The sequence below is a fragment of the Adiantum capillus-veneris genome, chromosome 13, assembly GCF_014529385.1.
Source record: "Adiantum capillus-veneris isolate H3 chromosome 13, ASM1452938v2, whole genome shotgun sequence".
NCBI lineage: Eukaryota > Viridiplantae > Streptophyta > Polypodiopsida > Polypodiales > Pteridaceae > Adiantum > Adiantum capillus-veneris.
In genome coordinates, this window is record NC_140943.1 from 93,029,813 (window position 1) to 93,318,170 (window position 288,358).

A 288,358-nucleotide genomic window follows, 5' to 3' on the forward strand; every position below is an offset into this window, starting at 1 on the left:
TGATGATATCATCATCTACTCCAAGTCTTTGGAGAAACATAAGCAACATCTCTAAGTGATTTTTCAAGCATTGAGAGGGAGAACAAGCTTTTTCTCAACCAAAAGAAAAGTGAATTTTTCCTTCAAGAGATTCAATACCTAGGTCGTATCATCTCTCAAGATGGTATCTGTATGGATCCATCGAAGTAAGAAAGCATGGCCTAATCCAAGGAATTTACATGAGCTAAGAAGCTTTATTGGTATGTGTGCATACTATAGGCGCTTCATAGCAAAATTTTCTCAAATAGCAGGACCATTACATGACTTAGCTAAGAAAAACGTTAAGTATTTATGGACCGCTAAGGAGCAAAATGCTTTTCACAAGCTCAAAGAGAAGCTTACCTCCCAACTAGTCCTCATGCTTCCGGATCTCTCAAAGCCATTTGAGGTCCAATGTGATGCTTGTGGTGATTATCTTGGAGCAGTCTTGCTTCAAGAAGGGCATGCCATAGCATATGAGAGCCGAAGGCTCAATACAAATGAACATGTCTTAGGAATTTATGAGAAAGAGCTATTAGATGTTCTACATGTCCTAGACACATGGAAGCATTATTTATTGGGGACTCCATTTATTCTACAAAACGACCACCAAAGTCTCAAGTACTTCATGATGCAAATCAAGCTTTTCGACAAACAAATGAGGTGGAAAAATTTTCTTTCGCAATTTAATTTCCATATTGCTCACATTGCTGGTAAGCACAATCAAGTGGCCGATGCACTTTCACGACGATCAAAAGTTAATGCGATGTTTATAGCTACTCACAATGATCTATCTTCTATGATAGACGAGTATGTTGGGGCATAAAGCCCAATGTGGTTGCCCAGGTAAGTGGGTGGGCCTCCAGGTATGTACACATATTCTTTTGTAAAAACCTAATAAGAACTCACTATGCTCTACACATTACAACAGAGCGAGTTCACCATATCGTCGTGCTCTTCTTCTCGCACTCTCTCTCGCGTCGCACTTCTGCTCGTACTCCTTCAACTGGTATCAGAGCTCAGATCGAGGCTCGGGGCAGCACTGCAGGAAACTAGAGTCATCAGCTCATATTGGAGTGAAATTCGACAGGCAAAGACACGGCCCCAAATCCTGTGGATGAGCTTGAAGGACTCGGTGTTCTCAGAATTTCATTCTGAGCTCATCTCGACCACCGTTCGGCTTCGACAAAGTTCTGCGCAGGCCATTTTTGACTACGTGGTCTCAACGGGTGCAGATCAGACTCTGCAAATTTGGGGTTTTCAGCCTACGACTGCAGGTGCTGAGGATATCGACACTCCCAGAGTGTTGATTTGTGGCTGTCTACACATCGAAGGACGGCTCAAAGTTCTTGGAGGCGTGTCACATACGACATGGGCGCATCTACAAACAGACTATAGGCGACATCCACTAGTTCATCAGGTAGCTTGTGTTTGCTGCTTGATATTCCAGATTTCATCCTGACATTGCAGGTACTTCCACATGGATGTATTGTCAGAGATGATGTATGTCTGTTGAGGGTTTGGTGGCTGTGAGTCACGCAGCAAACAACAGCCACAGCGGTTACAGCATACAGTGGGAAATTTGTGGATGTATGACTTTGTGGGAAGTTTATGTACTGTCAGATTTACTGCAGCCTTTGTTGAGGGTCGAGTGAGGTTTTATTGCGCTGGGGGATTCTCGAATGCTGAGATCCTTTCGGTGATGCAGGTCTTGGAGCGATCCCTCGAGCACCCTTAGATAGGCAACTAGGATGTATTGACTGTGAATTAGACAGTTGGGATTGCATCTTTGCTTTACTGCCGTTGAGGCATTGTCGTAGTCTATGCTTACAGGACAGTGACAGGACAGTGCAGGACAGTGAGAGACAGTACAGGTGCAGGACAGGTTTACCCACAGCTTACATTGTTAGAGAGATAGTGGTTTTTTGAGCTGTTTTTGGTCTGTTTTTTGAGTACACCAGAGCCATTTTACAAAGGAGACTCTGCCAAAATTTCTGCAGAATATGAATCTTTCTTGGTTCATTTGACAGGTTGATATTGGTTCAGAGGTCAGTTTACAGGGAAAACTCTGCCGAATTTTTCCCAGGAAAGTAAACTACTGTGAAGCGTAGCTATGGCTGGATCACAGGACACTGCTCTTTACAATATCAAGAAGCTGGATGGAACCAATTTCCCATTGTGGAAGAAGCAGATTTGGCACGTGTTGGTACAAAAGAAGCAGATAAAACCTATAAAGCTCAAGGGGATAAAACCAGAAGATATGGACGAAGATGAATGGAGCGAAATGGATGAATTGGCACTTTCTACCATTATGCTGACTTTGGCAGAAAGCGTTTACTTCAATGTAGCAGACGAGATGTCGGCTTATCAAGCATGGTTAAAGCTGAGTGGTCTTTATGAGAAGCAGAGTGCAACTTCACAGGTATACTGGCTTAAGAAGCTTGTCGACTTGAAGATGAAAGAAGGGACACCTATGTCCAATCATCTGAATGAATTCAACACAATCTATAGTCAGTTGTCAGCTCAAGGTGTCAAGTTTGATGAACCTGTTAGAGCTATGTTCCTGTTGATCACATTGCCGGAAAGTTGGGACACTTTTCGCACAGCTTTGAGTAATTCTGCACCTCCAAGATGGTTTGAACATAGCAGGTGTAGAAGGAAGTCTGCTTACTGAAGAAACCAATAGAAAGACAATGGACAAAGGCAAAGGAACAGCCTTAGTTGTCAGCGGAAGGACCAAAGAAAAGTACAAAGGTGGAAAGAGGAATCAGTCTCGTAGCAAGTCCCACAGTGCTAAAGGCAAGAGTGACATAGAATGCTACCATTGTGGCAAGAAGGGTCACATGAAAAGAGACTGCAGAGAATGGAAAGCAAAAAAAGGCAAAGAGAAAGCTGAAGACCATGGTGAGAAGAACAAGTCCTCAGTGAAGATTCAAGAAATAAATGTGACAAACATTGTTGCAGAGGATGACAGTCTAGTGTCAAGAGACATCTACTTTTTGAAGAATACAATGGACTCAGCTCTTCTTACAGCATTTGATGGAAATGCACTGAGTGACTGGATTATAGACTCAGGGGCATCACTTCATGTGTCTCCAAACAAGGAGTGGTTTACCTCTTATGTGACCACTAAAGATCATGTTCGGCTAGGCAATGGGCAGACATGTGAGATCTTAGGTGTTGGAGATGTTCAATTGAAGTTTCAGAATGGCTCTTCTTTCACGCTGAAGAATGTGAGACATGTTCCCGGAATGGAAATCTTGTCTCGTTCTGGTTATTTGCCTGGCTTTTCATTTACTGATTTTGAATTCTGTGAACATTGTCTGTATGGTAAGCAAACACAACAACCACATAAGCATAGAAGCAGTAGAAGAGATACACAGTTGGCACTTGTTCATAGTGAGTTTTGTGGACATATGCCTAACCTATCTCTAGGGGGAGCTTCTTACTTTATGACATTTATAGATGATTACTTGAGGAAAGTATGGGTTTACTTTCTCAAGCACAAGGATGAAGCGTTTAGTGTTTTCAAAACGTTTGTGACACTTGTGGAGAATCAGAGTGGCAAGAAGCTTAAATGCTTACGCACTGACAATGGTGGAGAGTATGTTTCAAAGGCCTTTCAGGACTTTTGTGAGTCAAAAGGTATAAAACGTGAACTTACTGCTCCTTACAATCCTCCTCAAAATGGTGTTGCTGAGAGGATGAATAGGACCATACAAGAGAAGGTCAGAAGTATGTTGTCTAATGCACAGCTGCCAAATGGGTTTTGGGCTGAAGCTGTATCAACAGCTGTTCATCTTATAAATAGATCTCCTAGCAAGGTTTTGCAGAAGGATTTAGTGGTAGAGATGGTATGGTCAGGCAAGGTGCCCTCATACAAGCATCTCAGAGTCTTTGGCTGTGAGGCATATACTCACGTTGCAAAGGAATTTAGGAACAAACTTGAGCCAAAGAGTAGAAAGTGCATCTTTCTAGGCTATGGTAATTCTGGTGAGATGGGGTACAGACTTTAGGATCCCGAATCCAGAAAGGTTATCCACAGCAATGATGTTCACTTTAATGAAGCCATATATCATTCTGAACCAGAGAGGGTTGAGGAGATTAGAAGAGTTGTCTTCCAAGAAGATGGACCTGCACGTGCAAGACAAAATGTCAGGGCTCAAGAGGAGCAAGGACAGGATAGAGTGGAACCACAGGTTGTGGCCGAGCCTGAGCCACCTATTGTGCGTAGATCTGGACGTGTCACGCGACCTCCTGATAGGTTTGTTCCATCTATGAACTATGTCATGTTGACTGATTGCAATGAGCCTTCATGTTACAAGGAAGCAGTGCAAATGAAGGACTCCGGGAATTGGCAATTGGCCATGCAGTTAGAGATGACAACTCTGCATAAAAATAGGACATGGAAGCTAGTTAAATTACCACATGGCAAAAAGGCTCTACCTTGTAAATGGGTTTACAGGTATAAGATCACCGCTCATGATAGTCAGCCAAAGTACAAAGCAAGGCTTGTTGCCAAGGGCTTTAAGCAAGAACAAGGCATTGACTTTGATGAAGTCTTCTCTCCGGTGGTGAAGATGACTACATTGAGATGCTTTCTTGCATTGGTTGCCATATTAGATTTGGTGTTGCACCAAATGGATGTCAAGACAGCGTTCTTGCATGGTGATTTAGATGTGGAAATTTACATGCAGCAGCCAGAAGGGTTTGTTGAGGAAGGCAAGGAAGATTGGGTATGCTAGTTGTTAAAGAGTCTTTATGGCTTAAAATAATCACCGAGGGCATGGTACCATAAATTCCACAAGTTTATGCTTTCTCAAGGCTACAAACGTAGTGAGTTTGATCACTGTCTATATACAAAGAAGGCAAAGGATGGTAGTTGGCTGATCCTTATTTTGTATGTGGATGACATGTTGATTGCTGGCAAGCACTTGGAAGAATTTCAGCCTTGAAGTCAAAGATGGCAAAATCGTTTGACATGAAAGACATGGGTGAGGCAAGTCATATACTTGGTATGCGCATTGAAAGAGACAAATCAAAGAAGTTGATTTGGTTGTCTCAAACAGAGTATATTGACAAGGTTTTGCAACGTTTCAATATGGAGAAGGGAAAGGCATTGAGTGTTCCATTGCCACTATATGTGAAACTTAGCAAACGAGATTGTCCTGTGTCTGAGGAAGAACGGGCTGAAATGGATAAGATTCCATATGCGTCTGCAGTGGGTAGTTTGATGTATGCAATGATTGCTACTCGCCCAGACATTGCATTTGCAGTGGGAGTAGTAAGTCGATACATGTCAAACCCAGGCAAGAAACATTGGGAGGCAGTGAAAGGAATATTGAGATACCTGAAAGCTACAAAGAATATGCTTATATTCTATGGGAGTCAGGAGCTAAGTGAAAAGGGTTTTACAGACTCAGATTATGCAGGTGACTTAGACAACCGTAGGTCTACATCAGGGTATGTCTTTACATTGGCTGGTGGAGCAGTATCATGGCGTTCTAGATTACAAGATTGTGTTACTCAGTCTACTACAGAGGCTGAATATGTTGCAGCATCAGAGGCATGCAAAGAATCAATTTGGCTTAATCGACTAGTAACAAATTTGGGAATCAAAGAAGAGATGCTTGTTTTATATTGTGATAGTCAAAGTGCTATACAATTGGCTCGCAATCCAGTTTATCACTCAAAGACAAAGCATGTGGATGTGAAGTATCATTTCATCAGGGAAATGCTCGAGGATAAGCAACTTCAGCTTGTCAAAGTTCACACCACAGAAAATCCTGCTGATCTTCTTACAAAAGGACTTCCCTCAGAGAGCTTTGCGCATTTTCGCAAGCAGTTAGGTGTAGGATAGTACATCACTTCTCTACATCTCTTGTATATTAGCTTGTATAGTAGCTTCTCTCACACTTAAAGTACCACATTGGACTTTAAGTGGGAGGTTGTTGGGGCATAAAGCCTTATGTGGTTGCCCAGGTAAGTGGGCGGGCCGCCAGGTATGTGCACATATTCTTTTGTAAAAACCTAATAAGAACTCACTATGCTCTACACATTACAACAGAGAGAGTTCACCATATCGTCGTGCTCTTCTTCTCGCACTCTCTCTCGCGTCGCACTTCTGCTCGTACTCCTTCAGAGTATGCTACTGACCCTGATTATAGAGACATAATGTCAGCCCTTGCTTTGAGGAAGAAAGAGGAACCATTCTCCTTGCAGGATGGTTATCTTCTCCACGTCAATAGGCTATGTGTTACCCACTCCCTTCGTGAGAAAGTCATGTATGAATCCCATGCTCCTCCCTATGCGGGGAATAGAGGTATCCAACCTACTCTCCAAGGAGTAGAAACGTACTTCTATTAGCCTACCATGAACGTGGACATACAAGAGTATGTTTCAAAATGTGTAGTATGCCAAAAGACCAAGTATGATAGAGGGAAGCAACCTGGATTACTCCAGCCATTGGCTATCCCAAATTCACCATGGGAGAGTATATCCATGGATTTTATATTTGGATTACCCAAGTCTATCCATGGGAATACGGGAAATAGACAATAGTCAACAGGTTTAGCAAGCAAGCACATTTTATTCCTGTCAAAAAGACTATTAAGGCACACGAAATGGCAACTCTTTTCATATCACAGATTTCCAAACACCATGGATTACCAACATCCATCATGTCAGATAGAGATCCTAGAATGACCAATAATTTTTGGAAAGGTCTGTTTGAAAATCTAGGAACAAGATTGAATTTCTCTTCGGCCTATCACCTACAAAATGATGGCCAAATTGAGATAGTCAATCTTATGATACTTGATCTGCTAAAGACTTATGTTACCGAAGTAGGTCAATGCTCACAATGAAAAAAGTACTTACCTCTTGTACAGTATGCCTACAATAATAATGTACATACTTGTATGGGAAAAGTACCTTTTGAAATCATTGAGGGAAGACCTAAAAGTACCTTGCTACTCAAAGTACATGGGAAGATCTTCGTTGAGTATAGCCGTGACCTACAAGAGTCTTTTCAAAAGATTAAGGAGTATCCATCTCTCAACAAAGGCAAAAAACTGCTGCCTGCTGACAAGCACAGAAGGGCCTTAACCTTCAAAGAAAATGACTGGGTCTTACTCAAGTTTCCCAAGTCTCGATTGAAGCAAACGACGGGGAGAAATCCTACGGGCCATCAAAAGTATTATGCTAAGCTAGCAAAAAGATACTATGGTCCTTTCCAAATCTTGAAGCCCATCAATGAAATGGCATATCAACTCAAGTTGCCCACCCATTGGTTCATACACAATGCTTTTCATGTGAGCCTACTTAAGCCCTACAAAGGAGAGCCACCAAGTGAACCAATTATTGAAGACCCTCCCGTAGTTGAAGACCAAGAAGAGGTGCTACAACCCGAAGCTATCCTTTGGCATGAAGACAAGGTACTACGACATGGTAAGATTACCCAAGGGCATCTTATTATTATGAAGATGCTAGATGCAAGAAATACAACTTAAGGATAGTATGAACCTTGCCAATGCTTACAATGCTACATTAGAGTAAGAAAATGTACAAATTTCTTTTAAAGTACCAATGTTTTTGTCTTATAACACTAGCTCTCTTTTTATTGTGCCCAATTTTAAATAGTGTGCATGCTTAGAATCATGTTTGTGATGACGACGTCTCTCAAACGCCAAGTAGAATTTGTCACTCTACTTAGGAGAATGAATGGACTAAAGAGAAGACATGCTTGCGGCAGCTATGCCTCCCAAGCACCAAATGGATTAGTCATCCATCTTGGAAAGATGTCGTAGGGTAAAAAGGGATCCTCTACCCACTAAGCAAGATTGACTAATGACTAGGCTTTATCTCTTCTACCTCATAGTCGAGGACGACTATGATTTCAAGAGAGAGTAATGTCATAAAATATAATATCTAACCAACCCAAATGCTTTTCTCATATTAAAATGATCATTTAATGTGGGAGAATAAACGGGAAGAAGGGTTAGAATATAGACATGTGCTTTCAGATCTATCTCAACACGGGGCCAATGGTAAAGGGGTCCAAATGAGAGATGGTCTTTCAAAGAGCAAGACTAGCTAATGGAGCTTAAAGACGTTAGGGTTAGCTTCTTTAAAGACCTCCAAAGATTAGTGTTAACTTAGGTAAGCTAGGGCTGAGCTTGAGGTGGAAACCCGACCCAAGCTTGAGGTGCTTGTTGTGCTTGCTGACTAAGGTGCATGAGGTGCTTGTCGTGCTTGATGACTAAGATGCTTTAGGTGCTTGTCGTGCTTTCTGACTAGGGAGCTTGAGGTGCTTGTGGGAACACTACCCAGGCTTGAGGGGCTTTGTCATGCTTGTTGACTAAGGTGCTTGGGGGTAAGGTGTGCAAAAGTCAACATCTATTCCTACAAGGAGGGGGCTAGGCCTACAAGAGGGGGGTAGAGAGAGAACACACACACATCCTCACGCAAGGAAAGATTGGTACAAAGAAGGCAAAAGGGACACTTGTCAAGCTCCTCCTCACGTTCATGTCATGGTGTTCCTAAAGCCTATTGGTTGGCCTCCCAAGATGTCCAATGATAAATTAGTTATAATCTAATTAATTGTTTTAGCATTTATCAAGTCCTCCTTCTCAAAGGCGAAAGGAGCACTTGTCCCAAGGCTACCCTTGTTGCTTGATATGCCCCGGCTTGTGATTGGCTAGGCCTCCAGGGGTCCAATGAGCTTCAAGCATGAGCTACAAGGGGGGGGGTTGACCAAAGCATGCTAGGGGGTTTCTTTAGGGGTATACTCTCCCATACACACTCACACACACTCTCATTGTGTATTATGCAAAGTGCAAGAGCTCCCTCTCCTTCTCCAAGCAAGTAGAGAGGTTGAGAGCCTACACCAATACTCTTGGCTATGGAATGCAAATCCAACCAAGAGCCATGCTTCAATGCTTAAGCTTGCCATCTTCTCCATCTTCATTACTATGCTATTATGTATGCTAACAAGAAGATTGATGATAAGTAAGGAACTATATCTTTCTCCTATGAAATATTTTTTCTTCCTCTTCCCTACCTTCATTCCCTGCTAGCTCTCTCCACCTTCGAAGGTGTTTGAGGTCTTGGGATAGTTAATGCTTTCCACAAAGTTTATGTTATGCTCATGATGCATGAAGATTTCCATATTCATTGAATCACCTAAATCACAAGGAACACAAAGATTGTATTGTAACAAGTCTCTCTTGATGGGAGAAACTATAAAACAAATGCCTATTGGAGGGAGGACCGCGGCTCCACATAAATCATGTCCTTAAGTATTCTCTAAACTCTCTCTCTTGCAAAAGTATTATTCATGCCAAGTTAACTAAATGCTATGTTTATGTTGCTACCATCAATTAAGTTCACCCTCTATGCTCACAAACTAATTTCATAAAAGCACTTCTCTAATTTCCGCTACTCTCCAAGTTAATAGGCCATTTCCATTACGTTGGTATCAAAGCACATTGAGGTGGATTACCACTATGTCAAGGAGAGGCTCTCAGTAGGAGAGATCAGCTTGGCTTATGTGCCAACACATGACAATCTTGTAGATCTTTTCATAAAGGCATTGTCTTGTGAGAAGTTTGAAGCTTTTCGCAACGCTTTGGGCTTACTCCACTTTGTGGACTGATCATGTCCTTAGGGCATGGTACTTCCCTATAGTCTATGTGTTAGCTCTTGTTCATCGCATCACTCCCAGGGGGGATTTGTTACCAAATACATGTGGTAGTGATGTATGTGAACACACTTAGGATTGTCAGGGCATTTTTTCCCCTCATTAGGAGGTCCCCCCCCCCCCCCCCCCCCCTCTCTCGTGCATTGTATATACGCCCATCACTGTAGGGATATCTATCTTTTCATTGCACGCTAAGTAATACACTCTTTGTTGTGTGCATGGAGCTTCATTCATCTTCTTTAAGCTGTGTGTGTTTTCCTGCAATCCTAATTCCAACATTTTCACCATTCTTGTACTGTCATGCGATGAAGATTGTGGTATTTTTTGGATACAAATGTATGGACTCTATCCGGACTCTATATCTACTACATATATTTACCTATAGGTAAAATCCACTCCCATCATTATTTCATCACGCATTACCCATGCTACCATCTTCAATGCTTCATTACATTGCTTTTGACTTGACAATCCAAGCATTCGAGGCGCCACATATAAACCTGCTACATGAGCCTGTACACGACTGCTAGCCAATTGATCAACTTCTTGATTGTGCTCTCTTTTGGAATGCTTGAATTGCACCGCCTCAAAAAACTTCAACAGCTTCTTTATAGACAAAAAGAAACTTTTAAGAGAATCTGTCTACCTACCACTATCGCAAAAGCTGCTTTGTGACCAAGAGTGCATCACCCTTCACCACAAGCCTGGAAATAACACACTGCTTTAAGCCCAGATGGAGAGTCAAGTACTTTGCCTCATTGTCTTTGTGAACATCCTCTAGATCATAGGCCTTGGATAAAATCACTTTACCTTGTGGATCCCGTATCACCACACCTCCATTTTCTTTTTATATTACCCTTCGGTAAGCGTCGTCAAACTCATGGTAAAAACTTAGCCCCTGAACTTTAGCACCCAATATCATCCACCATTAAACTTACTCAAATATGGCCCAAACACCCTGTTCATCCAATCTTGGAAAGTCGCATAGGAATTCACCAATCCACCAAAGGACATCCTACATTAAGCAAAGCATCCCCATGCCATTTGAAATGAAAGTAGTCTTCAATTGGTCTTTCAAAGCAATGTCAATCTAAAATTATCCCGAGAAGACATCCATGATTGAATACCTCTCATGCCGTGCAGCTTGGTTTAAAATTTCATCCTGAAATGGCAAGGGATAATGGTTCCACTTCGTCGTAGCATTATAATACATGTTTCAAGCAGCTTGTTGATTTCTTGCCACAAAGCCTCCTTTTGAATCTCCTTAGCCTTTGCAACTTTTGTGCTGCATCTCTCCTTGAGCAGAATCCAATGCTCCACCCCTTTGGCTCCCCGTTGGTCTCTATACTCCGTGGTAAATGTGTTGGGATATGATGCAAATAGCTCCACATAGCCCTTCCTCTCCTACTTGGTCAAATCTTCACCCAACATACCCTCTAATTCTACTACATCCACATCACAAACCAAAGATTGCATATCTTTACTAGGATTGGGGGAGTCTGTGGTGACTCCAAACAAATCCGTATCAACCTTCAATAGGTCTTCATCACTCTCTTCCTCCTTTGTAATGGTAGAGCCTTCATCATAGGTTGACTCTGACTCGTACTCATAGCTGGTGCTTGAATCTTCTTTACCACCTCCGACCAGAGGATGAAAAAAACCACATGCCTACCATTCTCTTTGTCTAGCAGAGTGAAACCCCCTCTTTCGCAACCCTACATAACCCCAATTGCAAGCAGCCATGGACTCCCCAAAATAACAAGGTAAGCATTCTCACCTGTTTTGATCACAAAAAAGTTTCAATAAGACATTCAATTACCATCACCTTTACCTTCACATCATGAGCCACCCCCAAACACCTCGCCTTGGGATGGTTGGACATCCTCATTCACACATTGGACTTGACCACACCTTTGATACCAATGTCCTTCATATGGACTTCATTAGCACACGAACTTGCACCCCGCCATCAATGTATGCCTACACCTGCATCTTCTTTTCAATCAAGACATCAACAATAGGAAGCACATCCACTGGATTCCCTACCCTTAGCACCAAACTTTGTACTGCATGCACATCACCTTGAATCCATGGAAGCCTTGTACTAACACTGGTAAACCATTGTCTCCTCAACTTGGGATTAAGAACCAACAATTTTCCAAATGTAATGTTAGCTTTTTGGTTTTGGGCATCACTCGCCAGATCATACTTCAGATGACCACATCCAAGTTGAAATTCTCCTACTTAATCTTGCTCCACTTGCTAGTTTGTGGCTACTCCCTCCCTCCCTTCATACACTTTCTCTTTGCCTTTTTGAGCTTTGGTCTTCGATTATTAACTCGAGAGACTTCATCATTACCTGGTGGAGCAAGTGGAACCTCTCAGGTATAGTATGCTCACTTTGACCATTAAACTGACCCTGCCCTCTGCCTCAGCCAACTAACAGGTACATACCTCTTCTATCCCGAGGCGGATGCAGGCAATTTGGAGATAGTTGCCTTCCTCCCCACAAATGTAACATCGGCTAGGCAATGGACTAGGTCTGTCTTTGCTAATCCTTTTCTGAGATAGATCTTGAACAATACGTACCTAGTGTTGAGGAGCAGTTTCCACGCCTCAATTTGTTTGATTCTCCACCTAGAGTTCATCCCTCAGAGCTTGGAGCGATCTAGGAGACATTGCTTCATATCCCAGTGCACCTTGCTCTATCTTCTTCTTGATTTCCCTGCTCTTTGCTTATGCAATTTTGGTTGCACCTTTCTAATTATCCGAACTCTCAAAATCCACTTTTTCTAGAACTTTCGGATGCAAACATGCCATGAATTTGTTCAATTTTAAATACTCTCCATTGGCCAATTCCATAGCAGTTGCCAACTTTGCCCAATATTCTTCAAAACAATCGAGGAAAACACCAAACCCTTCACTTACATCTTGCTTTAGGGCAGAGCTTGCCATGCCTTCCTTGGTTCACCTTCTAATGCATCAAACCATACCTTTTCTTTGCCACACATCAACCATTGAATCATCTGCATCTTACTGTCTTCATTTGGCATACGCAATGATAGCATATACAGCTCCAAATCGGCCATTCATTCCTTCGCATTATCTTTTTCGTTGAAGATCAATCGGTAGCTTCATACTACCATCACTTCTTGTTCAAAAATCCGCCTCTTCCAACCAATTGGTGAGAAAGCAAATGCTCCGTAGTGGGGGCACCAAAAGCTGACAAGGGGAGATGAGAATACACACACAAAATTCCTCTCTATAGCCCAAGGCACTCACAACACCCCAATCCACTCAAAATCACACTGAAAATGACACACTTCTCGAGAAATACACCTTCTAATACACACACACATCCTAAAATCTCCAATTCCACACACCATCCCACGTGAGACCTCTCTCTCTCTCTCTCTCTCTCTCTCTCTCCACCCAAAAATGGTCCATGGGCACACCCACACGCCGTCACCAACTCACACAGATAAGGAGAAGAAGAGAAGGTGTTGGGGATGAGAGATAACAAAAATACTAAGGGGCTTAGTGCTTCATTCAAACCTCAAGAATACATCACTCTCTTCTCTACTCGGGCTTTCTCTGCATACACATGCAAAAAGCCCCCAACCCATCAAAAGGGGGGCCCTTATAAAGTGTTCTTTACATTTATTGTAATTCTATGCTCATTCAATTCAACCATTTTTTCCAAGCCATTAGAAGATTTTGCGCACCACGTTGAGGGTCTTTGCATACCCTGGGTATCACGAAGTAGGCCTATCATGGGCCTTAACCAAGATAGCCTGTTTTAAGCTAGGATCCTTTAGTACACATTATCTCTATAATAGGAACAAGGTTCATCATATGAGAAGTATTGTACTCAAGGTATATTCTTTAATTCTCTAGTTTGAACGAGGGTAAGTTGCCTTTGACACTCTGGATTGTGATGCATCTTTCTTAATCCTTTCGATATTTGGTTTGTTGGCTATATATATGAGGCTCAAAAAGGGTTTACAACTAAAAGAATCGGCAACCATGTTTTCCTTTCTAGGGCAATAGATAATGTCAAAGTCATACTCTTGCAATACCTCTACCCAATGCCTTTGTTGCATATTCAAGGTTGCTTGCGTGAAGATCCACTTTAAGCCCTTATGATCGGTTATAAGTCAAAAGCTCCTTCCCAATAAGTAATGTCTCCATAGTTTCAGAGTGTGAATGAATGCCACTAGTTCGAGGTCATGGGTTAGGTAGTTATTTTCATGAATTTTAAGCTTATGTGAGGTGAAAGCTATTGGTCTGGATTCTTGAAATAATACTCCTCCAATTGCTATACCACTAGCATCAATGACGACATCAAAGGTTTGGTTGAAATCTGGTAGCTTTAGGCATGTTGTAGTAGTGATATATTGCTTAATTTTGTCAAACATTTCTTGTGTTGTGATTCCCAATTAATCTTCACCCCTTTCTTTAAACGTTCGATCAAGGGAGAATTGATCATCACATAATCCTTTATAAAGATTCTATACCAGCCTGTGAATCCCAAGAATCCTCTAAGACTGCTTATGTTAGATGGCTAGGGCCATTCAACAATGTCTTGAACTTTAGCAGAGTCCATTGAGATGCCTTCTAACAAAAAAATAAATCCCAAATATTCAATCCTTTGAGAGAAGAATGAACACTTGCTCATCTTTACATAAAGCTTGTGTTGTCAAAGAATATCTAGCACCTTCCTCAAGTGGGCTTTGTGTTCTTTCTCATTCCTTGAGTAGATTAGAATATCATAGAAGAGGAAAATGACAAAATCGTCTAGGTCGGGTTTGAAGATATCCTGCATCAATCTCTTGAATGTAGCCGGTGCATTAGTCAAACCAACTAACATCACTATAAACTCAAAATGGCCATAAGGCTAATGTTGTGTAGGGTTAAGGGGACAAGGACATTCAAGAAGCTAGTTTTGAATAGGCTTTTCTAGCCTTTTTTTTAAGGCACATGTAGGATGCAGAACTAAGAGGTCCCTTTCTCTCTCTAGCTTTTGAAAGTGAAGTGAATAAAGGAGTGTGGCCACATCATAAAAAATGTGCATAACTAAGGGCCAAAAATCAACTTTTTTCAAAAAAATCATTTTCAAACTTAAAGTCCACTTTTTTCAAAAATCCCCCCCCCCCTCTCCCCCAAAAAAAAATTTCTTTGTTCCCTCCTTCTCCCTCCCTGCCACTTTCTCTCCTCCTCTTCCCCTCTCCCTCCCTCTCTCTTTTCATCCTTTGCTTCCTCACGCAGTAGTTTCCATGGTGCTCACGAACATCACAAATCATGTTCCTCCACCACCATGTACTCCGTACACCACAGACGTACATATTCGCTTGCCCACAAAGTTTGCATTGAAGGACGCACATGTGGGTGAGCAGAGATCATCACTGAAACCTCGAGCCGCTGGTGAGACTAATATCAACATTTGGTTGGATGGCCATTTGTACCCGTACGATCCTATAAGCCACTTCCATCCATCATTTAATAGCCTTTAGGCATTTTTTTAGTATCCTAAGAGGGGAGAAATAGGCTTGTTAGGCTACTGCAAGCAATTTTCTATGGGTGCAACACCAATGTCAAGCTCTTCAGGTCAAGACATTGGCATTATAAGAAAGAATGGTCTCTTCTAAGAGGGAGGTTATAGCTCTCCAACAACAAATGCAAGAAAAGGATGCCCCACATATACGAGGCTTGGAAACACCATCAAACATTTGAAAGAAACACCCCTTAGTGCAAGAGAATGCAAGCACATGTTTTCATCCATTGAAACACGTGCACATATGGGTGGAGCATGCAAACGACGAGTGAGAGGCACAATGTGATTTGTTCTTCACTTGCAAGAAGAGACATTTCTACTTCACACTATTCGCAAACATTTATCTTGTTGGTTTCCAAAAACTTTATTTAGGAGGCATGCGGTGGAACAAGCTAAGATGATCAAGGCAACCTTCTCACTAGTTGTCTCAACACCCATGATGTGATTTCTATCTTACATTCCCCTAGAAAGAAGCACTTTAGTGATGCAGTCACCAAGGAGCTTATGCACACATTGACAAATGTGGTTAGTAAAGATGATTTGCAACAAGCTTGTGATGAGGCTAGGATCTACACTAAAGCCTACAAGGCTATTTTTCAACTCCTAAAGGATGCTTTGCGGGAGTGTGGCATTGTGGAGAACCTGTTGCACAAGGTCAACCTTGCAAAGAAGGCCACAAACGAAGATGTGTTTTCTTGCATTGGGGCATACCTACACATTGAGGAAACAATGCCAGCTTCATTCTATGCTTCATGCACACCAAAGGCAAGGGGAAAAGCTAGACAAAACTCCATAAGACCTTTGGAGAAGGGCTTCCCTTACAAAATGTGGAACAATATTTATGTGGACCTCATACGGCTTCAACAAGCTATGCTTAAATTTTACGAGTTACCTCAAGAAGGTGACACAATACACTTGAAGTCTAAGGTCTTGCCTCTACTTGTTTTGCAGTGCTTGGCACAAAGGTCGCCTTTGTGCTGAAACTCGATGAGTGTCAAATAGTGAAAGGTCAAAGGTTAGAGAGGCTAAGTATCACTCTAATGAATGAAGCTTGTTGCAAACCAAGCGAAGGGATTCAATCGAGCCATCTCCCACCTTGTCTTTCAATGTGCAATCAGAGAAAGATGTTTGGTAGCTAGGTGCTATTGAGGTGCGCAAAGTGACCAATGGAGTACTTTCATGGATTTTTAAGAGAACTTCATGGATCACAGAAGTAATACACTCCCAACTTGCAGGTGAGAAGCTGGAGGATGAAGGTTTTGGTAGCTTTGATGTGGAGTGGCACATGGGCAATGACTTAAAGACCATAAAGTGTTTGCTTGGCTTCAAACAAGGCTCTTCTTCACTCTATCCTTGTTTGTTTTGCACTCGGGGGTACAAACCTAATAAACAAAAAGCACAAAAGAACTTTGCAAAAAGGGGTTCAATGCTTCCATGGCAAGAGGATGGAGATGAAGCATTGGAAAATTTTGATGTCGAAGATACACGAAGAGAATGGGAAGCATCTGTTTTGAGATGCCCCATGCTCAATCTCCCAAATCGTCCACTAAAGGACAAGGCTTGGAATCTCATCTTTCCAATTTCTCTATCTAATGTACATTTTATACATTACATGCATTTATGTGCATTTTCAATAGGCTATTGAAGCTACACATTGACTATGCTTTCACAATGAATCCATTGCAAATGTCCCAGGAGGTGATCATTAGGGTGGAGGCACTTCTCAATTCCATTGGATATCATGGTGGAAATGTGTCAATTGCTGCTGCAAAGAACATAGGGGAGGCCCATGAGATCACCCAACAAGTGTCAATGAGTGGCAGACACTTCTTGAAGAAAGCAACACAAGAAAACCCATGCCGAGATGACACTCAAAACAGCTCCAACCACAAGGCAACTAACATTTGGGAACTCTGGAATGCGTAGGAGATGTTTTCTTGTCATTGTCCAATGGTGTATCCTATATGCTAAGGCATGTGTGCTATGTTCCTCAGCTGAGACATAACTTGATCTCAGTGAGACTGTTAGCAGCTTATGGATGGTAGACACTGCTTAGAGAGCAGTCTTTCCATATGTATTGCGGATCATTAGTGACAGGGGAGCCCCAATGGCTTGGTATATCATATGCATGTATCTGAGGTACGAGACGACACAGTCTTAGTTTTGTTGTTGTCATGCATTGAGCGAGAAACAAGCCGTGTCTCCTTCGTAGGTGAGTTGCACAATGCTCACAAGATAGAGCATTTAGTTGTGCAAGACATGCCAGTAGATTCTATAGAGACAAAGGTAGAGCGGCAATGCTCTAGTGAGACACAATAAGTGTTGTCAGAGTTTGTGCAGGCAGAGGTAGAGCGGGTCTACTCCCTAGAGACACAGCCAAAGATGACAAACATGGAGTTCTTTGATATGCTCATGCTAGAGGATAATGAGTTGATGCCAAGATACGCAATTCGGTATATGGGTGAGAGGGACATAGCTATCCTAGTGTCGGTGATGACACACACATACATGATAAGTATGTCTTGATGATGCAGTGCATGCATATAGCGCACGGAAGGCTAGGATAACCTTCTGTCAGCGTTGGGACGTCTCATGTACAGCTTACTAGTGCCGAGGCCTAACGTAGCAGCTACACTGGGAGAATTTGCAGCACGATTGTCTGTCTTACGGTGACTAATACTAGCATGATGAATTCTGGAGCTTTGTAGACCATACAAAGTTGTCTCCGAGATTTACATGCAGACTCTAGCATGGTCAGGGACTACATTTGGTAGGCCAGGGGCCTATATACAGTGTGCTTGGGTGGACAATTGCATGCTATGAGTTCCCATCGACCTCTCTTTGTGGAGTCCTTTTCTTTCGTTTATCAGAGAGCCACAAAATAATCAACCCCTACTTTCCTTTAAGTAGGCCTTTAGAACTTTGTTAAGATATAAAACATAGAATTAACATAACTTGTGCATAGAATGTCTGATTTCAAAACAAATTATTTTGGACAACTCCCTATTTATTGATACACTTAAAATGCTTCAAAACTTAGACTAAGGACCTTGAGTGGAAGAAAAAATTATTGATAAGAATTGAGGTGCATTATATCACGATTGTTTGGATTAAAGAAGCATGTTGTCCCACAAGCGACGACCCTTCATAAAAACAACCATAACTTAAGCTTCACTTATCAGAATCATGCAACCTATGACTCAAAAGAAATCTCTCTTTAATCTCTACCCATTTACAATATTAGTTTCATGTTTTAATAATGTCCATTGGTCTTAGGAACATCATCTTTGCTTGCCAATTATTCTCACCAATCCTGGAGAAGAGGATGGAGAAGTTATTTGTCATGAATGAACAGTGCATGGAACTCCGCAAGTAAAACTCTTCCAAAGAGAACCATGCACATGGTTTTAAGAGCTTGTAATGCTTTTGTGATGCTTCCATGGAATGAAGAAGATATGTTTAAGGAAGAAGAAGATGGTGGACATCAAAGAGATGACTCACAGAAGAAGAGATGTTGAAGGAGAAAGAAGATGATGCGCTTCAAAGAGATGACTCTATGCGTATATGCTTTTGATCAAAGAAGACTGAAATTGTTGGCTTGATTGGAGAAGTCACTTATGATGTCACATAATGAAAAGACCACCTTATCGGCAAAATGATGTACAATGATTGTGTTTAGCTTCATTGTATGCTTCCACAATACAAAAAGCCCTATGGGAAGGGGGTGGGGGGGTCAAACTTACAACAAACTCAAGGGAAATTTCTCTCTCTCCAAGGTGGAAATTCTTGCTATACATGAGAGAGATTTCTTCCCTTTCTTTGTAGAATGGATGTTGCTCTAACGAGACTTCCCTTCACCTAGACTCGCTTTCGTCAATTAGCACTTGCTCTCTCTTCTCGAGTAGAGGAATTAGATAATCAAGAGACTTTTTTCTTTTGCACTTCAAGGACAAAGAGTGCCTATGTGGAGGGAGAGAGAGAGAGAGAGAGAGAGAGAGAGAGAGAGAGAGAGAGCTTACATTGTAGAGATATGTACATTTTCAACATCCTCTTCTATCTACCATCTTGTAATTGCCCTAGCTATTGTAGTAGTAAATTAGTAATGTTTGTGTAGAAGCAACAACCAATCGAATGATATTTGGAAGCAATGAGGGTTGATTGTAAGGAAATGGATGCTTCTACAAGTTAGTTATGTCTGTGAGGGAGGGCTACAAGAAAAGATACAAGATAGCACAACCATTGGTATTTCACCCCTTTTTTCCGTCTCTTTGATAAAGCCCCTTGTTCATATGAGTGATTGGCATAAGCCTAACCAATCCCATCTTCTCATTTATGAGGTTATCACATCTTTTCAGACAATCTCAACATTGAAAACACTTGTTTCAACATTCTTATTAGATCATCTCGTGATTGCATTATCACCCTCTCTTTTGGCTCTTTGATAAAGCCCCTTGTTCATATGAGTGAGTGGCATAAGCCTAACCAATCCCATCTTCTCATTTAAGAGATTATCAAATCTTTTTAGACAATCTCAACGTTAAAAACACTCGTTTCAACATTCTTATTAGATAATCTCGTAACTGCATAATTAATTGCCAAAATCTTTGAAAGTCTTGACATCGTTTTGAAGGATGTATGCATTTTCTATCGTGCTAGCTATGTTGCTCAATTCATTGCACTTCTTAAGTCTCTCTCTACTAACAGATTAAGTCATATTATCTACAATGAACTTGTGTTTGAACCACAAAAATCTTCCATCTAAATAAAGTCCATTAATTTTCACTTCTGCACTTTGGATATCAATTATTACCTTCAGCAGGATGATGTGAAATGGAAGGTTTGGAGCCTTTTTGAGGTGTACACCTTCCACCACTAACCTAATGTGGAGCAATTACCAATCTAGGAAGAAACTCAAAAGGAAATTAAGCACTCAATTGTCAATTAATCACATGAAGCAAATGGGCTCCTCTCAAACCCTTCTCACCTTCATATAGTAAATTCAAAGATGAATCCCTTGGTCAGGTAAGCTCATAGATGATGCTACTAGAATGATGGCATGTAGTATTTGCTGTTCATCAATGGGCTTAAAATTGGATTGGTCTATTCTCTAATAGTTGGATCGATGATAACCAATACCGTGGACAATATCTTTCTCGTCTTGGAAAGATTGTTGCTTCGATTGCCACCTTCAAAATGCTAGAGCTCATGTTGCCAAGCTATCAATGGAAGGGGAAATTAATTAGGGCAAGATATGTACTAAACATTTGAGTTTGATAGAGCAAAGGGGCGAAATCCCTATTATTTCAGTCGGGACACGATAACACAATCACTTGAGATTCAGAAGATATGGCGTCTGATTGCTTCATATTAAACAACCCAATGTGGTGGGCTAGAACAAATTTTTCGCCATGCCGCAATGACACAGAGTATATTCTGATAAGAGCAACAATTGTGTGTAACCAATCTACAAAAGCAAAGCATAACATCAAGGCAAACGCTAAAATCCAATATAGACCAAATCTTAGCTCAACAAAACACAAGTAGACTAATAGCTTTTTTATGTAAGAGGCTTGATTGGACAAGAATGGTAGTGGGAAGGGAACAGAAAGATTTGAAGTGGGCATGACTCCCTTGAGATTTGAATTGACCTGCAAGAAATTGATTAATAGGTAGAGGGCGAGAGAGAGAGAGAGAGGACATGTCCATGAATGCGGACCAGGTGATAATAATAAGAACAGTGCGCAAGGGCCGATGGTGAGAGGACGGACCCTTGAATGCAATCAAGGCAAAGGGTTGCAGATAAAATGGCAAGCTCACTTGCAACACATTCTCTTCTCTCAAAGAATGAAATTCCCAATGTGTAAATAATTTTACAAAAGCCTCGCTCTCTCTCTCTCTCTCTCTCTCTCTCTCTCTCTCTCTCTCTCTCTACCTTATGGCGGGAAAGTAGTTCGCGCCTTCTAAATTTTGTCACAATTGTGACGCGCCGACGTGGCCGGCTTGCGGCGGCGATGGCCTGCTGACGTGGCCCACTGGCGGCTTCCTGCCGTGGCCTGGCGCGGCTGGTGTAACGGGAGGCGGTCCAAACGGAGGCTTTGGAACCGGCGATCTGCCCCTGGGAGCTGGCATTGTTACAGGGGCGACCTGTCGAGGCGGTGGCTTTCTTGGCTTGGAACCTGCTGGGGGCTTGGCTGTTGCTGGTCGCTTGCTGACTGGAGTTGGCTTGGCTCTTGCAGGTGGCTTGCTGACGTGGCCTACTGGGGAAGGCTTACCCTGGCCTGCAGGGGATGGCTTGGTGACAGGCGCTGGACGTCCTGTAACAGGGGCAGCGGGCTTGGGGGCAGCAGATCCAGGTTTGGTGCCGGGCACAGGAGCAGTGACAGGACCAGGCTTGGTGGCAGGACCAGGCCCAGGCTTGGTGGCAGGACCAGGACCAGGTTTGGTAGCAGGCCCAGGCTTGGTACCAGGAGCAGGACCACGTTTGGTGCCAGGAGCAGGACCTGGTTTGGTAGCAGGCACAGGCGCCCTCGCAGCAGCCCGCGAATTCGACACATTACACTTCAGGCGAATCTCCCCATGGGTAGTGTCTGCTGTGATGACATCAACGTTGCCCATCTTGATGATGGACTTAACAAATGCTGGAAAGAAAGTTGAGGCAGATGTGAAGCTATTGACAAACCCCAGAGTGGTGGGGTCAGCTGTAATTGCTTGATCGATCTGGAGAATGCCATTGCCTGCAAGGATTTGCGTGTAATACGCCGTGTCGAAGAGCGCTGGCGTGGATTGGTCCAAATCAATGGGAGGGTCTGCATTGGACTCTGTGAAGAAAGGATTTGGGCAGATGGTCGACAATCTGGTGACAAGCTGGGGATTCATTGTCGGATCGGCCATTCCTGTGCCGCGGAAGTTGAACAATCTGTCATTAAAAAATCCACACAATGCTACCCCGACTGTATGCGCACCTATCATATAACATAGCTCGAGGGGTCAGTCATAAAAGTACTTTCAGCTAAGTATTCTCAAAGTGTGCATTGCCAACTAAACAACACTATGTGAAGAGCAAAATACAGTAGTGCTAGTTTCCTACAGAGTAAGCTCACCTAAAAGGGCAACCATGTCTTCAAGATCCAAGCCTTTTTGTCTGAAGCTCTCTTGCGACTGCTCTACAGGAAAGGCAGGGCTCGGTAGACTGAGTGCCTCCTCTTTGATCGAAACTTTCCCGTCGAGCCTACCTGTGGGTACCGCATACTTTGGTCCTCCTGCCTGCATAGTGATTGAAAACCTCAGCACATCTTTCACATAGGCATACATAACAAAGGTTTAAAACTTCAACTCAAAGAGCACTTGTCATGTCCATGAACAGTTGACATGAGCTGAAGCCAAAAAGTAGTAGAGCTCACAAGCCCATCAAGCTACATACACAAAAAGGGTATAACTTACAAGGGCCACCGAGTCCCGCACAGCCAATACAAGAATGTCTGCGCACGAAACAACACCAGGGCAGGCAGCCTCAACAGCATCCTTTGCTTCATCAATGAGATCAAAACCTCGAATGGTGAGATTCGGCAATGCCTCCTTCTCTGCTTCATGGCCAGGCTTGGAGTTCAAGAGAATAGAAGCATCAGTCCCCTGCACAAGCAAACAAAATCCAGTAAGCTGCTAGGCAGTCCCCTGTTTAACAAGATTCGGAGGTTAAAACAACAGGCCTATTTGACCTCAGTATCAACAGCCCTTTTGGTGGAACCCATCCCCATGTGCATACTAGTACAAACAGCACTTGGTTGAATGACTAGACTATGGAGGACATCAGCAGACAGCCCTCTGCTTTCCCAAAAGCATGGAGCCCCTCATCTAGAAACCAAAGATGCCAAAGTACAACTGAGAGTGAGCCCCCTTTGCTTGAGTCATGAAGCCTTGGATGAACAAGGGATCCGTCGACACACCCTGTTGTCCTTCAGGGTCCTGTTGTGGGATTCGACCGCAAGAAGACATGCTGAAAAACCTTGAATGTAAAAGGAAAGTCTACTTGCATCTGGCCAGCCATTGGCACTCAAAAGCTCAAGGACCTGGCCAAGTACAATTCCTTTTGAGTCCACTCAACAATAGGCACGCAGGGGGCAGCAGAACTCAACCAGCTGAAACTACCTCGATGCCGCCGTGTGTACCGTATTCAATGATATGAGCATCAGACACTTGGGTACTCCATGCTTAAGAACACATCTTGAGCAGGGGAGCTTTAGACAAAGCAAATCACCATAAAAAAGAGTAGATGGCTCAGACAAGAAACAAATAAGAACCTAAATGCAGGTTCAAGAAGCCTTAGCGCAAAAGGAAGACAATTATCTCTCCAGAAAATGTAATGAAAGTAATCATGAAGCCTTTGATTTATAACAGAAACATTAAACAAGAGGAAAAGGAAGAGGATGCATACTCTGACAAAGGAGTCATGGAAGAGCATTCGCAGAAGAGCAGGTGTGATACTCGGGTCGAGCAAGAACCGCTTCTGAACTTGCGTGCGCACGATGTCCTCGGCGCGGGGGCATGTCCTGCTGTAGAATCCAACTTGCAATTCAGCTGCCGTGCCCCGCCCAGGCAGCGGCGGGGGAGCCACCAGGGCACAATTGCACAATGTACATGCATAGAGCAAAAGGAGCTGCAGCACAATGCCATAGAAGAGGGCCATTGCTGCTGCAAAACAAGGCAAGCAGCCCCCTGCTTAGTACTGCTCCAAGGCTGACATTCCTTTATTCCCAACAGAGCAGAGCATGGTTGGCACGGGGGCTTGACAAGATTGCAACCTAGGAGCTTGACAGAGAGAGCGAGCGAGTGTGTGTGTTTTTGTGGCCCTGTAGAGTGAGCCCCTTTGCGTGCGTGGGCGAGTGTGCGTGTGTATGTGTCTTGAGAGAGAGAGAGAGAGAGAGGGGGAGAAGTGTACGAGAGTTGTAGATGATGAGAAACCGCGAAAGTGAGTATCTGTGTTTGTGAAAGCAAAGAGTGCGTGAGGGCGTATGTGTGTGAAAGGGAGGGGGGGAGAGAGAGAGAGAGAGGGAGAGAAGGCGTGAGAGCGCGTGCGCCGTGGAGGAGTGGATGAACATTGAACGGGAGAAGCTTGTTTTACTAGGCCTACTGTTCACAGCTGTGGAGATTGAGATCTCTCTCTTTCGTGAAAACGTGTGTGTGTGTATATGCGTGCATGCTTGTAGAGAGAGAAGAAGAGAAGTTTTAAACTCGTGGGAACAATCCCCAGAAACCTGTGAGAGAGCGTGAGGGAGGGGAGCTAGTGAGAGAATATGGGATTTTTGCATCACATGGTTTTATAAGTTGGTTTGTTGGTGGTCTTCTTGTCACTTCTGCGGCTTTGGAGCAACTACCACATTGCAGTGAATTAATGCTGCTCGTCTCTTTTGCTGCTTCTCATCAGGATTCAGCAGCTGCTTCAGCCTTCAGCTCCCTTCCCACCGGACGTGCGCGCCACAAGCCCCCATTTTATTCCTTTCTTTTTCACAAAAAATGCTTTTTATTGGGACATCTTATGTACCCAGAAAATTTACATCATTTACTTAAAATTCTTTTCTTTTTCTGCCACATAATTTTTCGATCTGATTTTGCACAAAGAAATGGGAAATCGTGGTCTTTTAACAGATGCTCTCCTTCTGACACAACGATCATATATGCATGGTGCATTTTTTAACCATATAGTTTTCCAGAAAACACGTTGATCCCTAGATTCTCTCTCTCTCTCTCTCTCTCTTATCAATTTCAAACAGTCACAAAGGCACTTTTGCTACTAGAAAAGTATTGGGAAAATTACCAAAATACCCCTCTAATTTGAGGAAATTCCCAAAATACCCTTGTGTCTATTTTGGTTGGATTGTTCAAGATTTTCTAATCTTCATTCGTATTTGATAATTGAGATTCGTTTTTGAGTGATCAGCATGTAATTTGTCACCAATTACCATCTCAAAAAAGGCAATTATGTCTAAAAATAATGGAACAATTCATCTCCAAAGCCTACGTAATTAACTCAGATTGTAGTTTTAGCATCTTGTGCGATAGACAATCACTATTCTTGTGAAGATGTACAAAAAAATTTATTTTTCGAGAAATTTACTCTCACAAACAGGGGTATTTGGGGAATTTTGGAAAATTTGAAGGGCATTTTGGGAATTTATGACAAAATATCGGGGGTATTTTGGGAATTTCCTCAAATTAGAGGGGTATTTTGGTAATTTTCCCAAAAGTATTTCACTAGGCTAGCGCAAGGAGATAAAGATGTCTCCGATGGGGCCCAGATCTCCCTCCTCTCCTTAGGCTCCTCTCCTAAGGAAGCCCACATGATGTGCGTTCGTTCAATTTTCTGCTCATTTTTTGCATGGACCCGCCATTGTTTTGTTCCGCACATTGAACGATTAACGTTGGGGACGAGCGAAAACTTGTGGCTCTCCAAGAGTCGTTCATCTAGACTGCACGCAAGCTCTTCTCCTCTCAGCAATTGGAAAGCAACGCAGCAAAGAGAAGCACAACAAGCAAGGAAGCAGATATGTCTCTCTCGCCACACACACACAAACACACAAGCGTGTGCACACACACATGCTCGCAAGCGTGCACGTACACACACACACAAGCATACACATACACAAGTGCGTGCACACACACACACACAATACACATTCAATCAGAAATTTCATATATGAATTAGTCAGCAAAACTTTGTCAACGATTCTATGCATGAAGTGCTTAAGGAAGAATGTCGTGACTATGCTAGGATGTCAACACCACCCGTGGCTTTTATTGCAGGTAAGCAGAGAGCGAGGCAAGGGCAAAAGTCTGCCTCCTCTCCACCTAGTTGGGCAATCCAACAGACAACATTGCAAGCTGGCTTCCACAACAATCTTGAGGAGTATGTTCCTCTTTCACAAAGAGAACATCTCGCTTGATAAATTTTCTTTCATAAGGATGATGGATGAAGCAATGGCCACTCCTCTGACATTAGGCGTCAAGTTGAAGCTCTCGCAAGTTGAGGATGACCATCCATCTCGCTCTATGCTTCAAGACTCCCCCCTCACGCATGATAGTTTACAAGAGGACGTGTCTCTCGAGGACACGACTACACCAGTTGGAAACACTTCTACACCAATGGTACCATTTTCCGCTCATTTTTTGCATGGGCCCGCCATCGTTTTTTTCCGCACATTGAACGATTAACATTGGGAACGAGTGAAAACTTGTGGCTCTCCAGGAGTCGTTCATCTAGAATGCACGCCAGCTCTTCTCCTCTCAGCAATTGGAAAGCAACACAGCAAAGAGAAGCACAACAAGCAAGGAAGCAGATATGTCTCTCCCGCCCCACACACACACACACAAACACACAAGCGTGTGCACACACACATGCTCGCAAGCGAGCACACACACACACAGGAGCATACACATACACAAGCGCGTGCACACACACACACAGTACACATTCAATCAAAAATTTCATATACGAATTAGTCAACAAAACTTTGCAAACGATTCTATGCATGAAGTGCTTAAGGAAGAATGTCGTGACTGTGCTAGGATGTCAACACCACCCGTGGATTTTATTGCGGGTAAGCAGAGAGCGAGGCAAGGGCAAAAGTCTGCCTCCTCTCCACCTAGTTGGGCAATCCACCAGACAACATTGCAAAGTGGCTTCCGCGACAATCTTGAGGAGTATGTTCCTCTTTCATAAAGAGAACATCTCGCTTGATAAGTTTTCTTTCATAAGGATGATGGATGAAGCAATGGCCACTCCTCTGAAATTAGGCGTCAAGTTGAAGCTCTTGCAAGTTGAGGATGACCATCCATCTCGCTCTATGCTTCAGCACTCCCCCCTCATGCATGATAGTTTATAAGAGGACGTGTCTCTCGAGGACACGACTGCACTAGTTGGAAACACTTCTACACCAATGGGACCCTTACCTTTAAACTTAATAGGCATGTCAAGCAAAGATGACCACGCCCGCTCTTGGGACATTCACAAAGACAGTGGGGACTCAATTATAGGGGCTCTTTGAAGCGGCATAAGAGAATAAGTTGTCCGCATTTTGCAAGATTGAGATGGCTCGCATGGAGCATGATCTCAAGATGCAACAAAACTATCTAAATATACAGTATGAGATTGTGAAGCTCATAGCTAGGAGATAGGACTAATAAGTTGATAATTTGTAAAAAGAAATTGTTATTGTTTTCAGTTTGTTCATTCATTGGTGTCTAACTCTACACATGTTGTGTTCTTTTCACGTTTTTTTGCATTTCTTCTTGCTAGGTCAATTAACGTGGTTGCTCCATTGATAGTTCCAATAAGCACTTTAACTCTTCTTGATGTCTTATCGCCTATGTCAATCGAACTTGTGAGTGTTAATGGATCACGATGTCTATATGCTTATCCAAAAAATGTAGGATGAAGGATTGGGAAATGATATGATGATGGTCACGCTCTCTACATTGTTCAATGCATAGGGCCACATAGTGCTTTCACCTCGCACTTATCTCGTAATTTATTCACACCATCTTTATTTCAAGATAGTAGTCATTCCATAATCTCGATGACGGTTGCTTATGTATGTTGTGGAATGTTTGTTGCTTTAGAGCCCATTGTACGGCGTTATGCATGCAGATATTGGTGGACCTTCCTCCACCAAATGACCTTCTATGAGCATGTGCATAAAGTCCTTTGTCAGAGGCTCGGCTGGAGTTCCAACGTCGCTTCTATTTTGCTTACAGGATGTCATATGAGTCCTTTCATGCATTGTTAGGTGTGGTTACACCACTTCTACCTTTAGAGTGCACTGTGAAATATGTTAGACAACCCATAGAGCCTTAAAAAGCTCTTTCTTGCATTTTATGGTGGTTATCTCAATGCCGCTCCTCGCAAGCCGTGGCAGAGCTATATGGTGTAGGGGAGAGCGTAGTAAGAAAATATGTGAGAATTATTTGTCGCATTTGAGTAGTGAAGCCTTTTATCAAAGGTATGGTATCTCTATCCCTTGTGGAGATCGGCTCACCAAGATCATGCAGGACTTCGAAAGCATTATAGGGCTTCCACAAATTGCTAGTATTATTGAAGGGAGCCACATCCGTCTACAATGCAAGCCTGCCAAGGATCATTATCCTTCCCAGTATGTTAGTTGACATGGTTTTTCAAGAATCCTTTTGCAAGTTGTGGTGGATTCAAATAAGTTTTATGGAGTGTAGTCTACAAGGGAGCAAGTGGAGTGCATGATTCTACGCATTTTAAGGACAATAGTCTATACGGCGAATTGAAGTGTGGCGATGCACTTGATGGTCCTCGCATATCGTTGCAAGGTGAAGAAATTCTGTCATATCTTCTAGGATATTCCGCATACAAAGCAAAGACATTCCTAGTGAAACCTTTTCACTTAAAGGCGGGTCAATTCATCAGAGAAAAGAGATAGTTTGACAGAATACTCTCAAAAGGTAGTGTCTTGAACGAACGGGTGGACGCATGTGTGCACAACATCCACGTGCCTACTCTGAGGCCTTCCTCGCATGCACACACGCGCGCGCACACACACACACACACACAAATAACAATTTCTCTCTCTCTCTCTCTCTCTCTCTCTCTCTCTCTCTCTCTCTGGGGGAAAAGTAGCTCTATAGTCAGTACAAGTAGACGAGACATCTAGGGATGTTCATGTTAGTGTGTGTCACTCAGAGGAAGTACAATGCTATAAGAGAGGCAACTATGCACAAACTATTTGTATATCACAGGCAAATGTATGAAGAATGTAAACTAACCCACCAAGGGATGCATAGTGCCATGTAGTGTGACCTTGATTGAGGCTAAATAAAATATTGAAGTGCATGGGAAGGAAAACTCTGTGGCACGCTCTTATTGACGTAGAAGAGAAAATTGATGTATCCCATTGACTTTGCAAAGTGTGAAGAAGCTCCGACCATATTTCGAGCAATGTGTCGGACATCCAGAAAGGACTATCACTCAAAATATGTGTGCATATAGCCTTAGACGTAATCCACAAAGGAATACGACATAGTATGACGAAGACAACACGTTGGGGATGGGAGGTCAAATCATGCACCATAGAATGCAGCATGTCCAACATGCCTTGTATGTATGCCAAGTATGTGAGCAAGGAAACTAGTTTTTTGTTGCAGCAAGCAAGACCCAAAAAATGATGTAGCCAATTCATAGCTCCCCTAGTCACAAAGCCATGCTACAAACCAGCTTCACATCAAAGCATGAAAACCTGCCATGCAAAACTAGCAAACAAATAAAATCATTTTACACATCCTTCTCCAAGTTGGGACCATTCAAAAAAGCAAGCTTAATCACAGATAGAAACTGCAATGGAGCAGCAAGCAATGGATATATAGGTTCAAGTGCATATGGAGTTTCCTAGTTCCGATTAAACACACCTTCCTAATGTGGTTAATATTGCATCAAGGCATGTGGACTTCTACTAGAGCTTTAAAAGCAAAGGATTGGGATGATCTTGTGCTAGGTGCAAGAAGGAAGAAGACATTCCTCATATTTTTCTTGGATGTATTTCTGTCAAATCAAAAGCTCTTCATACTGGAGAAATGTATATCCTCTTTTCATCCTCAAGCTCTAACTTCAAGGTACTCCTTTTGGGTGAATGCAACCATCTTGACATTCCATTATGAAATACTTGGAGGGCTATCTTCCTCTGGCACTACTGGCTACAAAGAAATGGTGCCATTTTTGCAAGAAAGGATGATAAACAAGGTTATCAGATGTTTTTTGAGCTGAAAAAATCTCTTACCTTCTGTCTCGATCAAATGAAGGATACTTCGGATGCTCCCCTGTATATGCTGCAAAGGGAAAACAGAAACCAGTTAAGGAGGCCCATCGTGTTTCAATTCTTCTCTAGAGAGAGTTTATCTATGTCCTAGTCTGAAGTCTTCCTCTCACACACACACACACACCCAAATAAATTTTCTCTCTCTCTCTCTCTCTCTCTCTCTCTCTCTCTCTCTCTCTCTCTCTCTCTCTCGGAGGGAAAAGTAGCTCTATATTGAGTACAAGTAGATGAGACATCTAAGGATGCTCATGTCAGCATGTCACTCACATGACGTTGTCGAGAAATTTGCGGTCTTGCGAGGAAAGCACCGGGCTTATGGCTGTGAGAGTTTGTGAGAGAACTCAACAAAAACTATATGAAGGAGTTAAACCATAGATGCCATGAAGACTAGGGTTTGGAAAGAAGTGCAATCAAAGAAGACTCACTCTTTCTCTCTTGCATTCACACACACAAAGAAAGAACGCAAAAGAGAATGTCAAAACAATACGAAGATGAAAACATCAAGGCTATGGTCATATCGTATCATGGGTAATATGAAAGGGTTAATGGATGAGTTAATGGCATTCAATCTTGGCTGACCAAATAGGCTACGAATTGTTCTTTGGAATTGTAGTTTTGTGCTTACCATAATATATATATTTTGTCTAGTGATTGGGATTAATTGTGTGTACAAATCCTCTTGGTTCATAGCAAGATAACTACGCTTACACAAAGGAAAAATTATAGTCTATGAGAGGTAGTATGATGGGATCCGGTGATAGAAGTATTTCATTGAGCCTTTCAGGGCCGAAGAGAAACACTATACGTTGTTGAAAGTGTATTTTACGGCTAATCCATACGTTAATTCTAATAGATCGTACAGAGTGAAAGCGATAGAAATGATCATCATGTGGGTTATTCATCTAGGATAGTATGTGAGAAATGTAGATATGAGAGAAGTGAAGAGATGAGAAGTTTCCCTCCCAAGCCCTATTCTTGCCCGTAGGCAATAAGGATACTGCGGGGAGAGATGTACCTGTAGCAAGAGAACCTAGAGAGGATGAATTACTAAGAATGAGAGAGATAGGTTTGGTTAAGGAGATGAGATTAGATACATACATACATATATATATATATATATATATATATATATATATATATGTTGGATTAGAGATGAAAATGAAAACAACAAGAAATCAAAAAAACATCAATGTAGAACACATCTTACTTGAAACCCTTCGGCACCATTATTGATGGGAGAGAGAAGAAGAGTGGATAATTCCACTTTGATTGATACACCAAGTGCAAGACCTTCTTTGATTAGAGTTGATCTTCCAAGGTTAGCTTGTTGCAAGAATGGCTAGTCTCCCTCTAGGAGAAAGTGTAGGCTTGGGCTTATGTTAATGGCTAAGTACAATTAGGCATTACTACTCACTCCCTCAAGAATTCCTCTCATCAATGGCTTGAATGCTTGAGTTCCTTTCAAGGAAGAAGAGGTCCCCTTTTATAGGTGAAGGGAACCCCCAAGGGTTTACACAAGAAGAGAGGAGCCAGTGTGAACAGGAATTGGAAAAGTTGGAAATGAGCTGCCCCTGCATGATGTGGGCAGACTGGGGTCCAATATTTTGATCATATCTCCTCAACTGTGGCTCCAAATAAAAAAGTAAAAATATGGGCAAAAACTTCAGCTCATTAGCTACGATTTTTATTTTAAAATCGTTTTCCAATTCGGATTGGAACCTTGTGTAAAAAATTCATCAAAATAGGGTCCATTTATGGCAGCAAAAGTCTTCATGTGGTCTCCTTAGCCTAGACTTTCATTTAATTCCAAAGGACACCTCATGCCATATGAAAGCATGACATTGCTCCTTGACAAATTTTTGTAATCATGCTTGCAATAATGCATTAAAATAAGTGTATCTTTGAAATCATGCCACCTAGTGTCCCACTAGGATTTGATTCTCTCCTAGTAGCTATTTAAAAAGAAATATAAGAAAAGTATAAAAAATACATAGAATATAATTATATATATTGGAGTTTACCCTAGATATAGGATCTAGCTAGGGTGTGAGATGATAATGAAATAGTAGAAATAAAGAATCAATGCTTTTTGCCCCAAGTTAAAGAGGCGGAGCTATTGATGCTTTTCCCATAGTATTTTCTGATGGTAAAGTAAGGATATGTTACCCTTGAGAAAAATAATAGGATGAGATAGAAGGTTTATTATTATATTTAAATATGCATATGTACACTATAGGAAATATAATTATGTATCTAAAAAAATACAAGATAGATCTTGTAGCATGCGTTCCCACTATGTACGTGTCACAACACGACAACGTATTGTACATCATGGTGGAATGTACCACAAATGTGGCCTCCCATTAAAGATTTTTACCAGTTCTGGACTTCTTGCAAGGTGAAACAATCAGGTTGTTGGCAATCGCTAAGTCAAATACATTTGGGACTTCGTAGGCATTAGTTATGGGCTAGGATAAAACATTGGCTAAAACAAGATCTGGCTATTGTTTAACACGAATAAGGCAGAGAAAAACTCGTGATTTTTTCCTACCTAGCACAACTAAACAATTTTTCAGTTATGTGTCAATTTTTTAGTTATGTCACTCCATCTTTTGGATGCCATTATTGCTGCTATTAGCGATTTTTCATGTGAATGAAGCTGTGACTATTGTCCAGGACTGTAGGTCAAGCTTGAGAATATGTATGATGCAAGACATGATGCAGTAGCCATGTATAAGCTGTGTACTGAAGTGTGACCCCATTCCAATGTCATTTGGATGACCTTTAGCAATTTTGATGCTTTCTACGTCACTCTGTATGTAAAGTTTTTGGTGAGATTCCTTCACAAAATTTGGTAGCTCTAATGCCCTTAATTTGCAAGTCAAGTTTAATCCTCATCTAATCGAGTTATGTTCATATTGAATCTTGACCAAACAACCTCAGATTAGACTTTTTGAAGTTCCCGTCACTTCATAGACTCTTCATACTTGGATCTTGTTTTTCTTGCTTTTTTAAAAAATTATTATTATAAAAAATAAAAAACACAATAGAAAATAGAGAAAAACAACAAAATAAGTGAAAATTTCTAAAATATGTACATAAGTACTCACACCTAAGGGCTCATATTTGACATTTGTCCCTTACTCTTCTTCTCAGGGCATACGATCAAATTTTTTGTCAAAAGAGAACTCAAACGCAAATAATAACACCAAAATGATAAAACAATGTGTTTTCTCATCTGATCAATAGGGTCCGCATTCAAAATGCCTCCCACCCTCCTAGTTGGAGTTATCTTGAACAACAATGAGCCATCAGAGTTGTGTTGTGCATGGGCATTAAAGTAGTGCCTCATGCAAGGCCTTGTAATGTGACCCTATGTATGCATACTCAGTCAATGCATGGAAAAATTAATGTTGTGCGAGAGGTGGGTCTTAAGCAAAGTGCTTAAGGGCATTTGACTACGAGGTTTGTAACAAGTGTTGGAAGTCGACAACACTCTGTTGAAACAATGAAGGTTGAAATTGCTTCTTGGCTTGAATTAGTGTGGGACGTTTAAGACGCCACACCATTATAGTGGGTTCTGATTATAGTGCGGTGTCTTTGAAGCATTTTTGGGGATTGCAGTTGCCATGAGATGAATATGACTTTGTTGTTTTGGGATCCATAGTCTCTGTGTCAATTTTTGAGCAATAACTAGTTTCTTAGGTACCCATACCTGTTTGTATTTGACTACTTGTGTTTTCTTGACCTTTGGAGTATGGATGACTGGTGGTAAATCACGCTTGGTTGCTCGTCTTTCCTTTGTAGATTTGGGCAAATATCGTAGTCGACTTCGTGCTTGCTGAGATAAACTTTTCAATTGGGATTTTGACACCCAAATGGATCTTCCATCAATTCTTGGGTTATCCTTTGGTATCCATATTTGTTGCCTTGAGGGTATTTGTTGTTGTGTTCGTGTGACCTTGGCCTGTCTCTTCTTTGGTACCCAAATTTGTTTCGGATGATTGACTTGAGTGATCTGTTCTGATGTGCTTTCATGATCATCTTGTTCTTGAATCCTGCTTATCATGCATAATGGAATCAAGACCAAAACATCTTTGTCACAAATTTGGATGGTACTGTAGGATAGGCTAATAAGGCCTTTCATTCATGTGGCCTCTATTTTAGTAACATTCCTCAATGGCATGGTTAGTACACTTATGCTCAATGGCACACCATTTCTATCAAAGATATTGTTGTAGCAACAAGGGACATTGAGTCGGATGATCTTTCCACATGACAAGCAACATCTCAACGATGGTATTCTCTGGTTTTGAACTCTCAAGGTATGATCCATTCTCTTCATAAGTTCATCAACAAGATGATCCATATTCACTTGTTATTGCATTGGTGTTGTTCTCATCGTATTTGCAGCACTAGCTATAGCTCATGGGTCATTCGAGGTATTATCAACACCGTGTGATACCTCACCATAAATCACGCAGTTGTCTACTAAATAGATAGCTTCTCTCGTGACCTCATCTAATGTCACACACTTTTTAAGTGCAAATCCTTCTTGAGGTGCTCGTTCTTGATCCCCTTAATTAACAACAATACTCGGTGATCCTCCTGGGGTTTCTCTCGTGGCGGACATCTCTCAATGTATTGATTGATTCACAATGCAGCCTCTCGTACTCTCTTGTTGTCTTTGTGCTTGAAAGAATGGATTTGTGACATTGTATTGTGCTCAATCCCTTGCATAGAAAACTCCTTTTCAATAGTGCTTCTATGTTTCCATAGTTTTCCTTTTTCAAAGGTTGGAACCATGTAAGGGTAGTGCCATCCAAAGTCAATCCAAAACCTTCAATCTGGATGTGGAAATTTGTGATGTGTTCCTTCCTCAACACTTTTTTGAATGATGCGGAATGTGTGTGGGGATTCCTTGATCCGTCATACTTTGATGCCATGCATTTTACGGCTTGAGATGGACGCATAGGTCTTGGTTCAACGACACATCTCTTCACTCTTGGAGCCCCTAGGAAAGTATCCTCATACACTGTAGGTTGTGGAACTCTAGGTACAACTCTCGATACTTCTCTTGTAGTCACATTTGGCACTACTCGTACTCGCTCGGTATGGTGTGGCATAGAAGACCCTATAACGACCGTAAATCCACCTCTATCTACAATTCTCTCTGGATAAGTATCCTCCACTCAAGTTTTTCTTGTGGTAGAGTCTACTCTTCTAATGCTCGATTCCTCTCTCAGACTTGTCGGTGTTTCAACAACTCCAACTTTGGGTTTTAAGGTTCTTGGCTCTAGGATTACACTAGGAGAATTGGGCATGGTCAATTGGTCAATCGGTCAATCACGGGAATCCCATGATAAGTGATCTCCCAAAAATCCTTTCTTGATACTACTTCAAATTTGTATCCAAACCTGTGTAAGATTAAGAAAATCTTTGTAGCTATTGAAGCAAAGAAATATAGGATCTTCTCTTTCGTAATAGCCTCCTATCCAATGGACTTACCTCTATACATGTGGATATCTTCTCCTATGGATGTCCAATAGAGAGCTATGGATGTATCATGTGTCAAGGCACGTTTTGTTTTTAAGGAATGGACTTGCATGAGATGTTTTAAAGATGGCAATGGCCATAATTCACACAGTGCATCTCTTTGGTTTTCAAATACCACTTTTCCTAGGTTGTCTTCTAGGTTTGGATCCTCAACCACTTTATAAGTGACACTAGTGTGATCCACATATCTATCATTTTGATACTTCACATATGGCTCTTCAATGAATTCCCTTGAACGATCATCAATTCAATAAACAAATTGATTATATGGATATGCATAGATCTTTTTCCCAAATTGGTACACTAAGGTCATGTTGTGGTCCACTGCCTTCAGTGGCACTCTGCTAGAACTAGCTATCTCAGGTCCTTTCTCGTGTAGATCAAAAGCCTTTTTGTAGAAACTAGAAGACTCTGAAGTCGTATCAGACATGCAATCCCCAATGATAGATTCTAGGACTTCCATAGGCTCTGCTATCAGTTCCTGATTGATCCTCTCATCTCATCTAATGAGATGCTACTCTTAGCCACTCTCTCTGACCTGACCTTCAAATTATAAAAGTTACCAGACCTTACAAGCATGAAACAAACAACAAATTAAGTGTTTGCACAAACCCAACCTATTTCCTGTTTTAACGCTCTCTCCAAAAATTTTAAAAACGCTTTTAAACTTGTCCAAAGTTGTTGAGCTCCTTTGGATTTTGTGTTCTTGTTTAGAAACTGTGTCAAATTTGTGTATATGTTCAAACAATAAAAAAAGTTAAGCCAACCCGCAAAGTCAACTCTTCTTTCGAGTTGCAGTTGTCAGCTCTTTAATGGTATGTTTCCAGGAAATGTTGTGTTGGAAACCCCAACTCTACTTTGTTCCTAAGGTCTTCTCTCAATTATCCAAGTGGTAAAGACTGAAAAAATTCAAAACTATGTACAAAACTTCGATTGTTTTCTCCTAGAACTACCAAAAGCTAGTTTCAGACACCACTGAACGAAAAAGTAATTTTGAGGCCTTAAATGAGTTATTTCATACCCTTGAACTGAATGGTTGACATACCTTCATGTCAAGTATTACTCCAAGATCTATAGAGCCGCTTGCAAGGAACGTTTTGATAAAAAAAAGTTTTTCAATCGGAGTTTGCATGTGAAAGTTAAGACCGTTTTAGTGAAAATTAGTTTTCACTTGCAACACAAAACTGCTTGTAACTTGAGCTCTGTTGCGTATTTTTGGCCCAAACTTTAGTCATTGCAATGTATAGGACATGCACAACAAGGTTACCAAGTCTTGTCAAATTCTGACCCTTGTAGCTAGGTGCTAGGAGAAAATCGCAATTTTCCCCTCACGATATTGTTTTGGCAACTTCTTTTCAGTTTTGCCGAGTGCACTGGGTTCCCCACTCTCAATATACCATGTTTATCGAGTTTTGATCTTTTTTGGTGAAGGAAAACACATAAAACTGCATTTTTAGCATGTCTTGGCAGATTGTTTTACCTGGATCTTACACTCCCAAAGTCCAAATGACACCAGATTTGAATGTGCACTTAACACATCATGTATTACTAGCACCCAAATTTAAGCACAGGTTAACAACATTCAAGAGTACTTGGGTCCCTCAAGATGCTTTCTTGATAACTTTTTCACTTTGGCTAGGTTTCTCACCTTATGAATAGTCTACCCACCAAGTTGGTCCAATTTGGAGTTTCAAAACGTCCCCCACCCTGTTTTGGCAATTTCAGAGTCCCTTTATGACTTTTTTGAGCCCAATCGATGATCTAGGTGTCCAAATTTGATTTTGAAAAGACCAGCGAGTTTCTCACACCAAGGCCTATGAGCATGCCAAACCTCAGTTGTGCCTCACTATTTTCAACAACCTTCAAGAAAAAGCGCAATTTTTTTCCAAAAGTCAACACAGATTTGCCAAAATGGAAATTTTCTAATTTGTTAGGTTCCCACTCTCTGTAGATCTTACCTACCAAGTTTGGTTCAATCTTGACCTTTCTGAGTGTTCTAGGCCAATTTTAGCATTTTCTGGCACTTCTAACTTGGATTTGGTCTAGCCTAGTGTGCAAATTCCCAATTTTATTTTTTCCTTGATGAGTGTGATCCTTGCATCAAGCTCTACCACTTGTCCAAAGCATGGCAAAAAATTCTTTTTGTAGCAGGTAGCTGGGAGAAAATCAGGATTTTCTCCTTTGCTACTGCTTTTGGCAACTTTTTTCAACTTTTTCCAATTCCCAAGTGTTTTACCTTATTTCAAAAGTACACTCACCAAATTTCACAATGTTTGGTCATCTAATTTGAGTTTAATCCCAATTTTAGCAATTTCTCAGTCTAAAAGATGAGATTTAACCTCACACTCACACTATGAGTCCAAATTCAGCTAGGAATCTAATGCAACTGACAGAATCTCAAAACAAAGTGCGGATAGTGAGATTATGTCACCTAGAAGGTCATGGAAGGCAACACTTGGATCTCGCAAAATGCTTGCACATACGTGAAGAGCTCCTCGAGGCTATCACATTGATGCTCTTGGCTTGTCAATACGATAAGCGTGCGGTGTGGTGCAAGGAGATGAAATCTTGGCAGCAAGAGGGTGCTGATGACGTACAGAGAAGCTTATATGTTATTGATGATAATAGAACTATCGTTCAAAACCTTGAAAAGTTGCCTTTTAAAACCTAACTAAGGGTCTTATATGTACATTGGCTAAAACGGCTTAAAAAATAAGTGACCTAATCGGGAGACTTATCTAGCTTATGATACATCTTGGAAGCTCATAGCCCTAGATCCCACATAAATGAAAAAGTGAGCAAAAATCTAATTGTTTTTTGATAGGAAAATTACAATCACTTTCTATTTACAAGGGTTAAAAAGATTTGTTGAGGATCTCCTTCTCTTGAGCATGCATCTATTGTTGGAATCTTCCAACAGGGGGTCAAATCATGCACCATAGAATGCAAAGTGTCCAGCGTGCCTTGTATGTATCCCAAGTCTGTGAGCAAGAAAACTAGATCTTTTGCTGCAACAAGCTAGACCCAACCCTAGGTATAAAATTCAATAAATTTAATGTGTAAAGGAGGCTTATCTTTGAAGAAGAAGGAGCTTTATTGCATGTATGCTTAAGCGGCCAGGTTGCTCCCATTTGTAATAACTAATGATTGGGTAATCCTTTTTCAATTCCAAAAAGTGCATTGTGTTCCTCTTTCTTGGTCTTTCAATTAAGGGTAAGCATTGTCAAATTTGTTGACGTTCATGACTACACTTTTGCGAGCTACTTCTTTAGATTTGAGTGCCTAATCAACTTTTCTTGACATTTTGACCATAGGATAGCGTTCCTAGACCATAAGGTGACCTTTCAAGATATTTCTATTGCAGTTTTCACGACCTTGATCATGATGGATTGTGATTTTGATACATTGTTGAATTGCAACCAAACTTGGTAGGATAGTTCCCCTAAGCCTCTTAGACCTCCTCCTAAAGTTTTGTAGCATTTTGAGTCCGTTCGAGTGTTGAATGGAATGATGACCTAGAGTGGTGAGAATGAACATAGGTAGATTTCGTCATGACTGTGGTGATTTGCTTGTTGACTTGATGTGTTTGCTTGTTAGGTTCACTTCTTGAGGACTAACAACCTCAAAGAGTCTTTGTGCCCCGTCTTGAGTCACTTCCCTCAGTATTGATATCTTATGTTAGTACAGACAACCATGCTGCAGACGTCCGTTCATCATGGTGACCCGCTAACACAACCCTACCCAATCCCTTTACAACAACATCTTCCACTAAAGGGGGTATAAGAAATCAAGAAATTGACACTAAACCCATGTAGATTGATGCAACAAGGTTTAAACCACTTTCATGACAAGAGAAGTGACAAAGGAGAATAAATGGGCTATGCATGTATTGTGAGGGTCCTAGACATATTGCTCAAATATATCCAAGAAAAAGGAAACCTAAGATATAGAGCATTACAACTCTATCAAGTTCGGGAAACATGGACATCCAACCTCAGTAGAGATCATGCGGTTGGACCATGTGCACACAAGAATCAACAAGGTCTCTTCCTACCCGTTGATGCAACATCAAGTTTCACCATACCAATAAGGATTCGGGTAACAGAAGACCAGATGGAGATGAAATCTCTATTGGATAATGGCACCATTATATGCTTCATTATTGAAGAATTTGCTAAAAGGAAATGTTTAATGCTTGTGGAAAAACTAGCTCCAACATTAATGGAGGTAATTGATGGTTGCTTGATTGCTTCGAGAGACATCAGGTATGAAACCCAACCATTGGAGTGACAGTATATTAGCAGGTCTCTAAGATAGCTTTTAATGTCACATGTTGTCCATGAAATCCAATCATTATTGGCCTATTGTGGCTCAAGTTACACAATCTAGATGCTAATTGGAGGTCTTGAAGGGTTGAGAAAATACAGCCACAACATGACAAAGCCAAGCATATCAAACCACTCCATGTTGGAGCTAGGATCTTAATGCATGCAGCCAAAAGAAACCCATCATTCTTGATTTATGCAATAATAGTTGACTCCTCCACAGAAAGCAACATGGAAGTGTTGCCACCTCAATATCATGCTTAAAAGGATGTATCTGAAAAGAAGAATTCCGACATGTTTCCTAGACATTGACCTTATGATTGTGGCATTGAGCTACATGAAGGGACTCAATCGGGCAAAAAACCAAGTGTATTTTATAGCAGAACATCGAGTACGACAAATCACATTTTCTTCCATGCAAGCTACCAGGTATCTCTTAGAGTATGGTGACAAAAGTACCAAAAAAAATCAACCGATAACTTCAATGCAATGGATGCACAACAAAATACTGCAACTATCATGCCAAAAACAACACCTACAGAATCTACTAACAGCCATAATTGTGCATATGTAGTTGATTTGCTCCCTTTAGTACAAGTCCACAAGACATAGCTACCTTTTTCATTCAGTGCAGGCTCCAGAACATCACGTGACAAATCACTCATCTCAATTATTCTAAACAAATTTGGATACCAAAAAGGCATCAAGCCAAAGTATGCAACACCAAACACCCTTATAGTGACAAATGTGGATACAAAAGGATATCCCAAGAATTGATGCAAGCTTCATTTGGGTGCCAAAGTCCAACTGCAAAGTTTATCTCAAGAAGGTCAAAGCCAACCACATTCTTCACCCATAGCTACAAAAGAAAGATGAGCAACTAAGCTTGATCCACCACCGGTCATCCATACTCTTAAGGCCCAAAAAACACAAACAATCAGATATAGACAAGTATGGGTACCTAAGTAACTTGTTATAGTGCTTAGAAATCGACACACAATTGTGGATTGTGAACAAAAAAGTCCAATTCATCTCTTGGACCCGACAATCCCAAAAAGTGCTTCAAAGACATTACCACTATGGCAAAAGTTAGAACCCACTATAATGGTGTGGTGTCCTAAACTTCCAACACAAATCCTAGCCAAAGCGTTGTTTCAGAACTTGACAATCCAAAAGTTCATTGTAGAATTACAATGTTTGTTACATAATACATGCTCCTTAACACACAAATAGGTCAACCTCATCGCCGAATGCCCTTAAGCAATTTGCTTGAGACCCACCTCTCTCAAAACATTAATTTTTCCATGCATTGACTAAGTATGCATACATAGGGCCACATTACAAGGCCTTGCATCACGCATTGCTTTGACGCACACGCACAACACCACCTTGACGATTCACTACCGGCGAACTCCAATTAGGAAGAGGGGAGGCATTCTAAATGTGCACCTATTGATCATATTAGAATAGGGGCGTTGTTTTATTGATTTTTGCATTTGATTTTTTGTTTGCCAAAAAAATTAGAATTTATGTCCTTAGAAGATAGTAAGGGACAAACATCATATATGAGCCCTTAGGTGTGAGTACTTATGTAGATAATAGTGATGTTTACCAAGAATACTATAGAAGAGTGGAGTAATTCAACAAAAAATAGACAAATAAGGGTTTTTCTTGAAGAATTAGGCTCTTTTTATTTTCTAGATAACTTTTAGGATTTTTCACTTATTCTTGCTATTTTTCTCAATTTTTATTAATTTGTTTTTTTAAAAACCTACATAAGAAAATCACATTTTTTTCTAGCTTTCACATATGGACACCAAACTTTAACAGCACCTTGCAAGCATCATCGCTACCAACTTTTGTGAAGAAGTCTCAATAAAAATGTTGTATGCATGGCCTGACAAGTAGAGAGGCTTGTAGACAATGAAAGCGTCAAAATGGTCATAGATAGGTCAAATGACATCAAAATGGACTCGAGCTTCATACACGGATTCCATACAACCACTACTTCACATTCTTGATCATGTATTCTACCAAGCAATAGTTGTGGTTCATATCACCAGTCAGAGACTCATTCGGGTGTCAATTTGTTAATGGCAAAGTATTAATATCTAGCTATTGAGGTGTGATACCTCAAGAGTGTCCCAAGGGAGTATATTTCCATGTTGAATTGATCACATGCTTGGCCTAACAAGGAGAGAATCTTGCAGACAAAGAAAGCGTCAAAATAGTCATAGATAGGTCAAATGACATCAAAGTCAAACTTCATACACGGCTTCCATACAACGACTACTATGTGTTCTTGATCATGTATTGTGCTAAGCAATAGCTTGTGCTTCATTTCACTAGTCAAAGACTCTTTTGGGCATCAAATTGTTAACGGAAAAGTATTGATATCTAGGTATTCAGGTGTGACAACTCAAGAGTGTCCCAAGGGAGTATATGTCCATGTTGAATTGATCACATGCTTGAAAATTAGTATATTTGTGTAAGGTAGGAAAATTTCATGATTTTTTCTCTGCCCTGTTCATTTTGAACCACATTGATTTTTTGATGCTACCTTAGTTTCTCCCTAGCTTGGATACCCCTATCTATGAAGTATCACATGCATTGCACATGCCTATCACTATTTACTCGAGATTTTCAAATGTAATAAGGTGGAAAATGGTCTAATCTTGCCTAGGGTGACACATCATTGATTTAGATTGATACACATCATCAAGATACCAAGGGAAACATGCCCACATAGCAACAAATTCATACGAGTCCAAATATTTATGTTGAGGAAAAAAGCGCATTTTTTTCCTTGCATACTTGAAATCAGTCCCAGGCAGGTTTTTGACCTTATAATAGCAAGGTTGACATGAGTCCTAGACCACTCTTATACAACCAAAGCTCAAAAAACTCATATCCATTGTGAATATCAAACGTGGGTGAAGCCAATTTTGGAAAACCTTGTTTCATCAAAGTGAGTTGTCCAAATGTCACCATATTTAAACCATAGCCTATTATCATAGTGTTTATCAGGCTCATGACGTCAAAATCTAGAAAAAGTCAATATTCATGGTAGTTAGAAAAAAAATTGCTTTTTTTTTTTCAAGTCTTGCATAAATGGAAAATTTTCAATTTTTGTGAATTATGCATGAGTCATATGATCCTTCTAAGCGAGTCAAAGAACTAGTATGTCAAATGGGTACGTAAAGGCATAAAAATTGCCAAAGTAGCTCTGAAAGTTCACTGAAGATGCTAAATGGAAAATTTTCAAGTTTTGTAAATTATGCATGAGTCATATGATCCTTCTAAGCGAGTCAAAGAACTAGTATGTCAAATGGGTACATAAAGGCATGAAAAGTGCCAAAGTAGCTCTGAAAGTTCACTGAAGATGCTACCATTATGTGATGGTTTACTGAGAGCTACGAAGACTAATGTCAAGTGACAACTTCCAGGAGAACAAAGAGCTATGAGGACATAGAGCAAATTTCGAGGCAAGAAGCATAACAAGATATGTAAGGTATATAACCATAGAGTCGAAGAACAAAATCAGAAACGTTCCAATGACAAGTCTTGAGAATGAGCAAAGGAACAAGTTCAAAGAGCATATGGAGCTATTGGCACAAAGAAAGCTCGATAGGACAATCCTAACTTTCAAACCTTGACATGTCGAGGACGTCATAAAGTAGGATGGAGGGAGCGTTGATAGATTCCAACAACAAATGCCTGCTCCATAAAAGGAGATGATCAAGAAGTTTTTTGAGCCCTTGTAACAGAAAGCGATTGTAATTTTACCGCCAAGAAACCATTAGATCTTTTTTCACTTTTTATTTATGTGGAATTTGGGGCTGTGGGTTTCCAAGTTGTATCATAAGTTAGACATTTGTTAGGAGGGGTCATTTATTTTGAAGCAGTTTCAACCCTGCACAGACCCTTATAAAAGACATTTTTGTAAAGTTATGAACATACTCAATTTTAAAACAAGTAGATAAGGTTTCTCTCCACATCGTGTCTTTATCTCTTTGCAACACACTGCATGATCATCGTAACGAAACTTCGAGAGCACCATTATGATAGCCTCTTACAGCTCTACGCGTGCAAGCGTATCGCGAGATCCGAGTATCAACTCCCACGATCTTCCAAGTGATATATCTTTTATTCTGAGTGTCGTTTTGCATATTCGACTATTGAGTCAGAGTCCTGATGCTTAGGAGCATATGTTAGGCACGTTAAACTCCAGATTTGGTGACCTAAGATTTGTGCCTGTAGAAAAGTCGAGATAAAATTGCATTTTTTTAAGAGTGAAAATTTAGGATTTGATGGTCCAGAAGTGTTTTTGACCTTACAAGGATAGTGCCTCCTAAGTTTGGTGTTGTTTGGAGTTGATTTGCTAGTGGCTTTGCATGTTGATGCGTGAATGGATCATTGAGAGAAGGACCATGTTTTCCATAGTTAGAGCACACATAGATTATTATAACGGAGCTATGTTTAAACAAGAGATTGACAACCTCTTGGTGTGCCTCCATGCCCTAGTCAAGTCACTTGCTTCCTAGGATTGACATTATGGTCTCGGGGCCGTCTCTTCCCGAAATGTGATAGGTGACGACAGAATCCCCCAAAGACAGATGCCTGCTTTCCAATCCTAGATTTTTGTGTGTGTGTGCACACGCGTGCACACACACACTTTTTTCCCAAAGTTCACTTTTCTTTTAATTTGAAGCTCCCCTCATGAGCCTAGAAAACCTTTAGTGCTGCTTTTGTGAGCTACCGATTACATTTAGCAATGCTCTACTTTACTTTTAAATCAATATTGCCTATCATTAGCCTTAGATGATTGCCACACAGTTTCAACCTTAGCTTCAAGCAACCAAAAGTAGCCCAATTTCAATTTTCTACACATTGCTGGATTATCGAAGCTTTTTCAAAGCTAAGGTTCAACAATAAAAATTCTCCCTTTTTACTCCAGCAATGCCGTGGAATTTCTTTCTCCAAAAAAATTAGTCAATGTACTTGATTCTCAATTGTTTTCCAATCCGAGTTTCTCAAACTCACACACTCACCCTTGTTGCACCCACCTTGTTGAGAAGACTCCTATAAGATTCTCAATTTTTGGGTCTCTTTCAAAAATAAGAAAAGTAGATTTCCAATGTACATTACTTTATTTTCGATATAGATGCTTGTTGTGCAATGATGTGGTGTTTTAAAGTGGAAAACAAGGTCATTTTCATGTTCTATTTGATCATACAAACACTTGGTTTTGTTTTGAAATTTTTTTGCTTTTCCTTGCTTTTTGTGTTTTTTTGTAAAAAGCAAGGCCGGATCCTTAGTCTATTAGGTCCAAGGAAGTTGAAAATCAAATGTAAAAATTGGCTTTTTGAGTGCCTTTTGTGCTTTTCAGTGCTTCTTGGTGAAAAGCAGATTCGTTTCTTAGTTCAAGTAGGCCAGATGAAGCCATGGTTCAATTTTAGAAAAGAAGACTTAGCTTTTCACTTTTTTTTTTGCTTTTCATGCTTTTTTGTGCACCCAAAAAGTATGCTTTTTAATATTGTCTAAACCCAAGAATGTTATATTTAGTCATCGTATAAGTGCAAAACGCACATACTATGGAAAAACGAGATTAAACGAGATTTTTATGGGGATTATTTTTAAAAAGTGGCACCATAAATATGTTGGGTAGTACGATGAGTGTCATGATCATGTGAGGGCATCACAATGCGATTTAGTTGACTTACGATCACATTAGTTGTCTAGATTCCATTTTACAGAGCAGGATGGATGGTATGGCCAAGAGTTGGCTTCTAAAAGGAGGCTCGCTTTTAGCAAAGGGGGAGTTTGTCATAAAAGCTTAAGGCTATTCTTGGCAAAAAATAGGGTACCCAATTCTTATTGGGATACACTTCGGATGACACAATTAGCATATAAGGAACAATGGTACTCAGTTTCAGAAGCCGACTGATGCAAAGAACTTAGTTAGTGAATATCTACGTACATATTATACAAAGGTGGTGCAATCTCTCCATCACCATCTCCATAACAAGCTCTCTCTTGGTCACAAGAAGAAGAAGAAGAATCATACATAAGTATGTATGGGTGTCAGGCCAAGAGCCAAAGGCTACAAGCCATTCTGAACATAGCTTGGGGGTGCCTATAAAGGACAAAGTTTGGGGGGAGAGTGGGCATTCAAACTTCGTGTGGTCTGTCAGTGTTATTGGATCCATGGATCTACTTTTAACAAAAGTCGTGCATGAAGCGGGGGTAATTTGGGAGCTCTCGAGGAAGACAATCTCATGCAGAGCCACTTAGCAAGGGGGGAAAGCAAAAAATTGACCTTTGCAAAACCGAATGTAGATGGGCTTGTTTGGATTACGTTGACAAGCTGCAAGTTTTTTGTTTCTTTCTTGCACCCTCTCGTGGTTAGCGACGCTAGCTACAACCTTCTCTCCCTCAGCCCATGCTCTCGCCATCGTCCACCTAGAATCATTGAGTTCTCATTGGGGATACCCAAGGTCACCCAATTAGGGTCGAAATTCAAAAAATAATTATACAAGGGTTGGTACTCACGGTACCCAGCCCCCTAGCTTCTCTCCACAAGGTAGTTTCAACAAGCTACCAACTCATGGTAGCTGAGGCAAGCAAAGGCAAAACACAGCTCTCAAAAGTTTGTCAATTCTTAAAAAATTCAAAAATCCAAGAGTTTCAAAAGCACATATTTCTTCAATAGTATTCAGTGAACATTTCTAACTATCCAAAACGGCAATTACAAAGAGAGTTGCATTGTACTAGTTGGATGCTGCTAGCAACACATTGTTGCTATCTATGAGTCGATAGTTCTCAACGTCAGAATTTGACACGATATTTTTGATGCATGGTTAAAATATGGCAAAGCTTATGTTTGGACAAAGTTTTCACAAGTTTAACGTCGACATCAACAATTCTTTATGACTTGGCAGAGTTGAATTAGCAAGGGTAATTAATTCAAGTATGATGGATCATAGTCAATTTCGCTCTATTCTCAATCAATGATTTTCTCTAAGGAACATCTTTCTCTTGCTAGCACAACCTGAAATCGCGATGTATTTGGACATTGACATGCAACGTACATTTAATTTTGAAAATCCTGCACAAGTTCCACCTAATGTTGCCCCGTGGTTGAACACTCTCACGAAGGGTACCCGCACAACAATGGGGTTGGATGATACTTACAAATTTCTTGATATCCAAGAGTTAAGAGCATTCCAAACATGCATGACTATTTTAGAGTGTAATTTTGCAAAATTGAATGAGAATTTCACCAAAATGTCTGATATGCTTGTGCAATTTATGCAACAATCGGCCAAGGGCCAAGTTAATGAGCAAACTCGGGTTTTTGCATGCCCCGTGCCATACGGGAGCACACCTAGTCTGTAGGAACAAGGCTCCAATTTGGAGGGGTTGCACCTTCTCTCTCAAAACACGTGGATGACTTGTTAAACGAATACCAAGCCACCAATTTTTAGGGAAAGGAAAGGAAACTAAACAAAGATACTGTGAATATATTCTTAAGCAAATGGGATGGACTCACGATCTTCAACGCACTTCAGATGATGTCAAGGCATTGCAAACGAGTTTGACACTAGAAGGCAAGGCCTACAAATGATGGATGTCTCTCAAGGAGAAGGAAATCATACCTCATAATTGGGCAACCTTCGAGACTGTGTTACAAAAAAAAAATCTACCCACAAATGTTGGATATCTCTCAAGGAGAAGGGCACCATACCACAGACTTGGACAACCTTTGAGACTTTGTTCAAAAAAGAATTTCTTCCCACAAATGAAGTGGACAGAAATCGGTTTGTATGGGACAAGTGCTTTATGTGTCAACATAATACGATGTTGGAGTATATATTTACACTATCCTGATGTGGTTCTCAAGCTGGAGGGTTTGGATACCTTTCAATAAGCACATGGGTTTATCCTTGGGTTGACACGAGAGCTTAAGAAGCATGTCAAAACCCAGGACCCCAAGATTCTCGAGGAAGCCATAGTGCAAGTGTATATACACAAAGATCTCGATGAGAAAGCATTGCATAACACTCACATGTCTGACATTGCACATGCAAATGTACACACATAGAATGGGCACAATAAAAGAAAGTTTATAGTAGCTGCATCTAAGGAGTCCAAGAAGTCCAAGGGGTCCAGGGGCCCTTTGTCTAGTGAAGAGTTTGAGAAAGCTGAAAAGGAAAAAGTATGCTTTACACGGTTAGGGAGTGGACAAGGGAAAAATGATTGTCCCAAGGGGATATCTGCTGCCCAAGGTAAGGAGAAAGTAGTGCACATGGTGCCACTACTATCTCTTGAGTCCTCCTCTCGTTTCTCCAATGTGGAGTAACACACACCGAAGTAGTGCACGAGTGTTGTATCAGGGCCTCAATGTGGCACGGCTAACCTTTGGTCCACATGAGTTGGTGCATATGCATGTGTCTATCTAAGGTCACAAGGTACAAATTTTGGTGGACAAAGGTGCTTCACACAATTTCATTAACTATAAGCTAGTGAAACGACTCAAGCTTCCCCAACGAGTTCCCAACGTTACACAATAACAACCTTTGGTCCACATGAGTTGGTGCATATGCATGGGTCTATCCAAGGTCAGAAGGTGAAAATCTCGGTGGACGATGGTGCTTCACACAATTTCATCAACTATAAGTTTGATGTTCAAATCCAATGGCGTCACGTGCTGCTGCTGGGGGAGAAGGTTGTTCCTTCCTTGCCACTCATTTTTATAACCGAGTTTATGAAGCTCTCTTCTCAAGGTGAAATAGAAGAACTCTTTTTGTGTTACTCACCATGTCATTTTTTGTCAAATGTTGATAATGTTTTGAATGACAATCTCTCAATGTTGGATGCTTCTCTCTCTTCTCTTTCAACTATGGCTACTTCTCTCTCTCCAAAACAAGAAAATGTTGCTAATAAGTTAAAATATTTGTTAATGGAATACAAAGATGTATTTCCAGATGATTTACCACCAAGGTTATTGTTGACATGTGTTGTGCAACATGGCATAGAGGTGGTTGTAGGCAGTAAGCCCGTAAGTAAACCACCCTACAGAGTGAGTCATTCTAAGGCTACTGAGGGGAATGTCAACTTGCTAACTATATACAAACCAACTCTTCACCATGGGCCTCTCCCATCTTATTAGTGAAGAAAAAAGACGGTAGTATGCGCATGTGCATAGATTACCATGGGTTGAATGCGATTACTGTTAAGAATAAGTATCCATTGCCAATAATGGATGAGTTATTTGATAAGCTCACCCATGCTTGTATCGTTACAAAGATAGACTTGCGGTCAAGTTATCATCAAGTATACATTAGGCTTGCTGATATACCCAAAACTACATTTCAAACAAGGTTTGAACACTGTGAGTTTTTGGTTATGCCCATTGGGTTGACCAATGCTCCCACAACTTTCATGACGCTTATGGATAGTGTCTTTAAACCGTATTTGGGTAAGTTTATTATTGTTTTTCTTGATGAAATCCTAGTGTAAAGTGCCTCTGAGAAAGTGCACTTAAAAAATTTCAAACAGGTGTTTGAATTGTTATGAGAAAATAAGTTATATGCCTGTTACCATATACATGTGGTAGTGATGTGTGTGAACACACTAGGACCACAGGGGCATTTTTTCCCTCTTTAGGAGGTTTTTTCCCTCGAGCATTGTATATACGCCCATCACTCTAGGGCTATCTATCTTTCTATTGCATACTAAGAAACACACTCTCTATTGTGTGTCTTGAGCTTCCTTCGACTTCTTCAAGCTGTGTGCATTTCTCTGCAACCCTAATTCCAACAATTGGTATCAGAGCAGGTTACGTCCTCCCTGGCTTAGGCGCCAGCTGCTCCAGCACATGCCTACTCACTTTCTTCGATTACAGTGAGGTTTGGCGAGCGTTCGTAGGTCGACAAATATTTTAGGTTGGCTCATAGAGCTCGGTTTGCTCAGATTTTTGATGGCTCATTTCGGCCTCCGTTTCCACCACAGGCAGGTATGCACAGGCAATTTCGTCATTTTGTGCAGAATTTCTGTCAGTGCCATTTTTTGCATAACAGGTGCCTTACAGTCTTCTATGGTTTGTGCTATATAGCACGTGTTGTTCCCGCTCCGTTTCTCCTATTTTCAGACAGTTTTCACATCAGGTATAACATTTACCATGGCTGTCAACAACACAGATGTGTTCAAGATGTTTGCTGCTGAGGACAGGTTGGATGGGGACATGTACCCTATGTGGGCTTACATGATGCAACATGTTCTTGTGTCGAAGGGCGTCCGGAATATTGTGCAGGGCATTGATGTACGTCCTGGTTCTGAGGATGCATGCGATGTTGAGGATGTTGCAGGTCTTGCTGCTGCAAGGATTGATGCTATTAGAGTTGTTTTGCCTACGACAGAACAAGCTCATTGGGATGTAAAGGATGCACAGGCTCATGCATTGATTGCGTTGTTTGTGAAGCGCACCATTGTTCCTAACATTCGTTCAACAAAATCTATAAAACAGGCTTGGGATATTCTAGCAGGTCTTTATGTAAGTCGCAATGACGTTAAAATTGCTTTGCTGCGTAAAGAGCTGGAGTCGAAGATTATGCATGAGGAAGATGATATGAACACTTTCCTTGCTCGTGTCAAGGATATCAATGAGCAACTTATTTCTGCAGGTGAAGTCATTTCAGACAGTTCCCTTGTGCAGACTGTCCTTGATGCCTTACCAGATTCTTACCAGATTTTTGCTAGTACTTGGAGACTTATGACCCAAGGAAATCCAGAAGTTGTCAAGTTTGATGCATTATGCACATTCTTGTTGCAAGAGTCACGTTCTAGAAAAAACAGGACTAGACAGCGTGCAGTTGAACAGGCTTTTATTGCTTCTCGAAGAAAGGCTGGTAACAGCAATGCAGCCACTTCTTTGGTTCTGCTGCGAGTGGCAAAACTTCTACTCCTAATGCTTCTGCTCGCAGCACTTCGTCTGGCAATTCTGGTGATGAGGGCAAAAAGAAGATGCATTGCCATTATTGTAAAGCTAATGATCACTTGATCAAGCAGTGTCCTAAGTTGAAGGCCAAAGAGGCTAAGAAGAAAGAGGGTGGTTCCACTGCAAATGTTGGTTCCACTACAAATGCAGCCATTGTTGAGTCTTCTATGAAAGGAGACTGTGATGCTGATGTCGATGCAGAATGGGCTTTTAGCGCAGAGTGCACTTACAATCCTGCTGTCCATGATGAATGCTTGTCAGTTGCTATAGATTCACATGTGTGGTATTTCGACAGTGGTGCTACAAAGCACATTACCTCACATCGTGAATTGTTTACCTCTCTCGAGTCTGTCCCTCATGGAAATTCAGTCACTTGTGCCAACAATGCCTCTTATCTAGTTCAGGGAGTTGGAAATATTGTGCTTACTGCTGCAAATGGCAGTTCCTTCACACTTGTTGATGCACCTTATGTACCTGGGATCAAGAAGAATCTCTTGTCTGTATCCGCACTTGCTAGACTTGGACTTGTAGTCAAATTTGTGGATGACACTTGTACAATTGATGATCTTAGTTTTGGTGATGAAATTGTTGCATCTGGCCTTTTGTGCCGTGGGCTGTATAAGCTTACTTTGTATGACAAGTGTGGACAAAATTTTGCAAATGCTGTTGTAGATTCAAAAGCTATTTCAGATGCAAAACTTTGGCATGCACGTTTTGGTCATCTGAATTTTGCCAGTTTGCTGCGTTTGCAGAAATCTGATATGGTTGCTTCTTTGCCGCCTCTTGAAGCATCTGTCAAACATGTTTGTGAAGGCTGTATTTTGGGTAAGATGCAGCGTTCTAAGTTTCCAAAGGATGGTTCAGTTCGGGCCACATGCAGTTGCAGCTTGTGCATAGTGATGTTTGTGGGCCCATGCAAACTCCGTCCTTGGGCAATTACCTTTACTTTGTGACTTTCATTGATGATTACTCCAGGCATGCATGGGTATTTCCGCTTAAAGCAAAGTCCAAAGTTTTTATGTGCTTCAAACAATTTCTGGCTATGGCTAAAAATGTCTCGAAATGTACTATGGGCACCCTCCGTTCCGATCGAGGGGGGGAGTATATGTCTCATGAATTTAATGCATTTCTAGCTAGTCGTGGGATAAAACACCAATGTACAGTGCCTTATACAGCTCAGCAAAATGGAGTTGCTAAGAGGAAAAACAGGTCACTGACGGAAATGCACGATGTATGGTCAAAAGTCAAGGTTTGCCGCATTCTTTTTGGCTTGAGGCCATCATGTGTGCCACTTATGTACATAACAGGTGTCCTACGAAAGCTTTGCAGTCTAGTACTCCATATGAAGCATGGCATGATAGAAAGCCTTCTATTGAGCACATGCGTGTTTTGGCTTTTTGGCATATGCTTTGGTGCCACAAACACAGTGCAGAAAATTGGATGATAAGGCTGTGAAATGTATTTTTGTTGGTTATAGTGCTGAAAGCAAAGGTTATAGGTTGTATCATCCGCAAACAAAATGTATTCCGGTTTCACGGGATGTAGTGTTTGTGGAAGATTCTGTTCAGCCCTTGTTGTCATGTACTAGAGACAATAATGTAAGCTCATAGGACATTTATGACACTTTGTTGCCTCTTTTCTATGGTGGAACTTCGAATGTAATTTCCAATGAGGTAAATGTACAGCCTATGGGGGTTTCTGAAAATGTTATAGATCAGCCTATTACTGATGCAGATGTACATGATGTACTCAATGAGGAAAGGGTTGAAAATGAGTAGGCTAGAGGTATGCCAAAATGGCTGGTGCACACTTTGCGTGACAATAAATTGGATGCACCTTTGTCTAGTCATACTCGTTTCGGCTCTCGCTATGCATTTTATGCATCAAATTGTTATGCTTTGGCTATGTCTAGCTTACATGATGTTGAGGAGCGTCTGTCTTTTGATGAAGCACAAAATTCAGAAAATTGGATGGCTGCCATGCAATCAGAATATGATGCACTTATAGAAAATTACACATGGACTTTATGTGATTTGCCTCCTTGGAAAAAGGCCATTGGTACGAAGTGGGTTTACAAGTTGAAACGCAAGCCGGATGGTGAGATCGATTGCCATAAGGCTCGACTTGTTGCAAAGGGTTATGCACAACAAAAAGGCATAGATTATGAAGAGACTTTTGCTCCCACTTGTCGTATGACTACTGTGCGTTTTCTATGTGCATTGGCAGCTCATTTTGGTTGAGATGTACATCAATCATACATTGTTACTGCTTGCTTGAATGGTGACATATTTGAGGAAGTTTATGTAACGCAACCTCGCGGTTTTGTCCTAAAAGGACAAGAGGACAAAGTGTGCAGATGTAAGAAGGCTTTGTATGGGTTAAAGCAATCTCCTCGTGCTTGATATGAGAAAGCTGACACTCATTTGGTTAAACGAGGCTTTCGTAACAGTCCAACAGAAAGCACATTGTATGTAAAGCGTGAGGGTGATGTACTTCTCATTGTGGTTCTTTACGTCGATGATTTGCTGATCACTAGACCAAATGAGAGACATATTGCTGAATTTAAGGCTGATTTGAATGCTACTTTCAAGATGAAAGATTTGGGGCTATTGCATCATTACTTGGGTATACAGTTTAAGCAGTGTGATGGTGGTATTGCGTTGTGTTAGAAAAGTTACATAGAGACATTGCTATGTAAGTTTGGACTTGAGGATTCCAAACCTATTTCCACTCCCATGGAAACAGGTTTGAAGTTGAGTCTACATGATGTTGGCGATCCTGCTGATGTCACTCTTTACCAAACTGTTGTTGGCTGCCTCATTTATGTATGCAACACGAGGTCGGATATTCAATTTGCAGTCTCACAGGTCAACAGATTTATGCAAAGCGCAGGGTCTAAGCATTGGCAGGCTGTCAAGAGGATTTTCCGCTACCTTAGTGGCACTTTACATCTTGGCTTGTTTTATCCCAAGGGGGGATCATTGCCGCTAGACTTACATGATTTTTCGGACTCAGATTGGGCTGGTTGTTTTGACACGAGTGTCCACAAGTGGTTTTTGTTTCATGCTTGGCAGTTCATGTATATCATGGTTGAGCAAGAACCTACTGTGGCCACTTCAAGTTGTGAGGCTGACTACAGGGCAGTCTTCACAGCTACGGTTGAGTGTGTATGGCTCAGACGCCTTATGAACTGATTTGGGTGTTGGACAGGACACTGCCAACACTATCTACACTGACAGTCAGAGTGCATTGGCAGTTGCAAGGAACCTAGTTTTTCATGCTTGCACAAAGCACATTGAGGTGCATTACCACTATGTCAGAGAGAGGCTCTCAGCAGGAGAGATCAGCTTGGCTTATGTGCCAACACAGGACAACCTTGCAGATCTTTTCACAAAGACATTGTCTCGTGAGAGGCTTGAAGCTTTTCGCAAAGCTTTGGGCTTACTTCCCTTTGTGGACTGATCATGTCCTCAGGGCATGGCACTTCCCTTTACTCATGTGCCAGCTCTCGTTCACCGCATCATTCCAAGGGGGATTTGTTACCATATACATGTGGTAGTGATGTGTGTGAACACACTAGTACCATCGGGCCATTTTTTCCCTATTTAGGAGGTTTTTTCCCCCAAGCATTGTATATACGCCCATCACTCTAGGGCTATCTATCTTTCCATTGCATACTAAGAAACACACTCTCTATTGTGTGCCTTGAGCTTCCTTCGTCTTCTCCAAGCTGTGTGCGTTTCTCTTGAACCCTAATTCCAACAATGCCAAAGAATCAAAGTATGATTTTCTCCAGGCGGGAATTTGCTACTTAGGGCATGTTATTTTAGCTAATGGGCTACATATGGATAAATCGAAAGTGGATGCCATTAGGATGTAGCCTTCTCCCATAAATTTGAACACTTACATATTTTTCTGGGATTTATAGGTTTTTGTCTAAGGTTCGTTAAAAATTATGCTCATATTGTTGTTTTGATGATGGACCAATTGAATGCCAAGGGAAAAACCTTTCAGTGGGAGAACAAATTTTTAATGCTCTCAAGGAAACATTAGCTAGACCTCCTATTTTGCATTTGTGGATCCTTTGAAACCGTTCAGTTTGGAAACGGATGCTAGTAATCGTACTATTGGAGCAGTCCTTCTGCAAGAGGGAAGGCCAATTGCATTTGAAAGCAAGAAGCTTGATTCAGCACGTCAAAAGTATTTTGCTTGTGAAGAACTCTATGCACTAGCGTCTGCTTTGAAAACATGGAAATGTTATTTGTATGAAGCTCACTTTGATATTGTGTTTGACCATGAAACTATCAAAACGTTTACACAACAAACGAATTTAAAGGGTCGAAAAGGCTAGGTGGGTTGAGATTCTTCAGGAGTATGATACACCTCTCAGGTATCATAAAGTACGATACAATGTGGTAGCTGATGCTCTTGATCATATGCCTGAGAGATCAACTATCTTCTTTTCATTGAACTTCAAAGTGAGTTTTTGGAATCTGTTAAGGGAAAATATGAGTATGACGATGCATACTCCAAAGTGTGGAGCCATGTGAAAATGAGGGATCCTTCTCACTCCAATGTTGATAGTGTGTCTTTAAGCTCCACACCCAATTCTTCTCTTTTGAGTGATAAGTTGCAGAGACTGGCTCGTCAAAATGTTTGACAAGCATAAATCAGTATAAATGATATGCTAATGAGAGACGTCGGCAAGCTACCTTCACAAAAGGGGAAGATGTAGTTTTGCGTAAGCTAGATTATTCAGATATTCTGAAGACTAAGCAAGACCTAAATTATCTCCAAGGTGTTGTGGGCCTTTTAAGATACTCAAGCGAGTTGATGACATGGCCTACAAACTCTCGTTACTTGCGCACTCTCGCATTCATCCTGTATTCCATGTAAGTCGTTTATGTAAACACTTACATAAGGACGACAATGTTATTGACACGTAGATTTTGATTGATTTCATTGAACCTCCAAATCAGTCGCAAGAACCTATGAGCCTAAGCGTATTCTCAACTATCTTGATCTATGTATGCATCATCATGTACGTCGACAAGCATTAGTCTAGTGGAAAGACATACTTGAGGAAGGTGCCACTTGAAAAAACATTAGTGTTCTTAAGAAGAACTTTCCCACTTTTGTTTTCAAGGACAAAAATGCTTCTCCAAGGGGAGAGTAATGTGGCAGAGGCCACAAACCGGTCTGAACATAGCTCGGGGGTGCCTATAAAGGGCAAAGGCTGGGTGGAGAGTGGACATTCAGATTCCCTGTGGTCTCTCAATGGGCTAGTTGGAAGTGTGCAAGGTTGATTCATGCTTGTTTTATCATGTTTAGCACGTGAATGTATGAATACGATGTGTTTAGTCAAAAAGCACACATTGCTTTCAAGAATGTCCATAAACTTTGGAGTTGATATACGGTTATCCAACCCGAATTGTATGGGTAGTTTTGCATAAAGCAACTTTCTTTTCACATCACGATTGCTAGCATGAGTCCCATATGGATGAAGTGATGTGGTAAAGTGATATTCTATATTATAGAGGGTTGAGATTGATGCATTGGTATGAGGTTAAACACTCTCTCTTGTATGTCGTGTGCACATCCACAAAAATAGTAAAAAGTTGTTTTCTACCTACATGTGAAGTTATGGCATATGATTGATCAAAGTGATGGGGTTGTTTTGCATCATGATTAGGGTTATGTGATGATGCTATATGATGCACGAAACGTCAAAGGACAGATATGGATATCTCATGTGCATGAGTGTATTGATTTTCTCTTTTTAGTTCTAAACTAGCTCTGTGTACAAGGGAAAGTGATGTGCGATCCTGGGGCATCATTTGCATATGGTTAAATACTCTTAAATTTTTGATTTGACATTATGTTTAGTTGTTGGTTAGATTATTTTCCTATGCATAAAAACTCAAATTTTAAGGGCCATGTGTGTTGACTTTGTTGTCTACAACAAGTACAATTAAAACTCCAAGTGTGCGAGTTGGGTTCAATCATGAAAATGGTTTACGGTCAAGATTAATAATTATGATATTTGATTGTGGTAGCCGGCGTGGCTTGTGCATTACCTTTCGAGTTATGGTTGTGCTATTCAAATGCTACTGAAATTTTGGCATCCATGATAAATGCTAAAGTGGTTTGGAGGATGGTTGTGCATCACCCAAAGTAGGGTGGAGTGCTCACCCATGTGATGAGAAATTGGATTATGGTTTATGGTTTTGGATTTTGATTATGAAGTGATTTTGATCGATTAAGTTAGGTGTGTAAGGGTAAAGACCCTATACAAGATCCTATGATATGGTTGGACTCATGTGCAATGTTTCTCATGATAGTGTTTCTTAACCCTTTTCAATTACGCCCACTAGGAATGACTCAAAAAAGTCACTAGCGTTTATGTTAGGTTTACACAATCCTTTGAAATTAAACTCCAAAGCCTTTGACTTACAAATTTCATAGATGTTCTTGATGCGAGTAAACCCATTAAATGAAAAATATTGAATGGTAGTAAAAGCAAGTTAGAGCCTCCTATCCCAAATCATGAATTAAAAGGACCTTGACTAGAGGATGAGTTTAGACCTTCAAAAGACCTTGACTAGAGGATGAATCTAGACCCTCAAATTATCAGACTCAAGAAGCCACATTATATAGGAAGGAAATACAAGATCACCTTTGCTTCAATTGTTTTAAACTTGACTATATGTCTCAAGATTGTCTATTTAACGATCCACAAAATTATGAATTTGTAAGACAACATGAGGCTAGAAATATTGACAATGATCCAAATAGGAAGTTCAAAAATTTATAGCCTAGGCCTAATGTGGCATAGCAGAACTCGTATAAAGACCAGAGACCACCACAAAACCAAGGTAATTTCATACCTGGGAATCCAATCTCTACAAAAAATGAATGACCAATAACAATAGGCCACCTCACACACGAGGAAATCATCAACCTCAAGGTAGAGCTCAAGCCAACATAAATCACAATGATTGAGATGGAGGAAATCTATCGAATGCTTATGTTCATGTAGCAAATGAAGAACATTTGGACTCGCTACTGTCCCATCACTATTCTGTACACACGTAGCACCCAATATTACTCCAAAACCAAATCAGAACTGAATATCTTCTTGAATAGCCAATTTAACATACATTTATCGAGGGTGAGAATTAGTTATACTATTTATGTCAAGGTAAGGACACCTCAAATCTTTCAAGTCTGGGATGATGTAAAATCCCTGATTTTCAAGTCTCTTTTAAAAAGAAGAAAAATAGATTTCCAATGTATATTATTTTATTTTCAGTTTAGAACGCTTGTTCTACAATGCCAGGATGTTCTAAAGTGGAAAGAAAGGTTGTTTTCATGTTCTGTTAGGTCAGAAAGACGCTTAATTCATTTTTGGAAAATTTTGATTTTGCTTGTTTTGTGTGCTTTTTTTTTAATGAAAAACAGGGCCGAATCCTTAATCTACTAAGTCCAAGGAAGCTAAGATTCATTATTTTTAGTCACCATATAAGTACCATAACAGACATATCGATGGAGGAACATGATTAAACGGGATTTTTATGGAGAGTATTTTTATAAAAAGAGGCATTGTAAATACGTTAAGACAATATGGTGAGTGTTGTGATCATGTTGGGGCATCATGTATAACATTAGTTGTCTAGATACCATTTTATGAAGCAGGTTACAACAAAAAAATTGGATGGTATGGCCAAGAGTTGACTTCTAAAAGCAAGGACTTGCTTTTAGCTAAGGGGTGATCTTTTCCCAAAAGCTTGGAGCTATTCTTGGTAGAAAGCAGGGCACCCAGTTTTGGCTTGTGACACATTTCGGCTCACAAAATTAACACATAAGGAGCAATAGTGTTCACTTTCAAGAGCTGACAGATGCATATAACTCAATGAAACTCTATGTACGTATTATATGGATCTAGTGCAAGCTCTCCAGCACCAATTCCATAATAAACTCTTTCTGGTTCGTGGGAAGAAGAAGAAGAAGAACCATCTCTCTCTACTCTCTTACTATATCCTCTTCTCTTTTCACGACGAATGTGCTATATATCAACTTCGTGGTGGAGTCCTCTATGTAGCTCTCTTAAGTGCATTTTTATAGTAATTCAAGAAGCTTTTTGATCGTTAGTACTCACTTCTTGTGTTACGATAATAATCTAAACTCCATGGCCATAATCTCTTTCTCTCTCTACTTTTGTTTTGTTACGTGTAGGAACACTATGCTCTTGGTTGATGCTTTTCTGTGTACACATGCACGTTTGGACTCGTTGAAAGTGTATGAGGTTGATTCATGCTTGTTTTATCATTTTTAACACGCTCATATATGCATACGGTGTGTTTATAATCACGTAGATAACTAAAAAGCCCATGTTGCTTTCACCTCATCTAAGCAGTAGGGACACTGTTTTAGCCATATCTCCCAAACCATTATGAATCAGGTTGAACTCTTTGAATCAAAGATTAACCGCATCATTTAAAGCATACTATGTGAACATTTTTCTTGAGTGAAGAGTTATGGTCAAAATACAGATTGATGTCCACTGTACTTAGTTAATATTTTGAACCTTAGGCTCCTTGGAGAGACACTAGATGCGTTTATCACGAATGGGGAAACCCACTTAAACAAGTCAAGACCTCGATTGTATATGTTGATAAATGTGTTTTGTCACCGTTATCACTTCACGAGTGTGAGTTATCAATCGATTTTTGAATACAATTACCTATACGTATAGGGGTACTAGTACCAAGGAGGGGTACCATATAGAGTCATGGGTTTTATGTGAGGTTCATATATGTTTTATGGTTTGTTTTGGTGAGTTTCTTCCACTCATTTGTTATCTATAAACTCATGATTTGATGTATGGTTATCCAACCTGAATTGTATGGATACTTTTCGCATCACAATTGTTAGCATGAGTCTCATATGGGTGGTGATATGGTAGGGTGATAGTCTATGTTATAGGACTGAGCTTGATGCATTGGTATGAAATCAAACATTGTTTCTTGTATGCTATGTGTTTTTGCATCTTGATTATGTGACGATTTTATACAATTCATGAAACCTCAAAGGATAAATACGGATGTCTCATGTGCATGAGTGTAATGCTTTCCACCTTTCTAAGTCCAAACTAGCTCTATGCAAGGGGGGGTAATGTGCGATCGTGGGGCATCATTTGCATATGGTTAAATACTCTTAAATTTAAAGTGATTTGAGATTATGTTTAGTCGTTGGTCGGCCTCTTTTTATATGCATAATTGACCTCTAAGGGCCACGTGTATTGGCTTAGTTGTCTGTAGCAAGTATAATTAAAACTCCATGTGTGGGAGTTGGGTTTAGTCATGAATATGATTTATGGTCAAGGGTTGAAGATCCCTCATGGTTATGGTTATAATTTTTGATTGTGGTAGGCAATGTGGCTCGTGGATTATTTTTCTGGTTATGGTTGTGCTATCAAAATACAGTCGAAAGTTTTGTAGCCATGTTATGTGCTAAAGTGGTTTGCAGGATGGTTGTGTATCACTGAAAGTAGGGTGGAGTGCTTACCCATGTGATGAGAAATTGGATTATGGTTTAAGGTTTTGAATTTGGATTATGAAGTGGTTTTGATCGATTATGTCATGCATGTAAGGATTGAGACCCTATACAATTGATTGCCTTGGAAAAGATTGTTTGTGCATATGCAAAATGCTATGATATGGTTGGACTTATATGAATGCTGGCAACCTCGATACAAGATTAGGCTTCCTACATCCCTTAGACTTAGATAAAAGGGTCAATGACGTGGAGCTTTGCTAGATCAAAGTTGTGGAGCCTACTTTTTTTTTTTTGTTAAGCTCACCTACACATTTTTAGTGCATAAGAGGTTGAATGACCTACATGGATAACACATAGGGGATCTTGCTTTGGCTTGGCTTAAACACGCACTGTGGCACCGAAGAGGCGTGGTGCCTAGGTATGATTGGTGTTGATATCCTACCACATATTGATATTTGGAATTTCAAAGCTCCCATTTATGAAAGGAGACGAAGTGGCCTTGGATTATGTCTGACTCATGTAAGTTAGAGGTGTTTTGGTTCTCTCTCAGCAAAGTTAAATTCTCTATGTCCGTAGTAGGGGTGGACGTGGATGGATAGATTGGTTGAGCCCACACAAGGTTCGATGCTTCTACTTAGTCATTTATGGTTTTAAAGTTATGGTATACCCATTTTTTTCATAGCTAAAGTCCAAACTAAGTAATATGTAGGTGAGAATTTGTTAAAAGTGGTTTGGCGCTGTTTCCAAGCTTCAAAAGGCTTCAGAAAAGATTAGTTGGAAAATATATTGGCCATCCAAGAAGAAGCACACCTATGAAACATTGCCTCTAAGGTTTTTGTCTTTCTCTCTACAATGTAGAAAATAGGCAATGTATGTGACCCACTACTCAATACCCCTCACTATCCTCTCAATGTGGCCTACATATGCAAAGGACAATGCTAAGCTAATGCCTCTCCCATAAGAAATAGGACTAAAAGAAGTTTAATATCATTAACTTGTTATGTGGCACTAATCAAAACAAGCGTTATTCAACGGTGCTCCAAAGAGTTCAGTGTGCCTTATATTAGCAAGACACCCCCCCTCCCCCCCCCCCCACAAAAAAAGAAGAAGAAAAACAAGTGAAAGGGTCACGATAGCTTTCAAAAACAATAACAAAGTGATAAAATTTATAGCTTGAATTAAACTGGTATCAGTGTTTGGGAAAGGATTGCCTCACCTTAGTCTTAAGCCGATTAAAAATCGAAACTAGCTAGCTGCAAACCATGGTAAATGAAAGAAAAATCGATGAAATATGTGAAAAAGTCTTTCAAAAATTTTTCAAATCTCAAAATTTCTGCTAGTATTTCTTGTTTTCTTTTTTGTGAGGAAGAAACTTGATCAGCAGCCGCGTAATAAAAGAGACTTTTTCGAACGTTAACACTGGCTGGAATCAAGGTATAAAATGCAAGAAATGTAAAGCCATGTGAAATTGTGAAATGAAAGATAAAATAAAAAAAACTAATTAATATATGTATGTGTGTGTATAGAATTTAGTAGAATTATGCAAGATGAAGCTTCACTTTAGCATTCTAAAACAATAGAATCCAAAAAAAACATATATGTGTGTGTGGAAAATTTATTAGAATTATGTAAGGTGAAGATTCACTTTAGCACTGATAAACAAGAGAATGCAAAAAAAGTAAAAACATGTTGGATGTGAAATGAAAGGTAAGTCTCCATAGTGCATTGCAAACAATGAAAGTTTGCTAACCCAACACAACACTAAGGTTTCTTTTTAGAAAGCCAAAAAACCCCCCCGATTGTCATATGCGACTGTAAAAGTTAAACTCAATATGTCGGCTTCGAAGGAAGATTGCCGGCGCACACGGACACACGGTCAACATCAAAGAGAGCTCCTAGGGATTCAAAGACTCAAGACCAGTGAGTAGAAAATTTCTGCGTTTTGTTCTCTCATGGTGTGCTCGCTAAAAAAAGGGTTCTGGTTGTGGTTGTGATTGTGATGGTGTTTGTATGTCATGAACTTGTATTTGATTTGTATAATGGAGAAACGTATCAGAGAATCATTAGGAGCTACCTGATCTTTGCAATTCTCTTGCAACTATATGTCACACACATATATGTATGTAGGTATGCAAGTACTAATTATGCATTCACATGGTCGCATATACAATCCTTGGGGCATGCCACGCACTCATCCCATTGTTCCAATGGCCGAAATTTGCATTTGTGTGCCAAATACATATTTTCGAGTAAAGGAAGTTTGGGCTCCAACACAAGTCATGAAGGAGGTTTGCAAAGAGGAGCATGCATATGGCTTTTGGTTTGATGAGTATGTACTACGAAGAGAAGTCTTTTGCTTGGATACTTCGACTAGAAAGGTAGCTTAACAATATTAAGTATAGTTAGTTCAAATTTCTTGAGGGGTTGATTTGCAAGATACGGGATATTTGGGATGACCTCATCGCAAGCGGTGGAGATGTCTCTACGAAGTGCATGTGGGACTTGTGCTCTTCAAGCTTATATAGTCGTTTGATCCATACTTTCAGTCACATTTCCTACCTGGAAGCAGATTGGCCCTCAGCTCAAGGAGATTGAGGACCACTCTTAGTATTTGGGCTAGAGGGGTTGTTGGATCAGTTGGAGTGCCACTATTGCAAGTAGAATGGGCACAAGGAAGCTGAATGTCGTAAGAAGGAGAAGGATGAGAAAGGCAAGGGGTTTCTACTATGGTTACGAAGGTCCGTGAGGGTGTGTCCTTGCTCGTCGCATCGGAGATGGCTCTCACTTCATCCCACTGAGGAGGTGGATTGTGGACAGTAGTGCTACAACACACGTGACTCCCATTAGGGAGTAGTTTAGCTCTCTCAAGCCTACTCATGGATAGTCTATCTCTTTGAGTGATTCCCATGAGATTCTCGTATCTGGTGCAGGTCAGATACCCATCTTCTGCTTTTCATATGATCCAAAAGACGGTATTGTGAAGGCCCTTTATGTTCTAGACATAGCCTTCAACCTACTTCTTGTGGCTAGCCTTGATTTCTAAGGAGCACTGCCACAAACTGCTGACGTGTCAAGCCATTGAAGAACTGAGTCAACTGGCAGATCCCGGCCAAGGGGCCTAAACCCTAGAAGCAGGAGCTCTCACCAACTTACAAATCCTTGTTGAGTGGGACCAACAATTTTAGAAGTTTGTCCAACTTATGGGACCCCGTCCGATGAGGCCCAAGTCACTAGAAAATAAATTGTGTTCACATTGATGACGTGGCAGAGTTGTACGGATCACCTGCAATTTGCGTTGGATTGCTGACATGGCGTATATGAAATTTTTCATTTTACTCTGTTGGTGTTGACGTGGCAGCTGTATGGATTTCCTACTTTTGCGTTGGCTGATTTGCACTGTACTTTTGGGCCAGACGCTTTTAGAACTTGAAGCTTTTCATGTAACTGCTTTTGAGAGGCCAAGGACCTTTAAATATGTGCCATGGGCTTGGTCTCCGATACATCTCCGAGTGGCGCCGACAGGCTGACGTGGCAGATCTCCGCAAAACGCACTGACATGCTGACGTGGCAGGCTGTATGGACAACAGTACGGACGTTCCGCTTTTTGCGTTGACAGGCTGTTCGGAATTTCCGAAAATGACGCTGAATGCTTTTTGCTGGCTGATTTAGTGCTGGTAGCTTTTGGAGAAGTTTGTTTTTATTTTTAAAAGATTTTGGGGGCTCTGTTTTTTGGCATCCCTTGTAAGAATAAATAAGTCCTTTGGGGCTCACTACTGAGGGCGTCTGGACGCAGAGTCTGAGAGTGAGTACCCGTGGACTCTCTTGTACTTTGCACAGAGATTAATTTAAAAACAAATACCGAAAGGGGTGCCAGTCTCTGTGGCCAATACCTCTTGGCACGGAACCACGTTGGGCTGTATCATCTTTTGGGAACTGTTTTGATGTAAATCTCTGCTGTGTCGCGGTAGAATCTTGACTTGGGGTGTCCAAGTTTGTACAGTGGTATCAGAGCGCGACCAATTTCTCTTCTACTAGGAAATCCAATCCTTTTCTCACGACACTTATGGATTCCGAAAAGAATCAATCGACTTCTTCTGCATCTACTGATGCGAGGAAAGATCACGAAGAAGATTCAAACGAATTAACAGAGGAAGAGTACGGGCCACCTCGGCCTATTCAGTACGAACTTCAAGAGATGGAACGTCGACAGCAGGTGGACGAGTGCACAAAGCAGATATTTAAATTTGCCAAAGATCCTCAGTTTGCAAAATTTTTGTCTCACCAATCCACCACTGAAGTGCACACTCAGTGGTGGCAGAAAGCCACCGAATCACCCATCAAACCAGCAATCAATAAACCTCCTTCTCCGAGTATGTTTACAGAACAAGAACTTCAAGAGGTGGTTCAAACTCATATCAGTCGGCTTTTGGACACAAACAATCAATCCAAAAAGCAAGTGAAAAAGCGCAAGAAGGGGACTGACTACCCTTGTTATTTGGGCCGTCAATCTTCTTTTGCATCTGCAAGAAAGCAGAAGAAGCATGTACGCTTTGAAGGACTACCTAGTTCTTCTTCTTCTTCTTCTTCTGACAGTTCTTTCAGCTCTTCTGACTCGAGTGAAGAGGATAGAAAAGGAAAAAAGCGAAGCAAAAAGCAAAGCTTCGAAAAGGGCAAGAAAAAGGCAAAGAAACCCATATTCCACCGCCCAGTTTCTGACAGCTCTAGAGAGGAGTCATCCTTGACAATTCGGACTCAAATGACCATATGTTTTATGCAAAGAAGAAGCACTTCTACAGAGCCAACCAATATGATTTCCTCGAAGATAAAAGCAAGAAAGCAAAAGAATTTAAAGAAGGTGGATAGTCGATAAAATTTGTCCTTTTCTGGATTCCGAGATGATCCGAGGGCTTTGGCCTTCGTCCAGTAGTTTGACATAGCCTTCTCTGGAGGGCACTACTCAGAGCACTCCAAGATTAGGAGGGCTGCATCTTTTCTCAAAGGAAATGCTCGAACATGGTGGTCCACTCTTCTTCCGAGGAAAGAAGCTCGAGTCAAATGATTGAAATTCAAAAGGCTCTTTATTTCGTTTTAGCTGACCCGGGAGTACGAACAAGATGTACGAACTGCTTGGAACCATCTTCGAATGACCAAGGGAGATTCCCTGGACGCTTATTGCGAGAGGTTTTGGGACTCTTTTCTACCAACCTCTTCATTTAAGAAGGTCTCTTTTAAGGAACAGATTGAGCGGTTTTGGTGCATACTCCCTACAGAGATCCGAGACTACTTCTTGGAACAAAAGTCAAATTCTATCCAAGAATTAATAGGTCATGCGAAACATAGAAATTTGACTTACCCCACTGACGAGATCTTGACTCAGAGAACCAGACTGACCTCTAACAATGAAAGTAGAAAGAGAAAGAGTTTCCAAGAAAAGAAGGATAAGGATATACGACCCCGGCTCACTCTTCGAGAGAGGGCCAATTACATTAGAGAGGGGAAGTGTTTTGGTTGCGGGGAACATGGGCACATCTCTGCAAAGTGCCCCAAAAAGGCACATCAAGAACAGACTGAAGACAGACCAGAGAGTTCGAGAGGAACGTGGCAGAAAAGGCAAGATGAAAGCAGGACTGGTACCAAATTGCATGGGTACTGACCCAACCCTGATTGATGAAAGTACAGAACTTTGCCGAGCTTGGGGCAAAGTGAAAGATCAAGAAGCCTTGATTTTCTTTGATGGAGGAGCCAAGGCCAATTTCATTTCACCTGAATTGGCGGCGCGGCTCGAGATTACATCCGATAGGATGGGACCACCAGTAGAGATAGTTCTAGCGGCACCCGGACGGGACATAGCCATTACACCTGTCATTGGAAACTTCGGTTGCATTGTCAGGGGTATTTAGGGCATGAGGACTTCTACATCATGCCTTTGGAAGGCTGCGACGTCCTCCTAGGAGTCCCTTGGTACCATAAGAACAACGCCGTGGTTGATTATCGGGCAAAGAAAGCAACCTTGACGAATGAAAAGGATTATACTTGATGTAAAATTTGAAGGGCGAGTCCGTCCCTATTGTATCGGCTTTGGCCATTTCCAAATTAATGAAATCCAGTCTCTTTGTTTACTCGATCTACTTGAAAGAGTTATATGATGAACACAGAACGAATATGTCTGAACTTGATAAAGAACGCCAAGATTTTCTTCACATTCATGCTGATTGATTCTCTGAGGGCTTGCCATGCGAGTTGCTTGTCACGAGGACGTGGCAATTGCTAACTCGAGTTATTGGTTTCTTTTTGATGATTTTTGTTTAATTTTTGGGACCGTGAAGTTGCAAATGGTCGGACTTTGTATGGCCAGTGTGAAACTATTCAGTGTGAAACAATAGTTTCACTCGCAGATGGGAAGTTGGTCGGCATTGGAATTTGAGTAGTAAAAGGGTGTCTAAGTCATCTAGGTCCCCTCGCCGCACTTAATAAGTTGGTGGATACTAGGAAATTAACTCCATATAGGCACAGTGACAAGGTGGGGTCACCCAGAGAAAATCACCCAAGAACTGGACTACATTGCATTTTTGGACATGGTCCCAGTGGTGAAAGATGGTCAGGTCAGATGACGAGTGAGAATCCAATGGAAGCATTAGGGAACTGCTATTTTGAGCCATGAAATTTGTTTGCGTCATTAGCTTCAAAATGACAAGGGGAACATTTTATTACTTTGTTGCAAAGTCAACTCATGCACCAATTGAGAGATTTTTAAGCGGGAAGCCCAATGCGGGGAAATTGCATGCATGAGTGCCAAGTGGCACTTTTTGGCCAATTTACCAGTCTGGGAGAACAAAACTCGTACTTGACTTTTTGGAGTAGTTTTGGAGGCTGATAACTCTGATTTTCAGCCATTTCTCTGCATTTTTTAGCTTCCCATGACTTTATCTAGGACTAAGGAGCTCATTTTCAGCATTGGAAGGCATGAGATGCGTGTTTACAGGGCTGCTTTGCTGCGTTTTCAGCAATACCCAGGTTTTGGCAGCCACGGAACTCTTCCCCTTTTGCATCTATTTGTTCACATATGCATTACAGGTCAAGCGCAGAAGAGGGGGCGCTCGATTTATGCTTGGGGGATGCTTCATTGAGAACCTGTCTCACAGGTTAAGAGCTATTGTGTGCAAGCTTTCCCTCTCATGTATAGTGTAGTGCAAGAAGTGATGTCCTGCACACTCTACACTGCTCTCTCTCTCTTCCCTACGTGCAATAACGTGATGCCCCACAAGAGGGCTCTTCATTTGACCTATGTACAATTGTGTGGTCTTATGCTTCTGTGCCGAGGCAAGAGTCTCTTTGAGCAAGAACAGGAGTAGCTAACTGCTACTCCAAAAGGAGGCACTGGTGAGGGTGATAACCTCACCTTACAGGTGTATTTTCAGCGCTGGTTATACTCTGTTTTTGGACTGTTTTGCAGTCGTATGGATACGAGCAGCATTGGGAACAGTGCCCCACTGTTAGAGGACAGTTTCGGGACTGTTTAGGACTGAAAATAGGGTAAAAACCAGTAAATACAGCAAGCTGTAATTGCTGTTTTTGGGCCGAAAACAGACGGTTTAAGTCCTCGGAAGTGAGTTCTGGCAGGGGGATTTGTTCAGGGCAAGTTTTGGAGCCGTTTTGTTGTCGAAATTTTACCAGAACAGGTGTAATCTAGTTGGATACAAGTGAAGATCCCCAGGACTCTAGTTTTGTAACTTTACCCTCTAAAGGAATAAAGAAATACCAAAGGGGCCACCAGTTTTTGGGGCCTACAGGTTGTCGGCTCTGCTCGGAGCATTCTAGCTTCCGAACTTGTGCGCTTTGAAGTGTTAATTCCCGTTATAGGTTCCTTCTGCAAGGTTTCTCTTTGTGTTAAAGCTTAAAGTAAAGTTTTGGGTGAAAGCCAAAGTCCACCGCCCTATGGTCAGTTTCATTGCCCCCATCTCGTCCTGAGGATCACACCATTGATCTGATTCGTGGAAGCACACCACCGAACCGACCACCTTACCGTGTTAGCGGAGCCCAGAATGAAGAGATCATGAACCAAGTGAAAGACCCTCTGGAAAAGGGTCTTATCCAGCCGAGTACTTCACCCTACTACTCTCCGATGTTGTTGATATTAAAGAAAGACGGATCTTGGAGAATGTGCATTGATTATAGAGCTCTCAATAAAATCACTACCAAAAACAGATTTCCGATTCCTAGGATCGATGTATTCTCGACCGACTTCAGGGATCCTCTTGTTTCAGCAGGATTGATTTGAAAAGTAGATACCATCAGATCCGAATCGCTGCGGGAGATGTCTACAAGACAGCCTTTCGGACAAGCTTCAATTTATATGAATGTTTGGTGATGCCTTTTTGTCTTACTAATGCTCCAACGACTTTCAATCAAATGATGGATAGGATTTTTCGAGAGTATAGATCATTTGTCGGCACTTTTCTTTGATGACATTATAGTCTTCTCCAAGGATGAAGCAGAACATAGACACCATCTTCTACAGGTCTTTCAGGCATTGCAAGATCACAAGCTAGTTATCAATGCCAAAAAGAGTGAATTTTTCTTGCCGGATATGCACTTTTTGGGACACATCGTCTCAGCAGTAGGAGTACAAATGAACTCGGCCAAGATTGAGACTATTCGTGATTGGCCAGATTTGAAGAATGTTCATGAAGTTAGAAGCTTCTTGGGCTTGCCTTCTTACTACCGGCGATTCGTTCGAAAGTTTGCAAAGGTAGCTTCCCCGTTGCACATTCTGACACAGAAAGGATTCCCTTTCTTGTGGGGATCGACAGATGTGACTACCTTTCAGACATTGAAAGAGAAATCGACTACTGGACTAGTATTGACTTTGTCGGATTTGCAAAAGTCATTTGAAGTATATTGTGATGCTTGTGGTCTTAGTCTGGGAGCGGTCTTAATGCAAGTAGGCCATGTCAGTGCCTACGAAAGCCGATTGTTTTTAAGGCTATAATGACAACACAGATTTATGAGAAAGAGCTTTTGGCAGTGATCCATGCTCTTACTCAGTGGCGACATTACCTACTTGGAGCTGATTTTACGGCTTCACTAATCATTAGAGTTTACGCTACTTCTTGTCACAGAAGCAACTTTCGGAAAAGCAGATGCGGTGGGCTTGTCACAGTTTCACTTCCAGATTGTCCATGTTCAAGGACAGAAAACTTGGTGGCAGATGCTTTGTCTCGGAAGCCCCTAGTCTTGGCTATTTCCGCGATTCATCATAGAAGCTTCGAGGACATGGTTGATCAGTACGCCACAGATTCGGATTTTCCCGATGTATTCACTCGAATACAGAATGGGGAGGTAGTAGCGGGATATTCCATTCGGGATGGATACTTGATGAAGAAAACGATGTTGTGCGTCACACAGTCGTTGAGGGAAAAGGCTCTGACTTAGTGCCATTGTCCACCTTTTACGGGTCACGGGGGCATTGACACCACCTTGAAAGGTGTGGAGCGTTACTTCTTTTGGCCGAGACTCAAGTAAGATGTAGACGACTTTGTTCGCAGAGGTTTAGTATGCTAGAAGGTCAAGTTTGACAGGCATAAGGCACAGGGATTGTTACAGCCTTTACCCATTCCCACCCGCCTCTGGGAAAGTATTGCAATGGATTTCATTTTTGATCCTCCGAGGACAGAGTGGGCATGATGGCATTTGGATTGTCATCGATAGATTTAGCAAGCAAGCTCACTTCATTCCAGTAAAGAAAACAATCAAGCCGGATCATTTAGCGGAACTGTTCATTGCACAGATTTTCAGACTACATGGCATGCTTGAGACAATAGTCTCCAACAAAGATCCCCGATTCGCGAGTTTGTTTTGGAAGGCTATTTGGGAGAACATTGACACACGGTTGCAGTTCTCGTCATCATTCCACCGGCAGACAGATGGGCAATCTGAGATTGCAAATTCAGTTGTTCTGTATTTATTGAAGTCTTACATCTCTGATCAGAAGACTCAATGGGAAAAATATTTGCCTTTGGTGGAATTTGCCTACAACAACACGGTTCACTCTTCGACAGGGAAGGCACCATTTGAGATCATTTAAGGTGCTCCGAAGGTTCCACCCTTTCTTAGCACGAAAGCTAAGATTTTTGAAGCCGACCAATACACGAGGAACTTGGACACTGCATTTGCCAAGGTCCGGGAGGCTTTGGCGAAATCTCAGGAACGACACAAAAAGGTAGCAGATTGACATCGACGAGATTTGAAATTAAAGGAAAATGATTGGGTGCTTTTACGTTTTGAGAAGGCACACCTAAGAAAGAAAAAGAGAATCCTCAGATTTTGGAACTTTACCTTGAAGCATTCGATTTAGCATAGTCTACTCCGATAGAACCTGGACTTCAGCGAGGGTTAATCTAGTGCAGCGGGTTTGCACAAGAGGCGAGTCACTCCGCTCCTTTGTCAACGGATTACCCTGATTTTGAATAGTCACTGATGTCCCCTTTGGGTTTCAAATGATTGATTTGTACTTGACTTGTTTGAGTGTAGGAATTGAAAGACGAAATGACTGCAACATTTCGATCTCATAAATCTCTATAGACATGATTGCAACAAGGATTAGTTAATCGGGCATCTGTGAGGTTCGGAATGGATCTAGATGCGATTATTAAATACGTGCCGATGGTCATGGTGTGAGATTTGGAATGCATTTGTATGTGATTTGTCAAGTGATGTCCTGTGATGTCCGGTGATGTGACTGTTGTTTTGTACAAGTGCTAGATGTGTTGTGTCTAGTGCGTCGGTACTAACAATCAATGTCTACTAAGACAGTTTATGGCCTCTGTCTATTTTGCACGCGTAATCGCCCTATGCGATTACAACTCTTTCAAGAGGGGGGTATGTCACAAACTGCTGACGTGGCAGGCCCCCGGACACATACACTCTGCTGACGTGGCAAATTCCCATAAAATGCACCGATAGGCTGATGTGGTAGATATCCGCAAAACGCGCTGACGTGGCAGGCCGTACAAACAACAGTACGGACGTTCCGCTTTTTGCGTTGATAGGCTGTATGGAATTTCTGAAAATTACGTTGAGTGCTTTTTGCTGGCTGATTTAGTGCTCGCAGCTTTTGGAGAAGTTTGCTTTTATATTTAAAAGATTTTGGGGGCTCTGTTTTTGGGCATCCCTTGTAAGAATAAATAAGTCCTTTGGGGCTTACTACTCAGGGCATCGACGCAGAGTTTGAGAGTGAGTACCCGCAGACTCTCTTGTACTTTACACACAGATTAATATAAAAAGAAATACCGAAAGGGGCGCCAGTCTGTGGGGCCAATACCTCTTGGCACAGAACCACGCCGGGCCATGTCGTCTTTTGTGAACTGTTTTGAAGTGAATCTGTCACCAGGAGGTGTATTTTTCCTGTTGCCTTCCGTAAATAAGTATTAGATATATTTATTTTATTTTTACTTGTTTGTCCCAAAACCCTTGAAAAGGTGCAAGTGGACATTGCATGGCCAGTGTGAAACGGCTGCAGCCAAATGGGTTTCTCACATCGGGGATCTAGGTCGGTCAGACAGGGACTGCCCGGGCCAGTTTAGCACTGAATTCTGATGAGTATGGAAGCTCGTGTGCGCCAAACTGGAATTTGGGCCACTCGTCAAGTCACTGCAACTTTATAAGTTGAAAGGGGCCAGTAAACTAACCCACAGTGTAGATGTTGGTCAAATGGTAGTCTTCAATGATGGTCAGGAGACCGATAGGGACGCCATGGAAGCATCTCCTAAAATTTAGGGAACTGCTATTTTTGACCAGAAAATGTGTTCGCGTCATTAGCTCTGGAATGACAAGGGGAACATTTTATTGCTCTGCTGCCAAGTCAACTGACGCACCAATTGAGATATTTTTAGCAGAGAAAGCCCAAACTCGGAAACTGGGCGACGTGTCTGCCTGTGAGCGATTCTGCCACTCTGGGAGGCAAAAACGAGCTGCATATCAACAATGGGGGCGCCATTTTCATTAAGGTGGATTGTAGCAGTTACAGAAGCTATGGAATGCTTACCTTGCCCTCTATGCACAGTATGGTGATGGGAGTGATGCCCCGCATGCTACATACTGCTCTCTTTCTCCCCTATGTACAGTATGTTATGCCCCACTAGTGGGCTTCTCATTTGACCTATGTACAATCTGGGGGTTTATGCGCGTTTGCCAAGGCAAGAGCCTTCTGAACAGGAACCGGATTAGCTAATTGCTAATCCCCCACAGGTACGCACAGTTCCATCACGAAAGATTGCGAGTTTGGAGAGTTTTCTCGCGTGAAAACTCGTCCAATTCATAGGGGAACTGTCCCATTGCGTGCGGGAGCCCTTGGGACACGCGTAGGCGTGTTCGCTCCGCTAAAAACGATCCGAAACAGGGAATTACAGCCTGCTGTGTTTTTCTGCAGGTTTAGGGTTTCGCACCTAAACTGCAAGGGAACATCGGGGGAGCCTCATGAGAGCCTTGGGATGCGTGTACAGAGAATTACAGCCCGCTGAATTTCTGTGACAGCTCACCAGAAAGCTTCCAGATATCGAGGGAATCCGTCCTAGACAGGTGTTTTGACCTACAGGGGTTTTTGCGCCGTTATGCTGTCGAAATCCGGTCGAAAACCTGCGTTTTCAGCCCTCGCCAGGTTTGGACAGCTTTGTGAAAGCTTGTGCTAAGTGGTCGGATCGTCTACCTTAATTTGAATAAAGAAATACCGAAAGGGGCGCCAGTCTTTGGGGCCTACAGGGTGTCGGTCTCGTGTGCGCAGTGACATTCTAGTCGCTGGACGCAACTGTGTTCTCTTCCCTTCTCAGTGCTCTGTGTAAAGTTAACAGGTAATTGAAATAGTACCGCCCTCTACGTTGTATAGGCCGGTTATAGAATCTTTGCTGTGTCGCGGTAGAATCTTGACTGGGGGTGTCCAAGTTTGTTACACATACACAAAACATGTTGGCATGCCGAGAATCGGGTGCGGCTTGAGGATGACTCGCATCAAATCCATCATCGAAGTACGATCGAAGGCTTGCTTAGCTCCAAATCCAAAAACTTCAAAATGAGCCATCTCAAGTGGTTCCTAGACTTCATATCCGGAGTTGTCAAGCAAAGGTATATGAGCATGCCGACTTCAGATGGATTGTGACATTAACAAGGCTAAAGCTAGACACATTGGACCACCGCCAGAGTCCTTGCCATGTAGCTTCGAAACATGCCTGTTGACAGCTGTCCAATTTGCATCAGGCTGCCTTGTTATACACCCTTCACCAGCCAATAGATCCTCATTGCACTTTTGATGTAGCGAGTCGCGACGATGCAAAGACCACCACTCACAAGGACCAACACAAGCCCTCACAACAAGGGTGCGATGCACCTGTGGTATGGTGAAGAACTACTCCTGCAAAATCAGCGTATAGAGTGCTTTTGCCACTCAGAGTGTTGCTAAATTAACTATTTTCTTATTTTTTGAGTATTTTCTATTTAATGAAATTAGGATTTTTAAATGTGTGCACTTGAACTGGTAAGTTAGGAACTGTAGATCTACAAGAACTGATCAAGAGTCATGAAGAACGGATATCTTTGATTTGTCATATGATGGGTGACATCAAGCATCACGAAGGAGTTGTTCTGTTAGTTCGGTGGGAGAGACCGGATAACGGATATTCCTGATGCGTCACAAGATGGGTGACGGGAGCATCGGATAGGGAATATTCCATTGGTCTGAGGAGGAAATCCGACATGTATGCGTATGGATGCAAGCACATGACTAAAGATGGGTTCTGAGAAGCTTTGAATAAAAGCAGGATGTCTTTGAGTGCTTTCCAGGAAAGCAAATGCTTTCTCGTGAGGAAATCTATGTTTGCATTGCATCTGTGCATGAGGTTGCATCCAGGGACGCCTGGGGAGTACTCTGCAAGCATTAGTTTTTAGGTCACAAGTTTTTTCTGAGTTTTTGAACAGGTTCACACTTATTTTAATAAGTGACTGGTTGCCCACTTATTTAAATAAAGCAACAATAGATGACCCCCCCCCCCCCCGGGCGGATAAAAACAGCACAACAATGAGCTCTCTCTCTCTGCCGCCATAGGAGTCGGTAGCACTCCTATCTCAGTTTCTAGTTTGTAGTTTTCTTTGTTTGTACCCAGACTTAGTACTAGACTCACCATTGTAATCAGTTTGGTCTCATTGTCATTTTGGACTTTTGTAGACGTTAATATATCATTTCATTTCATTTCTCTCTCTCTCTCTCTCTCTCTCTCTCTCTCTCTCTCTCTCTCTCTCTCTGCCGCCAACCATCTTTGCCTCTCCTCTCACTATTTTCAGCACCCTCCACTTGCTATTGTTGGTAGAAAAAGCAGCTGCCCCCCCTGCTATTCCTTCCACGTCCCCGGGCCTATAAAAGCAACAGGGTGTCCCCACTCTCAGGAGTGTGTGCCAGCGTTAGGGCAAGGAGACTGCTGCGACGGAACTTCTCTTTTAGCTATCAAAAGCTGATGTGCTAGGGTTAGTACTAAAAAATGCTACAAGGCTTTGTAGCCAGCGTTTAAAAAACCTTTTAGGCAGCTTGAGAGGCAGCGTTTAAAAAATGCAAGGAGAGCTTATGGTCTACAGGTTTCAACCATAGCAATAATAAGTGGTAGAAATCGAAGACCCGCAATCACAATAATGGGATTTTTCGATTCGAGTAAAATGACTGATCATGAGCCCGTGTCTCTCCCTTCTTCTTCCACGTGATCTCCTCTTCTCCTTCACCAGTGTCATGGCACAAGATTCACGAGCCGATGTCTTCTACAACGCCAGAGACCTCCTAGATAGGTCTAGTTCAGAATGTCAGCGTCCGTTACGGTTCTTTCGGTGCTATCCCTCGGCAGATATCTTGGTGATGTAAGTTCCCTCTTCCCTCTCATCTTCGTAATTGACTGCTACCCTTCTCATGTGGTACCTAAGCTCCATGGTTGTGGATGGTACTAGTGGTGTGCTTTGGGGTAAAGATCCAACATGTACCCTTAGTCTTTGATAGAGAGGCACTTCCAACAAAAGCTCTCTAGGGCTGTACTCCAAAAACCCCAATACGAACAGAAGGCCACCAGCTGCATTAGTGATAATTAAATTGGTTGCCATGTCAATGTCTCCAATGATGTGCAGTAACAAACAACCCCCCCCCCCCCCCCCCCCCCCCCCCCCCCCCTTGCGCGCGCTCGTCTCTCCCTCTCTATCGACCTCAATTTTTGTTTCTTGTGCTTTCCTTTTTGTTTGTCTGTGTTGATGCTGCACTACTTGCAATTTCTCTGTGTGCTTGCTGCATAGTCACAAGGGACGCGTCCCGAGGAGTAGGACGGGGCTCAAATGGATTTTTAGTGTAAAAAAGAGGGCGGGACGGGAAGCCCAAAAATGGGCGTCCCCTGTGACTATGGCTTGCTGTGCTGATTGGCTGCTTGAGCTGCTTGCAATGCTTGGTTGTGGGTGGGGTGGATGTGTGATTCACTAGGAGTCCGATTAATGGTGGATGGTGGTCTCTATCCTCTCTGCCTTGTCCTGCTGTGCTGAAGATGGTGATAGCGGGTTTTCGAAAATCAGAAAAAAAAAGGAAAAACCGTTTTCTTTTCCCCTCTGTCCGAAGCACGTGCGACATGGCCGATAGCCTCGGCAATGCCTTGGTCGATCTAAGTCCCACGAATGGCACAATTCTAAGTGAAGGCCGCAACTCGGACCGTAGACCGCCCTCATGGCCTCCAATACCTTGAAAAAGAGACTCCAACTCTTTGCGTCTACCCCTATGGGAATGACCCTGTGCAAAGCCTCATATACCCCCCCTTCTTGCCCTCGCTAATCCATGGTGTGACCCGTTTTTAAGAAAAATAATAAAATAATAATATATAAGGGGTGGTAGCCTCAGCTGGCCCGCCACCGCCCTCGTACCCCTACTCGTTCTCTTCCCCCGCCCCCTGTCACCATCCCCTCATCTCAGCCCCATGCTCTCTCGTGCTCTCTCTAGCCAGCTCGGCGCCGTCACCTCCCCATGCTTGGCGATCGTCGCCTTGCGTCACCCCCCCCATGGTGTCACCTGGCCTTCATGGCCCCCGTCACCCCTTGCATCGCTCTCTTGGCCCTGGTTGCATCACCCTCAGGCCATGCCTTGTCATCGCGCACGCTGCCATACACACACACCTCACACACACCCACCTCTCTTACCCGCCCTCCCTCACTCTCTCTCTCGCGCCCTCTCTGGCCGTATGAATCGGAAATGGTTGGCCTCTCTCTCTCCCATACACACACCTCACTCACACACCCCACCTTTCTTACCCTCCCTCTCTCACTCTCTCGCGTCCTCAGAATCTGCCCGCCATTGTTACTTACCCATACACCCACACACCTCCCACACACCCCGCACTCTGCTCGTTCACTCTCTCTCAATCTCGCTCACCCTCATAGCCCGCCCAAACAGTAAAAAACGACCAAACTCCCTCTCTCACCAATATACACACACACATACACTCACAAACACATACATGTGCACACACATACATACACTACACGCATAAGCACGTGTACGGAGATAACATCTGATAGAGGACCAGGTTTCAGAGGCGACTTGGTGGGAGAATTGATGAAAAAGCTAGGCATCACACGCCGACACTCCACTTCGTACTATCCACAGTGCAATGATCTAGTGGAAAAGCTAAACGACATGATCTGTAAAATCATCACAAAGCAAGTGAATAACCACACAAGTGATTGGGAAGCATCTCATGGCCGCTCTTTGGGCCTACCGCACGACATTCCGAACATCACTAGGTTTCACCCCTTTCCATCTAGTATATGGAAAGGAGGCCACTCTACCCATTGGGGTGCAGATAGCCAGCTTGCGAGTCATGGCTTACAGCGCCCAATTGCCCATCTCGTCAACCACAACTTGGATCTAGAAAGGCTTCAGCTAGATAGGGAAGATACGATTAACTACTATGCGAAGCAAGCAGAACGACGTTGACTCACATTCAATCAAGGGCTTAAGGAAAAGGGTCCGAAGAAAGACATGTTAGTATTGAGATACGACAACAGATTCGACACTAGGAAAGAGAAGAAGTTTCAGCCCAGATGGGAAGGCCCATTCATCGTCAAAAAGCGATACGCCAATGGTAGCTACAAATTGATGGAAGTAGATGGTCGAATTCACAAGACCAGAGTCAATGGATGGAGGCTCAAAAGGTACTTCTTAAGGTTTGATATGGAGTTCATGGTAGATATTCCAGAGGAGGGAGACCCCTCCAACTCCACTGCTAGAGAATCAGAAGCGGAGCTAGAAGCTTGAATGCCTCTAGCCAGAAAGGGCGGGCTAATGATAGCCGATTTTCGAAAATCAGAAAAAAAGAAGAAAAAACCGTTTCTTTTTCCCCTCTGTCCGAAGCACGTGCGACATGGCCGATAGCCCCGGCAATGCCTTGGTCGATCTAAGTGCCACGAATTGGCACAATTCTAAACGAAGGCCGCAACTCGGAGCGTAGACCGCCCTCATGGCCTCCAGCACCTTGAAAAAGAGACTCCAACTCTTTGCGTCTATCCTTATGGGAACGACCCTGTGCAAAGTCTCATATACCCCCTCTTCTTGCCCTCACTAATCCATGGTGTGACCCGTTTTGAAGAAAAAAATAAAAAAAATAATATATATAGGGTGGCGGCCTCAGTTGGCCTGCCACCGCCCTCGTACCCCTACTCGTCCTCTTCCCCCGCCCCCTGTCACCATCCCCTCATCTCGACCCCATGCTCTCTCGCGCCCTCTCTGGCCAGCTTGCCGCCGTCACCTCCCCATGCTTGGCCATCGTCGCCTTGCGTCCCCCCCCCCCCCCCCCAATGGCGTCACCTGGCCTTCATGACCCCGTCACCCCTTGCATCACTCTCTTGGCCCCGGTTGCATCACCCTCAGGCCACGCCTTGTCATTGCGCACGTTGCCATACACACACCTCACAAACACACCCCGCCTCTCTTACCCGCCCTCCCTCACTCTCTCTCTCTCTCTCTCTCTCTCACCCTCTCTGGCCGTATGAACCGGAAATGGTTGGCCTCTCTCTCTCCCATACACACACACCTCACACACACACCCCACCTCTCTTACCCTCCCTCTCTCACTGTCTCTCACGCCCTCAGAATCTACCCGCCATTGTTACTTACCCACACACCTACACACCTCACACACACACCCCGCACTCTGTTCGTTCACTCTCTCTCTCACTCTCGCTCACCCTCATAGCCCGCCCAAATAGTAAAAAACGACCAAACTCCCTCTCTCACCAATACACACACACACACACACACACACACACTCACAAACACATACATGTGCACACACATACATACACTACACGCATAAGCACACGTACATAATCACATATGCACCAACAACGCACACACATGTCATACGCACGCACATGACGTAAAAAAAAAATAGAGGATTGACATTGACGCATTGACGTCGACGCATCGAGAGACGAAGAAGGACGACACCACAAACACGCGATGGCGACAACAAATCAAAGAATGACGCCGAAGGCATGCTCGAGCCGGCACCGAAATTGACGAGTGCGTTACACCAACGCACCAGTGAAGCCTGCGATTCCCCGGCATCTCATCCACGACGCACTTCCTCAGTAACAGTCGTAGGGTAATTCATTTTCTGTTTTCCAAGCCAAACTTTGTAAAAACCATTTGTATATTCCACCTCTCTCTAGGTGATGGTCACAAAGGCCCACCTAGGAGAATAGCTTTTTTCTTATTTCTCCCACAACAAAGCACCGGTCAACCGTCCGGGACCCAACTGCTTGCTTTGTCTCTCCAGCTTAAGACCTTAAACCTAATTAGTTTATACTAAACTAAGCAGTCTGCACCTATAAAAGAGCACTGAGAGGTCACTATCTGGGGACGGACAACACTTGAAAGAGAAGTCATGCACACACACTGCCTCCAAGGGTCACTATGCACAGGAGTAGGATCTCCGCGCACAGTAAATTTTTCCTAGAGAACGCACTATAGTCCCCCCCCCTCTCTCTCTCTCTCTCTCTCACCGCGGTTTCCACCTCGCTGAAATGAAGGGTTTTGTAAATACCATCTTGAATCAAGCTTGCCCTCACATTCCAAAGGGTTTTCATCTCCTCCGTCTACACCAGCACAGGGTTGTACCCGCATTCATACCAGAGGCACCCTCATTGACAGGGCGACTGAGCTCGGGAGATCGAGACGACCATGACCGAGACACAGGAGCACACTCCATCGACGGAGACTCCAGCAGAGGATCATAGGCATTCTAGCACGACACCCAGATTGTCATTGAGCGCCTATTCTACATTTTCACATTTCACATTTCACATTTCACACTTCATTTTGAGTTTTCATTTTTTACATTGAGTACTTTTTGTACTTGTACTTCAGACATTGTATTAGATTCACCACTTTGTATCTGATGGTCTCATAGGTCATTTTGGCCTTTTGAAGATGTTAATATATCATTTCATTTCATTTCATTTCTCTCTCTCTCTCTCTCTCTCTCTCTCTCTCTCTCTCTCTCTCTCTCTCCCCCCCCCTCCCTGCGGTGTGCTGTGTTAGTGTTATTTGAATCGCTGCTGTTTGTGTCCTAGCCGCTCAAAGCTAGGTGGTGCCCCTTGTTCACTCCCCATGTCACCAGCCAGTGGCAATTCCATTTTTGTTTATTTTCTCTTTCTTTGGGGAATTTCGTTTGTTTACCTTTTGGAAACATCCCTCTGGAAATCTAACTGCCCTGCATTGCATAGCCAGTGTGGAACTGTTCAGAGAGAGTACAGGCCTGAGGGCTAAAGAGCACTAAGCTTGGACAAGGACTATGGTTAGCCAAAGTGGGGTCATTGGCCAGCCAAAGCGGAATCCTTTGCTTCATAGGCTACATTTCAGTTCTGGGTGTGGCTGCTTCATAGGCTACATTTCAGTTCTGGGTGTGGCTGTAGTGTACAAAAAGGGTCAGATGACCTAGAAGAATGTAATGGCAGAAACTCCTAAATTTTAGGGATTGTTATTTTTGGACGACAAAATGTCTTCGCGTCATTACGTGCAGTTTGACATGGGGATCATTTTGTTACTCTGTGGCCAAGTCAACAGAGGCTGTAGGTGAGATATTTTTAGACCGGAGGGTCTAAAGCGGGAAAATGCACAAATGAGTGACACTTGGCACTCTGAGGCAAGTTTACTACTTAAAGAGAAGGCAAAAACGTGATTTTCAGTGGTGAGCTCGTTTTTGAGTGCTGTCACAGGTGGGAGAGCTTTAATGGAGTGCTGGCTTACCCTCTATGTACAGTGAGGTGCAGGATGTCATGACCTGCACACCTCTCATTGCTCTCTCTTTCCCCTATTCTTTATGGTTATGCCCCTCTAGTGGGCTCATCAGATTGACCATGTACAGTCTTGTGGTTTGATGCTCTATTGCTGAGGCAAGAGCCCCCTGAACAGGAACAGGAGTAGCTAACTGCTACTCCAAAGCAGGGAAACGAGAGGGTGATAACCTCTCAAGTAAACACTCAAAAATCAGCACTGTTTTATTGCTGATTTTGGGCTGTTTTGTGCTCAGAATCATGCCAGAATCAAGGGGCACGTAGTCCAAGGCATTGGGAACAGTGCAGGGACAGTTGACAGCTGAAATTAGGTCAAAAACAGGTCCTAACCAGAAAATACAGCGGTCTGAAATTTACTGTTTTGTAGCCGTATGGATGCCAGATGCATTGGAAACAATGCCCAATTGTGAGAGAACACTTTTGGGAAGTGTTGGGACTCAAACAAGTGAAAAACCAGAAATTCTAGCGAGCTGTAATTGCTCTTTTTGAGTTGGAATCAAAGGGTTTATGCCAGTGGAAGTGAGTTCCAGCAGGGGAATTGGTTTCACGTAAGTTTGGAGCTGTTGTGCTGCCAAAATTTAGCCAAAACAGGTGTTGTATTGCTGGATACAGATTAGGATTCCCGGAACTCTGATTTTTGCAGGTTTGGGATTGTTTCGATGCCCTAAATCCTTCCAGATTCAAGGGGCAACTAGCTCAAGGTGCAGGGGCTACAGGGAGCTGAAAACAGAGAAAAACCAGTCAATAACCAGAAATTACAGAGGCTGGTTATGCTCTGTTTTGGTCAATTAAAGGTGGAATCGGGACAAGGACAATAGTCTCCTTAGGATTCCCTACTTGCAGGCTGTTTTGGGCAGGGTTCTGCGTCGTTATGTTGCCCAAATTCCTCCAAACAGGATAGAAACTGCGGGATACAGGTTAAGAACTGCGGGATACAGGTTGAGTGCTATAAGCACTCTTCGTACTTCCTCTTAACTGTAAAAGAATAAAGAAATACCGAAAGGGGCGCCTATTTAGGGCCCAATCTAGTGTCTGACTCGCATACAGATGCATTCTAGCATCTGTATCCCATTCCCCTCTCTTGTGTCATTATAGCACAGGTAGAATAGACGACTAATAATGGGTGAAAGCTAAATCAAGGTTTGAAGAAAAGTCTACCGCCCTTTTTGAAGTTAACAGGCCGGTTACACCCCATGATGAGTTCTGCGTGCACGGACCTGGCGTAGAGGCCGCTGGGGTCCATTTTGCGCTTGCGCTTGTCAATGGCTTAGCAAAATGGTTTCTTATACCTTCTCTTGCGAGGTCGAAGATGCTTAAGCAAGATTTCTCTCTCGGGCGTTCCTCAACATCTATGGAACAAGCTGCGGTTGATGGTGTGGATGGAGGATTCGACTCTATGCTATCCCGGTGTTTTGGCCACCGGTTATTCAGGAATCCAGTAGATTGTTGTCTTCTTCAGAGTGCTGTATCGCTTGATTGGGGCATACTGTCACACGGGGACGTGGCAACTGTTAACTATGTCACGAGGACGTGGCAACTGCTAACTTTAGTTGTTGGTTTCTTTCCAAGGGGTTTTGTTTTATTTTTTGAGACCCTCTTCTTGAAGTAGCAAACGGTCGGACATTGCATGGCCAATGTGAACGGTAGTTCACCCGCAGATGGGTAGTGGTCGGCATTGGAATTCGTATGGTAAGAGGATGTCTAGGCTCAGAGCAAGATCATATAGGTCCCCCCGTCGCACTTAGCAAGTTGGTGGATACTAGGAAGTGAACTCAATTAAGGCGTAAAGTCAAGGTGGGACTACCAACAAAAAGTATCCGACAGTTGGGCCACATTGCACTTTTGGATGCGGTCCCAATGAGGATAGATGGTCAGAAGACCAGTGGGAGCCCAACGGAAGCATCTCCTAAAATTTAGGGAACTGCTATTTTGGGCCGAGAAATGTGTTCGCGTCATTACCTCCGGTATGACTAGGGGAACATTTTACAACTTTGCCGCGAAGTCAACTGGGCAACCGGTCAGGATATTTCTAAGCGGCGAACCCGAAAGGGGCAAATGCTTGGAAATGCGCCAAGTGTCGATTTTTCATGAACTTTCCCCTTGCAAAAAAATGGGCACTGATTTTTAAGCTGGGAGAGGCCTCATTTCAGCTTTTGTCACAGGTTAAGAGCTATGGAGTGCTTCATTTCCCTCTCATGTACAGTGTGGTGCTAGGAGTGATGCCCTGCACACTACAGACTGCTCTCTCTCTCCCCTACGTGCAGTTATGTGATGCCCCACAAGAGGGCTCCTCATTTGACTGATGTACAACTGTGTGGGTTCATGCTTTTGTGCTGAGGCAAGAGCCTCCTTGAGCAGGAATAGGGGTAGCTAGCTGCTACTCCAAAGCAGGCACTGGTGAGGGTTATAACCTCACCATACAGGTGCAAAATCAGCGCTGTGTATGCACTGTAATTTTACTGTTTTTCAACCATACGAACGCCAGAACCTTTGGGAATTGTACCCCACTGGCCAAGGACAGTTAGGGGACTGTTTCGGGCTGAAAACAGGGCAAAAACCAGCAATAAATACAGCATGCTGAATTTACTGTTTTTGGGCAGGAATCAGAGGGTATACGCTAGTAGAAGCGAGTTCCAGTAGGGGAATTGGTTTCGTGCAAGTTTAGGGGCTATTACGTTGCCGAAATTTGGCCAAAACAGGCGGTATCCAGTGGGATACAGTCAAAGGATTCCTAGGACTCTTCTTTGTACTTTACCCTCCTAAAGAATAAAGAAATACCGAAAGGGGCGCCAATTTTGGGGCCTACAGGTTGTCGGCGTCTGCTTGGAGCGTTCTAGCTCCCGAGCCGTGTATGGACTTGGGTGTTAATCCTGGTTATAGGTCACCTTTGCAAAGTGCTTTGTGTGTGTGTCTAAAGTAAAGAATTTCGGGTGAAAGCCAACGTCTACCGCCCTACGGGCCGGTTTGATGGTTCCATTGCCGGGACACAATCACTTTTTCCTTAAAGAGTGAGCCTGGATTGTATTGGGTAGAGACACAGTGTAGGAACGCGGGGATTACACTATGGCCGACAAGGGGAAGGGAATTATGGAAGAGGGTTCCTCTTCAAAGGAGAGGCAGGAGTTTCTTATGGTTTATGAGATTGGCGAGAGCTCACGGCCACGTCAGTCTGTACCTCCTGTCAACGTGAATGTCCCTCTAGTAGTACAGGGCTTTATGACTGGGCAACTTGAGGATGATGCGTTCAAGACTCAGTTAGTTGCCGCGGTGAATGTCTTTTCGCAGCTGGTGCAGAATCCGAGTTTTATGGAATTCTTGCAAGCGCCACCAGTGCAACAGCAAAATAGGCAATCTACGCCGCGTACGGAGCTTGTTGATGCTCAAGCCCAGGTACTTCATGTGGCGCAGGAGGAAAGGGAACACTCGCATGTTGCGGAGTCGGGGGCTCCAAAGCAGGTTCCTCCCGTGCTTGAACAGGTGGCTAGAACGCCTATTCCATTGGTTATGTCAGTTCAGCCCGCCACCTTTCAGAGCCAGCATGCTGTCTTGAATGGATAGGCAGCTGGATACCAGGCTATGCACTCAGTTTTTCCACCACCCACGGTACATCCTGGGTATTTCGGGGGTGGATCAGTGTTCCAAAGTATGGCTGGTTATGCGCCTGGAAGTCAGCCGTACATGCCAGGAACAGTGTTCGGGGGTATGCAAGGCATCATGCCAAACCCCATGTATGGTAGTATCGGCATGCAACAAGGTTTCCACTGCAACCAGGGCCAGTTTGGGGTGCCACAGGGTCATTTTGGCATGGCTGGTTTTTCTGGACAGCAGCCAGATATCGCACCTCTGACGCAAAATGTGAATGGCCACGACGTGCCGATCATGCCTACTACAGTGCCCATGTTGCAGACCATCCCTTATGACAACTTGGGGGCACTAGAGAAGCCGAAGGCTTACAAAGAAGGTGGTGCAACGGTAAAGTTCAGTACCTTCAGTGGTTTCGAGGATAAGACAAAGGCACTCACTTTCCTCCAGCAGTTTGATACAGCTTATGCGGGAGGGAATTTTACAAAGGCCTCGAAGGTCAGGAAAGTTGCCACTTTCTTAAAGGACAATGCGCTTACATGGTGGACGACATTGTTAATGCAAGGATAGGCACCCGCCACTTGGGTTTACTTCAAGCAAATGTTTGCATCTGCTTGGCTGTCAAATGAATTTGAAGCTGATGTCATGACAGATTGGCACCAGCTTACTTCAGCTTCGTGCAAGAGCTTGCTGGAGTATAATTGGAGGTTTTATAAAGCGTTACTCTCGGTGACCTTCTACAGATTTGTGCCATTGACAGAGCAGATAGAGAAGTACTATTGTGGGCTGCCTAAAGGGCTTCGCGATTACTGTACAAAGAACAAAGTGGCTACCCTCATTCAGCTTATGGAAGTTGCGAACACTGGTCTTGCCTTGTTGAGAGGAGAGGACAGTGGATTTCCGAGCAGTGACAAAGGAGGGCAGTAAAAGAAAAATTCAGCGAAGAAGCCCTTTGTGAAAACTTCTCCTGATGCGTCATAGGGGTCAGAAAAGGCCACCAAAGACAAGGATTCAGCTTGGACTTCTGGAGCGCAGGCAAAGAAACAGAAAAGGAAGCCTTTTGTGCGCAAGTCACCCGAGGAAAAGAAGGTCCTAATGGCTGAGAACAAATGGGTGGTCACTTTTCTATCAATTGTCCACAAAGGAAAAGGCTAGCTGACTCAGAGGATAAAGAAGACCAGAAAGGCAAGAAGCCAAAACCCACGGCAGGTTTAGTGCCAGACATGGTGGGTGACAGGCCCAGCACAGATGCCAGTGAGTTATGGAGGGCATGGGGTAAAGTTAGGGATCAGACGGCACTCATCTTCTTTGATCCAGGTGCCAAAGCCAACTTTATCTCACCAGAGTTAGCTATGAAGCTGGGCATCATAGCTGAAGAGATGGGGTACACAGCAGAGGCAGGGTTGGCATGTCCTGGCCACTCAGAGTGTGTTACTCCCATCATTGGAAAACTGCGTTTGCATATTCAGTCGTATGTGGACATTGAAGAGTTTTACATCATGCCGCTGGAAGGTTGTGACGCCTTGTTGGGGATCCCGTGGATGTTCCGAGTGCATGGAGTTTTGGATGCCTACAACAAAAAGATCACTGTACAACATAGGGGCAAAACTCATATCTTGGATGTAAAGCTTAAAGGAGAGTCAGTCCCTATTGTATCTCCCTATTGTATCTGCTTCTGCTATCACTTCTGTAATAAAGAATCAGCTTTCTGTGTACTTGATTTTTGCACGTGATGTCTCAGATAGTGATCAGTCAAATTTATCTGTGTTAGACAAAGAAAGGTCAGCATTTTTGCAAAAGTTTAGTGACTGTTTTTCTGATTCATTACCGTCGCAATTGCCGCCAGAGAGACCTGAGGACCATCGGATAGATTTGGTGCCAGGGTGTAGCCCATCAAATAGACCTCCCTATAGGGTTAGTGCGGCGCAGCAAAAAGAGATTATGGGCTAGGTTGAGGAGTTATTAGAGAAGGGGCTGATTCAACCTAGTTCTTCACCCTTTTGCTCCCCAGTGCTCCTAGTGTAGAAGAAGGATGGCTCATGGCGCATGTGTATTGATTACCGTGCGTTGAATAAGAATACCATCAAGAATAGGTTCCCTATTCCTAGAATTGATGATATTCTCGATCGTTTAGAGGGTGCTGCAATTTTCAGCAGGATAGACCTTAAAAGTGGGTACCATCAGATTCGTATAAGGCCAGAGGATGTGCACAAGACTGCGTTTAGAACAACATTTGGTCTTTATGAGTTTCTAGTGATGCCGTTTGGGCTAACAAATGCTCCTGCCACGTTCAACAGGATGATGGACGGGATTTTCCGCTCACATCTACAGTTTGTTGGAACGTTCTTCGATGACATGATAGTGTATTCGAAGAATGAAGAGGAGCATAGGCGTCACTTGACCATTGTGTTCGAAGAGCTGCGCAGTCACAGGTTACTTGTCAATCCTAAGAAAAGTGAATTCTTCCTCGAAGAGATCCAGTTTCTGGGCCACATAGTCTCATAGGATGGTGTTAGAATGGATCCCGCAAAAGTCGAAGCTATCAAGACATGGCCAGACTTGAAGACTATGCACTATGTCAGAAGCTTCTTGGGATTGTGTTCCTACTATAGAAGGTTTATCATAAATTTTGCAGAGATAGCATCGCCTCTTCATGCATTGCAAAAGAAAGAGGTCACTTTCACCCAAAAAGAGATTTCAGCTTTTAGTCTCTTAAAGGAAAAGTTGACTTCAGATCCAGTTATTGTTTTGCCAGATCTCAGGAAGTCATTTGTGGTCCAGTGTGACGCGTGTGGCAGTAGCATCGGAGCAGTGCTAATGCAAGATGGACGGGTAGTAGCTTATGAAAGCCGAATTTTGCAAGGGCCAGAGAGGACTATGCAAGTCTATGAGAAAGAGCTCTTAGCCGTGATTCATGCGCTTTCTAGTTGGAAGCACTACCTCTTAGGTGCTGATTTTGTTGTCCAAACAGATCATCAGACCTTGCGATACTTCTTTGACACAGTCAAAGTTATCCGAAAAGCATATGCGATGGGCAAACATTCTTTCCATGTTCCACTCCCAGATTATGCATGTGGAAGGCAAGAAGAATGTTGTGGTTGATGCGTTATCAAGAAAGCCACAAATTTCAGCTGTGTCAATTCCTTATCATCATGAGTTAGATGACATGAAGGAACAGTATACTGTTGATGAAGATTTTGCAAGGATCTTTAAACAGTTACAAGAGGGGCAACATCACGAGCACTACCTCCTCAGAGATGGTTTTATGATGATGCATGGCAGACTTTGTGTCACTAGGCCAATGCGACATAAGGTCATGGAAGAGAGTCATGTCCCACCGTATGCAGGGCATCATGGCATTGATGCAACAGTTAAAGCGGTAGAGACATTCTTCTATTGGCCTACCTTGAGGAGAGATGTGGATGCCTTTGTGCGAGCATGCATAGTTTGCCAAAAGGTCAAGTTTGACAGGCAAAAGGCACCAGGGTTGTTACAACCACTGCCGATTCTGGATAAGCCATGGGAAAGCATTGCTATGGACTTTATCTTTGATCTTCCAAGGACACCAACAGGGAGTGACGGTATATGGACCATTATCTGCAGGTTCAACAAGCAGGCCCATTTTATCCCTGTCAGGAAGAAGATAAAATCTAATCAGATGGCACGCTTGTTCATGTACAATGTGTTTAAGCACCATGGTATGCCACAATCGATTATCAGTGATCGTGATCCTCGCATGACCAGTTTGTTCTGTAGAGGATTGTTTGAGAACATGGGCACTACGCTCAAATTCTCGTCTTCGTTTCATCCACAAACTGATGGACCGTCAGAAGAGGCTAATTCTACTGTCTTAGATCTGCTGAAAAGCTATGTGTCAGATAGTAAGGGCAAATGGGAACAGTATTTGCCTATGCTTGAGTATGCGTACAATAATACGGTGCATTCGTCTACTGGCAAAGCACCTTTTGAGATTGTTGAAGGCGGCAAAAAGGTTCCTTCCATTTTGCATACAAAGGACAAGATCTTTGAGGCAGATCGATATGTTGAGAACATGGATGAGATGTATAAGAAGATTAAAGTTGCCTTGGAGAAGACTCAGGCAAAGTAGAAAAAGGCTGCTGATCGTCACCGTCGTGAATTGCTGTTATCACTTGGTGATTGGGTTCTGTTAAGGTTCGAAAAGGCAAGGTTAAAGAAGATGAAGGGCAAGGAACGGCTATTTCCTAAGCTCAGTTTCCTAAGCTCAGCATGCGTTACTATGGGCCTTTTCAAGTGCTTGACAAGATCAGCGATGTGGCTTACAGGCTGAAATTGCCTGATGCGTGGAAGATACATAATGCGTTTCACGTGAGTCTTCTAAGACCCTTCGTGGGTGATGTGCCAGAAGATATGCTAGATGAGGATCAGCCAGAAGTTGAGGAACTTGATGAGATTTTGGTACCTGAGCAAGTTTTGGCACATAAGGACAAAAAAGTTAAAGGACAAGTTGCAAGTCTCTATTTGGTGAAGTTCAAGAACTATCCGCCTATGGATGCAAAGTGGATGGAAGAGCATGAACTGTCAGAGTCACCAAATGTATTGCAGCTTTACGTTGAAGCCTTTGGGATACAGCCTACTTATGCCCCAACCCAACGTGTGCAAAGGAGGGGTAATGATAGAGCTAGTACATCAAATGTACATATGAATTCAATGTAATAGATGGAAATGACAAAAGTATGAAGGCCTCATTAAGTCATTTGTATCTATATGTTTCTTGCGGATACATGCGATGATAAAAGAGTGTTAATAGCACAAGATCATCAGTGGTGTATTTATGGTATGCAATCGAGGACGTTTGCGATTTCAAGAGGGGGGTATGTCACGGGGACGTGGCAACTGTAACTATGTCACAAGGACGTGGCAACTGCTAACTTTAGTTGTTGGTTTCTTTCCAAGGGGTTTTGTTTTATTTTTTGAGACCCTCTTCTTGAAGTACCAAACGGTCGGACATTGCATGGCCAATGTGAACGGTAGTTCACCGGTAGTGGTCAGCATTGGAATTCGTATGGTAAGAGGATGTCTAGGCTCAGAGCAAGATCATATAGGTCCCCCCCGTCGCACTTAGCAAGTTGGTGGATACTAGGAAGTGAACTCAATTAAGGCGTAAAGTCAAGGTGGGACTACCAACAAAAAGTATCCGACAGTTGGGCCACATTGCACTTTTGGATGCGGTCCCAATGAGGATAGATGGTCAGAAGACCAGTGGGAGCCCAACGGAAGCATCTCCTAAAATTTAGGGAACTGCTATTTTGGGCCGAGAAATGTGTTCGCGTCATTACCTCCGGTATGACTAGGGGAACATTTTACAACTTTGCCGCGAAGTCAACTGGGCAACCGGTCAGGATATTTCTAAGCGGCGAACCCGAAAGGGGCAAATGCTTGGAAATGCGCCAAGTGTCGATTTTTCATGAACTTTCCCCTTGCAAAAAAATGGGCACTGATTTTTAAGCTGGGAGAGGCCTCATTTCAGCTTTTGTCACAGGTTAAGAGCTATGGAGTGCTTCATTTCCCTCTCATGTACAGTGTGGTGCTAGGAGTGATGCCCTGCACACTACAGACTGCTCTCTCTCTCCCCTACGTGCAGTTATGTGATGCCCCACAAGAGGGCTCCTCATTTGACTGATGTACAGCTGTGTGGGTTCATGCTTTTGTGCTGAGGCAAGAGCCTCCTTGAGCAGGAACAGGGGTAGCTAGCTGCTACTCCAAAGCAGGCATTGGTGAGGGTTATAACCTCACCATACAGGTGCAAAATCAGCGCTGTGTATGCACTGTAATTTTACTGTTTTTCAGCCATACGGACGCCAGAACCTTTGGGAATCGTGCCCCATTGGCCGAGGATAGTTAGGGGACTGTTTGGGGCTGAAAACAGGGCAAAAACCAGTAAATACAGCATGCTGAATTTACTGTTTTTGGGCAAGAATCAGAGGGTATACGCTAGTAGAAGCGAGTTCCAGCAGGGGAATTGGTTTCGCGCAAGTTTAGGGGTTGTTATGTTGCCGAAATTTGGCCAAAACAGGCGGTATCTAGTGGGATACAGTCAAAGGATTCCTAGGACTCTTCTTTGTACTTTACCCTCCTAAAGAATAAAGAAATACCGAAAGGGGCGCCAATTTTGGGGCCTACAGGTTGTCTGCGTCTGCTCGGAGCGTTCTAGCTCCCGAGCCGTGTGCGGACTTGTGTGTTAATCCTCGTTACAGGTTACCTTTGCAAAGTGCTCTGTGTGTGTGTCTAAAGTAAAGAATTTCGGGTGAAAGCCAACGTCTACCGCCCTACGGGCCGGTTTCACATACTTATGTGGTCCCCTGTGGATTTTTGACTCCTTGTGTTCTATCTCAGCCCCATTTACATGCATCATTTTCTTCTCCCGGTCCTTAGGTTTTCCCCCTCAGCTTTGTTTCCCTTGAAGACCTCTAGGGGTTTTTTCACAGATGGTCGTATCTTGCCTTTTGGCTTCGGTTGAGTTTTGTAAGGGAAATTTTTGCCTTCACAAAACATAAAGGGTACAAGCCCAATCTTTTGTTTCTAAAGCAAATGGAACCGTTGCAAATAGACCACACATAGCAGACAAGAATGTGAGAGTTTGGGAAAGCAAGCTTGAAATTATCTTTGTGGAGCTGGGCAAGATGGACAGAAACTTATAAGTCATGGATGTTTTTATACTTTTAATCTGGCCCAATATTTCTCCAGTTGGCACTTACCAACCTAAACGAAAGTTTAATGAGCCCCAGCTCACAAACAGTTTGTTTTACTTTAAGTGTGTCTTTGCATACCCTTACTATATGTCTAGACTCTTATTATATATTCATTCAAAAATTTGCAGTTGCAAGACTTGCTGATCAATAGATCTGCTACCTCATGAAGAAATTTTGAATGGATCTCAACTCAAAAAATGACCGTTCTTGAGGAGAAAGTGTTGTCCTATGCGGGGGATGCAAAACACCCTGCATGTGCAGCTGAGGAAAAGCAAATTGTTCGGGATATTTTTGAGGCAACTGTGGCAGATACAAAAGAGGGAGATAATTACTTCCTATTGGATTTAAGGTACGCTATTATGGTTTGGATCTAAACAAAGGTCTTTACATGTAAATGTCTTCATCTTGCCGCAGCCCTTTATTAGAATTTTTTATGTTTTGAATGATGCCTTCAAATTGGGACCAAAACCAACTTTACTTTTTCAACCCACAACATTCTGTGCCTTTCTTCTTTTTCCCAGGTGGTGGCAACAATGGGCTGCTTATGTACAGCTAGAAGACCATATTGATGACACCCCATTGTCTGAGCTATCCTCAACAACCACATCAAAACGTCCATCTTTTATAGACAATTCTGGTCTGGTTATAGCCTTAAAGGAAGAGGAGGAACCAAAGTTACGAGAAGCTTTGCTGGAAAATCAGGATTTTGTTTTGCTGCCTGAGCAAGTTTGGTTGGCCTTCCAAAGATGGTAATGAGCAATCTTCATGAATCAGTTTTAAAGCACGAGATTAATTGAGATTTCAGCTGAAGGAAAATTCAAGCCGGTGAAACGTTTATCACTTGAATGTCTCTGTTTGTCATGTTTGTCAATTGCTGTATGAGTGCATTATGCCTTATTTTAAATGGACGGCTGGATGAATTGCTGTGGGAATGCATTATACTCGATTTTGGATGGAGGGCTGGATGTGCAGGGATGACTCAGGGTCATTGTGGCCTTTGCCGTTCATGGTTCAGTGTTTTACTTCACACGCGATTTTGTTGACGTCAACGCTTTACTAGCCAGCTATCCTCTATATTACACACTGCAGCCATTTGCAGTTTCCCCCACTACATACTCCCTCAGGAGGCACTACACGATTTTGGACTATGCCTCATAACAGTTGTTATGGTGATTAGGACTATTAATTGTGCAGACGCCTTTAGTCTGGGCATCTTGTTGCACACCAATGGTCTATGTTATACCTCTTGGGCATCGGACTTTCTTGAATACTTGCTCATAGAAACCATAGATACCCCATGTCATGTCAGATGACATCGAGTGATTGTAGGTGCTTTTCCAGAAAAGTTTATGCCATCACTGAAGAGGGCCCATGAGAGGAGGCAGAGACACGAGCATTACTCTAAGATTATGCACTATTCCATTCTGGAAGCGGTCTTCTTTATGGGGAACTTCAATGCACATACACAGCTGGCAGTGTGAGATAGATGACTATGGGGACATGGAGATTCTACATGTAGTGGTGGCTGAGGAAGCAAGGGTGCCTCGCTCATCAGAGGCAGGGGACCACATAGAGGCCACTTCGGGGACCATTTACTAGAGTTGGGGGACATGCCACGGTCTCAATAGCTTGACATGCTTTGCACATGGTGTAATAGACTCGGACACTCCAAGCCGAAGATCTGCTGCAACATACGCGTGAGAAAACTGAAAGAAATGAAAAAAACTGAAAGAGAGACGTTCAAAGAGACTGGCCCCAAAGACTAGCGCCCCTTCTTGGTGTTTCTTTATTATTATTGCTTCACAAAGTACAATGTCCAAGGGTCCTCTTCTCAGTAGTGCTCCCAAGCTAACCTGCGGGAGAGAGCCCTTAGCAACTTATTTATAAGTGTACGTGAAAAGCGTCAAGTCTAAAAGCATCCTGCCCCAAAAGCTAGCACCAAAAGCTTCTAGCGTAAATCACGGAAATCCGTACCGCCTGCCACATCAGCAACGCAAATTGCGCAATTGTAAAGTGTGAGCTTTGTCCTAGTGTCCTAGAGTATGAGTCGGTGGAATCATCCCACATGCAGTGGTGCAAGGTTGTAGAGCCACTTAAAGCTCATTTCATGAATAAATAAACACAAGTCTATTTTGCATTACATCTCCCTTGTTTATGGTGAGCTTGTGATGGCTTAGCAAATACTCAAGATCGTGTTTATGAGTCCAAGTTAATTGATCTTGGAGCCTAATTCGCTTGAGTGATAATCTAGCCAACACACACTCACTTGTGTGAACGATGTTTCTCTTTCATCCACCCTAGCGAGCACGATCGCATTCCCATCAAGTGGTATCAGAGTTTTAGGGTATGCTAGCTAGGTTTGTCGTTATGCATTAGTGTGTTAGTGATTAGCATCTCCATTAGAGTGATTAAGTATTTCTTAATCCATTGGCATTTTCCGTAACGATTTGCATCTCTCACTAATTAATTCCTAATCTAGTTATGTGAGGGCATGTCCTTGGCACACCCAAGAGGCCACTACCCTCCATGGCTAGGTAGGCTTGATTAGGGAGAGGATTAGCAACTATTATTGCATTTCTAGTCTTTTTTGGTGTCGATTTTCTACTTGCTTACACCTTCAATTAATTTCATCGAATTAATTCTATCCTTGCATTGGCTACATCATCTCGAAGTACTCATTTTAAGCTCTCCAAGGAGCCCTCAAACTCTGCAAACCGAGCATGGGAGCCCCCTCATCTCCATCCCCAAAATATCACTAAAATTAGGTGTGTGTAGCCATTTTTGTGTGTGTAGAGCTCGGCCAAGCCAAGCTTTTATTGTTTGTTTTGGACTACCCTCACAAGTTCTTCACGTGGGTGTGGTGGCTAGCCTATATATAGCACATGTTGACCTTTGTGGGATCGAGGGCTCAAAACGGATCATATTTTGATGAGGGAAACCGGATGGACCTGAAATCTGCATTTCAAAAGGCTTTATAGCATCGATGGGTCCGCAGGGGGCAAGTCCCATGTTGTAACGCGCACCTCGCGTTTGGGCGCCAAACCGCGCCTCCAATCTTTCCCATTTTTTTTTCGGGTCTGTAAGGCCTCTGTCCTACGCCCGTTGACGAGTTTCTTGACCGCCCCTTGCCTAAGCGTGCTTCCGTACATCGAAGAACAAAAAGAAAGCATCAGTGCTATTCTCTGCTAAGCAGAGGTTCGTGTAGCAAGTAATCAGGAACTCAAGGAGCTCCAAGTGGAAAGATAAAGCAAGGATCAAAGCTTCAAGCATTCAAAGCACTTTGTGAAGAGGAGCTTCACAAAAAAAAAAAGGAATTCTCCCCATCTCTCTCTCTCTCTCATTAAGCTTTAAAGCTTTGCAACCAAGCACAATAGTCCTTTCAGTTAATATCATAATCTACATTTACGGGGATGATTTTTTTATAGTCGTGCTTGTGTAAAGAGGTAAACACTGGCTGGGAGAGTCTCCTAAGCTAAGACCCTCTGTTAGCACAATGGAAGAGAAAGGGCTTTGGAAATTTAACGGGGAGGGTTTTCATACTTGGCAAACCAAGTTGAAAGGCTACTTAATGAAAAAGCAATTGTGGGGAATAATCAAGCCAACGCTCACTGATCCGACATCTACTATTGGTGCACAAGTTCTAACACGAGCTATGAGTGCACAAAATCAAGCCAAGGACGAGCAGGCATTAGGAATCATAATCACTGCACTACATGACAATTATGCACACTTTATTGATGATTGTGATGCCTCATCAACTGCATGGGAAGCACTAGAAAAAAACTTTGAAGCTAGGAAAAAGAAGAGCAAAGTGAGCTTAAAGAAAGATCTATACAAATTGCAAATGGAACATTACGAAGATATTGCAAGCTTGGTCAATTGCCTCAAAATCATGACCACACAACTAGCTTATGTAAACAGTGCAATACCAGAGGAGGACAAAATCGCGGTTCTGCTAGCAGCCTTACCACCTAGCTTTGACTAGATAATGACCATTATAGTCCAAACCTCAAGGGGAGGATTGTAAAGTGTGAGCTTTGTCCTAGTTTCCTAGAGTATGAGTCAAGGAGAGGAAAGGTGGAATTATTCCACACTAGTATTGTCGGCAGCCTTCGGCCGCCTCTCCCTCTTTTTGCGTGGAGTGGCTTTCTCTCTCGCTGAGTGCACAGGGCTGCAGTGCACACCACCAGAAGCTGGCCGTTGAAAGAGCTTCCGCCACGTGTCCGGGGGAGGGGGCCAGAATCCCTTCCTCCATTATAATAGTATAGATATAGATGCAGTGGTGCAAGGCTGTAGAGCTACTTAAAGCTCATTTCATAAATGAATAAACACAAGTCTATTTTGCATTACATCTCCCTTGTTTATGGTGAGCTTGTGATGGCTTAGCAAATTCTCAAGATCGTGTTTATAAGTCCAAGTTAATTGATCTTGGAACCCAATTCGCTTGAGTGATAATCTAGCCAACACACAGTCACTTGTGTGCACGATGTTTCTCTTTCATCCACCCTAGCTAGCACGATCACATTCCCATTAGCAATTTCTAGGGATGAGAGAGTCGGCTTGCTTTATTTTTAATTCCTTGTGTCCCTAGGCCCCATCGGACAGGGTCCCATAAGTTGGTAGGAACTGAACTTTAAAAATACTAAAATAGGCCACTTTGCAAGACTTGAAAGTTGGCGAGTGTAAGATGAGGGCTGTAAATGCACCAAAACAGGCTGAAAATCAGCAGGTAAGTGATCGGGAAATCGCGGGCAATAGTCACAACTGTCTAGCTTCCAAGCGGGAAGACCAAGGGGCAAGGAGCGGGGCTCCGGCTGTCCAAGATCGGCAAGAAGAAAATGCTGAAGTGAGCCGCTGAAGCAAAAACTCCTTCCAGGGCTCCTCCCCTGGAAGCAATCCTTTGACAACAAACTTCCCAAGAAGGGCTCTGCTCTGTGCTGGGTCTATGATCCCCAACCCCCCGTGAGAACAACGTAGAGTGATGACCTGCCAGGCCACTTTCGCCCGGGCTATCTGAGTGTCGCGCCCTGACCAAAGGAAGTTCCTGATCAGCCTCTCTACCTGTCTGATGCAAGAACTCGAAAAGATCCAAGAAGAAGTGATGTACCACATAGTAGCCAACAACACCTGGTTGGCCACTACAACTCTGCCTGCCGAAGAAAGTGATGCGGAGCTCCAATGTAACAACTTCCTCCTGATGGGACAAGAGAACAGCTTCCTCCTGATGGGACAAGAGGAGGGGAGCAATCTGCTGCTCGGGAGACGAGTCCAAGCCAACCTGACAGCCCAAGTATCGAACTGCAGTCCCTGGGGCATCCATCTGAAACTCTCACCTGGCATCCAATCAGGCGTAGGAGCACTACCAACCGAGAAAGCTACAATCTTTCTCCAGTTGACCAGTGCGCCTGATGCACAACAAAAGGTCTCAAGAGCCTGCTGACACCTGTGAAGGTTGGCCTCTTGGCCATCCAAGTACAAGGCTGAGTCGTGTGCAAACTCAACATCCAATAGCTCATCTCCCCGAATAGGGAGTGCTAAGCCACGTAGACCAACCTGCTGTGAAACCAAAAACCTGCTCATCGCCTCAACATAGAACAGAAAGAGGAAGGGGGCAAGAAGGCAGCCTTGTTTGACCGAACGTGTGAGCATGAAACGATCACGTCTACCTCCTGACAAAAGTACCCGACTGTGTGTCCATCTGTACAAAGCTGACACACCTATGATCCAAGCATCAGAGAAGCCCATCCTGCGTAGAGTGCCCTCCAAAAAGTCCCAGTCAACTCTATCGTAGGCCTTCTCAAAATCAAGAAGAAAGTATCACCAGATCCTCACCACAGAGCCGCGCAAGGGCAGAAGCCTCCCAAAAAGTAAAGATGTTCTCAAGGATACTACGCTCCTTGACAAAACCTGTCTGTGTCCCATGTATAATGCTCTCTAGAAGTAGCTGAATCCTCAAAGTCAGAGCCTTGGCAAGAATTTTGTATGATGAGTTGAGGATGGTGATGAGCCGCCACTCTCGAATCTCATCCAAGGAGCCACCCTCCTTGGGAATGAGGTAAATCAGGCCCTCACTCATGCTGTCAGGCATCTCTCTTGTGTGCAGGATGTACTGAAAAGCGCTGCAGAGATCTGAGCCAAGCAAGTCCCAGTACTCCAAGAAAAAGCTGGGAGTCAAACCATCCTCACCTGGATAGCTACCACGGGGAAGTGCTCTTAGGGCCGCGTGTAGCTCCTTCAGCTAAAGAGGCAGCCCAAGCCTCTGGCGCATCTCCCCAGTCACAAGACAAGGCATCTGTGCCCACACCTGCTCTCTGCATACATCCTGACGCTCTGACTGAGGCCTTGCAGACAGTAGATTACGGTAAAAGTTAGTAGCAACTGCACGCATATCCTCTGGCTCTGAAGCAGCTGACCCGTCGGGCCTCCTCAACTGGCTGACCTTGGCATGCGAATGCCGGGGTCCCACTGCCTCAAAGAAAGTGCCTGTCACTCTGTCACCCACCTGGGTCCACTGAGATGTCTGTCTATGAAAAGCAAACTCATGGCGCCTCTCCTCTGTGTTGGCGAGCTCCTGGCGAGCCTGCTGCAACTGCTCCTCCAACCAAGGACTGTCTGGATGCTGCTCCTGCATCCTCTGCAAATAAGCAACGCCCCGTCGGAGACGCTGCTCCTCCTTTCTCGCTGTAGCCAGGCGAGCCGAAGACTCTTGGAGAAATAGCCGACTAAGCTGAGCAAGTCCAGAGGACAGAGTCACTTTGTCAGTAGGAGTCCTGCAAGTCTAAGCCCTCTGTTCAAAGAGTCACCACTCGCTCTTTGAGCGCAAAGTCCAGCAAGACCCTCTCTGGGATGCGTAGCATGGTACTTCCCCTCCTCTGTCTATCTGTCACTGTGAGAAATGGTCACTAGTGTAAAAGTGATCTATCCGAGATACATTCACTCCTCCCACTCTACGGTCCGAACGAGAGAAGTCTAGGCTGTCAGGTGGCCTCACAAAGCTAGAATGCTGCCACACATATGAAACCCGCAGAGTCATACATAACCTCTCCCAAGCTGCCAACTCAACTCCATGTACAATAGTGTGGCTACCTCCAATCCTATCAGAGAGATCCTCCAACATGTTGAAGTCACCTGCAATGCACCATTGCTTTGCCTGTTGCTAAATTGGCTTTATCCTACAGAAAAATAATCTAAATGAATTATTGGATTTATAAGTGAGGGTTTTCTCGCTTGGAACACCAAGGAAAAATAATTCTAAATGAATTATTGGAATTTTAAGTGAGAGGGCTTTTCTCACTGGAGACATCAGAGTACAGAGTATTCCTAGTGCGTCATTCAAAGTAATGACGGGAGCACTCAGAACGGGAATATCTGTAAGGCCACCAGGAATGGGTACTTCTGATGCGTCACATCGGATGGGTGACAGGGAGCATCGGAAAGAAGTATCCGACCATCCGGGAACGGACATCTCTGATGCGTCATAGGATGGGTGACATAGAGCATCGTGAAGGAGATTTTACCGTAAGTTCGGTAGGAAAGGACTAGGTGATGGGTATTCCTGATGCGTCACAAGGTGGGTGACGGGTGCATCGGAAAGGGAATATCCATAGTCGGGAGGAAATTCCGAACTGTGTTAGAATTGTGCACAAGGAAAAGCAAGCACTTGAATGAAGATGGGTTCAGAGGAAACTTTGAGGAAAAACAGATGCTTTCTGAGAAAGCGGGATTGCTTTTCGGGAAAGCAGATGCTTTCCCGCGAGGAAGTTTATGTTTGCATTGCAATTGTGCGTGTGATTGCATCCAGGGACGCCTGGGAAGTGCTGTGAAAGCATTGTTTTTAACTTATAAGGTTTTATTGAGTTTTTGGGCAGGTTCAGACTATTTTTTAAAATACGTCGGCCGCCCATTTAATAAGTGGGCAGCCAACAGATCAGCCAACATTTTCTCTCTCTCTTTTTTTGGCAGAATGGAAAAAAAAATGAAAAAAAAATTTTGAAAAAAAAAAAAACAAAAAAAAAAACGGCCGTGATCTCTACGCGAGCAACTATTCGTGCCCGTGGCTAGGAGCTATAAAAGCATCACATGCCCTCACTCAGAGGGGAGGACCAATCTTTGCAAGGAGGAGATGCTGCTGCAGATTTCAGCCGTAAAGAAAACGTTGCCGGTGATGCCCATGGCTGCCCCAAGTGTACCAGATGTCGCCAAGACCCAGTGCGCGAGTTCCCTCGCGAAGAAGTGCCTACGAAGCGTGTTTCCATCGCGACAAGTTGCTGTTTTTCTCTGTTTTCAGCCCAGAAACGTCGTAGACGGGGCTGATTTACGAGAAGGAACCCGAGAACACACCTCTTTTGTGTGTAGGATTGGAAGAGAGGATTTTCTATGGAGAGATCTCTTCCGAGGAATTGCTTTTCGAGAATCGAGTTGCATTTCGAGCGTCGAGACTTTGAAGGTAACGATTTTCATGTTCTGATCTTTGAGTATTTGATTGCAAGTGTACTTCCTCTTCGTGAGGGAGTAGGAGCAGAGGAAGGCATGAGCCTTTGCAGGAGAAAAGCGCTCTGAGGAACTAGAGCCAGATCAGCCCAAGGGTTTCGTACCCGAGTTTGGGAAGTAGATCCACGGATCGGAGAGAGGTAGTCTCTCAAGTTGTGATCCAGAAGTTGGGATTCCCAAGTAAGGACTTCGTGTCCGGGAAAGCAGAGTTGTTTGGCGGGAAGAGGACTCTGGAAAGAGAGTTGGAAAAGAGTTGCAGGGATGCCATGCCCTGAGTTTGGAAGGTGAGATCCAGAGGCGAGAACCTTGATTCTCGAGGAATTGGAATAAGGAACGGAAGTTCCTTGGAATAGGGTTTTGCCCTAGGAATCGGAAGCTGAGGCTTCCGGGAACCATCAAGTCTTATTCTAGAACGAACGTGGTAATACGTTCGGTTCAAGTGCTTGTATAGACTTCTCCTCAGTAATGAAGATACTATTACGGGGGGGGGGACCAGCCCATCTTCTGGTCCCCAGTACTGTGTCGATCTTCTCACTCTCTATCTCTCTCTATTTATTTCTCTCTATATCCTCTGGCTTCAGTAATAAGTGATAAATCCTATTTATCCGAATGTATTTTATATTGTTATGCGCTCCCGTTTGTGACACTGCCTGCGGCAGAGACTCAACAATCTGAGACCAAAACTCTGCACATGCATTCGCCACATTGGGTGTGTAGATGTTCAGGAAGCCCATGAGGCAACCCTGAACCTGCATAGTGATCCACTGAGCCCTGACCGGCACAAGAATCCCTTTGCCCACAATGGCCTACTGCAAAGATTCAACAATAGTGATACATACCCCACCCTCAATGCCTCCAGGTCCAAAAGTAGCTGACCAAAACGTCTCATATCTCCACGCAAAATCTAACCACATCGTCTCATATCGTCCACGCAAAATCTGACCACATCGTCGAATGCGGCTCTCACAAAGATGATGCTCTTGTAGCATAAGAATGTCAATCTTACCACCCACAAGGCATCTCTGAAGCTCTTGACGCAGCCGACCCCTCTGACGCTGAAGTTGGGGCCCTCCTAATCCCTGCACATTCCATGAGATGACCCTCATGGAGTTGGTGGGAGAAAACAGATGCTACCGCATCAGCCAACCTCGCTATCTTTGAGGCCGGTTTGAGGCCCGTTTGGTCTAGATAAGCGTGAAAGAAGCGACTGTCCCGCCCAAGCCCAAGCTGAGCGTGCAGCCCGAAGGGCTACATCCTCTGTCCAAGAATCCTCATGCACAAATACATAACAAGGAGGGCACTGAGTGTCAGCACACAAGTGCACCACAGTGTGCCTGCAACCCGCTGCATCCAGAGGCGTCATGCTGAACTTGGCCAGAGGCCAAAGTGTCTGCACCACATCTGTCACCCCTAAGTCCCCTATGTGGTGTGAGAACTTAGTAGCCTGAGTCTGGAGCCAGTCAAGGACTGTGTGCTGGGTCCACTCTCTGAGATCCCTACCACACAGCGGAAAGGAGAAACCCACTGCGCCTCAATGCCTCTAGCTACAAGAAAGAGGACGTGGACTCGAAAGCTAGCCTCCTCCAGGTCAGGAGAAGAGTCAACCAGAAACCGAGTGAAGCTGTAGTCGAAGAAGTCCCAACGTCTGCGTATGTCGAAGCTAGTCAAACCTCGAGGGATTGGTGCAAAGGGAGAGGTCTGCACCAAGAAAGGCGGCCTCAGGTGGTGCTGTCCCTCTCGAGCCACACGGCTCGTAGCGAAAGCACTACCAAGAGAACGCCTCGCGGCAGAAGCGTGTCCAAAACCTTGCGTCTGAGGTGGAGTGGAGGAGGGGTCGGGAGATGAGGCCGTGGGCCCCATCGGGGAGAGAGGAGGGGCGGGAGGCGAGGGTGGAGGTGGGGGAGGCTGAGCGGCAGCGTCCGAGGAAGGAGGAGGCGGTGGTGGAGGAGCTGAAGTGGGCGGGGCCTCCTCAGGCGGGTCCTGTCGAAGGGGGTCAAAACGGTTCCCAGTCGGAACCCGGTGCTGTTGAACTGCAGAAGGTCGGCCACCAGGGGGAGCAGTGGGGCGAGCCCGCCCCTCCGTCAGCTGTCTAATCACTGGTCTCTGTCGAGGTACCAACCTGTGCGTCTTGTGTATTTGGCTGCTTGGCTTGCTCAGCCTTGGGAGGCTGCGCATGCGTTGTGGGTGGAGGTGTCCTTCGAGGACATGCCTTTGCCAAATGGCCCATCTGCCTGCAAATGAAACACCGGTTTGGGAGACCCGACTACTGCACACTCTGTCTGATCCATCCCCCACTCACCCGAGGCAGCAGTACCACCTTGGGGAGGGAGTGTGTCCTGAACAAGAACCCGCATAGTAGGTAAACTTGTGGCCTTGGTCACAACTGAAGCTGCAATGCGCAGAGACTTTAGAACTGTCCCGAACATGGAACCAATCCTGAGGAGAAGAGGGAGGTACTCTCTCCTGAGTCCTGGGAAACAGACAGTATCGGCAAGTCTGTCTCCTCCTCGAGCATATTTGTAGTAGGGTCAAAACCATGATGCCATTGTCGGAAGTAAGCTCGAGCTGCTCGGATGCCGAGCGGGCTTATCGAAATCACCTTGGCCGTCATATCTGTAGACGCGAACTCTACTTGGTAGTACCCTCTCCCGAGGATCTGGACATCGGTGATCTTGCCCACATCGGAGAGATGACGGGCTTGTAGTAAATCCAGAACCTCGCCCCGACTGGGCCGAGTGCCAATGATCTTACAGATAACCGAAGTGCTTGCAAGTGCTCCACTTCGGCCATCAAGCTCGCTTGCTCTTCTGGTGAAAGAGCAAGTCGAAGGGTCGGCTCCGCAGTGTCGGGCGAGGGGGACTTTAGTGGAGTCCCTCTGAGATGGAGCAGAAGCCGCCATTCTGTGTCTGCTGCTGCATTGGTGAACGAACGGAAGTCGATGGCGTCGAGGCGAACGAAGCGTGTCGGAGCCGCTGTGAACCAACTCCAACAGAGACACGAGGTGGGTAAGGAGGAATGCGAGCAGGCTGCGGGCAAATTTTTCCCACTGAACTGCACAAAAGGGGCGTGGAGGGGAGGGGGGGAGTTCATTGTATAGCAAACCAGCAGGGGTGGGCGGGTAATCGCTGCTCAGCAAAAAACTAGCAAGGGGCGGGCAGGGGGCAGCGGGCGATTGGGCGAATGTGCAGCGGGGGCAGCGAGCGACTGTGCATGTGTGCAGCGTAGCCAAGTTCCAACTGTGCAAGGGGGCAGCGCGAGGGTGACTGTGCAGGCGCAGCGGGGGGGGGGGGGCAGCAGCAGCAGCGAGCCTTTTTATTTTCCTTCGCACTTGATCCTCGAACTCCCACTTTTGATTGCACAACCAGCAAATCTTGCTCCCCAGCGGAAGCACCGAAGGATGTTGGAGCAAAAGACACCGTGCGCGCGGACAACCCCAAACCAACAAATCTCGCTCCCTAGCGGGAGCACCGAAGGATGTTGGAGCAAAAGACACCGTGCGCGCGGACAATCCCAAACCAGCAAATCTCGCTCCCCAGCGGGAGCACCGAAGGATGTTGGAGCAAAAGACACCGTACGCGCGAACAACCCCAACCCCCCCCCCCCCCCCCCCCCCCCCCCCTCGCACCTTAACCCAACACAAGGAATCTCCTTACTTTTCTCACCTCACACACAACCACTCAAGAGCTCAATGAAAATCCTTCCCCCAAACTCGATTCAAGCTCCAAACGTCTCGAACTACAAGCTCTTGCCTACCTCTAGACACTACGCAATGAGTCACGTTGATCAACACTTGGAGTCACACTCGAGACCACCAAAAGACATGAGAAAAACTATCAAAAACTCAAAAACTCCAGCCACAAAAGGCCTCTCTCAAATCATTGCAGAAGCTTCACCAAACTCCACTCTGCTGGACTCTTTGGCGTAGCCTCAACCCTAATGGCACCGATATAGGGTCACACAGTCTTTACCTGTTTCCATGCATCTTCATGAGGGATCACCTTCCTAAACCGCTTCAAAAAGCATCTTTGAAACTTGTCCCAATTCACCTTGTCATCCTGTGACAAGCTCTCAAACCAGTCTCTTGCATTCAAATTGATACTTGCAAGCTTTTGCGCCTCACTTGAAACCGCACGACATAAACATGTCAAGTCGTACTCATAAGATGCAAGCCAATCCTTTGCATTCTCACAACCTGTAAAAATAGATGGTTGGAATGGCACCACCATCTTGAAATTCCCTTTAACAACCAAAATGTCAATACATCACCGCTCGAACTCCCACTTTTGATTGCACAATCGGCAAATCTCGCTCCCTAGCAGGAGCACCGAAGGATGTTGGAGCAAAAGACACCGTGCGCGTATACACACTCCCCCTCGCACCTTAACCCAACACAAGGAATCTCCTTATTTTTCTCACCTCACACAACCACTCAAGAGCTTAATCAAAATCCTTCCCCCAAACTCGATTCAAGCTCCAAACGTCTCGAACTACAAGCCCTTGCCTACCCCCAGACACTACACAATGAGTTACGTTGATCAACGCTTAGAATCACACTCGAGACCACCAAAAGACATGAGAAAAACTATCAAAAACTCAAAAACTCCAGCCACAAAAGGCCTCTCTCAAATTATTGCAGAAGCTCTTCACCAAACTCCACTCTGTTGGACTCTTTGGCGTAGCCTCAATCCTAATGGCACCGATACAGGGTCACACAGTCTTTTTTTTTTTTTGTTTTGTTTTGGAAAAAGTGAGGGCTGTATATTACTGAGTACAATATAATCCCCAGCGGATGCCAAAATAGCCTATCACGTGGGGTGTACAAGATGAATGTAAGGATGAGAGCCACTATAGTGACAACTCGACTAGAAAAATCTCATGGTGGTCGACGTGATGAGTGGAGGAGAAACCACCGAGGAGGGGCATAATGCCACATAATCTGGCCACCTGTAAGTGTGAAGAAGAGTGGGGATCGGGCCCAACGCCGAAGGAAGGCAAATCGGCGAGCCTCGGCTGCTCGAGATGTACCTGAGGAAGAATCCCACTGCCAAATCAGGGTGTGAATGATGTCCAGCCAAATGGCAGTGAGGGTATCCTGAAGGAGCTGTGTGATCCGATACAGGGTCACACAGTCTTGCAGAAAGCCTCACCGTCTTCCCTCAATTCCTCGCACACACACATCCATGGAAACCTCAGAACTCTCATAGACTCTCCCAAGTGCAAAATTGAAGAGAAGATACTCTCATTCACTTCTCCACACACTAGAAAATAGGACGCGAACAAGACGGGACGGCATAGGACCACTTGTCGTAACCCTGCTTCCTCCTTCACATAGAGAGGTGAAAGTGCTCAAATTCCCCTTCACACATTCTCTCTCAGTTTGGATACTCACGACACCGAGAGTGATGTGGCAAAAATCCCCCTTTTCACACCAGTTTTGACCATTTTTTGATCTTATAAGGGCCAGTTTTGACCGTCGACGGGCATTTTTCGCGGGAAAAATACCAAATGGACTCCAAAATCCACCAAATTTTGTAGGCTTGATCCTTAATACCCAAAATTCATGGCCACATAACAAAATTCTATTTTTGACCACCTCTAACGCAGTTCCCCCATCACTGTATATCAAGCGCGACAAATCGATAGTTACCACATGCGTCAAACTTTTGGAGGGGGTTAAGAGTACCCACACTTTCCACTTGTATTATTTACATTTTAGAAAGCTCAAAACATTCCCTATTGCCAAAAGAAGCTACTTGGAACTTGATGCTGCTCAACCCAGCATTTGCCAGCTATATACGGACCCAGGGGGCGTCAATAGCAGACAGATGACCCAGGAGGAGCAGAATCCAGTAGTACCTGCAGTACTCGCATGATCAGCAGCAGCCTTGGCGTTTTTCTCAGCATGAACCAGCGTTTCCAGTCCTAAACCATCAACGTTTTCAGATCAGGCCTTAGCCTCGCCGTACCGCACCCATCTGGTAGCAGACCCTCACCGTGACGACCATCACCATCAGCCGGCAATCAGATCAGCTAGCGATCCAGATTCAGCCCTCAAACAGTCCAGCGTTTTCAGTCTCAGCCTCAACCGCATCGGCAGTAGCGGATCAGCCCCGTTGCCTCGCCGCCGCAGCTGATCCATAGGAGAAGACATAGCGTTCTCAGATTTCAGCAGCTCAGCCCTTAGCCTCAACCTCGTCGTCGACATCGTCATCGTTGTCGTCGACATTGTTGTCGTCAAGTACCATAGCATCTAGAAGCATTGTACGAGACTTTGTGCAATCTAAAGCAAATACCTCTCTAGCAATAGAGAGGGGGGCCCTTGGAGGGGGGTTTGGGACCCCATCTGGTGTCTTCTCTTCTCCCTCTCTCTCTATCACTCCCATGCACTTTGCACCCAGTTTTCTCTTTGTTTTGTTCATTGCACATTCTCTTACTAAGCAAGGAAGGCTCTCCCTTGCTCTAAGTAAAAGGAACCTTGAGCACTAACTCATCACTCATCCTGAGCTTACACCATCATTCACTTCCACTGCACATTACATTGGTATCAGAACTCTTTGGCAGTGTTCGATATCATTACTCAAGGAAAGAATCACAAAGAACCACATGAAATTTTTTTGCTTGTTTGTAATCGCACGTAATCCAAGACCACTTGGGCGTGTCGATCCTTAATTTGTGTTTTTGAAGAGTGGCACGTAACCCAAGAAAGAAGGGCTTGTCCGGCCTCCCCTCGTTCCTCTTTTTCACTCATTGAGAGCGGACCTTGCACTTAGCGGTAGGCCAATCGACCTGACGTGGGAAAAAGCAACCTTGGTTGAGCGCAAGGCCGCCAAGGGGTGCACCCGCAGGAAGGAGTTGAGCTTTGGTAAGAGTAAAGCCTTCTTAAACGCAGATTGCAAGCCAAGAACCCCGAGTACTCAAGAACTCAAGAACCCATGAACCCAAGAACCTCAAGTACCCAAGAACTCAGTGCATGGTCATCACCCGAAGCGGAATGGATACTTTGCGTGAAGGTGATGAGAGTGGAGTGGAGCTCGCGGAAATCACGGAAAGATGACGTGACAGGGTGAATTGCGGGCAGCCCTTCCTTTGGGCGCTTGGTTTTTGGACCAGTAGTGTTTAGAACATGTTGCTTTTCATGTAAATCGCTTTTGGATGGGCAAGGGCCTTTAAATATGTGTTGTGGACTCACTCTCTAGCACTCTACCTGCAGGAGGAGAGCAGAGCCATAGGAGTCGTAACCTCTTGGAGCAATATAAAGAAACACCGAAAGGGGCGCCACAATTTGGGGTTAGTGCACTCTAGGGGTGGAACTACGCCACTCCATGTCTCGTGTAAAGTCTCTCTTTCAGTTCAATTGTTTTGAAGTGCTTAAAAGTCTGTTGAGTCTGTTGTTTTCCGTTGGCACATGGTGCCGTCATGTTACACTTTTGGTCAGATAGGTCATATTTGACCTTCGAGGATGATAATGAAATCTCTCTCTCTCTCTCTCTCTCTCTCTCTCTCTCTCTTCCCCGGTGCTCCCATGTCACCACACCTTCCGCTACACTCTGACATGGTATCACAACCATGGCTTAACTACGCTCGTGTTAGGTGCAGCGGAATGAATGTTTGCGCTTTGCTCAAGATGAGTGCTCCGAACTGTGCTCAAGGTTCCTTTTGTTCTTATGGAAGGGAGAGCCTTCCGTTCTTCATGAGAGAATGCTATGATCACAAACAAAGTGAATGGACACTGTGTGTGCAAGTATATGAGACTGAGAGATAGAGAGAGAAGAGAGATACGACACTAGAGACGACGTAAAAACCCCTCCTTCGAAGGCCCCACTCTCGTCGGCGAGAGTGGTCTACTTATGATTGCACAATCTGGTACAATGGGAATGCATGGGACTGATGCAAGTCTAGGCTATGTCGACGATGACGACGGTGATGACGAAGTCGACCTAAGGGCTGAAATCTGCAATCTTTCTACTGCTGTCCAAAAACGCTATGGGCTGAAATCTGCGGCTAGTCCAAAAACACTGATTTTGGGGGCTGTTTCTGTAGGTCTTTGTCGCTGAAATTCTGCAGGTTTAGGGCTGAAAACTGAGGTACTTAAGGGCTGAAAATTGACGGTTTTCCGGGCTGAATCTGCTACTCTTTTAGGGGCTGATTTGCAAGTACTTCATGCTGAAAAACGCTGCAGACTGAGGTGGTATCTGCTGAAACCGCTAGGTCATGGATTCCCAAAAATGCTAGGCGTGCTGATGTCAAAAACGCTAGTCTCTGGAACTTCTTCTGGCGATGAATGCTGATGCAAAACGCTAGTGGCTGGAACTTGCTGGCACTGGCTACCTGATGCAAAACGCCAAGTGCTGGGAGGAATGGCGATGACCCTCTTGATGGAAACGCCAAGGTGCTGAGTCCTTTGCTTGGAGGGGAGACCACCAAGTTCTTGTTGAGAAGTTGCCTGCTGAGCTTGGCTCCTGTTGCCTCTTCTACCAAATAGTGCTAGCTCTAGTTTGCTTATATAGAAACTTAGCAAAATTGCCCTACCTACTTTCCAACAAAAGTCAGTTAAAAATAATAAGTGAAAAATGTCAAAAATAGGTAAAATAGGCTAAATGCATTGGAAAATTCTCCTGAAGGATTCTGATGGATTATGATGGGAATGCTTATGATCATGCTGTGTGCAGCCAGAGGATATGCATCTACACTAAGTGACTGGGCATGCACGGTCTACGAATAGACTCACAAAAGTGCCAGATCACTTCTAATCTAGACTGACTGGACTGACTAAACCCTTGTCGTGCTGTAGCTTGTCCACGGACACATAGGGTTGGATGTGTCACGTGACATCCCCTCCTTTTCAAAGTGAGGTACTGGTACCGAACTGTATGGCGTCGAAGGAGATCGCCAATAGCATCCGGAATCCTAGAAGGGACTCTTTGCCGGCCCACTCTGATGTGTGGGTCGTGCGCTACTTGAACTTCATAAAGGTCTGCAACGCTTGGTTCTTTGGGCCGTGCTGAAAGCGAGACAAAGTCTTCTGTGGCTCCTTTGATACTTCAACTTCGTCTAGAGTCATGCTTCTTTCTTCTTCAAGAATCTCCATGGCTGAAAATTCCTGAAACCATTTCCAACACAAAACCATGAACATACCCATTCCATGTAAAGTGAGTGGAAAAAATCTTGTCTTTCTCAAAGACTGTGCATGCAATGTAGATGAACAAAGAGACAGAGTGACAAACCGTTCACCCCATATACGCAAACAATGAGATCGAATCTTTCTCTTATGATCTATAGCAATCAATTGTGGCAATCCACAATGGAAATGCCTATGCTTGGTGCTCATACTTTCATGTGCTCGTTCTACGAATGTGTCATGCCAAGGAAGAGACATGGAATGTGACTTCCTTGAATGCATACTTTTCAGCTTTTCATGAAAAATCCGCATACATTCGTGCTCATCCATGAGTGAAACGTGCTCAACGTACAATATGTCATGCCTAGGAAAAGGGATCACATAAAGACGCTGACTAAAATACAGGAAACGATCACGAATGAAACACTCGAACAATGCGTGCGTATCAATCATGCGAACACATAATACTTCCTGTGAGGGTTCTTTGGACCGAGGCTTGAGAGCCAAGATCGGTTCTTCCTGAAGGGGTTCTTTGGACCTAGGCTCGAGAGCCAAGATTGATCCTTCGTGATTGATCGAATTTGCAACGAGATTAGCTTCGCTAGAAAAAGCATCAACTAACTCCTCATCCTTGTGAACTATCACGTCATCTTCATGCAAATCGTCATGCTTGTGAGAAATCACATCTTGATCATGCAAATCATCATGCTTGTCATTGTCATCCAAATCATCATGCAAATCATCATGCTTCTCATAATCATGCAAATCCTGTGTGTCATGCTTTGGAGAAGAAGAGACTGAGAGAGTCTCCTTTTCCTGATCCTGTTGCATCTGTGCGTGCATTTGAGAAAAGAGTCGCAACATCTCTTTCATTCTTGCTTTGGTCTCGCGATCAAATCTTGCTTGACTTTCTTTTTCTTCCAAGTCGTACTGACGCTCTATGGCTGCCTTTTCTTCTTTGTAGTCACGATCTATGGCTGCCATTTCTTCTTCGTAGGCCTTTCTTTCTGCTTCTCTTTCTTTGCGTTCTAACTTTCTTTCCAGAAACAATTGGTCCAACTCCTCCAGAGTAGTTAGCGCAATCCTTGACGTAGATGGGGAAGGGGGAGAGTCGGAAAAACCTCTTGGTGGGGAAAATTCTTCTTCGCCTCTCTCATGCTCATCACCTCCAAGCGAAGTATCCATTCCGCTTCGAGTGATGACTATCCATTGAAGTCGTGGGTTCTTGTGGGTCTTGGGTTCTTAAGTTCACGAGGAACTTGGGTTCTTGGGGGGTCTTGGGTTCTTAAGTTCACGAGGAACTTGGGTTCTTAAGTTCACGAGGAACTTGGGTTCTTAAGTTCACGAGGAACTTGGGTTCTTGGGGGTCTTGGTTCTTGAGGGTCTTGAAGTTCTTGAGGTTTTCTTTCGCTTGCAAACCGTGTTTGAGAAGGATCTTCTCTTCACCCGAGTTCTACTCCTTTCCGCGGACGCACCCCTTGGCGGCCTTGCACTCAAACCAAGGTTGCTTTTTCCCACCTCACGTCGATTGGCCGGCCGCTAAGTGCACGGTCCGCTCTCAATGAGTGAAAAGAGACACAAGGGGAGGCTGGACAAGCCCTTCTTTCTTGGGATCCCTGTGACTCTTCAAAAACACGATTAGAAATCGACACGCCCAAGCGAACCTTGGTTCACGTGACCGCAACAAGCAAAAAAATTCTTGTGATTCTTGTGGTTCTTTCCTTGAGTGATACAGAACACTGCCAAAGCTCTGATACCAATGTTAGGTGCAGCGGAATGAATGTTTGCGCTTTGCTGAAGATGAGTGCTCCGAACTGGGCTCAAGGTTCCTTTTGTTCTTATGGAAGGGAGAGCCTTTCGTTCTTAATGAGAGAATGCTATGATCACAAACAAAGTGAATGGACACTGCGTGCAAGTGTATGAGACTGAGAGATAGAGAGAGAAGAGAGATACGACTCCAGAGACGTAAAACCCTCCTCCGAAGGCCCCACTCTCGTCGGCGAGAGTGGTCTACTTATGATTACACAATCTGGTACAATGGGAATGCATGGGGCTGATGCAAGTCTAGGCTATGTCGACGATGACGACGGTGATGACGAAGTTGACCTAAGGGCTGAAATCTGCAATCTTTCTACTGCTGTCCAAAAATGCTATGGGCTGAAATCTGCGGCTAGTCCAAAAATGCTGATTTTGGGGGCTGTTTCTGTAGGTCTTTGTCGCTGAAATTCTGCAGGTTTAGGGCTGAAAACTGAGGTTCTTAAGGGCTGAAAACTGATGGTCTTTCCGGGTTGAATCTACTACTCTTTTAGGGGCTGATCTGCAAGTACTTCATTGCTGAAAAATGCTGCAAGCTGAGGTCGTATCTGTTGAAACCGCTAGGTCATGGATTTTCAAAAATGCTAGGCATGCTGCTGTCAAAAATGGTAGCTGTGTCTGGAACTTCTTCTGGCGATGAATGCTGATGCAAAACGCTAGTGGTTGGAACTTGCTGGCACTGGCTACTTGATGCAAAACGCCGAGTGCTGGGAGGTATGGCGATGACCCTCTTGATGGAAATGCCAAGGTGCTGAGTCCTTTGCTTGGAGGGGAGACCACCAAGTTCTTGTTGAGAAGTTGCCTGCTGAGCTTGGCTCCTGTTGCCTCTTCTACCAAATAGTGCTAGCTCTAGTTTGCTTATATAGAAACTTAGCAAAATTGCCTTACCTACTTTCCAACAAAAGTCAGTTAAAAATAATAAGTGAAAAATGTCAAAAATAGGTAAAATAGGCTAAATGCACTGGAAAATTCTCCTGAAGGATTCTGATGGATTATGATGGGAATGCTTATGATCATGCTGTGTGCAGCCAGAGGATATGCATCTACACTAAGTGACTGGGCATGCATGGTCTACGAATAGACTCACAAAAGTGCCAGATCACTTCTAATCTAGACTGACTCGACTTACAGAACCCTTGTCGTGCTGTAGCTTGTCCTCGGACACATAGGGTTGGATGTGTCACGTGACAGCTGGCATTATGATCGGGAGTGCGTTAAAGGGTTTCTTTGGGCTGCAGATTATCAGCCAACAGGGAGGCAACTTGTGGCTGCATTTTCTAGCATCGTTCTCAGCTAGAGGTGGTAACATGAACTTGTCATCTAGTTCCAGTTTTCTACACATTCCTTGGATGATATTCATGGATTCTTGTTCAGAAGAAAGGATCATGTTGTTACCTATGCTTAATTGCAGCAGCTGGATTGATGATATTGGATGGGAAGTAAAGCGACTAGCTCATGACATGTGCTTTATAGAGAGAGGGGGTTTGTACCTCTTGCATAGACAGTGTGTCTGGCTATAGGAAGCATGTTTTCTACTCTCATAGGATTGTTAATGCTTTTGGATATGGTGAAATGGAAAGATCACAGGTTCTTTGTTGTGCATGTGGTATGGAAGGTCATGTGTGGAAGAAGCATTACCAGGACCGGCTTGATGCGGACGGTCTTAAGTCCGTAATTCCTTCCACCTTTTATTTCTATCTACAGGTACTTTTCCTAGATGGTAGTGGAGTTCTAGGGGGAATTTCAAGCTTGCACTCAGAGACTTGGATGTGGATAGGCCTCTTGTATTCTCTTTGGCGTAGGCTCACGGAGTCACTCCAGCTTCCTTGGTAGAGCCTAGAGGTCCTATTCAGTTCTTTGCAGATGCTGCGGCGGACGAGGCAAGGTTTACATATCTATGCAATCCTTGGTCACGAGACATTTATATTATGTTGGCATTTTGCATTGTGAGCCTGTCTATGGAGTATGTTTGCTCAATCTGGTCCTGATGGGGTGTGATTGGCCTCCCACACACTTGTCTTTCAATAATCTATAGCTATTGATGGTACATGCCCACACGACGTATGTGCGGTGGATCTCTAGCATGTACAGCTAACACAAGCTTCTGGAGCATGACGGACATTGATGGTGATTGTGTAGAGGAGGTGCTAGAGGGTTGGGCATATTTTGTGAACCCCTATAATGGGGAGGAGGGGATAGATGGCATATTTTGCAGAGCAATTATCTCTTGTAGAGATTGCTCCATAGGGCTTGTCCACGTCCCCCCCTCCCCCCCAACCGGCCCCTCCCGCTCATGCTTGTGTCACCATACCTTGGCTACACTCTAATAATATTGATGGCCAAGAATCCACACGTCAATGATCTTGCACACCTCTCTTAGTAGCCAAAATCCTGAACTTGCTCTTTGCCTGGGTGTGCACCAACAGTCCTGCAAATGATTGAGGCCGCCTGGAGACATCTGACCTTTGTTGCTAGGTTCGCTTTCTCCTCTGGAAATAAAGAAAGCCGAATGATGGGCTCAACCAGGGTGGGCAAAAGGGCCGCATCAGAGTCCCATTAAGGCGGTGAGGCTGAGTCCATCTGAAACTGCTGCTGCTGCTCAGTAAGTGTATCTGCGTTTATCAAGTTGCAAACTCTGTCCACAATTACCTTGTACAATAGATAAGGAAAATTCATTGAAATTGTTGTTTTTCATGTAGTTCAAGAAAAATAGTCTTATTTAGTAATAGTGATTACAAACAATAGTTTTGCTATTCAATGCGTTTGCTTGTGTCTTGCAGTCAAAATCTATTGACAAACTTATTTCCAGGTATGGAGGGGGCCCCTCGCTGATGCGGAAAGTCATTTGCACCAAGTCAATGCCCAATGATCACCTTGCGATTGAGATTTACCCTTTGCGTGTTCTACTTCATGTCTTGCCAGGTGGAGCCCAACTTGATGTGAGAATGAGTATACAGGTGCGGGATTCTTAGGATATAATGTCTTATGTAATATACTGATAATGGACTCGTGAAGATTCTTGCTGGTAGGATCATTTGATTTTTGTATCAAGTCCAATGTTGTTACGAGTATAAACATGATAGTACTCTTTTCAGTTTGTGGGCTGTTTTATGATGATTTTTTGGAAAGTTTTAAGGTGCTAAGCTTTACCTTCTTCTGACATCATTTTTTGTTGCTCTCCAGTCTGATAATGGTAAATAATTAACTTGAGGTGCATTTTGGAGGTTTTGGAGAAGCAAGTAAAAAAACTCTTATGGTGTCTTATATTTCAAGTTCTCTAACAAGAAGGAAAAATGTCACGCCCTGGTCTTTACATATGGGCTAGCCTGCAGTTGGGGCATGATATGCAAACATAAGCAAGGTGATGTTTTGTGATACGTACAATTTCCACATTCTGCCCCTAAACCTTGTAAAAGTAGAAGAGAGTTGGCCTCCTTCACCAAATAAGAAGCTCTCATGTGGGCTGGCCCAATCCTCTTTCCAAAGCGCACTTTTGTCTTAATCCCAAATTATACTGTAGAAAAGTATTAAGACTGTCCAGGTGGCCAAATAACTGCAATCTGTCCCTTTCCAGATGAGCTAGCAGTCCCTTCTTCGAAATCTAAAATGTATACTCTGTGAAACAAAGAGGCTAATAATTCTGGGACTGTGTATGAAAAAGTTCATCTTGGATTGTTTTATCACTCTTCTTGGCTTCATAGTTGTTGTTGTATCTCACTGGTCCTTCAGAATGTTCTATTCTTGTGAGGAATGGCTTAAGGCAGGGTTTTGAGCTATGGTTGTTTGTCTTGTGCTTTCTTGCGATGTGTCACTTCTGTTGAGTATTTTCTTAATGGTGCAGGGCACAATTGGAGAGCTTTACCAGAAAGCATGCACTTTGCTGAACTTGGAATCTGAAGAGGCAACTTAAACTGATAAAACTTTCTATTTGAATTTGAACTTTAGTGAGCAGGTGAATCTAATGTTTTTGTAGGTTATTGATTACAGATACGCATTTGGGACTACTCTGGAAATTTAAAACATGGCTTGCTGAGTAAGTATGCAGAGACACTTGAAGATGCTGGATTTCAGATGGATCATGAGGTAGTTCTGAATTTCAGCCTTCTAGTCTCTTAAAATATTGGTGTGTCAAATAAGTTCACTATGCAACAACATTCACCAAGACCGACGCGAGGACGCGCTCGCTGCTCCCCCCCCCCCCCCCCCCCCCCCCCCGCCCCACCCCTGTCATCTGCAAGATTATTGGCAGTCTCCCCTGTCGAGGAGAGGTACGCGACCTTCTGTTGGCTCACCTTCTACTAGAGGTGGGGAAGATCATTGACATCCAGCTTCTCAGGCGAGGATACTATCACATAGAGTTTGAGACTCTTGAGATGGCTGCCAAGGTCATCTCGATGAGCCTGTTGGCCATCCGAGCGGTCAGAGCTCATTTCTGATAGTGGCGCCATGGTTTGGATGTTCTTGTCAAGGAGGCATACTTGCCCATTTTGGTCTACTTCCCTGGCTTGTAGTGGGAGTGTTTACCGCTTCTTTCCAGGATAGGTTCCGAGATCGGGATAGTCTTGGAGACCCCACCCATAGCAGCTTCTATTGTAGCCAAGGCTGCCGGTGTGCCTTCAGTACGCCTTCTGGTTGATGACACTCATACTCTCTCGAAGGTGATTCTTCTACCTAGGGTGAGTGGGGAATGGTTACGCCAGAGGGTGAAGTATTGGGGACTCCCGACCAGTGCTTCATTTAGAGGAAGATGTGCCTCTTAGCGATGGCCTGTTCTCGTAGGAGGTCTCGACCCACAGTGCATGCGCAGCCTCCCCAGGTTGAGCATGCCCAGCAGACAGGTACCCAGTACACTGCCTGGTACCTCAACAGAGGCCAGCAATCAGCCAACTGACAACTGGCAGTAAATGCTCGACCGTCATCGATAGGGACGGGCTCGCCACTATGCCCCCCTTGTTGGCCGTCCTCCTGTAGCTCAGTTGATATATGTGTGGTAGCCAGGTTGGTGGGATTGTCTGATCGTCCAACGCTACATTTCGGGAAGCATGTATATCTTGGATTCCCATCATAGAATATATGTTATATCAAGAGATATCAGCATGTATTATTGGCATGCAAGCGAGGTCGCTTGCAGTATTTTAAGAGTGGGGTGTGTCACCGGGAGGTGTATTTTTCGTGTTGCTTTCTTTAGATATATACTACATATTTTTATTTATTTTATTTTTACTTGTTTTCTCCGAAACCCTTGAAAAGGTGCAAGTGGACATTGCATGGTCAGTGTGAAACGGCTGCGGCCGAATGGGTTTCTCACATCGGGAATCTAGGTCGGTCAGCAGTCTGGGACTGGTCGGGGCAGTTAGTACTGAATTCTGATGAGTATGGAAGCTTGTTTGTGCCAAATGGAATGTGGGCCACTCGACAAGTCACTTACAACTTTAAATGTTGGGAACTAGGAAATTGAACCAAAGGAGCAAACTACACACATGGCAGTAGGAGAGCAACATGTAGGTCAACACCCACTCCCAAGACTTTCATCCCAAGAGGCGGCGCCCAAAACTGAGAGTAAAGGCTGATTTTTATCAGTGTAACCTACAAAGTGTCTGTGAGTAGTGGGTGCATATTCATAGCTTTAATGGAAAGCGTGCCTTCTCCTTTGTCTCATCTAGAGCAATGATTTTCTCTCGTGCATCTCTCTCCCCTTTGCACATATGGTAATGCCCCACTAGTTGGGCTTCTCAGTTGATTATGTACAGTTCTGGGGGCTTTATGCGCGTTTGCCAAGGCAAGAGCCTTCAGAACAAGAACTGGATTAGTTAATTGCTAATCCTCCATAGGTACGCACAGTTCCATTGAAAAAGATTGCGATTTTGGAGAGTTTTTGTCACGAGGACCTGGCAACTGTTAACTATGTCACGAGGATGTGGCAACTGCTAACCTTAGTTGTTGGTTTCTTTCCAATGGTTTTTTTTTAAATTTTTGAGACCCTCTTTTTGAAGTTGCAAATGGTCGGACATTGTATGGCCAATGTGAATGGTAGTTTCATCTGCAGACGGGAAGTGGGTCGACACTGGAATTCGTATAGTAAGAGGATGTCTAGGCTCAGTTCAAGATCATGTAGGTGCCCCCGTCGCACTTAGCAAGTTGGTGGATACTAGGAAGTGAATTCAATAAAGGCATAAAGCCAAGGTGGGGTCACCAAAGGAGAGTACCCGATAGTTGGGCCACATTGCATTTTTGAATGCTGTCCCAATGGGGATAGATGGTTAGAAGACCAATGGGAGCCCAACGGAAGCATCTCCTAAAAATTAGGGAACTGCTATTTTGGGCCATGAAATATGTTCGCGTCATTACCTCCGGAATGACAAGGGGAACATTTTACAACTCTGCAGCCAAGTCAACTGACGGGCCGGTTGAGATATTTTTAGCGGGGAAGCCCAAACTCGGAAAGTGGACGAGGTGTCACTCTGTGAGCGAATCTGCCACTTCTGGAGGCTGGGGTGAGCTGTTTTCAGCGAGAGGGGGTGCCATTTTCAGCTTTTGTCACAGGTTAAGAGCTATGGACTGCATGCTTTCCACTCTATGTATAGTGTGGTGCTAGGAGTGATGACCTGCACACTACACATTGCTCTCTCTCTCTCCCCTACGTGCAATTATGTGATGCCCCACAAGAGGGCTGTTCATTTGACTGATGTACAGCTGTGTGGTTTCATGCTTTTGTGCCGAGGCAAGAGCCTCTTTGAGGAGGAACAGGAGTAGCTAATTGCTACTCCAAAGCGGGCACTGGTGAGGGTCATAACCTCACCAAACAGGTGCGTTTTCAGCTCTGTGTACGTGCTGTTTTTGGACTGTTTTGCAGCAGCAATGATGCCAGAATCATCGGGAACCGTGCCCCACTGGTAGACGATAGTTCGGGGGCTGTTTAGGACTGAAAACAGATGAAGAACCAGTAATTACAGCGTGCTGTAATTACTGTTTTTGCGCAGGAAAGAGGGGGTTTATGCTATTGGAAACGAGTCGAAGCTTGGGAAACTGTCCAAGGCAAGTTTTGGGGCCGTTATGTTGCCGAAATTTTACCTGCACAGGTGTCATCTAGCTGGATGCAGGTGTAGGTCTCAAGGACTTTGGTTTTGTAGCTTATTCCTCATTCTTGAAAAGTAATAAAGTAATACTGAAAGGGGCGCCAACCTTTGGGGCCTACAGGTGTCGCTGTCTTCTTGGGAGCGCTCTAGCTCCCAAGCTGTGCTATGTCTTAAAGTGTAATTCCGAGTTACAGGTTCCTTTTTAAGTCTGCTTTGTGTCGTTAAAGTGCAAGTGTTAAAGAATTTTGGATGAAAGCCAAAGACTACCGCCCCACGGCCCGGTTTCAAGGTTCCGTTGCCGAGACATCAACCACTTGTTCCTCAAGAAGTGAGCTTTGGTTGTTTTGGGTAAAGAAACAGAGTAAAGAAACGCGGGATTACACTATGGCCGACAAAGGGAAGGGCATTATGGAAGAGGGCTTCTCTTCGAAGGACAAATAGGAAATTCCTATGGTGTTCGAGATTGGCCAGAGCTCACGGCCACGTCAATCTGTACTTCCTGTTGATGTGAATGTCCCTCTAGTACAGGACTGTATGACTGGGGAACTTGAGGACGATGCGTTTAGGACTTAGTTAGTTGCCGTGGTGAATGTATTTTCCCAACTGGTGCAAAACCCAAGGTTTATGGAGTTCTTGCAAGCGCCACCAGTGCAACAACAAAATAGGCAACTTACACTGCGAACAGAGCTTGTTGAGGCTCAAGCCCAAGTACTTCATGCGACTTAGCAGGATAGAGAACACTCGCATGTTGCGGAGTCAGGGGCTCCAAAACAAGTCCTCACTTCTGGAGCGCAGGCAAAGAAACAGAAAAGGAAGCCTTTTGTGCGTAAGTCGCTTGAGGAAAAGGTCCTAATGGCTGAAAACAAATGCTTTATATGCGAGCAGCATGGTCACTTTGCTATTAATTGTCCACAAAGGAAAAGACCAACTGACTCAGATGACAAAGAGAACCAGAAAGGCAAGAAGCCTAAACCCACGGCAGGTTTGGTGCCAGATATGGTGGGTGACATGTCCAATATAGATGCCAGCGAGTTATGCAGAGCATGGGGTAAAGTTAGAGATGAGACGGCACTCATCTTCTTTGATCCAGGTGCCAAAGCAAACTTTATCTCATCAGAGTTAGCTATGAAGCTGGGCATCAGAGCTGAAGAGATGGGGTACACAGCAGAGGCAGGGTTGGCATGTGCTGGCCACTCAGAGTGTGTTACTCCCATTATTGGAAAGTTGGATCTGCATATTGAGTCATATGTAGACACATAAGAATTTTATAAAATGCCATTGGAAGGGTGTGTAACAAACTGCTGACGTGTCGACCTACTGAAGAACGGAGCTACCGGCCGAGGGGCCTAAACCTTAAGAAGAACAAGTAACATAAAAAGTGTCACAAAGTGATGACGTGGTTGCCCGAGAGCAGAAAGCCTAACCCCAATTTTTGCAAGAAACCCTAATCGCTGAAACCCTAATTTTGGAAACCCTAACCCTAAAACCTGCAAACCCTAATTCTAGAAACCCTAAGAAGAACAAGTAATAGAAGAAGAAGTCCTACCAACTTATGGGGACCCTGTCCGATGGGGCCCCAAGTGACATAAAGGCATTAAAAATAAAGCAGAACACGCTTAAAAGACTTTAAAGTGCACATCAAAATATGATGATGTGGCACTTGTACGGACGTTCCAGAATTCGCGGCGGATTTTGAGGGAAATCCCGAAATTTTAGGAAAGTGTTTTTTTGGGGTCAGCTTTTCATATTTGATGCTTTTTAGGCTTTGGGACTTTAAATATGAGCCTTGGGGACCCTATCTGGCACTCTTTAGCGCGCAGATTGCAGAGCAAGTGCTCCCCGGTTGTTATACTTTGCGAGTCAGCAATAATACAAAGAAATACCGAAAGGGGCGCCAAGGTTTGGGGCCAGTACTCTCTGGGGTCGAATTCCGCCACTCCGTGTCGCGTGTCGTCTCTCTCTCTCTCTCTCTCTCTCTCTCTCTCTTAGTTCAATTGTTATTGAAGTGCTAAAAGTCTGTTCAGTCTGTTCTTTTCTATTGGCACGTGGTGCCCGCCTTGTGACAGTGGTATCAGAGCATTAGTCGTGTGCTTTTCTGAAAGCATACCGGTCCTACAAAAGAGCAGACAGAGCTATTGGAATTTTATTCGAGGTATCTTCGCCCTCCACGCCGGGCTTATTAGCCACTCCCACCCTTACTTCATCGCGCATCGGGCGCGCTCCCGTCGTCACCGCAGTGTCTTATAGGGCATAAACCAATTAAGATCACTTGCAAGAGAGGGATCCAGATTTGTTTCAAGTCACTGTTTTTTTTCTCAGAAGCAGTACCATGCAGATGTTGATGTCTACAGCTACCAAGCAGCATACTCCAAGTACTTGACAAGCTTTCAAGAAAATGTTTGCTCGAAGTTATATGGTTTTTGACATCTTCCTTCGGAGTGCAACTTCTGGCAGAGTGGGATATCCTCAAATGCTTGCCATGGAAACCTTAGCAGATTATATCTTGAAATTTCTCGACATCTCTCAGTAGATGTCTCTTCATGAGTAGATGACCTTGGAGGTTTAGTGCGATTGCTATCTTGGGACTACCACCAAAGCAACACTATTTGTCCAAGAGCTGGCAGAACCATGGTGTGCTCGGCTACGACCTCATGGAAGGAACCTAATCCTAATTTTTGGTGTAGGTTTTAGGATGGAAAGTCAGTCAACTTTTTGAGCTCGATTGACGTCGAGATTGCTTTTTAAGTTTGAGTTCTGTTTGATCTTGTTTGGTGATCCTGTTTGGAATTTGTTTGAAATGGATGGTATCTGTTTTGAATCTGTTTTGGTGCCGATTTAAATTGTTTGACTCTGGTTTGATACTGGTTTCAATAATTGGTGATTTTACTCCCGGGTGGAGAAGTGAGAAATACTGTTTTGGTATTGTTTGAACCTCGGAACCACGCAGGCTGATGCCTGGGGAGCGTTTCGTTGTATGTTTAAAAACCTCCGAACGACGCAGGCCGATGCCTGGGGAGCGTTTGGTTGTATGCTTGTAAAATAATTGTTGTTGTGACTCCCGGCCCGGACCTGGATGGTTATGCGGGAGGAGTATTAAGAAGTCTGAGCAGTGGTTACTCTCAGCACCTCCAAACGACGCAGGCTGCGGTCTGGGGGCCGTTTGGTTGTAAAAGGCCTCTATATCTCCCGGCCCGGACCTTTTTAGGTATGCGGGAGGAGTGATGAGGGAGTCGTTGAATATCTCTCGGCCCAGACCTTGTTAGGTTATGCGGGAGGAGTGTTCATCGGCGGCTTTATGTTTCTATGTCTTGTAACATGCATATGTAAGCATTTGTGTTGCATTGTGATGTGCCAACTACTGAATATTCCTAATTGGATGAGATTGCCTGGGTATGTAATTTTAGTGCATAAAGACACTCGTGGAAGATCAGTACGGTCTGGGTGTGATGGCTAATTTTACTACGCCGGAATATCAAGAGTTCCGATCTGGACGAAAGGAGAAGCTAACTTCTTGATCAAAAGAGCAGAAAGGAGAAGCTAACTCCTTGATCAAAAGAGCAAACTGATTGTCCCTCGGAAATTTTTGAGCTAACTTGAGTTGTTTTGCAGATATGGTGTAATCAAGGACGATTACTCTCTTTCAAGAAGGGGAGATGTAACAAACTGCTGACGTGTCGACCTACTGAAGAATGGAGCTACCGGCTGAGGGGCCTAAACCTTAAGAAGAACAAGTAACAGAAGAAGTGTCACAAAGTGATGATGTGGTTGCCTGAGAGCAGAAACTCTAACCCTAATTTTTGCAAGAAACCCTAACGGCTGAAACCCTAATTTTGAAAACCCTAACCCTAAAACCTGCAAACCCTAATTCTAGAAACCCTAAGAAGAACATGTAACAGAAGAAGAAGTCCTACCAACTTATGGGAACCCCGTCCGATGGGGCCCCAAGTGACATAAAGACATTAAAAATAAAGCAGAACACGCTCAAAAGACTTCGCACATCAAAATATGATGATGTGGCACCTGTACGGACGTTTCGGAATTCGCGGCGGATTTTTAGGGAAATCCAGATATTTTAGGAAAGTGTTTTTTTTGGGGTCAGCTTTTCATATTTGATGCTTTTTAGGCTTTGGGACTTTAAATATGAGCCTTGGGGGCCCTCTCTGGCACTCTTTAGCGCGCAGATTGCAGAGTAGGTGCTCCCTGGTTGTTGTACTTTGCGAATCAGCAGTAATATAAAGAAATACTGAAAGAGGCGCCAAGGTTTGGGGCCAATACTCTCTGGGGTGGAATTCCGCTACTCCGCCACTCCGTGTCGCGTGTCGTCTCTCTCTCTCTCTCTCTCTCAGTTTAGTTGTTATTGAAGTGCTAAAAGTCTGTTCAATCTGTTGTTTTCTTTTGGCACGTGGTGCCCGCGTTGTGACAGGGTGCGATGCGCTGCTTGGGATTCCGTGGATGTTCTGAGTACATGGCGTGCTGGATGCCTTCGGCAAGACGATCACCCTTCAACATAGGGGCAAAACTCATGTTTTGGATGTAAAGCTCAAAGGAGAGTCTGTCCCTATTGTATCTGCTTCTGCTATCACTTCTGTAATAAAGAATCATCTTTCGGTGTACTTGATTTTTTCACGTGATGTCTCAGATAATTGTCAGTCAAGTTTATCTGTGTTAGATAAAGAAAGTCAATATTCTTGCGAGAGTTTAGTGATTGTTTTTTAGATTCATTACCGTCGCAATTGCCGCCAGAGAGACCTGAGGACTATCGGATAGATTTGGTGCCAGGGTGTAGCCCACCAAATAGACCTCCCTACAGGGTTAGTGCGGCGCAGCAGAAAGAGATTATGGGCCAGGTTGAGGAGTTATTAGAGAAGGGACTGATTCAGCCTAGTTCTTCACCCTTTTGCTCCCTAGTGCTTCTAGTGCAGAAAAAGGATGGCTCATGGCGCACGTGTATTGATTACCGTACGTTGCATTGAATAAGAATACTATCAAGAATAGGTTTCCTATTCCTAGAATATATATTCTCGATCGTTTAGAGGGTGCTGCAGAATAGACCTTAAGAGTGGGTACCATCAGATTTGTATAAGGCCAGAGGATGTGCACAAGACTGTGTTTAGAACGACATTTGGTCTTTATGAGTTTCTAGTGATGCCGTTTGGGCTAACAAATGCTCTTGCCACGTTCAACAAAATGATGGACCGGATTTTCGGCTCGCATCAACAATTTGTTAAGACGTTCTTCAATGACATGATAGTCTATTCGAAGAACGAAGAGGAGCACAGGCGTCACTTGACCATTGTGTTCAAAGAGTTGCACAGCCACAGGCTACTTGTCAATCCTAAGAAAAGTGAATTCTTCCTGGAAGAGATCCACTTTCTTGGCCACAAAGTCTCAAAGGATGGTGTTGGAATGGATCCCGCAAAGGTTGAAGCTATCAAAACATGGCTAGACTTGAAGACTGTGCACGATATCAGAAGCTTCTTGGGATTGTGTTCCTACTATAGAAGGTTTATCAGGAATTTTGCAGAGATAGCATCACCTCTTTACGCATTGCAAAAGAAAGAGGTCACTTTCAGATGGACCCAAAAAGAGATTTCAGCTTTTAGTCTCTTAAAGGAAAAGCTGATTTCAGATCCAATAATTGTTTTGCCAGATCTCAGGAAGTCATTTGTGGTCTAGTGTGACGCGTGTGGCAGTAGCATCGGAACATTGCTAATGCAAGATGGACGGGTAGTAGCTTATGAAAGCCGAATTTTGCAAGGGCCAGAGAGACTATGCAAGTCTATGAGAAAGAGCTCTTGACTGTGATTCATTCGCTTTTTAGTTGGAAGCACTACCTCTTAGGTGCTGATTTTGTTGTCCAAACAGACCATCAGACCTTGCGATACTTCTTGACACAGTCAAAGTTATTCGAAAAGCATATGCGATGGGCAAACATTCTTTCTATGTTCCACTTCCAGATTATGCATGTGGAAGGCAAGAAGAATGTTGTGGCTGATGCATTATCAAGGAAGCCACAAATTTCAGCTGTGTCAATTCCTTATCATCATGAGTTGGATGACATGAAGGAACAGTATGCTGCTGATGAAGATTTTGCAAGGATCTTTGAGCAGTTACAAGAGGGGAAACATCATGAGCACTACCTCCTCAGAGATGGTTTTATGATGATGCATGGCAGACTTTGTGTCACTAGGCCATTGCAACATAAGGTCATGGAAGAGAGTCATGTCTCACCGTATGCGGGGAATCGTGATATTGATGCAACAGTTAAAGCGGTAGAGACATTCTTCTGTTGGCCTACCTTGAGGAGAGATGTGGATGCCTTTGTGCGAGCATGCATGATTTGCGAAAAGGTCAAGTTTGACAGGCAAAAGGCACTAGGGTTGTTACAACCACTGCCGATTCTAGATAAGCCATGGGAAAGCATTGCTATGGACTTTATCTTTGATCTTCCAAGAACCCCAACAAGGAATGATGGTATATGGACCATTATCTGCAGGTTCAGCAAGCAGGCCCATTTTATCCCTGTCAGGAAGAAGATAAAATCGGATCAGATGACACGCTTGTTCATGTACAATGTGTTTAAGTACCATGGTATGCCACAATCGATTGTAAGTGATCATGATCCTCGCATGACAAGTTTGTTCTGGAGAGGATTGTTTGAGAACATGGGCACTACGCTCAAGTTCTTGTCTTCGTTTCATCTACAAACTGATGCATAGTCAGAAGAGGCTAATAAATAAAGGAATGCCTCTTTGCGCTCATCATCTGATTTGCGGATTGGGTGCTGAGCTGCAAAACACCATTAGAGAAAAACGTAACTGGCATACCATTTTGGTTGAGACTGCGCTAGTCGTCTTTCAACCGCGCTAGGTACTGAGGTTGCATAAACCGCGCCTTGAGCTTGTCTTGGAAGTCGGCCCAATTGAAGGTAAGGGCCACGCCTTTTCGCGGTCAACTGTGCCTCTTGCCAAGCGTGATACCAATTAATGACATCACCGACAAGATACATGGCTGCCGTCAAAACCTTGCTATTTCCCGTTTTCTTAGTTGTTGCAAAGTTAGCATTAAATTGATGCAACCAAGAATGAATAATAGTAGCATCCATCTTATGGTCATACTTATTGAACGTCAACTTATCAGTGATTGAACGTCAACTTTTCAGTGACGGGGTTGTTGGAATCCGCTTCTTGACTTGTACTACCTGATGATTCGCCCACGTCCTTGAGTGGCGCGGACTTCGAGGTGAGTACCTGTAGGACCAACTCTTGCATGCGTTTATCTCTCTGCGCCTCACGTTCTAATTCCAATGACGCTCGTCTTTCTTTGGCCGCCAAGCGCGCTTGCTCACGCTCACGCTCCAAGGCTAACCGTCCTTATTCGCACTCGCGATCCAAGTCTGCCTTTCTTTCTTTGGCCGCCAAGCGCGCTTTAACGCTCACGATCCAAGGTGGCACATTGCGCCTCTTGTTTTAGCATCATGTCCATCATCGACTTGACCAAAGCCTCCATAGGATTTGGTGCAACCCGTGGCGTAGATGGGGAAGGGGGAGGGTCGGAAAAACCTCCTGGTGTGGAAAATTCTTCCTCACCACCTCCATGCTCATCACCTTCACGCAAAGTATCCTTTCCACTATGGGTGATGACCATACACTGAGATTTTGGGTACTTAGGTTCTCGAGGAACTTGGGTTCTTGAGGTTCTTGGGTTCTTGAGCTCTTAAGGTTCTTGAGGTTCTTGAGTTCCTTAGCTTGCAATCGGTGTTTAAGAAGGCTTTTCTCCTACCCAAGCTCGACTCTTCCCTGCGGGCGCACCCCTTGGCGGTCTTGCGCTCACACCAAAGTTGCTTTTTCCCACCTCACGTCGATTGGCCGGCTGCTAAGTGCACGGTCCGCTCTCAATGAGTGAAAAGAGGAACAAGGGGAGGCTGGACAAGCCCTTCTTTCTTGGGTTACCTGTGTCACTCTTCAAAAACACGATTAGGAATCGAGACGCCCAAGGTTTCCTTTTACTTACGGAAGGGAGAGCCTTCCGTTCCTTTAGTGAGAGAGTGCAATGCTCACAAACAAAGTGAATGACACTGTGAATGAAGGTGCTGAGACTGACAGAGAGAGAAGAATACGATACCAAACAGTTCTCAAACCCTCCTCCAAGGGCCCCCCTCCCTATGGCGAGAGAGGTCTATGCTATTGATTGCACAAATCTGGTACAATGGTTTAGATGCAATGGACTTGCCAACGATGTCGACGACAATGACGATGACGACGAGGACGGGTTGAAATTTGAAAACGCTAGGTCTGAAATCTGCAAATGCTGACTTTTTGCTGAATACTGACACTCTGTCGGTGAGGACAGCGATGGCGACGACGATGTGCTGAAAACGCAGATGCTGATATCTGCGGACAGCGGGCTGAAACTGAAAATGCTGGCTGATTTGACGTTACGGCGAGGATCTGATCTGCTGTGTCTAAGTGCTGAAAACTGAAAACCTTGATGCACTGGGGCTGATCTGACGCCGAAATCTGCAAACGCTATGCTGAATGCTGCAAACTGAAAATGCCAGTTGATTTATAGCAAAACGCCAATGCTGATCTGCAATCTGGAAAACGCCAGGATGGAACTGTAGCAAAACCTAGGCTTGATCTGTTGATGAAAACGCTAGGCTGTTCTGCTTTTGTTGGCTGAAAACGCGAGGTCTCTTGCCGGTCTTGCTGAGAAGGTGCATTGCAAGCGATATGGTTGTGGCTTATGTGATGAAAGCTACTGCTTAAAGCACAAGTCCTACATCATCTTGTAGCATATGGACGATGCTATGGACGGGTATTCATTGCCCCCAAGATCACTTTCCGAATGTGTGCTCGGGCATCCCAAGTGAGTAGACAAGGAGACCTCCAAAGGGAAGAAGAAGGTCAAGAAGTCGGTACAACGGAATAAGTTAGTGATTTCAGAGATGTCTGATGAGGGGAAGGCAAAGTATTGTAAGCAAGGAAAGTGTTATGGTTGCGGTGAGGTTGGGCACATTATGGTAAAGTGTCCAAAGAAAGAGTAAAATCCAGAAGACAAACCAGAAACTTCAAAGGCATTAGGAGAGAGAATAGCAAAGAAGGAAAAGACCAGAGCAAAACTTGTAGCAGATTTCATCGGGATGTCAAGGATCACGAGGATGAGATTACAGGGCTCTGCAGAGTGTGGGGCAAGGGACAAGTCCAAGAGGCTTTGATTTTCTTCGACCAAGTTAACAGACAAGGACGACTTCAAAGGGAAGAAGGTCAAGAAGTTGGTACAACGGAAGAAGTTAGTTATTCCAGTAATGCCTACAAAGTTGAAGGCAGAGTGTTGTTAGCAAGGCAACTGTTATGGTTGTTGTGAGGTCGGGCATATGTCGCCGATTTGGCCCCTAGCCATGTACAAGGGGGTGAATATCTGGGAGAGTATTGAAAGAGTTTGATATGTTTACTGAAAATTTACAATCCCTTGAGAAGCTACAGGAGAGCCTCAAGAGATTCTGATGCTGGAGAGGAGAGATTGGCAGAGTATGCAGTGCGACTCATAGACTCGCAAAGAATGCAGAGAAAGGGGCAAGGCTACTAGTGCCTAGCAACTGGCAGAGCATGCCAGACAAGTGGACACTCGAATGGCCCATGCGTGGCACTTGCAAGGCAGGTAGACACTCGAATGGTCCTTGCAAGCCAACTCTAGTCCATGCAAGGTAACTAGTGTCCATGCATGGCAGCTAGCAATCCATGCAAGTGAAATCGAGTCCATGCATGGCAAGTGGTAGTCCATGCAAGGCAATTGGAATGCATGCATGGTAGGTGGCAGTTCCAACATGGCCCATATCTTCTCGTCCACATTGACTCTTTTTTTTGTTGATTACCATTGTGACATGGTTTTGTCTCACACTTTGTTTCTGGCCGATGAGAGGATATGGCCCTTTTTCTCCCTGTATTGTTTCAAGATTGTCACAATATAATTTGCTCAAGCTTTTGGTCATTCCTCACGCAAAATCAACCACTTTAAAATCAACCCAAAAGTGGCAGTCTACCATAATACCCACCATGTAGATGTTAACTAGGTTCACATAAAAAAAAAAAAAAATATTCGGGAAGAAAGTGTAGATTCTCATAACCAAGGACACACACATCATGTTTTTGAATTACCAGTACAGTCGCTTGCAGATCATAAATCGAAAATTTGGTCTTTGGGCTGCATGGGTTATATTGGCTGAGATGGATTGGCAAAAAGTGAAATGAGGCTACTACTTTGAACATGTAGGGTCGGTTGAAGTTAGATTTTGAGGTGATTGATTTGATGAAGGGTCTAAAGAAAGCTAGTCAAGTAACAAGAAGAAATGGAAATGAAAAAGCCGGAGTTTTTCCTAGGCTGAACTGGTTAAGAAATGGAGTTTCTTTGATTAAAAAATCAACTAAATGTACAAACTGTTATAGGACTCGGAGTCAAAATATATCATATGTCGCAAATACATAATCACCACATATACAAAAAAAGTGGTCCATAATCATAATCTACTAGGAACAACACCAACATGGTTAAGGCTCCAGCATCCGAGTCCTGAGGATCATCCCCTTCCTCATCCTCTGCCTCCTCAAGACTGTCCTCACTAGATGCAGAGGAATTTTACCATGCACCACCACCATTTGCCACCCATTTTAGGGGTCCCCAAAAATTGCAAGAAACTTCGTTTCTGCCGGTCAGAAACTTCTAGAAATTGCTGGTCCATTTCTTGGCCAAGAAATGCCGTTTTTGGTGACTACGGATCATACATTGAGTCGGCTCCTACCCAAAGAGAGAATGACTGAACGCCCCTTGATGTGTTAGCATTGAGTTACAGCATTTTATTTGTTGCCCATGTAACCCTCACTATCTGCTTGTGTCTGTGGTAGTGCAACTGTGTACAGGCATTTTCGTAGATTATATTCTGTGGCAGTGCAACTGTGTACATGCATTTTGTAGGATTATATTCTGTGTTTCTGTTGAGTGATCTTAAAGCTCTATGAATAAAATAATTATACGTTTTGATTTCTTGTCAGGCTTTGCACTCAACACATTTAGGACATGGTTTGGGTAGCCGTCTCTGTTATTGCCTGGCATAGTCTTTAGAGGTTATCGAATGGAGTTGCTTCACTTTACAGTTGAACTCCTTGGATGAAAGCCATATCATGCTGGCCAAAAAGAACGTGGGAGAAAAAATTCTCATGAAACCAGTTGGCTATGATGGTTGACAACTTATCACCCATTAAAGTACATGGATTCAAAGGTATCTTTGTATACTGAAGCTTGAAGAGAAACTCCTCTTTGTGTGGAATTCAAGAGAATGGACTTAATCATATCTCTTTCATAGAGATAAGGCTGCATATTCATAGGTCGGCTAGTTCTTGAATGCCTCCCAGCATCACATAGGAAGATCACCACCTTTGGCTCACGAGTCTTGTTGATAGTGATTGTCAAATGCTAGCATAGATGACTCCGTTGAAATTGTATTACAGCCGCTACTGGTGTTTGTTAGTTCAGGAACGATCCTTTTGAGTGATGCTAAAACTTGAGTTCCTCTAACGTATGCTTTGAGCCTCTCTTTTGCTAACTTTGGTTTGGATTATATTGTGTAGCCATGGTCTTAGTGCAGATGCTTTTTGAACTACAGGTTCTTTTGGAAGTGATTGTTGAAAGGAATCTCTCTCTTGGAAAGGACCTGGCTGTTGACATGAGGGAAGACTCTTCACATATGGCAGCTAGAAGCAAGATTATCACCAGATACTTAAGCAATGACCCATTGAACTGCTCCCCTCAAGCAAGTCCACGCATGCAAAACAGCAACAAGTCTCTTCCCTTCATGATTGGACAGGGATCTGGGTTAACTGGCCTCCAAAATCTCGGAAATACTTGCTTTATGAATAGTGCTTTACAGTGTTTGGCGCACACACCGGAAATTGTGGGTTTTTTTCTGCAAGATTATAGTCAAGAAATTAATCGACAAAATCTACTTGGCATGCAGGTACGGATTACAGCAGTGTCAATTTAATCTTGGCTCAGTGCCATAGCAATGTCTGAATTAATCTCTATCGCGTCAGTTGCCTTAGTATTTTGGTTCAGGGAGAGCTTGCAATGGCATTCGGTGATCTTCTTCGCCAGTTATGGATGTCTGGAAAAAAGGCCGTCTCACCGAGAGCGTTTAAAAACAAGTTAGCCGGTTTTGCACCTCAGTTTGGTGGCCATAAACAGCATGACACTCAGGTTTGTTTTTAGTCCAGTTCTTTCTAAAATGGTATTGGATTCTTGCTTGCGGAGTTAAGATGAACTTCTGCTGATACAACTTTCTGTTTGTTTTTCTTGGCTGTCAAATTTGTTCCTACTTACTGTTAACTGTAAGCGACCGATTTTAAGAGGTTTTCTCGTTGCTAGGGCATTTCTAAAAAAGAAGACATAATCGATTTCCGTATTATTGTGTTATTTTGAAGTCTAAGCATTCAAGTTTCCTTTCTGTGCCGTGCAACTGCGACAATGAGCTGGACCACTGCTGTAAAGAATTTTGGCATGCTAGTGGGATGACCATGAGTCCCCCCCCCAAGGCATTCATTATCTCTGCATGTTGTTTGAATTTGGCGTTGTCTTCCATACTGGCCTTGCAGTGTATTGATCACCAGCAATGTTGCACTGTCTCTACAAGTGGAGCTCCGACCATTTAAAAACCTTTGGGCAGTGGCCTCTCCTAATTGAGCCCCCGATGGCATATTGGGGCTGCATAGAGTAGCCTTGGTGTAACGAGTGTGTCCAATAGGCAGCCCTTCATATGGGGCTCCTAAGAATATGCCGATAACATCTCCCCTTTAGAATAGCAAGTGCTGCATGTGCTCATTTCAAACAGACTTGGTGATCCCCTGGTACACTATCAATAGTGATTTTCTCCCACGAATTTTTTTTTAATGGAAGGTCATAACCTTGATTTTGTGAGGTTCACAAAAAGTCCTATTTGTGCGGAATCTTCTCAATGTATGGAGATGTTGTAGTCCATCCTGTGACTCAGAAATCAACATAAGTATGGAGATGTTGTAGTCCATCCTGTGACTCAGCAATCAACGAAAGTATCATCAGCATATAACCTGATATATATTTGTGTTTCTAAGATCTCAGGGCCCTCCGTCTGTCCCTCCACCATGCTGATATAGTTGGAAAACTCATCTACATAATAACTTTTCACATTCACCGTGCTGGTGTATGTAGTTAGCACTTGATTCACATGTAATCCACTGAAGATGCTGGGCATCCTTGTGGAATACAATGGTGCTTGTGGGCAAATCTCAATTGTGGACTGTGAATGGCAGGAACACCCTCCAAACAAAGATTCAGAATGGACGGTTGGGTTGGCTGGACTGGTAACTACCAAGGACAATTACTGCGGTAACTGGCACAATACATAGTCAGTCAAAGACCCAATCCCAGGGCTATAAATAGGGCCCACTACTCAATTTTCGGCGACTCTACACACTTCACTATCACTGCTTTGTATCTTGGAGCTCTTTACGCTCTTGTAACTCTAATTAAGCCCAGAGCAGACTTGGCTCTCATTGTTGTACTTGTCTATACTGATCTGAATACATTCTAGTTCCAGTCTCCAGTTTCAGTGTTCAGTCTCACAGGTACGTCATCATCCTCAGAGGACTGTTCCAAGGACTTAGCCATGGCGAAGACCAAGAAGCTTTTTGAGAAAATGCAAGAGACCGTTGACGAGGCCACATAATTTTTAGAACTACAAGTTGAGCAAACCCAGCAGGTTTGCTCAGTGCCTCACAACAACATTGGTAAATATGTCCTCCACCAAAACAAATGAACACTCTTGAAGCTGTGGGATTTAGAAGTGGTGTTAGAGGCCACTCAAATGTAGTTTGATGCAGGTATCATCCAGCAGGTCGTGGACACATTTGACCCTGAGAGTGGATTCATTGTTGAGGCCATCAGCTTAAAGAACAACCCCACCTGTGTTGCTGAAAAGCTATTTGGATTGTTGTGCTCAGCCTCAGCAGTTTTTGTACTGGGCGAGTTGTATTCCAGCACACCCCAATGAAAACAAGGTTGTGGGGAAAGGGGCTGAGACCGGCCAGGTTACCGAGCAACAGGATTCTACTGAACAAGAAACAGACTAAGATACTACAGAAAGAGCTGACGATTTGGCTATTGTAACAACTGGAGCGAAAAGATCAGCAGCACAAGCAGATGGTGGCACAGCTCGAGCAGGTACAAGTGAGAGCATCGGGCCACCAGAAAAGAAACAGAAAATAGTTGCTCTGCTGAAGCAGTTCAAATTAAAAGAGACACCTCCAGCCAAGCCTGCTGAAGGACAGGGCAAGGGTGCATCGCAGACCAGCCCATTGACTTGGCTCAGACCCCGCTAGCATCAGTGGAGAAGAAGAAGATCACTGGGGATGAGCAGGCCCCACCAGCTAACACGGGGAGCAAGGACACATCACAGTCTCAGTCAGCCTTGCTAGCTCCTCCTCCAGTTCAACAAACGCGAGTGGACAGACTCCAGAGAATCTAGAAGAAACCGTTGCATGGGAGGATGGTGGTCCAACAAGCAGACATGGCATTGGTGCCTTACCCCACTCCTCTCATTACGTATGAAACCTCTCAGATAGATATTGATGCCATCACAGACGGATGTCGCCACCTTGATGTCTGGGTGGAACACCATTGTGAATGCCATGGGGCAATTGATAGAGGCCCAGCAGAAGCTCCCCGCTCGGCAGTTACTGCCCTACAGACTGAACTTCAGGAGACCAAAACCGATCTGGAGAAGGCGGAGCATCTCGGGGCCAAAATGCTGGAACTCTCTATTGAGCATAACAATGATGCAACAAGGATCATTTCAGGGCAGGCTGGATGAAAGTAAAGCTGCTTTGAAGTCATTAATGGCCAATCATCATACTCTCAAGCAGGCTATAACAGAAAAATATATCTACCAATCCTTGGTGAATATTGCGGATTCAAATCGCGATCTGACTTTGAATATAGAGGACTTGCAGAACTTAGTAGAAACAATGAAGTCAGATCTCGAAGATAAGTTGGAGCAGTATACAGGGGCCCCGGTAAATCAAGTGCTGGTAGAGTATATTAAGAACCAGGATGCTGATGATGATGAGGAAGAAAAGGAGGATGACCAGGAGCAAGGGGATGACACTGGAGCTGACCATGATGATGATGATGATGAGGGCGATGATCAACCCCTTCCATGCTTTGCAACAGGTGGAACCCAGTCAACCCAGGGTACCGATTCAGACAGCCAGAACGATCAACAGAGTAACCAGATTCAACGGCAAGATCAAAACCAGTTTGGTCAGGACCAACATCACGAACAACAACAAACCCACTCTTAAGGTTCCAGGGACTTGACTACCCAGCAAGCCTTAGTTGTATACACACCAGTGAATTAGAACAGGGGTAATGGTATTCAGGTGGAGTCTAGCTCAGACTCAAACTCAGACTCAGACTCAGAATAGAATTGCTCTACTGCCTTGTTAGCACTAAATAAGAAGCTGAGGAGGTAGAAGGATCTTCGAATCCAAGAATTCCTCCATGATAAGGCAGCATTCTCTTACTTGGAGCGCTTTTAGATGCTGTTTGTGGGAGCCCGACGGATGATCAATGACTGGAAGTCGCTCAACTACCACAATCAGTAGATCTGTCAGCTGCCACCTCACCCTAGATGCGTCCAAGTTTTGAACAGTGTGGCTGAATGGTTTCTCACAAGGGAGGATGTCATGGTAAACCCTCATATACAGAACCCTTCCATAGTGAATCTGAAGAGTCTTGGGCTACAATTGGAAATGCTCTTGGGTGATGAGCCAACCTACAAATGCATGAAGGATATTTGGATTCAAATTAAAGACATGCTGGTTCAGCTGCAGATTGCGAGGAAAGTTCTAGACCATGAGATCAACCTACTTTTGGAGTGCAATGCCACCAGTAGCAGGGGATCACGGACTAGGATGACCCTTGGTGAGCAGTAGAGGAACCTCAAGAGCCTCTATCATCTAGTCCGCATATCCATAAAGATGATGCAACAGGAGAATCAAATTGTGATGAACTTAATTGAATTTTTCCCAGATTCTCCAATGCTGATGTATGCCTTACCTGCTAAGGAGGCTGAGCTACCTAGATTCTTTCCAGCTCTATATCCGACGTATCCAGAACTGGCTGATCAAGATAGTCAATGAGCTAAGGGAATGGTATGAAGGAGAATGGACAGCCTGGAATCAGGTCCTGGATGACGCTCTGAAGAAAAACCAAGTCGATGATCTGGTAAAGGCTCTACAGAATTCAAGTTGAAGATGGGGCATTAGCGTGCTTAGATTCACCGGCTAATCAAGATTACCAATCAACTGCTTCAACTAACAGTAGAGACGTCCAAGATCCCTGAAAGGATATTACAGTTTAGCACAAAGGGGCTCTTGAAGCAGGTTACCACAAGATTTTCTTATATGTATATTGTGCTTGCCAACTTGCTGGACCATAGAGTGTACAATGGTTTGAAGAGAATGGTTGTTAGTGAGGAATGGATGAAGTTGAAGCTTGCTAAAACTGGTCAGGGAAGGCAATTGTAACCATGGTTTTGGGACCCAGTTTTTGGAGAAATGCAAGGCAAATTGTGGGCATTTGTTCTCCAATCTTGAAAATTTTGCCTTTGGCTGATAGAGGAAGAAACACAATGGAGATGATTTATTAACTTACAGATAGAATGTTGGAGAAGCTTGAAACATTGGAAGATGTTGATAGGAACCGGCCTGATGAAGTGAAGGCACTCTCCTTGGGTCGTTGGGAAATGTTTCCCTCTTCCTTGCATGCAGCAGGTTTTGCCATCCCTTGGAAGGGTCAAGCTAGTGATGAAGGTAAACATTGGTTGGATGGAAGTGATATGACTTGGAAGTCCATGGTGCACTTGTTGATGAGTTGGATACATATGAGTGGGAGGGAGGTTTTTTGGCTCAGAAATCGTAAAAGATGAAAAGCACAAGCATTAATGAAATGGTGGGAAACAGTTGGGGCAAGTACTCCCAATTTGCAGCAGATTTCCATTCGCATCCTCTCTCAAGGAAGTTGTGCATCCCTTTGTCATAGGGATTGAAGCACCTTCTCGCTCATACACGCTAAGATAAGAAGCAGATTGAAGCCCTCTCACATAGAGAAGCTGGTCTATATACACACCAACGTTAGACTTGTGAGAAAAATAAAGGAGAGAGGCTATGAGAAGATGGAGAATGATCGACAAAGAGAAGGATGTGGATAGGTTCATTGCTTTGCAAGAGGAGCAAGAGGTAGATGAGGAGACTCATTCTCCTATATCAAGTATTGTTGAGCATGCTAGGACAAGCTCAAGTGTTGCTGGCATTGACAATGATGATCCTAGTGGTGGTGATGAGGACGAGCCTTCACTCTCTGTGATGGAGGAGGATGATGAGGACCATAGGCATACAGAGGAAGAAGAATGATGCCATGAGGAATATTTTTTCCTCTATTTGCAGCTTTGTTTCTTTTTGCCTAGAATGATCACTTTTTGGCTTGGCGTCGTACTAGCTTCCATCTAGTTTTTCTGGAGGTTTTGGATTTGTAATTTTGTCTCATGAACTTTGAAGTTTCGTGTTCCCACTCTCAAGCCACAAAGTCCATGAGTCATGGTCATTGGAATTTTTCATTCGGTACCTTGTTTTGCTGTCACGAGTCTCGTGAATCATGATTCCTCTTGGAATGTAATTTTGACTGAACTCTATGGTCTTTTGATAGTTTTGTTAGTTTCTCATTGTTTGTTCAAGGTCTCTTGAAGAGTATGGTATGTTTTATCTAATTTTTATATGTTTTTAGGTCGCGTATGGTTTGGTCAAAGGCTGTCACTCTTATTTATTTCATACTTCTAGACCTCCATGCATATGGAAAACATATGGAAGAAAACTTGGTTAGTAGTGCAGAGGCCTTATGTCCATGATTTATATGTATTTTTGCTAGATCGTAACATATATTTCTGCTAGATCGTAATAGTGGTATGCTATATGTTTGGGGGGAGAGGTGGTGTAGGTGGGATAGCTGTGAGAGGAAAGCGGTCGTATGTATGATCTGCAAGGCACCTATAGGGAAAGAGGGTATGACGAAGAGTCTGATGATCTTCATGCATACGTTTTGATTCTATACAAATAAATAAAAGAATACTTCTCACTCTGCCTTTGCTCATATTGAAGGTTGCTTCTGCATAGTGTAGTCCATTCTACTCTCTCCCGCACCCGGGTCATGTCCTCCTCCTGTATACTGAAAGTGCCTCTCCCGTGGTGTGTCCATACTGATCCATTACAATTCAATGTTGACACTCTTATCTCCATAAGTGTCTCCCCTTGTGGTTTCATAGGCCAGAAATACATGTTAGACCAGTCTTATAATGAAGACACATCCATCTCTATAGAAACTTTTTCCGTTCTTTCCTGGCTTGCAAGATTCTAGGCATGCAAGCCTTTTCCTAAACTCACTCTGGAGTTTCAGGAGGTCATCCATGATCATCAAAGTACAAAGGACGGCCACTCTAGAGCTTTCAGTCAAATTCCTATATCCCTACTACTCTTGTTATTCAGATTTGTCGTAACAGCTGGTTACACATTGTCTCAGCTAAAAAAATCTTTCAGCCCTCTTATACATGTATCAAATGACCACCTTCTACGCATAAGCCAAGGCTGTTCCAGATGTGTGTTTTCTGTTCTGGTCTACTTTTCCTTTTATGGACGTAACTTCGCTTTCTTATGAGAGATGAAGTTGGGGCTTGATAAGGGATATGGGTGGATATCGTGGAGGAAGAGGTATAGGTGGAGACCAGGGAAACTGAAGAGAAATTTGGATTGAGCATGAGCCTGGAAAGGAAAAGTTAATTGTGCAGTTTAAGTTAGAAAGGCACTAGTCTTTACCATTTCCAATGGGGAAGAATTCGCTGGACAAGAGAGGACTCAACCTGCAATTTGATGGAAGGCTGTGTGTAATAATAGTTTATACAAAACCAGGCACAGAGAGATTTCACAAGCCTTTGCCTCGTATGGTAGCTCTTCCAAGACAAGGTAAACATCATTCAAAAAACATGTAACTGATCCTAAATGTGCTGCCAAAGAAGTCAAACTTTTTGGATTCCTGAAACTTCTCGTTCAAATGTTCCAGGAACAAAACAAAATCTCTAGAAAAGGGGTTTGTTGAGGCCTCAGGTGCTGAACGCTTTTAGTGTTTATAGGGCTTTTCAGATCTTTGTGTGTGGTAAGTTCTAAAGCTACAATTCTGTGTTGCATGCTGCACCTATTTCAAGAGGAAAACCCAAGCCAAGCCACTGTTTTTGGAAACAGCCAGAAATTTCTGAAATGTTTCCAATTACTTTATTTGATTCTCTTGTTAATATGAAAAGCACACATTTCAGTCATGAGAAGAGCTTGCCAAGTATTGATGTTCATATTGAATGCACAGCTGTCAGGATTTTGTGAATGGTGAAGCTCGAGTTATTTTATTAAAGAGAAAAATTTTCTGAAGTTGCGTAGCTGTCAGATTTTTCAGTGTCTCCCCCTAATCGCACACTTGACATGTTCTTTCAGGAACTCCTTGCTTTCCTTCTAGACGGACTGCATGAAGATTTGAACCGTGTAAAGCAAAAGCCAGTCATTAAAACAAGAGAGTTGGAGGGGAAGCTGGATGATCAAGTGGCCCTTGAAAGTTGGAAGAATCATAAATCACGCAATGATTCAATCATCGTGGACATTTACCAGGTTTGTTCAATTCCATCAATTTTGCTGTAATATGTTGAAGTAGGCAGTGAATCGACTCTGTTATGTTTTTGATAGGGCCAGTATAAGTCTACACTTGTATGCCCAGGGTGTGACAAAGTCTCAGTGACTTTTGATCCTTTTATGTATCTTTCAATACCATTGTCGTCAACAAAGAATCCCTCGTTCACTGTGAGGGTGTTAAGCAGTGATGGAAGTGTGCCTCCTACAGTGCACACGGTTATTGTGCCAGAGCAGAACAATTACAATGATTTTATTACGAATGTTGCAAGGGCCTGTAATCTTCAGAATGATGAAAAGCTTCTGGTAACAGATGTTTCTTTGCCTCCTGAATGTTGAAATGGCCTTTTAAAGTATGTCTTCTTTGTTATTTGTTGACTTTGGTAACATTGTAATGTGTATGTATTGACTTTCTAGCTACATTCTAATTGTCAATTTCAAGCTCTTGAGGAATGTGTTGACTGGAAGAAGCTAGCTCACGATGCTGACTACATAACTGCCTACAGGCTTCCCAAAGCGTCTGAAAAGGCACCTCTTCTGGTATTTATGCACAGGTAAATGCATGTACATTTTTCTTATTGTTGTGCACATGTGTAATGTCTTCTGATAATGCCTTGTAAGGATATTGATCCGTGCTCTCCTCAATTCCTCCTGCAATTCCTCTTCAGGACAACATTACAACCTTACATGTCAGTGGTGGACCTTGATGAGATTGCACAGTTTACATGGCATGCAATTATGTGTGTTTAACCCCACATACTACACAGAAGTCTGTTACTTTGGACCAAAGCATGTAGAGTCCTCTCTATAAATGGCCTTCGTCCTCCCTGTCTAGTTGTCACCTTTTTGCACAAGACCCTTAAGGTGCTCGGCCACCATGTTTAGGTAGTGATGTTGGAACGTGCTTAGGACAGCGGGCACTTTTCTCCTTTACTAGGAGGTTTTTCCCCTCATGTATTGTGTATGCCCATCCTTTTAGGACATGCTTACCTTTGTACTAGTACAATAAGCAATACTATTGTGTTGTCTGCCATTGTGTTTCTCCTACTGCTCCAAGCTTGGTGTGTGCATTCTTGCAACTCTATTTCAAAAAATAGTACTGGTGAGGGCTTTGGCATGCTAGGCAGCGTTGCCAACACCCCCTTGCGCGCCTTCTAACATCGAGGTAGCAACACTGTTTAGGCAATCTCAACCTTTATGGTGTGGATTTTTGCAAAACAGGCATACAATCGTGTAATCACTAACCATGGCTGACAAAATAATGTTTGGGGCAGTTGGTTTGCTGAGTAAACATGTAATGAAGACAACTACCCTGTTGTGGCTTACATGATGCAACATGTTCTGGTTGCAAAGGACGTTTGGAGGCTTGTGCAGGGCCTTGATTTATGTTTTCCTTTTGGTGCACTCTGAGTCGGTTAAGGATGTTGCAAGTTCTAGCCTAGTACTAGTGTCATTTTTCCTACCATCGAGCAAGCTTGTTGGGATAGTAGGATCCACAGGCTCATGCGTTGAGTGCGCTTTATTAAATGTTCTATTACACTACATATTTGCTAAGCAAAAATAGCAAAAAAATCTTGGAATATACTAGGTGATTTGTGTGTGAGTTGTATGAGGTACAAACTACTTATCTTTGTAAACAGTTATAATCCAGAATTCTCACCAGAGACGGATGAAATAGATACTTTCCTCATAGAAATTAAAGATCTCAAGTAGTTGTTGACTGCTGTTGGTGAGATCATTCATGACAATTCCTTGTGCAAAATGTTCTTGATGTGTTAGTATTTGTATCAGACTGTTGCTTCCATTTGGAAACTTGTGATTTGACACAGACCCAAAGTTATCAAGTTTGATGCTGTCGCTTGATGTTGTAGGAGGCTCAATGTAGGAAAAATAGGGGTAAACAACAGGTTGTTGATCAAGCCTTTGTGGGTTCTTGAAAGAGGAGTGGTAATGTTGCCACTTCCAATGTTCCTTCTTCGGGTAGCATACGTGCAAGTAATTTTCCATAAACAACAATAAGTCTAAAAATTCTGGTGACACAGGGAAGCAAAAGCTGAAATGCAATTACTTAAAGGTGACAGGCCATATCAGCAAACAATGTCCTAAGCTACGGGCAAATGAGACTTGTAAGAAGAGGCAAATGTAGCCAATTGTAGATGCTGCTTCTAATAAAAATAAAGATTTTGTTAATGTTGTGTAAGGCACAGAATGGGCATGTCACTATGACCGTTATGTTCATAATCCAGTATGATAGTGAATGCAAATGCGCATGTATGGTATTATAATGATGGAGCTACAAAGTGTAGGAATAAGCCTTGCTTTATTCCCAGTCAGAACAATTAGGCTACAATACGTGGTCTATTTCTAATTTTTAGTGCAGGGTTCAGAACGGAAGGCTTGTCGACTTTCGAGCTTGACTGATGTCGATAACGCTTTTTCACGGTTTTCTGAATTTGTTTGAGAATTTGTTTTGTGATCCTATTTGGATTTTGTTTGAAATGGATGGTATTTGTTTTAAACCTGTCTTGGTGCCGATTTGAATTGTATGACTCTGGTTGTAATACTGGTGTCAATGCTTGGTGATTTACTCCCAGGTGGAGTAGTGAGAAATGTTGTTTTGGTATTGTTGGAACCTTGGAACGACGCAGACGGGATGTCTGGGAGCGTTCTGTTGTATGCTGGAAACCTTTGAATGACGTAGATGGGATGTTTGGGGAGCGTTTAGTTGTATGCTTGAAACCTCCAAGCAACGTAGGCTGGGGTCTGGGGAGGGTTTGGTTGTATCAGTCCTCTGAGCTCATGGCCCATACCTTTTTAGGTTATTTGCGGGGGGAGTGACGAGGTAGTCATTGAGTAGCTTCATACCGCAGACCATCTTTCTTGGGGGAGTGCTTAGAGATGCTGTTTGTTGTGTCTTATAACATGCATATGTGAGCATTTGTGTTGCATTGTGATGTGCCAACACTGAATATTCCTAATCGGGTGAGATTGCCTCGGTATGTAAAGAGCCCCGATCTGAAATGAGAATATACTCCTTACTAGATGCAATTTTCTGGGAAGTCAACGACCAGGATATCAAGAGCTCCGATCTGGAATGAGAAAAGTGATTCTCTCTCCGAATGTCCCTCGGAATGACCCTCAGAAATCTGCTAACTTGAGTTTTTTTGCAGATACACGATAATCGCGGATGATTACTCTTCTTTCAAGAAAGGGGGATGTCACAAACTGCTGACGTGTCAAGCCACTGAAGAACTGAGCCGACTTGCAGATTCCGGCCGAGGGGCCTAAACACTAAGAGAAGATGTAGCAGAAGAAGTTTTTCCAACTTACAAAGTCTCACCAAGTGGCGGTAATTTATTAAAAGAGTTCCTACCAACTTATGGGACCCTGTCCGATTGGGCCCAAGCGACACAAAGATATTAAATAAAGTAGAAACACACTCAAAAGACCTTGCGTAAATTGTTGATGACGTGGCAGGTGTACGGACGCTCGCATTTTACACTGATGATGTCGCAGGCTTTACGGACTTATGCGAGTTGCACTGTCAGGTGATGACATGGAAGGTTGTACGGACAGCCCTATGCACAAGCTTTTGGAGACCAGATGATTTTAGAACTTGAACCCTTTCATGTAAATTGCTTTTAGAGGCCAAGGGTCTTTAAATATGACCCGTGGGCTTTCACTCCGACAGTCTACTCGCGGGAAATGCAGAGCAGAGCCATGGGAGTTGTACCAGTTGAAGCAATATAAAGAAATACCGAAATGGGTGCCAAGGTTTGGGGCCAATGCTATCTTGGGGTGGAACCCCTCCACTTCGTGTCTAGTGTGTCGTGTATCTCTTTCAGTTCTGTTGTTATTTGAAGTGCTTACAGTTGTTCAGTTTGTTTTTTTCTGTTGGCACATGGTGCCTGTTCTGTTACAACTCTTCTCTCTCGCTCTGAACAAAGCTTCCATAGCCCTCAAAAGCTCTCTCTCACTCCTAATCAATCATTCATCGCCCTCAAGCTCAAGCTCCATACCTTGTTCTTCATTAAGCCCATAGTTTATTAGTCTCTTTTTCACTTGGACCTTGGATTGGCTAAGCCATAGCCGTGAGAATCGAGCACCTGATTATTGTAAAGATTACATAGCTCTATCGTCAAGAGCTCTCGTCTATGTTATGATATTCTTAAGCTCTTTATGAATGTTTCTCATCTTAATCTCTCAATTAATCTTAAGTCGTACCTCTCTTTTAAATAACCTAAAAAGCTCCAAACTCTCTGATCTCTCGATGGTGGTGGATAACAAGAAGAAGACAGGTTTGTGAAGGAGGCTATGAGGAAAAATACTTGGGATGATCACCTCGGATTTGGGAATTGAAACCAGACAAGGGATGCTACGTGCTTAAGGACTTTGGGACAAGAAGGTCAGCTCATCAGGGGATGAATAATTGCCATTGTTTGAAGCCAAAGCCAATTGACGTTCATTGAGGGGCTCGAGCTCATGCGGCTATGAGGGCTTGGACATGCATCGGGAAGACTCCAAGATTATGATTTGATTGGGAGCGAAACAGTGGTTTTGGGGTGACTATCATTGTTGGAGCTAAGAACCTTACCCATTGTTGTTTATCATCTAGGTGATTGTTAGAGGATGAGTCGACCATACCTTGTACGGTTTATTTCATTTCGATGATATAGTGCTCATTTGGGTTTCTATTGGCATTAATCTCTCTATTTCTGCTCCTTTCTCTCTAGCATCTCTCACAACCAGAGGCCCCGTGCCTTCCTGGCTCACCTCACGAAGAGTATCCTCCGACATCTTTGGTGAACCCAACGCGAAATTGACTGGGGTGAGAGGTGCAGATAGAGAAGCCATAACAGTTGATGAATTTTTTTTTTCTGAGAAAAAGATCCTTCTATTAGTTAATGAAACTGCCCATGGGGCTACAACCACCTCTACAAGAGAGGGCTACAACAATCATGATAGGGAGACTCTCCCAATGAAAACACAGCATATGTACAATGAGGCTAAATCAAGAGATGGGAGGAGGAAAAAGCCACGCAGGTGGCCGGTAGTGCCATCTGAGGGCACCCTTGACCGTCGTGACAAAAGGCCTAGGATGCCAGAGTCGAAGGAAAGCCTCTCTGCCCTCCCTCTTGCGGTCGGAGCTGCCCTGGAGTCTCTCGAGCTGTCCTTTGAGAGTATGGATCAGCTCTAGCCAAAGATCCCGAACAGTCTCTGTTGGTGGTACAAGGCGAGCCTCGAAGATGCGGAAGCAGCGAGCCTGCCAGATGAACCAGAGTGTCAGGCCACTGATGACTTCCCAACACTCCTCTCTCTCACTGCACCACTTCTATGGAGTAAGCTCTATGGCAAGCTGGAGTGTAGGTCGACCCCCTTGCATCACTATCATCCTGCTGGTGGAAGATAGCTCAAACTGAAGTGCCGGGCCCGTGAGAGTGGACGAAGCAACTGACCCCCAAGTGTACTGCCGAGATGGGAAAGAGCTGGCATCTGTCGAAGAACACGAAGCCACACCTGCTGTGCCAAAGGACAGTCCCAAAGACAGTGACGCTGACTCTCCGCAAGATGGTCACAAGCTGCACATGCGGTCGAGAGACCACTATGTACAAGCCAACTCCCAACTGTTGTAGCTCTGTGTGCAACCAGCCACTCGAACAAAGTGACTTGTCTCGGTTGTCTGGAGTCTCACAACCTCCAAAAAGCTACCAAGAACTCAGCTGTGAGACCCTCCTCCTGCCAATGAGGTGCTGCAGCAGGACGAGCCTTTCTTTGCGCTGCCAGTATGTGATGTCCCAGCCGAACAGTGTACTGAAAGAAAGGGACACCTGGGTGGTTTGCAGAGGAGAAAGGGTCCCTCCAAAGCCACTCTCTAGGATCCCACTGTACTCGTGCCAGTGGACAGCTCTCCCAAGCCCACAGTCTTCAGTGGCCAATCTCAAGAGTTGCTGGGTCGGGATCTATGACACAAGTCCTCCCACAGATGCCCACCACTCGGATCCTTTGAAAACAGCACTCTGCCACCTGCGGGGCCTCTACTGCACCTCGGTGTAAGTGTCCCTCACCCTGTAGCTGGAAAAACAGGGAGGGTATAGTCTCTGAGCAAGGTCGAACTGAGATGAGAACCTCCAGTTGCGTGAAGGATCCCATCCATCTGGGTGCTGCTGACTCGAGAGGTGTGAGCCACTCAACTGGTACTGCCTCTGAGATGTCCAGACACATGCTCTGCACCCCTCTCATGCCTTATAGCTGAAAGCCCTGAAGCTCCTCTCACAAGCTTGAAAACTGTAACCAGTCACCTAAAGAGCGTGCTGGACCCATGGAAACATGAGGCCGACTACCAACCAAGTGGGTTCTCTGAGTGCTAACCATGGGGTTCCAAACGAGGGGCTGTCTCAGGCGTTCCTCCGTGCAAGTAGGTTGACGCTGCTCCAGGCCACGCCGCAGTTGCTCCCAAGATCGGAGCAAACTCACAACAAAGCGGTCCTCTAGTCTCCTGCTCAAGCCAACTCCGTGCATCTCTGTGAAAATCCATCTAGTCGAGGGTCGCCAGGGGCCTCCAGCAGAAGGCACCCTAGTACTAAGCCGCTGAAGCAAGAACTCCTTCTAGGGTTCCTCACCTGGAAGAAGTCCTCTGACAATGAACTTCCCAAGGAGGGCTCTACTCTACTGTGTTGGGTCTATGATCCCAAACCCTCCCTGAGAACAAGGAAGAGTGATGACCTGCCATGCCACTCTGGCGTGGGCTATCTGAGTGTCACGCCCTGACCAAAGGAAGTTCCCGATCAGCCTCTCTACTTGGCTGATACAAGAACTCGAAAGATCCAACAAGAAGTGATGTACCACATAGTAGCCAACAACACTTGGTTGGCCACTACAACTCTGCCTGTCAGAGAAAGTCGTGCGGAGCTCTAATGTAACAACTTCCTCTTGATAGACAGGAGGAGGGGAGCAATTTGTTGCTCGGGAGACAAGTCCAAACCAACCTGCCCAAGTATCATACTGTAGTCCCTGGGGGAATCCACCTGAAACCCTCACCTGGCATCCAATTGGGATTAGGAGAACTGCAAACCGAGAAAGCCACTGTCTTTCTCCAGGTTGATCAGTGCGCCAGATGCACAACAAAAAGTCTCAAGAGTCTGCTCACACCTGTGAAGGTTGGCCTCCTGGCCATCCAAGTACAAGGCTGAGTCATCTACAAACTCAGCGTCCAGTAGCTCATCTCCCCGAATAGGAAGTGCTAAGCCACGTAAACCAACCTGTTGTGAAACTGTTGTGAAACCAAAAATCTGCTCATCGCCTCAACTTAGAACAAAAAGAGGAAGGGGGCAAGAGGGCAGCCGTGTCTGACCGAATGTATGAGCATGAAACGATCACCTCTACCTCCTGACAAAAGTACTTGACTGTGTGCGCGTTTGTACAAAGCTGACACCCCTCTGATCCAAGCATCCAAGAAGCCCATCCTGCGAAGAGGGCCCTCCAGAAAGTCCCAGTCAACTTTGTCGTAGCCTTCTCAAAATCGAGAAGAATTATCACTAGATCCTCATCGCAGAGCCACGCGAGGGTAGAAGCCTCCCAAAAAGTAAAGATGTTGTCAAGGATACTACGCTTCTTGACAAAACCTGTCTGAGTCCCATGTATAATGCTCTCTAGAAGTGGCTGAATCCTTAAACTCAGAGCCTTGGCAAGAATTTTGTAGGCTAAGTTGAGGATGGTGATGGGGCACCACTGTGGAATCTCATCCAAGGAGCCACCCTCTTTGGGAATGAGGTAAATCAGGCCCTCACTCATGCTGTCAAGCATCTCTCTTGTGTGCAGGATGTACTGAAAAGCACTACAGAGATCCGAGCCAAGAAAGTCCCAGTACTCCAAGAAAAAACTGGGAGTCAAGCCATCCTCACGTGGACAGCTACCACGGGGGGGTGTGCAAAGAGCCGTGTGTAGCTCCTCTAGCTGAAGAGGCAGCTCAAGCCTCTGGCGCATCTCCTCAGTCACAAGACAAGGCATCTGTGCCCACACCTGCTCTCTGCATGCATCTTGACCTTCTGGCTGAGGCTCTGCAGACAGTAGATCATGGTAGAAATCAATGGCAACTGCACGCATGTCCTCTGGCTCTGAATCAACTGACCCGTCAGGCCTCCTCAACTGACTGACCTTGGCATGCGAATGCCGAGGTCCCATTGCCTCAAAGAAAGCGCTTGTCACTCTGTCACCCAAATGGGTCCACTGAGATGCCTGTCGATGGAAAGCAAACTCATGGTGCGTCTCCTTTGTGGTGATGAGCTCCTGACGAGCTTGCTTTAACTGCTCCTCCAACCAAGGACTGTCTGGATGCTGTTCTTGCATCCTCTGCAAGGAAGCAACGCCCCGTCGGAGACGCTGCTGCTCCTCTCTCGCTCTGCAGACAGGCGAGCCGAAGACTCTTGGAGAAAAAGTTGACTAAGCTGAGCAAGTCCTGAGGCCACTCTGTCAGCAGGAGAATCCTGCATGTCTAAGCTCTCTGTCCAAAGAGCCTCCACTCGGTCTCTAAGCGTTGAGTCAAGCAAGACCCTCTCTGGGATGCAAAGCATCGTGCTCCCCCTCCTCTGTCTATCAATGACTGTAAGGGTCACTCGAGCATGGTCCGAAAAGGAAGTCCCTACCAGAATGCCAACTGTCCCACCCAAGTCACAGAAGCGATCACTAGTGTAGAAGCGATCTATCTGAGATAGATTCACGCCTCCCACTCTGCGGTCCGAACGAGAGAAGGCCGGGCTGTCTGGGGGCCGCACAAAGCTGGAATGCTGCCACACATCTATAACCCGCAGTCATACAAAACCTCTCCCAAGCTGCTAGCTCAACTCCATGCACAGTAGTATGGCTACCACCAATCATGTCAGAGGGTTCCTCCAACATGTTGAAGTCACCCCCTATGCACCATTGCTTTGCCTGCGACAGGGACTCAAAAATCTGAGACCAAAACTTTGCACGTGCACTCGCCACATTGGGCGCATAGATGTTCAGGAAACCCACGAGACAACCCTGAACCTGCATAGTGATCCACTGAGCCCTGCCCGACACAATAATCCCTCTGCCCACAATGACCTGGTGCAAAGAATCCGCAATAGTCATACATACCCCGCCCTGGATGCCTCCAGGTCCAAATGCAGTTGACCAAAAAGTCTCATACCGTCCACGCAAAAGCTGACCACGTCTAATGCGGCTCTCACACAGATGATGCTCTTGTAGCATAAGAAGGTCAATCTCTCCTCCCACGAGGCATCACTGAAGCTCTTGACGCAGTTAGCCCCTCTGACGCTGAAATTTGGGCCCACCTAGTCCCTATACGTTCCATGAGACGATCCTCATGGAGAGCGAGAGAGAACTGATGCTACCGCAGCAGCTAACCGTGCTATCTTCGAGGCAGGCTTGGATGGGGAGTAATCCGCATCGGAGTGTTCTCGAGATAGGCGTGACTGCAAAGAGTGTCCAGCCCAAGTCCAAGCCCAAGTAGACCGAGTCGTGCGTAAAGCAACCTCCTCTATCCAGGAGTCCTCATGTATGTGTACATAGTATGGCGGGCTCTGCGTGTCAACAAAAAAGTAAACCACAATGTGTCTACATCCTTCTGCGTCTGGAGGTGTCACAGCAAACTTGGCCAATGGCCAAAGAGTCTGAAGCATATCTGTAACTCCTAGGTCTCCCATGTGATGAGAGAACTCTAGGGACTGTGTCTGCAGCCACTCCAACACTGAGTCTAACGTCCACTTAGCCTGGTCCCTACCGCAGAGGGGAAAAGAGAAGCCAACCGCCGAGTCCAAGGCCTCTATCCCCCTAGCTGCAAGGAACAATACATGAACTCTGAAGCAAGCTGCCTCAAGGTCTGGTGAGGGTCACCGAGAAACCGTGTAAGGTCGTAGGCAAAGAAATCCCAATGACGACGAATGTCGAAGCTCGTCAGACCACGAGGAACTGCTGCAAAAGGAGACGTCTCCACCTGAAGGGGAGGTCTCAAGAAAGGCTGTCCCTCTCTCGCTAAACAACTCTTGGAAAAGGCGCTACCAAGAGATCTCTTAGCAGCTGAAGAAGGCCCTGCCCCCTGGGACGGTTGTGGGACTGCAGCGGGAGGAGGTGAGGGAGCAAGTGGGGAGGGGGGTGAGGAGGGGCGAGGGGGAACGATAGAGGAAGGAGGGCGAGGTGGAGAGGCAGAGGGGGAAGGGGGAGGGGGTGGAGCGGAAGCAGGGGGGAACTCGGGGGAGGGGGGGGGGGGGGGAGGAGGGGGGCCTGTCGAGGGTGTGGCTGAGGTGGAGGCTGGAGCAGGGACCTCGTCTTGCTGAAGAGGGTTGAATCGGTTCCCCGTGGGAACCCATTGCTGCTGGGCAGGAGCCTGAGGACCACTCTGAGTGCCAGGTTGGCGCGGTGGCCCGTGCCGACGTCGACCACGAACGTGCTGCCAGCCCTCCTCTGCTTGAGCCCCAGGCTCGGAGGGTGGCTCTGCCTGTATACTTTGTGGCTCTGCCTGCTGCTGCTGGCCAGCCTTTGAGGGCTAGGGCTAGTGGGCATGTGGTGTAGGTCGGGGTCTCCTCTGTGGACCGGCCTTCGCGAGATGGCCCATCTATCGACAAATGAAACACTGATTTGGGAGGCCCGAATACTCCACGCTTTGTTGGAACCAACCCCCACTCACCCGAGGAAGTAAGATGATCTTTGGGAGAGTGTGGGTGTCCCTAACCAGAACACGTACCGAGGGAATGCCGGCCGCCTTGGCAGCTACTGAGACTGTCGTGCGAGGTGTCTCCGGGACAGTCCCAATCGCTGAGCCTATCTTGGACAAAAGTGGTAGGTACTCCCTCCTCAAACCAGGAAAGCAGACGGAAATGGGAAGGTTTGCCTCCTCTACCAGAACATTTGAAGCTGGGTCAAAACCATGTCTCCACTGTCGAAAGTGGGCTCGAACTGCTCGGATGGTCAAGGGGCTCATGCCTCATGGCGATGACCTTGGACGCCATCTCAGAGGTCTCAAACTTGATTTGATAGTAGCCTCGTCCGAGGAACTGGACGTCGAAGGTCTTACCCACCTCTGCGAGAAGGCGGGCCTGGAGAAGATCATGCAGCTCTCCTCTGCTATGTTTGGTGCCGAGAATCTTGCAGATGATGGAAGTCGCTTGAAGGCGTTCCACCTCTGCGGCTAGGCTTGCTTGCTCTGTCAGTGATAGAGCAAGTCGAATGGAGGGCTCAACGGCTTTCTGAGAGTCCCTCTGAGGTGGAGCATGAGCGTCCATTAGTGTCTGCTGCCGTGGAGAAGGGCGGGAGGACGAAGATGAGAGGTGGCCCTCTGCTGGCCGAGCACGCCAAGAACGCCAAGAAGATTGAGGTTTTCAGCCTAGCTAGACCCGGGGCGAGGGGGCGGGGGGAAGCGATGCGGAGGGATTGGGATTGCAAAGCAGGGGCGGGCGAGCTGAAGCGCGGCGGGTAGAGGCTGGGGCGGGCTGCAGTGGTGCGCGCTGAATCTGCGCGCTGGGGCAGAACACAGGCAGCGCGCTGGGAGTTGGGGGGCGAGCGATGGCGAGAGAGGGGGGGGGGGGGGGGGGGCAGAGCTTGCGCGAGGGGGATGAGCGGGGGCAGCAGCGAGCGGGTTGGTTTCTGGGATTTCTGGACAGTTGATGAATTTTATTGAAGAGTTAAATTCAAAGGGTTGATGGAAACTTTTCCAGATTTTTCAAAGATGCTCCAATTGGTTTAGGGATATCTGCTTGAACTGGAAACCATGAAGACGAAAAGACAAATTGATGGTGCGGTGGAGATGGCACTTGATGCCATGTATGACCAGTGTTGTGTTTTCCAAGGACATGATCCAAAGGGTTTTCTTGCATGGTATGAAGCCGAGATGAAGAGTCGAAGGGTTCTAGAAGATTGGATGATTGCAGCTTTTGAAGAAGTTGTAAGCTTCGAGTTCAAAGATAAGGTTCGGGAGCTGCCAGAAACATATTCCATACAGTGGGACTATTTTGCAGATGGATTTATTTATGAAAGATCAAGGATTTTGGACTTGGAAATGAAGCAGATTAATGGGCAAAGCCAAATTATCTTCAGTAAAGGTGATGAGGATCAGATGCAGTTCCTTAGCTATGATCAATTTTTGGAACAGATTTATGCAAGAAGCAAAGCTAAAGTAGATGGAGCTTTGGAAGTAGCAGATTTAGTCCCAGAGAACCATGTTTTGGGTAATCTAATAGAGGCAAATAATGAATTTGATGCTAAAACAAAATTGATGGAAATTTTCCAAAGATTGCTCACATGACAGTTACCTCCATTAGTGGCTCCAGTGAAGGTAGAGATTGTGCGGCAAGTGTTTCGCAAGCTAGCGACCTTGGCATGGGTTGTCATCTAGGAGCTCAAGAAGAATCTTTACAAGGTGTTATTGGATTTTTCAGTATCATGGAAGCATGTGAAACCATAGAGGACAACATGTTTGTTGAAGACGATTGCACAGATAAAGTTATATATACGGTAATTGATGAAGTGCAAGAAATTGTGGAGACAACACAGGATGTGCATGAAAATGCAAATGAGTCTTTGTTTATTGTTGACAACATGTTTACAGGTGCTGATGTCACAGAACAAGAAGAAGAAGATGCTACTATTAATGGTTTCTTGGCTGGATCTGAAGGAGATGAGCATGATAATATAGAAGGCTTTTGATGTATATGGTTATTCAGAGGGGGTGCAAGAAGAACCTTCACAAGTGCGGGATGTGCAAAGAGTTTTTCCTTGTATGCTTTCTTATCATGAGCTACAATAGGAAACAATGTCTAGCTCTTTGATAGATGATGAAGATTTTCAGGGCTCTACCAGTCCAATAGAGGGCGTTGTGGATGAAGATCTATAGGTAGAAGCTGTTTTTTATGATCAAGCCGGAATCCCAATCAAGGACGCCTCTGATATAGGTACAAGTTGTTCAAAGGTTCGTGATGAATATGCAGTCAGAGGGGGTGATGACTCTAAATCATCATGGTTATTGTAGGAAGGGCATAGTTTCCTCTACATTTTGGGGCAGTGTACCAACTATGGTTGGGTTTGGATACTCTTCTATTGATAATAATGTCAGTAATGTTATTGATGCCAATAAAAGGGAGTCAGAGCTCTTGTATGCTTGCTGGCAACGAGCTAAAGTTGCCAAATTTTTATGGGATGAGGATGTTGCACTACTTTTGAGGTGAAGCTTTAGTCTATTGTGGGACTCATTAGTGCTATGTGCTCTCAATGGTGTCTGATCCAGGAGATTCCACAGATCTTCAAAAACAAGTTCAATATGGATGGGTGCTTTTGGCTACACTGTACGCTTGCTTGCGGTTAGAACCAGGAGTAGCATACTTGCACTAGGGATGCTTAATGTTGGTTGAGACAGGCAATGCATGCTCATGTGTATATTATACTGCTTCATTATTTGGGCAGTTTCTTCTATTCCGTTTGATCTAGGAGAGCCAGATGATGTTTATGGCTTTTTTTTTCCCCTAGAAAAAGATCCTTTTATTAGTTAATGAAACTGCCCATAGGGCTACAACCACCTCTACTAGAGAGGGCTACAGGGGAGACTCTCCCAGTGAAAAAACAACATATGTACAATGAGGCTAGATCAAGAGATGGGAGGAGGAAAAAGCCACACACCCGGACCATGGTGAAGAAAGGCCGAGGGCGTCAGAGTCGAAGGAACTCCTCTCTATGCTCTTGCATGCGGTCGGAATTGCCTTGAAGTCTCTCGAACTGTCCCCGAGAGTATGGATCAACTCTAGCCAAAAATCCCGAATGGTCTCCATTGGTGGCACAAGGCGAGCATCAAAGATGCGGAAGTAACGGGCCCGCCAGATGAACCAGAGTGTTAGGCCACAGACGAGCTCCCAACACACCTCTCTCTCACTACACCACTCCTGGGGGGTAAGCTCTGTAGCAGGCTAGAGTGTAGGTCGACCCCCCTGTATCACTATCATCCTAATGGTGGAAGATAGCTCAAACTGTAATGCAGGGCCCGTGAGAGTGGACCAAGCAGTTGCCCCCCAACTGTACTGCCGTGCAGTGGAAAGAACTGGCATTAGTCGAAGGACCCGAAGCCAAACCTGTTGTGCCATAGGGCAATCCCAAAGACAGTGGTGCTGACTCCTTAAGGGATGGTCACAATCTGCACATGCTACCGAGAGACCACTGTGTACAAGCCAACTCCCTGCTGCTGTAGCTCTATGTGCAACCAGCCACTGGAACAACGTGACTCGTCATGGCTGCCTTGCGTACCACCACCTCGCCCAAAAAGCTGACAAGAACTCAGCTGTGAGACCCTCTTCCTGCCGATGAGGTGCTGCAGAGCAGGAGTCTCTCTCCGTGCCACCAATATGTAACGTCCCAGTCGAATAGTGTACTGAAAGAACGGGACACCTTGGATGGTCGGCTGAGGAGAAAGGGTCCCTCCAAAACCACTCTCCAGGATGCCACTGCACTCGATCCAGTGGACAACTCTCCCAAGCCCACAACCTCCAGTGGCCAGTCTCAAGAGCTGCTGGGTTAGGATCTATGACACAAGTCCTCCCACAAATGCCCACAACTCGGATCCTCTGAAAACAACACTCTGCAACGTGTGGGGCCTTTACTGCAACTCGGTGTAAACGACCCTCACCATGTAGCTCGAAAAACAGGGAGGGTATAGTCTCTGAGCAAGCCCAAACTGCGATGAGGACCTCCAGTCGCGTGAAGGTCCCCATCCACCTGGGAGCTACTGACTCGAGAGTTGTAAGCCACTCAGCTGGTACTGCCTCTGTGATGTCCTGACACATGCTCTGCACCCCTCTCATGCCCTTTAGTTGGATGCTTTGAATCTCCTTTGACAAGCCTCGGAACTGTAGCCAATACCAACCAAACTCCTCGCTGCTGTAGCTCTATGTGCAACTAGCCACCACTGGAACAACGTGACTCGCAGTGGCTGCCTTGCGTACCACAACCTCGCCCAAAAAGCTGACAAGAACTCAGCTATGAGACCCTCTTCCTGCCAATGAGGTGCTGCAGAGCAGGAGTCTCTCTCCGTGCCGCCAATATGTAACGTCCCAGTCGAATAGTGTACTGAAAGAACGGGACACCTTGGATGGTCGGCTGAGGAGAAAGGGTCCCTCCAAAACCACTCTCCAGGATCCCACTGCACTTGAGCCAGTGGACAGCTCTCCCAAGCCCACAACCTCCAGTGGCCAGTCTCAAGAGCTGTTGGGTCAGGATCTATGACAAGTCCTCCCACAGATGCCCACAACTCGGATCCTCTGAAAACAACACTCAGCAACCTGTGGGGCCTTTACTGCAACTTGGTGCAAATGACCCTCACCATGTAGCTTGAAAAACAGGGAGGGTACAGTCTCTGAGCAAGCCCGAACCGCGATGAGGACCTCCAGTCGCGTGAAGGCCCCCATCCATCTGGGAGCTACTGACTCGAGAGTTGTAAGCCACTCAGCTGGTACTGCCTCTGTGATGTCCTGACACATGCTCTGCACCCCTCTCATGCCCTTTAGCTGGATGCTTTGAAGCTCCTCTGACAAGCCTGGGAACTGTAGCCAATACCAACAAAGTGGCCTCTCTGAGTGCTAACCATGGGGTTCCAAACAAGGGGCTGTCTCAGGCGCTCCTCCGTGCAAGTAGGCTGCTGCTGTTCCAGGCCTCTCCTCAGCTCCTCCCAGGAGCAGAGCAGACTCACAACAAAACGGTCCTCCAGTCTCCTGCTCAGGCCAACTTTGCGCATCTCTGTGAAAATCCATATGATCGAAGGTCTCTAAGGGCCTCCATCCTAAGGCACTCTAGCTCTAAGCCGCTAAAGCAAAAACCCCTTCCAAGACTCCTCCCCTGGAAGCAGTCCTCTGACAATAAATTTCCCAAGAAGGGCTCTGCTTTGCTGTGCTTGGTTTATGATCCCCAACCCCCCTGAGAACAAGGTACAGTGATGACCTGTCATGCCACTTTGGCCCGCGCTATCTGAGATTTGCGCCCTGACCAAAGGAAATTCCTGATCAGCCCTCTACCTGGCTGATGCAAGAACTCGAAAAGATCCAACAAGATGTAATGTACCACATAGTAGCCAACCAAGTGTAGTGGCCAACAACACTTGGTTGGCCACTACAACTTTGCCTGCCAGAGAAAGTCGTGCTGAGCTCCAATGTAACAGCTTTCTCCCGATGGACAGGAGGAGGGGAGCAATCTGCTGCTCACGAGACAAGTCCAAGCGAACCTGACAGCCCAAGTATCGAATTGCAGTCCCTGGGGGGATTCATCTGAAACCCTCACCTGGCAGCCAATCAGGTGTAGGAGCTTTGCCAACGAGAAAGCCGCTGTGTTTCTCCAGTTGATCAATGCGCCTGATGCACTACAAAAGGTCTCAAGGGCTTGCTCACACTTGTGTAGGTTGGCCTCGTGGCCCTCCAAGTACAAAGCTGAGTCGTCTACAAACTCAACATCCAGCAGCTCGTCGCCCCGAATAGAGAGCGCTAAGCCACGTAAACCAACCTGTTGTGAAACCAAAAATCTGCTCATCGCCTCAGCATAGAACATAAAGAGGAAGGGGGCAAGAGGGCAACCCTATCTGACCGAATGTGTGAGCATGAAACGATCTTCTCTACCACCTACCAAAAGCACCTGATTGTGTGCACGTTTGTAAAGAGCTGACACACCTCTGATCCAAGCATCTGAGAAGCCCATCCTGCGTAGAGTGCCCTCCAAAAAGTCCCAATCAACTCAATAGTAGACCTTCTCAAATCGAGAAGAAGATTCACTAGATCCTCACCATGGAGGCGCGCAAGGGCAGATGCGTCCCAAAAAGTAAAGATGTTGTCAAGGATACTGCGCTCCTTGACAAAACCTGTCTGCGTCCCACGTATAATGCTCTCTAGAGGTGGCTGAATCCTCAAACTTAGAGCCTTGGCAAGAATTTTGTAGGCAGAGTTGTGGATGCTGATGGGCCGCCACTGCCGAATCTCATCCAAGGAACCATCCTCCTTGGGAATAAGGTAAATCAAGCCCTCACTCAAGTCATGCATCTCCCCTCTGTGTAGGATGTATTGAAAAGCGTTGCAGAGATCTGAGCCAAGAAAGTCCCAATACTCTAAGGAAAAATTGGGAGTCAAACCATCCTCACCAAGACAACTACTACGGGGAAGCGCTCTGAGGGTTGCGTGGAGCTCCTCTAGTTGAAGGGGCAGCTCAAGCCTCTTGCGCATCTCCTCAGTCACAAGACAAGGCATCTGTGCCCAAACCTGCTCTCTGCATGCATCCTGACGCTCTGACTGAGGCTTTGCTGACAACAGGTCACGGTAAAAGTCAGTAGCAACTGCACGCATGTCCTCTTGCTTTGAAGCAACCGACCCGTCAAGCCTCCTCAACTGGCTGATATTGGCGTGCGCATGTCGGGGTCCCACTTTCTAAAGAAAGCCTCTGTCACTCTGTCACCCACCTGGGTCCACTGAGATGCCTGTCGATGGAAAGCAAACTCATGGCGCCTCTCCTTTGTGCTGGCAAGCTCTTGGCGAGCCTGCTGCAACTGCTCCTCCAACCAAGGACTGTCGGGATGCTGCTCTTGCATCCTCCGTAAGGAAGCAACACCCCGTCGGAGGCGCTGCTCCCCCTCTCTCGCTGCAGCCAGGCGGACCGTAGGCTCCTCAAGAAAGAGCCGACTAAGCTGAGCAAGTCCAGAGGCCACTTTGTCAGCAGGAGAGTCCTGCATGTTTAAGCCCTCTGTCCAAAGAGCAACCACTCGCTCTCTGAGCGCAGAGTCCAGCAAGACCCTCTCAGGGATGCGTAGCATCGTGCTCCCCCTCCTCTGTGTATCTGTCGCTGTAAGGATCACTGGTGCATGGTCCGAAAAAGATGTCCCAGCTAGAATGCCAACTGTCCCACCCAAGTCACAGAAGTGGTCACTAGTGTAGAAGCGATCTACCGAAATAGATTCACTTCTCCCACTCTGCGGTCCGAACGAGAGAAGGCCAGGCTGTCTAGGGGTGTCACGAGGACGTGGCAACTGCTAACTTTAGTTGTTGGTTTCTTTCCAATGGGTTTTGTTTTATTTTTGAGACCCTCTTTTTGAAGTAGCAAATGGTCGGACATTGTATGGCCAATGTGAACGGTAGTTTCACCCGCAGGTAGGTAGTGGTCGGCACTGGAATTCGTATAGTAAGAGGATGTCTAGGCTCAGAGCAAGATCATGTAGGTCCCCCCGTCGCACTTAGCAAGTTGGTGGATACTAACTCAAGAAAGGCATAAAGTCAAGGTGGGACTACTAGTAGAAAATATCCGATAGTTGAGCCACATTGCACTTTTGGATGCGGTCCCAATGAGGATAGATGGTCAGATGACCACAGGGAGCCCAACGGAATCATTTCCTAAAATTTAGGGAACTGCTATTTTGGGCCGCGAAATGTGTTCGCGTCATTACCTCCGCTATGACTAGGGGAACACTTTACAACTCTGCCGCGAAGTCAACTAGGCGACCAATCAGGAGATTTTTAGGCGGCAACCCCGAAACTGGCAAAAGCTTGTAAATGCGCCAAGTGGCAATTTAACATGAACTTGCCTCATGCAGAAAAAAGGGCGCTGAATTTTATGCCGGGAGAGGCCTCTTTTTGGTTTTTGTCACAGGTTAAGAGCTATGGAGTGCTTTCTTTCCCTCCCATGTACAGTGTGGTGCTTGGAGTGATGCCCTGCACGCTACACACTGCTCTCTCTCTCCCCTACGTGTAGTTATGTGATGCCCCACAAGAGGGCTCTTCATTTGACTGATGTACAGCTGTGTGGGTTCATGCTTTTGTGCTGAGGCAAGAGCCTCCTTGAGCAGGAACAGGGGTAGCTAGCTGCTACTCCAAAGCAGGCACCGATGAGGGTCATAACCTCATTGTACAGGTGCAAATTCAGCGCTGTGTATGCGCAGAAAATTGACTTTTTTTCAGCCATACGGACGCCAGAACCTTTGGGAATCATGCCCCACTGACAGAGAACAGTTCGGGGACTGTTTGGGGCTGAAAACAGGGCAAAAACCAGTAAATACAGCGAGCTGAATTTACTGTTTTTAGGCTGGAATCAGAGGGTATACGCCAGTAGAAGTGAGTTCTAGCAGGGGAATTGGTTTCGTGCAAGTTTTGGGGCTGTTAGTTGCCGAAACTTGGCCAAATCAGGTAGTATCTATTGGGATACAGGTAAAGGATTCCTAGGACTGTACTTTGTAATTTACCCTCTCAAAGAATAAAGAAATACCTAAAGGGGCGCCAATTTTGGGGCCTACAGGTTGTCAGCGTCTGCTCGGGGCATTCTAGTCAAGTGTTAAAACTTTCGCTGGTTCTCTTTGCAAAGTGCTTTGTGTGTGTGTCTAAAGTAAAGAATTTTGGGTGAAAGCCAATGCCTACGGCCCCGCGGGCCGGTTTCAGGGGGCCTCACAAAGCAAGGGTGCTGCCACGCATCTGAAACCTGCAGTGTCATACATAGCCGCTCCCAGCTGCCAACTCAACTCCATGCACAGTAGTATGGCTACCTCCAATCCTGTGAGAGTGGTCCTCTAACATGTTGAAGTCACCCCCAATGCACCATTGCTTTGCTTGCGGCAGAGACTCTACAATGTGAGACCAAAACTCTGCACGTGCACTCACCACATTGGGCACATAGATGTTCAGGAAGCCCAAGAGGCAACCCTGAATCTGCATAGTAATCCAGTAAGCTCTACCCTCTCAAAGAATAAAGAAATACCGAAAGGGGCGCCAATTTTGGGGCCTACAGGTTGTCAGCGTCTGCTCGGGGCATTCTAGTCAAGTGTTAAAACTTTCGCAGGTTCTCTTTGCAAAGTGGTCTGTGTGTGTGTGTCTAAAGTAAAGAATTTTGGGTGAAAGCCAATGCCTACGGCCCCACGGGCCGGTTTCAGGGGGCCTCACAAAGCAAGGGTGCTGCCACGCATCTGAAACCCGCAGTGTCATACATAGTTGCTCCCAAGCTGCCAACTCAACTCCATGCACAGTAGTATGGCTACCTCCAATCCTGTGAGAGTTGAAGTCACCCCCAATGCACCATTGCTTTGCTTGCGGCAGAGACTCTACAATGTGAGACCAAAACTCTGCACGTGCACTCACCACATTGGGCACATAGATGTTCAGGAAGGCCAAGAGGCAACCCTGAATCTGCATAGTAATCCACTAAGCTTTGCCAGACACAATAATACCTCTGTCCACAATGGCCTGCTGCCAAGAGTCCGTAATAGTCATACATACCTCTCCCTGGATGACACCAGGTCCAAATGCAACTAGCCACAATGTCTCATACCGCCCACGCAAAAGTTGACCACATTGTCTAATGCGGCTCTCACACAGATGATGCTCCTGTAGCATAAGAAGGTCAATCTCTCCTCCCACCAGGCATCGCTGAAGCTCTTGACGTAGTCGGCCCCTTTGGCGCTGAAAGTGGGGCCCACCTAATCCCTGATGAGACGATCCTCATGGAGAGTGAGAGAGAACTGATGCTACAGCAGCAGCTAACCGTGCTATCTTCGAGGTTGGCTTGGATGGGGAATAATCCGCATCCGAGCGTCCTTGAGATAGGCGTGACTGCAAATAGTGTCTAGCCCAATCCCAAGAAGAACGAGCCGTGCGCAAGGCAACCTCCTCTGTCCAGGAGACCTCATGTATGTGTGCGTAGCATGGCCACAGAGTCTGAATCAAGTTTGTAACCCCTAGGTCTCCCATCTGATGAGAGAACTCGAGGGCCTGTGCCTGTAGCCACTCCAAAACTGAGTCTAAGGTCCACTTAGGCTGGTCCCTACCGCATAGGAGAAAAGAGAAGCCAACCGTTGAGTCCAAGGCTTCTATCCCTCTAGCTGCAAGGAACAATACATGAACTCTGAAGCAAGCTGCCTCAAAGTCTGGTGAGGGGTCGCCGAGAAACAGTGTAAAGTCATAGGCAAAGAAATCCTAACGACGATGAATGTCGAAACTCGTCAGTGCACGAGGAACTGCTGCAAAGGGAGGCGTTTGCACCAGAAGGAGGATTCGCAAGAAAGGCTGTCCCTCTCTCGCCAAGCGACTCGTGGCAACAACGTTCCCAAGAGATCTTTTAGCAGCCGAGGATGGTCCTACCCCCTGGGTCGGCAGGCGGGGAAGGAGCGGGAGAAGATGTGGAAGCAGGGGGGCTAGCGGGAGGAGGAGGAGAGGGGGGCGGGGAGCGGCAGAGGAAGGAGGGCGAGGTGGAGAGACGGAGGGAGGGGGGGGGGGGGGGGGGGTGAGGTTGAGGTGGAGGGTGGAGCAGGTACTTCGTCCTGTTGAAGAGGGTCAAAACGGTTCCCTATGGGAATCCACTGATGCTGGACTAGAGCCTGGAGACCACTCTGAGTGCCAAGCGGGCGAGGTGGCCCTTGTCTATGTCGACCACGAACTTGTTGCCAGTCCTTCTCTACTTGAGCCCCAAGCTCGGAGGGTGGCTTTGCCTGTGTACCCTGTGACACTGTCTGCTGTTGCTGGTGTCACAATAATACGGAAGCGTAAACTGACTTTTAATTGTATTTCAAATACTCAAGAGAATTAGAGAGAGAGAGAGGAAAAACTTGACACTTCATTGGGGACCGGAAGATGGGCTGGTCCCCTCCCCCCCCCATAAAGAGATTAGCTTTATTACTAAGGGAGAATCTTTCCAAGCACAGGAACGGGGCAGTAGCCCGTCCTCTATTCTTTCTTTTCTGCTTCTGACTGAGAGAGTGCGAGAGCTACTCTCTGAATACTGAGAGGATTTTCCCCTGCTATGAGATTTTGGGAAGCTCTCAAAAACGAGAGTCTATCTTCCACAAAACTCAATGGAAGCTCTCGAAAAATGAGAGTCTATCTTCCGCTAAGTGTGTCCCTTTATGCATAATCATTCCTGCAACAAAAACAAGGGAGAAACACGCAAAATGCACGCACACATGCTTGCTGTAATTTTCTGCACATAACCTGAAAATGTTACCTGAGCACCTTCCAAAGCCAAAATAGAGACCTTTTTCGCAATGGAATTGCACCAAACTTTGTGTACACGTAGCGTAGGTAGAGAAAAACTAGATTCCATGTGTATTTTGCTGAAATTCATCCTAAAAGAGATGATTAGGGGTTGAAAACAGAGAATTTACAGCCACCACACTCTACGAAGAGAGTGCCCGTTGCAACTTCTCGCGATGAAACTTCACCAAAAGCTGGCTAGGGCTATAGAACCTTTGTTCTAAACAATGGGAGCACGAGGCCACCACATATGTTGCAAGGGGCTGCTCTCAAGCTTCCATGGAGAGCTCCAATGCGTAGAGCATACTCACAATAGGGGGGCTAGGAGCACTGCCAACACTGAGAAATGGGGGAGGGGGTGCTCTTATCCAGCCAGCAGGAAGAGGGGGCGCTAGGAAGAGAGACAGGGTGAGAGTGAGTTGGAGAGCTAGTTTTGCATTGGTAAGCGTGCCAAGTGGCACACTTAATAACTTTAAAATCATTCAACTTTCATTTTTAAAAGTCCCTAAGCTATTAATGAAATGTGCAACTTAACTCACAACTGCACACACAAATGCTACTAATGAAATGTTATTGCTCCTCAGCACAATGCCGTACCAAGATTGCTCTGGCATTACCTGTTCGCATTTGTCCGGCCATTTGCTTCAACGCAAATGATCTAAAATAATTTAATTGACTTATCCTAAGGCCGTAAAAATAATTCAGGCCCTAGGGTTACTGTTGTTCTAAGGATCCCATCTCATTCCTGTGCTTGCACTAGCGTGCATAATTTTCTGAGCTTAAAATCTGAGGCTACTATCTATCCCTTCATTGAAGACCCGATTTCCAAATCACTAGGGCTTCAGGGTATTTTTTGCTATGGTCTCCCTGAGGTGCTCTGGCCCAAACTTGGGCGCACCTGAGGCCCCAGAACTGCTAGATCTGTTGTGATGTGCACACAATTAATTAGATAATTTTTTTCTCGTAAATAAGTTAATTATTTACAAAGCCTGACATAGTTACATTCCTCTTGGTTCTAAACAGTTGACCTCAACTATAGAGTGTCAACATAACTGTGCAAGATGTCTGGGTAGTCCTTGAGATCGGACTCAGTCATCCACTTTGCATCTAAAGGGGTGTAATTCTTGAACTTGACTTAATACTTTTGATGTAAGCTCCCGGACTTTAGTTGTCTCTCAGAGTGGTGTATTATCTGTTCAGGTTGAAGGATTTCCTCACTCTCTTCGACTTCTGGAGGATCTTCTTGTACTGGCGCCACTGGAGGAGGTCCAACGTATGGTCGGAGGAGACTTACATGAAAAGCATTATGGATGCGCCAATGAGGAGGCAAATCTAATCTAAAAGTCACGTCATTCACTTTATCTGTAATCTTGAAAGGGCCGTAAAATCTATGGGAAAGTTCAACAACTTTCCCTTTTCTGACCCGCTTTTTCAATCTAGCTTTCTCAAACTTTAGTAGGACATATTGTCCTTTTTCAAGATTAAGATTCCTTCTGTGCTTGTCTGCTTTTCTCTTCTGTTGCTCTTGAGTACGAAGAATCGCTTGCTTTACTTGTTGATAGGCAATATCAATATTGTGCACGAATTCATCTGCAGCGAAGATGTTTTCTTTGGTAACCATAATAGGAAGTAAGAGTGGCTTCCCATAAATAATTTCGAAGGGAGCTTTACCAGTTGAGGAATGTATGGTATTATTATGCGCAAACTCAACTAACGGTAAGTACTGTTTCCATTCGGATTCTCGTTCCGAAATATAGCACTTGAGGAGGTCTAAAACAGTGGCATTAGCGATTCCGCTTTGACCATTTGTTTGAGGATGATAAGTTGATGAAAAATCAAGCTTAGTTTCCAAGTTCTCGAACAATGCCTACCAAAATAGACTAGTCATGCGAGGATCCCTATCGCTGACAATAGTCTTTGGCAATCCATGGATAAGTATCTGCAAGTTACCTCGAGGGTAAAGCTTCATAGCCTTTTGCAAGGCTTCATACAATCCTGCTTCAAACTTACGCATCTTCTCCGGATCTTCAATCTTCTTGAATGGAGTGACTTTCAAGAGAACGTCCCAAAACCTATCCACATAGCGTGGAACAGTTTCGTTCACTGACTGTGAGAGTCGATCCCATTCTTTCTTTACCTCTTCCTCATAGTTTGGAGGAAGAACTGTGCGTAGAACTCCTCCTTGAAAGTAGTCCAATCTTGGGGTTTGCGTTTTTCTAGGATTAGGATTAACCACCAACTGCTGGCGTTGCCTTTTAGGTACATGCTGACATGGCGAAGCTTGGATCTTTCTTTAAAGTTCCCTTCTGCAAATGCAACTTCAAATTGGCGGATGAAAGCCAAAGCTTTGTCATTATCACGCCGTCCATTGTAGGTGTCGGATTTTTCATCTTTGTCTCCTGACTTGAATGTTTTCTGCTTGTGGTGCTTCCTCTTATGGTGCTCCTTCTTTCTATGCTTAAACTCCCTGTGAACATGAGTCCTTTCCCTTGAATGCACTTCTTGCTGCGACGGATTATGAAGAAATATGTCTTCTGGAGCGACTATGTCATCCAGATCCTTCATGAAAGAAAACTAAGGAGAATTAGGAGGATCCTGCTCTTGAACCTTTGGATTAAACTGCACATGACATTCTGGAGGTTTCCTCTACCTCTCGTGCATGCGGGAGGTTCCAATTAAAGGATCTTTCTTTGGTTCTTGCGTCTTTGGGTTCTTCGGGATTTCTCCCGACCCTGTCGGCACTTTCTCCTTCCCTTTCTCAAGAGTAAAGAGAATCTTTTGGACTTCTGAATGGGAGAGAGCTTTTTGCAACTCTGCCACCTGCTGTTGAAGGAGAGAACTCTATCTCGCGTCCTCCCATTTCTGCAGTCTGCCAAGAGTCGTCAATCCCTTAAGAAAGAGAGAGATGACCTTGCTCTGATATCACTGTCACAAAAATACGGAAGCGTAAACTGACTTTTAATTATATTTCAAATACTCAAGAGAATTAGAGAGAGAGAGAGGAAAAGCTTGACACTTCATTGGGGACCAGCCCCATAAAGAGATTATCTTTATTACCAAGGGAGAATCTTTATAAGCACAGGAACGGGGCAGTAGCCGTCCTCTATTCTTTCTTTTCTGCTTCTGACTGAGAGAGTGCAAGAGCTACTCTCTGAATACTGAGAGGATTTTCCCTCTGCTATGAGATTTTGGGAAGCTCTTAAAAACGAGAGTCTATCTTCCACAAAACTCAATGGAAGATCTCGAAAAATGAGAGTCTATCTTCCGCTAAGTGTGTCTCTTTATGCATAATCATTCCTGCAACAAAAACAAGGGAGAAACATGCAAAATGCACGCACACATGCTTGCTGTAATTTTCTGCACATAACCCGAAAATGTTACCTGAGCACCTTCCAAAGCCAAAATAGCGACCTTTTTCGCAATGGAATTGCACCAAACTTTGTGTACGTGTAGTGTAGGTAGAGAAGAACTAGATTCCATGTGTATTTTGCTGAAATTCACCCTAAAAGAGATGATTAGGGGTTGAAAACAGAGAATTTACAGCCACCACACTCTACGAAGAGAGTGCCTGTAACTTCTCGCGATGAAACTTCACCAAAAGCTGGCTATGGCTATGAGAACCCTTGTTTTAGACAATGGGAGCACGAGGCCACCACATATGTCACAAGGGGCTGCTCTCAAGCTTCCATGGAGAGCTTCAATGCGTAGAGCATACTCACAATAGGGGAGGTAGGAGCACTGCCAACACTGAGAAATGGGGAAGGGGGTGCTCGTATCAAGCCAGCAGGAAGAGGGAGCGCTAGGAAGAGAGAGAGGGTGAGAGTGAGAGTGGGAGAGCTAGTTTTGCATTGGTAAGTGTGCCAAGTGGCACACTTACTTAATAACTTTAAAACCATTCAACTTTCACATTTAAAAGTCCCTAGGCTATTAATGAAATGTGCAACGTAACTCACAAATGCAAACACAGATGCTACTAATGAAATGTTAGTTGCTCCCCAGCACAATGCCGTACCGACATTGCTCTGGCATTACTTATTCGCACTTGTCCGGCCATTTGGTCCACCGCAAATCATTTAAAATAATTTAATTGACTTATCCTAAGGCGGTAAGTAATTCAGGCGTAATTTAATTGACTTATCCTAGGGTTACTGTTGTTCTAAGGACCCCATCTCATTCCTGTGCTTGCACTAGCGCGCGTAATTTTCTGAGCCTAAAATCTAAGGCTACTATCTATCCCTTCATTGAAGACCCGATTTTCCCAATCACTAGGGCTCCAGGGTATTTTCTACTAGGGTCTCCCTGAGGTGCTCTGGCCCAAACTTGGGTGCACTGAGGCCCCAGAACTGCTAGATCTATTCTGATGTGCACACAACTAATTAGATAATTCTTTTCTCGTAAATAATTAATTATTTACAAAGTCTGACATAGTTATAGCTGGATAGCCCTTGAAGGCTAGGACTGAGCCTGAGGTGTAGGTCGGGGTCTCCTCCGTGGACAGGCCTTCACAAGATGGCCCATTTGACGACAAATAAAACACTGATTCGGGAGGCGCGAAGACTCAACGCTCTGATGGAACCAACCTCCACTCACGACAGGTAGTAGGATGACCTTCGGGAGAGTGTGGGTGTCCTGAATCAAAACACGTACTATGGGGATGGTGGCCGCCTTGGCAACTACAGAGGCTGCCGTGCGAGGTGTCTCTAGGGCAGTCCCAATCTCTGAGCCTATGCTAGAAAGGAGCGGAAGGTGCTCTTTCTGCAGGCCGGAGAAGCAGACTGAGATGGGCAAGTCTACCTCCTTGACAAGAACGTCGATAGCTGGGTCGAAACCATGGCACCACTGTCGAAAGTGTGAGCGAACTGCTCGGATGGCCAGGGGGCTCATCGCAATGACCTTGGACGCCATCTCGGGAGTGTCAAACTCTATCTGGTAGTAGCCACGCCCAAGAAGCTGAACATCGAGAATCTTGCCCACCTCGGCTAGAAGACGGGCCTGAAGAAGATCACGCACCTCTCCTCTGCTAGGTCGGGTGCCGATGATCTTGCAGATGACGGAAGTCGCTTGGAGGCGCTCCACCTCTGCGGCTAGGCTCGCTTGCTTTGTTGGCGAGAGAGCAAGTCGGATGGTGGGCTCTGCAGGTCGGGCGAGGGGGGGGGGAGTGTGCGAGCAGGGGGGGAGTGGGGGAGCGGGCTGAGCAGGATGCTCGCTGGGCGCAGGCACAATAGCGCGCAGCTGCAGCATGCAGGCAAGGCAGGCGGGGGGTAGCGCACAGTAGGGTAGGCGCGCAGCATGAGGGCGGGGGAGGGAGAGCTAGCGATGGTGAGAGGGGGGTGTGCGGGAGCAGCAGCGAGCGTCAAACACAAAGGAAGTCTAGTTATCGTCTATGGCTTTGGACAGTGGCTGCCTAGACATTGTGGGAACGAAGACTCACTGGGGTTTTTAAAAAAAAAGGCCATATTGAGTTAATAAAAGAAAATTTTGTGAGACTAAGGGAGTCGATGCCGTCATAAGGTGTGCAGGTGTGCATGGCATCTGGGGAGTGATGAGCCGCCAAGCCTGGCATGGAGTGCATGCAAGGACGGCGCTACTGCAGTTTTTGGGAATGTATGGCAAGCTGGGGAGATAAGTGTGCGATGCTGTGAGCAGAAGAAGGGGGCATACATGCGCAAGGAGGCAAAAAAGGGTACGTTACTGGCTACAGGCAGGGCGTGCCTTGGGATTGCAGAGGAGAGCATGAAAGAAGAGGGAGGCACGACCGCAGGGTGCTGCAGGTGGAGGCCGAAGCAAAGGAGAGCTGAGCTACTGGTTGACGCCTTGCTCTTGTCATTGGCAGAAGGATGGATATTTTAAGGCAAATCACGGGGGGGGGGGGGGGGGGGGGGGGGGGGGGGGGGGGGGGGGGGGGGGGGGGCTACTACAGTTGAGAAGGGGGACTGTGCGCTATTGAAGAGCTGCCAAGGGGTGTGCAGGGGTGATAGAGCACAAAGGGTGTGCAGGAGAAGACAGCGGCCAAGGGTGTGCAGGAAAAGAGGGCGGATCCTCTGCCGTCAAGACTACCAAGGGCTGCCAACCGACGTCTGTTTCTGCTCCTTTCTCTCTACCATCTCTCACAGCTAGAGGCCCCGTGCCTTCTAGGCTCACCTCACAAACACATATCCTCCAACACCGCACCGGCTGACCAGTTTTGACATCTGTCAGCAATGGTATTTTTTCAACTATGGCTTTATAAATATTTGTTCATGTCAATTCATCATCCCAAGTTTGGCCTCCTTGAGGCAGCTTTTGTCCAGAAATATCTGTGTGTGTCATCAACAAACTGAGTGCTCTCCCTGGAGTGGTGTTGCGGCTTAAGCTCCAGCCTTTGGTAAAGGGAATGGATCGTCCACTCTATATCCAAAGCTTAGGACGGAGTACTAGTCCGTTTTCCTCTTGTGCAGTCCCCTCGACTAACATGTAATGCCTACATTCAAGAAGGGGCCTGCCTTAGCTTTTCCTCAGTGTGAGTAACATTCACTATGACCCCATCTTTAGTGGTCTTCCCCTTCCTCCAATATCTTCACCTCCTTCCTCTTTCTCCCTTTTTGTTGCGACCACCATTCACTCATGCTTCTTTACTGCCTCAATTTTCTTGTCACCTCTTCCCACACCCTAGATGTCTTCCATGTTGTTGTTGACTCGTATCTTCTTATGCAAGCTCTTCTATACCTTTGTTCTCTTTCTCGAGCCCCGGATCCTCCTTTCCATCTTGCTAATCATTTGGTCATGCAACTTTTTCGTCGACCTCTTTTCTTTTTCCTAGACAATGGGTATCATCCTTTTTCTGGCTTCATCCTTATGGAAATCTTCAATGTTGACTCTACCCTGCTGTCAAGAGCCCTATATCGAGAGCCCATTTACCTTTTGTTCATACCTTTGCAGAGTCTTGTTTCCTGGTCTGCTGCTGTGTTAGTGTGAGCTCATCAACCACCTATAATTTCACCTTGCACACCCTTCAATAGTACACAGATGTGTTTGAAGACATGAACATATTGTGGAACCTTTTTTCAAGAACCTGCTTTGTGCTAATATTAAGCTGTTGTTGCTTTTTAGCAATGGCAATGATGTATCATTAAAGGTGCAGAACAATATGATCGGGCCTCCTTTTGTTACACCGATTCCCAAAGCAGGTTTAGAGAAAGGGTCAGATTTACTGAGGGTTTTTGAAACCCTTTTAAGGCCATTTAAAAATGGGAATGACAACAATGAAGGTATGCACATGCTGGACTTCAACCAGTATTTGGGGAGCAGTGGAACAGCTTCTAGTTCAGATTTGGGATTTTGTCAGAATCGTGGCCTGTTTAAATTTTGGTTTGCACAGACCAGTTGTATGGATAATCTTGTGCTAATAGATTTGTCCAAGCTTCTTCCTTCTGTCTTCCATTCATCGCAGCCAAATACAAAAATACACGCGGTAGTGGAATGGTCCGAGAAGGCCATGGAATTCTATGACCTCAGTCAGTTTGAAGGAATGCCAGAAGCATTTAGTTCAAAATGTTCTATGAAGGCAGTACGGCAGGATGCGATTTCTTTGCATGGGTGTCTTGATGCCTTTGTGAAGGAGGAACCTCTGGGTCCAGAAGACAAGTGGTGGGTTTCAACTCCTGTTATGCCTCTATGCATGTAACTATGGTGTACTGACAGTATAGTGGTTGTGCCATTGATGACAGGTATTGTCCTAATTGTAAGGTCCCTCAGCAAGCAAGCAAGAAGCTGGACTTGTGGAGACTTCCAAGCATTCTTGTGTTGCATTTAAAAAGGTTCTCATTCAGCAGATACTTGAAGGACAAGCTGGAAACATTTGTCGATTTTCCCATTCACAATCTGACTCTCAGTAGGTACATGCCTAATATGACCACAGCACCTTATGAACTTCATGCAGTGATAAACCATTATGGAAGCATGGGTGGAGGCCATTATACTGCATATGTCAAGGTATTTGTGTCAGTAAATTTGAATTTGGTGTTTCAATGCAGCTCTTATGTTGTCTTCAAAAACAGTTGTTTATCATGTTTGTCAAGAAAATGCTTATCGTAGTCTTTTTTGGGTTGTATAGCTCCATGATGAAAGTGGATGGTACAATTTTGATGATAGTCGAGTCTCTCCTATCAGCGAGGAAGATGTTAGGACGGCTGCAGCATATGTTTTATTTTATCGAAGAATTGAAACCGACAGCAGTGTGCCAAGGAGTTCATTGTTAGACCAAAAGAGCTGCTAAGGTGTCTGATTTCTTGCCATCATGTATGAAGAGGGGTCAACAATACGTACCAGCTGCCCTGAGCTTGATTTAAACTTGCTGATTGTGCATTCTATTCTGCATTCAGAAGGATTGCATGCTTGAAAATATTCAAGAAAGGGTATTTGTATAGCTAAAGTTGTAGACATCTATGACCACAATCTCAAGCAGGGGCAGGTAAAATGTGATCTTCCCTTACATTTTTTTTTGTAAATCTTGTTGATTCAAATTACAAGTGGGAAACTTCAAAGCAAGGAAAACCCACCAAGCAGAAACGATACAAAAAATGGAGCAGCATGAGGCTCCAAGGGCTAGAAACAGTCGAAATAAATCCTATAGGCATCAAGAGTGATGTCCCGAGCTTCATAGGCGAAATGCAACGCTTGATCCAGCAAAAATTTGAAGTAGGGAAACGGGTCAAGAGCAATGCCTGGAAACATCAAGGAGTTGCAATGGTGCCAATTAGTCCACAGAACCCAAAATCTGACCCAGCCAAAAAAGACTGCAAACTGAGACTGTAGAGATTGAAGCTCCCCAAAAAGCCAAAACTGTCTGTGGAAAGTGGTGGGGGGAAAACGTAACTGAAGAGCAGCCGGTACCTGCTGAATGAAGGACCGGGAGCATTGACAGCCCCACAATAAGTGCGGAAATTTGAAGTAGGGAAACGGGTCACCAGTTATGCCTTGAAACATCAAGGAGTTGTGATGGTGCCAAATGGTCCGCAGAACCCAAAATCTGACCCAGCCAAAAAAGACTGCAAACTGAGACTGTAGGGACCAAAGCTCCCCAAAAAGCCAAAACCGTCTGTGGAAGTGGCAGAGGGAAAACGTAACTGAAGAGCAGCCGACACTTGCCGAATGAAGGACCGGGAGCATCGACAGCCCCACAATAAGTGCGGCATCTAAGACAACAAGAAGGCGCAATATGCTGAGCGTGCAACAAGCTGCCAACAGGTAAAACTCCCACCAAGTCGCGCCACAAGAAAATACGTTCCTTCAAAGGTAGATGACTCTGCCAGATACTAGCCAAGGTTCGCTTCCACCACAAGGCTTATTTGGAGAGGGACCACAGCTGATTACCATGCCTACATGCATCAGATTGTAATAAAGCATAAACATTGGTAGTAGAAATGCAGTCCAGCCTCAAGTCAGCAAGCTTCCAACCAGAAAAATGCGAGTCCACATTCAAAGGAGGAATAGGGGGAAATCTCCTGTTAGAGAGAAGAGTAATGGTGTAGACGCCATAGTACCCAATCCAATTTATGCGCAGCCGATACATTCGAGGCCAACTGATAACCCAAATGGCGAACTATGACATGCGGAGGAACAATCTCCCCTGGCCGTAATAGTTTATGCCAATCATACTCATTCAAAGGGAATAACTTGGATTTGGGAAAATTGACTTTGAGGCCTGCCGCCAATCCAAACAAGTGAAGAGTATGCATAATCAGTTCAACATTGTCAAAGTGATTGTGAGGCATAAACAAAGAGTCATCTGCATAGGCGTGACCAACAAAATGCTTCCCCAATAGAAACTCGAGACCATGAAATCGACCATAAGAAATCAAGAAATCCAGATACACAAGCAAGGGATTAGAAGCGATTGCATAGAGCAAAGCACTGAGAGGACAACCTTGCCTTACCGATCGTCCCAAAGGCCAAGGGTCTGTGAGAAATCATCCAACAAACACGCAAAAGAACTATGTGCATACAAGAAAAAGACGACACAAGAAAGCTTGGCCCCAAGCCCAATTGTTTCACAACGTCTGCAATGTAGTCCCAAAGAACAATCTCAAAAGCCTTTGCAATGTCAACCTGCATAACCAATACATCCTGTTGAGTTTATTTCGCATATTCCGTGCCTATGATGATATTGGCCAGATTGTCAGTAATTTGACGGCACGGAATAAAGCCATATTGAGATTGATGTAGGTCTTTATGCAGAAAGCCCTAAAGACAATTAACAATCATTTAAGCCATCAATTTATATACCACATGCACGAGTGTAATTGGTCTCCAATGAGAGAACTTTTCACATAGTGCTTGCTTATGTATCAACTTGAGGAGGCCTTCTTTCCGAGAGGAGGGCAAGTGCTGCTGCTCCCGGGTCGTATTCATCATTATCAACAATGGCATTTTCAAGTCATCCCAAAAAGGCAAGAAAAATTCCACAGTAAGGCCATCCGAACCAGGTGCTTTCCAACGGCCCAAATCAAGTAGGTTGGCATACAATTCCGACTTAGTAAAAGCAACCTCCAAGTCTTGAGCCCGTTGAATCGAAAGAATGGGAGTAACATGCAAAAGAAACAAGCGATGTGCTTCGCAAGCTTTCTATGTGGGGGGTAAAGGAGCCTCAAAGATCTTGCCATAATGAGACTATAGAACCTGAGCCAGCTACGGTACGGATTGCATATGACCAAATTTGCCACAATGAAAACAAGAATTTGCAAATTTATCCCATTTAAGCTTGACAGGGCGCTTTTCGACCACCGGATCCCCAGAATCAACTGCAATGACTGTTGGAGTGGGGATGTACGTGTCCCACAAGATGCAGAAACGATTGGTGTTTGCCTCCAACTTGAAGGACAAATGACCTTACCCAGCTGAGTAGTCAACAAGGGAAGAAAGTGACGCCAAGTGTGGGAAAATCCACCACCTCAACCCAAACAGGACACTTATGACGAATAAGACTCTAATAGTCTTTGATGAGAGCCCAAGGCAAAACATGAGTCATTTGCGTATTGAAAAAGAGAGGAGACATTTCAAGCAATGCATCTCGAGCATCCATATCTGTAAATAGCACTTCGTAAAATCCTCTCGCTCCAAAGTAAACTCCTCGAACTGCTTGCCTCTTGAGCAGAGAATCAATCCTGAGCAGTAGGCATTTTGCCCTAGAAGAAGAGAATCACCGCATTAAGAGCAACAGGATCCATGAGCTCCGGGACAGGAATACGCACTTCCATGACAACAGCAGGCCCTTCCCATGCTCGGTGTGCATCCTCGAAATCCTCATAAAGATAGTCTTTCACAATGGTGTTTGGCCAACAATATATCTCATGCTCTCCGTGTAATAGACTATGTTTGGTTAGTTTGCTAGGTTTTTTATGATGTCTGTGTGATTCCCTTTTAAGTTAAACTTATGGGGTATACATCACATTGAGACCACTCATGCGCTTACAGATTTTTTTACTAGGAGTGTAGGAGACCCTCTCATTGAGTTAGAAGCACCTTCCTTAGAAGATCGTCAAAGGTGATACTCAAGACTCCAATTAAATGAAAGGAGGTTGTAGAGATTGAGGGAACCTCACAATAAGAGTCGTGCTCCATTGGCCAACTTGTCTTCTTGACTAAACATGCTCCTATCTATGTGGCTATCAAGACAACTTTATGCTTCAGGTGCACAAAGATCTCTGTATAATGAGTAAGTACCCCATGATGCGCTTTATGAGAGAGACCTTAGATGAGCATCCCTAGGATGGAGCACAGAATTTGACAACCTTTTGAGCAAACAATTGTGACATCACAACCGTTTTGGTTTTGAATGTTATACTATGTTATCCGTAAAATTCATGGTCGTACTTTAGACCCAGGTGGTCCCTCATCAAAAGCTCCCCCCCTTGGATTTCAATAGGAAGGATGAATGGGATGCCCTAACCACACTAGATATCTATTGTGACATCTATTACACATTTTACACCATGCTGATATGATTTCCAAAGCTTTATACCTCCTCACACACCATGGTTTTATGACTTGGAAAGTGGTTGCTACTTTTACAGTTCATGAGGCACACACTTGTGTGGGGTGGCAAGCAACACCATTTTTAGTCTTCAAGCTGCACATACAATATTTATAGACAAGACATTCTTGATATGCCACTTGCCATTGTGCATGATTCAAAAAATGCAACCACAAGTTGTAGTCTTAAGGTAAATTTGACGCATTACTCAATGCATGATTTGGAGGGCTTGACTAATTTGCTCATGAAATTTGATGTTAATGAATGAAGGATGTGGAGGGCTTCTAAACGTAGATGTTGTGAAAATATCTCTTTGACCGCCACTTTGCTAGATATATGCTCAAAGATTTACATAGCCAGTGGGATATATATGATAGCTCCTCTAAGGCAACAAGGAGCATAAATTCTCATTTTGCAGATGTTAAAATTGCACTCCAGAGTTCACTTTGGTTGAGGGCCATGTCACATGGCATAGCTCCCACCATTTTAGTTCATTCTACTAGGAGGGTTCCCATAACCTTTAGCATCATGGGTTTACTACATTTCTGTACATCCTCTTGGAGGTGGGCTTGGTAGAGCATCCTAGAGCTCCATGAGTACACAAAACACATCAACTTATTTTCTATTAGAAAAATAAATAAAGACCTTTTTTGAGACTGTGAGAGAGAGAGAGAGAGAGAGAGAGAGAGAGAGAGAGAGATAGAGAGAGAGGATCTCGCCAATTGATCAAGAGTTGGATGCTTTTCTGGTTGGAAAGATCTCATACCCACATGCACACTCTTGTTGATGCCTTTGTTTTTTGCCGGCTTAATTCTTTTACACAACCAAATACATCGTGTCTCATGTGAAGATTGCATGATTTGCCTACATGTTGTCAGGTGCTTTTTTGCACTTAAAAAGATGAAAAAATTCTTTTAGACAGCTCATCAACTTGGATTTAGATGTGACATGTGGATGGTGAACTATATCGAAGGTACATAGAGTGGTGTGCTTTTTGTTGGTTATCACCATTATAACCCCTTCAAGGGACTAGGGGCCCTAGATGTGGCACGAGTTGTCTTAACAAGCTTTAGAATGTGTAAACAAGGCCTTACAAATGCAAAGAAATGAGGGGTAATGTGGCTAAGTGCTCATCTTGCATAGAGTTCAATGCGGACAATCATTGTCTATACATGGAGATTAACTTTACCAAAAAAAGAAAATGGGTCAAAAAGGTGAAAAAATGACGCATCAATCATCGAGCCAAGGTGACCACAGTGGAATGCTTGCTTCGCTGGATTATCATCACTTTAAATGCATTTAAAGGAGGAAACCACATGTTTCATTGAGATGTAGCTGCAATGGGCTCCCTTATCTAAACTTCCATGGGGGCAACACTTTCTCAAGACGTGACCCATCCCTCTATTTTCGTTGCATATGTGTGAGATTACACAAATTGGTCAAAAGCCAACTAGACCCCAAACCCTTTAGGGACTTCCAATCTAGCCAATTTATGCAAGCCTCATGGTTAGGCCATAAGCATAGGTCACAAGTTCGCCTTACCCTAGGACTTTCTTCATCATTCCAAGCCTTGGGCTGTGAGAGCATGATGCTACTTAGAGAGCTCCCCTCAATCAAGGTGAGGTAAAGCAGTCATGAAATTCTTGAAGTTTTTAGCTACACTAAAACCTTGCATTCATGAGGTTTATCCTTGTGGCATTCATGAGGTTTACCCCACAAGGATGGCTTTGATATTAGTTGAAGTGACAACCTTCTCAGGAGGTCACTCATCTCAGTACTTTGTGAGGTTTCCACAAATTGGTCTAGCCATCTAGATCTGAAACCTTAAGGTGGTAGGGATCTCCAGTCTAGCCAATTTTTGCAAACCTCATAGTTAGGAACCACTTATAGGTCACATTTTTGGCTTACTTCAATACTCTTTTGGTTTTTGAGTGTATTGCGAGGTAATTAACGATTGCTCTTGTCAAATTTGTGTTGGTGTGTCTACAGAGTGGTGGAGGTGCCACATGAAATGTGCATTTAGGGAGTTAAAAGGGAGAAGGTGAGTGGCTTTTTGCAAGGCACAATGGTGCTATCTTTGGTCAATTGGATTCATGGGGAGTAAGATAAGGAAGGGAATACCTTACTTTGGCTTATAGGAATGGTTTCTATGCGAGTTTCTTGGCTTTTGCTGAGAAAATGATATTTTTGGAGTGTCTCTTATTTGGCTTGGTTGGTTTGTGCTCATCATTCCAAGCCGCCTCAACCTCTATATTTGTGTAGGATGTTCAATGCTTATAATTATCAAGAGATGGGACTTGAATTATGAGAAAGGAGATTGTGTGGGTATTAATAAGAACTTGTGTGGGTTTCAAACTCTAAGGATGCTTACTTATAAAGGTGCCCCACTCTTTGCTTCTCGTCAGTTTCTAGAGAGAATAAGAGATACAGAGAAGCATTTGCACAAGGCTTGGCTTACACTTGCAAGGTGTTCATGCACACGACTATCATTGTAGATACGAACTAGGAGGCAAGATAGACTCCTTTCTAACAAAAAAGGAGACACGACAAATACACACAAAACAAGCAACGCGCTCTTATGTGCGTGCGCACACACACACATACACTTGCATCGACTAGAGAGAATAAGAGATATAGAGAAGCACTTGCACAAGGCTTGGCTTACACTTGCGAGTTTTTCATGCACTTTACCACTATCATTGAGCTTGTAAAGATATTATTCTAGCCTCTTGTATTGCTCAATTAGGTCTATGACATAACACAAAACAACTCAACAAACCAACCCATAGCCAAAACCAACTCAAACGGGGAACCACCTAGATGTAGTTGTAAAATAGGATGCAAGAGAGTTTCCTTTCTGACAAAAAAGGAGACAACAAATACACACAAAACAAGCAACACGCTCTTATGCGCACACACCCACTTGCATTGACTAGAGAGAATAAGAGAGAGAGAGAAGCATTTGCACAAGTCTTGGCTTACACTTGCAAGGTGTTCGTGCACTTTACCAATATCATTGAGCTTGTAGTATAGATATTATTCTAGCCTCTCATGCTACTCAACTAGGGCCATGACATAACACAAGACAACTCAACAGACCAACCCATAGCCAAAACCAACTCAAATGGGGGACCACCTAGCTATAGGTGAGAACTAGGATGCAAGAGAGTTTCCTTTTTGACAAAAAAGCAGAGACAAAAAACACACCCAAAACAAGCAACACGCTCCTATGCACACACACCCACTTGCATCGACTAGAGAGAATAAGAGATAAAGAGAAGCATTTTCACAAGACTTGGCTTACACTTGCAAGGTGTTCGTGCAGTTTACCACTATCATTGCGCTTGTATAGAGACTACACAAACAACATGCTTAGTGCTAATCATTGCCATCACACACATTGTCGTAGGGTTGCAAGAGCCCTCTCATCGTACCACTCTCTTACAATGAACCAATTTGATAACGAAGGAAGCATAAACACATAAAAAGAACAAGCTCAAATGACAAAGTTCCGAAGATATAAGTCACCTTGTATTCATCAATCATTTGGCACAAGTGGAGGGAGGGGGATGTGATGAAAGAGCATTTCCAATAAGGAAGTTTGAGATGTGCACTCCCATTCTCTTTCATATACAGTGTGTGGCATCAAAGCTTCTCTCACACCAAGGTGTGAAGCTCACAAAGTGGCGACCACATCAAAGTCTCTTCTCACGTGTATAGTGTCGAGGTGGTATATGAGAGATGAATTACAAAGAAGAAGAGAGACATATTTATAGGTTCGAGACTCCTCATTCAGGTTATTATTTTACAAGCTAACAAATCAATATTAAACTTTTTTTAACATCAAAATATGGCAAACTTCTCTTATTTGCTTGAGTCATGGATGGAAGCTCAAGAGAAAAGCATTATTGATGGTAGAAAAAGATGAAATTAGAGAGAGAGAGAGAGAGAGAGAGAGAGAGAGAGAGAGTGCATTTTCACTATTTACATCTCTTGAGGTGAGGTGCCTTCTATGATTAGATCATTGGTTATTTGTGTTCGTAGATTAGTACTTGAAAGAAGAAATTGACCAAGTATGTATGCAAAGTGCATCACATGGGAGTGTACAATGGTAAAACTATTTGAGATGTATGAGTAATTGATGCAATATGTGAAGCTAAGAAAAAAGAAAAATATCACCTATGTATACGAGTTGATGAAGCGGTTAGTAAATATAGTCCTCCACGTAGCTTGTAGTTGTCGACAAAGTTGCATTGAAGTAAAAACATTGAACACTTGATACTAAAAGTCTCCCATTTTTAGAGGTTTACCTTGATATTTTTTAAGTTTTGGAAAGGGTGAAGAGGAAGTGGTAAGATGGAAGTGATTATAGAAGATATTGAAGTGTATATGTGTATAGAGACTGATTTTGAAGCCTGGAGGTAAGGAGGGAGGGGAATGGAGAAAAAGGTGAGAGGAAAGGTGGAATTTACATGTTTGAGTGAGGAATGAAAAGGATTGTGTGTGTGTGTGTGTGTGTGTGTGTGTGTGTGTGGAAATAAAGGAGGAGGTAAAGAGAGTAGAAGATTACCTATCAAAGTAAGATGAGGGTAGATTGGGATTCACCATCATTTTGAAAAGGGAAGAACTAAATGAATTTTTTTTGACAAAATCATGTGTGTTTTCCCTCAACAAAATTCTTTTAGTGACCCTTCTTTAGTTGAACTTTCATAAGGCTTCAAGAGTGAGCCTTCAATGGATCATAACATGGCATAGGTCATTGAAGTTCCCTTTCAACATACATGGATGAGAATTATTGGTGAAATAAAATATATACAAGATGGAAGAATGGGATCTACAATGATGAGCTCATGGCATCTATATATTGACACATTAAATATTTGAAAACTAATAGTCTAAAATAAGAAGTATCCCTCAATTATTAATTAATATGGTAGATGATTGTGAACTTATTTTCTATTGTGAGGAAAAAATATATGTAAAAAGTAAAAAAATCACTTATTGAGGGAGTATAAGAATTTTTGTGAATTTTGCTAGAGTAAAGTCACACTAAGCTTAAAAGAGGCTTTACATCTAGTGCACGAAATATGGACATGGATGGCATATGTGAAGTGGCTTACTTAGGCCTGGTAAAAATATGCACCTACATATAGTATATACATAACTCCTACATAATGGAGTAATCAAGTATATAATATAGCTAGGCCCAAGGTAAGAGGAAATATTTATATGCAAAGAGTGGGTCATAATATCATTTAGGGTCTTTTTGTTTTTTGGAATGATCATTAACTCTCACACGTATTTGTACAATAAGGAGAAAAGGTGAATTTGTCAAATTTGTGTCTTAGATAAAATATGAAGTTCCTTTATGAAGGTAGCCTACCCAAGAGCTTTAGTTTTATTTCTAAGACAAAGGGCGGTAGCTGCTTGTTCCAAAATTGGAAGCCGAAAAAACGGATTGAAGTCGCGGAGCGGAGCGTGGATTGACTCTCTCTCACACATACACACAGAGATACACAGAGAGCTTACACAATATGCAGAGAAGTCGTTGAAGGGTTATATCCCAAACCTTATTATCCACAAAAGTATAAGTGAGTATATACAAAGAGTTAGTGATAAGTGAGTTAGGCGGGCGGTCGGCCATATCCGTATAAGAGGCCACTTGGGCTTTAATCCCAACAACCTCCCACTTAAAGTCCAATGTGGCACTTTAAGTAACTGTAAATCTATGAACATAAATGTACAAAGATTTACATGGCTGCCACCTATTCAATGCCCAATAACTCACGACAATGCACAAAGCCCTCTTTTGGAAGTCCTTTTGTGAGTAGATCAGCAGGATTGTCCTTGGTGTGGATCTTCAACAGTTGTATCTGCTTGTCTTCAAGTACTTCCCTAATGAAGTGATATTTCACATCAATATGCTTAGTCTTCGAATGGAACACTGGATTCTTTGCCAATTGTATAGCACTTTGACTATCACAATATAACTCTGGCATATCTACTTTGATTCCCAAGTTTGCTACCAATCTACCAAGCCAAATAGCTTCTTTGCCTCATTTGCTACAACATACTCAGCTTCTTGGTAGACTACGTAACACAATCTTGTAATCGAGATCACCATGATATGGCACCTCTAGCCAATGTAAAGACATAGCCTGATGTAGGTCTCCTTTTATCCAAGTCTCCTACATAATCTGAGTCAGTGTATCCTATGACACTCAAATCCTGACTACCATAGCATATGCACATACTCTTTGTATGTTTTAAGTATCTCATGATACCTTTCACTACCTCCCAATGTTTCTTGCCGGGATTTGACATATATCTGCTAACCACTCCCACTGCAAATGCAATATCCGGACGTGTAGCGATCATTCCATACATCAAACTACCCACTGCAGATGCATATGGAATCTTATCCATTTCAGTATTTTCTTCCTCAGGCACAGGACAATCTTGTTTGCTAAGTTTCACACATGGTGGCAATGGAACACTCAATGCCTTTCCCTTCTCCATATTGAAACGTTGCAAAACCTTGTCAATATACTCTGTTTGAGATAACCAAATCAAGTTGTTTGATCTGTCTCTCTCAATGCGCATACCAAGTGTATGACTTGCCTCACCCATATCTTTCATGTCAAACGATTTTGCCATCTTTGACTTCAAAGCTGAAATTTCTTCCAGCAATCAACATGTCATCCACATACAAAATAAGGATCAGCCAACTTCCATCCTTAGCCTTCTTTGTATATAGACAGTGATCGAACTCACTACGTTTGTAGCCTTGAGAAAGCATAAACTAGTGGAACTTATGGTACCATGCCCTCGGTGATTGTTTTCAGCCATAAAGACTTTTTAACAACTGGCATACCAAATTTTCCTTGCCTTTCTCAACAAACCCTTCTGGCTGTTGCATGTAAATTTCCACATCTAAATCACCATGCAAGAACGCTGTGTTGACATCCATTTGGTGCAACACCAAATCCAATATAGCAACCAATGCAAGAAAGCATCTCAATGTAGTCATCTTGACCAGTGGAGAGAAGACTTCATCAAAGTCAATGCCTTGTTCTTGCTTAAAGCCCTTGGCAACAAGCCTTGCTTTGTACTTTGGCTGACTATCATGAGCGGTGATCTTATACTTGTAAACCCATTTACAAGGTAGTGCCTTTTTGCCTTGTGGTAATTTAACTATCTTCCATGTCTGGTTTTTATGCAGAGCTGTCATCTCTGACTGCATGGCCAACTGCCATTTTTTTGAGTCAACCACTTGTAATGCTTCCTTGTAACAAGATGGTTCTCCGCAATCTGTGAGCATGACATAATTTAGAGATGGCAAATAAGAATCAGGTGGTTGGGAGACACGCTCAGAACGTCTCACCACAACTGATTCGCCTCTCTAGCCACTATAGGGTGTTCCTGAGCTTGCCCATGTTGTTTTGATGTGCTAGCACTAGGTCCATCTTCCCTGAAGACAAGTCTTCTGATCTCCTCTGTCTTCTCTGGCTTAGCGTGAAACTTGGATTCATTGAAATGCACATCATTGCTACGAATAACTTTTCTGGACTCAGGATCCCAAAGCCGGTAACCCATCTCGCCCGATCCTCGGTAGCCAAGAAATATACACTTCTTGCTCTTTGGTTCTAACTTATTCATGAACTCCTTAGGAATATGGTTATAAGCTTCACAACCAAAGACTCTGAGATGCTTATACGAAGGTGCCTTGCCTGTCCATAGCATCTCGACCACTTCACTCTTATCCAGAACCCTACTAGGAGATCTGTTGATCAAATGGACTGGTGTAGCCACTGCTTCCGTCCGAGTGCATCCATGGAGCGAGCCAAGAGCAGTGAGCCTTGAGCAAAAATGAGAAATCAGTTGAGCAGATAGAAGCGAGCACAAAGTAGCTTGAGACAACCCCACTGTAGTAAAATCAAGCCCCATGTATTTAGGGTTTAATATACTCCAGTGCACATAGAGAAAGACGATCCTAAAATCGCGAGAGAGCGAGAGAGAGAGAGAGAGAGAGAGAGAGAGAGAGAGAGAGAGAGAGAGAGAGAGAGAGAGAGAGAGAGAGAGAGAGAGAGCGGATTTTAGATGTACTACCTTTGCAAAAGGCCCAAATGATCTATGAGAGAAAAACATACAATAATCATACCTATGATACAATTATTTGAAACACGAATGAAACAAAAGAAACAACCTGAAAAGATTATGAGTGGTGGGTACAAAATGAGATAGTGACAAGCTAGAGGGGGTTTGAAGTGTGTGTGTGTGTGAGAGAGAGAGAGAGAGAGTGACAGAGAGCATGCCATTCAAAGTTGACCATTGGAAAGCAATGGAGATTGCAATATAGACAAGAGAGAGTGCCATGGTAGAGTTGCAAAGTTTGCAAAACTCTTTGAATATGTTATGGATGAAATCTATCATATTCTTGAAGGAATAACCTAGAAAAAAAAATGCTTTAGTACCTACCTCTTACAAAAAGTTTATGCTGATTCATTTCAAAAATTAGGTGCTGAGTGGGTTACAAAATGCACTAAGTAGGAGGAACTAAATAACTGCAGTGATTTATAGACTATAGGTTTTGCTATCTTGTCTACCCTTCCAAAAACAAAATAAGACATCACCCAGGCTATAGCCCTTATAGCTGATTAGGTTGGATTCTGACTGCCTTTGTTAGCATATCCTTAAGAATGGCCTTTGGAATTCGTGCTTGATGGATATGCATGTTGTTGTTGACATCTTGTCCAAGTACAATCAAGTACACAAAGTAAAGATGCTTGCAAGCAAGAAAGGATGCTTTTTTTGCCAACATGCCTTGAAAATCAATGCACGAACAAGATGGGACATTCTGAATTATAACTTCTATGCATGATGTAGGGGCTCTACTGTGACCCGTCAGTAGTTCTATGGTAAAAATCTCTTTCTCTCCTTCCACTTCTACGTGGCTTCCAGTCAATTTTGCTGACATTTCTAATGCTGCATTAACTTGAGCATAGGCAGCCTTCGATACCCCTGGTCGATAGGGATAATTTTGATCTTCATTTTTGTTGGCATGGGGCTCTCTCTGATGCACTTCTTTGGGGATCAATGATTCCGTTGACACTCCAATCTCAAATCCTGCCTTCACAAGTGCACAAGCTTCTTGGATGTTGAGTTTGGTGCCCTTTGCAATAGGCCAAACATGCGGAGCGCATTCTGGTGGGTGTATGATGCTTGTGACCATTCTCCATGTATGCCTCACATCTGTGTTGCAAAAGTAGCAAAACTTTTGCTTCCGCCAAGAAGATAATTGACAGTCACTCCAAAAACATGGAGCTGGGTCTCCCGGTCTCTGTCTCAATCCACACTTCTTACCAGCTGTCCAATGGTTACACTCCACTCTACTTGATGTTGGTATCCTGTGAATAGCCCACTTTGTGTCATGGACATTTTGCTCTAGAGCTTGCAACAATTCACTGCATGGTTGCTCATGTGCTGCATTTGATGTCTTATCTTGCGTGACATAATTATACTCAGGCCTGTGGCTACAAATGCTTGTATCCATATCCATTAATGGTCGCTTGGCACGCATTGTCCTCTTCTCACCCTTGAAATTAACTCTGTTATTGAACATTGGAGTACCCATGGAAGCATCATCCACTGCCCTTGAGGTGGCTGCTGGTGATGGACTAGTCTGCATGCTTGACATGGCTCTGTCAACTAAAATTTCCAATGTTGGCCCCCCTCCAATATATTTACCATCCAAGAAGGCTAGACGCCGGGCACACTGAAGATAGGCATTAATAAGATCAGTGACACATGCATCATAAAGACTAATTTTTTGCTTGTACCCCTCTCCAGCCAACCAACTTGCATGTTTGCTCTCAGAGAGGTTGGTCCTTGGAATCAATGCATTCATTATGGGCTCCCCATCCTTGACCATCATATGTCCCCAATGGCTAACCCTGAAATGCCACCAACTCAACCAACTATCTAGCTTTGGTATGTTTTTATCTGTTGTCTTGCCTGTTGCCCACCAGCTCCTAATCCTACGAAATTGCTCGAGTGCCACATCTGTTGTTTCAGACAATCTCCACTTCTCACACATCTCTTTATGCTTTGATTGGTACTGGGAGTGGATATACCTCTGTGTGTGCACCCTCAAATTATCCTCCCAGTGCCATAGACAAGACCTTTCCCTACCCACCATTTCCTTCTTGTCCCCGAACACATATCTCACTGCATTCCAATTTGCTCCTGCCTCATCTGACATGAATCCTTGAAAATTGGCTGGCCTATCTGTGTGCTCAATCATAACCTGGTTCATAGATTCCCAAAACATTATTTGTGCTTCCTCATCCTCTTCTTTGAACTCGCATGTGGCAATAGTTAGAAGCTCTCCAATCCTAATAACATTACAAAGCCATGAGCCAAGGTATACAATAGTTTACACAATTAGTATCCACATCCACTTATTTATTTTTTAATACTTATTTGTTGCTTACGTGTGATCATAAACATGTGCTCCCATTGTGTGCCAGCCTCCTTCTATTCGATGGACATGGTCAAAACAAACCCATGATAATTGGAGGTCTTCATGTCCATCTCTATCCATCCTTCTGACCACATCTACTCTTGAACCTGGGCCAGTAGTAGACATCTTGAATATGAAGGACCGCTCTTGTGATGTTGATGCTTGCAACGGAAATCGAGAACCATGGAAGAACTGAAAGTGGCACTTTCTCTTTAGTTCAAGAATTGCATCATATCCATCACCCATTGGTCGAGTGGTCCTTCTACACTGCATCACCATTTGCTTTACCCTACAACATACATAATCATGGGTGAACCAATTTTTCAAGAATACAAGTGTTTTGGTGCTTATAAGTTGAAAACTTACTTCTTCATGTTGACAAGGGTAAGCAATTCTTGGGACATCTCATGGACCTCCTTCTCACTTATAAAATCCCCACTGGTAATATTGTCATCTGCGAAGGCCTTGAGCACCATCTCTCTAGCCAATATCATTTGTACCTTCCTAGGGCCTGCTCTATTGTCCATTGTCACTGCCTTAAGCTACTAAGGCTTTTATGTTCAGAATTGATGCTCTAGACATTCCCTTAGGGACGATGTGTTTGTGCTTGCCATGGTGCATAAATAGCCTACTATGGCAAGAATCCCTAGGCATAAAGTAGTAAACTGTTGCTGGACAATCTTTCACACACATGGGAACATGCTTGCAAAAAAAGCATTCCAAATTTCCATAGCTCCCCATGGCTAGGCAGCCATTCTTTGGGAGCTTGGACAACTGACCATTCCAATGTTGCTTGTTAGTTTGATTAGTTCTGCTCCTAAATGAGCATCGCTCATTCATACATTGGAAAACCCCTCCACAAAAACTCTTCCTAAGGACAAAATATTTTTGAGTTCTTGTCTGAGTTTGTGGTTTTGTCCACAAATTTCCCTCATACTTTTGCTCCATACCCTCCATTGCCTTCCCCTCAATCATTTCATAGATGCAGAATTCTTGGTAGGTTTTTGGTAGATCTTTGACCTTGCCCTTGTATTCACGCTCTTGCATAATAGTGTGAAGCACATGGAGTGTACGGATGATCTAGAATGCAGAAACTGTTGTCTCAAAATTTAGAGTTTCTTCATCTAGCTTATCAAATTCAACATGATCTTCATTTTCCTCATCATCATCAATTTGTCTGCAAGAGAGCAAAAAAAATAGTGAAGAATTGTTCAAATTCAAACCTTCCAAAATGATCTTGGACTTACATGCACTTACATTGGTGCAGGTGATGGACCAATTGGAGATGACTCAGGGGTCTGAAAGATGTCTTCTAGTCTTGCAGTGTAATTTTTAGATAATGATTCCTCCAAGATGAAGTATGCCTCCATATAAACCCCCGCATAGGTGGGAAGAGGTGCCAAAACATTAAACTCTTGTCCCTCCTGAACAAGACCCTCGACAATGACCCTAGTTGTACCACACAACTTCTCTTGCAGGAGCTTGACGGGAAGGAGGCATTTTCCATGGATGAATGGAATGTTGATGGACTGTCCGGACACAGATTGCAAGAAAATTTTAGCTTCCCTGCATAAAAGAGAACTTTCAATCAGATCAACACCATATCCATAGTTAATAATTTTGAGTAAATTGAACACGTGTCAAGTCAATCTGTACCAACAACTCTGTAAAGTTAACAATTTCACATTCATTCAAAAACACTTCTGTCTCAATCCGAGTTTTTTTTTTAAATGAAATTCTGACAAATGCTTAAAAAATGTTAATCTTGAGAAATGTTTTAAAAAACGTTAATCTAGCGAAATGGTTGTAAAAGTTAATAATTTCACAGACATTCGAAAACACTACTATCAATCCCAGTTTTTTTAAAAAAACTGAAATTCTGAGAAATGTTTAAAAAATGTTAATCTTGAGACATGTTTAAGAATACGTTAATCTGGAGAAACGGTTGAAGAAAGTTAGTTTGGTTTTTTAATTATATTCTAACTTTTCAAAACATTTTTATTGCCCTTCAAATGTTCAACTTTTGAAATGCACACTGCTTATTCTTAATCGTTCATATTGTTTGCCTGGTTTCCATCCTTTGCAACGCCATGAGGAAGGCAAGGCTCTTGCAAACGTCGCCACTGGCCAAATACTTCCACCCCTTAAGCCCCAAGAAAACAGCAAAGGTAAGCTTAACCTTTTGATTTAAGGACCATCTTTCTCAAATCTTTAAGCACGCTGAGCGCACTTAAAGATCTGAGAAAAGAGAAGGTGAATTTGACAGCAAATGAGAGCATTTGAGTTGAGCGTAGGTGTGAGGGGAATGGAAGATTCCTGTTGCTGTGTGTATTGAGCTGTTGCTATGTGTATTGAGCAGGTGGTAGCGCTGTTGAAGCTTGCATCACTACTAGTTCGTGGTAGCAACAGAGAGAGAGAGAGAGAGAGAGAGAGAGAGAGAGAGAGAGAGAGAGAGAGAGAGAGAGAGAGATCCTATGAGAGACACTGTGTATAATAAAGCTCCCTTAACACCTCAAACAGCGTGAGATGCAGGGTGTGAGTTGTCGATGGAGAACTGGAGAGCAAATCCAGGAGGGGTCAGCGTGACTGCGAATGGAGAACACACACACACACACACACACACACACACACACACACACACACACACACACACACACACACACACACACACACACACACACACAGTCACTTACATGTTTGCAGAAAGAACAGATAGATTCTTCACATAAAGCTCCAGGAGAATGGAGAAGAGCAAAATGATAAGTGGTAGTATAGAGGTGGTGCGAGATTTGTAAAGTGATAAATGTGCCAGCTGTAATGATTTCAACTCGCCATAATGACTCTAACACACCACAACTACCCATAATTTAGTTAATGGCTGGAGCGAGATTCGTGGTGATAAATGTGTCGACCGTAATGATTTTAACTTGCCATAATGACTCTAACGCAACACAACTACCCATAATTTAGTTAATGGCTGATGTTGTCCTTTCCAATGTGTCCGATTCAGTCATTCATATGGCTTTTAACTAGATTTCATATAATCGAGAATTTTCATTCTTTCAAAGTGTTTATGCACTTCACAAGATCAAATTGTGAGGATGGTAAGTGTGAGGCAGATATTATGAGTATGGTAACTATGCCTAAGAGAAGGAAAATTGTGCAGGGTGCACGGGATTCTGGAGCAACATACAAGAGAAGAGGTAGACCATCAAAGCAGGACAACTTCAATAGGTCAATTGCAAGAGCAGGTAATCAAGAGCATTCTCAAGTAAGTCAAAAGGATGCTGAAGATGTTGAGGAAAATGGTGGTGCTGAGGAGCTGGTTGATAGTATTGTTCATGACTTGGAGCAAGAAAACGTTGAGAAGGTAGTGGATCAAGTTGCTATTGAGAGAGAGGAGCAGGGAGCTGATACTCAGAGAACTCAGGAAGATGATCAGAGTGAGGAGGTGGTAGTTGAGAAACATGACCAGGTGACTAAGGGGCAACATGATGATGAGGTGACTGAAGGGCAACATGATGAGGAGGAGGGGCAACATGATGATGAGGTGACTGCGGGGCAAGATGATGAGGAGGAGGGGCAACATGATGATGAGGTGACTGAGGGGCAACAAGATGATGAGGTGACAGAAGGCCAGAATATCTCCAATCTTGCAGGGGGGAGAAGAAACAAATTAGAGGTGTTTGGTAAGATCCTTGAGATCTCTACACCACAGGCATTCCTTGAAAGAATCAGAGTCACATTTTCTGGACCACCCCCTAGGATCCCATTATGCAGGTTACTGTCTAGTGAAGCCATTAGAAAAGTAAGCCCTTCCACCGAAAGATCACTCACAAGAAGTTTTTTAAGATGGGAGGATATCTTGAGAGCAACGAAGCCTTTACTGTCTCCATTATTGATCTAGAGGGGGAGGAGACACCAATCACTCAAGAAAGGATAGATTCTTGGGATGACTGCTGGAAAACAATTAATGAAAGATTTGAGAGGTCCCTTGATTTAGAGACAGAGTGGGGACCCTACTTGAAAGGAAAGATGGTCCATGTCCTGGATGGCAACAATCGTCTGCATGCATGGATGGAATGCATTAGACAAGGAATTCTTTAACTTAATCTCCTTTAAGAACTTTTGTTGTGTTGATTGCACTATTTTAATATAATTGTACAATTATGCAGTACAGCGTTTGAGAACGACCTGTCTAGACATTGCTCTGTGGTCTGCCACTTTTTGCAGTTTGCAAAGACTGATGTGGGGGAATTAATGTTTTCCTTGGCAAGATTGAACAAGTAAGATGATGTTGGGCATCTACTATTCTCCTTGAAAATTTTAATTGTTGTCTTGGAGTTATTGATATTCTTTTTTGTTTTAATGCTACAGGATGAACGATTATGCATATCTGCCAACCACATTTGGAGATAGGTTGTTCCAATTGAGAAGCCTAGGAGAGGCAGACAAGACTACTCTCTTGGATGGTTTGTCTATTGAAGACAGAGCATGGGTGGAGAAAGAAATGCAGGTTGTTTCATCTCGGGGGAAAAGGAGTTGGTTTACACTCCCTGTGCAAATAATGACATGGTTGCTCTTTAAGGATGAGATGGAACAGAAGATTGAAGAGTTGGCTAAGGGAATGGATGAAACTGGTAGGGCCAAGGTGATAAAGAAGATGGAGATTACCTATAGGGGAAAGACCTCCAAGTATGCAAGGATTGCAGATCCTGCAAATGGAGAGAAGTTTTGGTGTGCTACTCTGTCCTTGCCTTGGCATGAACCGAGTGCGCATATTGCGACTGAAGAGAAACTCAACATGATTGGAAATGCTTGCATAACAGATGTGGATAAGGCACACATTGTGAAATTGTTAGATAGCTCACAAGTATCAATTCGATCCTTGGAGTGCCTTCCCAATGACAAAGCTAAAGTTAGGGACTGGCTCCACATGTATTGCTTTTGGTTGCAAGTCAATCAATATGGTCTAGGTCTATTACTAGACATTCAAAATGCTGATCGAGTAAGGCTGCCATTGGAACATCGATTCAACAACTTTGTCATGCTTTGCCGAAGAAAGTACTTCAATAGAGCATTTCGCGTTGTGGAAGGTGGCATTAAGTCGACCAATGCCATGAATGAGCAACCCGGATTACACAATGCAACCCGTCGAGTTGTTTATAGGTTTGTTAATTTGTATGGTTTAATTTTTTAGTCCTCATTAAACTAGTACTCAGTAGTTGGTGTGTGTTTAGATGGCTACTCAAGGAGATTGCACAACACATGCTTGATGAGATGCCCCCCTTGGCAAGTGTATGGACATATGCAGATAACCCTACATTCATGTATTCCGATGTGAAGCTTGGAAGGGTAAGCGATGCATTACATTGCATTTTTTATGTTAACTCTTAACGCATAGGGAGATTATGCTAAATAATAGTTGTTGATTGTGAAGTCCTTGTCCACCATAGAGAAAGCCAAGTGTCCATGGTGGCTAGACATGGTTAAGAACCATGTTCCGGATGAGGAGTTGGAATTATTTCAGCAACATAAAGCAGCCCTTCAACTTACAACTACTACGAATAGTGTCCTGGAAGAGGAGACGACGGTAACTTCTCAAGTAGTAGCATCCACTGCATCAGTATCATTTCGTAAGACACTTCCTATAAATCTTGGTAGGGAAGTCGTACATAGGGCATTACAAGCAAACAAGGCTATAGAGGATGGCAAGATGCAAGGGCAACATCAAAGCGCAAGTAGCAGTGGAGGGCTAAGAGAAAATGATGACATAATCAATGAAACATTGGAACCTACAGGTAGTGTTGATGCCTTTGCTTTGTCTATCTAATATGATCTATGGAGTGTTGTGATTGTTGATACATTTTCTTAAATCTAAAAGCTTTGATTTGTAGGCACTATTTACGTTTTCAACATTTCTGTTGAAGAGCTTGTTCATATTATTGAATATCCCCAACAAGCAGAGCAAATGGGGCTTGAGGTGTTAGAGGCCTTCAATGTAGTTTGTAGCCAAGGCACTGTGAAGGGCACTCAGCTAGACTTGTGCATAGACCTCATATTTGCAGATTTTCCATCTAACGTGGCTGTCGAGGGATGCTTTTGCAATAAAGTTCCGTTTTGGAACAAGATAGTGGATAACTTGTATGACACCACATTTCAGCTTGCACACTCATGCTTGAGTGATATGGGGTTTTTTGTTTGTTTGTACACCATGGAGGAAGGGGTGAAAGTCGAGCAAGCTGGCAAGCAAAAAGGGTTTAAGATATATCATCGTCAGGTTGTGAGATGCACACCACCTATTGGAAAGAGGTTGGGACCCATTGTCACACAGGTACAAGTAATTGATTCTTGATTTAATGTGCAATAGAATTTAGTGTGGCATCCTATTCTTTAATGACATGTATGACATAAAGCTTTCTATTTGAATAGGTGAATTGCTTGATCTTGTCTGCTTTTGTTCGTTGTTCGACAACTTGTGTGTATCGTATACATCATGATCAGTTGCCAGAATTGAAACTTGGTGGTGACCTTCAATTTGGACAGGACCTTATCTTCGATAAGTGAGTTGACTCTATCATTTACTTGTTTATATGCCTAATCCATCATTTATATATATATATGCCATTAAAGTAAGTAAAATGTGTATTCAATGTCAGAGTACCTGAAGCAGATTTAGTAAAGAGGAAAGGAAAGCCATGGAGGGGTGGTTGTCAAAGAGGTCAAAAGCTTGTGAAGTACATAATCGCACTTTTTAGCCGTCCACAGGATGTAGTCCTTGACATATTTGCTGGCACGGGTACACTTGGCTTGGCAGCTGGCTTCATGGATAGACATGTCATTATGTTTGAGAGGGATGAGTGCATATATGATCGCTTGTTGAAGCCATTTGGAGTCAAGGTATGTTAGGAGTAGGTTCATTGAAAATTATAAGTTGATTGACAAGAGGGTATGTATTAAGCAATTGTGTATTTTTTTGCAGATGGATTGATTTTAAAGGGTCGCAATGTAGTTGAAGATTGGATCCAGCCAAGCTTCACATTTTCTTTTTGCTATTCTCTTAGATGATTGTGCTCAAACTTAGACTCACTGGCAGTGTTGTAGATTTCTTCAAAACTACCTTTCTTTTATGGTTGTATAAGAATGGTCGAATATAGTACTCGTGTGTTTGATGGTTGTATAAGAACAGTCGAATATGGTACTCGTGTGTTTGATGGGGCTGTTTTTTTGGGATAAAAACGCTAATTCTTTAGGCTGATTTGGGGCTAATCTGGGGCTGTTTTTTTGGGCTAAAATCGCTAATTTTGTAGGCTGATTTGGTGGCGGATTTGGGGCTGATCTGGGGCTGTTTTTTGGGGCTAAAAACACTAATTCTTTAGGCTGATTTGGTGGCGGATTTGGGGCTGTTTTTTGGGCTAAAAACGCTAATTCTTTAGGCTGATTTGGTGGCTGATCTTGTCTGGGATGTCGTCTCATGGAGTGCATTGACTACGGATATGCCCAACATAAGCGAAAAAGGCGAGGAAGCTTAGGGCTGTTTTGAGCATATGCAATGCAAGGACGCCTCTCCAAATGCGATCACCTAATCTTGCATCTTCACGGCATATGCCATTACGCAAGACACTAATATGGGCAAAATAGTTCAGATGATATTGTTAGTCAAGGGCTATTAAAAAACGATGTCTTTCTTGGAATTGCCTTGGTCGACGGGTATGCCAAATGTGCTCTATCTCAGCAAGCACAAAAGGTGGTCGAGGAGTTGCTTGTCAGGGATGTCGTCTCATGGAGTGCACTGATTGCGGGATATGCCCAACACGAAAAAGGCCAAAAAGCTTTAGGGCTGTTTTTAGCATATGGAATGCGAGGACTTCTCATGGAATGCACTGATTGCGTGATATTCTCAACACAGGAAAGGCCAAGAATAGGAGCTAAAAACGCTGATTTTTTGGGCTGATTTGATGGATCATTTAGAGGCTAAAAACGCTAAGTTTTAGGGCTGATTTGGTGGTTGATTAGGGACTGATCTTGTCTGGATGTCGTCTCATGGAGTGCATTGACTGTGGGATATGCCCAACACGAGAGGGAAAGGCGAGGAAGCTTAGGACTGTTTTCAGCATATGCAATGCAAGGACGCCTCTCCAAATGCGATCACCTAATCTTGTATCTTCACGGCCGCTATGCCATTACGCAAGACACTAATATGGGCAAAATAGTTCAGATGATATTGTTAGTCAAGGGCTATTGAAAAACGATGTCTTTCTTGGAATTGCCTTGGTCGACGTGTATGCCAAATGTGCTCTACCTCAGCAAGCACAAAAGGTGGTCGAGGAGTTGCTTGTCAAGGATGTCGTCTCATGGAGTGCACTAATTGCGGGATATGCCCAACACGAAAAAGGCCAAAAAGCTTAGGGCTGTTTTTAGCATATGCAATGCGAGGACTTCTCATGGAATGCACTGATTGCGTGATATTCTCAACACAGGAAAGGCCAAGAATAGGAGCTAAAAACGCTGATTTTCTGGGCTGATTTGATGGATCATTTAGAGGCTAAAAACGTTGAGTTTTAGGGCTGATTTGGTGATTAGGGACCGATCTTGTCTGGATGTCGTCTCATGGAGTGCATTGATTGCGGGATAGGCCCAACACGAGAGGGGAAGGCGAGGAAGCTTAGGACTGTTTTCAGCATATGCAATGCAGGGACATCTCTCCAAATGCGATCGTCTACGCTTGCATCTTCAAGACATGTGGCATTATGCAAGAGGCTAATATGGGTGAAAGAATTTCGATCATATTGTTAGTCAAACATTTCTGAAAAAAGATGTCGTGCTTGGCATTGTCTTGGTCAACATGTAAGCGAAACGTGCTCCACCTCAGCAAGCACCAAAGGTGGTCGAGGAGTTGCTTGTCAGGTATGTCATCTCATGTAGTGCACTAATTGCGAGATATGCCCAACACGGGAAAGTCCAAAACTAGGAGCTAAAAATGCTGTAATTTTGGGCTGATTTGATGGCGGATTGGGGCTGATCTGGGGCTGATTTTTTGGGCTAAAAACACAAATTTTTTAGGTTGATTTGGTAGCTGATTTGGGGCGATGTGGGGCTGTTTTCTTGGTCTAAAAACGCTAATTTTTTAGGCTGATTTGGTGGCGGATTTGGGGCTGATCTGGGGCTGTTTTTTTGGGCTAAAAACGCTAATTCTTTAGGCTGATTTGGGGCTGATCTTGTCTGGGATGTCGTCTCATGGAGTGCATTGACTACGGATATGCCCAACATAAGCGAAAAAGGCGAGGAAGCTTAGGGCTGTTTTGAGCATATGCAATGCAAGGACGCCTCTCCAAATGCGATCACCTAATCTTGCATCTTCACGGCCGCTATGCCATTACGCAAGACACTAATATGGGCAAAATAGTTCAGATGATATTGTTAGTCAAGGGCTATTGAAAAACGATGTCTTTCTTGGAATTGCCTTGGTCGACGTGTATGCCAAATGTGCTCTACCTCTGCAAGCACAAAAGGTGGTCGAGGAGTTGCTTGTCAAGTATGTCGTCTCATGGAGTGCACTGACTACAACATATGCCCAACACGGGAAAGGCCAAAAAGCTTAGGGTTGTTTTTAGCATATGCACTGCGAGGACATCTCTCCAAATGCGGTCACCTATGCTTGCATTTGAAGGACATGTGGCATTATACAAGAGGCTATTATGGGTGAAAGAATTCCAATGATATAGTTAGTCATGCATTACTGAAAAACGATGTCATGCTTGGCATTGCCTTGCTCAACTAATATGGGCGAAATAATTCAGATGATATTGTTAGTCAAGGGCTATTGACAAACGATTTAGTGCTTGGCATTGCCTTGGTTGACATGTATGCCAAATACGCTCTATGAAAATGTTATATAATGGACTTGGGAGTTGGTTGACTCTCTTACAGTGTTTTATGGCTCTCTAGCTTTTATAGACATGTAGAATGTCTTACTCTATTTAACTCATGAGCAATATATAGGTTTCTCACCAAACTTGCCATCTCCCTCCAACTAGGATTTTTTGTGCATGCCGCTCGCTCCTATTGCACTTAGATTCTTGATGGTAATAGTTGCTCGCTCTCATGGGCTCGCTCAACGGCCACCCCCCTTCTGTCCAAAATCCATCATGCAACTCAGCATTTGACAACATGCTTCTGACCTTCTCTTGTATGGTCCTATTCATACGTTCTGCAACTCCATTCTGTGAAGGATTATATGGTGCAGTAAGTTCCCGATTAATCCCTTTTGTTTCACAAAAGTCTTGAAAAGCTTTGGAAACGTACTCTCCACCATTGTCAGTTCTCAAGCACTTCAGCTTCTGACCACTCTGATTCTCCACAAGCTGCAAGAATGTCTTAAAGACCTTGAGCACCTCATCCTTGTGCTTCAAGAAGTAAACCCATACTTTGCGAGAATAGTCATCTATGAATGTACAAAAGTACGCTGCTCCCCCTAGTGACCAACTAGGCATTGGTCCGCATAGATCATTGTGCACAAGAGCTAACCGTTCGTCCCTACGATTCCTCTTTGATCTGTGTGGTTCCCGTGTTTGCTTACCATAAACACAATGCTCACAAAACTCGAAATCTTGAAATGAAAAGCCAGGTAAATAACCATAATGAGAAAGTATTTTCATTCCTCTTTTTGACATATGTCCCAGCCTACGATGCCACAGTGACACACTTGGCTGCTCAATCACATTAATTACATGGTTTTTAACCTCTGAAACATGTAAAGTGTACAGAGTTCCTGACTTGCTGCCATGTGCTACAGTCATCGAACCTTTGGAGATCTTCCAAGCGTTGTTCCCAAAAACTGTCACATAACCCACATCATCCAACTTTCCTGTACTGATCAAGCTCTTTCGGATTGCTGGAACATGTCTGACATTCTTGAGCCATAAAGAAGAGCCATTCTGAAACTTCAACTGCACATCTCCCACTCCAAGTATGTCACAATCCTGCTCATTGCCAAGTTTGACATAATCTTTAGTAGTCACATATGATGTAAACCACTCTTTGTGCGGAGAAACATGTAAAGATGCCCATGAGTCGATAATCCAATCACTCATAGCATGTCCATCCTCTGCAGTCAAGAAAATAGAATCAAGATTGCTTGTGAGGAAGATGTCACCAGCTGCTATACCAGAATCACTGTCTGAACCAGATCGTGTGACATTCACCTCTTCAATCTTCACTAAACTCTTCTTTTCATCTTGCTCAGAACTCTTTGTTTTGTTTTTTTCTTGTTTCCACTTCGTACAGTCTCTCTTCATGTGACCCTTCTTGCCACAATGGTAGCATTCTATGTCATCTTTTGACTTCGAGTCACGAGACTTACTTCGGTTTTGTGCCTTCTTACCCTTCTTCTCTTTAGACTATTGTCTCCCTCGAACGACCAAAGTACTATTGCCTTTGCCTTTGTCAATGTTCTTCATGTTCACTTCCTCTGTGAGCAAGCTGCCTTCTACATTGGCACTTGTAAGACCTTCTGGCGCGACAGAATTACTTAATGCTGTACGAAAAGTATCCCAATTGTCTGGCAAAGTGATTAAGAGAAACATAGCCTTCACTGAATCTGGAAAGACTATCTCCTGTGCTGTTAACTGGCTGAAAATTGTGTGAAATTCATTGAGATGATTTGACATGGCTGTCCCTTCCTTCATCTTCAAATCCACCAATTTCTTGAGCCAGTAAATCTGAGAAGCAGCACTTTGTTTCTCGTACATGCCACATAGCTTTTTCCATATGCCATATGCTGAAGTCTCTTTTGCTACGTTGAAGTAAACATTTTCTGCCAGTGTCAGCATGATTGTGGAACAAGCTAACTCGTCAAGCTCTTCCCACTCATCTTCAGCCATACCTTCTTGTCTCTCCACTTTGAGCTTTAGTGGCTTCACTTGTTTTTTCTGCACCAAAACCTACCAAATCTTCTTCTTCCAGAATGGAAAGTTTGTGCATCCAGCTTTTTTATGTTGTAAAGAGTCTCACTTTTAGAAGATGCCATATCTGCCAAACTGTTTACTTCTGGGAAAAATCCGGCAGAGTTTCCCCTGTAAACTGGTCTCTATACACAATAAACAAGCTGTAAACAACAAGTTGAATACCTCTCCTCAGGAACTGTCAGTATTTTGAAAAATTTTGACAGAGTCTCCCCTGTAAACTGAGCTCTGGGAACCAAAAGATAGCTCAAAAACAATCATAAATAGCTGACCAGTGACAAATCTAAAAATCTATGTAATATGCTGTCCTGTAAGCATACGCTGTCTCCTGTCTGGGCGATCACAGAACCTGTATCTGTCTCAAGACTGAACCCTGAACAATGCCTCAATGGCCTGACGCATAAGATGCAATCCACTGTCTACACAAAGTCATACATCCTATGGGATAAAAGTCACCGAAGAGGATGCGTGTAGAGGGGAACTCCAGCAACCTAATCCACTGTCTACACAAAGTCATACATCCTATGGGATAAAAGTCACCGAAGAGGATGCGTGTAGAGGGGAACTCCAGCAACCTAATCCACCTCACACTGGGTAACCCAACCCCAGTGCTTGGCTTCAAAAAACCTCACATATGGCTCAGCAAACTGCCTAGAACTAGCATACATCCTACAATAGACCAATCACTGTCCTATGACCGCTGCGACGATCTGTGTGCTAGCATGACTCACAACTAGCAGACCCACAATCACAGTACATCAATCTGCAATACATGCCAGTGGTGTCAAGCCGTCGTATGGCCACACCTCCCCTGGAACCTGGCAAGCACAAGAAGTAGCAATGCAGACTGCAATATATATATATCTGAGGATATATATGTGTACCTGGTCTATAGATGATGCTTTGAAGACGAATGAGTGATGTATGTCGATACCGATATTGATGCCGACCACCTCCTGCTTGCCACAAGACGGGTTTCTTTGCGGCTGAAACCTATCTTCTGATATAGTGCTCACAACGAAATTCTGAGGGCATAAACAGCTTCGAAAGGGGGGTAAAACTACATGTCACCTGTTGCAAATACTCCCAGAACACCGAGTATGAATTTCCAAGCTCCGGATCCAGAATCTGCCTGAAAAGTGCGCGCGCGCGCGATTACGCAAAACCGCACTAAACCAAGCTCTGATACCAATTGAAGTCGCGGAGCGGAGCGTGGATTGACTCTCACACACACACACACACACACAGATACACAGAGAGCTTACACACTACGCAGAGAAGTCGTTGAAGGGTTATATCCCAAACCTTATTATCCACAAAAGTATAAGTGAGTATATACAAAGAGTTAGTGATAAGTGAGTTAGACGGGCGGGCGGCCATATCCGTATAAGAGGCCACTTGGGCTTTAATGCCAACACGGCTATCATTTAGCCCTTCCCCTACATAATGGTACATTCATGTATCATCAATTGGTACACATTGGAATGATAATTGTGGCTAGTCATGCATTGATTGTCCACCTTCACTTCTTCTTTTGTTATCTTTGCATCTTCATGTATCACATACCAAGAAGCGCATGATTTTTCTTGATGGGAGAAAGAACAACAGTACCAATATACCTTCTTAGGCTTTCCCTTGAATTGTTGGTTCTTCAAGTCCTTTAGAAGAATACGACTTAAATACGGCTTTAGTAAGTAGCCATTCACCTTCTTAAGATGCTCCTTTTCATCCAAGTCCATTAGTTGCTAGTAGCAGGTAAAGGCCTTCTTGGCAATAATGGCCCCTACCACCTAGTCTCAAACTTGGTATCAAACTCATTATCAAGTCAGTTTTCATACCTTAATACTAGATCTCTTTCTTTCATTTTATTCTCTTTCAATGGGGTGTTGAACTTCTCCATTGCTTGTACAGATCTTCTTCTATAGCAATCATAGGCAATTTCTCTTTTCTATTCTAACTCTATCAGGTGAGATTCCGAAGTCAATCTACCCATGCTTCTTGCTCATCTTGCATCATTTTTCTTGTGACAACACTATCGGAATGTTGAGCTCAATTGGTTGCAATGCTTTTTGGCCATACCCCAGGTGAAATGGTGTAAAACTAGTTTCCTCTTTGTAAGTAATTCGGTATGCCCATAGTGCTCCATCTAAGAACTCATCCAAAGCTTTGTTTTGTTTTTCACCATCTTTCTAATGATTCCTTTAATGACACCATTAGCCTTCTCCACTGACCCATTTGAGTAGGGATAATAGGGTGTGTTATGACGATATAAAATATGAAGCTCTTCACAAATAAACCTTTCCTCAATCTTGGGCAATTACAAAAAAAGATGTGCCAAATCTACAACAAATATGAGTGTGACAAACTTGGTCAATGTTTTCTCGTTTACTTTTGTCACACTTTGTGATTTCACATCTAATCATGTAGTCTCTGGCCACTAGAATGTAGAGCTTGCTTTCACTTGTCCTAGGTAGTGGACCCATCGCATCAATAGCCCAATTTTCAAAAGGACCATTTGAAACTACCAACTAATGTGGACCATGAAAGAACCTTTTGTTTCCATTGATTTGCAGCATGATAGCTTTTATACCAATGGTGAGTATCAATGTGCACGCTTGGCCAAATATACCCAGCAAGCAAAATCTTCTTTAGAGTTAGGTCTTGTGCAAAATGATCACCACATGCTTCTTCATGCAAACCTTCTAAAATAGTTGGAATCTCCTTGATTGTAGGTACTATTCTACAAACTTGATCTTTTCTTCATTGATAGAGGGTACCACCCTCCAAGAATAGATATAAACTTATCTTCTTTATGAGTCTCCTTGAGCCTTTGTGAATCCTTGTGGAAACCCGCCTTCCAAAATGTACTCAACTATGGGAGCGAGTGACTCCATTCTTTGGTACCTTGGTTGCTTTATTGTTGTTGTCACCTTGATGATCTGCACTTCTTTCTCAACATATGAAACTGTTTGTTGTGCAAGTAAATGAGAATTCTCATTTTGTTTTCTAGGAATATGCACCTGTTCAAATTTAAACATCCTACAGGTGGCATGGACCTTTTACCTTGGCCTTTTATTCTTGCATGCACATCTGTGTATTTTTTAAGGCAAAAAGCCTAGGAAACTTCTTTGCACATATTTAAATTTCTCTCTAAATCTTCCCTTTTAAGTATTTTGGATAGCATACCTTCTAACATCCCTTCATCTTACACACTTTGGTTCTAAGCTTCTTTAGCTCCACTCTCCAACTTATATTCTCCCAACGACCAGCCAAGAGCCTGTCCTTCATCATGTCAGGTGGAGGTACCTGTGATGCTAAGCCCTTGCACATCCTCTCCCATGCCATTGAAAACTTACGTATGTACGCATCTACTCGCTCACCTTCTCTTTGCACCAAACCCTGTACTTCTTGCCACACTTTGTCAAGATCTTCTGTCTTCACAAACTCCACTTCCAATCTATGCCTTAGATTGTCCCAACTTAATCTCACGGGTGAATTAGCCGCACGCAACTTCTCTTCAAATGATTTGGACCAAACTCGTGCATCACTCTTCAAACAAATCTAGAAAAGACGTAACATTTGCACAGGATCATGAATCTGGTTGCTAATGCAGGCAACCTCCATCTTTTCCAAAAAATCTTCCACATCTTCATCACTTCTTCCATGAAATTCCGGATAAGAGAAAGCCATGGCTACCCAAGTTTCGATGCTTTGAGAACCCCTTCTAACACGGCCGCAAAATCCCCCCAATAAGCTTCAAATCTATCAAAAAAGGCACTGAAATTTGCACTTATGTCCTGCTGCAAGCCTTTGATCTTTGCATCTGCGTCCGAAGTCGACACCACCTTTCGATACCTTTGTAGAAATTGCTCACAAAATCTGATCCAATTCTGCTTGTGTGCATCTTCTAAATCATCGAACCAAGATTTTGCTTTACCTCGTAGTACCAAAGGTAGATTCTGGAGCTTTGCTTCATCACCTGGCATCCGCAGTATTGTCAGCATAAATAGTTCCAAATCGGCAAGACAATCATCTACATCTTCATCTCCTTTGAATACCGGACCAAATTCCTGCTTCATCTTGATTCACGAAAACTTTGTTAGGAAACAATCAGTGGGTCCTCAGTGAGGGCACCACAAGATAAAATGGGGAAATGAGATAACCACCAGCACACAATCCGAATGCCTCTCTATAGCCCAGTGATTCCACGGCACCCCTATCCCCTCGCAAAAACACACCTTGATACACAATCTGCAAACGGCTATTTCCCTTGCCGGAACCCAACCAACCCTGACCGTATACACCCGATCGCAAAGCATGCTCTCCTCGGCTCCCTTCCCCTTGCTCTTCAAGCCCTGACGGCCCTCCCAAACCACAGTCCCTCAACCCTTTTCAATTGCATCCCTTGGCCGCTTCCTGCTCCATGTGCTGGCTGTAACCTTCTATAGACGTCCGCCAGATGACGCTTCCTCAAGCCTGCAACCAAAGGTCCTTCTATGGTCCTTGGCCCTGGTCGACCCTCTCACCATCCACGGGCTACCCCCCCTACATGCAGCTTCCTCATGCCTCTCTTTGGCCACTAGCAATATCGCTAGTGGTCACCTCCTCTGTAACTTGCCTGCTTCCTGGCTTCCATGCAACTGCAGTGCTAGCCCCTTTTCTACTGTTGTATGGCGCCCAAGTCCGTAACCTCTATCCAACTGGCCGCTTTCGGGCTCCCTTCAATGCAATAACTACGCTCGTCACGCAGTTTGGCAACCTTACCATGCAGTAGAATTCGTTTTTTTTAAAAACCCCAAGCCAACTTCTAGCTTTACCTTATTACAACAAATCCCTGTGTGGCCTAATTTTCCAAACTCCGGATGACTTGAGTTGCCGCGAAGACTAAATTTAACTCCACTTCCCATGCCCTTGATTGTGCTCGATAGTCGATGTCAAAACAGATCCAATTTGCCACCCCTCAATTCCTTTCTCCAAATGGCTTCGACTCCGAGGCTCCACACATTGGGAAGAGCACCACCTTTACGAGTGTCGACAACCTTGCGTTGCAACTTCTCGACATGGCCTCCAATCAGAGGTTTGCTAGCCTTCTAGGTATCCAAAGAGCTTCAAGCTCATTAGAATGGAGTAGCCCACTGCATACACATCATAGCTCCAAAACCATTGGGCAATGATTGACTAATTGCTTCCATATGGCATACTCTTCTACCAAGAGCTTCAAATGCAAGTCTATAAAGCTTGAATGGTAGAGAGCATCAAGAGCTTGATCTGCTAACTATCACATTTGGCATACACTTCACAACAAGATCTTTTGTTCTCTGCTTCTAGCACCTACTCAAGCATTTCTCCGTCAGGCTACTGATTTCCACACCGCTACTGGCACTTCCATGGGTCAACATAGATTGGGTGCACCAACATCTTAAGAAGGTTAACCACTACAAGAGTATATAATACCCATAGTGGACCCTCAAGTCCCTTATAAGTATAACTAACACAGATAAAGAAAAAAATATCAGAGGAGGAGATTGATACACTAATCCCTAATCCTTCTCCTAAGTGTTACCCTATAGCTATGCATGTAACTTGCATAGAAGACAGATTGTGTGACACTAGTATATTGGACTTGCACTTTTTGTTGCACCTTGACCTACAAAACATGCAAAACTACAAACATTAGTACACATAAAAATAGAAGAGAACCAAATTAGTACAATTATCCTAAAAGTATGCTAGGTCATGTCTTGTCCAAGAACCCTTGGCCTTGTCTTAGAAGCCAAAAATCCTTTGTCAGCTTTGCCTGTGTTGTAGGAGACTCTAAGGTCACACATATACAAAAAGGATACTACTTAAACGACCAAGGAGATGTGGGCCATCATAGCCGTCCTTGCAACCCTTAGTAATTGTAAGCAGATCGGTAAAGTTACCTTGGAGACAAAAATCTCTTGTTGAACTCTTAACTACTGCCACTTGACAGCTTAGAGCTGCTTTCCTTGAAAGCATACCTGTGAAGGGTCAACAAACAAGTGACCATCAACAATAAGTCAATTGGCATTCATAATCTTGGTCATACACAAGCTATATGGCTCCTATACACACTAGCAATGTTATAGAATTGTCATAATAACTAATATCTAATTCTCCTAAATGATTTTCTCATGTTAAAATTATCATTTAATATGGGGAAGTACCAAGGGAGAAAAAGCTAGAATATTGGTGAGGCTGGCAGACCGGTCTCAGTAGGGATCCAAAGGAGAGAAAATAGGGATCCAAAGAGGGACCATCTACAAAAGAGCAATGTGCATCAATGGGATTCAAAGACCCTAAGGTTAACCCCATTAAGACTTCCAAAAAGCTTAGGTTCCAAAATTAAATGAAATGCTCAATGGGCAAACCTTAGGGAAATTTGGATGCTTGTGGGAAGACTCAAAAGTCTTCCCACGTCCCTATCAAGCAAGGGACAAGCCATTTTTATAGGGGATGAGAGAGAAACACACACACACTCTTCCAAGGTCCCTTTACACAAAGGGCATAGTGGACACATGTCAGCTTCCTAGCCCAGTTGCCCCCAAGGTGCATTCAAATCCTATTGGATGGCCATAGAGGTGGACCAATGAGAATTAGGCTAGAGTAAATTTAGTCTAATTCATTTAAAAACACTTGATAAAAGAACCAGTACAAATTAAGCTCTCTAGAAGACTATTGGACAGTCTACCAAAGGGTCTAATGAGCATTCAGCAACACAATGGCTTGCTTGATTCCTATTGGCCAGAAGACTAAGAGGTCCAATGAGAGTTTAATTGAATTATTTAAATACCTAAAGCTCTCACAAAAGGGGAAGGGGGGACACATGTCACAAGGCTAGCAATTATGCTTCTAATTTCCTATTGGCTAAGCTTGGCATGAGCCAATGAGGAGCCAGCAAGAGGAAAATAGCAAGAGGGGTCGACCGAGAGAGAGATAGGGCTTATTTTTGCAGGGCATTATCACACACACACACTCACACAAGCTCATGTGTGAAGAAAAGAAGACCATCTCCTTCTCGAGCTTTAATGGAAACCTCATTATCTACTCCAAGCTTGTGAGAAGGGAGGCTTTACACCAACAACTCTTGGCTTTGTGATGCAAATCCAACCAAGAGCCAAGCTCCACTGCATGCTCATCTCCTCTACCATGCTAATTACTAAGCTATGCTAAGCTATTAAGAGTGATTATGTGAGGAGACATACTTCTTTCTCATAAGAATACTTCTTCTTCCTCTCGATCTACTCTCATACCCCACTAGCTCTCACCATCTTCGAAGGTGTGTGAGGTCTTGGGTCCGAGACCGTGAGGGAATTGATGTTTTGTTTTCAAGTGTAAGCTTGGTGCTTGAAGCTTCCATCTTCATTGCACCAGCAAGTTATTGAAGGAACACAAAGTATTGTATTGTAAAATGTCTCCCTTGATGGGGGAAACCTATAATACAAAGCCTTTTGGAGGGGGGACCGGCTCCATGTAAATCCGGTCCTCAACTGTTGTCAATAGCTTAATTTCTCTCCGAAGAGATGCTGCATCCCGAGTCCATTCTCCGACATGAAGACAAGGTATTGAGAGGCGGTAAGATTATCCGACGATATCTTATTAAGTTTAAGAACTATCCTTTTGAAGATGCTAGATGGATGCAAGGCATACAATTAGAGGATAAACTAAACCTTGTCAATGCTTACAATGATTCCTTAGAGTAAGCAAACTTAAAAATGTTTAAATGAACAAAGTTTTTGTCTTATAAGACTCTTTTTATTTATAGTGCGCACATGTTAATGAGTATGCATGCTTAGGATCATGTTTGCGGAGACGACGTCTCCCGAACACCAAGTAGAGCTTGTCGATCTACTATGGAAGATTCATACAGACTAATGTGCAAACAGGCTTGCGACAGATAACACTCTCAAGAACCAAATGGACTAGTCATCCATTCTGGGACGATGACGTAGAGTAAAATACGGATCCTCTACCCGCTAGCAAACAGATTGATGACTAGGCTTTATCGTCTCTATTTCATAGTCGAGGACGACTACAATTTCAATAGAGAGGTAATGTCATAATAACTAATATCTAATTCTCGTAAACGATTTTCTCATGTTAAACTGATTATTTAATATGGGGAAGTACCAGGGGAGAAAAAGCTAGATATTGGTAAGGCTGACAGACCAGTCTCATTAGGGATCCAAAGGAGAAAAAGTCGGGATCCAAAGAGGGACCATCTACAAAAGAGCAATGTGCATCAATGGGCTTCAAAGACCCTAAGGTTCGGCCCATTAAGACTTTTAAAAAGCTTAGGTTCCAAAATTAAATGAAATGCTCAAAATGATCAAACCTTGGGGAAATTTGGATGCTTGTGGGAAGACTCAACAGTCTTCCCACATCCCTACCAAGGAGGGGGCGAGTCATTTTTGTAGGTGATGAGAGATAAACACACACACTCTTCCAAGCTCCCTTTACACAAAGGGCATAGTGGCCACATGTCAGGTTCCTAGCCCAATTGAACCCAAGGTGAATTCAAATCCTATTGGATGGCCATACAGGAGGACCAATGAGAACTAGGCTAGAGTAAATTTAGTCTAATTCATTTAAAAACACTTGATAAAAGAACCAATAGAAATTAATCTCTCTAGAAGACTATTGGACAGTCTACCAAAGGATCCAATGAGCATTCCGTAGCCGAATGGCTTGCCTGATTCCTATTGGCCAAAAGACTAAGAGGTCCAATGAGAGCTTAATTGAATTATTTAAATACCTAAAGCTCTCACAAAAGGGAAAGGGGAGACACATGTCACAAGGCTAGCAATTATGCTTCTAATTTCCTACTGGCTAAGCTTGGCATGAGCCAATGAGGGGCCAGCAAGAGGAAAATAGCAAGAGGGGTCGACCAAGAGAGAGGGGGGAGTGATTTTTGCCGCCATTATCACACACACTCACGCAAGCTCATGTGTGAAGAAAAGAAGACTATCTCCTTCTCAAGCTTTAATGAAAAGCTCAGCATCTACTCCAAGAGAAGGGAGGCCTACATCAACATCTCTTGGCTTTGTGATGCAAATTCAACCAAATCCAAGCTCCAATGCATGCTCATCTCCTCTACCATGCTAATTACTAAGCTATGTTAAGCTATTAAGAGTGATTATGTGACGAGATATACTTCTTTCTTGTAAGAATACTTCTTCCTCTCGATCTACTCTCATACCCCACTAGCTCTTACCATCTTCAAAGGTGTGTGAGGTCTTGGGTCTGAGACGGTGAGGGAATTGATCTCCATGCAAATCCGGTCCTCAACTGTTGTCAATAGCTTAATTTCTCTCTCTTTTTGAAGTATTGTTCATGCCTATCTAACTAGGTGTTATGCTTTTGTTGCTCTCTCCATCCAAGCACTCTTGTTGTGCTCATTAGGAATCTATTCTTAATTAAATGCTCACTATGTCTATGTTATTTTCCGCTACACACGAGTTACTAGACCATAAAATGTTACAGAATAAATAATGAATCCTTTGGAGTTGGAATTTGATTGACAATTAGATTATTAAAACAATCATATAATCCTATTGAAGAAGAGAAACATTCTCAATACCCCAAAGAAATGAGTGGTATGAGGTTTTCCTTAAATATGCCTTGCATATATTTAAGAGATATGACTAACAAGCATAACTCAATCCTGAATGTGGGTTTGCAAGTCCACAAAACTGTAATGGAAACAATAGACTACCTGCCATGAGAGTCTCTTAGAGTCATGTTATCACATAAACTAGTTTCTTGATAGACAGGCCATGTGCGTCTGTCGCGCCGCAGAAGAAATCATCATTCTAACATGTGTAGCACAATGAGTGCATACATGTGCAGCTCCAAGAACGTCCTTGACATTAAATGAGAATATAAAAATGAGCAAAATATACCAGATAGAGTCTTACCCAAACGGCATGCACCTTGTGCATACAACCAATTGAATATATAGTACCTGCTGATGCATGCATCTACAACGAAGACAAGCAAATATACCAATCTCAACTGCTAATCTGAAATAATCTATTAATTAGACAATGATATACTTGCATGATAGTAGAAGTGAAAAAATTAATTGGGTCGAATCTATTCCACCTTACTAGCACGCCTTGCATGTAACTTACCAAAAATAGAGTTATAAGGCCTTGGCTACAATGACAACCTCAATGGTTTTCACCGACACCCTTAAGTGACTTACACTATCCAGAACAGGTGTTGATATTCAAGTATGATTCGAGTGTATCAGACACAAAATGTGAACTTGTATCCCAAGAATGCTAATTGCTACACCATCCCCTTGATGCCTTGTAGTAGTTCTCAACTCAACAAGCAAGTCACTGGCATGGGGTAGAAGCCTTACTTCCCATTATGGCTTTCAAAGCCCCTCACTTTGCAAGTTGTGATGCTTTCCAAATTAAAGGTTAAAAACACACAAAAAAATAGTAGAACTTGAATTTTTCCAACCTTGTCACTCGTCCTATGCCAACTATCTCAAAATTAAAAAGCAAATGCTCGCTTGAGAATGAATTTTGAATACAATCCTTGTAGTGTAGTAGTAAGTTCCAAGTTTAATTTAATATGCCTCTCTCTTGGGATGGATCAAGTTTATCAGCTTTGTATCCAACTCGTATATATGTGGTGTCTAAAGCATCTTACTTTGAATCCTCCTCATAGCCTTGATTCTGGTATACCTACAGCACATCCTATGTACCGTGTAAGCCCCTTGGCTTGGTTCATGCCAGCATCCATTGGTAACCATTCATATACACTTGCAAGGCCCCCCAAGTCCATATTGCTCATAGCATATCTCAAATTCCATGCCATATTTATAAACCTGAAGCCTTGCTTCAGATAATGACATCTCAAGAATACAACTTTCTCGAGCTTTTGTGCTCGAAATATTCAAAATCTTCATCAGAAATTCACATGTCATGCATGATAAAAGTGTCAAGGGCCTAGTCTTGATTTCTTTGTTAGCCCAAGCACGAGCTTCAAAGGTTATGAAACTTATTAATATTGTTATCTCTCCATAGCCCTCCACCTATGAAGGTGAGTGGCATCTCAAAATTCGAAAATAGCTGTAAACATCTTGTACAAATAGCAGTGTTAATTTTGTCAAGATCGGTTCACCGTATAACAAACTTGAGATACAGTTAAATAAACTCGGCAACACATGACCTTGCTGACCACTTAGGGTTGCAAAAATCACGAAATCATGAAAACTTGAAATCTTATGGCCATTGCTCTTTCGATATGGACTTCTGAGAATCAGGGGTCTGATCATCTATTTAGATTGTCATCCGCTTATGGAGTCATGGATCCACCTTACTCGACACTTAGCCTTTGTTGGTTTCTCATAAGCTTTGAAAATCATTTTGCCTGGTCGATTTTAACACGAATGCATGCATTGAAATTGAGCATGCTTCAATTCAATTCATGCACCGAAACTGAGCATGCATCAATTCTCTATGAATTTGGCAAATATGTGGCGAATCTTGCTTCGATACTACAATTTAATCGGAGAACATTCTTCTACCAACCGTGTGCATGTTCCTTTGACAAGGGAATTGGCCAAGTCAAAATTGGTTGCCCAAGATGTGAAAAGGCAATAAGAAGCATGGCTATGGCATGGAGAAAGGCTACCAAAAGCGATGCACAAGAAAAACGTTAGTGCCGCACTATACATGCCCTAACCCATGACACGGCAAACAACTTTGCCCGCCCTAGCGGCTTCCTCCACACAAGCGGCATCTCTCGCGCAATTTCCCGGCAGTGTCAAACCTGCCATGCCTAGAGAGAGAGAGAGAGAGAGAGAGAGAGAGAGAGAGAGAGAGAGAGAGAGAGAGAGAGGGCATGCATGCAAAGCTTCTCCTTCTCCACACCTTTCCACCTGCCTGAGCTCTGATACCAATGAAAGGCCAACGGAAACTAGGGCATGCCATTCTCCACCCAACCTCACCCCTTTCATAGACTCTTAGCCTACCTTTAAGAGTCCCCCGAACCTTGTATGCTTAGCTTAGGGTCGTGCCCCCCTGGTCCTACTGTTGCCTTGCAATTGTGCACATCGACAAAGAACAAAATAACCAAACAAAAAGCAAAATCTAAGTGTATCTTTATTGGTTATGGTGAGTCTGGTTATTTTTATTGGGTTGTCTTTCTCACAAAACAGTAAGAAGCAGCGATGTCATTCAATGAGCAAGTATTGTATAAGACATTGCGCTAAAAAAAGAAAGTGGACAAGAGGACTTTGAGTATGTTTTCTTGAATGAGGACATAGGTTAAAAAGTTGACAAGGAGGTTCACAGCTAAAGATCTTGATGGTAGGAGAAGCATCACAATTTATGTTTTCACAATTGGTGATACTACTCTTATCTAGATTTCTAAGTTGCAAAATGTGTGTGTTGTCCACTATAGAGACAGAATGCTTCCAAAGAAAGTCACAAAAGAGAAGTTATAGGGGCGTATAGCTTCTATCAACCTACATTGATGAAGGAATGATTAGGGTTTATTGGATTACCTCCTCACTACAAGGTGGCAAATTGTTGGAATAGAGGGCTTCGTATCTCTAAATCTTTTTTTAGTGAACCAACGGTTTGATAAGAAACTGTGAAGTTGCATTGCAAGAAAGAACTTTGAATTATTGATGTTACCACTTGGATAGAGCTACAAAGAATTCTACATCTTGACACCTTATTCCCTCTTGCGGATTGTAGCAAGAACACACTTACTTGCAGGAGAAAGTACTACGAGATTCTACATAAAAGAGGACACTAAGGCAACATTGTACAGAATAAAAGAAAAAATATATTTTGTAACAAGACTGCTATTTGTGTTGAAATGTCTCATTGATTGTACATATCTAGATTAGCTTCAATTCCCAAAAGCAAGGTTAGTATTACTTTTCACTAATAACGTACTGATAACAATTTTAAAAACAAATCAGAGGCCTTGAAGAATTCTAGTCATGTATTCAATTTTCTTTCACAAGTTACGCGTTGCAATACCCCATTTGGCATGCCATGGCAAATGCTTTCCTTGTTTGAAAATGAGCCATCTTAATGGTTTTTGGTATATGCTTAGACGTGATCTATAAGAATCAAAATTGTGCTTCTAGAATTCACAGTTTTTCATTCTCAAGCACACTATTCTCTCTTTAATCTCTCTTCTCTAGCTCCCAACTTCTATTCCTGAAATTTTGAGGGCTTGTCACTGACCTTGCCATGTTCTATCATTCAGTCAAGAATTTTTAACACAAATCACTGCAAATTAGTGATCTTCCATACAAATTTTGAATATAATACTTCATCGGCAATATCAATGAGCTATATTTTACAGGTATAACTTGCTTCCTGCCCACTTCCCAGCTCTAGCCCGAAAAAGTAAAAAGTAAAAAGTAAATTATACAGGTGTAACGAATCCTTTCAGATCCATGCAATCAATCCTCACTATAAACCCAACGTTCAGGGTGGCTCATATAACTAATCTGCTTATATGTTTGGGATGTGTATATACATGCAGAGCAGCCAGAGGTAGCCAATATGTCCGTAAAAGCCAACTGCAATTCCGACTCACTCTCAAATTTCCACAAGACAACGGAAGTATCCAAGCAGCCCTTAGTGTAGCAAGATAATGAAGAAGTAATATACTTGCCTGGCCATAACCTTAGTAGCGCCGCGAAATCCGAGGCATCACATACTTCCGCTCCCTATCATGATATATTCGTAAAATCACAGCGGCCGTCTCCTCAATGGCTTTCCCTGTAACCTCTGCATTTGAATTTTCAAAAAAAAGAAAGTTTAGCAATATCTTTTGATTGACTTGATCGAGTTAAATGGACCTTTTTGGATACCAACCAACAACAGGCCACTTTGGATTCTGCACAAAGAGCTTGCTGCTGTACTCGAGCTCCTTCCTAATATGATCAAAGTCACTGTAGAAGCTTGTAGTAGAGACCCCAAGGCTTTTATACCTGGCAATCCTGATGGCTTGCAAGAAGTTTGGATTGATCGTCAAAGCATAGATCTTGTTTTGATCTATCTCGAATAGCTCTTTCGGTGCATCAATGCCTAGTACAAGAGGGACATTGGCAACTTTATACCCTTTTTGTGCCATATAGGTTGATAGAGGAGTCTTGCTAGTGCGTGAAACTCCAACTAAAACCAAATCTGCTTTGTGCAGGTTTTTGGGAAGAGCTCCATCATCCTGCTTGATGGTAAATTCAACGGCCTCAATCCTTTTAAAGTACTGTCTTGATAAAACCGTTTTGCGGCCAGGGGCGCCACGGGGCAATCCCAATGGAGTCACCCCCATATGAGATCCGAGTAGCTCCGTAATGGGACCAAGCATATCGAGATGGGATACACTATGCAACTGGCATGCCCTCTTAGCAGTCTCTGCCATTGCTGGATCAGCAAGAGTATAGACTAGAATCGCACGTTCTTTTCCAGCATCTCTAATAATTTCCATCAAGCGTTCAACATCATTCACCTGCAAATTTCACCTTTCCGAAGTAAATAAAAAGCAACTTATGGATCTTTAAAGCCACCTGGCACCATCCTGGAAAGACACAGAGAAGAATCCTATCCAACAAACATAAAGCTCAACTCCCAGCCATAGAGCCAACAAGCTCACCCCCAAGCCTGGAAACCCCACAGCAGACGGGCCATGCCGATAAGGATCCAATACCACCAATGTACAGAAACATGGCATGTTGAGGCTACACATGCCGAAAGAATAGTGTCCGGGTTTGGTGATCACACAAGTTACCCTATGAGATATAATTCAGGACTCAATTACTAGACAGCCACTTCACATAGGTCAATAATCTGAGCACTTATCCTAAGTAGAATAAATGGCCTACTTTGATTTCTCCAAATTGGATGACTGCATATCAACTCAAACAATCACAAGGCATGCTCCGACGTGAGGTGCATGAACAATGATATAAGCTCTTAAGTCCTAAACTATGAAGAAGAGGCTCACTTCATGTGCAGATATTCTGGATTCCCATCTGATTAGCCTCCATGGCTCTCTTTTCTCACTCTTTTTGACCCACCAAAAGCATCCTCACCAACCCGAACCCTCCTAGCCTCATCCGTTAAACTGGACATGATCCTCTATTTGTTCGTGCATCTCTCTATTGACTCAAAGTCGATGAAACAATTTCTCCCCCATACATCCTCAAAAATGACTTCGAAAAATAAAATTTTGAATTGAAGGTCGTTATGACGTGCACATAGAGATCTCTTCTAAAGAATAATCCCCCTTGACTAGGCAACTCTTTGTCTAGTCCTCTGTCTGGTATGCTTTTAGGCTCACGTTTAAGGGACTCTACATCAATGGGTTCTACAATTTGTAATTTTGTACATCTAGAAGTTTACTATCACGTTCACCCAGATTCTTTTTTAACCTGCTTAAATGAAAGATAGGGGATGCAGTACACTAATCCATCTCTCCTTCTTCCTATTGCAATAACACAAGTAGATCGACCAACTTTCGTCGTCCGAGACCTACACACACCTTACAAGAGACTTCCTTCCCTTCCATAAAAGTAAGAGGTCTTCCATGTGGATCAATATAGATATGCCCCAGCTCTATCTTGGTTTTCTCAGTGCTACCTTTAGCAAGTCTTATCATCTTAAAGTTTTTAGCTGCTTGCAGTCCCTCCTTTTACAGTCGTACGGCATAGTGTAGAAATCCACACATCAGCGTAATGAACTGTATCGGGTGGAGATGTTAGGAAATAAGACGTAGCTAAATAGATAATTGAGTAGATTACTTAATGGAGAGAGACAGATTTATATACACGAGATTATAGAGTAGAGAGAGAGAGAGAGAGAGAGAGTACACACGATATACGTGGTTCACCCAATGTGGGCTACATCCACGGGAAAGCAGCCACTCAATGGCTTTAGTACTTCAAAACAAGAAGTAGTTTGCAAAGGGATTATACCCTTAATGGAGCTCCCGCCTTGCTTCACTCTCACCACCTCACACTCACCTTGTTGCATCAACTTCACACTATAAAATGTGTGTAGAAATGGCCTCCTTTTATAGGCCAAAAGGGCTGCCCTCTCTTATGAGAGACAGCCATGTGTAGCCGCCCTTGTGCGAATAAGTCCAAATCGGACCCTCCAATCCGCCCATGTGTGGCCGCCCTTGAGAAGACAAGTCCGCTTTTGAATTCGGCCACCAGCCATTGAATTCGGCCACCGGCCACCGACCATTGACTTCCGACCACCGGCCACCACCCATTGACTTTCGACCACCGGCTATCGGCCATTGACTACCGGCCACCGGTCAACCGACCGGTTGTTTTCCAACCACTTTCCGGTCACCGTCCGGCCATAATATTCCGGCGGAAAAAAAAGTATCGAGGACTTCCGCCCCCGAGGCCTTTAAAGTTGCCCCTGATTCTTGTCCGTGAAAATTTTGGTTTCCGGTGAGTGATTTTCCTTCACGCACGATGGCTTCTCCTCATAATGAGGGCCTTACAAATGTGCGCTTTTACCACATAAAATTACAAGGGTAAATCAGGCTCCATACTTAACAATCTCCCACTTGGAGACTGATCTCCAAACCAAACCTGTGACTGCTTTCCATTCTAGCTTCTTATCCCTGAATGCCGATTGAAGATGAGCAAAAGCTCAACTTCTCCTTGTTGACCACCTTTGTAAACATGTCTGCAGGATTTTCACTTGTATGCACCTTTCCTAGCTTTAGTTGTCCCTCTTTCAAAAGAGTGCGTATGAAGTGATATCTCACCTCAATGTGCTTTGTCCTTGAATGAAAGGCTGAGTTCTTCGCAAGATGGATAGCGCTTTGGCTATCACTGTACAAGACACAATTGTCTTGTTTGAATCCAAGCTCTTCTAAGAATCTGTGAAGCCACAGAATTTCTTTGCTTGCCTCCGTCATTGCTACATACTCTGCTTCCGTGGTAGAAAGTGAAACCACTTTCTGCAGCTTTGAAGCACAGCTTACTGCTGTGCCTCCAACCGTGAACACATAGCCAGTATTGCTCCTTCGAGTATCTTTGTCACCTGCCATATCTGCATCAGCATACCCTTCTAGAAAAATATCAGTTCCTCCAAAATACAAAGCATTTGTTGTTGTCCCTTTTAGATACCTAAGTATCCACTTCACAGCTTGCCAATGCTCTTTACCTGGGTTATCCATGAACCTACTCACAACTCCCACTGCATGTGCAATGTCTGGCCTTGTCCAGACCATAGCATACATTAGAGAACCTACCGCTGCAGCATATGGAACTTTAGACATATAGGCTATCTCCTCTTGTGTCTTTGGACACATATCCTTCGTTAGTTTAAAATGACCAGCCAAAGGTGTAGAAACTGGTTTTGCATTTTGCATTGCAAACCTTTCTAGTACCTTCTTAATGTAATCTTCTTGAGATAGCTTTATTGTCTTCTTCGTCCTGTCCCTTGATATTTTCATACCAAGTGTCCTCTTTGCAGCACCTAAATCTTTCATTGAAAAAGATTTGGACAGCTCCTCTTTTAGGTCTTTGATGTCCTGCATGTTAGCACTTGCAATCAACATATCATCAACATACAACATTAGGATGATGAATTTCCCATCTCCCAAATTCTTCGTGTAGACGCAGTGATCCGAGTTGCATCTTGTGAATCCATGATCCAACATCCATCGATCAAACTTCAAGTACCATTGTCTTGATGCTTACTTTAAACCATACAAGCTCTTCTTTGATCTGCAAACCATTTTCTTCTTACCTTTTACTTCATACCCCTTTGGTTGAAGCATGTAGATTTCCTCCTCTAAGTCACCGTGAGGGAATGCCATATTTACATCCATTTGCTCGAGATTTAGATCATGAGCAGCCACAAGGCTTAAGACAAGCCTAATTGAGTTCGTTTTTACAACAGGAGAAAATATTTCATTGAAGTCAATACCTTTCTTTTGAGAAAAACCTTTTACCACAAGCCTAGACTTGTACCTTTTCTTCCCACCTTCTTCTTCCTTTAGCTTGTACACCCATTTGTTTTGAAGTGCCCGCTTACCTTTAGACAACTCAACCAACTCCCATGTTTGGTTGCGATGTAGTGAGTCCATCTCCACTTGCATGCTCTTCGTTCATTCTTCTTTGGATTCATGTTGCATAGCTTCTTCATATGATTCCGGCTCTCCAGAATCTGAGATCAAGAGATGGTTGAAGGAAGGAACAAACCTTTCTGGAGGTCTACTTGCTCTTGTAGATCTTCGGGGAATAGGTTGAGGCTCCTCATTTGGTTGACGTTGTTGCACATTGTCACCGTTTGCAGTCCTTGAGTCTTCACCGTCCTCAAGTTCCATGTACTCATCACCTGTTTCTTTTGTTTGTTTTCTTTCCAAGTAATCTTTGTACATATTTTTTTCGTTAAAAATTACATCCCTACTCCTTAAGATTTTACCATCTTCAGGATTCCATAGGCGATATCCAAAGTCTCCTTCTCCATAGCCAATGAAGAAACACTTTTTGGACTTTGCATCTAACTTTGATTTTAGGCTTCTATCTATGTGCATGAAAGCCTCACACCCAAACACTTTGAGAAATGCATAATTCACCGGTTTACCTGTCCATGCCTCTTCTGGAACTCCCCCATCCAATGCCGTTGAGGGTGACCGATTGATTAAGTACACAGACGTACTTACAGCTTCTGCCCAAAGCTCAAGCGGTAGGCCTGCATGTAGCCGCATGCTTCGTGCTCGTTCCATGATTGTCCTGTTCATCCTTTCCGAAATCCCATTTTGTTGAGGTGTCCTTGGGGTTGTCCTTTGCCTCCGAATGCCATTGCTAGCACAAAAGCTTTCAAAAGCTTGGCTGCAATATTCGCCTCCATTGTCAGATCTGAGGCATTTAACCTTGGTACCTGTTTCATTCTCCACAAAGGCTTTCCACCTTTGAAATATGGAAAATACATCGGATTTATTCTTCATAATATAAACCCATGTTTTTCTAGTCGCATCGTCTATGAATGTTACATAGTACAATGAGCCACCAAGTGATGGTGTACTTGCAGGACCCCAAACATCAGAATAAACCAACTCAAGTTTTTTATTTTTTCTTTCATTTCCTGATTTTTGAAATTTTACCCTCTTTTGTTAACCATAAACACAATCTTCACATAACTCTAAGTCCACTTCTTTCAAACCTGGTAAAAGCATCTTTGTTTGAAGGATTTGTATTCCTTTGACACTCATATGCCCAAGTCGGTAGTGCCACACCGCACTGTCAACTTCTGTAGTTGCTGCACAAGCTGATGGTTGCGTGCTAACAATACACAAGTAAAGTCCAACTTTTTCACCCTTGGCAACCACCAAAGATCCCTTTGAGATCTTCCACCGTTTGTTTCCGAATGCAATGTTGTGACCTTCATCATCCAATTGTCCTGTAGAGATCAAATTTTTGCGAAGAGAAGGAACATGCCTAACATCTTTAAGCTTCCATTCATTTCCGTTAGCAGTTTTGACAGAAACTGTACCTTTGCCGACAATCTCACAAGCTTCATCATCTCCCAAGTATACATACCCAAAATTACCTTTGGTGTAGTATTGGAAATGTTGCTTGTGTGGTGTCGCATGGAATGAAGCCCCGGAATCTACTATCCAGGAATTAAACACATTGTCTAATGAGAGAATTAGAGCATCTTGCTCTACTTTACCTGCCACATTGGCCTCCGATGTTGGCTTATTGTCTTGAGACTCTGTCTCCTTCTTCTTCTTGGACCAGCAATCCTTCTTGACTCGCCCTTCTTGCCGCAGTTCCAACATTCAAGAACTGACTTTGTGCGTGACTTGCTCCGCCTTGAGCGATCACGACCCTTTTGGTTTTTGAACCTCTCCTTAAGCCTTCCTCTTGTTTCCACTGATAGTGCAGCACTTGATGATTCTCCTGTGCTTCTCCTTCGCATTTCCTCGCTTAGGAGAACACCCACAACATCATCAAACTTAAGAGTATTTGTGCCAGAGATAGAATTACTTACAGCCATCACAAGGATGTCCCAACTATCCGGTAGAGATGATAGTATAAGGAGAGCTCGCACTTCGTCATCGAAATTGATTTTCACTAATCGAAGTTGACTTATGTTTGTGTTAAAGTCAGTTAGGTGTTCTGCAACTGAACCATTCTCTGCCATCTTTAGATTGAACAAGCGCTTCATAAGAAATACCTTATTGGATGCCGATGGTTTCTCGTAGAAGTCGTCAAGTGACTTCATCAAGTACTCCGTGGTCTTCATCTCCGAAACATTGAAGGCCACCGTTGACGCCAAGCTTAACCGGATTGTTCCCAGTGCCTTTCGATCAAGGACAATCCATGCTTCATCTGCCATTGTTGCGGGCTTCTTCGCAAGCAAATAGAGGTCCTTCTGGTAGAGATAGTCTTCAATCTGCATCTTCCAATGTTGGTAGTTTTTGCCGTTGAACTTCTCAATCTTGAGCTTCCCTTCCTCCGCCATAACTACCACTCAATTCAAGGAATCCTTTCCTTGAGATAATTTAGCTACGAGCAAACCTTGCTCTGATACCAGTTGTTAGGAAATAAGACGTAGCTAAATAGATAATTGAGTAGATTACTTAATGGAGAGAGAAAGATTTATATACACGAGATTATAGAGTAGAGAGAGAGAGAGAGAGAGAGTACACACGATATACGTGGTTCACCCAATGTGGGCTACGTCCACGGGAAAGCAGCCACTCAATGGCTTTAGTACTTCAAAACAAGAAGTAGTTTACAAAGGGATTATACCCTTAATGAAGCTCCCGCCTTGCTTCACTCTCACCACCTCACACTCACCTTGTTGCATCAACTTCACACTATAAAATGTGTGTAGAAATGGCCTCCTTTTATAGGCCAAAAGGGCTGCCCTCTCTTATGAGAGACAACCATGTGTAGCCGCCCTTGTGCGAATAAATCCAAATCGGACCCTCCAATCCGCCCATGTGTGGCCGCCCTTGAGAAGACAAGTCCGCTTTTGAATTCGGCCACCGGCCACCGGCCATTGACTTCCGACCACCGGCTATCGGCCATTGACTACCGGCCACCGGCCAACCGATCGGTTGTTTTCCGACCACTTTCCGGCCGCCGTCCAGCCATAATATTCCGGCGAAAAAGAATATTCCGGCGCAAAAAAAAAAAAGTCTCGGGGGCGGAGAAGTTGCCCCTGATTCTTGTCCGTGAAAATTTTGGTTTCCGATGAGTGATTTTCCTCCACGCACGATGGCTTCTCCTCATAATGAAGGCCTTACAAATGTGCGTTTTTACCACATAAAATTACAAGGGTATATCAGGCTCCATACTTAACAGGAGAGACTCACGAGTGCTTGACACTATTATTCACAAGCTCTATTATACTAAATAATTTCTACAAGTTTTGCAAAAAAATGATATTTCTACTGGTCAAAAACCAGCCCTGGAGGGCCACAAACAGCCCTTGCTCGGGGGGAGGGATACAATGAAGGGACAGCCTCCCAAGCAAACCATCTGAGAAACTCCTTAATCTAGCTGTGTAGCATTAGTGTACATAGTCTCTCTATGTATAGGTTAAAACATAATTTGTGTATAGGTTGACTTACAGATTCTGCATTACATCCCAGGACGCTCCGAAAGACAAAGGGCTGCAGTTCGGTAAAAGCCACCATCCACCCTAGAGCTGCAAGGTTGATGTGTACGTAATGTACATGATGGATGTGTTTTAGGGTTATGGTTTTTGTGTCAAGGTCATAGACGCATCGGTCCAATGCGTTCGTTTGGTTTGCCTCAGACTGTAGATAGTGAGAACAGACACCAGTCATAAAGTCAATAAAGGGTTGGAGGCTGGTAAATACCGAACACAGAAACTGTGGTAACTGTACAGAAGATGGCTAGTCAAAGGCTCAATCCGGCGGCTATAAATAGAACCCACTATTCGTTTTGCGGGATTCTTTTCCACTATCACAGAGTCTAGTGTCTTGAAGCTCATTATGGCATTATGCTTGTCACGTGACACATCCAACCCTATGTGTCCGTGGACAAGCTACACCATAGCAGGGTTCCCTTCAGTCCAGTCAGTTAGATTAGAAGTGATCTGGCACTTTTGTGAGTCTATTCGTAGACCGTGCATACCCAGTCACTTAGTGTAGATGCATATCCTTTGGTTGCACACCGCATAAGCATAAGCATAAGCATTTCCATCAGATTCCATCAGAGTCAGTTTGGGGATTTTTCAAGTGACTTTATCCTATTTTTCCCTATATTTAACATTTTTCACTTATTTATTAAGCCACTTTTGTTGGGTACTTAGTAGGGCAAATTGGGTAAGTTAATATATAAGCAAACCCAAGTTAGCACAATTGGGCAGATGAGCAAAGAGCACAACAAGCTTCCCCAAGCGGCAAGTGTTCCCTCCCTCTCTCAGCAAGAACCTCGTCAAGCCACTTGGTGAGGCCACCCCCGTCATGATCTAGCGTTTTGGGATCGCCTAGCCTCTTCTAGACCCTGGCGTTTCCATCTCCCACAGCCATCGCCATCAACTCCCAGTTCCTTGCGTTTTCCCCGCGACAACCACTCTCAGCCTTAGCGTTTTTGGGATGGCTAGCCATCTGCAGCTTCAACAAATTCAGCAAAGCAAACACAGCCACTTCAGGGATTTACTAACGCTAGAAATGCTGCCATTTTTAGCATGGAAAACACCTGCTGTTCCAGCGTTTTTCAGCCTATGATATCAACCTAAAAACCCAGCCAGAAGTGCAGATACTTCAGCGTTTTTCATCCTCACATCAGCCCTGACCAAACCAATGAATTTCAGCCATAAAAACAGCAGTGAAGCATTCGTTTTCAGCCTCCCAAAGTGGTGCAGACTTTCAGCCTATACCCATTTGTGGATAGCAGATAAAAGAGCATCGAATTCAGCCCTAAAGTCTTCATCGTCTTCATCAACGTAGTCTCCGTTTGCATCAGCCCATGCATCATCATTGTACACCTTTGTGCAATCAAAAGTAGACCACTCTCGCCGACGAGAGTGGGGCCTTCGGAGGAGGGTTTTACAAACTCTCGGGTGTTGTATCTCTCTTCTCTCTTTCTCTCAGTCTCATACACTTGCACGCACAATATCCACTCACTTTGTTCGTGATCATAGCACTCTCCATAAAGACGGAAGGCTCTCTCCTTCCCTAAGAACTAAAAGGAACCTTGAGCAAATATAGATCACTAATCTTGAGAAAATACAACATTCATGTGCAGCCTTGTACTCTTTTATCATTGAGCCCATAGCAAACTTTGGCTCACTGCTCTTTCGCTCATGCTGTTGCACTCCAGGTATACTGACCTAAATACCTATTCCACTTCTAGTTTCCATTTCATATCCTCTGGTTGCACACCCCATAAGCATAAGCATAAGCATTTCCATCAGATTCCATCGCAGTCAGTTTGGGGATTTTTCAAGTGACTTTATCCAATTTTTCCCTATATTCAACATTTTTCACTTATTTATTAAGTGACTTTTGTTGGGTACTCAGGAGGGCAAATTGGGTAAGTTAATATATAAGCAAACCCAAGTTAGCACAATTGGGCAGATAAGCAAAGAGCACAACAGACTTCCCCAAGCAGCAGGTGTTCCCTCCCTCTCCCAGCAAGAACCTCGTCAAGCCACTTGGTGAGGCCACCCCCGTCATGATCTAGCGTTTTGGGAACGCCTAGCCTCTTCTAGACCCTGGCGTGTCCATCTCCCACAATCATCGCCATCAACTCCCAATTCCTTGCGTTTTCCCCGCGACAACCAACCTTCGCGTTTTGGGATCGCTAGCCATCTGCAGCTTCAGCAAATTCAGCAAAGAAACACAGCCACTTCAGGGATTTACTAACGCTAGAAATGCTGCCATTTTTAGCATGGAAAACACCTGTTGTTCCAGCGTTTTTCAGCCTATGATATCAACCTAAAAACGCAGCCAGAAGAGCAGATACTTCAGCGTTTTTCATCTTCACATCAGCCCTGACCAAACCAATGAATTTCAGCCATAAAAACAGCAGTGAAGCATTCGTTTTCAGCCTCCCAAAGTGGTGCAGACTTTCAGCTTATACCCATTTGTGGATAGCAAATAAAAGAGCATCGAATTCAGCCCTAAAGTCTTCATCGTCTTCATCAACGTAGTCTCCGTTTGCATCAGCCCATGCATCATCATTGTACACCTTTGTGCAATCAAAAGTAGACCACTCTCGCTGACGAGAGTGGGGCCTTCGGAGGAGGGTTTTACAAACTCTCGGGTGTCGTATCTCTCTTCTCTCTTTCTCTCAGTCTCATACACTTGCACGCACAATATCCACTCACTTTGTTCGTGATCATAGCACTCTCCATAAAGACGGAAGGCTCTCTCCTTCCCTAAGAACTAAAAGGAACCTTGAGCAAATATAGATCACTAATCTTGAGAAAATACAACATTCATGTGCAGCCTTGTACTCTTTTATCATTGAGCCCATAGCAAACTTTGGCTCACTGCTCTTTCGCTCATGCTGTTGCACTCCAGGTATACTGACCTAAATACCTATTCCACTTCTAGTTTCCATTTCATATCCTCTGGTTGCACACCCCATAAGCATAAGCATAAGCATTTCCATCAGATTCCATCGCAGTCAGTTTGGGGATTTTTCAAGTGACTTTATCCAATTTTTCCCTATATTCAACATTTTTCACTTATTTATTAAGTGACTTTTGTTGGGTACTCAGGAGGGCAAATTGGGTAAGTTAATATATAAGCAAACCCAAGTTAGCACAATTGGGCAGATGAGCAAAGAGCACAACAGACTTCCCCAAGCAGCAGGTGTTCCCTCCCTCTCCCAGCAAGAACCTCGTCAAGCCACTTGGTGAGGCCACCCCCGTCATGATCTAGCGTTTTGGGAACGCCTAGCCTCTTCTAGACCCTGGCGTGTCCATCCTTCACAGTCATCGCCATCAACTCCCAATTCCTTGCGTTTTCCCCGCGACAACCAGCCTTCGCGTTTTGGGATCGCTAGCCATCTGCAGCTTCAGCAAATTCAGCAAAGAAACACAGCCACTTCAGGGATTTACTAACGCTAGAAATGCTGCCATTTTTAGCATGGAAAACACCTGTTGTTCCAGCGTTTTTCAGCCTATGATATCAACCTAAAAACGCAGCCAGAAGAGCAGATACTTCAGCGTTTTTCATCTTCACATCAGCCCTGACCAAACCAATGAATTTCAGCCATAAAAACAGCAGTGAAGCATTCGTTTTCAGCCTCCCAAAGTGGTGCAGACTTTCAGCTTATACCCATTTGTGGATAGCAAATAAAAGAGCATCGAATTCAGCCCTAAAGTCTTCATCGTCTTCATCAACGTAGTCTCCGTTTGCATCAGCCCATGCATCATCATTGTACACCTTTGTGCAATCAAAAGTAGACCACTCTCGCTGACGAGAGTGGGGCCTTCGGAGGAGGGTTTTACAAACTCTCGGGTGTCGTATCTCTCTTCTCTCTTTCTCTCAGTCTCATACACTTGCACGCACAATATCCACTCACTTTGTTCGTGATCATAGCACTCTCCATAAAGAAGGAAGGCTCTCTCCTTCCCTAAGAACTAAAAGGAACCTTGAGCAAATATAGATCACTAATCTTGAGAAAATACAACATTCATGTGCAGCCTTGTACTCTTTTATCATTGAGCCCATAGCAAACTTTGGCTCACTGCTCTTTCGCTCATGCTGTTGCACTCCAGGTATACTGACCTAAATACCTATTCCACTTCTAGTTTCCATTTCATATCCTCTGGTTGCACACTGCATAAGCATAAGCATAAGCATTTCCATCAGATTCCATCGCAGTCAGTTTGGGGATTTTTCAAGTGACTTTATCCAATTTTTCCCTATATTCAACATTTTTCACTTATTTATTAAGTGACTTTTGTTGGGTACTCAGGAGGGCAAATTGGGTAAGTTAATATATAAGCAAACCCAAGTTAGCACAATTGGGCAGATAAGCAAAGAGCACAACAGACTTCCCCAAGCAGCAGGTGTTCCCTCCCTCTCCCAGCAAGAACCTCGTCAAGCCACTTGGTGAGGCCACCCCCGTCATGATCTAGCGTTTTGGGAACGCCTAGCCTCTTCTAGACCCTGGCGTGTCCATCCTTCACAGTCATCGCCATCAACTCCCAATTCCTTGCGTTTTCCCCGCGACAACCAGCCTTCGCGTTTTGGGATCGCTAGCCATCTGCAGCTTCAGCAAATTCAGCAAAGAAACACAGCCACTTCAGGGATTTACTAACGCTAGAAATGCTGCCATTTTTAGCATGGAAAACACCTGTTGTTCCAGCGTTTTTCAGCCTATGATATCAACCTAAAAACGCAGCCAGAAGAGCAGATACTTCAGCGTTTTTCATCTTCACATCAGCCCTGACCAAACCAATGAATTTCAGCCATAAAAACAGCAGTGAAGCATTCGTTTTCAGCCTCCCAAAGTGGTGCAGACTTTCAGCTTATACCCATTTGTGGATAGCAAATAAAAGAGCATCGAATTCAGCCCTAAAGTCTTCATCGTCTTCATCAACGTAGTCTCCGTTTGCATCAGCCCATGCATCATCATTGTACACCTTTGTGCAATCAAAAGTAGACCACTCTCGCTGACGAGAGTGGGGCCTTCGGAGGAGGGTTTTACAAACTCTCGGGTGTCGTATCTCTCTTCTCTCTTTCTCTCAGTCTCATACACTTGCACGCACAATATCCACTCACTTTGTTCGTGATCATAGCACTCTCCATAAAGACGGAAGGCTCTCTCCTTCCCTAAGAACTAAAAGGAACCTTGAGCAAATATAGATCACTAATCTTGAGAAAATACAACATTCATTCCGCTGCACATTACATTGGTATCAGAGCTTTGGAAGTTATCTGTACTACTCAAGGGAAGAACCACAAGAATTTTTTTGCTTGTTGCCATCGCACGAACCCAAGTTCGCTTGGGCATGTCGATTCCTAATCGTGTTTTGTTGAAGAGTGAGAGGAATCCCAAGAAACAAGGGCTTGTCCAGCCTCCCCTTGTGTCTCTTTTCACTCATTGAGAGCAGACAGTGCACTTAGCGGCCGGCCAATCGACGTGAGGTGGGAAAAAACAACCTTGGTGTAAGCGCAAGGCCGCCAGGGGTGCGCCCGCAGAAAGGAGTAGAACTCGGGTGAAGAGAAGATCCTTCTCCAACGCGATTTGCAAGCGAAAGAACACCTCAAGAACCTCAAGAACCCAAGATTCTCACGAATCAAGGACCTCAAGAACCTCAAGACCCTCAAGAACCCAAGTTCCTCGCGAGCTTAAGAACCCAAGATCATAGTGCATGGTCGTCACCCGAAGCGGAATGGATACTTCGCATACAGGTGATGAGCATGAGAGAGGCGACGAAGACTCGTCCCCACCCGGAGATGATTTCTTCAACCCTCCCCCTTCGCCATCTACGCCACCAAACCCTATGGAGGCAATGGTCAAGCAAATGATGGCCATGATGGATAGACAAGAAGCAAATCGCCTTGCTCAGGAACGTGAGCGCGATGAAAGAAACGCAAAACTTGCCGCAAAACAAGAAGACAATCGCCTTGCTCAGGAACGTGAGTGCGATGAAAGAAACGCAAAACTTGCCGCAAAACAAGAAGACAATCGCCTTGCTTTACAACACGAGCGCAACGAACGCAAAGAACGGAAGCAACGAAGAAAGGCAGACGAGGCGGCAAGAAACGCGGCCTTGGAGGCTGATCGTGCCGCTCATAGATTGGCTTTGGAGACCGAGTGTAAAGCTCAACGAGAGTTACACACTGAAGAATTGCTTCGACAAGCACTAGCCTCGAAAACCGAACCACCCAAAGATCGTGGGAGTTCCTCAAGTGGTGCAAGCCACGATGCGGATTCCAACAACCCAGTCACTGAAAAGTTTACTTTCAGTAAGTATGATCGTAAAATGGATGCTACGGTTATTCATTCTTGGTTGCATCAATTTAATGCTTATTTTGCGACAACTAAGAAAACAGGCAATAGCAAAGTTTTGACGGTAGCTATGTACCTTGCTGGTGATGCCATCAATTGGTACCACGCATTGCAAGAGGCGCAGCTAGCCGCACACCTAGAGGCAGCCGACGATTTCATGCCCCTCTCTTTTAGTTGGGTTGATTTCCAAGACAAGCTCAAGGCGCGGTTTATGCCACCTCAGTACCTTGCACGATTGAAGGGCGATTGGCGCGCTCTCAAGCAAAATGGTATGCCGGTTATGTTTTTCTCTAATCGTGTTTTGCAGATCGGCACTCAATTATGCAAATCGGATGCGGAGAGCAAGGAGGCATATCTTTACGGATTGGACGAGTATATCAAGTATGATGTCGAGGTACTTGATCCAATCGATCTCAACAAAGCGGTGGCAATTGCTCTCGCCCACACGAGATGAAGCACAACAAAGGAAAGCCCAAGGAAAACAAGACTTCTCAAGGAACCCTGCAAAACACACAGAATGGTAAGAATGGTAATTCTTCTAACCCTTCTTCCTCTAATTCCTCGGAAAAGAACTCTAACAATGACTCTAAGGGTAAAGCTAAAGCACCTGCAAAACCTAAGCTAACCCCTGATGAGAAAGCTTCACAAGGAATTATAGGAGGATACATCACGGCTGAAGAACAAGTGATTTATGCTAAAGAAGGTAGATGTTTTCAATGTCACGTTAAGGGACACATTAAGAAGGCCTATCCTAAGACAGTCCCACCTAAAGAACCAAAGACACCGACAGCTACCACAAGCACTGTCACAACACAACCTGCATCTTCTCCTGACTTTGACACACACATTGATGAATCTCTCTTGAAGTGTTATGGTCATGTAAAAGGGCAGCATTTTATCATATTGTTTGATCCAGGCAGTATGCATGGTGTGATTAGTCCCCTTCTCGTTGCGAGAGCCCGTCTAGAGGTTAGTCAGAAAGCTCCTCTCGAGGTTTCTGGCTTCGCTCCTAGTATGGACTCTCTCATCACGAAGGAGTGCCTTGATGTGCTTTTTACCGTTCAACAAGCTTCTTTTCGTAGGAAATTTCTTGTATCTCCTCTCTCAGGATGTGATATGATTTTGGGCATTAAATGGTTTCGAGAACTTGATGCTCACATTAAATTTGGCGCTAGCACGATCACTTTACATTCCGATACTGATTCCCCCCTCATCATTCGTGTTGAGAAGGGCTTGCATTCTTTGCCTCTCATCTCGCATGTACAGGTAAAGCATGAATTATGACAAGGAGCGCAAGCGGCATTCATTTATGATGCTCTAGTTTCCCAGAGCATTCAGGCTCCAGGTAAGTATTTGGAGTTGTTTACGAAGTTTAAACATCTCTTTTTGTAGGATGATCTTCCACCTCGTCTCCCACCCGAGCGGCCAGAGGACCATCGCATCGAGCTTATGGAGGGAGCGCAGCCTGTCAGTAAGGCTCCCTACCGTTTGAACAAGTCACAGGAGGAAGAGTTAGAGCAACAACTCACGGAGTTGGTGGCTAGAGGATTCATACGTCCGAGTGTAAGTCCTTTTGCGGCCCCTATTTTGTTTGTTCGCAAGAAGGATGGTTCGTCTCGTTTGTGTGTTGATTACAGGGCATTAAACAAGATGACTATCAAGAACAAGTTTATGATGCCTCGCATTGAGTATATCCTCGATAGGCTCAATGGGGCAAAGGTTTTCAGCAAGGTCGATCTCAAAAGTGGATACCATCAGGTACGGGTATTCAAAGGCGACATTTTCAAGACCGCCTTTCGCACCGAGCGAGGGCAATGGGAGTATATTGTTATGCCTTTTGGATTAAACACGAGCCGTGGGTACGTTCAATCGTCTCATGGTAGGTTGTTTCGGTGATATGGTAGGTGTATGTGTGTTCATCTTTTTAAATAATATTCTCATTTTTTTTCTGCATTGTGGGAGCAACATGAATTAGATGTTGAAAGGGTACTAACTCGTTTGGATGAGTGTCAGTTGTACATTGCAGCTAAGAAGTAAGAATTTTTTCTTACTGAAGTCACTTATCTGGGTTATATCATTTCTGCAGAAGGCGTCAAGCTAGACCCCACGAAGGTGGAACAGGTTCGTAATTGGGATTTGCCCAAAACTGCATATGATGTGCGTTCTTTTCTTGGTTTATGTCAAGCATATAGTTCGCACATAGAGAATTTTGCACGCATTGTTGCACCTATGACTGATGTTTTGAAAGGGGTAAAGACTCGCCGTCAACGCGTAGACTTGCCCGAGGCAGCCATTGAGCCTTTCGCAGCTCTCAAGGTTGCGGTGACAGAAGCACCGTGTCTTATCCTTGCCTCTTGGGATGACCCCTTTGAGGTATGGACGGATGCGAGCAATGTCGCCATAGACGCTGTGCTCCAGCAGCATGGTCGCCCAGTTGCTTTGCTTAGCCAGAAGCTCAATAGTGCGGAAAAGATTTATTCAGTTTATGATAAAGAACTTTTGTCTGTCATTCACTATCTTAAGCATTGGAAGCATTTTTTGTATGGTAGAGAGTTTACAGTGCGCACAGATCATCAAGCCCTCAAGTGGCTTCAATCTATGCCTAGTGCACATTGGAGTGGTCGTCAAGCGCGGTGGTCACAATTTTTTGAGCAATTTGGAGGTTTGAGCCTGGAAAAGCTAACCCTGTTGTTGCAGATGCGTTGAGTCGCAAAGGACAGATTTTGGCTCTTGAGTCAAGAACCACATTTTCTATACAGGGTGAGTCTTTTGACAACATGAAGAATCAGTATGCAGATTCGGAGATTGGTAAGTATTGGTTGCAGACTCTTGCTTCCCAAGGGCCCAACAACTATCTCATTCGTGATAGATTATTATTTTTTCATCGGCGTCTATGTGTGTTGCCCCTCTCTCAAGCCAACCATATTGCATGATGCATATGATTCTCTCATAGGTGGGCACAGGGGTATGAACACCACATTGGAAAAGATTGAACGATTTTTCTTTCTCTTGTTCTAATCTGTTTGAAATTGTCTCAGCATCCTTGGGAAAACCGAGGTCTTGCTCTTTTTGTTCCTGTGTCTCGTGTTGTCCCTCTCCTTGCGAGAGACTTTTTTCCTTTTCACTCTTTTCAGATTTGTCAGATGATTCTATATCATCAACGTGTTGCCTATTTGATTCTTCTTGCTGCCGCTGCTCCATCTTTCGTTTGAGCTCATTGTGAATTCGTTGCCGGATGGTGCTGACAATTTTCCGTTTCTCTTCAGCTTTCTTCCTCTTTTGTTGCTTGATCCTTTCCAAGGCCTCGGTCAGGAGGTCTCGATCAAGGAAGGAGATTGGGTGTATCTACGAATCATGAAACAGCCTCTTAAGCAAGTTGGAAAGAAATGTCCTAAGTTATCTTTTCGTATGTATGGTCCATTTCCACTCATCAAAAAGATAAATGAGGTTTCAATGAAATTGAAGTTGCCTAACTCATGGTCAATGCACAATGTTTTCCATGTTTCTGGGTTGAAAGTGTTTCAAGGAACACCTCCAAAGGACGTTTCGGAAGAAGAAGAACCGGAGATCATCAATGAAGCTGAAGTCATGGAGCCGGAGCAAGTCTTGTTGCATCGGTTTCGCCATGGTTCGAAGAAACAAGTACGACGATATTTTTTGAAGTTCAAAGATCGAGGAACCCCCGAAGCGGTGTGGGTAGACGAAGAGTTCTTCAAGGATTATCCAGAGTTGTTGACAGACTACAAGGAAGCCACGCAGCTCGGTACCAATACCTCACTTTAAAAAGAAGGGGATGTCACGTGACACATCCAACCCTATATGTCCGTGGACAAACTACACCATAGCAGGGTTCCCGTTAGTCCAGTCAGTCAGATTAGAAGTGATCTGGCACTTTTGTGAGTCTATTCGTAGACCGTGCATACCCAGTCACTTAGTGTAGATGCATATCCTTTGGTTGCACACCGCATAAGCATAAGCATAAGCATTTCCATCAGATTCCATCAGAGTCAATTTGGGGATTTTTCAAGTGACTTTATCCTATTTTTCCCTATATTTAACATTTTTCACTTATTTATTAAGCCACTTTTGTTAGGTACTTAGTAGGGCAAATTGGGTAAGTTAATATATAAGCAAACCCAAGTTAGCACAATTGGGCAGATGAGCAAAGAGCACAACAAGCTTCCCCAAGCGGCAAGTGTTCCCTCCCTCTCTCAGCAAGAACCTCGTCAAGCCACTTGGTGAGGCCACCCCCGTCATGATCTAGCGTTTTGGGATCGCCTAGCCTCTTCTAGACCCTGGCGTTTCCATCTCCCACAGCCATCGCCATCAACTCCCAGTTCCTTGCGTTTTCCCCGCGACAACCACTCTCAGCCTTAGCGTTTTTGGGATGGCTAGCCATCTGCAGCTTCAACAAATTCAGCAAAGCAAACACAGCCACTTCAGGGATTTACTAACGCTAGAAATGCTGCCATTTTTAGCATGGAAAACACCTGCTGTTCCAGCGTTTTTCAGCCTATGATATCAACCTAAAAACCCAGCCAGAAGTGCAGATACTTCAGCGTTTTTCATCTTCACATCAGCCCTGACCAAACCAATGAATTTCAGCCATAAAAACAGCAGTGAAGCATTCGTTTTCAGCCTCCCAAAGTCGTGCAGACTTTCAGCCTATACCCATTTGTGGATAGCACATAAAAGAGAATCGAATTCAGTCCTAAAGTCTTCATCGTCTTCATCAACGTAGTCTCCGTTTGCATCAGCCCATGCATCATCATTGTACACCTTTGTGCAATCAAAAGTAGACCACTCTCGCCGACGAGAGTGGGGCCTTCGGAGGAGGGTTTTACAAACTCTCGGGTGTTGTATCTCTCTTCTCTCTTTCTCTCAGTCTCATACACTTGCACGCACAATATCCACTCACTTTGTTCGTGATCATAGCACTCTCCATAAAGACGGAAGGCTCTCTCCTTCCCTAAGAACTAAAAGGAACCTTGAGCAAATATAGATCACTAATCTTGAGAAAATACAACATTCATGTGCAGCCTTGTACTCTTTTATCATTGAGCCCATAGCAAACTTTGGCTCACTGCTCTTTCGCACATGCTGTTGCACTCCAGGTATACTGACCTAAATACCTATTCCACTTCTAGTTTCCATTTCAGTTCCAGTCTCCTACTTCATTTCAATCTGTCTATTCGGATATCTATAGTCTCCTACTTCATTTCAATCTGTCTATTCGGATATCTATAGTCTCTGTCTGATTCCGCTTGCTTGATCTCAACTAACTCTAATTGACCAACTTGGAATAGCTGTCACAAGTGACTACCTCATTCCATTTTGGCAATCATAATGGTTGGGCTAAGTTTCTCTTGACAGACGAACTATCTCCCAGTTGGTGTTAGAGCTAGCTAAATTAACCATGCCACCCAGAAGAGTTGTGCATCGCAGAAGGCCACCGAGGAGATTCATGGATGATCCGGATCCCCATCCAGGAGGAGTCAAAGCACGGCTCTGATACTAAGAGAAGGACCCGTTTGGCAAATTCCATATGAACAACCTCTAATGGGGCAACTTATAAATAAATGACTTTAGCAATTAAGGGGATCGTGGAATTTTGCAAGGATTGCTCAACCCAACCTTCTGGCACCTACATAAGTGAACCTTGGGTGCCAATAGACAGCAGATCACCCAGGGGCAGCACCAAAACCCAGTAGCACCCGCAGTGCTCGCATGACCAGCAGCCCCTAGGCCTTTTTCTCAGCATGAAGTAGCGCTTTCAGATCTCAACCATCAGCGTTTTCAGTTGTCAGCATTAGCCTTGCAGACCCTGCATCCAATCCCTGCAACAGATCCTCGCCGCAATCACCCCATCACGGCAGATTTCAAACAGAATCTTCGTTTTCAGTTTTCAGCCCACGGATCCACCAGCGTTTTTCAGTTTTCAGCCATCCTTGGCATCATCGGCGACAGATCAGCCCATTAGCCTCGCCGAACGATCCAAGTCCCATCATCATCCCTGGCGATTTCAGATTTCAGCATTTCAGCCTTAGCCTCGACCTCGTCGTCCTCATCAAGTACCACAGCATTTAGACCATTGTACGAGACTTGTGCAATCTAAAGTAAATCCCTCTCTATTGCTAGAGAGGAGGGCCCTTGGACGGGGGTTTGGGACCCCATCTGGTGTCGTCTGGAACCGGCCCGTAGGGCGGTAGACGTTAGCTTCACCCGATTCTTCAACACTTGACTTTGCGACACAAAGCAATGACTTAAAAGGAAACTGTAACTGAGACCGAATTACAACCAAGACAAATAGCACGGCCAGAAAGCTAGAATGCTTCCAAGCAGACAGTGACACCTGTAGGCCCCAAAGGTTGGCCCCTTTCAGTATTTCTTTATTCTTTAATAGAGGATAAAACCTGTGGTTCCCTACAAGCTGCCCCGCACAATCTGAGCTGAATTCCATCTGTTCTGGCCCGATTTCGACAACATAACTGTACTAGGACCCTTCACAGTCAATATCCCCGCGCATTAGATGACTCTCCCGACGCATACGAACACTTTGCAAAACCTGGCGAGAATCTGCAGCACGCTGAATTCTCTGTTTTCTGCTCTGAAACTGCGCCAGATCACTTGTACAGCGGTCCCCTCGCATCCCCGAACCTTCTAGGGGTATTAGGGACCGTTTAGGGCCGAAACCCTAAACCTGCAAAAATACACAGCAGGTTGTAATTCCCTGTTTCAGGCTCCGTTTCGCGTGCCTGTCGCATCCGTAGCAAGTCCTCAAGCTCCCGCACCTGTAGGGCTACTTGCCCTTTGAATCGGACGAGATTTCACACGTGAAACCTCTCCAAATTCACTTGTACCTCCGGGGGATTAGCCGCTAGCTAATCCAGTACCTGTGCAAGAGGCTCTTGCCTCGGCAATCGCGCATGAACCCACATAACTATACATTGGTCAAATGAAAAGCCCACTAGAGGGGCATAACATACTGCTCATAGGGGGGAGAGAGAGCAATGCGTAGCGTGTAGGGCATCACTCCTAGCACCGCACTGTACATAAGAGGGAAAAGAAGCACTCCATAGCTCTTGCAACCTGTTGCAATCCACCTACAGCTGAAAAAGGTGCCCCCTTCCTCTTGTAGACTCCCCTCAAAGTGGCAGGAGTGCTCACAGAGTGACACCTCGCTCAGTTTCCGACTTTGGCCAACTTGGCTAAAAATATCTCAACTGGTGCGTCAGTTGACTTGGCAGCAGAGCAATAAAATGTTCCCCTTGTCATTCCAGAGCTAATGACGCGAACACATTTCACGGCCCAAAATAGCAGTTCCCTAAATTTTAGCAGATGCTTCCACGGCACTCACATTGGTCATCTAACCATCAATCACCACTGGAACCACATCGAAAAATGCAATGTCGGCCAGCTATCAGGTGATTTACACTTGTAGCCCCACCGTGGCTAACCTTAGTCCATTTGCCCCAACTTCAGCGCTCACTCGCCGTCCGGCCTAGACTCTCACTGTCCGCCTCACACCATGCAACTCGGGCATTGGCATTTCCAGAGGGGTGCTTTAAAACAAGTCAAATAAAATTCCCCCAAAAAGAAATCAACAAGTAAAGTTGCCACAAACTCGTGACATACCCCCCTCTTGAAATCGCGAACGTCCTCGTTTGCATGTATATCAATCCATTAGTGTGTACAGACACCGTATCACGGCTGTCAACCTTTTCGTGTGTACACACATGGTTAACATGGTACGAGACATACATGCTCATAGTTAACACTCGTGTATTCAACACTTGTTAACTCATGTATGCTCTACCTGTGAGACTGTTTCATTGACATAGTGGATAGCTTTCACATTGTGCCACTGGCTTTAATAGAGTCCATAACTTTTAGTACACTTGGAATCCTTTCAAGCATAATAAACCAATAGTTTAAAAATGCGTCAACATGTACTCATTAGAAGCAATTACTGTACTCTTGACAACTGACAAGACATACTTACTTCTATAGCACTGAACAGACTTTTGGACAAAACTGTTATTCCCCAAGGGAGATTGCCAAGCAGGGTACACTTCTATTGTACTAAATCCATAGATACATGAGAAGTGCTAGCTCCTGGATCACCCCCCCCTCTAGCGCAGGTCTCTTTCCTTTTGAACTTTGCTCTTCTTGAGTTGGAGAATACGTAGGTGGTAAACCAAAGGCTTCAAGATAGAGCTGCAATACATTTGGTGACTCTAACAGTTCACTCTCTTCCATCCACTTTGCATCCATAGGTGGATAGTTCTTGAACTTCACCAAATATCGCCTTGTAACCTTGCCTTTGACTTTTCTTTCCTTGTGTGCCATGATCTGTTCTGGGACCAAAATTTCATCAAGCTCTTCAACTTCTGGCTGCTCTTCAACTGGCATATCCTCTGGCACATCGCCAATAAATGGTCTGAGAAGACTCACATGAAAAGCATTGTGAATCTTCCAGTTCTCAGGCAATTTCAGCCTATAACTGACGTCACTGATCTTCTCTGTTACTTGAAAAGGCCCGTAGTAACGCATACTGAGCTTTGTAAAGAGACTTTCTTTACCTTTTCGCTTCTTTAAGAGTGCCTTTTCAAACCGCAACAGTACCCAATCACCAAGTGAAAACAACAATTCACGACACTGGCGATCAGCAGCTTTCTTTTGCTTTGCCTGTGTCCTTTCAAGGGCATGCTTTATCTTCTGGCACATTTCATCCATATTCTGTACATATTGATCTGCTTGAAAGATCTTTTCCTTGGTATGCAAAATGGGAGGAACTTTCACATGACCTTCGACAATTTCAAAAGGTGCTTTGCCTGTTGAAGAATGCACTGTGTTATTGTACGCATAATCAACCAACGGCAAATACTGCTCCCACTGCGCCTTGTGCTCTGACACATAGCACTTAAGCAGATCCAAGACAGTAGAATTTGCCTCTTCTGACTACCCATCTGTCTGTGGATGAAACGACGATGAGAACTTAAGCATAGTGCCCATATTCTCAAATATGCCTCTCCAGAATAGACTTGTCATCCGTGGGTCACGGTCACTAACAATCGACTGTGGCATACCATGGTACTTAAAGATATTGTACATAAAGAGACGTGCCATCTGATCTGGTTTTATCTTCTTCCTAACAGGAATGAAATGAGCTTGCTTGCTTGCTAAATCTGCAAATAATGGTCCAGATTCCATCATTCCCTGTTTGTGTTCTTGGAAGGTCAAAGATAAAATCCATAGCCATGCTTTCCCATGGTTTATCTGGAATCGGCAATGGTTGTAACAGCCCTGGTGCCTTTTGCCTGTCAAACTTGACCTTTTGGCAAATCACGCATGCTCGCACAAAGGCATCCACATCTCTCCTCAAGGTATAGGCCAGTAAAAGAATGTCTCAACCGCTTTCACTGTAGCATCAATGCCACGATGCCCTGCATACAGGGGGACATGACTCTCTACCATGACTTTATGTCGCAATGGCCTAGTGACACAGAGTCTGCCATGCATCATCATAAAACCATCTCTGAGGAGGTAGGGCTCATGACGTGTCCTTCATGTAACTGTTCAAAGATCCTTGCAAAATCTTCGTCATTTGCATATTGTTCCTTCATGTCATCAAGCTCATGATGATAAGGAATTGACACAGCTGAAATTTGTGGCTTTCTTGATAACGCATCAGCCACAACATTCTTCTTGCCTTCAATCTGGAAGTGAAACATGGAGAGAATGTTTGCCCATCGCATATGCTTTTCCGATAGCTTCGACTGTGTCAGAAAGTATCGCAAGGTCTAATGATCCATTTGGACAACAAAATCAGCACCCAGCAGATAGTGTTTCCAACTTAAGAGGGCATGAATCACAACCAGTAACTCTTTTTCATAGACCTGCATGGTCATCTCTGGCCCTTGCAAGATTCTGCTCTCATAGGCTACTACCCTGCCATCTTGCATTAGCACTGCACCAATGCTACTGCCACAAGCGTCACACTGAACCACAAATGACTTCCTGAGACCAGGCAAAACAATGACTGGATCTGAAGTCATCTTTTCCTTTAAGAGATTAAAAGCTGAAATCTCTTTCTGGGTCCATCTGAAAGTGACCTCTTTCTTTTGCAAAGCATGTAAAGGTGAAGCAATCTCTGCAAAGTTGCGAATGAATCTTCTGTAGTAAGAACATAGCCCTAAGAAGCTACAGACATCGCGCACAGTCCTTAAATCTGGCCATGTCTTGAATGCTTCTACCTTCACTGGATCCATTCGGACATCCTTTGACACAATATGTCCGAGGGAGTGGATCTCTTCCAAGAAGAACTCGCTTTTCTTGCCATTGATGAGCAATCTGTTCCTGCGCAGCTCTTCGAACACAATGGTCAGGTGATGCCTATGCTCCTCTTCATTCTTCGAGTAGACTATCATGTCATCAAAGAATGTGCCAACAAAGTTCTGATATGGACGAAAGATCCTATCCATCATCCTATTGAACGTAGCAGGAGCATTCGTAAGACCAAATGGCATCAATAAGAACTCGTAGAGACCAAATGTCGTTCTAAACGCAGTCTTGTGCACATCCTCAGGCCTAATTCGAATCTGATGGTACCCACTTTTAAGGTCGATCCTGCTGAAAATCGCCGCACCCTCTAGGCGGTCAAGAATATCATCAATCCTTGGAATAGGAAACCTATTCTTGATGGTATTCTTATTTAACGCACGGTAGTCAATACACATGCGCCACGAGCCATCCTTCTTCTATACTAAGAGCACTGGAGAGCAATAGGGTGACGAGCTAGGCTGAATCAGCCCTTTCTCTAAGAGCTCCTCCACTTGGCTCATAATCTCTTTCCGCTACGCCTCACTAACCCTATACGGAGGCCTATTTGGTGGGCTACAACCTGGCACCAAATCAATCGCATGATCCTCGGGCCTCTCCGACGGTAGTTGAGACGGTAATGAGTCAGAAAAACAGCCATTAAACTTTTGCAAAAATGCTAGCTTGTCTTTATTTAACACAGATAAATTTGATTGGCAACTATCTGAAACATCACGTGCAAAAACCAAGTAATTCTTTATTACAAAAGTGATAGCAGAAACAGATATAATAGGGACTGACTCTCCTTTTAGCTTTACATCCAAGATGTGAGTTTTGCCCCTATGCTGTACAGTGATCTTTTTGTTGTAGGCATCCAAGACTCCATGCACTCGGAACATCCACGGGATCCCCAACAAGACATCACATCCTTCCAGTGGCATGATGTAGAACTCTTCTGTGTCCACATACGACTGAATATGCAGACGCAGCTTTCCAATGATGGGAGTAACGCACTTTGAATGGCCAAGACATGCCAATCCTGCCTCTGCGGTATACCCCATCTCTTCAGCTCTGATGCCCAGCTTTATAGCTAATTTTGGCGTGAGTTCGCTTTGGCACCTGGATCAACGAAGATAAGTGCCATCTGGTCTCTAACATTACCCCACGCTCTGCATAACTCACAGGCATCTGTACTAGGCCTGTCGCCCAACATGTATGGCACTAAACTTGCCGAGGGCATAGGCTTCTTTCCTTTCCTGTCATCTTTGTCATCTGGCCTTTTCTTTTGTGGACAATTAGCTGCAAAATGACCTTATAAAGCACTTGTTTTCAGCCTTCAAGACCTTCTTTTCCTCGGGTGTCTTACGCATAAAAGGCTTCCTTTTCTGCTTCCTTGCCTGCGCTCTAGAAGTCTCGGCTGAACCTTTGCCTTACTTGAACCTAGCTGGCCCCTGGGACGCTTCACGAGCCGCTCTCGTAAAGGGCTGCTTTGCTGAATTTTTCTTTTGTTGCCCTCCTTTCTCGTTGCTCGCAAAACCCACTGTCTTCTCCTTTCAACAAGGCAAGACCAGTGTTAGCAACAGTGAGGGTAGCCACTCTGTTCTTGGTATAGTAATCGCGAAGCCCTTTAGGCAACCCACAACAGTACTTCTCAATCTGCTCTGTCAATGGCACAAATCTACAGGAGGTCACTGAGAGTAACGCTTTACAGAACCTCCTATTGTACTCCAGCAAGCTCTTGCATGTAGCCGAAGTAAGTTGGTGCCAATCTGTCATGACATCGGCTTCAAATTCATCTGACAGCCAAGTAGATGCAAACATTTGCTTGAAGTAAACCCAAGTGGCGGGTGCCTGTCCTTGCATTAACAATGTCGTCCACCATGTGAGTGCTTGTCCTTTAAGAAAGTAGCAGCTTTCCTTGCTTTAGAGGCCTTCGTAAAATTCCCTCCTGTATGAGCTGTATCAAACTGCTGGAGGAAAGTAAGAGCCTTTGTTTTATCCTCGAAGCCACTAAAGGTGTTGAACTTCACAGCTGCACCTCCTTCTTTGTATGGTTTTGGCTTCTCTATTGGCCCCAAATTGTCATAGGGAAGTGTTGTAGCATGGGCACTGTAGTAGGGACCATTTGTGCCCCTTGGTCATTGAGATTCTGCATTAAAGGTGCCATATCTGGCTGCTGTCCAGAAAAACCAGCCATGCCAAAATTGACCTGTGGCACCCCAAACTGGCCCTGATTGCTCTGAAAGCCTTGTTGCATGCCAATGTTACCATACATGGGGTTTGGCGTCATGCCATGCATACCCCCAAACACTGTTCCAGGCATGTACTGCTGGTTTCCAGGCGCATAACCAGCCATATTTTGGAACACGGATCCACCCCCGAAATACCCAGGATGTACCGTGGGTGGTGGAAAAACCCAACGCATTGCCTGAAGATTGGTTCCCTATCCATTCAATACAACATTTTGACCCTAAAAGGTGGCGGGCTGAACTGGCAAAACCTGGGAGTAGGGATCCTCGCCACCTGTTCATGGTCAGGAGCGACCTGTCTAGGAGCCTGACGTGACTCCGCAACATGTGAATGCTCCCTATCTTGCTCAGTCGCATGGGGGACCTGGGCTTGAGCCTCAACGGGCTCTGTACGCTGAGGGCATTCCCTTGCCTACTGTGACTTTAATGGGGCTTGTAGATAATCCATAAACCTCGGATTTTGCACCAACTGAGTAAAGACATTCACAGCAGCAACTAATTGTGTCCTGAACGCATCCTCTTCAAAGTGCCCAATCATGAACCCTCGAACCTGTTCTCGCTGTGCCAGTGTGCATTCACACGAACAAAAGGCGTAGACAGTGGCGGTCATGAACTCTCGCCAACTTCATGCTCTAAAGGAATTGCTTGTCTATGCTAGGAAGAGGAACCCTCTTCTCTAGCATTGTCTGTCCTGTCAGCCATAGTGTAATTCCAAGTTCATGTGCTTTGTGTCTTCACCGCAAACCAACCAAGGCTCACTTCTTAAGGAAAAAGTGATCTTGTCCCGGCGAAGGAACCATGGAACCGGCTCGTAGGGCGGTAGACGTTAGCTTCACCCGATTCTTCAACACTTGACTTTACGACACAAAGCAATGACTTAAAAGGACCCTGTAACTGAGACCGAATTACACTTCAAGACAAATAGCACGGCCAGGAAGCTAGAATGCTTCCAAGCAGACAGCGACACCTGTAGGCCCCAAAGGTTGGCGCCCATTTCTTTATTCTTTAACAGAGGGAATAAAACCTGTGGTTCCCTACAAGCTGCCCCGCACAATCTGAGCTGAATTCCATCTGTTCTAGCCCGATTTTGAAGCATAACTGTACTAGGACCCTTCACAGTCAGTATACCTGCGCATTAGATGACTCTCCCGATGCATACGGACACTTTGCAAAACCTGGCGAGAATCTGCAGCACGCTGAATTCTCTGTTTTCTGCTCCGAAAATGCGCCAGATCACCTGTACAACGGTCCCCTCACGTCCCCGAACCTCCTAGGGGTATTAGGGAACGTTTAGAGCCGAAACCCTAAACCTGCAAAAATACACAGCAGGCCGTAATTCCCTGTTTCGGGCTCCGTTTCTCGTGTCGGTCGCATCCGTAGCAAGTCCTCGAGCTCCCGCACCTGTAGGGCTACTTGCCCTTTAAATCGGACGAGATTTCACACGTGAAACCTCTCCGAATTCACCTGTACCTACGGGGGATCCAATACCTGTGCAAGAGGCTCTTGCCTCGGCAATCGCGCATGAACCCACATAACTGTACATTGGTCAAATGAAAAGCCCACTAGAGGGGCATAACATACTGCTCATAGGGGAGAGAGAGAGAGAGAGAGAGAGCAGTGCGTAGCGTGCAGGGCATCACTCTTGGCACCGCACTGTACATAAGAGGGAAAGGAAGCACTACATAGCTCTTGCAACCTGTTGCAATCCACCTACAACTGAAAAAGGCACCCCCTTCCTCTCGTAGACTCCCCTCAAAGTTGCAGAAGTGCTCACAGAGTGACACCTCGCCCCAATTTCCGACTTTGGCCAACTTTGCTAAAAATATCTCGACTGGTGCGCCAGTTGACTTGGCAGCAGAGCAATAAAATGTTCCCCTTGTCATTCCAGAGGTAATGACGTGAACACATTTCACGGCCCAAAATAGCAATTCCCTAAATTTTAGGAGATGCTTCCACGGCACTCACATTGGTCATCTGACCATCAATCACCACTGGAACCACATCGAAAAATGCAATGTCGGCCAGCTATCAGGTGATTTACACTTGTAGCCCCACCGTGGCTAACCTTAGTCCATTTGCCCAACTTCAGTGCTCACTGGCCGTCCGGCCTAGACTCTCACTGTCGGCCTCACACCATGCAACTCGGGCATTGGCATTTCCAGAGGGGTACTTTAAAACAAGTCAAATAAAATTCCCCCAAAAAGAAATCAACAAGTAAAGTTGCCACAGACTCGTGACATCGTCTCTTCTCCTCTCTCTCTCTCTCTCTCTCTCTCTCTCTCTCTCTCTCTCTCTCTCTCTCTCTCTCTCTCTCTCTCTCTCTCTCTCTCTAGCACTCTCATGCACTAATCTTCCACTCTTGTTTTGGTCATTGCACACTCTCTCTCTAAGGAAGGCTCTCCCTTCCACTAAGTAAAAGGAACCTTGAGCACTCACTAATCACTCATCCTCAGCTTACACCATCATTCACTTCCGTTGCACATTGCAAAATGTCGAAACAGATAGCTGAGATGGCCAAAACGAGATCTTCAGTGGGAAAGATGGAGACCTGGTGAAAGGAAAGCCCAACTCGCTGCCACTGCCTCCACCCCCTCCCTCTGCGCACGTTCTTGCAAGTTGCAACCCTTCTCCCTCGCCGTCTCTCTCCCCCTCCCCCCCCCCCCCCCCCCCAACCAGCTCTCGCAGTGCCCTGCCCTGCCCTGCACTCACCATGCAGCCAGCGAGCGTGCAGCACGCCTCAGCCTTCGGCCCCCATCTTCAGCGCCCGCCCACCCCTAGCTCTCCCACCTCAACCCGCCAGTCCGCCCCTTGCGCTCCTGCATTCTTTCACCTCCCCCCCCCCCCCTCCATCCTCTCTGTTAAGCTCGCAGAAGTTTGTCCCTGCAGCCTTCTGGGAGCTTCGCGTCATTTTCGCCCTCTTCGACTCAGCAGCAGAAACGGAATGGTGGCTTCTGCTCCACCTCAGAGGGACTCCACTGAAGCTCCCTCGCCCGACACCGCGGAGCCGACCCTTCGACTTGCTCTTTTGCCAAAAGAGCAAGCGAGCTTGATGGCCGAAGTGGAGCGCTTGCAAGCCACTTCGGTTATCTGTAAGATCATTGGCACTCAGCCCAGTCGGGGCGAGGTTCGGGATTTACTACAGGCCCGTCTTCTCTCCGATGTGGGCAAGATCACCGATGTCCAGATCCTCGGGAGAGGCTACTACCAGGTCGAGTTCAAGTCTACAGATATGACGACCAAGGTGATTTCGATGAACCCACTCAGCATTAGAGCAGCTCGAGCTTACTTCCGACGTTGGCATCACGGTTTTGACCCTACTACAAGTGTGCTCGAGGAGGAGGCGGACTTGCCGATTTCGGTCTGTTTCCCAGGCCTAAGGCAAGAGTACGATCCCCTCCTACCCAGGATTGGTTCCATGTTTGGGACAGTTCTGGAGTCTCCACGCACGGCAACTTCAGTTGTGGTCAAGGCCGCAGGTCTACCTACTGTGCGGGTTCTCGTTCATGACACGCACTCCCTCCCCAAGGTGGTACTGCTGCCTAGGGTGAGTTGGGGATGGATCAGCCACAGTGTGGAGTATTCGAGTCTCCCGAACCAATGTTTCATTTGCAGGCAGATGGGCCATATGGCTAAGGCCTGTCCTCGTAGGAGACCACGACCCACAGTGCATGCGCTGCCTCCCAAGGCTGAGCATGCCAAGCATGCTAGATACACAATATGCACAGGTTGGTACATCGAAAGAGACCAGTGATCAGCCACCTGATGATTGGCAACAGGTGCCTAGCCGCCGCCCTCAGGGGAGAGCTCGCCCCACTGCTCCTGGTGACGGACCTTCTGCAGCTCAACAGCACTAGGTTCCGACTGGGAACCGTTTTGACCCCCTTCAGCAGGACCTGCCTGAGGAGGCCCCGTCCGCTTCAGTTCCTCCACCACCGCCTCCTCCTCCCTCAGCCACTGCCACCCCACCTCCCTCCCCCCCACCTCCACCTTCGCCTCCCGCCCCTCCTCTCTTGCCGATGGGGCCCACAGCCTCGTCTCTCGACCCCTCCGCCACTCCTCCTCAGATGCAAGGTATTGGAGACGCTTCTGCCGCGAGACGTTCTCTTGGTAGTGCTTTTGCCATGTGGCTCGAGAGGGACAGCCCGCTAAAAAATTCCTGAGGGACAATCAATTTGCTCTTTTTGTTAAGGAGTTCGCTTCTCCTTTCGGCTCTTTTGATCAAGGAGTTGGCTTCTCCTTTCGTCCAAATCAAAACTCTTGATATTCCGGCGTAGTAAAATTAGCCATCACACTCAGACCGCACTGATCTTCCACAGGTGTCTTGATGCACTAAAATTACCAGTAACCCAGGCAATCTCATCCAATCAGGAATATTCAGTGGTTGGCACATCACAATGCAACACAAATTCTCACATATGCATGTTACAAGACACAACGAACAACGCAGTTGAGCACTCCCCCGAGACAAACGATCTGCGGTACGAAGCTACTCAACGACTATCTCATCATTCCCCCCGCAAATAACCTAAAAGGTCCGGGCCATGGATTCAGAGAACTGGTACAACCAAATGCTCCCCAAATTGCAATCTACGTTGCTTGGAGGTTCAAGCATATAACCAAATGCTCCCGAGACATCGATCTGTGTCGTTTGGAGGTTTTCTAGCATACAACGGAACGCTCCCCGGACATCCGCCTGCGTCGTTCCAAGGTTTTCAAATGCACAACAAAACAATCCCCAGTCATCGGCTTACGTCGTTCCGGGGCTCAAACAATACCAAAACACTATTTCTCACTTCTCCCCCCGAGAGTAAAATCACCAATCAATGAAACCAATATTAAAATCAGAGTCAAACAGTTCAAATCGGCACCAGGACAAGTTCAAGACACATACCATCCATTTCAAACAAATTCCAAACAGGATCACCAAACAAGTTCAAACAAAACTTATTATTAAAAAACAATCTCGACATCAATCGAGCTCGAAAAGTTGAATGACTTTCCATCCTGAAACTGAAAGATGTCAAGAAATTTCAAGTTATAATCTCCTAGGGTTTCCATGGCAAGCATTTCAGAATACCCCACTCTGTCAAAAGTTGCACTCCGAAGGAAGATCTCAAAAACCATATAACTTCGGGCAAAATTTTTCTTGAAAGATTGCGAAATCCTTGAAGTGTGCGGCTAGGTAGCTATAGACATCAACCTCTATAAGGCACTCCTTCTAAGAAAAACAGTGACTCGAAACAAATCTTGGATCCTTCTCTTGCAAGTGATCTTTCTGGCTTATGCCATGTAAGACATGAGCGATGAAGACAGGAGCGCGCCCGAGGCGCAATGAAGTAGGGTGTAGGTGCCTAATAGATCCGAGGTCAGAGCACGAAGATTCTTCAAATAAAATTCCAATAGACCTTGGAAGTGCCATCGTGCTCTGTCTGCTCTTTGATAGGACCGGTATGCTTTGAGAAAAGCACACGCCTGATGCTCTGATACCACTGTCACAAGATGGACACCACGTGCCAATAGAAAAGAACAAATTGAACAGACTTTTAGCACTTCAATAACAACTGAAACTGAAAGTGTTGGGGTATAAAGCCCAATGTGGTCGCCCAGGTAAGTGGGCGGGCCGCCAGGTATGTACACATATTCTTTTGTAAAAACCTAATAAGAACTCACTATGCTCTACACATTACAGTAGAGCGAGTTCACCATATCGTCGTGCTCTTCTTCTCGCACTCTCTCTCGCGTCGCACTTCCGCTCGTACTCCTTCAACTAGTATCAGAGCTCAGATCGAGGCTCGGGGCAGCACTGCAGGAGGCTAGAGTCACCAACTCAGATTGGAGTGAAATTCGACAGGCGAAGACATGGCCCCAAATCTCGTGGGTGATGCCCGAAGGACTCGATGTTGTCAGAATTTCATTCAAAGGTCATCTCGGCCACCGTTCGGCTTCGACAAAGGTCTGCGCAGGCCATTTTCGACTACGTGGTCTCGACGGGTGCAGATCCGACTCTGCGAATTTGGGGTTTTCGGCCTACGACTGCAGGTGCTGAGGATATCGACACTCCCAGAGTGTTGATTTGTGGCTGTCTACACATCGAAGGACGGCTCACAGTTCTTGGAGGCGTGTCACATACGACACGGGCGCATCTACACACAGACTATAGGCGGCATCCACTAGTTCATCAGGTAGCTTGTGTTTGCTGCTTGATATTCCAGATTTCATCCTGACATTGCAGGTACTTCTACATGGGATGTATTGTCAGAGATGATGTATGTCTGTTGAGGGTTTGCTGGCTGTGAGTCACGCAGCAAACAACCGCCGCAGCGGTTACAGCATACAGTGGGAAATTTGTGGATGTATGACTTTGTGGGAAATCTATGTACTGTCAGATTTACTGCAGCCTTTGTTGAGGGTCGAGTGAGGTTTTATTGAGCTGGGGGATTCTCGAATGTTGAGATCCTTTCAGTGATACAGGTCTTGGAGCGATCCCTCGAGCACCCTTAGATAGGCAGCTAGGATGTATTGACTGTGAGTTAGACAGTTGGGATTGCATCTTTGCTTTACTGCCGTTGAGGCATTGTCACAGTCTATGCTTACAGGACAGTGACAGGACAATGAGAGACAGTACAAGTGCAGGACAGGTTTACCCGCAGCTTACAATGTCAGAGAGACAGTGTTTTTTGAGCTGTTTTTTGTTCTGTTTTTTGAGTACACCAGAGCCATTTTACATAGGAGACTCTACCGAAATTTATGCAGAATCTGAAGCTTTCTTGGTTCATTTGACAGGTTGATATTGATTCAAAGGTCAGTTTACAGGGGAAACTCTACCGAATTTTTCCCAAGAAAGTAAACTACTGTGAAGCGTAGCTATGGCTGGATCACAAGACACTGCTCTTTACAATATCAAGAAGCTGGATGGAACCAATTTCCCATTGTGGAAGCAGCAGATTTGGCACGTGTTGGTACAAAAGAAGCAGATAAAACCTATAAAGCTCAAGGGGATAAAACCAGAAGATATGGACGAAGATGAATGGAGCGAAATGGATGAATTGGCACTTTCTACCATTATGCTTACTTTGATAGAAAGCGTTTACTTCAATGTAGCAGACGAGATGTCGGCTTATCAAGCATGGTTAAAGCTGAGTGATCTTTATGAGAAGCACAGTGCAGCTTCACAGGTATACTAGCTAAAGAAGCTTGTTGACTTGAAGATGAAAGAAGGGGCACCTATGTCCAATCATCTGAATGAATTCAACACAATCTATAGTCAGTTGTCAGCTCAAGGTGTCAAGTTTGATGAACCTGTTAGAGCTATGTTCCTGTTGATCACATTGCCGGAAAGTTGGGACATTTTTCGCACAGCTTTGAGTAATTCTGCACCTCCATAAGGTTTGAACATAGCAGGTGTAGAAGGAAGTCTGCTTACTGAAGAAACCAATAGAAAGACAATGGACAAAGGCAAAGGAACAGCCTTAGTTGTCAGAGGAAGGACCAAAGAAAAGTACAAAGGTGGAAAGAGGAATCAGTCTCGTAGCAAGTCCCGCAGTGCTAAAGGCAAGAGTGACATATAATGCTACCATTGTGGCAAGAAGGGTCACATGAAAAGAGACTGCAGAGAATGGAAAGCAAAAAAAGGCAATGAGAAAGCTGAAGACCATGGTGAGAAGAACAAGTCCTCAATGAAGATTCAAGAAATAAATGTGACAAACACTGTTGCAGTGGATGACAGTCTAGTGTCAGGAGACATCTACTTCTTGAAGAATACAATGGACTCAGCTCTTCTTACAGCATCTGATGGAAATGCACTGAGTGACTGGATTATCGACTCAGGGGCATCACTTCATGTGTCTCCAAACAAGGAGTGGTTTACCTCTTATGTGACCACTAAAGATCATGTTCGGCTAGGCAATGGGCAGACATGTGAGATCGTGTTGAAGATCTTCAATTGAAGTTTCAGAATGGCTCTTCTTTCACGCTGAAGAATGTGAGACATGTTCCCGCAATTACAAAGAGCTTGATCAGCACAGGTTTACTTGATGATGCTGGCTACGTCATCACTTTTGGATAGAACATGTGGAAGATATCCAAGGGTTCTATGACAGTAGCACATGGAGTAAAGTCTGGAGGACTTTACATGATTTATGTATCAAATGTCTCTAAAAATGTAATCAATGTAACCGAGCAGCCGAACGTTTCTTTGTGGCATTGCCGGTTATGACATATGTCCAAGAAGGGAATGGAAATCTTGTCTCGTTTTGGTTCTTTGCCTGGCTTTTCATTTAATGATTTTGAATTCTGTGAACATTGTCTGTATGGTAAGCAAACACAGCAGCCACATAAACATAGAAGCAGTAGAAGAGATACACAGTTGGCACTTGTTCATAGTGATTTGTGTAGACCTATGCCTAACCTATCTCTAGGGGGAGCTTCTTACTTTATGACATTTATAGATGATTAATCGAGGAAAGTATGGGTTTACTTTCTCAAGCACAAGGATGAAGCGTTTAGTGTTTTCAAAACGTTTGTGACACTTGTGGAGAATCAGAGTGGCAAGAAGCTTACATGCTTACGCACTGACAATGGTGGAGAGTATGTTTCAAAGGCCTTTCAGGACTTTTGTAAGTCAAAAGGTATAAAACGTGAACTTACTGCTCCTTACAATCCTCCTCAAAATGGTGTTGCTGAGAGGATGAATAGGACCATACAAGAGAAGGTCAAAAGTATGTTATCTAATGCACAGCTGTCAAATGGGTTTTGGGCTGAAGCTGTATCAACAGCTGTTCATCTTGTAAATAGATCTCCTAGCAAGGTTTTGCAGAAGGATTCCGTGCCAGAGATGGTATGGTCAGGCAAAATGCCCTCATGCAAGCATCTCAGAGTCTTTGGCTGTGAGGCATATACTCACGTTCCAAAGGAATTTAGGAACAAACTTCAGCCAAAGAGTAGAAAGTGCATCTTTCTAGGCTATGGTAATTCTGGTGAGATGGGGTACAGACTTTGGGATCCCGAATCCAGAAAGGTTGTCCGCAGCAATGATGTTCACTTTAATGAATCCAAATATCATTCTAAACCAGAGAGGGTTGAGGAGATTAGAAGAGTTGTCTTCCAAGAAGATGGACCTGCATGTGCAAGACAAAATGTCAGGGCTCAAGAGGAGCAAGGACAGGATAGATTGGAACCACAGGTTGTGGCTAAGCCTGAGCCACCTATTGTGCGTAGATCTGGACGTGTCACGCGACCTCCTGATAGGCTTGTTCCATCTATGAACTATGTCATGTTGACTGATTGCAATGAGCCTTCATGTTACAAGGAAGCAGTGCAAATGAAGGACTCCGGGAATTGGCAATTGGCCATGCAGTCAGAGATGACAGCTCTGCATAAAAACCAGACATGGAAGGTAGTTAAATTACCACGGGGCAAAAAGGCTCTACCTTGTAAATGGGTTTACAGGTATAAGATCACCGCTCATGATAGTCAGCCAAAGTACAAAGCAAGGCTTGTTGCCAAGGGCTTTAAGCAAGAACAAGGCATTGACTTTGATGAAGTCTTCTCTCCGGTGGTCAAAATGACTACATTGAGATGCTTTCTTGCATTGGTTGCCAAATTAGATTTGGTGTTGCACCAAATGGATGTCAAGACAGCGTTCTTGCATGGTGATTTAGATGTGGAAATTTACATGCAGCAGCCAGAAGGGTTTGTTGAGAAAGGGAAGGAAGATTGGGTATGCCAGTTGTTAAAGAGTGTTTATGGCTTAAAACAATCACCGAGGGTATGGTACCATAAATTCCACAAGTTTATGCTTTCTCAAGGCTACAAACGTAGTGAGTTCGATCACTGTCTATGTACAAAGAAGGCTAAGGATGGTAGTTGGCTGATCCTTATTTTGTATGTGGATGACATGTTGATTGCTCGCAAGCACTTGGAAGAAATTTCAGCTTTGAAGTCAAAGATGGCAAAATCATTTGACATGAAAGACATGGGTGAGGCAAGTCATATACTTGGTATGCGCATTGAGAGAGACAGATCAAAGAAGTTGATTTGGTTATCTCAAACAGAGTATATTGACAAGGTTTTGCAACGTTTCAATATGGAGAAGGGAAAGGCACTGAGTGTTCCATTGCCACCATATGTGAAACTTAGCAAACAAGATTGTCCTGTGTCTGAGGAAGAACAGGCTGAAATGGATAAGATTCCATATGCGTCTGCAGTGGGTAGTTTGATGTATGCAATGATTGCTACTCGCCCAGACATTGCATTAGCAGTGGGAGTAGTAAGTCGATACATGTCAAACCCAGGCAAGAAACATTGGGAGGCAGTGAAAGGAATATTGAGATACCTGAAAGCTACAAAGAGTATGCGTATATGCTATGGGAGTCAAGAGCTAAGTGTAAAGGGTTTTACAGACTCAAATTATGCAGGTGACTTAGACAACCGAAGGTCTACGTCAGGGTATGTCTTTACATTGGCTGGTGGAGCAGTATCATGGCGTTCTAGATTACAAGATTGTGTTACTCAGTCTACTACAAAGGCTGAATATGTTGCAGCATCAGAGGCATGCAAAGAATCAATTTGGCTTAATCGACTAGTAACAGATTTGGGAATCAAAGAAGAGATGCCTGTGTTATATTGTGATAGTCAAAGTGCTATACAATTGGCTCGCAATCCAGTTTATCACTCAAAGTCAAAGCATGTGGATGTGAAGTATCATTTCATCAGGGAAATGCTCAAGGATAAGCAACTTCAGCTTGTCAAAGTTCACACCACAGAAAATCCTGCTGATCTACTTACAAAAGGACTTCCCTCAGAGAGCTTTGCGCATTTTCGCAAGCAGTTAGGTGTAGGGTAGTACATCACTTCTCTACATCTCTTGTATATTAGCTTGTATAGTAGCTTCTCTCACACTTAAAGTACCACATTGGACTTTAAGTGGGAGGTTGTTGGGATATAAAGCCCAATGTGGTCGCCCAGGTAAGTGAGTGGGCCGCTAGGTATGTACACATATTCTTTTGTTAAAACCTAATAAGAACTCACTATGCTCTACACATTACAGTAGAGCGAGTTCACCATATCGTCGTGCTCTTCTTCTCGCACTCTCTCTCGCGTCGCACTTCCGCTCGTACTCCTTCAGGGAAAGACCCTCAAAAGAGGATGCTCATGCTACAATTCAAAGACCTCATGGACAAAATCACCTTCCTAAAGAAGAGGATTGCATTGAGAGGATTAGGAAGAGCCCCCATTTACACTGATGAGGATCTCACCAAGACACAAGTGGAGCATCGAAAGCTTTGTATGCCCAAAATCATGCAAGCAAGGAAAGAGGGCAAGAAGGCTTTCTATAGAGATGGGCGAATCTTCATAGATGGAAAACCTATCGCATAGGGATTCGCGGCCTATGAGACTACGGAGACCACTACGGAGGCGACACGACATGAGATCACACTCGGAGTATGGAATTGTGACGGATGCCTATGGACTAAGCCGGGCAAACTCGAGGAGGTGATGGAGGGGAGAGACATTGTGATGCTGACAGAGACACGTGAGAGCCAGGAGAGAGGTCTACCACATGTCCGGGGCTACCACTGGGAGTCCACATACAAGCGATCCACAGGGAGGCAAGGGACATCACGAGGATCAGGGGGGATTGCTCTTTTAGTGAGGAGAGAGCTACAGGACAGGGTCACAGTAGTGAGCAGAGATGTAGAGGCCCGCTTCATGTGGATGAGGATACAGCTAGCCCCAAACAGAGCCATACATGTTGCACTGTGCTACTTCCCCCCACGCGGGTCACATTTCGCAGACCATACAGAGATACGACGAGCATCTACGACAGAGGAGGAGCCACCAGAGGAGGATGCCGATGAGAGTATGGTAGAGGAGGAGGAGGAGGGACCACGAATGTTCCCCTTTTCGGTTCTCCCGGAGGACCTCTTACACTACGCGGCATTGGGAGATATCCTACTTGTAGGTGATTTCAATGCTCAACACAGAGTCGACAATGCGAGATGTATGACTTTGATGATTCCACCCTACTCCATACCATAGCGGCGGAGGATGTGGGACTAGGGAGGACATCAGATGACGGAGGGAGTGACTCTACCAGATACGGATCACACTTACTGGCACTAGGATCAGCGCACCACCTCCTGATCTACAACAGGATGTCCTGTTGGCCGATGTCAAGTGGATACGTAAGATTATCCGACGGTATCTTATTAAGTTCAAAAGTTATCCTTTTGAAGATGCTAGATAGATGCAAGGAATACAGCTTAAGGATAGTATGAACCTTGTCAATGCTTACACTGCCACATTAGAGTAAGCAAATGTACAAATTCTTTTGAAATGACCAATGTTTTTGTCTTATAAGACTAGTTCTCTTTTTTATTGTGCACAAATTTAAATAGTATACATGCTTAGATTCATGTTCATGATGACGACGTCTCTCAAACACCGAGTAGAATTTGTCACTCTACTTGGGAGAATGAAATGGACTAAAGAGCAGACATGCTTGTAGCAACTATGTCTCCCAAGCACCAAATGAATTAGTCATCCATCTTGGAAAGATGTCGTAGGTTAAAAAGGGATCCTCTACCCGCTAAGCAAGTTGACTAATGACTAAGGCTTTATCTCTTCTACCTCATAGTCGAGGACGACTATGATTTCAAGAGAGAGATAATATCATAAAATCTAATAACCAATCAACCCAAATAATTTTCTCATATTAAATTGATCATTCGATGTGGGAGAATAAACGGGAATAAGGGTCAGGATATAGACATGTGCTTATAGATCTATCTCAACACGGAGCCAATGGTAAAGGGGTCCAAATGAGAGATGGTATGTCAAAGAGCAAGGCTAACCAATGGAGCTTAAAGACCTTAGGGTTAGCTTCATTGAAGACCTCCAAAGGTTAGTGTTAAAAAGTCCTTTGACCTTAGGTAAGCTAGGGCTGAGCTTGAGGTGGAAACCCGGCCCAAGCTTAAGGTGCTTGTCGTCCTTGCCGACTAGGGAGCTTGAGGTGCTTGTGGGAACACCACCCAAGCTTGAGGTGCTTTGTCATGCTTGCTGACTAAGGTGCTTGAGGTAAGGTGTGCAAAAGTCAATCATTAATCCCTACAAGGAGGGGACAAGCCCTACAAGAGGGGGGATGAGAGAGAGCACACAGAGACACACAAGGCAAGCTTTGTACAAAGAAAGCAAAAGAGACACTTGTCAAGTTCCTCCTCTTGTTGCCCTCATGGTGTGCCTAAATCCTATTGGTTGGCCACCCAACGGGTCCAATGATAAATTAGTAGATTTGATTAATTGTTTTCGCATTAATCAAGTCCTCTCTCTCAAAGGGAAAAGGGGGACACTTGTCCCAAGACTAGTATGCTTGCTTGGTATGACTCTTGCTTGTGATTGGCTAGGCTTGAGAGCATAGTTACACGGAATAGGAACGGGGAACGAAAACGGGGGACTCCAGGACGCTTCCGGAACGGGGGACCCTCGGTGTGACGGAACGGGAACAGAGGCCGAAACGGTAGCCTTGAGGGAAAGGGAGAGGGAGAGGGAGAGGGAGAGAGAGCCTTGAGAGAGAGGGTGAGATAGAGAGCTTGAGAGAGAGGGTTTAAAGCCCTTCTTTATATAGAAGAGGATAGACATAACACCCCCCAAAAGTTCAAAAGACCTGTCCCAAACTATCATTTTTTTTAACTTTGGCGTTCCGGATGCCGTTCCGAGCCCCGGTCCAACTGAAGGGAACGACGTTCCAATCCTGTTTTCGTTTCAAGGAGACATCGGGCTTAGGAACGCGTTCCCGGAACGAGAGGGCCCCGTTCCTCCCGTATTGCTGAGAAGTTGCCTGTTGAACAGGAAGCTCCTGCGTCTCTTCTGCCAAAAAGTGCTAACTTGGGTTTGCTTATATATTAACTTAGCAGAATTGCCCTACCTACTTTTGTTGGAAAGTCACTTAAAAATAATAAGTGAAAATAACCAAAAATAAAAAAATAAGCTAAATGCACTAGAAAATTCCCCTAACTGATGCTAATGGATTCTTATGGGAATTCTGATGATCATGTTGTGTGCAACCGGAGGATATGCATCTATGCTAAGTGACTGGGCATGCACGGTCTACGAATAGACTCACAAAAGTGCCAGATCACTGCTAATCTAAACTGACTTGATTGACGGGAACCCTGCTATGGTGTAGCTTGTCCACGGACACATAGGGTTGGGATGTGTCACGTGACATCCCCTCCTTTTCAAAGTGAGGTACTGGTACCGAACTATATGGCGTCGAAGGAGATCGCCAACAGCATCCGGAATCTTGGAAGGGACTCTTCGCCGGCCCACTCTGTTGTGTGGGTCGAGCGGTACTTGAACTTCATAAAGGTCTGCAACGCTTGCTTCTTTGCGTTGCGCCGAAAGCGACACAAAGTCTTCTGTGGCTCCTTCCTTGCTTCAACTTTGTCTAGAGTCCTGCTTCTTTCGTCTTCAAGAATCTCCATGGCTAAAAATTCTTGAAACCATCTCCAACGCAAAACCATGAACATACCCATTCCATGTAAAGTGAAGGAAAAAAATTTGTCTTCTCTAAAGATTGTGTATACAATGTAGATGAACATAGAGACGTAGTGACAACCCGTTCATCAAACACATGCAAACAATGCGCTCGAATCTTTTCTGTTTGATTGAAATCAATCAACTGTGGCAAATCACAATGGAAATGCCTATGCTTGGTGCTCATACTATCATGTGCTCGTTCAGAAACTGTCCTGCCAAAGAAGAGACATGGAATGCGACTTCCTAACATACATACTTTTCAGCTTTTCATGAAAATTCCACATACATTTGTGCTCATCCAAGAGAGAAACGTGCTCAACATACAATATGTCACGCCTAGGAAAAGGGATCACATAACGATGCTGACTAAAATACAGGAAACCTTCACGAATGAAACACTCGAACAATGCGTGCATATCAATCATGCGAGCACATAATACTTTCTGTGAGGGTTCTTTGGACCAAGGCTCGAGAGCCAAGATCGGTTCTTCCTGAAGGGGTTCTTGGGACCTAGGCTCGGGAGCCAAGATCGATCCTTCGTGATTGATCAAATCTGCAACAAGGTTAGCTTCGCTAGAAAAAGCATCCACTAACACATCACCCTTGTGAACAATCACATCATCTTCATGCAACTCATCATGCTTGTCTTTATCATCCAAATCATCATGCTTGTCTTTATCATCCAATTCATCATGCAAATCATTATCATTCAATTTATCATGCTTCTCATCATCATGCAAATCATTATGCTTATCATTCTCGTTCAAAACACCATCATGCTTTATACAATTATGCAAATCCTCTGTATCATGCGATGGAGAAGAAAAGACTGAGAGAGTCTCCTTTTCCCGAATCTCTTGCATCGGTGCCTGCACTTGAGAAAAGAGTCGCAACATCTCTTGCAGTCATGCTTTATTCAATAAAATTATGCTTGTCTTGCTTGGTTCTCTGCTTGTCTTGCTTGGCTCTTTGCTTGTCAGCGTTCCATTTCTGCTTTTCTTTCTTTGAATTCATGATCCAATTTGGCTTGTCGTTCCTTGGCTTCCAAGCGTGCCGTCTCGCGCTCACGCGCTATGGCTGTCATTCTTGCGGCATTTCTTGCTTTGCGTTGTAAATTCTGTTCCATAAACAAAAGGTCCAACTCCTCCATTGGAGTTAATCCAATCGGTGTCGTAGATGGAGAAAGGTCAAAAAACCTCCTGGTGGAGAAAATTCTTCTTCGCCTCTCATGCTCATCACCTCCAAGCGAAGTATCCATTCCGCTTCGAGTGATGATCACTCTCAAGTCGTGGGTTCTTGTGGTTCTTGGGGGTTCTTAAGTTCACGAGGAACTTGGGTTCTTGGGGGTCTTGGGTTCTTAAGTTCACGAGGAACTTGGGTTCTTGCGGGTCTTGGGTTCTTGGGTCTTGAGGTTTTCTTTCGCTTGCAAATCGCGTTGGAGAAGGATCTTCTCTTCACCCGAATTCTACCCTTTTCTGCGGCGTACCCCTTGGCGGCCTTGCGCTCACACCAAGGTTGCTTTTTCCCACCTCACCTCGATTGGCCGGTCGCTAAGTGCACGATCCGCTCTCAATGAGTGAAAAGAGAAACGAGGGGAGGCTGGACAAGCCCTTCTTTCTTGGGATTCTTGTCACTCTTCAACAAAACACGATTACAAATCGCCACGCCCAAGTAAACTTAGGTTCGTGCGATCGCAACAAGCAAAAAAAATTCTTGTGGTTCTTTCCTTGAGTAATGCAGAACACTTCCAAAGCTCTGATACCAATGTTAGGTGCAGCGGAATGAATGTTGTATTTTCTCAAGATTAGGGATCTTTATTTGCTCAAGGTTCCTTTTAGTTCTTAGGGAAGGAGAGAGCCTTCCGTCTTGTAGAGTGTTGTGATCACGAACAAAAGTGAGTGGATATTGTGCGTGCAAGTGAATGAGACTAAGAGAAGGAGAGAGAAGAGATACGACACCCGAGAGGTTGTAAAACCCTCCTCCGAGGGCCCCACTCTCGTTGGCGAGAGTGGTCTACTTTGATTGCACAAAGGTGTACAATGCGTATGCAACGGACTGATACAATGGGACTATGCCGATGACGACGACGGTGATGACGACGACGACTTGGTGGCTGAAATCTGTGGACTCTTATCTGCTGATTTTCATGGTCTTCTTTGGCTGAATTTGTGGACTGTTTTCGGGGCTGAAAATGGTTGTTTTCTTGCTGTGCTTATGGCTGAAAATGGTGGATCTTGTGGGGAGTCATGCTGATGGTAAAAACGCTGATGTGGCTGGCTGGAAATGCTGCTGCAGATCTGCAAGATAGGGCACCATTCTTAATGGGCTGCCAACCTGCTGCAAAAACGCCATAAGGCTGAGGTCTTCATGCTGATAAAACGCCACAAAATGCTGACGTTCTGATGTGGATGCCTAGTGTTAGTGAAGGCTCAAAAACGTTGATGGGGATCAGGTAAAAACGCCACGTTCAGGTGCTTCTCGGCGATGGTTTGTTGTAGGGGAGAAACGCCAAAGGGTGGATCTTGTAGGCGAGGCTTCTTGTGAAGAAAACGCCAAAGGAAGGTTGGTCTAATGCTGAGGGGGGGTACTCCTGAGAAGTTGCCTGTTCAGCAGGAAGCTCATGCTGCCTCTTCTGCCAGAAAGTGCTCACTTGGATTTGCTTATATATTAACTTAGCAGAATTGCCCTACCTACTTTTGTTGGAAAGTCACTCTAAAAAAATAAGTGAAAATAACCAAAAATAAAAAAATAAGCTAAATGCAATGGAAAATTCCCCTAACTGATGATAATGGATTCTGATGGGAATTTTGATGATCATGTTGTGTGCAACCGGAGGATATGCATCATCTATGCTAAGTGATTGGGCATGCACGGTCTACGAATAGACTCACAAAAGTGCCGAATGACTGCTAATCTAAACTGACTTGACTGACGGGAACCCTGCTATGGTGTAGCTTGTCCACGGACACAATAGGGTTGGGATGTGTCACGTGACATCCCCTTCTTTTCAAAGTGAGGTACTGGTACCGAACTGTATGGCGTCCAAGGAGATCGCCAACAGCACCCGGAATCCTAGAAGAGACTCTTCGCCAGCCCACTCTGCTGTGTGGGTCGAGCGGTACTTGAACTTCATAAAGGTCTGCGACACCTGCTTCTTTGGGTTGCGCCGAAAGCGACACAAAGTCTTCTGTGGCTCCTTCCTTGCTTCAACTTTGTCTAGAGTCCTGCTTCTTTCGTCTTCAAGAATCTCCATGGCTGAAAATTCCAGAAACCATCTCCAACACAAAACCATGAACATACCCATTCCATGTAAAGTGAAGGAAAAAAATTTGTCTTCTCTAAAGATTGTGTATGCAATGTAGATGAACATAGAGACGTAGTGACAACCCGTTCATCAAACACATGCAAACAATGCGCTCGAATCTTTTCTGTTTGATCGAAATCAATCAACTGTGGCAAATCACAATGGAAATGCCCATGCTTGGTGCTCATACTATCATGTGCTCGTTCAGAAACTGTTCTGCCAAGGAGGAGACATGGAATGCGACTTCCTAACATACATACTTTTCAGCTTTTCATGAAAATTCCACATACATTTGTGCTCATCCATGAGAGAAACGTGCTCAACATACAATATGTCACGCCTAGGAAAAGGGATCACATAACGATGCTGACTAAAATACACGAAACCTTCACGAATGAAACACTCGAACAATGCGTGCGTATCAATCATGCGAACACATAATACTTTCTGTGAGGATTCTTTGGACCAAGGCTCGAGAGCCAAGATCGGTTCTTCCTGAAGGGGTTCTTGGGACCTAAGCTCGGGAGCCAAGATCGATCCTTCGTGATTGATCAAATCTACAACAAGGTTAGCTTCCCTAGAAAAAGCATCCACTAACACATCACCCTTGTGAACAATCACATCATCTTCATGCAACTCATCATGCTTGTCTTTATTATCCAAATAATCATGCTTGTCTTTATCATCCAAATCATCATGCAAATCATTATCATTCAATTCATCATGCAAATCATTGTGCTTATCATTGTCGTTCAAAACACCATCATGCTTCATACAATCATACAAATCCTGTGTATCATGCGATGGAGAAGAAAAGATTGAGAGAGTCTTCTTTTCCCGAATCTCTTGCATCAATGCCTGCACTTGAGAAAAGAGTCACAACATCTCTTGCAGTCGTGCTTTGTTCTCGCGATAAAATTATGCTTGTCTTGCTTGGTTCTCTGCTTGTCTTGCTTGGTTCTTTGCTTGTCTGCGTTCCATTTCTGCTTTTCTTTCTTTGAATTCATGATCCAATTTAGCTTGTCGTTCCTTGGCTTCCAAGCGTCCCATCTCGCGCTCACGCGCTATGGCTGTCATTCTTGCGGCATTTCTTGCTTTGCGTTGTAAATTCTGTTCCATAAACAAAAGCTCCAACTCCTCCATTGGAGTTAATGAAATCGGTGTCGTAGATGGAGAAAGGTCAAAAAAAGCTCCTGGTGGAGAAAATTCTTCTTCGCCTCTCGTGCTCATCACCTCCAAGCTAAGTATCCATTCCGCTTCGAGTGATGATCATTCTGAAGTCGTAGGTTCTTGTGGTTCTTGGGGGTTCTTAAGTTCACGAGGAACTTGGGTTCTTGGGGGTCTTAGGTTCTTAAGTTCACGAGGAACTTCGGTTCTTGCGGGTCTTGGGTTCTTGGGTTCTTGAGGTTCTTGATTCTTGAGGTTTTCTTTCGCTTGCAAATCGCGTTGGAGAAGGATCTTCTCTTCACCCGAGTTCTACCCTTTTCTGCGGGCGCACCCCTTGGCGGCCTTGCGCTCACACCAAGGTTGCTTTTTCCCACCTCACGTCGATTGGCCAGCCGCTAAGTGCACGGTCCGCTCTCAATGAGTGAAAAGAGACACAAGGGGAGGCTGGACAAGCCCTTTTTTTTTGGGATTCCTGCCACTCTTCAACAAAACACGATTACAAATCGCCACGCCGAAGTAAACTTGGGTTCGTGCGACCGCAACAAGCAAAAAAAATTCTTGTGGTGTTTTCCTTGAGTAATGCAGAACACTTCCAAAGCTCTGATACCAATGTTAGGTGCAGCGGAATGAATGTTGTATTTTCTCAAGATTAGGGATCTTTATTTGCTCAAGGTTCCTTTGTAACAAACTTGGACACTCCAAGTCAAACTTCAAAACAATTCACAGATCACAATAGATTTGCACTGGCCCGGCGGAGTTCCGTGCCTAGAGATATTGGCCCCAAGGACTGGCGCCCCTTTCGGTATTTCTTTTTGTATTAATCAATCATCAAAGTACAAGAGAGCGGTTAGGGTTTCACTCTCAGACTCTGCGTCCAGATGCTCTGAGAAGTGAGACCCTCACCACTAATTTAAAGGTTACAAGGGATGCCCAAAAGCAGAGCCCCAAAAGCTTTTAAAATCAAAAGCATCAATTCTCCCTCTCTCTTAGAGAGTCTTTTCTCTTTTTTTTATTAAAAAAAAAGCAAAAGCAAAATTCGCGTCGCTCATCATTTTCCACAAAAAAAAAAAAACATTTTTTTTTATTTTTATTTTTTTTAATAATCCGCCCTTGCGATTTCCGGAATTTAGGGTTTTTGGCAAAAATTAGGGTTTGCAGGAATTTTAGGGTTTCTGACAGAAATTAGGGTTTCTGCTATCCGCCACGTCATCACTTTGTGACATACCCCCCTCTTGAAAGCATTGTAATCGACCGCGATTACGCCTGCAAAACCGACAAAAGCCATAAACCGTCTTAGCAGACACTGACTGTTAGTACCTACGTACTAGGAACACACATCTAGCACATGTACAAAATCGACAGTCACATCACACGACATCACAGAACATCACCAGACATCACAGGACATCACATGACATTCAACATTCATTCGGATCTTAGACCATGATTTATCGGCAATGTAGCTAGTAATCACATCTAGGTCCAATCGGGACCTCATCGATGTCCGATTGACTAACCCCTATTGCAACCATGTCTATTCGAGATCAAGTAGACCAAAATGCTGCAGTCATTTCGTCTATCAGTTCCTGCACTCACAAGAAGTCAAGAACAAATCAGTATCATAATCAGGAATTCCATTTCATAAAGTCATACAGCAGAATACTGTCAGCTCTCAGTATCCCTGAAGCTCAAAAAGACATCAGTGACTCTAGTATCTAGATCAAGGCATCTGTTGACAAAGGAGTGGAGTGACTCCCCTCTTGTGCATCCCACTGCACCAGATCTCCGGCCAAGCTGAATTCTGGGTTCCATTTGGAGTAGACTATGCTAAACCAAAAGCATCGAGGTAAAGTTTCACAATCTGAGGAGTATCTGCTAGGTCCTCCTCCTCCATCCACTTCGCATCAAGTGCAGGATAATTCTTGAACTTAACCAAGAACCGCCTTCGGACTTTACCCTTATTCTTCGTATCCTTATGTGCCAAAATCTGTTCAAGAACAAGGATCTCCTCGTTTTCTTCCACTTCGGGTTGCTTATCAGGCTCCCCATCATCAGGCACATCACCTTTAAAAGGTTTCAAGAGACTCACATGAAATGCATTGTGAATCCTCCAAGTATCTGGCAGTTTCAGTCGGAAGGAGACTTCATTTATCTTTTCAGTAATCTGGAAAGGGCCATAGTATCGCATACTAAGCTTTGGAAAAAGCCTCTCCTTTCCCTTTTTCTTTCGTAGGCGTGCCTTCTCAAAACGTAAGAGCACCCAATCATCCTCCTTCAATTTCATGTCGCGACGATGGCGATCCGCTGCCTTTTTCTGTCGTTCTTGAGACTTCTGCAAAGTCTCGCGAACCTTGGCAAAAGCCGTATCCAGATCTCGCGTATATTCATCCGCTTCAAAGATCTTATCTTTCGTGCTCAGGAAGGGTGGAACCTTCGCAGCACCTTCAACAATCTCAAATGGCGCCTTACCCGTCGACGAGTGTATCGTGTTATTGTAGGCAAATTCCACCAAAGGTAAAAATCTATCCCATTGAGTCTTCTGATCTGAGATATAAGACTTCAATAAATCTAGAACCACTGAATTGGCAATCTCGGATTGCCCGTCAGTCTGCGGGTGGAACGATGACGAGAACTGCAACCGCGTGCCAATGTTCTCCCAAATTGCCTTCCAAAACAAACTCGTAAATCTGGGGTCTCTGTCGGAGACAATTGTCTCAGGCATGCCATGTAATCTGAAAATCTGGGCCACAAACAGTCTCGCCAAGTGATCCGGCTTGATTGTTTTCTTCACTGGAATGACATGAGCCTGTTTGCTAAATCTGTCAATAACAGTCCAGATACCATCGTGACCACTCTGTGTTCTCGGGAGATCAAAAATGAAATCCATTGCTATACTTTCCAAGGGGCGGGTGGGTATGGGTAAAGGCTGTAACAATCCCTGTGCCTTATGCCTGTCAAACTTGACCTTCTAGCATACCAAGCAACTGCGCACAAACTCTTCCACATCCTTCTTCAGTCTCCGCCAAAAGAAATCTCTCTCTACCCCTTTCATGGTGGTAGCAATGCCGCGGTGACCCGTAAAAGGTGGACAGTGGCAATCAGTCATAACCTTTTCCCTCAACGGCTGTGTAACGCACAACATAGTCTTTTTCATCAAGTAGCCTTCCCGAAGGGAGTATCCAGCTATTGTCTCCCCATCCCGTATCCGTGTGAAAATATCTGCAAAATCTGTATCTGTGGCACACCGATCGACCATATCCTCGAAGCTCCTATGATGTATCGCGGAAATAGCCAGAACCAACGGTTTTCGAGACAAAGCATCTGCGACCACATTCTTCTGCCCCTGCACATGGACAATCTGGAAGTGAAACTGTGACAAGATGTTCACCACCGCATCTGCTTTTCCGAAAGCTGCTTCTGTGACAAGAAGTAGCGCAAACTTTGATGGTCTGTAAAGATAGTAAAATCCGCTCCGAGTAGGTAATGCCGCCACTGAGTAAGAGCGTGGATAACCGCCAAAAGCTCTTTCTCATAAATCTGTGCTGTCATCTCCCACCTAGAGAACAAACGGCTCTCGTAAGCTATGACATGGCCTTCTTGCATCAAGACCGCACCCAGACTACGACCACAAGCATCACAATATACTTCGAATGACTTCTGCAAGTCCGGCAAAGTCAAAATAGGTCCCATAGTCAATTTCTCTTTCAATGTCTGAAAGGCAGTCACCTCTGTGGGTCCCCACGAAAAAGGTACTCCTTTCTGTGTCAAGATATGCAAAGGGGAAGCAACCTCTGCAAACTTTCGTATGAACCGCCTGTAGTACGAACATAGTCCCAAGAAGCTTCTAACTTCATGGACATTCCTCAAGTCGGGCCAATCACGGATAGTCTCTATCTTGGCCGGATCCATTTGCACTCCTGCTACTGACACAATGTGTCCCAAAAAGTGTATCTCTGGTAGGAAAAATTCACTTTTCTTTGCATTAATCACTAACTTGTGATCTCGTAATGCCTGAAAGACTTGAAGCAGATGATCTCTGTGTTCTGCCTCATTCTTGGAGAAAACAATGATGTCGTCAAAGAAAGTGCCAACAAATAGCCTGTACTCTCGAAAAATCCTATCCATCATCCGGTTAAATGTCGTAGGAGCATTGGTTAAGCCAAAAGGCATCACCAAAAACTCAAATAACCCAAAAGTCGTCCGAAAAGCTGTCTTGTAGACGTCTCCCGGCGCTATTCTGATCTGATGATATCCACTCTTCAAGTCAATCCTGCTAAAGCACGAGGATCCCTGTAACCTGTCGAGTATATCATCGATCCTAGGAATCGGAAATCTGTTCTTGATGGTGATTTCGTTGAGAGTGCTATAATCGATGCACATTCTCCAAGATCCGTCTTTCTTCAAAACCAACAACACTGGAGAGCAATACGGTGAAGTACTAGGCTGGACAAGACCCTTTTCCAAGAGGTCTTTCACTTGGTTCATAATCTCTTCATTCTATGCTCGGCTGACACGATAGGGTGGCCGGTTCGGTGGTGTACTACCAGGTATCAGATCAATGGTATGATCTTCAGGACGAGCAGGTGGTAACTCTCCTGGCAGGCCTTCTGAGAAGCAATCGGCGTGAGAGTGTAGAAAATCTTGGCGTTCTTTATCAAGTTTAGACATATTTGTCCTATCATCACCACTCAACTCTTTCATAAAGATCGAGTAAACAAACAGACTGGATTTCATTAATTTTGAAATGGCCGAAGCCGATACAATAGGGACAGACTCGCCCTTCAGTTTAATATCAAGTACAATTGTTCTGCCCTTTTCTGTAGTCAAAGTCGCTTTTCTCGCCCGATAATCGACCACGGCGTTGTTCTTGTGGTACCAGGGAATCCCTAAGAGAACATCACAACCCTCCAAAGGCATTATGAAGAAGTCCTCATGCCCCAAATACCCCTGACAATGCAACCGAAGTTTGCCAATGACAAGTGTAATGGCTACGTCCCTGCCGGGTGCCGCTAGAACTGCCTCTGCAAGTGGTCCCATCCGATCGGGAGTAATCTCGAGCCGCGCCGCCACTTCCGGTGAAATGAAGTTGGCCTTGGCTCCTCCATCAAAGAAAATCAGGGCCTCTTGATCTTTCACTTTGCCCCAAGCTCGGCAAAGTTCTGTACTCTCATCCATGGTGTCGAGATCAGTACCCACACAATCTGGAACCAGTCCTGTTTTCATCTTGCCTTTTCGTACACGGTCCTCAGCTGCTCTCGAACTCTCAGGCCTTTCGTCGTCCTTGTCATTCTATTCTTTCTGTGCCTTTTTAGGGCACTTCGCGGAGATATGTCCAGTTTCCCCGCATCCAAAGCACTTCCCCTCCCTGATGTAGCGAGTCCGCTCCTGAGGAGTAAGTCTGGGTCGTGCATCCTTTTTCTCTGGGTTGCTCTTTCTTTTTCTACTTTCATTCCCAGAAGTCTGTCCGGTTCGTTGTGTTGTGACCTCATCTGTGGGGTAGGTCAGACTGCCAGAGTGAATTGCAAAGCCCCGCTTCGCATGACTCATCAACTCCTGAATAGAAGCTGACTTCTGTTCCAAGCAGTGGTCTCGGATCTCTGTAGGTAGACCCAATGTAAACCGCTAAATCTGTTCTCTGAACGAGATCTTCTTGAATGAAGAGGCAGGTAGAAAAGAGTTCCAGAATCTTTCACAGTAAGAATTCACTGTATCGCTCTTGGTCATCCGGAGATGGTTCCAAGCAGCTCGTATATCTCGCTCAAACTCTTGAGTCAACCAAGAAGAAATAAAAAGCCTCTTGAATTTCAGCCATGTAACTGGCACAGTCTTGCTTAATAGAAGCGTGGACCACCAAGTGCGAGCATTCCCCTTAAAATAAGAGGCAGCTCTCCGAATCTTGGAGTGCTCTGAATAGCGTCCTCCCGCGAAAGCGATGTCAAACTGCTGTATAAAAGACAAAGCCTTTGAAGCATCGGAGTATCCCGAAAAAGTATCAAACTTAAGTGCTTGGCCACCTTCCTTAAACTCTCGAACTTCTTGCTTTTATCTTCGAGAAAGTCATACTGGTTAGCTTTGTAAAAATTCCTCTTGTTCGCATAAAAGTTTCCGTTGTCAGAGTCTGAACTGTCCGTAGACAAGTCCTCTGTAGAAGTGTCAGTCTCTGGGCGAGATTTAGCCTTCTTTGCCTTTCTCTTGCCCTTTCCAAAGCGTTGCTTCTTGCTTCGCTTTTTACCTTGTCTGTCTTCTTCGCTCGAATCTGAGCTGCTAGAAGAACTGTCAGAAGAAGAAGAAGAAGAAGAACTGGGTAGGTCTTTAAACTTGACGCGCTTCTTCAATTTCTTTGCCTTGTCGAATGTCGACTGACGACCCAAATATCCCGGGAAGTCAGTACCTTTGTTCTGCTTTTTGCCTTTCTTTTGCACGTCGAAAAGCTGAGCAATCCGTGCATCAACCACGTTCTCCAGTTCCTTCTCTGTATATTTCTTGGAGGCAGAAGGTTTCTTGAGAGCGGATTTCGGGAGTGGTGTTGTGATTCTCTGCAACTCCATCTGTACCTCTTTCAAAGAGGTCTGGTTCATATATTTTGCCATCTTCGGGTCCTTGGCAAAATTGAGCATCATCTTTGTTGCATCGCCAATCAATTGACGACGCTCCATCTCTCTTTGCTCCGCCTGAGTAGGCCGAGGCGGGCCATACTCTCTGTCTGAATCTTCGTTGTGATCCCAGCCCGCATCTCCAGATGCAGAGGGAGTCGACTGATCATTGCCTGAAGCCATAGGTGCCGCGGAAAAAAAATTCGGGGATCGGATTTCCCGTAGAGGAGAAATCGGCCGTGCTCTGATACCACTGTAACAAACTTGGACACTCCAAGTCAAGAATCAACCGCGACAGCACCAAATAACCACTTCAAAACAATTCACAGATCACAATAGATTTGCACTGGCCCGGCGGAGTTCCGTGCCTAGAGATATTGGCCCCAAAGACTGACGCCCCTTTCGGTATTTCTTTTTGTATTAATCAATCATCAAAGTACAAGAGAGCGGTTAGGGTTTCACTCTCAGACTCTGCGTCCAGATGCTCTGAGAAGTGAGGCCCTCACCACTAATTTAAAGGTTACAAGGGATGCCCAAAAGCAGAGCCCCAAAAGCTTTTAAAATCAAAAGCATCAGTTCTTCCTCTCTCTTAGAGAGTCTTTTCTCTTTTTTTTTTTTTTTTTAAAGCAAAAGCAAAATTCGCGTCGCTCATCATTTTCCAAAAAAAAAAAAACATTTTTTTTTATTTTTATTTTTTTTAATAATCCACCTCCGCGATTTCTGGAATTTAGGGTTTTTGGCAAAAATTAGGGTTTGCAGGAATTTTAGGGTTTTTGACAGAAATTAGGGTTTCTATTGTCCGCCACGTCATCACTTTGTGACATCCTTTTAGTTCTTTGGGAAGGAGAGAGCCTTCCGTCTTGTAGAGTGTTGTGATCACGAACAAAGTGAGTGGATATTGTGCGTGCAAGTGAATGAGACTGAGAGAAGGAGAGAGAAGAGATACGACACCCGAGAGGTTGTAAAACCCTCCTCCGAAGGCCCCACTCTCGTCGGCGAGAGTGATCTACTTTGATTGCACAAAGGTGTACAATGCGTATACACTGGACTGATGCAATGGGACTATGTCGATGACGACGACGGTGATGACGACGACGACTTGGTGGCTGAAATCTGTGGACTTTTATCTGCTGATTTTCATGGTCTTCTTTGGCTGAATTTGTGGACTGTTTTCGGGGCTGAAAATGGCTGTTTTCTTGCTGTGCTTATGGCTGAAAATGGTGGATCTTGCGGGGGGTCATGCTGATGGTAAAAACGCTGATGTGTCTGGCTGGAAATGCTGCAGATCTGCAAGATAGGGCAGCGTTTTTAATGGGCTGCCAACCTGCTGCAAAAACGCAATAAGGTTGAGGTCTTCATGCTGATAAAACGCCACAAAATGCTGAGGTTCTGCTGTGGATGCCTAGCGTTAGTGAAGGCTGAAAAACACTGATGGGGATCAGGTAAAAACGCCTGGTTCAAGTGCTTCTCGGTGATGGTTTGCTGTAGGGGAGAAACGCCAAAGGGTGGATCTTGTAGGCGAGGCTTCTTGTGAAGAAAACGCCAAGGGAAGGTTGGTCTAATGTTGAGGGGGGGGTACTGTTGAGAAGTTGCCTGCTGAGTGGGAAGCTCCTGCTGCCTCTTCCGCCAGAAAGTGCTAACTTAGGTTTGCTTATATATTAACTTAGCAAAATTGCCCTACCTACTGTTGTTGGAAAATCACTTAAAAATAATAAGTGAACATAACCAAAAATAGGAAAATAGGCTAAATGCACTGGAAAATTCCCCTAGCTGATGCTAATGGATTCTAATGGGAATTCCGATGATCATGCTGTGTGCAACCGGAGGATATGCATCTATGCTAAGTGACTGGGCATGCACGGTCTACGAATAGACTCACAAAAGTGTCAGACTCACTGCTAATCTAAACTGACTTGACTGATGGGAACCCTGCTATGGTGTAGCTTGTCCATGGACACATAGGGTTGGGATGTGTCACGTGATACGTTTCCTATTACACTGCCCGAGGGGTTCAATGAGCTTCAAGCATGAGCTACAAGGGGGGGTCGACGAAAGCAAGTAGGAGGCATGCTTGAGGGGTATACACCAACACACACTCTCTCTCATTGTGTGAAGTGCAAAGTGTAAGAGCTTCACCTCCTTCTCCAAGCAAGTAGAGAGGTTGAGACCCTACACCAACACTTTTGGCTATGGAATGCAAATCCAACCAAGAGCCATGCTTCAACGCTTAAGCTTGCCATCTTCTCTATCGTCAGTACTATGCTATTATGTATGCTAGCAAGAAGAGTGATGATAAGTGAGGAACTAATTCTTTCTCCTATGAAATGTTTCTTCTTCCTCTTCCCTACCCTCATTCCTTGCTAGCTCTCTCCACCTTCGAAGGTGTTTGAGGTCTAGGGACTGAGGCTTGGGGTAGTTAATGCTTTCCACAAAGTTTATGTTATGCCCATGATGCATGAAGCTTTCCATCTTCATTGCATCACCTAGGTCACAAGGAACACAAAGATTGTATTATAACAAGTCTCTCTTGATGGGAGAAACTATAATATAAATGCCTATTGGAGGGTGCACCGGCTCCACATAAATCCCCTCCTCAACTGTTGTCATGTTCTCTAAACTCTCTCTTGCAAAAATATTGTTCATGCCAAGTTAACTAAATGTTGTGTAAATGTTGTTACCATCAATTAAGTTCACCCGCTATGCTCACAAAGTAATTTCCTAAAGGATACTTCTCTAATTTCCGCTACTCTCAAAGTTAATAGGCCATTTCCATTACACGGGCATGTCACTTTTGAGTCTAGCTTGCCTTCAGACTACTTTGTGTCTTGGGATAGCACATTGTCTACGCGTTTTCTACTAGACGAGCATGTAGTTTTTCACATGACACCACATCGTGATTTGTTTTGCTCTTTCTCTAGTGGGAGACTTGGTTGTGTGCAGTTTGTTGATGGTTCAGCATATGACATAGAGGGTGTTGGAGATGTATACATGTCTTTACCTAGCGGTGCATTGCTTACCCTACGAGATGTACGTTATATACCAAGACTCGGCCAAAGTCTCATTTCAGTGCTTCAGTTGCATAGTAGTGGACATTATGTACTGCTTGGAGAGCGGTCATTTCAGATGCATAGGGGATCGCTAGTGATAGCCAAAGGTGCTAGGAGTGGTCTAATATACCCTTTGCATATTTCTGACACACGAGGCGGTGTAGTCTCTGTGTATTTACAGCCATGTTTGAAGCGAGAGACGAGACGTGTCTTTTGCGGATGTGCTGCATGGAGAGCAGGTTGTGCATTTGTCTTGTGGTGACGTTCACGCACATAGTGGTATCTCTGGGGATGCACAGCTTGGTCAGTCATCGGTTGAGGTGACATCAGTTGAGCCAAAGACAGATGTATCTGATACGTTTGAGGGTGACAATGTCCTTTAGACAATTGTGTGTGATTGCAGTGGTGCGGATTTTTCAGTTTTGCAGTCATTCTCAGCAGATATGCCTTTGCCAGACAGTGCTGACATGGTGATGCATAGTCAGGTGGTTCTTGATGAAGATGCATATGGCACTGAGGTTGCTGACACAGATAGGTTGGCACATATAGTGTATGTTTTGTCGGCTTTCAAGTCTCTCATGTCTGACCTTTTGGTCTCGAGACCTGATCTTGCTTATGCGGTTGGTGCATTTGCAGTGGGAGTTGTCAGTTATGCGATGACTGACACTAGCATTGTGCATTGTGGACCAATGCAGGTCGTCACTCGATACCTGCATCAGGAGTGTCATCGTCCCTCTAGCCCTAGTAGTATGCATGTTGCATCTACACTAGAGCGGTTACAGATGCACTCACGTGTTTGGAGTGAGCCAGTGGACATAGGTTGAGAGCCGTCTTTTCTCGCCTCTTGTATATACTAGTTGTAGGGTAGTCTTCTCGCCACTTATCGGCACACAGCCTTTAGTTAGAGAATGTTACGTAAAGGCGGTGTGCCTCACCGTGCTTTGCCTGTGTCCGTCGGCCAGTGTCCGACCGCCCACATTTATCTCCTTATTCTTTATACATAAAAAGAATAAGGAGCTCTCACTCATTCTCACATTGTGCTCATACAGTGAGATTTGGGAGCTCCACCCACATCCTGCGTTCTCTCTCTCTTTTCCCTTCTCACTCGCCGCACACGCACCGCATTCGCGCACTCACAACAGACAGCAAGTAGCACGATGGAATTTACAAGCATTTGGGAGCATGGGAGATCCACTCTTATGCAACAAGACAAAACACTTGTTTTGTTGGAGTTAGGGTTGCAAGAATGCACACACAGCTTGAAGTTGAAGACGTAGTCAAGCCTAGGCTCTGATACCATGTCAAACTTCAAAGTGCAACGGAAGGCGTGGTGACAAGGGGGAACACGCAGGAGAGAAAGAAAGAAAGAAAGATCTTGTAACGTCTATTAGAGGCCGAAGTCGGCCTATGAGACAAATCAAATATACATGGGTGTGTCCTCCATCTATCACTAAAGGACAAAAGTACAAAGTACCAAAATGTGGTCCTATGGCAGAAGGGAAGCAAAAGGGGGAGTTCTATCTCTAGATACATCTATATGCTCAACGAAGTACGATCCTTGGGGGGGGGGGGGGGGTGTCTAAGCACATCTATATGCTCCACGAAGTACAATCATGAAGTGCATCAAGCTGACTAGCTCCATCCTATGTCAAACTGGGAGTGTAAGATCTGGTACACGGGTGGGTGTGGTGAAAGGCGTACACGTACGATTCTCAATCTGTATGCGACGGAGTCTCACAACTCTGTATCCTGACATAACTGTGACCTAAAGTGTAAGATCTGGTACATGGGTGGGTGTGGTAAAAGATGCAAACGTACGATCCTGGATCTGTATGCAATGGAGTCTCACAGCTCTGCATCCTGACATAACTGTGACCTAAAGTTGAACATTTACGCACAATGGAACAGCCAATCACTAAGAGGCGATAGGAAAGGACAAGATAAAGATTATGGAAGTAGGATTGGCACTTCCTCACATCTACCCTTTGCTCCATTGATCATTCTTATTCCACAGCCCAGAGGGAAAAGACACAGATAAGTTAAAAGACCGTGGTACTCTTTTGGTTCTTTGAACACTCTTTTTACAAAGCTCTAGATCGTTTGTTCCTTGCCCAAGGAACAGTTTGTACAAAAACGATAATAGAGAAACAAAAAGTCCAATAGGAGCTCGCGATTCCTTACTGACACCAAGGTTTCTGGGATAAAACCAGAGGCACAATAAGCCTTAGTGACTGTGAGTGGTGCCCCACATGACAGACCGAACATGATCATGTGACTGACACTTGCATATAAGCAAGGTTCAACCCAAATTTCAAGCGGCTCAACATTGTGTGTGTGTGTGTGTGTGTGTGTGTGTGTGTGTGTGTGTGTGTGTGAGAGAGAGAGAGAGAGAGAGAGAGAGAGAGAGAGAGTGTGTGGGTGTGCACGCAAGCACAAGCACATATGCCCCCAAATGTCTATGTGCACACACATACATGAGAGTATAGGGACGAAGATTTGCCTACCTCAGAAAACAGATGTGTATTGACAGGGCAGCCATGGTCAATCAAACAATGCTCGAATTGGCCAAGTGCAGCGTGGACAGAGTGCTCTACTGTCCAGCCTGTCCCGTCTGAGACCATGTAGATCATGTTTTCACTCCCAAAAGATGCTGAAGGGGCAGCATCATTGTCACCAAGCATGTTGACAGAAATGATATCCTCCTCATTTTGAGGGGGCACCTGCAATGGTGGCCCATCCACAGTGCTTTCCGGTAAATTCTTGTCCGCAAGCTTGCCTGAGCGAAGACGGCGTGTGCGAGCCCAACGGGTGAGCTGGGAGCTGCCCTTGAGGTTCCAATCTTTCTTCGTGCTGCTACTTGGATTGGGTTGAACCTCTTCAGATACTGCTGATGCGGGTGAGGAAGATGAGGCGGCCGGTGAAGATGCCGACGCGAAGGGCGTCTTAGCGGATGTTGTGAGTGTAGTGAGAACTGTAGGTTGCGGCAGATGTTTTCCCCGTCTGATGCACAGTGAAGAGACAGCTTGTGCATGAAGACCTTGAGTTAGAGATGCTGCCGCCATGTAGGCACGCTGGCTTGCCTTCTGCACACACGGAGCACATTTCAACAACGCATCATCAATGCAGGCGGGTTCTTCATTTTTTATTTTAAGCCGTTCGAATGGGGTGATCTTGGGTTCTATATGAGCTAAGTTCACATGGAGGGTTGATTCGCAACAAGTTGCCAACCATGCCATGAGGAAAATCATAGAAATTATTGCGAACATGTTGCAACACCACTTCTACTGGTAGGGGTGGAGCGAGGGCGCAACCACACAAAGTGACAAACACTAGTAAGGAAAAGGCCAGTTTCTTATTAATCATTTTGGAAAAAGCAAGAGAAACGACAAACTCAGCTCAATGCAACACAGTTCTCATGGGAACAAAACTGCTCGAGTTGTCGGTTCCGAACATCTGCCCAACCCATCCCTCACGTGAACTGGCTCTATGACACGCCATTATGTTGAGGGGATCAAGGGTGGAGGTGCATGTGGCCACTCCGGGCAAAGTCTGGTCGTTGAATGTGCATGTTGTAAATTCCAAAATCTGGTAAATTCGGAGCAAGTAAAATGAAATTTCAAACAGCATTTGTAAATTTGAGTCTCCAAATCCAAGGTGCCTATTTCATCCATGCCCTTCAAATGCACCCCCACCCTTGATCCCTGCGGTGTGTCATATATAGAGAAGGGGTGGGGAGGGGTCATTGTTGCGAGATTATTTTGCCGAGCAATCTCCCCCGTGTTAATCACCCCTTGATCGGACCCCCTCATGTCAATGGTAGTTAATGGTACCTCCTCTCTAAATGACACGCCACAATATTGAAGGGATCAAGGGTGCGGCGCATTTGACGGGTGTGGGCGAAATCAGGACCGTGGATCCCCTTAATATCATGTCGTGTCATTTTTCCTACCCCGAGGTTACAACAAGTGCATTCAACGGCCCCATTTTTCCCATAGTCTCGAGATGCACCCCCACCCTTGGTCCCCTCAATATAATGGTGTGTCATATAGAGAGCCCCCCCCCCCCCCCAGCAACCCCAAGACTTGAGCCAGCCACCTAGACTTCCTCACATGCATGCCTTGACCACATGGCTCGCACGCATTTTGGTGATGTAAATGTCAACACGCTCATTTTTTATGTGTGAAACATTGTGAGTGCATTGTTAGCGCCCACTTTTACCCTAGATCCCACCCCCTTATGCATGTGGTAATTTGAGTTGAGGCGTTGTTAGGGTGGGTTCAGACAAGGCAGCTCTTTTTTCAAGCTTCCACCCTCATGACTTACAAGTTCATACGCTTAGTCAGTAGAGATCACCTCAACGAATTTTACTCTTTTGATATTGGCGCGATGCACGCGCACAGAGGGAGGGGGGGGGCACTGAAATCAGACATTAAGGAGTCAATCGATGAGCAGACACTCTGCAATCAGGCAGTGATGTTTGTTTGAAGCAAGTGAGAAAATAGCAATGCTGAGTAGCAACAACAAAGGCATTGCAAATTGAAGGCTACGAGCAAAGCAATCAAAACAGAAAATCAGACGCAGCAGGCGATAGCACGCTAGTAAGGAGACGACCTTGAAGGGGGCAAAGAGTTGGGAATGCATTGAAGCCTCACAGCAACTCACAAAGTTTGACAAGCGTCCCGAAATTGGGCATTTTTTCTCGCTAAGAGTGTGTACACACACTCATTAGCGAGAGAGAAAGCGAGACAAAGAGAGAAGATTTGACACAAGAAGGAAAGAGTGGGAGCAAGTGTGGGTACGTACACACGCACACAAGCATCCGGAGAGAGAGAAGCTAGATGGTTGATTCGGTGGCTCACAAAGATAAGAGTTATTGGAGAAGCTTTGGCAAGCTTTGGAGAATATGTTTGGGCTTTCGATTACGACGACACAGATTTCGACTTCGTGTCATCAACTACTCCTCCCTATTCGAGCCTCGGACTATGGCTTTGATGATCTCGATGTACAAGTAGAGAGAGAGAGGCATCAACTCTCAACTCAATTTTGGCTTCGGTGAGCACACTTTCTATGGCATCTTCTTTGCTTTCAGCATTTGCATCGGCTCGACATCAGCTTCGACCATTGTTGGAATTAGGGTTGCAAAGAAACGCACACAGCTTGGAGAAGACGAAGGAAGCTCAAGGCACACAATAGAGAGTGTGTTACTTAGTGTGCAATGGAAAGATAGATAGCCCTAGAGTGATGGGCGTATATACAATGCACGAGGGAAAAAATGCCCCGGCGGCCCTAGTGTGTTCACACACATCACTACCACATGTATATGGTAACAAATCCCCCTTGGAGTGATGCGGTGAACGAGAGATGGCACGTGAGTAAAGGGAAGTGCCATGCCCTGAGGACATGATCAGTCCACAAAGGGGTGTAAGCCCAAAGCTTTGCGGAAAGCTTCAAGCTTCTCACGAGACAATGCCTTTGTGAAAAGATCTGCAAGGTTGTCCTGTGTTGGCACATAAGCCAAGTTGATCTCTCCTGCTGAGAGCCTCTCCCTGACATAGTGGTAATGCACCTCAATGTGCTTTGTGCGAGCATGAAAAACTGGGTTCCTCGCAACTGCCAATGCGCTCTGACTGTCAGTGTAGATAGTGTTGGCAGTGTCCTGTCCAACACCCAAATCAGCCATAAGGCGTTTGAGCCATACACACTCAACTGTAGCTGTGAAGACTGCCCTGTACTCAGCTTCACAACTTGAAGTGGCCACAGTAGGTTGCTTCTTGCTCAACCATGATATACATGAACTGCCAAGCATGAAACAAAAACCACTTGTGGACACTCGCGTGTCAAAACAACCAACCCAATCTGAGTCCAAAAAAGCATGTAAGTCTGGCGGCAATGATCTCCCCTTGGGATAAAACAAGCCAATATGTAAAGTGCCACTAAGATAGCGGAAAATTCTCCTGACAACCTGCCAATGCTTAGACACTAGGCTATGCATAAATCTGCTGACCTGTGAGACTGCAAACTGAATATCTGGCCTAGTGTTGCATACATAAATGAGGCAGCCAACAACAATTTGGTAAAGAGTGACATCAGCAGCAGGATCGCCAGCATCATGTAGACTCAACTTTAAACCTATTTCCATAGGAGTGGCAATAGGTTTGCAATCCTCAAGTCCAAACTTACATCGCAATGTCTCTATGTAACTTTTATGACAAAAGGCAATACCACCATCACGCTGCTTAAACTGTATACCCAAGTAATGATGCAACAGCCCCAAATCTTTCATCTTGAAAGTAGCATTCAAATCAGCCTTAAATTCAGCAATATGTGTCTCATTTGGTCCAGTGATCAGCAAATCATTGACATAAAGAACCACAATGAGAAGTACATCACCCTCACACTTTACATACAATGTGCTTTCTGTTGGACTGTTACGAAAGCCTCGTTTAACCAAATGAGTGTCAGCTTTCTCATACCAAGCACGAGGAGATTGCTTCAACCCATACAAAGCCTTCTTACATCTGCACACTTTGTCCTCTTGTCCTTTTATGACAAAACCGTGAGGTTGCGTTACATAAACTTCCTCAAATATGTCACCATTCAAGAAAGCAGTAACAATGTCTGATTGATGTACATCCCAACCAAAATGAGCTGCCAATGCACATAGAAAACGCACAGCAGTCATACGACAAGTGGGAGCAAAAGTCTCTTCATAATCTATGCCTTTTTGCTGTGCATAACCCTTTGCAACAAGTCGAGCCTTATGGCGATCGATATCACATCCGGCTTGCGTTTCAACTTGTAAACCCACTTCGTACCAATGGCCTTTTTGCCATGAGGCAAATCACATAAAGTCCATGTGTCATTTTCTATAAGTGCATCATATTCTGATTGCATGGTAGCCATCCAATGTTTTGAATTATGTGCTTCATCAAAAGACAAAGGCTCCTCAACATCATGTAAGCTAGACACAACCAAAGCATAACAAGCTGATGCATATGATGCATGGCGAGAGCATGAACGAGTACAACTAGACAAAGGTGCATCCAATTTACTGTCACGTAAAGTGTGCACCGGCCATTTTGGCATACATCTAGCCTGGTCATTTTTAGCCCTTTCCTCATCAAGTACATCATGTACATCTGTATCAGTAATAGGCTGATCTATAACATTTTCAGAAACCCCCATAGGCTGTACATTTGCCTCATTGGAACTTACATTCGTATTTCCACCACTGAAAAGAGACAACAAAGTGTCATAAATGTCCTGTGAGCTTACATTACTGTCTCTAGTACATGACAGCAAGGGCTGAACAGAATCTTCCACAAACACTACATCCCGTGAAACCAGAATACGCTTTATTTGCGGATGATATAACCTGTAACCTTTGCTTTCAGCACTATAACCAACAAAAATACATTTGACAGCCTTATCATCCAATTTTCTGCGCTGTGTTTGTGGCACCAAAGCATATGCCAAACAGCCAAAAACGCGCATGTGCTCAATAGAAGGTTTTCTATCATGCCATGCTTCATATGGGGTAATAGACTGCAAAGCTTTCATAGGACACATGTTTAGTACATAAGTGGCACACATGATGGCCTCAAGCCAAAAAGAATGCGGCAAAGCTTGACTTTTGACCATACATCGTGCCATTTTCGTAAGTGACCTGTTTTTCCTCTCAGCAACACCATTTTGATGAGGTGTATAAGGCACTGTACATTGGTGTTTTATCCCAAGATTAGCCAAAAATGCATTAAATTCATGAGACATATACTCCCCCCCTCAATCGGAACGGAGGGTGCCCATAGTACATTTCGAGACATTTTCAGCCATAGCCAGAAATTGTATGAAGCACATAAAAACTTCGGACTTCACTTTAAGCGGAAATACCCATGCATGCCTGGAGTAATCATCAATGAAAGTCACGAAATAAAGGACGGAGTTTGCATGGGCCCACAAACATCACTATGCACAAGCTGCAACCTGCATGTGGCCCGAACTGAACCATCCTTTGGAAACTTAGAATGTTGCATCTTACCCAAAATACAGCCTTCACAAACATGTTTGACAGGTGCTTCAAGAGGTGGCAAAGAAGCAACCATATCAGATTTCTGCAAACGCAGCAAACTAGCAACATTTAGATGACAAAAACGTGCATGCCAAAGTTTTGCATATGAAATAGCCCTTGAATATGCAACATCATTTGCAAAATTTTGTCCACACTTGTCATACAAAGTGAGCTTATATAGCCCACGGCACAAAAGGCAAGATGCAACAAATTCATCACCAAAACTGAGTTCATGAACTGTACATCTGTAATCCACAAATTTGACTACAAATCCAAGTCTACCAAGTGCGGATACAGACAAGAGATTCTTCTTGATCCAAGGTACATAAAGTAATGAAGCAATTCATCTCCAAAGCCTACATAACCAAATTGTATTTTGGGAATTTCCTCAAATTAGAGGGGTATTTTGGTAATTTTTCCTTTTTTTAAACTGTGTGTGTGTGTGTGTGTGTGTGTGTGTGTGTGTGTGTGTGTGTGTGAGAGAGAGAGAGAGAGAGAGAGAGAGAGAGAGAGAGAAGAGTTGCCTGTCTTGTGCACTCGTTGATAATCTCTAAACCAGTAATGGCGAGCTCTGTGGCTTCTTTGGTAGTTATTGCTCCCTTGTTGTCGCCCCGGTAGAGAGCCTTTCCGAGAGCTTCTCCGGCCCCCTCAATCCCACTACCCTCGGTGCCCCCAAGAGTGCCAACCCGCTCGCCATCTCCAACGGCAGCCCAGTGAGCGCCATGCTTGTGTGGAAGCTATACTCTCTCTTTTTTTTTCCTGAAATGTCTACATGATTAGAATGATTGGCGGCATGGTGAAGAATACAGCACAAGGTCTCCTTGAGAGCAAAAAGGGTTGCGAACGCATTGTCATTGTCTCCAAGGATAAATCATTGATTTCTAGACAGATTAGGGCTTCTGGATAAGGAATCCGGAGACCTGCACCTGCCTCTTGGCATCAAAGCCCAGCACTTGGATGAAGGCTTTGGGGTACTCCTTGGCACACTCCGCAATTTTATGCAGCACCGTGGAGGCATCTTGGTAGCCGAACATGGGTAGCTTCCACATCACTCAATATCACCCATCGTAGTAGCCGCTGCCATGGAAGTGCTCTCGGTACACACTCCTGATTTTGTCGAACTCAATGCAGGGGGTCCAGTCATTCGGCACCATAAAGTCCACCTGCTTTGCTCTCTTTGCCAATCCCCACTAGCAACTATGGACTCTCGACTCCAAGGAACGCCTACTCTCCCTTCCCTGCCTTGCTTGGTCCAACGTGTTCTTGTTTCTTCACACTTGTTGGTAATGACGATGGCAATGTTGTTGATACTCCATTTGTCACATGTTGTGCTGCCTCCCAACGCTTTTCATTCAAGTACTACCCTGATCCCTTTCGCCCCACATCCTCAACCTGCCGCTTTCTCATCATAATGATGTGCCTCGATCCATGCGAGTAAGGGTCTTTTGTGTTGTATCTTCACTTTTGTTAAGGTGTACTAGTGTATCCACTTGTCCTTCGAATATAGAACATGGAGGGCTACTCTATCAAACAGCCCATGGAGATGGTGTTGGCAACCCAATATATTCCAGTAGGTAAAAGTTGCCGACCTCCAGCACACGACCCTAGAGCAGCGAGTCTCCTTCTTTTTCTTACCCATGTTGATGTTCTTGACATTTGGCAATGCAAACTGTGCTCATGAGGTCATCAATATTGGACCTGCATGTAAATAATCATCAGGACTAAGACTCTGAGCCTTTGGGTGGTCAGCTTCAGCTTCTTCAAGATATCTTTTTTGCCTTCAACAAGGGCGTCACCCTGCTGTCTGCGCCTTGATTGGCCGGTGTCAGTGATGGGCTCTTGCTAAGGGCCATTAATTGACTCGGCCACTTGGTGGACATGGCCATGTTGGCTTGCCTGGAGCTACAATTGCAATGGCTGCAGCATGCCATGCTTCACCTTCTCCATGACTCCCTTTTCTTTTGGTCCAAAGAGAATGGGCGTACCCCATTTTCCTGGGCGTCCCTCCATGTGGAAATACATCCGCCTCCTGCACATGTTTTATTGGTGTGCTCATCATGAGGTTCTTCCTCTTCTCGTTGAGGCCGGTTATGATATTGTCCATGTGCAAAGGATTATGTGTGTAATTCTTCCATGGCGAACGTACATCAATATAGTGCATGATGCATTAGGGAATTCTGACAACTTGGACCCCTGGTCCAATGTGATTTTCATAGAGAAGCAGCTGCTGCAGCAGGAGTAAAAGGTGGATATGCAGCTAGACGGTGACAAAGAGAATGGCAATATGGGGTTTACAATGATTTTGTTCAGCCGCATGTATGCATGGTTGGAGAGGTATGCATGCAACGTGCTGTTCAAGGATATGCGCGCAAAAATTTTTAAGGGTGTGTTGGCGCCGCTCACGCACATGTGTCCGCACCCAGCTTTGTGCGAGGCAGTTGTGACCCATCTTAAGAGGCAGATGCTGGACGTCTTTTGATTGGGGCACGATGAGACAGTAAGCAGACAAAAGTTTTCAACAGAGAGAGAGAGAGAGAGAGAGAGAGAGAGAGAGAGAGAGAGAGAGAGAGAGAGAGAGAGAGAGAGAGAGAGATGCCTATCCATTGTCGCATAGCACAGATATAGAGGTCCATGGGGTGGACTGAGGAGGCGGGTGTCAATCTCATCGAGCTGGGTAGCCTCAGATCAAAGTCGACATTTGGTATCTCTAAACCCTTCGATTGGGGGGCTAAAATTGGCAAATAGTTTTTCATCACCCTTTTTATGGAAGCAATGGAACTATGACATATTGCAACCATGGTATACATACACAAATGTGTCATATGTGATGTTTAATGTATAATAAACACCCAAATTGTTAACAAGCTCTATGAGGTCCTGCGTGTAAGGAGGTACGGATATGAGATTTATATCCAACAAGGATCAATGGTAGTAGCAAATTGCAATGAGCTTCCAATACTTGAGGGCAACGATTTCCAAGGAGAGGAATATTAACATGCCATTGTAATGGTTTCTAGTGTTCTAGCCCATCAAAGGAAACACTCTACCCAAACCTTGTTCAAAGGGTTTTCTCGGTCAAACATTTGTGGTTGATTTACCATTAAAAATAGGTGCAATGTTGAATTAATATTCTGTTGTTGTGTTTGAAGTCACCTAAGAAATCATGTTTGGTTTTTGTTTTGTATATGTGCCTTGCCCTATCTCGCTCGTTTTAGGGATTTCTCAGAAAATCTCGCTCGAGATTTGAGATTCTTCAAAAATGAGCAGGCTAGAGGTATGCCAAAATGGCTAGTGCACACTTTGCGTGACAGTAAATTGGATGCACCTTTGTCTAGTCGTACTCGTTCAGGCTCTCGCCATGCATCTTATGCATCAGATTGTTATGCTTTGGCTGTGTTTAGCTTACATGATGTTGAGGAGCCTCTGTCTTTTGATGAAGCACAGAATTCAGAAAATTGGATGGCTGCCATGCAATCAGAATATGATGCACTTATAGAAAATGACACATGGACTTTATGTGATTTGCCTCCTGGCAAAAAGGCTATTGGTACGAAGTGGGTTTACAAGTTGAAACGCAAGCCGGATGTGATATTGATCGCCATAAGGCTCGACTTGTTGCAAAGGGTTATGCACAGCAAAAAGGCATAGATTATGAAGAGACTTTTGCTCCCACTTGTCGTATGACTGCTGTGCGTTTTCTATGTGCATTGGCAGCTCATTTTGGTTGGGATGTACATCAATCAGACATTGTTACTGCTTTCTTGAATGGTGACATATTTGAGGAAGTTTATGTAACGCAGCCTCACGGTTTTGTCATAAAAGGACAAGAGGACAAAGTGTGCAGATGTAAGAAGGCTTTGTATGGGTTGAAGCAATCTCCTCGTGCTTGGTATGAGAAAGCTGACACTCATTTGGTTAAACGAGGCTTTCGTAACAGTCCAACAGAAAGCACATTGTATGTAAAGTGTGAGGGTGATGTACTTCTCATTGTGGTTCTTTATGTCAATGATTTGCTGATCACTGGACCAAATGAGACACATATTGCTGAATTTAAGGCTGATTTGAATGCTACTTTCAAGATGAAAGATTTGGGGCTGTTGCATCATTACTTGGGTATACAGTTTAAGCAGCGTGATGGTGGTATTGCCTTGTGTCAGAAAAGTTACATAGAGACATTGCGATGTAAGTTTGGACTTGAGGATTGCAAACCTATTGCCACTCCCATGGAAACAGGTTTGAAGTTGAGTTACATGATGCTGGCGATCCTGCTGATGTCACTCTTTACCAAACTGCTGTTGGCTGCCTCATTTATGTATGCAACACGAGGCCAGATATTCAGTTTGCAGTCTCACAGGTCATCACATTTATGCATAGCCCAGGGTCTAAGCATTGGCAGGCTGTCAAGAGGATTTTCCGCTACCTTAGTGGCACTTTACATCTTGGCTTGTTTTATCCCAAGGGGGGATCATTGCTGCCAGACTTACATGCTTTTTCGGACTCAGATTGGGCTGGTTGTTTTGACACGCGAGTGTCCACATCAGGTTTTTGTTTCATGCTTGGAAGTTCATGTATATCATGGTTGAGCAAGAAGCAACCTACTATGGCCACTTCGAGTTGTGAGGCTGAGTATAGGGCAGTCTTCACAGCTACGGTTGAGTGTGTATGGCTCAGACGCCTTATGGCTGATTTGGGTGTTGGACAGGACACTGCCAACACTATCTACACTGACAGTCAGAGCGCATTGGCAGTTGCGAGGAACCCAATTTTTCATGCTCGCACAAAGCACATTGAGGTGCATTATCACTATGTCAGGGAGAGGCTCTCAGCAGGAGAGATCAGCTTGGCTTATGTGCCAACATAGGACAACTTTGCAGATCTTTTTACAAATGCATTGTCTCGTGAGAAGCTTGAAGCTTTCCGCAAAGCTTTGGGTTTACTCCCCTTTGTGGACTGATCATGTCCTTAAGGCATGGCACTTCCCTTTACTCATGTGCCAGCTCTCGTTCACTGCATCACTCCAGGGGGGATTTGTTACCATATACATGTGGTAGTGATGTGTGTGAACACACTAGGACCGCCGAGGCATTTTTTCCCTCTTTAGGAGGTTTTTTCCCCCGTGCATTGTATATACGACCATCACTCTAGGGCTATCTATCTTTCCATTGCACACTAAGTAACACACTCTCTATTGTGTGCCTTGAGCTTCCTTCGTCTTCTCCAAGCTGGGTTTTTTTCTCTGCAACCCTAATTCCAACAAATTATTACAAGGATGGGTCGCAGTCTTGTCCAATGCATGTCTGCCACGACAGCAATTCCGCACACAAGTCTAGGAGCGGCGAGTGGTGAAGCTTTTATGGCGCAAACACGTATAACAGTCAGGAGAGTTAGCATTTTTCCTCATAAATCTCCTGAGCGACGCTACCCTTCTGTTAACCATTCGCCATCGCCAAGCTCCGAGGTTTCTTCGCTGTAGCCGCAAACTTCGACCTCTGACGAGAATGTTGACTCTCAGATAGTCTTGCCAGCGACACCAGGAAACGGCGTCGACATGACAAGTAAGTCATCTTCTCCTTCGCGTGTTTCATTGTCATCGACCTCACAGTGTATGGGTAGAAAGAAACGCTCAGAGAAGATGCAGGAGACTCTTGAGGAAACCCAGGCTATAGTTGTTGAGGCAAAGGCAAGCCTTCCCGTTCTTCCATACAGTAAAATCCAGCGTTATGTATTTACTGATCAAGCAATGACTCTGGTACAACTATGGGATCTTCGAGTTGTGTTGCAAGCTACACGGATTGCTTTTGATTCAGATATCATCAAGCAAGTTCTTGATTCCTTTGACGCTGAAACTGACAGTGCTATGGTAAATAGTAGGAAGGTGTCAGTGACACCAGAAGCCATTGTATTTGCATTCCGGATGCCCAATGAGCCCAAACCTTCTGTGGCAACTGTGCAGCAAATAAGTATCGCTCTGAAGGAGGATGAAACGGCTAGACGAAACCGCAAGGCCAATGCTCAAGAAGTTCCAGTAGTAGCAGGACTCGAAGCCTCCGCTGCTTACAGGTTTGTAGCTGAAGCAGTAATCCTTAAGAACAACCCAACGTATGTGTCAGAAAAATTGTTTGCTATGCTGTTGGCCAAGATTCTGGATCCACAAGTTCATATCAACCTTTGTCAAATTCTCTCGCATAATGTACTCCAGCAGACTGCCAAGCTAAAATCTAAAACTATTTTCAAGGCCTGGTATGTTTGGCAATTCTCTGTATTGGGCTACTGCTGCTGCAGATGTTAATGAGCAGGTAAAGAGGCTTGGAGTGAGAAGTCAATTTCTGAACCAAAGAAAATTGAACTGTCTTCAGACGACGAGGAAACAAACAGTCAAACCATTTCCACCGACCTGAAAAGGAAAGCAACTACAGAAGAAGCTGGCAGTTCAAAGAAGCCAAAAATTACACCTACAAAAAGCACTGAGTTTTTGAAACAAATAGAAAGCCAAGTCAAGGCAGTAAGCACTGAGAACGCTGAAGTGAGTCAGACTGAGCAGCAATCTGCTCAGACGACTATGGCTGACCAATCAGTTGTAAAAAGTACAGTTGCTACTGGGTCTGGGAAAGATTATGTCAAACCAGTCATTTGAGAAGATAACAGACCAGTCAGGGGACAAAAGCAAGAGTCAACTGGACAAAGGGAAAGGTCTAGCGTTCTCAGATTGGCATGGTGGAGTTCCTACAGATACTGGTAACCCTCTGCAACTGGTAAAACAAGATAAGTTGCAACAAATGCAGACTCAAATTGAGAGGGCATCTTCTGCTCAGTAAAGCTGATAATGCAACTTTACCCTACGTGGTTCCAGTGGCAATATATGAGCCTATTGATTCTGATCCAACCACAGTCAAAGACAGATTTTCAGTCCTTATACAGTCTTCTTGGAATACCATTGTCAATTGTATGGGACAATTGGTGGAGGCTGCTAGATCAGAAGAAGTCAAAAAGCTCAAAGCTTACTTGACTAGCACAGCATCAGATTGAAACGCTCCAGAAAGCCTAGGAAGTGCAGAACATACAACACAGGGTACTGGAAGCTCAATCAGAAAGGACTCATGAGTTGTTAAACAAAAAGATAGCTAAGGCTGAGTCTGAAATCATGATCATCAAAAGTCAAAGGAATGAAGCATTGAGAGCTGCTGAGCGAGCTGAAACAATGCTCAGGATGAAGCGGACGGAATTCAGAAAGCTGCTACTGCACCATACAGCTCTCAAGGCTTCGCTGATTGAAAGATACATCTACAATAGCTTGTCTGAAATTTTAAACCCCTCAGGAAATGTTGTTTTCAACTTAGAAAGGACTCATGAGTTGTTAAACAAAAAGATAACTAAGGCTGAGTCTGAAATCATGATCATCAAAAGTCAAAGGAATGAAGCATTGAGAGCTGTTGAGCGAGCTGAAACAATGCTCAGGATGAAGCGGGCGGAATTCAGAAAGCTGCTATTGCACCATACAGCTCTCAAGGCTTCGCTGACTGAAAGATACATCTACAATAGCTTGTCTGAAATTTTAAACCCCTCAGGCAATGCTGTTTTCAACTTAGAAAATTTAAAGTCCTTGATGGAAAGTATACAGAGCGATTTGCAAAACAAGGTGGGTGAGTTCAATAATGCTCTGATGAACCAAGCTATAATGGATTATATTGAGCAACAGACTTCACCAGATGAGGATGAAGAAGACGAAGAAGATGAAGCTGATCAGGAGGAGGATGATCAAGAAGCTGGGCATACAAAGGATGATGATGATACCCCACCACCATCTCCACCTCCAAGACCTGGTACTGGTGGGATAGGGTCAAATGAAGGAGGCCAGTCAAAGCCAGATCAGCCAGACCAGAATGAGGGCCAACGGGAAGGACACGACAAAGAGCATCAGTCGAGTAATCAGCAGACTTAAGAGCAGCAGCCCAGTCACACTAGGAATCAACCAACTGATCAATCCCATCTCAACAGAGATGCTAAAGGAAAAATGAAAGTACAGGATGAGGGACCAGTTGTTGATCATCAGCATTCACTACAGCTAATTACCCTGAATAGGTAACTGAGATATCAACAGGCCTCCAACAACTCCTTTGTCACCTGATAGTGGCGCCTTGACCAACTACCACAAGGAGATTTAGAAATTTTCTCATGTAGGAAAATGGAGTCTTTTTCAGTGTTTTTCATACAACGCATAACATCATGAGCTTCAGCTTGAGAGGCACCACATACCTAGCTAGGTACGATTGGGGACAAGGGAATACCGGCCCGGCAATCCCCTACCCCCAATCATACCTAGCTAGGTATGCGGTGCCTCCCTCACAAAACCTCATGATGTTGAGGTAAGTCACAATGTGAGAATTAGTGTGAGAATCTGCCCAAAACTTCTTGTGTACCTCCCCTCGCCTGCATTCAGAACGATGACCTTGCCTCCCATGATCTGCTTATTCACCGTACACAATCTATGCTATGCCTTAGTCATCTACAATCTATGATTCCCATGGGACACAGTATTGAGCGTTGCCAAACAAGGCACCAAGGACAACATGCCGCTATTTGGAAGGGTAAAAATTGATACTAAAGAAATATTTAAACTTTATATTATTAATAGTTATTGTAAATAAGTAACATAGTGATAGTTAAGGGACTCAATTATTCTTAATGCCGTCAAGTAGTGATGGTTATTCAAATGGCAATAGAGCATAGGTTACTTTGATGATCCCAAATGGCTAATGGTGGTCAATTGATGTAGAATTAGGTAGACCTATATATAATAGAGTGATCAATCCTTTTGATTGGAAAGTGATTGTTTATACATTTGTCGTGAGAAGTGGCTTAGTTAGTTAGAGTGAAATCGTCAATGATGTATATTGAAAATAGTATCAGAGAGCACTTGGCTAAATGCTTTGTAATGTGACAAGGGATGATAGTTGCTGATGGTAGCAAAGTGATTGTTAATCTAGTGTGATAGCTAATTTTAGAGGTACCACATGATTGCTAATTCGAATCTACAACGCCTTCCTACTTTCTTTAGCGAGAGCACCAAAGGGGGCTGAAGAGACTATTCTTAAGCCTCTTATCTGCTAGTGCCAAGCAAATCATGAGTCTTGAAATTTAAGTTATGAAGGACTACTAGGACCGCCAAACCTCGTTAAAGTTAAAATCCTTTCAAAAACATCTCAAACGTACAAGTGAAGGGTGAAATAAGGAAATGAATCACAAATGAAAGTGGAAAGTCAAACGACTTGCTGGGTGCATATAAAGAGGTGATGGAGTACACATTGGTACATTTATGTTCTCTCCTCTTATATTTTCTCGTAAGCGTTTTCTTTTCTGATCAGTGAGGTAGCACTATAAGTAGCTAGAATGCACATTGGTACATTATTGTTACTCTTCTCCTTTATTTTCTCTTAAGCGTTTTCTCTTAAGAGTGGTGTCCTTGCACTGTAAGTAAGGCAGAGGGATGAAAGATTAGGGAGAAACATGAGGAAAACTACATGCCACAAAGAAGAGAATTGATCTTAGGCATATGGCTAAGAGCATCAACTACCATATTGTATATCCTTTACCCACCAAGGAATTTTAGATAGTGTACTCGGTTACCGGTAGTAAGAAAATGTTAAACGATCAAAACTCTGTGCATTGAAGAGGAGCGCTTTTCATAGATGCATCTGGGGATAGTGAGAGAAAACGACACCCCTGTTGGACAAAGTAGTTTGCTTTGATTGCTAGAATCACATGTTGGCAAATGCACATCAATTCCTTCCCCTCTCTCTCTCTCTCTCTCTCTCTCTCTCTCTCTCTCTCTCTTTATATCCCCCCACCAGAGTCCAGAGTCCAGACCCACCCCGCACTCTTCCCTCCAACGCACAAATTACAATTCCTTCACAACACCGGCCAATGATTGCAAGAAGACAGTAAGCAATAAGGCAAAAAGCGCATTGACAATGAGAGCTTACCTCTTAGAAGCTTTTGAAAGTAAGGGAAGAACACTCTGCTCTTCCCCACGTACAAATTACATCTATCTGGGCCCAAAAATATTCCAATCAGCCTTTTCTATGGCTCTGCATCACACTATTCCCCCCCTCAAAAGAGAAGGTGTAGGCTGGCAAAAAGGATGTGCAAGTTGCGCAAACCACATGCGCGTCCGCGCGCTCCACATGATTTCTTAGGTCAACAACTCTGTGCAAAAAGACTCAAGATCTCCCTTGACAAAAAAAACACTGTGCTTGTTCAACATCTTCTGAGGGCTCTGATGTAGACTCCCCCCCCCCCATTATATTGTAGTAGGACAAAAAAGCTATTGAGTTGAATGTAAGATAGGCTGGGACTCTCTATCATCCTACACCGATCGTCGATCGTCGCATCAACATATCCTCCAGTGGGTGCTATTCTTATACCCTCATCACCTTGTGGAAGTAACTTAAAGCTTATAATTCACAATCCATGGATCCCACAGATTTCCTTTTGCATATCTCTCGACTCCAGAGATCTAAGTTTTCCAATTTATGCTTCTATGCAAAACACATGTCATGATTATGCTCCCTTACACATCATAGCATCCGAGCTGCACGATAATAAAGCTTGCTGATGTCCTCAGCTACACTTTGTGCATCCATGGAGACACCTAGCAATCCCTTCCTTGCAAAACCAGCTGAATACAACCCATTCTTTCCCCTGGGAGACCCCGCCTTGGGAAATCCTTCGGAAGAAAAAAGCTCATTCTCCTGGGTGAAGACAAAAGAAACATAATGAGAAGAGCAGCATTTACATTCCAGCCTTGTGCCCATTGAGTCGATGTTTCATGACTTCTATATTTGTGAAGTGCATTAACAAAATTTACCTTGAGCCATGACGGCACATTGCTCTTGAATCCCGTGGCAAGAATAATAGCATCGAAATCCATGTGCGACAAGGACTCCATGAAAGAGCATCCATTGGCATCAAAATTTAGCACTTCAGGAAGAACCTGAAACCAAAGTCCACATAATTTAGACAACATGTAGTGGCAATTAGCTACTGCCTGTGCTAGAGCTATGTGTAGCACACAAAGTCGAGACAGCGAACTAACCTCGATGCAACCTTCTCGGATCTTGGAGAGTGTGCCTGCATCCAGAGATGGTGTCTTGCCAGTCTTGCACTTCATTTCCATGGGTCCCACCTTAGGCCTTGGAAACCCCAGCTCACTAGTCTCACCCAAAATCATGCGCGACATCAGCAGAAGCAAACGGTCGGTCCATTGAAGGGAGAAGAACTTCAAGAGAGTCATTGCGACTGCGAAAGTGGAGAACCCAAAAATTTCCCTAGGGAGAATGTGAACCTGCATATGGTTGTAAAACAAAGACATGAGCTCCCTAGCCTTTGAAGGAAAAGAGTGCAAAGCTAAACCATAAGAGCATGTGTTTACAGAAAAGAAACCTAGAAGATAAAGAATTTAATACCTGGCTTCTCACAGACATGTAGACATCAGCTTCATGATTGGCTAGATCAAGAGCAAGCTCCAAACCCGAGTTGCCACCACCGACGACAAGTACCCTCTTCCCAGAAAACTCTTCCCCACTTTTGTAATCACTGCTGTGGCAAAGCTTTCCATTGAAAGATGACAGCCCTTGGACATCTGGCCACACAGGTTGGGCATTCTCCCCTGTCGCCGCAACAAGCCACCTTGCCAGAAAGGTTCTTTCACCTTGTGGGCCTTTGCTCTCTACCTTCCATAGCCCAGCTCCAGCACAGTATGTGGCCTCTTGCACAGACTCATTGAACTGAGGTTGGATGTCAAAAGCGCGTGCATAGTCATCAAGGTACTCCAAAAACTGGGCTCTCGTCGGAAACGTTGGGAACGACAATGGGAATGGCATATATGGGAGCTCACAAAATTGCTTGGCAATATGTAGCCTTAGCCTATCATATGTCCTGTATCTCCAAAGAGAACCTATGCAGTTCTCTCTTTCAAGAACAAGAGAGGGAACACCTAGCTTGCGAAGGCATGCGGCGGTCGCAAGCCCGGCTGGTCCAGCGCCGATGATGATGGCCCCTTCAACCCAATGCATAGAAAGAGGCTCACAGGCTGGTGTGTAAGAGCAATTGAGCTGCGGGTCATTGCTTGCTTTGCCAAACATCTCACCGAAATGCGAAGGGACCGCCTGCTCTGCGCCCTCTTGAGGATGCAAGCGGAGGGTTGCGTCCACAAATGGGTGGCAACTATGGGGGGAGACTCTGGGCTCGCGCATTCTACACATGGTTGTAAGGTGAAGAAGAGAGAGGAGCATTCAAGGGTTAGCCCACAAAGAGGACCATGCAGAAGTAATTAGCCTGGGCTGGAACAGAGAGCTGGGATACAGAGGCTGTACTGCCGATACAAAGAGGAGAGGTTGCAACCGCAGTCGATAAGGAAAGCTTGGGGAAACAAATACGGGTTGTGAAGGGGGGGCGGGGAGCAGGGTTTATGTGTGTGTGAGAGAGAGAGAGAGAGAGAGAGAGAGAGTCCTACTTGAGGTATAAGGCTGCCTATTATAAAATAGAGGGAGTCAGCTGGAGCAGAAAGGAGGTATGTGAACAGGAGAGAGGCGCAGAAAAGGGAGAGATATAGAGAGATGAGAGAGTGGATAGTAGAGTCGTAGACTGTAGTCTAGACTCTCTCTCATCCAGTGAATGGAAGAGAGAGAGTCTTGTGACCCTCGAAGCTGGAGGCCTGGAGGCCCTGGACCCTCGGGGCCTCGACGCTGGATACTAGCGTTCAGCCCCCGGTAAAGAGCGAACTTTTACAGCGAGCTAGCAGTGGATTTGCAGAGCCAGCGAATGGATTTACTAGCAGTAATAAAAATATCAAACTGTAGAGAGCGCGAGCCTTGTGACGTCAGCATGCCGTCAGTCTCTACTACTCGCGTCACTGAGCAGTGACAGTGAAAAATTTTGGTTTTTACTCTCGGGCGAATAGATAATTTTTGAGGCGAGTGTGGGTCAGAGCTCCGAAGCGAAGCTGCGCAGTGCGGAGGAGAGAGAGTGTTGTCACTTAAGTGTGTGAGAGCGGCTGCGCTGTGTGACAGGCACTCCTCTTCAGCTTCTACAGTCGGCACTCGGCTGAGCTCGACTCAGGGGTACCGTACAGCTCACAGAGAGTGGACTGAAATCAGAGGAGCCGGACGGAGGTCCACGAGTCCACTTGTCCAGTCCTTAGGAGAGAGAAAAAGAAATTGGAAATTAGAGAGAGAGAGAGAGAGAGAGAGAGATAAGCCTCATAGATAGTGCTGCCGTGCCGACGCCAAAGCCACTGGAGGACAGCCAATGGCCAAGGCCAGTCGCCATTAGTCCAGCGTAGCGAGGGACCTTAGAAATTGAAATTATCTTGAGTATTTTCTTAACAATGTTTGAACCGTTAGGCTCTTGAGGCTAGAGAGAGAGTAGGCGTGCCGCTGGCGGCCTGCGGAAGGCTCATGATTAGGTCATTAAATGGCATGCGGCTGGTACACTCTTTCGCGAGCCGTCAGAAGCTCCAGAAAGCGAGAAAATTGAGAGATCGCCCTCATCATTGGCACACTCATTTCCCCAAAAAGTGTTCACCGTAGCCATTCCACACTCGTCTTCCTCCAATCACAGGCCTCCCCTCATATATTTTCGTTCCCTCAATTTTGGGTGCATTCAAAACACACCATCTTCATTTAGTGTGCTTCATTTTCCACGTCAGCGGCTTTCGTTCTGATTGGGCCTCTTGGGCCTCTTGGGCTCGCTCTCACTTGCACCACCTCTTTCAAGTTCCTCTTTTTTTTTTTTGAGAATATGTGAGAATTATATCAGATAAGATAAGGCAAAAGGTTACCATTTAGGCAGTGGTCACACAAGGCATTGTTATCAGTTACTTTTGTGAAAATTATGCCTCAATTGTGGTCACGCATGTTGAATGTTCTGGCCTCCGTACAACCATTCCCACCAAAATATAACCATGCCAAAATTGGCATAGTTACAATCGCAACCTCTCTGTAGCATTAATTACGCGAGACAATTCAAGTAGACTGCATTCAGCAAAAAATGTCATCTTCCAACCCCAACCGGCAGTCAGGCTTGTTTGCACCTACACGTGCTAGTTTCCCTGAATGTCTATGCCGTCGCGTGACCATGGTGTGATGCTTAGTTGCAAGCATTTAAGGTACATGAGCCTTAGTTTGCCTCAGTTATCAGAATGGATAACTATGTTGCGTGTGACCACACCCTTACACAAGACCTGTGTTTAGGAAAGGTTTGCCTGTAAATATGGAAATTCTACTATGCCTAGTGTTTCCAATTTGCATCTTGACAAGGAGGAAACCCAATCTTTCAAGAAAAAGGACTTTCCCCAATACATTGCGAGACGGAGCTCGGGAAATTTAAAATAGGGTAGAAAAGGAGGATACAACCTTTCAGACATAGTTACAATTATCGATCAGATCTAACACTCTAAAACAACTGGGCATACATATCACCAACATTGTTTAGGTGTTCTTGAATGATATCAAGCTTAACCAAAAGAGCTTTTGATGTGTCCACAAGGTCAATAACCCATTCATGAATTGATTGGAGAAAAGCTGCAACATGATCCATCATTCCCTCAATTCATCTTAGACATGTATCTTTCAAGGTGACGTAGATGAACCAAATTTTGCTTATGCAGCTAGGTTTTGGGTTCAAAGGCCTGCAAAATGCCATTCATTGTCGACGACTCGCTGTAAGTTGCAAAAAACTTTATTACATCTTATAATCCAAATATGCCACAAAATTTTTGATCAAATGGCATTCCAAAGAAGGCCCATAAACTCTCCTAGTAAAATATGATGTCATAAATGACAGGTACATTTAACAATGCATATCTAGTTAAGTATAAACAATTTTTTTGTTATCTCTATAATTAATTAAAAAAAGAAAATTAGCTTCTGGCGTGAAGTTGCATCTTGGGAAAATCCCATTCCCCAAACCGAATTTATGAGCCTACACAAATGTGCACACACTTTTACATAGAATAATCCATAGCACTGTTGATTTCTTTGGAGTAAGTGGTTTGACCCAGAGATGGGAGAATATCTAGTGCCACTAACAGGTTATTTGTAGAGGTCCCACCTTCTATTCAACTTAATGTGTAATACACCTGAGGTGGTTGAAGCAGACGGAGAATTTTGTTAAGGGGCTGACATCCTAGCATCTCAACCGCCTTAAATCTAGAGAGCCTCCACACCCTAACTCATAGCTGTGTCCATCAAGAAATTGAGAGGTGTGGTGGCAGAGTAAGGTGTCCTCATTCAATGAAATGCCAAATATAGAAATGAGCTTTTGTGTTGACTTAAACCTACTTTTGGTGTTGTCCCATAAATCTTGCCAAGTGTGGATGCCCTTTTTGAATACCGTGTGAGCCTTTCAAAGCTCACAAGGGTTGAGGGGGTGATATTCAATACTACATCGTGTGCATTTGAATTTAATATTCTCCCATTGAAATTTGTTGGAATGAGTGAAGGTTTGTATTTGTTTCCACATGCCTCTCACTAATATGTAAGGGTGAAGCAAAGATGGCTAGGGTTGGAAGTTGGTTACATAATGTTGCTTACTTAAAGGAGAAGTGACTAAGCTATCGATGGATGAGGTGTGCCAAATCACAAGTCCTCGTTATCCACTTAGCCATGAGCTATATGTGGTAGTGGAACTACATGAGCAAGTCCTCCCTTTTCTTTGGACAGGGTGCAAAACTCCCAGCTAACTTCAACCATTCCTTTTTTTGAGGGGTCTCCCTTTTAGAGGAAGTTTCTTTAAATTTTGTGTATTTTTTGAAGAGATGACTCAGAAGGCTACCAGCATGAAACACAAAAAAGTAAAGAAGCCACAATTAAATGGTTAATCACTAAAACTCGGCTTGGTATGTTGGATACAAAACCTTCCTATCTTTTCAGATTGGCCAAAAAATTGTTGAGGACCGAGTCCCATCGTTGTTTTTGGTTGATGAAGGAGCCCATGTTGATGCTCAACAAACAGAAAGGCACACCCTCCTCTATATATTGAAATTTATATTCCTTGAGCTCATTAGAAATTACCCTTGTGGATGAATATATAATTTTTTTTGAGTGATTGATTACCAAGCCTAAGCTAGTGCAGAAGATGTCTAGGCATCTCCAAAATTCTAAAATGGATTGATCATCATTATGGAGAAGGCTTGTAGTGTCATCAGCAAAGAGTTGTAAGCATAATTGATCACCTTCAGGGAGAGTGATCCCTTTTATTTTTCCTTGATGAATCCTGTCTTGTACCAAATCATTAAGACCCACAATGACTATAGCAAAAAGAAGAGGGGCCGATGGACATCCTTGTCTGATAGAACACATAAGATTGATTGCCTCTAGAATATCACCATTGACACAAATCTGAAAGTGGGAGTTTCTTAGCAAAGGTGTAGTAGCCTTGATTAAGCCCTATCCTAGGCCCATGTCTTGCAAGGATTGAAGAATAAAATCCCATTCTATCCGATCATAGGCCTTGTCAAAGTCAACTTTTACAAAAAGGAAGTCCTAATTAGTATCTTTGGCATATTATATGCCCTCGCAAAGAGCAATGATGGAATCTGAGATGCATCTACCTTTGATGAAGCCATTGCAAACAAGACCAATCCACTTCTAAAGATGACATTGAAGCCTCAGAGCTATGACTTTGGCCAGGATCTTGTACACATAAGAGAGTAGAGTGATGGGTCTCTAGTTGTCGATGACATCTTGCTCCCCTATTTTGTGAATGAGTTTTATTATGCATATGTTGATGTATCCTGGAAGTGCTTCATATCTAAGAGACTCCTCCCAAATGAGGAGGACCTTAGGTGGGGCCAGTAGGTCATTGAAAATATGAAAGAACTCAACTAGGAGGCCAACATAACAAGGGTTTCATATCTAAGTGACTCCTCCCAAATGAGGAGGCACTACAAGAGGTTGTGTGCACTTGTGACTTTTTTAGCGATGGAAATACATTGGGTTTTTATACTCCCCGGCGTCGCTAAGACCATCGCTACGGGAACATCGCTATCTGCATCGCTATCTTCGTTGCTATATAGCAAC

General features: G+C 44.2%; 8 protein-coding genes across 10 annotated transcripts; 2 read left to right on the top strand and 6 right to left on the bottom strand.

Moving 5' to 3' along the window:
• Nucleotides 1-20,757: 20,757 nt before the first annotated feature.
• On the bottom strand, nt 20,758-24,284 carry LOC147444450 (peroxidase 57-like). Its single transcript, XM_086527056.1, has 4 exons — nt 23,704-24,284; nt 22,713-22,901; nt 22,373-22,535; nt 20,758-22,234 (listed from the first exon to the last, which is right to left on the bottom strand). The coding sequence occupies exons 1-4, from the start codon at nt 23,953-23,955 to the stop codon at nt 21,243-21,245; spliced, it is 1,596 nt and encodes a 531-aa protein (XP_086383182.1). The 5' UTR covers nt 23,956-24,284; the 3' UTR covers nt 20,758-21,242.
• A 38,016-nt stretch (nt 24,285-62,300) lies between these two features.
• On the top strand, nt 62,301-167,988 carry LOC147444451 (ubiquitin carboxyl-terminal hydrolase 10-like). Of its 2 annotated transcripts, XM_086527058.1 has the most exons (14): nt 62,301-62,458; nt 91,335-91,555; nt 91,728-91,955; nt 113,439-113,586; nt 114,471-114,530; nt 114,617-114,712; nt 129,365-129,715; nt 129,814-129,954; nt 137,322-137,492; nt 137,568-137,816; nt 137,928-138,064; nt 166,592-167,128; nt 167,209-167,473; nt 167,595-167,988. In XM_086527058.1, exons 2-14 carry the CDS (start codon nt 91,404-91,406, stop codon nt 167,754-167,756), a joined length of 2,697 nt encoding a protein of 898 aa, XP_086383184.1. In that variant the 5' UTR covers nt 62,301-62,458; nt 91,335-91,403; the 3' UTR covers nt 167,757-167,988. The 2 variants fall into 2 exon arrangements, with proteins under 2 accessions (XP_086383184.1, XP_086383183.1); XM_086527057.1 differs by lacking the exons at nt 114,471-114,530; nt 114,617-114,712.
• An 11,998-nt stretch (nt 167,989-179,986) lies between these two features.
• LOC147444452 (uncharacterized) lies at nt 179,987-181,253 on the bottom strand. Its single transcript, XM_086527862.1, has one exon. It carries the CDS (start codon nt 181,207-181,209, stop codon nt 180,160-180,162), a length of 1,050 nt encoding a protein of 349 aa, XP_086383988.1. The 5' UTR covers nt 181,210-181,253; the 3' UTR covers nt 179,987-180,159.
• A 1,311-nt stretch (nt 181,254-182,564) lies between these two features.
• Nucleotides 182,565-184,126, bottom strand: LOC147444453 (uncharacterized). The gene is made up of 3 exons (XM_086528110.1): nt 184,101-184,126; nt 183,292-183,600; nt 182,565-183,211 (listed from the first exon to the last, which is right to left on the bottom strand). The coding sequence occupies exons 1-3, from the start codon at nt 184,124-184,126 to the stop codon at nt 183,115-183,117; spliced, it is 432 nt and encodes a 143-aa protein (XP_086384236.1). The 3' UTR covers nt 182,565-183,114.
• Nucleotides 183,967-189,025, top strand: LOC147444454 (uncharacterized). The gene is made up of 14 exons (XM_086528111.1): nt 183,967-184,202; nt 185,201-185,404; nt 185,477-185,723; nt 186,038-186,131; nt 186,216-186,320; nt 186,454-187,203; nt 187,275-187,389; nt 187,475-187,835; nt 187,932-188,368; nt 188,467-188,493; nt 188,581-188,597; nt 188,694-188,755; nt 188,852-188,934; nt 189,017-189,025. The coding sequence occupies exons 1-14, from the start codon at nt 184,125-184,127 to the stop codon at nt 189,023-189,025; spliced, it is 2,589 nt and encodes an 862-aa protein (XP_086384237.1). The 5' UTR covers nt 183,967-184,124.
• Nucleotides 189,026-207,285: 18,260 nt separating this feature from the next.
• LOC147444455 (pyruvate, phosphate dikinase regulatory protein 1, chloroplastic-like) lies at nt 207,286-266,360 on the bottom strand. 2 transcript variants are annotated; one of them, XM_086527060.1, is made up of 4 exons: nt 265,717-266,359; nt 207,881-208,514; nt 207,678-207,793; nt 207,286-207,582 (listed from the first exon to the last, which is right to left on the bottom strand). In XM_086527060.1, exons 1-3 carry the CDS (start codon nt 266,272-266,274, stop codon nt 207,690-207,692), a joined length of 1,296 nt encoding a protein of 431 aa, XP_086383186.1. In that variant the 5' UTR covers nt 266,275-266,359; the 3' UTR covers nt 207,286-207,582; nt 207,678-207,689. The 2 variants fall into 2 exon arrangements, with proteins under 2 accessions (XP_086383186.1, XP_086383185.1); XM_086527059.1 differs by having other exon boundaries at nt 207,286-207,793; nt 265,717-266,360.
• LOC147444456 (uncharacterized) lies at nt 230,077-230,823 on the bottom strand. The gene has a single exon (XM_086527649.1). The coding sequence runs from the start codon at nt 230,728-230,730 to the stop codon at nt 230,077-230,079; it is 654 nt and encodes a 217-aa protein (XP_086383775.1). The 5' UTR covers nt 230,731-230,823.
• A 14,866-nt stretch (nt 266,361-281,226) lies between the features above and the next one.
• Nucleotides 281,227-283,882, bottom strand: LOC147444457 (putative indole-3-pyruvate monooxygenase YUCCA9). The gene is made up of 4 exons (XM_086527061.1): nt 282,743-283,882; nt 282,373-282,621; nt 282,145-282,270; nt 281,227-282,028 (listed from the first exon to the last, which is right to left on the bottom strand). Exons 1-4 carry the CDS (start codon nt 283,568-283,570, stop codon nt 281,855-281,857), a joined length of 1,377 nt encoding a protein of 458 aa, XP_086383187.1. The 5' UTR covers nt 283,571-283,882; the 3' UTR covers nt 281,227-281,854.
• Between the last annotated feature and the right edge of the window lie 4,476 nt (nt 283,883-288,358).

What these genes read in the sequence shown, in the direction of transcription:
- LOC147444450 (XM_086527056.1), bottom strand. Translation starts at nt 23,955, where the DNA reads ATGGCCCTCTTCTATGGCATTGTGCTGCAGCTCCTTTTGCTCTATGCA. An exon ending in TCCATGACTCCTTTGTCAGA is followed by an intron (nt 22,902 to 23,703) that starts GTATGCATCCTC and finishes TTGCTTGTGCAG; the next exon opens with GGGACTGATGCTTCTATTCT. An exon ending in TGCGGGACTCGGTGGCCCTT is followed by an intron (nt 22,536 to 22,712) that starts GTAAGTTATACC and finishes ATCACTATGCAG; the next exon opens with GCAGGAGGACCAAAGTATGC.
- LOC147444451 (XM_086527058.1), top strand. Translation starts at nt 91,404, where the DNA reads ATGACCGTTCTTGAGGAGAAAGTGTTGTCCTATGCGGGGGATGCAAAA. An exon ending in TGAACTTGGAATCTGAAGAG is followed by an intron (nt 114,531 to 114,616) that starts GCAACTTAAACT and finishes TATTGATTACAG; the next exon opens with ATACGCATTTGGGACTACTC. An exon ending in ATTATACTGCATATGTCAAG is followed by an intron (nt 167,474 to 167,594) that starts GTATTTGTGTCA and finishes TGGGTTGTATAG; the next exon opens with CTCCATGATGAAAGTGGATG.
- LOC147444452 (XM_086527862.1), bottom strand. Translation starts at nt 181,209, where the DNA reads ATGTCAAGCATGCAGACTAGTCCATCACCAGCAGCCACCTCAAGGGCA.
- LOC147444454 (XM_086528111.1), top strand. Translation starts at nt 184,125, where the DNA reads ATGAGGAAGGCAAGGCTCTTGCAAACGTCGCCACTGGCCAAATACTTC. An exon ending in GCCCCAAGAAAACAGCAAAG is followed by an intron (nt 184,203 to 185,200) that starts GTAAGCTTAACC and finishes AAAATTGTGCAG; the next exon opens with GGTGCACGGGATTCTGGAGC. An exon ending in TGGGACCCATTGTCACACAG is followed by an intron (nt 188,369 to 188,466) that starts GTACAAGTAATT and finishes CTATTTGAATAG; the next exon opens with GTGAATTGCTTGATCTTGTC.
- LOC147444453 (XM_086528110.1), bottom strand. Translation starts at nt 184,126, where the DNA reads ATGGCGTTGCAAAGGATGGAAACCAG. An exon ending in TTGCAAAGGATGGAAACCAG is followed by an intron (nt 183,601 to 184,100) that starts GCAAACAATATG and finishes TCTTTTATGCAG; the next exon opens with GGAAGCTAAAATTTTCTTGC. An exon ending in GGTCCATCACCTGCACCAAT is followed by an intron (nt 183,212 to 183,291) that starts GTAAGTGCATGT and finishes GCTCTCTTGCAG; the next exon opens with ACAAATTGATGATGATGAGG.
- LOC147444456 (XM_086527649.1), bottom strand. Translation starts at nt 230,730, where the DNA reads ATGGATGAAATGTGCCAGAAGATAAAGCATGCCCTTGAAAGGACACAG.
- LOC147444455 (XM_086527059.1), bottom strand. Translation starts at nt 266,274, where the DNA reads ATGGCGGCAGCATCTCTAACTCAAGGTCTTCATGCACAAGCTGTCTCT. An exon ending in ATACACATCTGTTTTCTGAG is followed by an intron (nt 208,515 to 265,716) that starts GTAGGCAAATCT and finishes TGAAATTTGCAG; the next exon opens with GTGAATGATGTTGAACGCTT. An exon ending in TCCAAAGTGGCCTGTTGTTG is followed by an intron (nt 207,794 to 207,880) that starts GTTGGTATCCAA and finishes ATTCAAATGCAG; the next exon opens with AGGTTACAGGGAAAGCCATT.
- LOC147444457 (XM_086527061.1), bottom strand. Translation starts at nt 283,570, where the DNA reads ATGCTCCTCTCTCTTCTTCACCTTACAACCATGTGTAGAATGCGCGAG. An exon ending in ACATGTCTGTGAGAAGCCAG is followed by an intron (nt 282,622 to 282,742) that starts GTATTAAATTCT and finishes AACCATATGCAG; the next exon opens with GTTCACATTCTCCCTAGGGA. An exon ending in ATGTGCCGTCATGGCTCAAG is followed by an intron (nt 282,029 to 282,144) that starts GTAAATTTTGTT and finishes GTCTTCACCCAG; the next exon opens with GAGAATGAGCTTTTTTCTTC.